The 269,508-nt window shown below is 48.2% G+C and overlaps 9 protein-coding genes and 1 long non-coding RNA gene across 22 annotated transcripts; 7 read left to right on the forward strand and 3 right to left on the reverse strand.

Annotated features, from left to right (window-relative positions):
* Positions 1–1,544: 1,544 nt before the first annotated feature.
* Positions 1,545–4,312, reverse strand: LOC123929485. The gene is made up of 2 exons (XR_006815927.1): positions 4,194–4,312; positions 1,545–3,196 (listed from the first exon to the last, which is right to left on the reverse strand). It is a non-coding gene; the product is annotated as an uncharacterized LOC123929485 (long non-coding RNA).
* A 715-nt stretch (positions 4,313–5,027) lies between these two features.
* MSL1 (MSL complex subunit 1) lies at positions 5,028–17,011 on the forward strand. 2 transcript variants are annotated; one of them, XM_045985188.1, is made up of 9 exons: positions 5,028–5,799; positions 8,268–8,491; positions 9,535–9,917; positions 11,829–11,876; positions 12,332–12,396; positions 13,025–13,092; positions 13,715–13,839; positions 14,008–14,080; positions 14,469–17,011. In XM_045985188.1, exons 1-9 carry the CDS (start codon positions 5,032–5,034, stop codon positions 14,557–14,559), a joined length of 1,845 nt encoding a protein of 614 aa, XP_045841144.1. In that variant the 5' UTR covers positions 5,028–5,031; the 3' UTR covers positions 14,560–17,011. The 2 variants fall into 2 exon arrangements, with proteins under 2 accessions (XP_045841144.1, XP_045841145.1); XM_045985189.1 differs by lacking the exon at positions 11,829–11,876.
* Positions 17,012–19,086: 2,075 nt separating this feature from the next.
* CASC3 (CASC3 exon junction complex subunit) lies at positions 19,087–40,395 on the forward strand. The gene is made up of 14 exons (XM_045985778.1): positions 19,087–19,365; positions 19,736–19,763; positions 20,094–20,131; positions 31,172–31,330; positions 31,421–31,572; positions 32,072–32,248; positions 32,655–33,340; positions 35,303–35,361; positions 36,031–36,145; positions 36,388–36,486; positions 36,740–36,954; positions 37,766–37,888; positions 38,024–38,087; positions 38,728–40,395. Exons 1-13 carry the CDS (start codon positions 19,135–19,137, stop codon positions 38,045–38,047), a joined length of 2,106 nt encoding a protein of 701 aa, XP_045841734.1. The 5' UTR covers positions 19,087–19,134; the 3' UTR covers positions 38,048–38,087; positions 38,728–40,395.
* Positions 40,396–44,302: 3,907 nt separating this feature from the next.
* On the forward strand, positions 44,303–58,113 carry RAPGEFL1 (Rap guanine nucleotide exchange factor like 1). Its single transcript, XM_045985759.1, has 15 exons — positions 44,303–45,219; positions 48,052–48,130; positions 49,048–49,183; positions 49,408–49,505; positions 51,626–51,738; positions 51,994–52,161; positions 52,893–52,990; positions 53,103–53,225; positions 53,792–53,970; positions 54,075–54,165; positions 54,708–54,758; positions 55,089–55,176; positions 55,365–55,429; positions 55,868–55,922; positions 56,191–58,113. Exons 1-15 carry the CDS (start codon positions 44,700–44,702, stop codon positions 56,313–56,315), a joined length of 1,989 nt encoding a protein of 662 aa, XP_045841715.1. The 5' UTR covers positions 44,303–44,699; the 3' UTR covers positions 56,316–58,113.
* Positions 58,114–70,372: 12,259 nt separating this feature from the next.
* Positions 70,373–119,598, forward strand: WIPF2 (WAS/WASL interacting protein family member 2). 3 transcript variants are annotated; one of them, XM_045985127.1, is made up of 8 exons: positions 70,373–70,551; positions 95,623–95,754; positions 102,869–103,001; positions 103,696–103,812; positions 104,163–104,819; positions 112,827–113,036; positions 114,392–114,493; positions 114,740–119,598. In XM_045985127.1, exons 2-8 carry the CDS (start codon positions 95,692–95,694, stop codon positions 114,778–114,780), a joined length of 1,323 nt encoding a protein of 440 aa, XP_045841083.1. In that variant the 5' UTR covers positions 70,373–70,551; positions 95,623–95,691; the 3' UTR covers positions 114,781–119,598. The 3 variants fall into 3 exon arrangements, with proteins under 3 accessions (XP_045841083.1, XP_045841085.1, XP_045841084.1); XM_045985129.1 differs by lacking the exon at positions 70,373–70,551 and adding an exon at positions 78,724–78,857; XM_045985128.1 differs by lacking the exon at positions 70,373–70,551 and adding an exon at positions 90,601–90,738.
* A 2,882-nt stretch (positions 119,599–122,480) lies between these two features.
* On the forward strand, positions 122,481–135,348 carry CDC6 (cell division cycle 6). The gene is made up of 12 exons (XM_045985472.1): positions 122,481–122,784; positions 123,669–123,853; positions 125,243–125,524; positions 125,649–125,848; positions 126,313–126,488; positions 126,893–126,999; positions 127,479–127,618; positions 129,254–129,354; positions 130,505–130,569; positions 133,187–133,389; positions 134,028–134,168; positions 134,468–135,348. The coding sequence occupies exons 2-12, from the start codon at positions 123,682–123,684 to the stop codon at positions 134,555–134,557; spliced, it is 1,677 nt and encodes a 558-aa protein (XP_045841428.1). The 5' UTR covers positions 122,481–122,784; positions 123,669–123,681; the 3' UTR covers positions 134,558–135,348.
* A 5,204-nt stretch (positions 135,349–140,552) lies between these two features.
* On the forward strand, positions 140,553–185,042 carry RARA (retinoic acid receptor alpha). Of its 10 annotated transcripts, XM_045985048.1 has the most exons (10): positions 172,446–172,544; positions 172,578–172,630; positions 172,877–172,991; positions 176,249–176,397; positions 177,659–177,800; positions 179,790–179,950; positions 180,197–180,373; positions 181,687–181,891; positions 182,720–182,878; positions 183,466–185,042. In XM_045985048.1, the coding sequence occupies exons 5-10, from the start codon at positions 177,689–177,691 to the stop codon at positions 183,681–183,683; spliced, it is 1,032 nt and encodes a 343-aa protein (XP_045841004.1). In that variant the 5' UTR covers positions 172,446–172,544; positions 172,578–172,630; positions 172,877–172,991; positions 176,249–176,397; positions 177,659–177,688; the 3' UTR covers positions 183,684–185,042. The 10 variants fall into 10 exon arrangements, with proteins under 10 accessions (XP_045840998.1, XP_045840997.1, XP_045840999.1 ...); XM_045985042.1 differs by lacking the exons at positions 172,446–172,544; positions 172,578–172,630; positions 172,877–172,991 and adding exons at positions 140,553–140,677; positions 162,049–162,591; XM_045985041.1 differs by lacking the exons at positions 172,446–172,544; positions 172,578–172,630; positions 172,877–172,991 and adding exons at positions 149,663–149,875; positions 162,049–162,591.
* A 3,849-nt stretch (positions 185,043–188,891) lies between these two features.
* GJD3 (gap junction protein delta 3) lies at positions 188,892–191,612 on the reverse strand. Its single transcript, XM_045986224.1, has one exon. The coding sequence runs from the start codon at positions 191,498–191,500 to the stop codon at positions 190,655–190,657; it is 846 nt and encodes a 281-aa protein (XP_045842180.1). The 5' UTR covers positions 191,501–191,612; the 3' UTR covers positions 188,892–190,654.
* A 9,489-nt stretch (positions 191,613–201,101) lies between these two features.
* TOP2A (DNA topoisomerase II alpha) lies at positions 201,102–230,553 on the reverse strand. Its single transcript, XM_045986222.1, has 35 exons — positions 230,413–230,553; positions 229,394–229,549; positions 229,082–229,172; positions 228,754–228,817; positions 226,970–227,115; positions 226,717–226,814; positions 226,300–226,512; positions 225,791–225,964; positions 225,498–225,599; positions 225,255–225,392; positions 222,787–222,925; positions 220,403–220,560; positions 219,997–220,122; positions 219,610–219,720; positions 219,365–219,470; positions 219,164–219,273; positions 218,822–218,914; positions 217,966–218,080; positions 217,740–217,861; positions 216,337–216,485; positions 213,759–213,990; positions 213,432–213,566; positions 213,113–213,313; positions 212,737–212,932; positions 211,375–211,466; positions 211,110–211,274; positions 210,896–210,979; positions 209,075–209,257; positions 208,664–208,754; positions 204,894–205,046; positions 204,536–204,662; positions 204,371–204,414; positions 203,834–203,974; positions 203,190–203,389; positions 201,102–202,193 (listed from the first exon to the last, which is right to left on the reverse strand). Exons 1-35 carry the CDS (start codon positions 230,431–230,433, stop codon positions 202,065–202,067), a joined length of 4,605 nt encoding a protein of 1,534 aa, XP_045842178.1. The 5' UTR covers positions 230,434–230,553; the 3' UTR covers positions 201,102–202,064.
* Positions 230,554–252,700: 22,147 nt separating this feature from the next.
* IGFBP4 (insulin like growth factor binding protein 4) lies at positions 252,701–264,729 on the forward strand. The gene is made up of 4 exons (XM_045984584.1): positions 252,701–253,353; positions 260,655–260,812; positions 261,532–261,666; positions 263,528–264,729. The coding sequence occupies exons 1-4, from the start codon at positions 253,005–253,007 to the stop codon at positions 263,660–263,662; spliced, it is 777 nt and encodes a 258-aa protein (XP_045840540.1). The 5' UTR covers positions 252,701–253,004; the 3' UTR covers positions 263,663–264,729.
* The last annotated feature ends 4,779 nt before the right edge of the window (positions 264,730–269,508 follow it).

The following is a 269,508-nucleotide window of genomic DNA, read 5'->3' on the forward strand; positions in this document are numbered from 1 at the left end:
TCGTTTTGGCTCAGGTCTTGATCTTGGGTGAGATGGAGCCCCATGTTGGGCTCCATGCTCTGCATGGAAGTATGCTTGAGATTCTCTCTCCCTCTCCTTCTGCCCCCTCCCAAAATGAATGATTTTATCTATCTATCTATCTATCTATCTATCTATCTATCTATCTATCACAGAGACAGTGGGAGAGCACAAGCATGGAGAGCGGCAGGCAGAGGGAGAGGAAGAAGCAGGCTCCCCACTGAGCAGGAAGCCTGATGCAAGGCTCCATCCCAGGACCCTGAGACCATGACCCATGTGGAAGGCAGATGCTCAACCACTAAGCCACCTGCGCCCCAATACATGAATCTTTAAAAAAAAATAAAATGGGTTGGCAAGCCCTGGAAACTTTTCAAATTTGAGGGGCATTCAAAAAATGGAGGGCTTGTTAAAACACAGACTGCTGGGACATCTGTGTGGCTCAGTCAGTTAAGCATCTGCCTTCAGCACAGCTTGTGATCCTAGGGTCCTGGGATGGAGCCCCGCACTGGGCTCCCTGCTCAGCGGTGAGCCTGCTTCTCCCTCTCCCTCTCTCTCTCATGAATATATAAACTTTTTTTTTTAAAGATTTTATTTATTTATTTGACAGAGAGAGAGATCACAAGTAGGCAGAGAGGCAGGCAGAGAGAGAGGAGGAAGCAGGCTCCCCGCAGAGCAGAGAGCCCGACGCGGGGCTCGATCCCAGGACCCCGAGACCACGACCCGAGCCGAAGGCAGCGGCCCAATCCACTGAGCCACGCAGGCGCCCCTATACAAACTTTTTTAAAAAAGGTTTTATTTATTTATTTGACAGAGAGACAGTGAAAGAGGGAACACAAGCAGCAGGGAGTGGGAGAGGGAGACGCAGCCTTCCTGCTGAGTGGGGAGCCCGATGCAGGGCTCGATCCCAGGACCCTGGGATCATGACCTGAACCAAAGGCAGATGTCCAGCGATTGAGCCACCCAGGAACCCCATAAATAAACTCTTAAAAAAAAAATAAAACCATGGACTGCAAAGTCCCACCCCAGTGTTTCTGATTCCTTAGGTGAAGATTATAAATATTTCAATTACCTTTCAAAAACAAATCTGGTCATTCTATACTTTGCTGGAAATCCTTTGATATTTCAACTTGGCTAATAAACTAAACATTCCTTAGCTGGACCTTCATAATCTGTTCTCAACCCATCTTACCTGCTTTATTCTCTATACTCTGCACTATTCAAGCTAAACTTCAGTCAATTTCTCTCACTTACTCCAACCTATCCTTTCATCCCATGCCTTTGTAGTTTTCATTTGTCTGAAATGTCTTCCTATGTCTTCCTGAAATGTCAAGACACATCTCAGTTGCCACTTCTTCAATTCCTTCCAGAAGATAGTATGTTCTATCTCTGTACTCCAAGACAACTTTATTCTTCCCAGGCTTCACTATCTTTTACACTATATTAATATCAATGTAACTACCACTCATTAACCGAGCTAAAGGTCAAGGGAAGGTGCTTTCTTTTAATACATCTACACAGCTCATTTATTCATTCAATGAATATTTATTAAGTGCCGACTTTGTGCAGACTAAGATTCTGGGTGCTGAAGGTACAGCAGTGAACAAAACATGAAGCTTATATTTTAGTGAAAGAAGACAATAAACAAAGTAGATTATGTTAGAAGGTAATAAGTACTAAGAAGAAAAATAAAGCAGAAAGGGGGAAGAGGGAGTTTAGAGGAGGGTATGAGTTTACATAACGTGACCAGAGAAGGTCTGATGAAAAGATGACATTCAGGGGTGCCCACGTGGCTCAATTGGTTGAGTGTCTGCTTTCTGCTCAGGTCATTAACCCAGGGTCCTGGGATGGAGTCCCACATCGGGCTTTCGGCTCGGCAGGGAGTCTGCTTCTCCCTCTCCTCTGGGCTTGTGCTCGCTGTTGCTCTGTCTTAATTTGTAAATAAATTAAAAAAATATTTTTTAAAAAAGATTATATTCAGGAATATCACCAGAGAAGAGGGCATATGGATATTGCAAAGACGAGTGATCCTAGTGGAGGGAATAGCAAGTGAAAGGACCTCAGCAGACACATACCAGGTGTGTCTGAAGGACAGCAAAGAGGCAAGTGTGGCAGAAGGGCAGTCAATTAGGGGGAAGAAGAGTAGCAGTCCAAGTCAGAGAGCAGTACGAAGTGGGGGGGGGGGCAGATCGTGTAGGCCGTAATTATGATTGTTTTTCCTCTGGGTAAGATGGAAAGGCATGAGAAGGTTTTGAGCAGAGAAAGAACATGATCTCACTCACATCTTATCGGGATCACTATGGCTGCTATGTTGTGAATAGACATAAGTGGGGGAAGGCAAAGGTTGAAACTGAGAGATTAATTATGAGGTTACAGCAATAAAAAAGTGCATTGAATAGGACTCTACCTTCGAGCAACGTGGAAGTTGTGGAGGTGTGTGAAGGTGTGGGATTCCGGATATATACTTTTAAGGGCAATGGAATTGGAAATTGACTGGATATGGGGTGAGAAAGGAGAGGAAGGCTATTGAAGCAGAATTTGGGTGAGGGAAGTTCAGGAGCACAATTTTAGGTTTAAGTTTGAAATGCCGATTAGACATCCAAGTGGATATGTCTCCTAGGCAAGTGGATATACAATTTTGGAATTAGGGGATGAATCCAGGAAGAAGATATAAATTTGGGAGTGTTTTTTTTTTTTTTAAGATTTTATTATTTATTTGACAGAGATCACAAGTAGGCAGAGAGGCAGGCAGAAAGAGAGGAAGGGAAGAAGGCTCCCTGCCAAGCAGAGAGCGAATGTGGGGCTCCTCGTTCCCAGGACCCCGGGATCATGACCTGAGCAGACTGAGCCACCCAGTTGCCCCTAAATTTGGGAGTTTGACATCAGTTAAAGATGGTACTCAAAGTCTAAACACTGAAAGAGACCACCATATTCTATGGCCTCCCACCGCCCCAGCACCCCCTTTATTGGTATCACTAACCCCAATACTTTCCTTGCAGATCTTAGGCCATACAGTCTGGTGGAAGGGGGCTGGGGTTCTCTTGGCTTCTTAACATATTCACACCCACTTGTTTAAAATTTCCAGTGCTTCGTGCTTTGGGCCCTCAAGGCCAAGACACAGTTTTAATTAGAGGTTTTCATATTAGGCCAAAGAAGTTAGTCATCTCCATTTTCATATAGACTGAAAAAAAAAATACACCTCAACAGAAAAGAAAAACAATCAATTGAAACTCTTTTTAAAAAAGTTTTTCCAGGAGGAATTGAGGACTTGTTGGCTGAAGTTGCATGGAAATTCAGACACACACACACACACACACACACACACATACAATGAACATTGAGAGACTGAAACAAGTGCTCCGCATAAGAGAATACCCTAAAGGTTCCTATTCCCAGTAAAAATTAAAATCCCTGGGGAGCCTGGTTGAATACGGCGGAGGCGCAGGTGCCTCTAGATCTCGGGGTCCTGAGTTCGAGCCCCACGGTGGGTGTAGATTATTAATAAACTTTTTTAAAAAAGTGATAAATATCTCTTCCGAGATTTCCTTTTGGCTTTGACCCTTCATGAACCTCCAGCAGATGCTAGAAGTGACTTAAGAAGGCTGGGGAGATAGCCGTTGGGAAATAACTGTTGGTAGTTCGCAATACTTCATTCCAGGGAGGTTGTGGCAAGAACTCCCTAGGCAGCAGACATCATGGATTTTCCTCCCTCTGGGAACCAGAGGTCCCTCCGTTTCTGGTCTGGATCCCTCAGAGACAAAGAAATTCATTCTCTCCCAGACCAGAGTGGAGCTGGTGGGGAGTGGAGGGAGTGGAGGGGTTAGAATTCTACCCCCAAGAAACACCCACAGGCTCAGACAGGAGCCCGAATCCTGACTCTGGTCCAGGAGGCTTGCGGGGCTGCGGGGGCCGCGGGGCCCCTCCGGCGAGGGCCGGGCTGGCTGCCAAGGTGCCGGGGGAAGGGGCCGGCCAGCGCAGGCCGGGTACGTGGAGCGTTCGGTCTACTGCCCCGAAGGACGCGTCTGCCTCCTGAAGCCCCCTGCCCTCTTCTACGCTCCATTCTCTCGCTCTCCTTTTTCCCGGCGAGCCTCCGCATTCTCCATCTGCCCGTCGCCGCCCTCGCCCTTTCTTCCCTCCTCCTGACCCTCCCCCGGCTCGCCCCTCCCTCGGCAGCCCACCTTCGCCCCGCTCCTCCGCGGGCTTCTCGGTGCTCGCCCCTCATCCCAGGCCTCCCCTCGCCGGCCCCTAGCCTCCAGGGCCCCCGCGGCCCCTTCCCCGCCCCCCTCGAGGCGCCGGCGGCCCCTTTCACAATAGTGCGGCCCGCCTCCCTCCTCTCCGCTCCCGGTTCGCTCCCGCCCGCTCCCCGCCCGGCGCATGCGCCCTCCGGTCAGCGGCGGCTGCGGCGGTGGCGGCTGCGAGCGGCTCCGTTTTTTTTAAAGGGAAACGCTGAGGCGCCGGGGGTGACTGTGGGGGAGGGGGACCCCGAGCCGCGGAGACCCCCAGGGGAGGCGACAGACCCCCTCCCGGAGTAGGAGGGCTTTGGGCGGACCCATCCCTCCCACCCCTCCTGAGGAGGAGCGGGGGGAAAATGGAGGCTCGGGGCGGCTGAGGCGAGCTCCGGGGCGGGGGGCCGGGGCGGGGAAGGGGGGGTGTGGGGTGGGGAGACGAGGCGGGCCCGGCCGGGCCAGGGGGGGCCGAAGCGAGCTCCGGGGATGAGCTCGGGGGCGGCTGGGTGCGAGCTCCTGCCTCTGAGGCGAAGGCGGCGGCGGCGGCAGCAGAGGCGGCGGCGAGGCCCCCATGGGCCGGCGGCGGGCCTCAGCCGCGGCCTCCACTTCTCCGCACGCCGGCGGGATGGCGCCCGGGCCCCGGAGGAGCCGCGCTAGCCAAGGCCTGCTGCCGCGCTGCTGAGGCGAGCCCGCCAAACTCCCCTCCCCCTCCTCCGTCCTCGACCCCCCACACCTCGCCCCTTCCCCACCCCCTCCTCCGTCTCGGTCCCTGGCGCTGCTCCGGACCACTATGACCATGAGATCCGCAGTGTTCAAGGCGGCCGCGGCCCCTGCCGGCGGCAACCCTGAGCAGCGACTGGACTACGAGCGGGCTGCGGCGCTGGGCGGGCCCGAGGACGAGCCCGGGGCGGCCGAAGCCCACTTCCTCCCCCGGCACCGTAAGCTCAAGGAGCCGGGGCCCCCGCTGGCCTCCTCCCAGGGCGGGAGCCCCGCGCCCTCCCCGGCCGGCTGCGGCGGCAAGGGCCGGGGCTTGTTACTCCCGGCCGGGGCGGCCCCCGGGCAGCAGGAAGAGAGCTGGGGCGGCTCGGTGCCCTTGCCCTGTCCGCCCCCGGCCACCAAACAAGCCGGCATTGGGGGGGAGCCAGCGGCCGCGGGAGCCGGCTGCAGTCCCCGACCTAAGTATCAGGCGGTGCTGCCCATTCAGACGGGCTCTCTCGTGGCGGCGGCCAAAGAGCCTACGCCCTGGGCTGGGGACAAGGGTGGGGCGGCTCCCCCAGCTGCCACCGCCTCGGACCCGGCGGGACCCCCACCACTACCTCTGCCGGGGCCGCCACCCCTCGCGCCCACCGCCACCGCCGGGACCCTGGCGGCCAGCGAGGGCAGATGGAAGAGTATGAGGAAGAGCCCTCTCGGGGGTGGCGGCGGCTCGGGAGCCTCCAGTCAGGCCGCCTGCCTCAAACAGATTCTTCTGCTGCAATTGGACCTCATCGAACAGCAGCAGCAGCAGCTGCAGGCCAAGGAAAAGGAGATCGAGGAGCTGAAGTCAGAGAGAGACACGGTACGGGAGGGGTTAATTTACGTTCGGGACGACGAGCGGGTTGTGCGCATGCTCGGGGGAAGGGGGCTGTAGGAGGTTAAGGTATCCCTTGGTTAGGGGTAAGGGGGTTGGCCACCAGCAAAGGAGTATCTTAAGTGTCGGGTCCTTGGGAACCAGGCTCACAGACACGTTGGATTGGAGAGAAGGGTTAAAGGGCAACCTCCCAGTGGGAGGGGGAGGGGAGGGTTCAGTTGCCAAAGGGTTAATTTAAAATGACAGTCCCAGACTTGTGGGAAAGACGTGGAGGGTGGGAAAAGACCTGATTTGTGAAGGGTTAAATATGTAAAGGTGGGATGCATATGTGGTGGCTTTATGAAAGGGGTTAAATGAAAGCTTTTGCATTAGAAATGCATTTTTAGAGAGGGGCAGAGCAGCTGTTGCACTGCTGTAGCATCTTTAGATAGGAGGGCAGTAGGCCTTTTAACTGCCAGAGAGGTAGCGGTGATGCACAGTGGAATCCTGTTTTAGTTTTCTTAAATGATATGAAGAGAATCACCGCCTTTGATTTCAGACGGTTTTGAATAAGAATCTGAGTTATAAAACATGACCCACTGACTAGCTCCCTTGTATAAGCATGGTGTTGAAGGTTGGTAGATTTTAAGGCATCAGGGGAAAGTGAGTTTATTAAATGTACTAAGTAGACCCCCTCCCTCCAAAATCCCTGTTTTAGAATCTTAAGATAGTAGGGCAGTAGTTTATTATTTCTTTGTACTTCTGAGGAGCACGACTATATAGGCTTGTTTTCACTGCAGCAGTAGTCAAAAGCACCTTATGCGTTAAAACATACTCTTTCAGGTACCAGGAAAGCTGTGTGTATGTGGGGGGGCGGTGGGTATTACTGTGCTAGCATACCTCACAGCTGCCTAAAAATAAACATGGTTTCTACAATTGTTGTGTTCAGGCTGCAGCAGTCTCTCTCTCCCTCTCCCTCTCCCTCTCTCTCTCTCTCTCTCTCTCTTTGGCGTTGTGTGCGCACAAGGGCTAAGCAGGGGAGCAGAGGGCTATTCATTTTGTTTGCTTTACAAATGAATCGCATCAGGCATCGGGCTCTTTTATTGGAGAATGCATTCTGCAAGGTGGAATGGGAGCTGGGGCAGGTCTCATCAAAATATCTCATGGTCTTGATTTGTGGAAGTTACTCAACATGGAGGTGGCACTGCCCAGCTCCTGTACTGCAGTCTAGGGGTGTGATGGTACTGTAATTACAACACCTCATATCCTTACATGGGGGAGGCGGGAAGAGAAGGACCAGTGAAGGGAAAGAAATCAAGGAAATGTCACCCACAGACCATGGTTAAGTAATGTTAAGGCTGTGAATCAAAACAAGATGAAATGAAATGACAGTATGGGTGACATGGGGGCTCTCTGCTGATTGTGGAGGTTTCTGCTCAGTTCCTGAGGTAGTGACCCCTTTGCAGACTTCCCCAGGCAGGAAAAGTGGGGTGAGTTAAGGATAGAGTATCAGTCTGAACTTGGCATTCACTGTTTCTGTTGTGTATTGCAGTCTTAGCATTGCTTAAGCTTGTTTCTTATTCCAGTTGTTGTTTGGCCTCTACCAAAATCTCTGCAGCTAAGTAGATATAATGAAGAGAACATTAATATTGCTGTCTACCCAAATAAAATTCTCACTGTAGTGTTTTAAGTAGCATAGTTGGCACCTTTTCTCAGAACGTTCTAAATGTGAAGTTTTCAATGATAATAGATGTCCATTTTCAGTTTGATTATGTAGTTCTCCTTTAATTAAAGTTAAAGATTTGGCTTAATTAATATTTAGATAAATAGGTAGATTTTTTTCTTGTTATGTCAAGTGCAAAGAAATACGCATATTGCATGATCAGTGGGACTATGGGTACTGGTTATAATTCTTCCAAATTGAGTGTTCATTGTTTAAATGCCCTGCACACCCCTTTCACATAACACTGCAATCCCTCATGGTACTGTGACTGTGAGCTTTTCATTCCTTCTCAATATACCGTTTGGACTTTGCCCTTGTGTATAGCATTTTGGAGAGAAAGTTGAAAGGATAGGATTTGGAGAAACCTAGGGCCTCCTAAAAGAACATAAGGTTAATTCTGGAAAACTCCCAAACTGACTTGGAGCCACATGATTAGCAGTAGAGAGACCATGCCATTTGAAAGGCATGTTGTGGCCCCTCCCAGAGAAGAGGATCTTCTTTCAAAAGAATGAACTACAAGTTCCCCCATGCCCCTCTTCAGCTAGATTAGCCCTAAAATTAAGCAGAGTACCTCGTCTTCTGTATTGTGTTTAAGGAAAACTATTGAGATTAATGCCTGTCTCTTAAAAATAAGTTGAATTACTATGGTCCAGGGAAAGAGGCAGAAGACCATACTGATGCCTAAATGGGGCTAAGTACCTGGGTGTAATTTTTTTGTGTTTTAAGTCTGCATTTTGGCACTCTTTTCTTTTAGCTCCTTGCTCGGATTGAACGTATGGAAAGGCGGATGCAGCTGGTAAAGAAGGATAACGAGAAAGAAAGGCACAAGCTGTTTCAGGGCTATGAAACTGAAGAGAGAGAGGAAACGGAGCTATCCGAGAAAATTAAACTGGAGTGCCAGCCGGAGCTTTCCGAGACATCCCAGACTCTGCCTCCCAAGCCTTTCTCTTGTGGGCGGAGTGGAAAGGGACACAAAAGGTGTGCTGATAACTTTGTTACACTGTCTGGACATGATGAGGACATGTGTTCCCAGTGACTGAGAGAAGGGGATTAGGATTTATGAATTAGTTTTAATACCACCATATCCTGAATTATGAGGTCTTCCATGCTGAGAAACTATCGTGAAACATTCTTGCAGGCTATAAAAATCTATTGGGAACATTTTGGTCACAGAAGTAATTACAGAATGTAGAGTACATCATAAAGAGAATGGGCAACAAATGTGATGGCTGAGTTTCTTAAAACTATAGCAGTTCACTTCAAATTAGGAAGTGTTAAATTCTTTCATCATGTTAGGTAGTAGTGGATAAAGAAGTAAGATCTGACTGTCCTTGGACCCAAAGAGATAAGTCAGACTAGTTGTGAAGGTGGTGTAAGTTTTAGAAACTTGGAATTCAGTTGCAATAAAATAGGAAAGTAGACAACAGTGATATAAACTGAGTTTTGTAAGATTCAGAGACATTAAAGATTATTCTGAGGTAGAATAGTGAAACTTTAAGGAGGAGATGGATCTTGAAAAAGAAGTATAGAATTTAGGTTGGTAAAAAGGAAAGGAGGTGGCATTCTAGGAATAGTGGTGGAGGGGAGGAGATTGGTGGGAAAAAGCCAAAAGATAGCAAGAAGAAAGAAATAGAGATTATAATTAATGTGGTATAGAATTTGAGGAAAAAATAAGAGACAGGTCTCTGGTTGATAGGAATGAAATAGGCCACAGAGTAGTGGCACCTAATGTTAGCTAAAGGGTCTTGAATAAAATAGGAACCTTCTTAGATTTAGGATGCAATAAGATACTATTAGAGGTTCTTAAGCATGGAAACTCACTTGTTCAACAAACACTTAACTGAGGGCCTGTTATTTATACTGGTAAGCATGAGGCTGTTCCTGCTTGTGACTACCAACTGAACCAGATGTTTAGATATTTAGATACCTGAACTTGTTTGTTCTCTTGCCCCCAAATGTAATCAAATAAGATTTTATCAAGAGTCAATACATTTTATAATGTTTTCTTCCCTATCTAATAGGAAATCCCCATTTGGAAGTACAGAAAGAAAGATTCCTGTTAAAAAGCTGGCTCCTGAATTTTCAAAAGTCAAAACAAAAACTCCTAAGCACTCTCCCATTAAAGAGGAACCCTGTGGTTCCTTATCTGAAACTGTTTGTAAACGTGAATTGAGGAGCCAAGAAACTCCAGAAAAGCCCCGGTCTTCAGTGGACACCCCGCCAAGACTCTCCACTCCCCAGAAGGGACCCAGCACCCATCCCAAGGAGAAAGCCTTCTCAAGTGAGATAGAAGATTTGCCGTACCTTTCCACCACAGAAATGTATTTGTGTCGTTGGCACCAGCCTCCCCCATCACCGTTACCATTACGGGAATCCTCTCCAAAGAAGGAGGAGACTGTAGCAAGTAAGGCATAGAGAACACTTGCTCTTATACCCTAGTGGTGGCGGTCAAGCTAACAAGTGTGAAAATGCCTTTGGCATTTTTAAAAAAGTGCAATCAATAAAGCAGAGTTCTGTCAAGAATGAGTAAGTTAACAGCCAGAGACAGACACTGTGCAGGCATTGCAAATAGATGGAATTACAGCAAAATGTGCTCAATGTATTTGCCTGCTTACAACACTGGGAGATGTGTTTGCCAGTAAGTTGCTCATCACAAGAGCACCAGACTTGGGGGTGTAATCTCCAGCAACTTGCATGCCCTCTGAAAGAAGGGTTTTCTGTGCTGTGAAATGCATAGAACTTATACTTTGCCATGCACGACTGTTCCTGCAATTGATATTGTGTGAAACCTGGGAGGGTGGTCTTTGGGTGTTCTCAGGGGCCAATGGTAATTTTTGGGTTGGGGAGCCAGCTTGGGGTGGGGAATTTCACCTGGGCCTCCGCTCTTTAACTTTATAAACATTTATCTGTATCTCTATGTCCCGGTCTGGGGGGCAGGAGGAATCTGCCAAAGACCAACAGTCTTACTTTATCTTACTATACTTCACAAAGGTTCTAAATGTGAAGAGTTTACTTGGATTGCAGTAGCCCATTGGTTGTTCATATATTTAAATAAAATGGTCTACAAACTATTTTTCAAACAATAAGGACTATCTTGGGATATCTGAGCTGCTTGGGGAGGGTGTGGGGTACGGGACCTTGGGCTTCATTCCCTTTTTTTTTCTTTATGGCTTCCACACAGAAATGCTCCCCTATCTCCTACATCAACCAGTAACTGCAATGTGCCTTCAATTGTGTAATGTTAGTCTGTGACAGTCACTGCGGGCGCTCCGGGGTGATGGCGGGGGAAGTCTTCTTGAATAGAGCCACAGCCCCAGGTTTCTACCACTGTATCTTGCCCTAGCAGGGATGGGGATGGGAATCCATTCCAATAAGACAAGAGCATTCTCCAGGCTTTGTTTGGCTGTTCTGATGACAAAATTAAGTGGGGGAAGATAGATTACTCTTCTTAACTATCTAAAATTCATTAGGCCTCACACTTGAGTACATGAGCTAGACCAGGATCCTGATCTAGGTTCAGGTTTTTTGTTGGTTCAGTCAGTTGAACAGGTTCATCCTTAACCGTTAACCTTCTTGCTGCCATGGCAATGCTGTGTAACAACTTAAGAGAAACTGTGAAGCAACTTCCCATCCGGGATTGGGAAATGGCTTGGTCCAGAGCTGTTCTGTTTGACTGGCTGTTTTGAAAACCCTCTCTGCCCTAGTACAGAAAATCCAAACACCTCTGAGATTGTGGGGATAGCAGTACAGAAAGAGTCTGATTGGGGGGAATCCCAGCCCTTTGAGGAGTCTGAGTTGTGAATAAACGTGTGAATCCTTATTCTTGCTGCCCCTATCTCAAGAGGAAGCTCAATGGCTTGTTCTAAGGAAGCCAAAGTCTTTGTGCATGTTGTTCAGGCTGGACCAGCAAGGTAGTTTGTTTGGAGGGAGGAGGGAGCTGTTTAAGAAGACTACATATGTAAGTTTTGAGAACACTGATCTTTTATTTGAAAAATAGGGTCAACTTTTACTCACCTGCCATGTTCTGAGTTTAAGGTTTGATATCCTTGGCCATCAACTGTTGCAGGGAAACCACCCTAAATAATGAAGAAAAGAAGTCGTCTCAGTGTAAAAAAAAAAGTGGTGGGCTTATTTTCTTTTCTTTTGTCTGTTGTTCCCTCTTCCCCTCCCCCAGAGAGAAATTCTCAAAAGAGCAACTCAAAAAAACCAAAATGGCTTCCTAGTGAGAACTTCAGTGATGATCCTTTCCTCCATTTTGGGTGTGGGCTTTTTTTCTTTTTACACTGAGATGATTCTTCTTTCCTGCATTATTTAGGGTGTCTGATGCCATCAAGTGTTGCAGGAGAAACTTCAGTCTTGGCTGGTGAGTAGAATAGGAATTGTGCTGGCTGGGCCTGGGGTGGGGGTTGGTGGGATGGTGGATGGTTGGGAGCTGTGTTCCCCATCAGCTGGATGTGGGAGAGTGAGATTCTTTGGTGTATGATTACACTATAGACTTCAAAATGACTACAAATTTCAGTTGTTTTTCAGGAACTGCAATAGCATCCATTATATGAATTGTCAGGTATTGGCTTAGGGTTTTTTGTGCTCCTGTGTTTGGCAGACTGCAATGGCATTTTAGGTTCTTTTATACCATAGCGAGGACACTGAATGTGGCTTCAGGTGAGGCCATAGAATGGATTCCTATCACTTGGTAACTTTGTCCTATCTGGGGAGAGGCCTCTTGTCCTAGTGAATAGTAGGAGGGTTGTGTGACTTTGGATTTAAGGGTGGTTCCACCCCTCCTCCCTTTCTTTTTCTTTCTTTTTTTTTTTTCAGTTCCTTCTTGGAGGGACCACTCAGTAGAGCCTCTAAGGGACCCAAATCCTTCAGACCTTTTGGAGGTAGGTACCCAAGACTTGTCAGCAGAGGGAAGTGAGGGACAGAGTAGAAATGGAGGTTTAACTTGAATGTGTTATAGTGACAGGATGGATGGGTTAAATAACTCTAAAGCCAGAACGGAACTTGAGCAATTATCTAGCCCAACTCTTGTTTATATAGAAAACTGAGTTTCAGAGTGGCTAAATGATTTATTCAAAAAGAAATAGCTAGGCAGTGTTCAAAACAAAATGAAATTTCATGCTAAGTAGAAAAGTTCGAATGTGCCACTCAGCAACAAAATTATGTATTTCAGATTCATTTGACTCTTAAAACTCAGACTCTTGCAAGGCATGGAGGTAGGGAGGACTGCCTCCCTACCTCAAGCCTCAGGGGTTGTTTCAGTTTGACATGATTTTCACCTTGGAAAGTTAAATAATTTTGAAGTTTGGACCGTCTGCAAGGGTGGGTGTGGGGAGAGGAGTATGTGTTTTGTTGATTCCGTTACCAAGAGGTTCCCATGACATCCATAGAACTTACAGACTCAGGTGGACCTGCAGGGAAAAGATTTGACATTCCTGGAAGCTGGAAATGAGTCCGTATACACGTGTCACATGATGATAAATTGTTTATCAGCTGCTGTTCTTTACACAGAACCTGGATGACAGTGTGTTTTCGAAGCGGCATGCAAAACTGGAGCTGGATGAGAAGAGAAGGAAAAGGTGAGACGAGATACTCATCCTGGAACAGCTGAGCCCTTGGACCCTAACTTCTCTCATCCATGCTCTGAAAAGTCCTGGAGCCCTTAACACCCTTAAATTACTGCCATCGCAATTGGTTGAGTATCTTCGTTTGAAGTGGTAGTTGTAAAGATGTTTGGCTTCTTTTTCTTTGTGTATGCCCTTCCTCAGTTCCACTCTCTGTGGAACATCAATGCGTGATTTGGACTGCTGGACCTAAACAGCTCTTTCCTGACCTGGCAGACAGTTCACTTTACTACCCCCACCCTCCCCACCCCATTAAGAAGAGTAAGCACAGGGGCTCCTGGGTGGCTCAGTCAGTTAAGCATCTGCCTTCAGCTTGGGTCCTGATCCCAAATCCTGGGATCAAGTCCCGGTTCGGGCTCCCTGCTCAGTGGGAAGCCTGCTTCTCCTTCTGCCTCTTCCTCTCTGCGTATTTGTGCTCTGTCAAGTAAATAAATAAAATCTTTAAAAAAGAAAGAAGAAGAAGAGTCAGCACAGGTCTCCCTAGTGTCTGGATTGTGTCAGTTGCTTTTATAGAGCAGGTTTTCAGTAATACTGGATTTGTTTGTTTGTTTTGTTTTGTCTGGTTTGTTTTTCCCAGATGGGATATTCAGAGGATCAGGGAACAAAGAATTTTACAACGACTGCAGCTCAGAATGTATAAAAAGAAAGGAATTCAGGAATCTGAGCCTGAGGTTACCTCATTTTTCCCTGAGCCAGATGACGGTAAGTTTGTCTATCTAAAAGAGTAGGTTTTTCAAAGAAGGAAAAGGGTGCGAGGCTCTAGGGTACAAACTTGCTCTGAATGAATGAACAGCATTTTGGAGCAGGTGTAGTTGCCAGAGATTTCCCCTCTGTGTCACTAACAAGGTCCCATTTGGCTTTCTTCCATAGTTGAAAGTTTGATGATTACCCCCTTCTTGCCTGTTGTAGCATTTGGACGACCATTACCCAAATTAACTCCACAGTAAGTATAAAGGTTTTCACCCCCTCCTCCCTTCCCAGGTAGCCTGCACTTTACCTCCTTTTTAGACCTCATAAAAGCCTAGATAAAAGGTGGAACAGGTGGCTCAGGGATAGTCATGACTCTTTGACAGAAGAGTCTATCTGGGCAACTAACCCTTGCAGTGATAAAATAATTAGAAGGACTGCTTTTTGAGTTAGAAAGAGATTATTTCGTCACTTTAATAGCACACTGTTTCTCTGGCTTTGAGACAGGAAAGATTCTAAATTTGGAACTTGAGAGTCAAGGTTGGGAGTGGTGAGGGGCAGAGTATCTTTTTAGAGTTAATCTTTTGTCCACACTGAATCCCTTCTCGTCTTCCAAGTTGATTTCCTTACCCTTTCTTTGCCAGGAATTTTGAGCTGCCCTGGTTGGATGAGCGTAGTCGATGCAGGTTGGAGATCCAGAAGAAGCAAACACCTCACCGGACGTGTAGGAAATAGCTGGGCTGGCAAGAACCTTCTGTCTTCAGATAGTTGTAGCATGCCATTCCCAGAGAATGGCAGAGACCTGTATATGTGACCTATGTCCTCATGTATGTTATCATTCACTGATAATGCCCTTCCATATTCCCTTGATCTTGTTTTGTTTTCATCGCTCTGATTTCACAAAAACTCTTTCATTGGGCTAATTGTGAATTATGGATGGTGATTGGGATTTCTTTTCCCTTTTTGGGGAAATGAGCTCTCAAGCTAAATCTATAGGATGGCAGATTCGGAAGCCTCAGGGGTCTGCTTCTATACATTTGCCTACGTTAGAGGGGTAAAAGGACTCTCTTCATTAGACTTGTGGAAGATGAAGCAACCCCTGCCTTTAGAGCTGTGCCTGCATGGCACTCTTCTCGCCCTGGTATACCCTACCTTAGAGTCTGAGTATAGTGGTGTTTACCCTAAAACAAAACAAACAAACAAAACCTCACCATGAGCTTAAGGACCGGATGAGGAATAAAAAGTGAAGTGATGAAGCAAGTCATCTTCACAGGGTAGAAAAGAGATTGAAAAGTTGGCAGATAAATGTCTGAAAAGACAGTTATGCTCTTAAAACTATTCTGTGATAAAGCCATGTGGGAAGGGATTTGGGCTGTGATTATTTTCTTAGTTAATGGGCAACTGAATTTCTTCCCCCACTCCTCAAGAAATAAAACCCTTGGAAAAGAGAATGGGGATGGTTAGTTCAGGGCAAGTTATGACGCTAAACAAAAGCAGTTGACATTTGAGGATGGCATGCCAGAACCTGTATAGATGTCCTTGTGTCACATCACTTCTCAAGTATTCCTTAGTTGGGCTTTATTCTTTTAGCTGAGCTCTTGGTGGTGGGATAGAGATTTAGGGAGGGTGGGGGGGGTGTATGTGGAAATATGTGCTTCCTTTGGCTGGCAAATGTCTACATCTTGAAACAAACAGATGTACCTAATGAGCTTCTCCATTCACTTTGTAAAAATAGATTTGTATGTGTATCATCTTGGTCCCCCTCTCCCATTTTGTTAAAAAATTTCAGGACAGCACTCCAGGCCACTTTGGTCTCAGTGTAAGATCCCTGTAACTATCTGGAAGGAAAATAGAGCCAAGACCTCTGGTCTTAAATATATAGGAATTGCCTTTCTTTAGTCTTCATGACTATTGTGTGAAAACAAGTAGGGGTTTAATCTCCTAGAAGGTAGGGGCTTTTATCCTTGAAGAGAATATGTCCCCAGATTATTAGCACTTTTAGAGGAGAAGCCAAGGTATGTAGGGTGTGTGGCCGGCCCATCAATGGAGCATGAGAGAATGGGGATACCATTGTGGGAAGAAAAGAAAAGTTCCTCAGGGGCCTCCCACTGCTAAAGATTTTTGTGACATGTTGATCTGTGCTCCCTGGGTTTGACTTTTAAAGGAATTATTCCGGCAGCACATGTAGTATTCTTGGATGATCTTGCTGCTTTTATTTCTCCTTTTGTGTGTGTGTGTGTGTGGCTATGGGTTTTCATTTGTAACTCCATCTGCTTAGGAGAGTGGGCTCTCCACAAGGGAACCTGCTGTGAACTTCACTGCAGTAAGAGTGTAGAGAGAAATAGGACTTACTCCACTAGGGGCTCTCATCTCACACCTTAAGGGGAGGAAGGAGATTTCTAGAAAAACTGGGCCAGATTTTCTTTGTTCTCCATCATTTTAATATGGCAAGCTGTTTGGCTTTCCTACTCTGACCTATGTTATGTTCCTTTATAATGTGCCCAAGAAGAAAAAAGACCAATCAGTGTCTCTTTACGTTGTTCCTTGATTCCTCTCTTTCTTCTTGATTTTCAGCATTTGTCGGATTCCTAATTTGGATATGGATTTGCAAATTTAACTTTTGTGCCCTGCCCAGGGGACTCCCCAGATTCTGAACTTGAGCTAGACTAAGAGGAATCCATGAGGTGCTATCTGGCCAGACTTAAGTGGATTCTATTTCCTTGGTTTTCCCTCTACTTAGGACCGTTCATTTTATTGTCCCCTCTTCTAGATCAGTTCTCCTTTGATTTGGGTATGTTGAGGTTTGTTGAGGAGGTTGGAGAGTAGATTAGCAAAATTCCAAGAGTGAAATTACAGTGTGTTAGAGTGTGGGGGGAAAATTAGTCTTATTTTTTCCCTACATGGGATACAACACTGTGAAATTCAATCTTCAGCAAAGGCCCTGCAATTCTCCTAAAACATAGTTCTTTGTTTCTTTCTTTAACAAAGTTTAAGCTAGTGTTAATAAATTAAAAAGAGAAATTGCTTGTCTGTCCACTTCAGCTTTGTTTTATGCCCATTTCATATTGTTGTCTGTGTTGTAATTCATACTTTTGATACCATTTCTGATGTGTAAAATTGGTTGTCTTGTAAATATCTTATAAAGAGTTCAATTGTAAATAAACTATTGTGGCTGTTAATTTTTGAACTTCTGCTTCAGTTTATTAGATTTATTGGGAAGCATTTAACAGTTCTGCTTGTAGATACTAAAAGATTAGAAAAAGAAATCATTTTCACAAAATAGAGAAATACACCATTTTCTTTTTTGTGTATAAGCACAAGGCATGTTTTTCATCCCTCTTTGTTCTGTGTTCCCCCTCACACATACGGTAAGTGGCAACTTTAAAAACAAGATCCTAGGATAGGATACTTGGTGCCTGGTGTCTAAATGAATGAAACCTCATAGTTGAAAAGACCTTAGAGGTCATCTAGTCTGACCCCTAATACATGATTTCCCCTTCACAACATTCCAGACAAATGAAGTCCAGCTTTTGTTTTAATTCTTCATTTTTTTCTATGCATTTTTTTTTGAAGATTTTATTTATTTGACAGAGAGAGAGATCACAAGTCTGCAGAGAGGTAGGCAGAGAAAGAGGGGGAAGCAGGTTTCCTGCTGAGCAGAGAGCCTGATGCAGGGCTTGATCCCAGGACTCGGAGATCGTGACCTGAGCTGAAGGCAGAGGCTTTAACCCACTGAGCCACCCGGGCGCCCCTAGGCATTTTTTCCTAAATGATAGAAAATCCTTTCTCACTGATAAAAATCTAACTTCTTATAACTGCAACCCATTTGTTCTTGATTTGCCTTTCAGGGAGATGAAAAAAGATCTATTCTTCTTTCTCATTGTCTCTTGAATAGTTAGATCGCTGTGGCTATCTCAAATCTTCTCTTCATATAAACATTCAGAGAGCTTACACTTGTTCCTCAAAAGCAAGGATATTGAGTTTTTTAGTTCCCTCTGAACAAGCTTGCTCATGTTCATTTAAAAATTGAACCCAGACCAAATAACTGAAAGGTAAAGCATCAGATTATCACTTTCCTTATTTAGACACTAAACTTGGCAGCTTCATTTGCATCAATTTACCTTGTGATAGAAAAGATCCTCCAGATCTTTCTAACACTTAATAAATCATCCATCCTCTATTTTGAACTCAGGCAGCTGGGTTTTGGAGCTGGATTTACAAGTTGTCACATTTGGCCATTTGGTTAACCAGTTGAGATCTTTTTGGGTCCTGAATCTATATGAAGGCATTCAAAATGCCTCCCAGTTTCATATTGTCTATAAATCTGGTCAACATCAAATCTTTAGCCATACAACTTGTAAAAATAGTACAGAGGGCAGAAATCGGTGCTATGCGATAGTTACCTTTCACCGTTTTATATATAATATTAACGTGCACTCCTATAGGTAAACTAATAGCTTATTATGCATTTTGAATGTACTTATTATGGTCCAAAGAAAAGAGACCTTTTTTTTCTTTTTTCCATTGCTGACAACCTCTTGCCAAAATCAAGCATTCCCCTCATCTACCTGTCTGGTAACCCTTAAGAAGAAAATCATGCCAGGATATGGAACCAACGCCAGTTCCTATGATCATCTCTTTTAAAATCGGTTCCAAAACCTTCGTTAAGTCTAGCATCATACCAGCCTGCACTGTGGGAGAGATGAGAGCCGGGGTGGTAAGATACGAGAAGGAAGAGAAGAGAAAACACGGTAGCGCTGCAACACTAAGTCCTCGGGCTTCACTGCAGACAACTCGCTTTCCCTTCACTCTTCAACTTCCAATGGGCTGCTGTGGCAAATGTGATGCAGCACAACAGCTTTAGAGGTTTACCTTGCCTCGTGATTTTACCAAGCAAAGGAACGCAGTAAAATGATCTGCTTCAAACGCGGGTAGAAACGAGAAACGGAATCAGAAAACTATGAAACAGTCCCAATGCCGCAGTAAAGCTGTAACAGGTGGGCTCCTTCCGCTCGGAAGTCCCAAAATGGCTGGGCGAGGGAACCGGTGCCTCAGCTCTCCTCGCCCGGGGCCCACCCAAGGGAAGACAGGGGTCGCGGCACGCCCCCCGTACGTCACCGGTTACGTAATCCCGTTCGCCTGCAAACGTGCCGCAGGGCTCCCGCCCCGCCCCTAAGCCCCTCCCCCTGAAAAGCGCGGCGGCTAGTGTCGCACGTGAAGCATGCCGGGACTAGCTCCGGAGCCTCCCGGCAGCCCCTGCGACGGGCGCGGTACGTCAGGAGGTGGCCGGCGGCGGCCGTTCTTCGTAAGATGGCGGATCGGCGGCGGCAGCGCGCTTCGCAGGACACGGAGGACGAGGAGTCTGGTGCTTCGGGCTCGGACAGCGGCGGCTCCCCGGCGCGGGGCGGCGGGAGCTGCAGCGGTAGTGCTGGAGGCGGTGGCAGCGGCTCTCTGCCTTCCCAGCGCGGAGGCCGAGCGGGGACCCTTCATCTGCGGCGGGTGGAGAGCGGGGGGGCTAAGAGCGCTGAGGAGTCGGAATGTGTGAGTACGCGCGGGTGGGGCGGGCCGGGGGGCGGGGTGTAGGTGGTGATGGGAAGCTAGGAGTTAATGGTAGATGCTGGGGCATATTGTGTTAGAGAAAGAGAGGTACCCCAGTGCAGTGTGCGTCCGGAGCCCCAAGGGAGGAGGAGCTGTTAGGGATTCCTGGGGGAAGGGCAGAGCTGCTGCACATGAAAAGCGGATATTTATTCAGAAATTGGGGCTGGAAGTGAAGGGGCCGGACCTCCCTTGGTTGCTGCTTGTTAAAGATGCACCTTTCCTCATCTCCCTTTTCAAACATTTTGTGTTGAGTCTTCAGCTCCCCGCCCTTTGGAAATCAGGGAACTAACCCATGTTATCTTCTTTCGTTCAGGAGAGTGAAGATGGCATCGAGGGCGATGGTGAGTAGCATCATGACAAGTTTTTTGACCGTAAACTCAGATCATCTATTTCCACCAATTGACATCCTCTAAGACTGTTAAGGATTTGGAGGAGGGTGCCACAAAGCGGCTCTTTGTAGCACAGTGCCTACAAGCTACGTATTAGCAGTATGATCTTGGGCAAATCACTCTTTGACGCTGTACCCCATTTGTAAATGGGGACTGTAATTTTCTTTCTGATAGGTTGTTGTCAGAATTGAATGAGAGTCTTGACTTAAAAAGCAATCAGGAAATGTATTTCGAATAATTTCTGCTTATTTTCTTTCTTTATATATTTCTGTTTTCTTTCAGCTGTGCTGTCGGATTATGAAAGTGCAGAAGACTCTGAAGTGAGTGTGATAGGTTCTTTTTTGTATGGTATATAGGTTGGAAATTTTTACATGTGTTTTAAAAACATGGACGCACCTGTGGTTCAGAAGTACCCATGACCTACTTGGTTATTTCTCGTGTGCATTCTTCATTTATGCTTTTCAGAAACTGTCATAAAAGGTCTTGTTTACTTAGAGTGGGGGAAGTTTGGTGCATGCCTCTTCAGGTTTCAGATTTTTTAACACTGTTAGTAGTTGACTTTTCACCCTGTCTGAAGAAAATAAGGTTCTAAATAGGATGAGAACGTTCTGAAGCCGTTCACAGGATGACAGTTCCTTTCATGCTGCTTAGGGAATGAAACCAGCTAGTTGGGTATTTTTCCCAAGTGTATCTGAAAACCTTAAAAAAGGGCAGGATTCTGAGTGGTTTGTATCAGAAACACCCTTCAGTTTATAGGGAGCTTTCTCCCTCTTAAATTCAGAAGAAATTTTCCATAAGCTAAGCTTTTGTGGTTTTATTTGTGTTGGTTGGTGCACTACTGGAGATACTATGGAATTGCTGTTTGTTTCCTGGAGTTGTTGAATAAAAAGTCCTGAGTTCTGGAATTTGGGTCATGAGGTTATGGACAGGAGGAATTGGATTTTATAGAAATTTTATAGAACTCTTGGTACATTTTAGATTTCGATTAAGTCGTAGAGATGGAACCGTGAACGCTATACTACAATTCCTGTGTCTAGGAATGACTTAGGAAGTGAGATAAACATGCAGACAGTTATATGATGTGACAACTGCTTGGGATAGAGTTAAGTAGGGTATTAATGGCTGAGTACTGAATCCATCTTAGGCAACCAGAAAGAATAAGTTGGAGTTAGTCAGGTCATGTTATAGGCAGAGGGAACAACAGCTGTGAAAGTCCAGACACAGAAGAGAAGACTGATTATTTGGAAACTTGAAAGTAGTTTGGTGTAGCTGGAACATTGTTGGGACAGGATGGAGACCAGAAATAAAGGCAAATCAGTGAACAGGGGCCAGAACATGAAGGGGTTTACTTGTTCCTTTTCTTCATTATGTACCTGCTCTGTGCCAGGAGTTGTACTAGGCCCTGAAATGAAAGACATGGTTCTCCCCTCCTAGAATTTGCATTTTGGGGGAAGACAGACAATTAAACAAGTTATTACAATAGTGTTTGGTAAGTGTCACAATATCAGAAGCATAAAGTGTTTTGGGGGCACATGGCAGGGGTAGCCAACTAACTATTTGGAAATGCTTAGAGGATGAAATGTTAAAATAGAGACTTGAAAGGTGAGTGGGCGTGAGCAAGGGGAACACTGGAAAGAAGTCTTGAAGGGATGGATGGCATGACAAGTTGGAGGATATGAAAAGTTTAGTGTGACTGGTGCTAAGTGATGGGTCCGAGTCCAAATCTTAAAATACCTTGTGAACCCAATTAAAATAGATTTGTGTTTCTTCTAGTTTTATTTTTTATTTTTTATTTTTTAAAAGATTTTATTTATTTGACAGAGAGAAAGATCACAAGTAGGCAGAGAGGCAGTCGGGGGGTGGGGGGGAAGCAGGCTCTCCGCTCAGCTTAACCCACTGAGCCACCCAGGTGCTCCCCAGAGTAGCTTTTTCTAACTTCATAGAGCTCTGTCTTCTGTTGTTTTCCTGTAGTCTTTAAAAAGAAAAGAAAAGAGGGGCGCCTGGGTGGCTCAGTGGGTTAAAGCCTCTGTCTTCGGCTCAGGTCATGAGCCCAGGGTCCTGGGACAGAGCCCCACATCGGGCTCTCTGCTCAGCAGGGAGCCTGCTTCCTCCTCTCTCTCTGCTTGCTTCTCTGCCTACTTGTGATCTCTGTCTGTCAAATAAATAGTCTTTAAAAAAAAAATAAGAAGAAAAGAAAAGAAAACTTGACTTGCTTTCTGAGATTTCCTGCTCTTGTTTCCTTTCTCGACATGTTTTGTAGCTTCTTTTCATTCCTCTTGCCCCCTCCTCAATTTGACCCTTCTCTCAAGTTTTTCTTTGGTGTGGAACCCTATCTAGAAGAGAGCCCTGTCAGTTGCTGTCAGTTGAAGGGAGCTGTCAGTTGCAAGATTTCAGAGGGGATAGACGGCTCTAGCCCTTTCAGAGCTTCTTACTAGAGGAGTCTCACATTCAGATGCTATTGGAAATACTGAGATCCGTCCTAGTTGCAACCCTTTGTCTTATTAGCTTTCTGTCAAATACCTGTTGATTAGTTCAGGATTCTCCTGTTCTCAGTTTCATTTATTCCCTGTTCTCAGTTCCATTTACTACTCGTCTCTCTTGAGTACGGACACTAGTCTGATGCAGGTCTTATGGCTCTTGGTGCTTTATTCCTGTGTACTCATATTTTGGCATCTGGGGGATACTTTGTAAACTAGTTTTGTTATAAATTTTTTTTTTAAATAAATGTTGTTTTTAAAGGGTTTAAATTGGGGCACCTGGGTGGCTCAGTGGGTTAGGACCTCTGCCTTCGGCTCAGGTCATGGTCCCAGAGTCCTGGGATCGAGCCCCGCATCAGGCTCTCTGCTCAGCAGGGAGCCTGCTTCCCTCTCTCTCTGCTTGCCTCTCTGCCTACTTGTGGTCTCTGTCTGTCAAGTAAATAAAATCTTTAAAAATTAAATTAAAATTAAATTAAAAAATAAAGGGTTTAAATTAGGACTTTGATTTTGCTGTCTAGAAGCCCTCATTTCATGCGGAGATTTGAAGGGGTCAAAAACTATGCTGCTCTCGGGCGCCTGGGTGGCTCAGTGGATTAAGCCGCTGCCTTCGGCTCAGGTCATGATCTCAGGGTCCTGGGATCGAGCCCCGCATCGGGCTCTCTGCTCCGCGGGGAGCCTGCTTCCTCCTCTCTCTCTGCCTGCCTCTCTGCCTACTTGTGATCTCTCTCTGTCAAATAAATAAATAAAATCTTTAAAAAAAAAAACAAAACAAACAAAAAACAAAACTATGCTGCTCATTCTGGAAAACAACATGGAGGTTCCTGAAAAAGTTAAAAATAGAGCTACCCTACGACCCAGCAATCGCACTACCGGGTATTTACCCTAAAGATACAAATGTGGTGATCAGAAGGGGCACATGCACTCAAATATTTATAGCAATGTCCACAATAGCGAACTATGGAAAGAACATAGGTGTCCATCAACAGATGAATGGATAAAGAAGGCGTGGTGTGTGTGTGTGTGTGTGTGTATATATATATAGTATTTCATTGTGTGTATATATATATATACATATACGTGTGTATATACACAATGGAATATTATGCAGCCATCAAAAGGAATGAAATCTTGCCATTTGCAACGATGTAGATGGAACTAGAGGGTATTATGCTGAACGAAATAAGTCATTCAGAGAAAGATGATTATACGATCTCCCTGATAACGAGGAATTTGAGAGGCACGGTAGGGGCTTGGGGGATAAGGAAGGAAAAAATGAAACAAGATGGGACAGGAGAGAGACAAACCATAAGAGACTCTTAATCTCACAAAACAAACTGAGGGTTGGTGGAGGGAGGTGGGTATGGAGAGGGTGGTTGGATTATGGACATTGGGGAAGGTATGTGATATGGTGAGTGCTGTGAAATGTGTAAGCCTGACGATTCACAGACCCGTAGCCCTGGTCTGTGTTTTTGTGTAATGTGTATTTCCTGGGGGAAATAATACATTATATGTTAATTAAAATAAATTAAAAGAAAACAAACAAACTATGCTGCTGCCATTTCCCCAGAATCTTCCAAGAGGATTTTTTTAAAGAGACTTGACTGTGAAAAGGAGGCTAGAGAGATGGTGGCTGGAAAGAAGACTGTGAGGTTGAGAGAGGTTTTGGTGGTTATTTTTTTCACATTGGAGAATCAGGTATGGTTAAAAATTGAAGAAAGGGGGGCGCCTGGGTGGCTCAGTGGGTTAGGGCCTCTGCCTTCAGCTCGGGTCATGATCCCGGGATCCTAGGATGGAGCCTCACATCAGGCTTTCTGCTCAGCAGGGAGCCTGCTTCCTCCTCTCTGCCTGCCTCTCTGCCTACTTGTGATCTCTGTCTGTCAAATAAATAAATAAAATCTTTAAAAAAAATTGAAGGAAGGAGTGGAAAGGGAAAGAAAAGAGGAGCAGTAGATGATAAGTATACTGGTGTCCTTGATTGACTTTGTGAAAGGAAATAGGAAACAGCCAAAGGAAACATTTTCTTTTGTAATTATAGAGAGGTGGGAGGGAAAGGTATGGGGGAAGGAAACTGCTATTCTCTTCTTCATTTTGTTTTCCTTATGAAATAGAAGGAAAGACATCGAGTAGGGAGGTTAGTGGGGGGAGGATCAGGGGAGGAATTTTCAGACTAAAGAAGGTTTAAGTAGTTGAGGTTGGAGGTGGCACTGATGTATAAGGTTATATGACTTTTTTTTTTTTTTAAGATTTTATTTAGTATTTATTTGACAGACAGAGATCACAAGTAGGCAGAGAGGCAGGCAAAGAGAGGAAGGGAAGCAGGCTCCCTGCTGAACAGAGAGCCCGAGGCGGGGCTCGATCCCAGGACCCTGGGATCATGACCTGAGCCGAAGGCAGAGGCTTTAACCCACTGAGCCACCCAGGCTCCCCTATATGACCTTTTTTAAAAATCCCTTCTTTGATGATTAGTAGTCTGGTTGTAGACCAAAAAGGCAGACATTTAAGTTGATCCGGTCCTGGGCACAGGGGAATGGCAAAGGACTTGGTGATTGGAATTTAGTAGTGATTGAAGTGAATAGGCCATGGAGACTAAAGAGAGAAAGGTATGGAATAAGACTGGTAGGGAGAAGGTGGAAGGGTCAAAGGAATGGATATCTTAAGTTGGAGATGAGAGGATAAGCAAATAAGAATAGGAGTAAAAGACGGGTTTTTTGGTGTGTTTTTGTTTGTTTGTTTGTTTTAAAGTAAATTCTAGGGGCTTTTGGGTGGCTCGGTTAAGCATCTGCCTTCAGCTCAGGTCATAATCTCTGGGGTCCTGGGATCAAGCTGAAAGTCTGGCTCCCTGCTCAGTGGGGAGCCTATTTCTCCCTCTCCCTCTGCTGCTTCCCTTGCTTGTGCTCTCTCACTCTCTCTATATCAAATAAGTAAATAAAATATTTTAAAAATAAGATAAAAAAATGAATAAACTCTACTCTCCCAACATGGGCCTCAAACTCATGACCCTGAGATCAGTCATGCTTGCTCTACAGGCTGAGGCAGCCAGGGGCCCCTAGGCAGTTTTGTTTTGTTTTGTTTTGTTTTTAAGCAGCTTTATTGAGATAATTTGCATACCATACAGTTTATTTAAAATGTACAGTTCTGTGGGTTTTTTTGTGTATAAATAGATATATGCAGTTATTACCACGATTAGTTTCAGGACATTTTCATCACCTTGAAAAAAAACCTTGTATCCTTTAGCTGTTGCTCCCCCTGCCCCTTAGTTCCTCCATCCTTATCCCCTGGTCCCTAAGCAATTACACATCTACTTTTTGTGTCTAGGAGTTTTCCTATCCTGGCCTTCCATATAGATGGAATCATAATATATGAACTTTTGTGACTGGCTTCTTTCACTCAACATTATGTTTTCACAATTTTCATCCATGTTGTACCATGTATCAGTACTTAATTCCTTTTTATGGCTGAGTAACATTACATTGTATGGGTATACCATATTCTCTTTATCAGTTCATTCACTGATGGACATTGGGGTTTCTATTTTTTTATGTATTATGAATAATTTTACTATAAACATTACTGTACAATTTTTTGTGTGGATGTGTGTTTTCATCTCTTGGCTATATATCTAGGAATGGAGTTGCTGAGTCATATGGTAATTTTTTTCTTTTTTAAATTTTTTTTTCCTCTCAAAGATTACTTTTTTTTTTTAAGATTTTATTTATTTGACAGAGACACAGCGAGAGCAGGAACATAAGCTGGGGGAAAGGGAGAGGGAAAGCAGGCTTCCTATCGAGCAGGGAGCCTGATGCGCAGCTTGATTCCAGGACTCTGGGATCATGAACTGAGCTAAAGGCAGTCACTTAATAACTGAGCCACCCAGGTGCCCCAAAGATTACTTTTCATTTATTTATTTGAGAGAGAGAGAGAGCAGGCATGAGAAGGGGGAGGGGCAGAGGGAGAAGGACAAGCAGATTTCCCACCAAGTGAGAAGCCTAAAGCAGGACCTGATCCCAGGATCACTGCCTGAGCCAAAGTCAGATGCTTATCCGCTGATCTACCCAGGTGCCCCATGGTAACTATGTTTAATTGTCTGAGGAACTGTCCTACTGTTTTCCAAAGCAGCTGCACCATTTTACATTCCCAACAGCAATATATGGAAATTCAAATTTCTTCATGTACTCACCAGCATGTAATTTTCTTGCCTTGACTTTTTTAAAAGGCTTTTTTTTTTTTTTTTGCACCCCTTTCCTTGACTTTTTGATTCTAGCCATCCTAGTAAGTATGAAATGGTGCCTTGTTTTGATTTGCACTTCCCTGATGACTAATGTATATCTTCCTTGTATATCTTCCATTTGTGTACCTTCCTTGGAAAACATGCCTACTTGGATACTTTGTCCATTTTTTAATTGGGCTGTCTTTTAATTGAGTTGTAAGAATTTTTTTTAAGGTTTTTATTTATTTGAGAAAGAATGAGAGAGAGAGCATGAGAAGGGGGAGGGTTAGAGGGAGAAGCAGACTCCTCGCCAAACAGGGAGCCCAGTGCCGAACTTGATCCCTGGACTCCAGGATCATGACCTGAGCTGAAGGCAGCTGCTTAACCAACTGAGCCACCCAGGTTCCCTTGAGTTGTAAGAATTCTTTATAAAATATTCTAGATAAAAGTTCCTTATCAGGGGGCACCTGGGTGGCTCAGTGGGTTAAAGCCTCTGCCTTTGGCTCAGGTCATGATCCCAGAGGCCTGGAATCGAGCTCCGCATCTCGCTCTCTGCTCAGTGGGGAGCCTGCCTCCTCCCCTCTCTCTGCCTGCCTCTGCCTACTTGTGATCTCTCTCTGTCAAATAAATAAAATCTTAAAAAAAAATTCCTTATCAGATACATGATTTGCACATTTTTTTTCCTATTCTGTGGGTTTTCTTTTTACTTTCTTGATGGTGTCAGGTTTCAATTTTTATAAATTTTTTTCTTTTTGCTCTTGCTTTTGATGCCCTAAGAAGGCTTTTCTGAATCCATGCCAAAACCAGAGTCGTGAAGATTAACTGCTGTGTTTTCTTGTAAGAGTTCTTTAGGTTTAGCTCTTATATTTAGGTTTTGATCATTTTGAGTTAAAAAAAATTTTTTTTTTGAGAAAGAGCACAAATGGGAGGAGAGGAAGAAGGAGAAGTTGACTCCCCACTGAGTGGGGATCCTGACTGGGGCTTGATCCCAGGATCCTGGTATCATGACCTGAGCTAAAAGCAAACGCCTAGTTGACTGAGCCACCCAGGTGCCCCAATTTTTTTAAAGATATATTTATTTGAGAGAGAGAGAAACAGCGTGTGTGCACGCAGTGGGGAGGGACAGCAGGAGAGAGAGAGGTTTTTTTCAGATTTTATATATTTCTTTGACAGAGCAAAAGTAAGGGGAGGGGGGAAGCAGCAGGCAGAGGGAGGGGGAGAAGCAAGCTCTCCACTGAGCAGGGAGCCTGATAAACTGGGCTTGATCCCAGGACTTTAGGATCATAACCCAAGCCAGAAGCAGATGCTTAACTGAGCCACCAGGGAGAGAGAGGCTTAAGCAGACTCCTCACAGAACATGGATCCTGAAGGGGTGGGGGGGGTCAGTCTTACAACCCTGAGATTACCACCTGAGCCAAAACCAAAAGTTGGATGCTTAACTGACTGTGCCACCATTTTTTGAGTTAATTTTTGTGTATGGGGTGAGGTAAGAGTCTAAGGTCAGTTTTTTGCACGTGGCAGTTTTGATCAAAGGAGTATTTAAGAGTTTTTAAAGAGAAGCAGGTCTCCTTTTTTGAAAACATACAGCATAAAAATGAAATGTAGGGGCGCCTGGGTGGCTCAGTGGGTTAAAGCCTCTGCCTTTCGCTTAGGTCATGATCCCAGAGTCCTGGGATCGAGCCCCGCATCGGGCTCTCTGCTTGGCAGGGAGCCTGCTTCCTCCTCTCTCTCTGCCTGCCTCTCTCCCTACTTGTGATCTCTATCTGTCAAATAAATGAATGAAATCTTTAAAAAAAAAAAAAAAAAGAAAGAAAAAGAAATGTATAGGGATGCCTTGGTGGCACAGTTAAATGTCCTGACACTTGGTTTCAGCTTAGGTAGTCATCTCAGGGTTGTGAGATGGAGCCCTACATTGGGCTCCATGCTCAGCGTGGAATCTGATGGAAATTCTCTGTCTCTCTCTCTCCCTGCCCCTCCTGCTTGTGCTTTCCCTCTCTCTCAATAAATAAATCTTTGTAAATAAATAAAGTTAATTAAGTAAAATGTACAGGATGGTTCTCCAGGTTGACTCAGTGAGCAGAGCATGCCACTCTTGATCTCAGGGTCATGAGTTCAAGCCCCATGTTGGGTATGGGGCATACTTTAAAAAAAAAAAAATGCAAAAACAATGAATACTGTTACGCTGAAAAAAAAAAATTATAAATAAATAAATAGAAAATGTATAGAGCAGTTCCAGATATGACTTGTCTGGAGTGTGGCTATGCCTGTAGCAGAGGTGAAGACTGGGAGCACCTTGCTAGTCTTCTGGGTCAGTGGCAGGGTAGGCTGATGGAAGGCATAGAGGTGTGGCTAGGTGACAGGAGCTTCACGGGATTAGGAGTTTAAAGTGAGGCTGGAGAACTTAGATCTGGAAGAGATACTGAGAATGAGGAAGATAAGAACTCTACCTCATACTCTTGAGATATGTAGGGAATGAAAGAATGGGCTAAAACTTCTGTGTGAGAATGCTACCAGGGAAGCAGTTGCTTTAGGGGAGAACTAAACTTCAGAGTTGGGAAGAGCATTCATTGAAGGTAAAATCAGCAGTGGGGGAGTTTGTCTCTGGAAAGGATTTTGGTGTCAGCCTTTGGCCAAAGTAGTGTGATCTTGGGGTAGCACCTTTTGGCTTCAGTAGGTGCCAGATTTTGACTCTAATTTGTAGTCTCCTCAGCATTACCCTGTTTGTATCTTTCTGTCCTGCCCTGGAAATAAAATTAGTTTCTCATTTGGAATAAAAGAGTTGCCTCATTTGACATTCTACCATGGACTGGAGGGGGTAGAGCATAAAACAAAGTTCTCTCATTAATCATGCTAATACTATTTTAAGATGTTTGAATTCAGTCTGTATGTGTGTGTGTTTGGTGGGGACTAATGAATTAAGGTCACATGTATATCGACCAAGATTTGCAGTTTTGTCTTCAGAACATGCAGGGAACATAGGATCAGGGAAAGAATGATGATTACTACCCATCCATTGCCATGTCAAGGAGAGGGATAACTCTTTTGACTGAGGGGACATGGGAAGAATCAAGGGTGCTTGGTTATTAAAAAGCTATGGGTAAGGCACCTGGTGGCTCATTTGGTTAAGCAATTGCCTTCAGCTCAGGTCATGATCCTGGAGTCCCCGGATCAAGTCCGGCATTGGGCTCCCTGCTCGACAGGGAGTCTGCTTCTCCCTCTGACCGTCCCCCTTCTCATGCTCTCTCTTTTTCTCTAATTGTCTCTCTCAAATAAATAAATAAGGTCTTTAAACAAAAAATCTTAAGGGAAAAAAAGGTATGGGTAGGTGTACCTGGGTGGCTCAGTCGGTTCAGCATCTGCCTTTGGCTCAGGTCGTGATCTCAGCGTCTGGGGATCAAGTGCCACATTAGGCTCCCTGCCCAGTGGGGAATTCACCCTCTCCCTCTGCCCCTCATCCCTGCTCGTATTCTTTCTCTTGCTCGCTCTGCTCTCATTCAAATAAAATCATACAGGGGTGCTTGGGTGGCTCAGTGGGTTAAGCCTCTGCCTTCGGCTCAGGTCATGATCCCAGGGTCCTGGGATCGAGTCCCACATCGGGCTCTCTGCTCAGCAGGAAGCCTGCTTCCCCCCACCCACCTGTGCCTGCCTCTCTGCCTACTTGTTATCTCTTTCTCTCTGTCAGATAAATAAATAAAATCTTTAAAAAAAAAATGTAAGCCACTGTTTCCGTATTTGAGAGTAAATAGTGCCTTGAGAAATCATAGTGTTATTACAAAGAGTTATAAATTCAGTAGTTCAGCTTATTATTTATAGACTAAATCTGTATCTTCCACCTTTATGTAGTACTGTTTTTGAATATGTAAATTAATGCAATGTAAATTTATTTTGATGTATTGAATGTATAGTAGTTGTTTGTCATACGTTGTTTCAGTCAGTGGATATTATACCAAGTTATTGTCTAATGGAGATCCATGAAAATTTTAGAGCCTAAAAAGAAGGTCCACATAATCTAAAAGGTTGAGAATCTGCCTAAACCATTTTGAGATGGGAGAATTCACAACTTGAGTTGAAGTGTAATTTTTAGGCCCTGCATGTTTAAGAAACAATCCATGAAGATGAAGAAAATTATCAACAAAGATAGGTCTCCTTCTGTATGCTAGGCAGTTTAAAGCCTCCCTTTCTTATTTCCTGGGCTCCTTCCTAGAGGCTACCAGTGTTAACATTTCCTTCCATGTCCTGGAAAACTTATATGGATCTATATAAATGTATGTACATATATTTTTTCTACTGTGCTTTTTTTTTTTTTAAGATTTTATTTATTTATTTGTCAGAGAGAGAGAGAGAGACAGAGAGAGAAAGATCACAAGTAGGCAGAGAGGTAGGCAGAGGCAGAGGGAGAAGCAGGCTCCCTGCCGAGCAAGGAGCCCGATATGGGACTCGATCCCAGGACGCTAGGATCATGACCTGAGCCGAAGGCAGCCGCTTAACCAACTGAGCCACCCAGGCGTCCCTCTACTGTGCTTTTTTAAAGTGCCCCATCCTTCAGAAATTTTAGTAAGAGTATTGATATGTTCATTTTTAATTCTTACATTATATTAAAATGTGATTAGAAAATGTTCATTTAAAGAATGGGAAAAAAATGCACCGTTTTGAACTGACAGGGTAACTTTTTTCAGGGTGAAGAAGGGGAATACAGTGAAGAGGAAAACTCCAAAGTGGAGCTGAAATCAGAAGCCAATGATGCTGCTAATTCTTCAGCAAAAGAAGAGAAAGGAGAAGAAAAGCCCGACACCAAAGGCACTGTGACTGGAGAGAGGCAGAGTGGAGATGGACAGGTCAGTGTCCACCAAAGGCCTCCACTTTAGGGGTCAGAATAAGGGCTCTTAACCTTGGAGAGAATAAGGAGCCCTTTATCTGTCTTCTAGGAGAGCACAGAACCTGTAGAAAACAAAGTGGGTAAAAAGGGCCCTAAGCATTTGGATGATGATGAAGATCGGAAGAACCCAGCATACATACCCCGGAAAGGGCTTTTCTTTGAGCATGATCTTCGAGGACAAACTCAGGAGGAGGAAGTCAGGTAACAGCCTCTTGTTGCTACTGTGTAGTACATATTTAGTGCTTACTATAGGCCAGGCACTGTGCTGATTTACTGCTCACAGCACTTTAAGGTTATTATGATTGTCGTTTTTGTACAAATGAGGAAAGTGAGGCTTAGGATCTTTGGTAACTCTTGGTGGAGGAGCTAGGATCCGGATACATACTTCATAGCCTTTCTTAGTCTGAGGCTCAAGACTCTGGGACATGAAGTACTTGTGTAAGCTGCTTTACAAGCAAAAGATGTTTCCAGGGTGCTGAGTAGTTTGAGGTAGTCTCCCCTTGTTTCTGTGCTTGTTCTGTTGGAGCCTAGCAGGCCCTGCGATGCTGTGATTCACTCTTGGTTTTGTGTGCTCCATCTGGGAATATGGGGAGACCAGTGAAGTTCTTCCTGTTTCTCTGCCCAACCTTCTTTTTTTTCGTGTACGTCCTTACTTGGCAGAGTCTGCCTACCTAAGATACTTCTCCCTGGTTTTATCCAGACCCAAGGGGCGTCAGCGAAAGCTCTGGAAGGATGAGGGTCGCTGGGAACATGACAAGTTCCGGGAAGATGAACAAGCTCCAAAGTCCCGACAGGAGCTCATTGCCCTTTATGGCTATGATATCCGCTCAGCTCATGATCCCGATGACATCAAACCCCGAAGAATCCGGAAGCCTAGGTGAGAAAGTTTTGTTTATATTTGTAGAAAGAACTCTGCTTTTTATTTATTTATTTATTTATTTACTTACTTACTTTTAAGATTTTATTCATTTATTTGACAGAGATCACAAGTAGGCAGAGAGGCAGTGAGAGAGAGAGATGGGGAAGCAGGCTCCTGACTAAGCAGAGAGCCCAATGCGGGGCTGGATCCCAGGACCCTGAGACCATGACTTGAGCTGAAGGCAGAGGCTTAACCTGTTGAGCCACCCACGTGCCCTAGAACTCTGCTTTTTAAAAATGCCATTCCAACCTGTAATTCAGTGAATGAGGAATATGGGCAGTCTTCCTGACCCTCAGTTTAGATCTTTAGTGGTCTCTCTTATTATTATTTCTTTTCTTAAGACTTCGTTGTTCCATTTATTTAGGTTTGGGAGTCCTCCACAAAGAGATCCAAACTGGATTGTTGAGCGACCAAACAAGTCCCATCGCCACCAGGGTCCTGGGGGCACCCTACCACCAAGGACATTTATCAATAGGAATGCTGCAGGGACTGGCCGAATGTCTGCTCCTAGGAATTACTCTCGATCTGGGGGCTTCAAGGAAGGTCGTGCTGGTTTTAGGCCTATGGAGGCTGGTGGACAGCATGGTGGTCGGTCTGGTGAGACTGTTAAACATGAAAGCAATTACCGATCACGGCGCCTAGAGCAGACTCCTGGGCGAGACCCATCTCCAGAAGCTGATGCTCAAGTGCTTGGCAGTCCCGAGAAGGAAGAGGCAGCCTCAGAGATACCAGCTGCTGCTCCCGACACTGCACCACCAGCCCCTGACAGGCCTGTTGAGAAGAAATCATACTCCCGGGCAAGAAGAACCAGAATCAAAGCTGGAGATGCAGTCAAGATTGCAGAAGAGGTGCCCCCTCCACCCGAAGGGCTAAACCCAGCACCTCAAGTCCCAGAAACGACTCCCCCTCCACCTGCTAAGACTGGAAACTGGGAGGCTCCAGTGGATTCTACAACAAGTGGACTTGAGCAAGACGTGGCACAACTAAATATAACAGAACAGAATTGGAGTCCTGGGCAGCCTTCATTCCTGCAACCACGTGAGCTTCGGGGTAGGTACTTTAGGGTTAGTGACTAGCTTTTTTCCCTGTGCATCATTGGGTTTGTGGGCATGGGATTTAGGTCTCAGGGATATGGGGTCTGACAAATATCTTTGTTCTCATTAACTGAAAGAAACAGATGGATTCATGGGTGTATTCATCCAAAGACCTCAGAGAAGTTTTATCTGTTACCCAAGACTACCCCTACTACTTGGCCTACTATTACCTGACTAGTCATCGATATGGAGCTCCTGCATGCAGAATCTTTTACCCATCCTCTTTAGGAAAAGTTGGAAGATGGTGGCAATATTCTTATTATATGAGCTAATGGTTGAATGTTTGAAGGCAGAGACAGGCAGACTTGAATTTGGATGAGAATTGTCCAGTCTCTTCAAAAGGAAAGCCTAAAGGAATTCCTTAATGGAGAACTAGGCTGCACTATAGAACTTTCATAGTGTCAGAAATTTTTGAATATTTGTAATGTGGCCAGAGTGACTGAGGAACTGAATTTTTAATTGAGATTTAAATAATCATATGTGGTTACTGGATATCACAATGGACAGCATAGTTCTAGAAGCTGGGATGTATTTACCATCTTTCTTGCCCATCTGTCTTTGTCTTCTGCCAGTCAGGTAGATAAAGGATCCTTTCCTTAGTTTCTGAAATCTGATTTGAACTTAAAAATTGATAATCCTCATTTGGACTAGGAATTTCTTTCTTTCTCTCTCTCTCTTTTTTTTTTTAAAGATTTTATTTATTTGGCAGATCACAAGTAGGCAGAGAGGCAGGCAGAGAGAGGAAGGAGGAAACAGGCGCCCCACAGCAGCGAGCCCGATGTGGGGCTCGATCCCAGGGCCCTGGGATCATGACCTGAGCCGAAAGAAGAGGCTTAACCCACTGAGCCACCCAGGTGCCCTTGGACTGGGAATCTCAGCATCCTTCTCTGGTGTGCATGATTTTTGAATACCAAAAGCCCATGGAGCCTAAACTGGACCTGGAGTTGATCATAGAATGAGGAGTATACCCTTCTACTGGTATCTTATTACCATTGGAAGACAATCTCTAACATACCCTTTTTGTCCTGAGTCATTTTCAGCCAGAGAGGAGTATCTTCCCAGATTTCCAGCCTAGAACTCTGTGGCCAAGGACAATTGGGCAGATTCACAGAGTGTCCAGTTGTTTCTCAAACGAGGGCTGAGATTTTTCAATATGTTTGATAATGGACTGTGCTGATTATAACCTCCCAGGGATTCTGTACCGGGAAATATTTAGTGGGAAAATTGCATTTTGTCATTGAAGTCCTTTTTTTCCCACATTCAAAGGCTTTTTATTGCTGTACTCAGCTTGCGTACAGTAGGGGCAGATTTCCAAATGCTTTTGACAGGAAGCAGAGATACTTTATTATTATTTTTGTTTCTTTTTTTTTTTTCAAAGATTTTATTTATTTATTTGACAGATCACAAGTAGGCAGAGAGGCAGGCAGGGAGAGAGGGAAGCAGGTTCCCCACTGAGCAGAGAGCCCAATGTGGGGCTTGATCCCAGGACCTTGAGACCATGACCTGAGCCAAGGCAGAGGCTTAACCCACTGAGCCACCCAGGCAACCTGCAGAGATACTTTAAAAAGAATTTTGTCAGTTTAAAACAAGAAAGTAGTTCGCCATGTTGTATTCTTTTTTTTTTTTTTTAAGATTTTATTTATTTATTTGACAGAGATCACAAGTAGGCAGAGAAGCAGGCAGAGAGAGAGAGAGGAGGAAGCAGGCTCCCTGCCAAGCAGAGAGCCCGATACGGGGCTCGATCCCAGGACGCTGGGATCATGACCTGAGCTGAAGGCAGAGGCTTTAACCCACTGAGCCACCCAGGCGCCCCGCCATGTTGTATTCTTTAACTTGTCAATTTTCCTGATGTTCTCTTTAGTCCCACTCATACCTATCTGCTCTTAAGCTGTGACTTTTTTTTTTTGCTGTGTCACAGGTATGCCCAACCACATACATATGGGAGCAGGACCTCAGTTTAACCGGATGGAAGAAATGGTACAGAAAGGGAAAGGGAGTAGTTGGGGGAGGGGGCTGCGTGCAACAGCTGTTCATGGTTTAAACTAAGATAACATTTTGGGAGTCAGTATTTCATTGATATACCCATATTTCTTTTAATTTGGCTCTCTAGAAAGGGTAGCAGGGCCCAGGTTTCGATCTTGATGTTTCTCATTGGTTTTTCAATTCATTTTGCAAATCCTCTTTTCTTTTTTTATTTTTTTTAAAGAGAAAGAGTGCAGAGCAAGGGGTGGGGGAACAGTGCAGAGGGAGAGGGAGAAAGAGAACCTCTAAGCAGTTACCCACACTCAGCTCAGCACAGAGCCCAATGTGGGTCTTGATCTCATGACCTTGAGATCATGACGTGAGCCAAAATCAGAAGTTGGATGCTTAGCCTACTGAGCCCAGGCACTCCTACTCTCTTCTTTTTTTTTTTAATGTTTTTTTTTCCCTTTATTTAAATAATCTCTATACCTGTATGGGGCTCAAACTCAAAACCCCAAGATGAAGAGTTGCATGCTCTTCTGACTGGGTCAGTCAGGTGCCCCTCATTTTGCAAATACACATGCCATGTACCAGGCGTGTGTTTTGTAGCACCTGAAGGAGGGTGGGACTTGATATGAGAGTCAGCTCTCTGGGAGTCTTTTTGCTCAGACCTCTTTATTTCAGGGTGTCCAGGGTGGGCGAGCCAAACGCTATTCATCTCAGCGGCAAAGACCTGTGCCAGAGCCCCCTGCTCCTCCTGTGCACATCAGTATCATGGAGGGACATTACTATGATCCACGTGAGTTTTTTCTTATTATTGGGACACCTTTCTTGGCAGCCCAGAGTGAACTAAGAGACCAGCCTCTTGCCTTCTGAGTTTGCCTTCTGACTTCTCACAGTGGTTATCAGACATTGTCTGGCGGCTGTTTTCTTCATGTGGAAAATTGAGAACATCTTTTAAAGGATTTGGGGGACAAGGAGATTTGTCCATGTGATATGAAGAGTGAGGGTTTATGAGAGTCCCAATGTGATATCTTACAGTGCAGTTCCAGGGACCAATCTATACCCATGGTGACAGCCCTGCCCCACTGCCTCCCCAGGGCATGATTGTGCAGCCAGAAATGCACCTTCCCCACCCAGGTAAGCTTTGCCCCTCTGCTTGTATGCTTCCAGTACATGAGGATATGTGTTGGGGGCTTCACAGACTCCATCCTCCTGAGCTCTGTGCTGCTTGCTCACAAGGCTAGCCACTCTGGCTGCTTGGGCAACAAACTCCTCTTGGGTCCATCCTGAGGACTTCCATCCTGAGTCTGTGCTGAACAGGGCAGCCAAGCCATCCCATAGAAATGGTGCTGTCCTCTGTTTCAGTTTTTGTTTTCCTCTTCCTGTGCAGGTTTACATCCCCACCAGACTGCAGCACCTCTGCCCAATCCGGGCCTCTATCCCCCACCAGTGTCCATGTCTCCAGGGCAACCACCACCTCAGCAGTTGCTTGCACCTACTTACTTTTCTGCTCCAGGCGTCATGAACTTTGGTAATCCCAGTTACCCTTATGCTCCAGGGGCACTGCCTCCCCCACCGCCGCCTCATCTGTATCCTAATACACAGGTGAGATGGCTAATGAGCAGATTTTTCTAGGTACACATCCTTTACATCAGACAAGCATGTGGTATGGGGAGAATGCTCAAGGAATTTGAGAGAACATTTTATTGCCACTGATTTTGCATGTGGCGCCAGGATGCCTCTTGGTGGTCAGGAGTTGGAAATGCAGCTTATGTAATGCCCATCATCTGTTTATTCTCTTCTGTTTGTTTGTTTCTTTCTTTCTTTTTAAAGATTTTATTTATTTGAGAGAGGAGAGAGAGAGTGTGCAAATGTGAGCGGGGTGGGGGGAGGGAAAGAGGGAGAAGCAGACTCACGGGACTCGATCCCAGGCCCCTGGGATTATGACCTGAGACAAGGCAGTTGCTTAACAGACTGAGCCACTTAGGCGTCCTCTTCTGTTTCTTTAATGGTGTTTCATTCAAGTGCTTCGGTATGTCTTAGGTGGCCATGTCTGCTATTTATTCGGTTGAACAGAGAAGCTGTATTATCCTTACCCTCCCTGTACTGCTCAACTCTTAACAGGTTGACATTATCCAGTGTGTGAAGTGTCACCATTGAGCTCAGCCTTTTCCATTTTTCAGGTGATGGTAGGAATCAGAGAAAGCTAAGTAGTACTTTGAAAAATATGAACCAGAACATAATTAGGATATAGTAAGGCAGAAATGAATAATCACTTATTTTAAAGGGGAATAGCTTAGAGATTTATAAAATTCTTCAGTACATTTATTTTTTTACCTGAATAATGTTTCCTGTTCATCCTAGTTTAGGTGAATTTATCCCTAACTTTTTTCCTTCTTTCTTACTGGGGTCGCAGGCCCCATCACAGGTATATGGAGGAGTGACCTACTATAATCCCGCCCAGCAGCAGGTGCAGCCAAAGCCCTCCCCACCCCGGAGGACTCCTCAGCCAGTCACCATCAAGCCCCCACCACCTGAGGTATGAGAGCTGCTTCCAACATCAGTGGGCTTTCCTTTCTCCTGGAAGATTTCTCTCCTTTTCTGAGTGTGTCTCCATGGTTGGTCGGTTGGTTTTTTTAATAATTGGTAACAAATTCTAACTTTCTTATTTCAGGTTGTAAGCAGGGGTTCCAGTTAATAGGAGTTTCTAAATATTTTAAATCAAACATCATACAAAAGTAAGTATATATGTACTACGAGTCTCATAATTTTTTAAGAGATTTCATTTATTTATTTGAGAGAGAGGGGGCAAGCATGAGTGGGGGGAGGGCCAAAGGGAGAAGCATATTCCCTGCTGAGCAGGGAGCCTGATGCGGGACTCGATCCTGGGACTCCAGGATCATGACCTGAGCTGAAGGCAGTCGCTTAACCAACTGAGCCACCCAGGTGCCCTGATTCTTATAAATTCTTAAAACTAATGCTCATGGTTATTTGCTTAACAATCCCCTAATTAATGTTTCAAGTTGTAATCATGAGATATCTTATGGGGAAGCTTACAGGAATCTCAAAATTGGCCAGCTGCTTTGTTTTGCGAATGCATTGAGCAGGGTTGAAGCAGAAATCATTGTTAACTTGGCGGAATTTCATTTGGGAAGCTGCAAGGAAAAAATGCAGGAGGATATTCTTTTTTAAGGAAAGGGGAAATCTAAATTTGAGATGTTCGTAGCAGAGCTAATTTTAAAGGTCATGAAGAAAGACCATGGGGGTTTTGTTGTTGATTTGTTAGGGACTTTATTTTAAAACACGTTATTTAGAAATGTGGCTTTTTGAAAATAACTAATGCTTTGATGATTCTTCCCTTTTTCCCACCGCTGTCAGAGAACCCAGGAAAGAAGAGAAATACAACTGGCTGTGTACTCCCAGGAGGGCTTCAAAGATACAGGGTGGTGCCTACCAGCAAGCAGCTGAATGAGGAGGACCCCTGACCTCCTCTGAGGACAGGCTCTGTTGGAGAAAGGGACAAACAAGTGGACTTCCTCCCCTCTCCACTCTTTACTTGAGTTGGCTGTGCTCAGAGGAGCAGAGATCCAGCCAGCTCAGGCTTCTGGGTCTACATCTAGAAGCCCATGTCTTTTACTCTTCATTTTTCCCTGGGAAATTCAGGTGTCTTCTCCCAGGGAAGCTCCTTCCTGTTTGTTTTGTTTCTTAAGATGTTCGTTTTTAAAGCCTGGCTTGCTGTTTATTCATTTAGTTTCTTTCTCTCTCTGCCTTTAAATGAGACAGGTTAATTCTTCTGATTTTCTAGCTCCTCTGGTTTCCTTTTTGGGTTTTCCCTGCATCCCAGATAATTGAAATTTTACCAGCCAGTTTTCCCCCACCAAGCCTGCAAAAAGGTGGCCTTTCATTTTTGGCCGTCCTTTGTTGTTGTATACTTGGATTCTCTTAATTCCTCTAACCCTATGGAAGCAGAGCCGTCCACAGAGTGTTTCATTGTGGAGAAAACTCAAAGTGTGTGGTAGGAACCCTACTTGACTTCTGTTTTCAGGAATCTGAGCCTCCATCAGTCCCTGTACTGTGGTAGGCATCAGTCCTCTACTTGAGGGCAAAGTCTCTACAGTGGAGAGAGATGGCAAACCAGATGCTTTTGTGAGAAAGGGAAAGTGGAGTAAGCCTTTGCATCTTAGGGGACTGTATTCATATAGTCCTCAGGGCTCAGTCTTTGAGGTAAGTGGAATTAGAGGGCCCTGCTTCTCTTCTTTCCATCCCTCATATGACACCCCCTTTCCAGTTGCTGTGGACCAATGCATCTCTCTAGAGGCATATACTGTCCAGCAAGCTACCTTGTACTTTACGGTTGCTCTTCTCCATGTCTTTCCTGCTACAAGTGTTTTAGATGTTACTACCTGATTTTCCCCAAGTTCTGCTCCTGTCCTTGCAAACAGAAAATACCACATCTGGGCTTCAGGCCTAAGGAAACTGGTCACTTTCGGGGCAAGGGTTCCTCCCTCTTCTTCCCTATCCACGGCGCTGACCACTCCCCTGCTGCCTCTGCAGGAGAAATTCCTGTTGCTGCAGCACTTGCGTCTGCCGGGAGTAACTTGGCCACTGTCCCAGTCCTACAGAACGTGAGGGAGATGGTGGTGGCTGTTTCTCCCCAAGTAATGTCACTGTTTCTATTCCTTCTCTCCAGCAGCTAATCTAACCACTCTTTGAGTCACAGGTGTGGGGTGGGGAGTGGGGAGAGGCACTCAAGCTGTAAACTCCAAGGAGGAAATAACTAAGAGATTCTTCCAGGGGTGGCTGATGGTTGTGCCTTTTGTAGGCTGTCCCCTTTGCCTTAAACCTGAAGATGTCTCCACAAGCCTGTGGGCAGCATGCCCAGATTCCCAGACCTTAAGACACTGTGACAGTTGTCTCTGTTGGTCCACTGTGTTTTGTTGCAAGAATTTTTCCATGTGTGGTGTTGTTGTTGTTACCGTTTTAAAGGGTGCACACTTGTGATCAGCATTGTGACTTGGAGATAATAAAATTTAGACTGTAAACTTGGCTCCTTTACCAGTGTTTTGCATGAGTCTTGATTTGGGAGGGATAGGAGAGGTCTTGCTGGTTCCCCAGAGCGATAGTCACAACTCCTGCCAACTCAGGATTTGTGAAATGGAAGCCCCAAGAGGTGAGGAGCCCACAGGTGTGTCTGTACTCCCCACTGGTTATCTTCTCCTAACTCCATCGCATCATAGACCCAGGATACCATGCAGTCCCTTAGATCGGGAGTGTCAAGGACAGAAAAACTAATGAAATGTAGCTATTCTTTTCACCTTTGTTAGTGTTTGGCCAGTGAGTAATGTGCCCGGTGTCAGTGCAACTGTACCAGGTCCTAGATGAGGGAGGCACAGGTGGTTAGCTTTCTTCTTGAAAAGTGAAGACACATTGGGCGCCTGGGTGGCTCAGTGGTTTAAGCCGCTGCCTTCGGCTCAGGTCATGATCTCAGGGTCCTGGGATCGAGTCCCGCATCGGGCTCTCTGCTCAGCAGGGAGCCTGCTTCCCTCTCACTCTCTCTGCCTGCCTCTCTGCCTACTTGTGATCTCTGTCTGTCAAATAAATAAATAAAATCTTTAAAAAAAAAAAAAGTGAAGACACATTGGGGTGCCTGGGTGGTTCAGTGGGTTAAGCCTCAGCCTTTCGTTCAAGTCATGATCTGAGGGTCCTGGGATCGAGCCCTGCATTAGGGTCCCTGCTCAGCAGGGAGCCTGCTTTCCCCCTCTCTCTCTGTCTGCCTCTCTGCCTACTTGTGATCTCTCTGTCAAATAAATAAAATCTTAAAAAAAAAAAAAGAAAAGAAAAGTAAAGACACATTGGCACTAACGTACCAAGAACCATAGCCTAAGAGTGAGGCTTCTCTCAATCTTCGTCGAGGTAAAGAGAAGCAATTGAGACCATCAGCTGTGGTTTATCTTACCAAGGCCACTGGCTGGACCCCTGCACAGGTCAGCTCCAAGCTTTGTTTCCTTTCAGATCCTGGGTGGGGTAGAAGTTTACTACAGAGATTGATCCTGGTGTGTGTGGGGGGGGGAAGGTACAGTTAAATTTTAATATGAAGCTGGTGGCATCTGTTCTTGGGTACCCCCAATCCTTGTACACTGAGGGCATGGACATCCTAGTGTCTACCTTAATACAGTTGGGACTCCCCCTACATCCTTTGGTACTGCTGCTTGAGCTGGCAGACCATGACTCTTAACCCCTATCCCTAATTCCTCTTCATGTCCATTTGCTTTCCTCCACAAGGTGATGGGTAACTATGGGCCTGATCTCCTGAGGTCATGCAAAGAATGCCAGCCAGCCTTGGTAGGTTACTGGTGGCAGGAATGACTGTGTTAAGATGCTTCCCCCTCACCCCTGCCTCTTGCTTCCCCGGTCCTACGTTAGATCCCATTGCTCTCTGTTGCCCTGGTAACAAGCTCAGGGAGAAGAGAAGAAACTCAAGCTCAGCAAAGCCCCCAGGTTGTCTGCCCTACCAGCTTGCCTCTCGGTGGGCAGAAAGGGAGTATAAAGGGCAGACAGATCAGCTTTAGGTAGCCTTGCCCCAACCCCTTTTAGGGGCTCAGAGTTGCTTTGCCACCCTCTCAACAGCTGTTAATCATACCAATCTCCCACTATTTCTTCCTCGCCAACCCCCTTCCTCTGTGGAGTCAACACATAGGCCTATTAACCTTGTGAGTGACCCAGAACAGTAGGAACTTCAAATCTTGAAGTTGTCTCCCAGCATTGGCAGCCCACTCAGGTTGGATTGTCCCTCTGGGGCAGTGATCCTCAACCCTAGCTATTTGAATCACTTGGAGATCTTTTACATGTCATCTTTGTGCAGGGACCAAGCTAATTTATATAGTTCCAACTTCAGTATGTGTTCTGCTGAAGCAAGCACCACTTGGGGATCTTTAAAAAATACCAGAAACATGGGGCACCTGGGTGGCTCAGTGGGTTAAGCCGCTGCCTTCGGCTCAGGTCATGGTCTCAGGGTCCTGGGATCAAGCCCCACATCGGGCTCTCTGCTCGGCGGGGAGCCTGCTTCCCCTTCTCTCTCTGCCTGCCTCTCTGCCTACTTGTGCCTGCTTCCCCTTCTCTCTCTGCCTGCCTCTCTGCCTACTTGTGCCTGCTTCCCCTTCTCTCTCTGCCTGCCTCTCTGCCTACTTGTGATCTCTGTCTGTCAAATAAATAAATAAAATCTTTAAAAAAAAAATACCAGAAACATTGGCCTCGCCTTAAAGATTTAATTGATTTAGAGTGTGGCCTAGGCATCAGTATTTTTGAGAATTTCCCCTGGATTCCAATGTGCACTTAGGGTGAGAACCACTGTTCTAGGAGGGCCATGACTCAATGCTGGCTTTCCTTCCTGATTCAAGTCCTTGGACTTAGTCTCTGCCCAATATCCTTGAGTAGTTGCAGGGGTGATGGGGTCCTACTCCCCAAGCTTTCAGTTCCCAGAAGTGTCTCTGCCTCTTATTTCCAACCCCCACACCTTCCACACTCCCCAATTCTTCCCCCTTCCTAACCGACAATCCCAAATCCTGCCCAGAGAGGAGGTTACCAAGGCAACCAGCTTAATCTGGTAACTGTGGCATGTGCTGGGAGTGGAGCCCTCTCCTCTTCTTATTTGGTTCACAAAATGCCTGGGGAGCTCGTAGCCACTCCAGCCAGTTTCTCCTCTTAACCCCAGGGATAGTGGGGTGTCCAATAAAGGGAACCCAGCAAACCGATACTTGGATCTCTATTCCCGCTTCTTAGCCAAAACCGCTCTCTCTTTTTTACTGTTCCCTTTCCAAATCCACAAACAGATGGGTGTGCAAAGCTTTAGTTCTGTGAACACATGCTCTAGCACACACAGGACCAGATATGCACACACAGGGACATGTGTAGTACACACCCTGTTCAGTTCAACCACCACTCCCAGCCTTTAGCATTCCTGTCCCTGCCTGGTCCCTGCACAGTAAACAGGGGTGGGGCATTGTCCAAGGAGCTTCAATCCCTCTGGAACTTGGTGCCACTTCTCCACCTTGTTACTGTAACCTTGATGTGTTTACACTAAGTGTGTCTCTACACCCACCTCTTCCTTCTGGGGTAGCATATCCTTAGGGACAGAATGCTCCTAGCACAGGCATCAGGAATAAAGATCATTTAGAGTGCAAACTGACACCACTTTCCCTCCTTCATGGCCATGTCGGCTCTGGAGGGGTGCTAATGATGTTGGTTGGAAGTTCTAGAGCTTGTCACTCATCTCCATGACCCTGCTCTCCCCTGCTGCTAGTTAGGCTCAGGTGCCCTTGTACTCCTCATCTCCTCCCCACTTGCCTCCTGTCTCTTCTCAGCCCAACTAGACCTGCCACAACCTGCTGCTCCCTGCCTGGCTCCTACCTGCCTGCCAGTACCTGCCTCTCGCAAGCCAGGCCCTCACCACCTATTGTGCCCTACCAGAAAGGGCAGATGGGCACCGCCCCCAGTGCCAATGCCAATCTACCCCAAGCTTTTCCAGCCCTTGTTATAGAAGGAACATAAAGACCACAAATACGGCAACAGACCATACTGTTGGGGTTGAGAGTGATGGACACCCAATCAGCAATCTTCGTAAGCCTCACCTGGGTACAGGTAAGCCCAAGTTGTGCAGGCCACATACCTGCCCTACTTCTTGAAATGATACTTAAGAGCCCCTGTTATCCCTCAAGCCAGGACTCACTCTCCGTTGGTAAATCACTGCATCACCTTTGCCCTTAATTTCTGCGTCTGCCTTGAAGCCAATCCCATTCAGCTCCTTACTATTTCCCTCCAGGCCAGCCCCAGCGCCCAAGTTCAAGCCTCGCGCGGCCCAGGGGGCGGGTCCAGAAAGGGAGGGGGCGGGGACTGGGCGGAGACTGGAGGGGGGCGCGGTCTCAATTCTGCCACCTTCCCCCGGGCCAGGAGCGCAGCCGCCGCCGCCGCCGCCGCTGCCGCCGCCGCCGCCGCCGCCGCGTCCTCTCTCAGGCTTGCGTTCCGCCCGCTGTCTCTGCCGCCGCAGCCCGGCCCAGGAGCGCAGAGCCCGGGGCACTGGCCCCGCAGCCTATTCGCCCTCCGCGCCGCGTGCCGGCTGCGACCGACATGGGGGGCCACTAAAAGCGAGCACTCTTTCCCTCTGGCACCTCCCCGGGCCACTGGCCACTGGACCCCGGCCAGCGAGCCTCGGGCACCTCTGGCCCCCAGTCCGGCGCTTGGCACAGCCCTCCGCTCTGCCCCTCCGGCTCTGAGCATCGTGTCCCCGCCCCCCCCGCCCGCGCCTGGGACACCTGGGTCCCCCGGCGGCCCCGAGGAGAGGGGCGGGGGGGGGCATGAAGCCGTTGGAGAAATTTTTGAAGAAGCAGACGTCGCAGCTGGCGGGGCGAACGGTGGCGGGAGGTCCCGGCGGGGGTCCGGGAAGCTGCGGCGGCCCTGGCGGGGGCGGGGGACCTGGCGGGGGCGGCGGTCCAACCGGGGGACTGCGGCCGCTGCAGCGGCGTCAGAGCGTGTCTCGCCTGCTGCTCCCCGCTTTCCTTCGGGAGCCCCCAACCGAGCCGGGGTTGGAGCCGCCCCCTGAAGAGGAAGGGGGAGAACCGGCGGGGGTCGCGGAGGAGCTCGGCAGCGGAGGGCCCTGTTGGCTACAGCTCGAGGAGGTGCCGGGGCCCGGGCCGCTCGGGGGAGGGGGGCCCCTGCGCTCCCCTTCCTCATACTCCTCTGACGAGCTGTCCCCGGGTGAGCCCCTGACTTCCCCGCCCTGGGCCCCCCTGGGCGCCCCCGAGCGGCCGGAGCATCTTCTGAACCGGGTGCTGGAGCGGCTCGCCGGAGGGGCCACCAGGGACAGCGCCGCCTCAGGTAAGGCCCATCCAGCCCGGACTAGAGGGTTGCCACCGGGTTCCTCTTCCTTGCCCTTGGACAGTGAGAGGTGGGGGGCGGGGGCGCTCTGCCAGGAGCCTCGGTGTGGGGTTGAGCGGTCAGCTGAAGTGGGGCAGCGGCCTGGGAGGGGAGCAAACCCTTATGCATCAGGGAGGCGGCAGTGCCACCTTCCTCCCTGTAGCAGCCTCACCCACCAGCTGGAGAAGCTGAACCTCTTTCTCTCCTTAAGCCACCCTTCCCTTCTGGCTATTTTACCCACAGATTCTCATGGGTCCCTGATGTTGACTACCTCCTTCGGTGGCCCCAAATTAAGGCCTGACACACTAAGATGGAAGCTGCCCAGGGCAGACCCAGCTCCACTCCCCTACCCCCACCCCAAAAGGTGCTTTCCAAGACCTGAAAGACCTTCTAGGAGTCCCTGATTCTGTCTAGAAGCCCCAGAACACAGGACTGGCCCACTCAGTGGGGCAGTGCCAGACAGGCTCAGGGCCCAAGCTGCCTTTTGGGCTCGGGCAAAGGGATGCATTGTCCTTAGCAGCTTGTGGGGAAGGAGGTGTTCTCCTCTGGGGTGGGCTGGCGCAGAAGTTGTTTGTCAGGGGAGAGGTGGCTGGGCAGAGACAGACATTAGGACCCTGCAGCATCCCCGGGGCGGGGGGGTGTTTCTGAGCCCCTCCAATTCCCGCCCTTCCCAAGGCAGGCCTCAGCACACGGCCTCTTTAAAAAATAATAGCCACACCCTGAGAAGCTTATTCCCTAAATGATGATGCTATTTCACCACTCCCCACCAGCACCCCTACTAAGGGGACTGGGGGACACTGAGGCCCCAAACTGCTGGTTAGTGGTGAAGGTAGAAGAGCGGTGACGGGTCTTCAGGTCCGCCTCCCTGCATTCCATTAAGCCCAGCAAGGTCTGGGGAGGGGATCCCTGCTTGAGGGTCCAAAGATGGGGCTTCACACTTTGCTCTTAGACCTCTACAGGGAGCCTGGACCTACGCTTGTGGAATAGGACACTGCTCCTCTAGATTTTCCTCAAGACCTGGGTCCTCTCCTTGGCGCAGCTGTCGTTGCCCTGGGGAGCTGACACCTTTTGGATTTAATTAGAAAAATATCAGACACACACAGCTCTCCTAACCATAACTTCCCGCCTACACCACACACCCTGTGTCTCTATGACACATTCCCTGGGGAGGCTGTGCCTTGGACCAGAGCCTGGCTTGGAAGAGACAGACGCCAAACTGTAGCCCCCATAGCACCATCTCCCCCACTCTGCCCCGTGTTCCTCTTCCTTTGCTCTGGCTTCGATCTCCCATGAGATAGATGGGAAGGACGTTGGGTAGCCCTATACCTCATCACCACCTTTGGAGCCAGGGTTCACGGCTGGGGCTCTCAGACTCACTTTAACAACATAGCAGGGTAGCAAGGCAAAGAGGAAAGGGAGAACCTGTCCTTCCCCTTCCCGAGGGACCTGGTGTCACACACTCCGTATGGTCTCTCATGGGGAAGGACTCCTGAATTGCTCGTCACCCTATTACCTGGGCTGGCAGCTATATCTGCAAAGTAACTGCTTTGGAGAACCTCAAACCAGTCCCAGGGTAAGTGAGAATCACCTTAACAGGCCACTCTGATATTCTCCAGTATAACCAATGTTCTCAAACCATCTTGGCTTCCTTCCAGAGTGTGTGGGAGGAGGGGACTTACAGAAGTTATCCTCAAACCAGTCCAAGGCTTGCAAACATCTAAGTAGCCCAATCTCACCACTGTGCTCTACCCTGACACGCTGCTTGCCTGAGGCATATTGAGAAAAGAACGAAGACTCAGGAGTCTGGGTTCCTACTCTGGCTCCAGGCAGGTCCCTCTCAGCTCTGGGCCTCAGTTTCTCATTGGTGAACTGCAACAGTTCAAGTAGAGGATCTGGTGTTGGTTCTCCTCCTCTACTTTCATGGCTAGAACCAAACGCCAGGGGATGGTGAGCCAAGGGACGTCAGAAGCCTTGGTTTTGTCCTGGGGCAAGTGCCTGGGGACCTGGCCCTAACCTGTCCTGGTGAGGACACCTGGCTCCCTCCCTGCTCCCTGCCTGTCTCCCTGTGCCAGGCTGCCCTGCCCCACCCCAGGGCTGGCTGCAAGTCAGGGCGACCTTGTACCTGGCTGACTGGCTGAGCCAGGCCCAGATCGGGGAGTGGAGGGGAAAAGGGTGGTGAGAGCCACTCCCCTCCACCCTTCCATCATTAACCCTTCTGTCTCTGGGCATCCAGAGGACACAGGGCTTCTATTTAAAGGCTTTTGGGATCAAAGAGATGGCAGTCACTCCCTCTCCTTTTTAATGGGGCTGGTTCTCACCTGCCCAGTTGGAACTCAGAGCTGTTATGTGGGGAATAGGGAGGGGAGGAGGGATACAGACACACACACACACACACACACACACACCACTGACCCTAACCTCTGTGTTTGGAAGTTGTTTGTCTAGAGACACTTCTGTGTTCTACCTCTTTTTGGCGGCAGATCTCAAGCTTGCCATATTATCTGACCAGCTTCCCACATACATTGAAGAGTAGTGGGCGTGGCCATCAAAGGGCGCCCCCTCCTTCCCTCCAGCTGCCTTGGCAGCTGCCAACCCCACCCCCGCAGCGGCTGCCCAGAACCTTCACACGTGTGTGTGCACGCGCTTGTGCAGAGCATGATGGGGCAGGTGGCTGGGGCTCCAGCCTGGCAAAGGAGAACTCAGTCTAGGAGGCAAGAGGGGTCCAGTAGGGAGTGTCCAGTCGGGTCCTGGAAGTGCCCGCCTGACGTCAGTGGCACCAATTGATCTCTACAGATATCCTGCTGGATGACATCGTCCTCACCCATTCTCTCTTCCTCCCCACGGAGAAATTTCTGCAGGAGCTACACCAGTAATATCCTTTTATGGAGCTTGCAATAGGGGAGGTCAGGAGGAAGCCACTCCCCCTACCCCACATGTGATACGGGGCCTCAGCGCTTCCCTAGGAAACACACCTGGGTTTCAATTGCAGGGGTTTTACTCACCCGCTGTGTGACCTTGGGCAGACCACCTAACCTCCTGGGGCTTCAGTTTCCTCTTCTGTAAAAAGGGGGTAAACAGCACCTGCCTGCCTCCCTATGGAGCTGCCGGGGAAATGAGTCCGATAGTAGAAGTGGGAGCGCTCTGGAGACTGCAGAGCCTTGGGCCAACATAAGGTGTTATTATTCTATTAAGAGAGCCCTCTCCCCACTGAACTGTGGCTCTAAACATCTGGTTGCAAGTGGGTTATTATAGGGTCCAATGTAAACATCAGGTCACGGCTGTGCTTCAGTGGGATCTGCTAGAGGCAGGCCACTGGCCAGGCTCTTTGTAGGGTCTCATGTAAGCACAGGGCCTCTCACTGAGTTATTTTAGGATCTAATTGTACATGTCAGGCCACTGAGTAGAATACCATAGGCTCTCTTAGAAACGCTAGGCCTTACACTGAGATATGGTCAGGTTTGTGGGAAGCACCCCTGGCCTTTATCGGCTCCAGGCTATGGGCTGGTCAGGGGTTGGGTGGGTCCCGGCGGGATATCTCCAAGTGAAATTCATACAGGCAGGATGCTGTCAGATGGACATGGTCAAGTGGGGGCCATCCCTACTTACCCTGAGCAAAAGCCCAGACTGGGGCATAAAGGGGTCTTGTCTAGAGGGACCCCTGCACCTCCTTTGTCCGGGGCCCCAGATTAGAGAATATTTGGGAGGGTTTAACCACCCACTGCTTCTCATCTCCCTTCCCAGTTTCTTCTGGTCTGCCTGCCCAGGGATTTTTCTTAACTAAGGGGTCAGTTTTGTTTGGGCAGGAGGCATGGAGGGCCCCGAGGGGCTGGGCCGGAAGCAGGCTTGTCTAGCCATGCTCCTTCATTTCCTGGACACATACCAGGGGCTGCTGCAGGAGGAAGAGGGGGCCGGCCGCATCATCAAGGTGGGCCTGGGAAGAGAAGGCGGGTGAGCAGGCTATTAGAAGGGGACTCCTTTGAAGGAGCCGGACTCCTCAAGCTGGGTACCTGGAAGGAGAAGATGTCAGTGGACCTCAGTTTATATGGTTCCTCTATGTTCAAAGACGTGGAGACGCTGCCCCAGCCCTTGCCAATAGGGAAGCTTGGGATGAGACCCCTGCCTTCATCTTCTCTCTCCTCTGCTCCCCAGGATCTGTACCTGCTGATTATGAAGGATGAGTCCCTTTACCAGGACCTCCGAGAGGACACATTGAGGCTGCACCAGCTTGTGGAAACAGTGGAGCTAAAGTGAGGGGAATGGGTTGGGGGAGGGGATAGGACAGAAGTCCCCCATGTTCCTCTGTCACGGGGACTGCCTCTGGCCTTTTGACTCCAGTGTGGTTTTATTTCAGCAGCTTTCTCTTGCTAGAGGGTAGCACAGAGCACAGCCTCCAGTCACTGTCTTGTCCATTCTCCCACCCATTTCTTTGTTAATCCAATGGTGTATTGGGACATATTTAACAACCAGCACTTCGGGGGCGGGGGGGGAGAGAGAGCCCCTATTTGTAGCTTTTGCTGATTCGCAAGGTGTAAATTCTCTCACTGGCTGATTTCCAGCTACTGACAGGTGAATGTGAATACTGAATGTGAACTTGGGAAGAAATGTGCAGTGGTGGGCCATTACACAGTATTTTCAGCATACAAATACAAGAGAGGAAAATAATACCGAGAGCATAGATAATAGCGGGGCACCTGGTGGCTCAGTTGTTAAGCGTCTGCCTTCAGCTCAGGTCATGATCTCAGGGTCCTGGGATCCAGCCCTGCATCAGACTCCCTGCTCAGAAGGAAGCCTGCTTCTCTCTCCCCCGCCCCTTGTACTCCCCCTGCTTGTGTTCCCTCTCTTGCTGTGTCTCTGTCAAATAATAAATAATATCTTAAAAAAGAGCATAGATAATAGCAAAATATAGTAAAACAGGATGCTACCTTTGTGGTGATAATTTGGGTAGATGTTCATAAAACATTTCTTTATATTTTATATTTTTTTATATTTTATATGGCTGTTTTAAAACCTATAGGCAGAATCTCCCCAAATTTCACAATCTCTTCTCATGAGCCAATGTGAGCCAGCGTCAGGACTCCACTTCATCTGTCCATCTGTCTGTCCATCCATCCATTCCTCTGACCATTTCAGTCTCTCTCCACTCCATTCCTACCAGCGCAACCCTTGTTTCGACCTCATTAGCTCTCACCTGGATTATTGCCGCAGCCTCCTGCCCAGGGCTTCAGCTCATGGTCTTGCATCCTCTCCCCTCTTATGCTGACACCAGAGAGATCTTTTCAGTTTGACAACATCATGCTCCTATTCCAAAAACATCCAGGGCTCCCTATTGCCCACAAGACAAAATTGCAACACCCCCATTTTTTAAAAAAGATTTTATTTATTTATTTGACAGAGAGAGAGAGACACTGAGAGAGGGGAACATGGCAGAGGGAGTGGGAGACAGAGAAGCAGGCTCTCCCGTGGTGCAGGGAGCCTGATGTGGGGCTTGATCCCAGGACCCTGGGATCATGACCTGAGCCAAAGGCGGACGCTTAACCGACTGAGCCACCCAGGCACCCTCAAACTGTAACACCCTTGCAAGCATTCAACACCCCTGCCTTTCTGCCAATGCTTCCTGCCTCATCTCCCACATCCCCCCACCCCCATGACACTCGCTATACACCCCACCATTCCCTGAACTCCTGGGCATTCCCAATTCTAATTTCTTGCCATCATTTACATGGTCCACCCAAGAAGACCACCCTGTACTTACTTCTCTTTCTGTTGTCCTTCAAGGCCACAGTCAAAAACATCTCCCTGATGAAAGTTCCCCCTCCTTCTTGCCAACAGAACTCTCCTTGTACCTTTGTTATATCACCTAACACCTCCTGTCTCGTGTTAGGAGTAGCTGTATCCATGTCTGTCTCCCTCCCAGGCTGTAAAGTCCTTGATGGCAAAATTCAGGAAACAGAGGATGACCTACACCTACCATGTGCCAAGTAGTGTGTTAGGTCTGGAGGGTGGGAAAAAAAAAAATCCAGGAAGAAGTAAGCCCAGCCCTCAAAAGCTCTCAGTCTTGCAGAAGAGATAAGATACACACATGAACAAATATTAGCCCAGTGTCCTACAGCAGTTGATGCCAAAAAGTGTCCTTTCCTGGTGGGTGGGGTGGATCAGAGAATTCACGGAAGAGGTGGCATATGATCTGGGTCACTTGGACAGTCGTCCCATGCTGGTCACTGTCTCCCTTCTGACCTCTTTTACCACTTTCTGAACCTGGCGCTGCTGCATCCTTGACTCAATTCTGATAATCCCTTGCTTGATGTTGCCTGCCTGGCGCACCATATGCGTGACAGGACTTCCTGACGCCCAGCTGTGTCCATGCCAGGATCCCAGAGGAAAGCCAGCCACCCAGCAAGCAAGTGAAGCCACTCTTCCGTCACTTCCGCCGGATTGACTCCTGCCTGCAGACCCGAGTGGCCTTCCGGGGCTCTGACGAGAGTGAGTGTGGGCATCAAGCTCGGCAGAGCTTCTGGAGCGGCTCAGAGGGCCCTCCGGGGCGTCTGGGTTTTAGGGCACCTTCAGTGGAGTCTCCTGGTGGGGTGGAACCTGTCCTTTTGACAGCCTCTTTCTCAGAAGCCAGCCGACTGAAGGTTAGGGGTGAGACGGGATGGGAAACCGACGTGTGCTGAGGGGGCTGTGTCCGCACTGCCCTTCTGCCTTCTTACGCCAAGCCACCTCCCTGTCTCTGCCCAGTCTTCTGCCGGGTCTACATGCCTGACCACTCTTACGTGACCATCCGCAGCCGCCTCTCGGCGTCTGTGCAGGACATCCTGGGCTCTGTGACAGAGAAACTGCAGTACTCAGAGGAGCCTGCGGGGCGTGAGGACTCCCTCATCCTGGTGGCTGTGGCTTCCTCTGGAGGTGAGGCTTGGGAAGAGCTGGGCCGGGTGGTGGTGGGGGCCGGTAGGAGAGGAGAAACTCACAAGCCCAGTGCTCTGGGGCAGGGGTGCGCAGGAATGCTAGGCCCTGGCTACCGGAAGTGTGGTTCTGGGACCAGCCACATGAGCACCACCGACCTGGGAGTTTATTAAAAGTGCAGTACCTCAGACTGCTCCAAACCCACCGATTCAGAATGAGCATTTTAACCAGATTCCCAGGGGATCCCTATGCATATTGAAATTTGGAAAGCACTGGCCCAAGACACTTGGATTCGGATTCTGGTGCTCGCCTTTCCTCACCTTGGGATCTGGTTCTTTAACCTCCCAGAGCATCTGAGGATGCTGTTTTTGAGGCTAAAAACACAGGGTGGGCCTCCAACTTCTATGGGAAGGCAGGAAGCCTGCAATGTAGCCAGAACCTTCTCTTCCTCTGAGGCAAGGGGGGGAAAAGTCCTGGTGTCCCCCGGCTGATAGAACAAGAGAACTGTGGAAGAATATTGGGTCTAAAAAAGAGCTTATGACTGCAAGAGAATTGATTATTTGAAAAATATCAGGTAAATATGGCATAAACTGATGGTAACCTAACATGAGTCCCTTTAGTCTAGAATGTGTCTGTGCAGGGTTAGGAGTTTCCAAATGGGATGGCGACAGTGACTGGGTGCAGGTGAGGTGCAGGTGGCCGGGGTCGAGGCAGAGCAGCTTGTTCTCCTGCAGAGAAGGTCCTTCTCCAGCCGACTGAAGACTGTGTCTTCACCACGCTGGGCATCAACAGCCACCTGTTTGCCTGCACACGGGACAGCTATGAGGCCCTGGTAAGAACTCCGTCCCAACGCCTTGGCTGGGAGCCAGGGCCCAGAGGGGCTATGGGCAGAACCTCACTAGCCCAGAGTGGAGTCCAGCCCCTATGCCCCTGCCTGCCACCAGATGCCCCTCCCAGAGGAGATACAGGTCTCCCCTGGAGACACAGAGATCCACCGAGTGGAGCCGGAGGACGTTGCCAACCACCTTACTGCCTTCCACTGGGAGCTGTTCCGATGTGTGCATGAGGTGGGGACTGTAACTAGTGCTGGGCTGGGGGGCTGGAGGGAGAAATGTGCCATTGTGGGGGTTCTGGAGACCAGCAGGCTGTGCAGCTGAACTTGGGGTTAGAAGACTGGCTGGCAGGGTGCCCTTGGGCAATTCACCCCAACTCACCCCAGACCCTCTGAGCCTTATGTCCCCCATCTGGGAAAAAAAAAAAAAACAGCAAAGGGAGAGACTCCCTTAGTAAGGTGGGTCTTACATAGAACCTGATCCATCGTTACTCTCTTTAAGCTATTCTCTATTAAAGAAAGAAAATAAGGCAGTCACAATAATGTCTATCAGATGATTCAAGGACCTGGCACCTAGTAAGTGCTCAGGGGATAGGAGAGTATTATTAATGTTGCTCCCCGCCCCCCCATCTCTGTTGCAACCTGTCTTGTCCCCGTTTTCTCCTATTTGCCACCCTCCCGCCCCTGCCCTTCGGCCCTTCCCTCCGCCCTGTGGCCACCCGGCCACTGACACTCCCCCCCCACGTCTCCCCCTCCGCCCCCGCGCCGGCGGCCCTTCCACCACGCCCACCGTGGGTGCAGCTGGAATTCGTGGACTACGTGTTCCACGGGGAGCGCGGCCGCCGGGAGACGGCCAACCTGGAGCTGCTGCTGCAGCGCTGCAGCGAGGTCACGCACTGGGTGGCCACCGAGGTGCTGCTCTGCGAGGCCCCGGGCAAGCGCGCGCAGCTGCTCAAGAAGTTCCTCAAGATCGCGGCCATGTGAGTGCGGCCGGCAGGCGGCGCGGGTGGTGGTGCGGGGCGGGGTGCCGCAGAGCCCTCGCCACCCCGCGGCACTCGCTGACCCCGCCTCCCATCCCCCGCAGCTGCAAGCAGAACCAGGACCTGCTGTCCTTCTACGCCGTGGTCATGGGGCTGGACAACGCCGCGGTTAGCCGCCTGCGGCTCACCTGGGAGGTGATGACACGGCTGCCCTTTCCTCTCCTCCCGCCTGTGCTGGCCCGGCTGGGTCGGGGGGTTCACCCAGGGGTTCACCCAGGCGGCTGCTCCGGGCCGGTAGGGAGCCTTTGTGCCGAGCGGAGGGAGGCGCCCTCTTCTGGCAGGTCCAGCCCCCGGGCGGGCACTCAGCTTGGCTAACGGACCCTGTCCTGTGCAAAATAGTAAAAAGCCGGAATTCCCGCCCGAGTGAGGGCAGGCAGCCCAGGCCAGATGGCAGGCTTGGACACTGGATTGCAGCCAGCACTCAGCGAGTCCCCTCGCGCATGGCGTATACCTAAGCAGAGACTCGAATTCCCCAGTGTAATTCGTTCCCCTGGGTTCTTCAAGCTCCCGGGACTGCATCAAGGGCTGACTCTATTTCCCCACCCACCAGCTTGCCAGCCCCCTGCAAGACAGCCAGGTCCTTTCCCCCTCTGACACCGGGGGATTAGCCAGAGCTGCTGTGAAACCCAAGGAGCTCCACTCTGACATTTCCTCTCCTTCCTTCAAACTCTCTGCAGAAGCTGCCAGGGAAATTCAAGAACTTGTTCCGCAAATTTGAGAACCTGACAGTGAGTGGGTTCAGCTCTTTTATCTGCCCCTGGACTTGTACCCCAGAGGCCCTCTGTCCCCGTAAACCTGCTTCCTCAAGCTTCCCTTCAAGGTTTTTAGTGCCTGAGACTGCCCCCCACCCCATACTGGGAGGAGAGGGATGGGAGGATTGCTACCCCCTTTTCCTTGGAGGAGGGAGAAGAGTCAAGCCTCTCCCCACTTCATCCCCAGCTAGACACCCATACGTACGCTCTCTGATCAGAGATGGATCTAGGGCAGGAGGATGAGGGATTAGGGGACATCTTTAAGATGCACTATCTGCCCCTTTACCTCTCTTCCCTGAACGCCAGGACCCCTGCAGGAACCACAAAAGCTACCGAGAAGTGATCTCCAAGATGAAACCTCCAGTGATTCCCTTCGTGCCTCTGATCCTCAAAGGTGAGGGTCACTCCTGTGCCCTTCTGGCCACACACTCCGTGCCCCAGTTCTGGCTCTCAACCCCTGGCACTCAACTCTGAGTGCCCACCTGGAGAGGAGCCCCCCCCAGTGAGAGATTGTAGGGGAGGGGAAGGGCCCTTTGGACCTCCTCTCTTCTTCCTCACATGGGCTTCTCTTCCATTCCCTAGACCTGACTTTCCTGCACGAGGGGAGTAAGACCCTTGTCGATGGTTTGGTGAACATCGAGAAGCTGGTGAGTGACACAGCTGACCATGGCCTGGGCGTGGAGGCTGGCATCCTTCCCCTCTCCTGGCAACCCCCTAAAGACAGCAGCCTTTCTCCTTAGTGCCCAGCTTGCCTGACAGACTCCTGACTGTCCCTGGTGGCATTGCCGTGGCAACCCGCCCACGGGTGGCAAAGCTGACAGGCAGCTGGGGAGGGACGGGGCGGGTGTGTGTGTGTGTGTGTGTGTGTGTGTGTGTGTGTGTGTGCGTGCACGCACGCGCAACTCTACCTCTCCCCACCAGCTGGTTACACCCCTCCTTTGGTTCTTCTGAGACCCTCCAGGATCAGATCCTGGAGGGAGCAGGGTCAAAGCAGCAGAGCTGGAGCAGAACACAGCAAGGGGAGTATTAGAGGGGGGAGCCTCTTTCTGGGCCCTTTTTAGGGCTCATTCCTTGTCATCTCCCAGCATTCAGTGGCTGAAAAAGTGAGGACAGTCCGCAAATACCGGAGCCGGCCCCTCTGTGAGTACCGGGCTTCTAAGATCCTCCCAGGGAGAGCTCTGCCTGAACGGGAGGCATCTGGGGGGAGTCCCTGCTCAGTACTCCATTTCCTTAAACTTGTGAGCTCTCTACCCTCTCCTTAGCCTTCCCCGGGGCCCTTCTGCCCAGCACCTGTCCCAACCCACACCCCTCTCCTCTGGCCAGCATGCATGGAGAGAGGGAAAGCGAGAACACGGTGGGTGGGTGGGAGGCTGGGAGCCTGAACACTTTTCTCTTGTCACACTCCCAGGCCTGGATATGGAGGCGTCGCCCCATCACCTGCAGACCAAGGCCTATGTGCGCCAGTTCCAGGTCATCGACAACCAGAACCTCCTCTTTGAGCTCTCCTACAAGCTAGAGGCCAATAGTCAGTGAGAACAGAGGTTCCGGTGGGCGCCCCGCCGAGGTCCTCGGGCACCTGGCACTCAAGCACTTTGCACGATGTCCCAACCCACCCCTGACACGTTTCCGCTGGGGCAACTTCTGGCCCCTCAGGGAAGAGTCAGACGGGCTTACCCCTGGACTCAGAAGCCTGTCCACCTTGCTGAAATCCTCTCCTCCTTGCTCCTTCCAGCCCACACCCCACTTGGCTGGTTTCTTCCCTCGAAGGGAAGGGGGCAGAGAGCTCCTTCCTCTGTCCCCTCCCATCGAAGTCCAGTCCAGAGATGGAGTTTCCAACCTCCTCCCAAGCAGGCAGGAAAGCGGCCCACCCTTCTGTCTCACAGAGCAGAATCGTGGGAGGGGTTGGCAGCCTTCCTCTCCAGCCCGGTCTGGCCTCTCCCTGGTCAGGGCCGGGACCCCTGGTGTATCCCACTGGAATATCACATCGCCCTTGTGTCTGTGTGCCTGTGTGCGCCTGTCCCCTTGAAGAAGCAGGAGTATATCCGGTAACTGCGGGAGGGTGTTTTGTGCGGAGGGGTCCTTCTGTTTGGTGCTACCCTGGTGAACTCGGCCCCACGATGGTGTCGGGGTGCTCTCCCCACCCCCACCACTCCCTGCTCAGCTCCTTTGGGTGTCCTGCATGCCCAAGCCTGTGGGCAAAGCTGTTCATGGGGCAGGGGGCATCCTGTCAGCTCTTGTTGGTCCCCCACTCAGGCCTCCCCAGGGTCTCTGGGTGGGCTCCAATGAGAGGGTAAGAGATGCTTAGAGAAACACAGGCCTTGGCTGCCTACCGGACGCTTCCTCTGCACTGCGGGGTGGGACGTGGTGCCATCGGGTGCTGGGGGTTCTGCTGCCCACACTCCTGCTTTCGGGGAGTCTGCTGCTAAGAAGGGAGCTGTCATCTCCCTTCTGGCTCTTCTGCGGGACACCAACCACATGGTCTCTATCCTTCTTCCTGTCTTGACTCCTCCTGGTCCTCCCCATCAGAGCTGGGGTGAGGTGCACCCCTGTACCTTGGCTGGCGGCGCCCGGGAGTGAGAGCAGAGGGAATGGCCAAGGCTGTCAAGGCAAAACCAGACTGTGGTGACGCCTTTCATACCTCTCTGTCCCCCCACCCTCTCCCACAGGGGTCTCCGGGGCCGAGGGACCCAGCGCTCCTGGGAGCTACTGGGTGAGGTTTCCGGGCACAGTCTCGCTCCCCCCCCCCACCCGCTTTCTGACACCACCTCTTTCCCTTCTGAAGGCGGCAACAGCAAAAGCAGCTGCTGCTCCTGCTCTGAGGGTGTACATATTTTTTACCAAAAGCTCTGGAATTGTAAATTTATTTTTTAAAACTCAAAGAGGGGAAGAGCCTTGTATCATATGTAAACATTGTATCATAGGTTATGTTGTACAGTCCCTTTTATACAGCGGTCTGTCTGGTTCCTGCCACAAAACAGTGTATATGGGCTCCCCATCCCCAGCCTCACAGACACAGGCACTGTGTCCCGCCTCCTCCATCCCCCAGACAGACAGTGACCACAGCCCACCCCCCCGCCCTACTTCCTCCCTGCAGCTGTCCACGTGCCCTCCTCTCCCTGCGGCAACCTTTCCTCCTGAGCCCGCTTGGCAGCCTCCTCTCCTCAAGCACTGGGGTCCACTGGTCCAGCCTCAGCTGCTGCCCGCCCCTAGCCTTGATGCCTGCCCCACTGCTCCCCAGCTTTGCCAGAGTGAACCGTGTGTACCGCGAACAGGCTCGGTTGTCTGCAGAAACTGCTGGGTGGAGAAAAAGCTGATAAAGTCTATGAATCAAGCTGCTTGCTGTTCTCCATTCTGTTCCTCTGAGGCTAGGGCATGGGGTGAGGGAGGGAAGAGGGGACCCCCTCTCAGTGCACTGGGTCCCTCAGCAAGCTGCTCTGGAATGAGTGAAAGTGTGGGTGAGAGGGAAAGGTGCCAACCTCATGAGACTGGTCACATAGTATCTGGAACACAGACAGGTGCCGCGGACATGTGAGCTGTTAAATGCTAAAGCTGTCAAGGCAGAAGATGGAAGCTGGGAAGTCCTAGCAAAAGGGCCAAGTCACAGGCGAGCGAGGGGACAGAACAGGGCCCCTAACTGAGATATGTCACTGCGGGCAGCGTGCACATCCCACCAGCCACTACTCAGACAGTGTGCACTATTCACCCACAACTGATGTCTACCACTCACACTAAGACGGAGAGCAGCTGGAGCCTAGTGTTCGGCCTGAAGGAGAGCCTAAGCTTCAGGAGATGATACATATTCAAAAAGGCACACAGGAGCCCTCATCTTCCCACGTCACACACCTGTTACTCCCTGTCTTCTGCATCTCGGGAGATGGTCCCCCCATCCACCCAGGTTTTCAAGGCAAGAATGCAGCACTTGCCCCTCCACACCTCCCTCTCATCCCTCCCTCATCTCATCGGCCTGTCCTGCTTGCTGTAGTTCCAGAACATACTCTGAGTGGTCCACTTCTCTGTGACTCCTCTGTGACCACCTGGTGCAAACCACTCGCCATTCTCCCCTGGATGACCACTGCAGCCTCCCACCTGGCGTCTCAGCTTCCTCTGTCCAGCCCGAGCCTCATCCCTCCACTTGGTTCTCACACTGTAGCCAGGTTACTCTGTTAAAAACCTGAATCAGATCATGAATGGCTAAAATTAGAAACACTGAGGGACGCCTGGGTGGCTCAGTCGGTTAAGCGTCTGCCTTCGGCTCAGGTCGTGATCCCAGGATCCTGGGATCGAGCCCCACATCTGGCTCTCTGCTCAGCTCAGAGCCTGCTTCTTCCTCTGCCTCTCCCTCTGCCCCTCCCCTTGCTCTTTCTCTGACAAAGTCTTTTTTAAAAAATAAAAACTGGGGCGCCTGGGTGGCTCAGTTGTTAAGCGTCTGCCTTCGGCTCAGGTCATGATCCCGGGGTCCTGGGATTGAGCCCTGCATCGGGGGTCCCTGCTCAGCGGGAAGCCTGCTCCTCCCTCTCCCACTCCCCCAGCTTGTGTTCCCTGTCTCACTGTCTCTCTCTGTCAAATAAATAAATAAATCTTTAAAAAAATATAAACAGTGGCAATACCAGTATCAGTGAGAATGCGGAGCAACTGGGACCCTTGGGGGGAGTGTAAATTGATATAACCACTTCGGAAACCTGCTTGGCAGTGTCTACCAAAACTGAATGTACACCTAACCTATGACCCAGAATTTCCACTCCCAAGAGAAATCAGTGCTTGTGTCTACCGAAGGACCTGGACGACAGTGCTCAGAGCACTTTCATTAATGACAGTGAAACCGGAAAAAGCTCAGAGGTCCTTCAACAGGTGAATGGATAAGTGGAGTGTGCTATCCTCTCATAATGGAATAGTACATAGCAATAACAAAGAACAAATGCTACCAGTGTGAATGAAGCTCACAGACGAGGTTAAAAAAAAAAAAAAAGCCAGACACATGGCACTACAAATTGTAGGATTCTATTTAAGAGAAGTTCAAGAGCAGACAAAATTAATCTGTAGGGAGAGAAGTAAAAATAGGGGTTACTTGGGGCGTCTGGGTGGCTCAGTGGGTTAAGCCACTGCCTTCGGCTCAGGTCATGATCCCAGGGTCCTGGGGTCGAGCCCCATGTTGGATTCTCTGCTCAGTGGGGAGCCTGCTTCCCTTCCTCTCTCTCTCTCTGCCTACTTGTGATCTCTGTCAAATAAATAAAATCTTTAAAAAAAAATAGGGGTTACTTGATGGGGATGGGGGACTATTGACTGGGAAGGGGCATGAAGAAGCCCTTTGTAGTGATAAAAATGTTCTTTTTTATTTTTTATTTTTAAAAGATTTTATTTATTTATTTGACAGAGATCACAAGTAGGCAGAGAGGCAGGCAGAGAGAGAGAGGAGGAAGCAGGCTCCCTGCTGAGCAGAGAGCCCGATGTGGGGCTCGATCCCAGGACCCTGAGATCACGACCTGAGCCGAAGGCAGAGGCTTAACCCACTGAACCACACAGGTGCCCCAAAAATGTTCTTTTTTTAAAAAAAAAGATTATTTGTTTATTTGACAGAGAAAGACACAGTGAGAGAGGGAACACAAGCAGGGGGAGCAGGAGAGAGAGAAGCAGGCTTCTTGCCGAGCAGGGAGCACAATGTAGGGCTCGATCCCAGGACCCTGGAATCATGATCTGAGCCAAAAGCAGATGCCTAATGACTGAGCCAGCAAGGCACCCTGATAAAAATGTTCTATATCTTGACCTGGGAATGGATTTGTGTGTGTGTGTGTGTGTTCACTGAGTTGTGAGATTTATACATTTCACTGTATGTATGTTATATCTCAACTAAAATAATTCTGATCATAACACTCCTGTTTCCGGTAACATGTTAAAAATAAAAATCTTCCCTCTCTGGCCCCCCTCCTACCCCTCTCCTCTCATTCGCCCTCTAGCTGCCACATTGACTCCCATTCCTGTCTCAGGGGAACACCTTTCTCTTTCCTGAGCTTTCCCTGACCTCGCTGACCCCACCTCGCCCACCCCTTCCTCTCTGTCCCCTGACCCCTGTATTGTCTTCAAGGCTCTCATCAACCCCTGACATAACTGGGATCAAATTCTTTTTTTTAAAAAAAGATTTTATTTATTTATTTGAGAGAGAGAAAAGGATCACAAGTAGGCAGAGAGGCAGGCAGAGAGAGGTGGGGAAGCAGGCTCCCCGCTAGGGAGCCCGATGCGGGGCTCAATCCTAGGACCCTGAGATCATGACCTGAGCCGAAGGCAGAGGCGTGACCCATTGAGCCACCCAGGAGCCCCAGGCTCAAATTCTTGCTAGATATGAGACTTGGCCTCTCTGTGGCTCTGACGAGAGCCTCCGTGTATTTTCTTCATGCCTCTGCTCCTACAAGAATGTTAGCGCTTAGCTCCATGCTTGTTCACTATCCAGAGCCTAGAACAGTACCTGGCGCAGAGAAGGCACTCAATACATGTTTGCTGAATGAATAAATTAGGTTGGTTGAAATAGGAGCCGTAAGAGCAGACAAGGCACAAGATGACAAGTGATCTAGGAATGGAGCCAAAGAGATTCACAACTGGTCTGGGGATAGGGGTGGGGGACAGGAAAAGAAAGCTTCTTGAAAGAGATGACCCAGGACTTAAGTTTTGACGGCCAAAGTGTGGGAGTGGGAAGTCAGGGATGAGGTACTGGGAGGCACTGGGAGCTGTCCCTGCCCTGTGAACTGGTCACCAGGGGAGCCAGATGTGTGGGGGTTGGACAGGTTCTGCCCTCCTCACAGGGCGCTGGTCCCACTCTGGAGGACTCCATGCCCTGGGCCAGGCTCATAGGGGCCAGTCCCTTCTGTCCCTGCTCCTCTACCCCGGGGAGGGCAGGGAAAGCGGCATGGGTTATTCCCCTTATCCCCACCTTGGCCCTTTTCAGACCCATCAGTCATCCGCTCCCTTTCAGGGGTGATGATGAGAATTGACATTTGGAAAGGTGTCCTTTACCATCCACTATGCTTGGTTTTGTGTGCGTTATTTCGTCTTCCTAACGAAGAGGTTGGCTCTAGCAGTCTCACTTTCCAGATGAGAACTGAGGTCACGAGGAATTTCTCATCAGAGCCACAGAGAGTCCAAGTCTCATTTCTAGCAAGAATTTGAACCCAGTTATTCTGACTCCAGAGCCCACAGTTTAAGCTCTGCACAATCCCCACAGTTTGAATAACTAAGAAATGTCTACCTTGTACTTACCAGACTGCAGTGGCCACCTGACTATAGCTGGGGGGTGGGGTGGGGAGACTATTTCTGTTTCCTTCCACCACTCTGCCTGAGTTCTGCCTCCCTGCGTGGAGAGTGGCCAAGACGCAAGACGTGGTCAAGGGCTGTGGGCTGTGTGGGTAGAGGACGAACTCACTCAGTAGCCTCACACAGCCCAGGCTGGTCTAGCAATGAAAAGGGTGAAAATGATTTGGACTGGTCAGAGGACCCATGCAATCAGATGCCCTCCTGATCAGGTGTGCAGAGAGAGTGAAGAATTTAAGCAGTACCCCTTGAATCCACTAGGTGTCACCACCAAGACTACTTTCTCTTCACACTTGGGGATAAGGAGCAGGGTAGAGTATTTCTTGGGGGAATATTGAATCTCTCTTATGGTTTATCTGCAGGCAGGAGTCAGAAGTTCAACCATCCCTGACTTCCCATTTGTATCTTTCATTCTCTTTTTAAATTTTATTTATTTATTTGACATGGAGAGTGCACAAGTAGGCAGAGCCATAGACAGAGGGAGAGGGAGAAACAGGTTACCTGCCGAGCAGGGAGCCCAAGGTGGGGCTCCATTCCAGGACCCTGGGATCATGACTTGAGCCAAAGGCAGATGCTCAACTGACTGAGCAACCCAGGTGCCCCTCATTCTCCTCTTTCTGCTGGCTCTTTCCCATTTAGCATTTAAGCCCTCTCAATTCCCCATTTTAAAAAAAAAGATTTTCTTTATTTGACAGAGAGAGACACAGAGGGAACACAAGCAGGGGGGAACAGGAGAGGGAGAATCAGGCTTCCCTTCAAGCAGGGAGCCCAATGTGGGGCTTGATCTCAGGACCCTGGGATCATGACCCGGGCTGAAGGCAGCTGCTTAACAACTCAGCCACCCAGGTGCCCTCAATTCCCCATTTTTAAAAACACTTTCCTTGACCCTACATGCCTGCCCCAGCTAATGTCCCCTCTCTGACTTCCAGTTCAAGGCCAAACTTCTGGAAAATATTGTCTCCACGTCCTCATCTCCCTTTCATTCTTTTTTAGTCTTGTTTCCCCAACTTTTCATCATGAATCAACTCAAACACAGAAAAGTTTGAAGATGAGTACAGTGAATATCCTTAAAACTTTCCAGATTCTATAATTACCATTCTGCTAAACTGCTTTTGTTGTCTCTTTCCCTCTTTTTCTTCATTTTCTCTCTTTACACACACACACACACACACACACACACACACACACTCTTTTTCTTATGCTAAGCTATTTGAAAGTAAGTTGCAAACATTATTATCATTTCACTCCTAAAAGCCTCAGCGAGAACCTCCTATGGATAAGAACAAGTTCCTACATATCCACTACAGCATTATCACACCTAAGAAAGTCAGTAGGAATTTTACAATTTCACCTGATATCTCTATTTGATTTTCCCTGGTTGTCTCAAAAATATCTTTTTAAAAAAATATCTTTTTAAAAAGTTAAAAGAAGAGGGGCACCTGGCTGCCTCAGTCAGTAGAGTGTGACTTTTGCCATGATCTTGAGGTCTTGACTTCAAGCCTCATATTGGGGCTAGAGATTACTTTTTTGGAAAATTACATCTTAGGGGCGCCTGGATGGCTCAGTGGGTTAAGCCTCTGCCTTCGCCTCAGGTCATGATCTCAGTGTCCTGGGATGGAGCCCCGCGTTGGGCACTCTGCTCAGCGGGGAGCCTGCTTTCCTTCCTCTCTCTCTGCCTGCCTCTCTGCCTATTTGTGATCTCTTTCTCTGTCAAATAAATAAAATCTTAAAAAAATTTCTCTGTCAAATAAATAAAATCTTAAAAAAAAAAAGACTGTTCACAGTAGCATTTTTGGTAATAGTCGAAAAGTAGAAACAAGTCAGTGTCCATCAACTGATGAGTGGATAAACTAGAATGTGGTGTATCCATAAAATGAAATATTATTTGGCCAGAAAAAGGAGTGAAGGGCTGATACTTGCTACAACATGGATACACCTGAGGGCGCCTGGGTGGCTCAGTGGGTTAAGCCTCTGCCTTTGGCTCAAGTCATGATCTCAGGGTCCTGGGATCGAGCCCCCCATCGGGCTCTCTGCTTAGCAGGGAGCCGGCTTTCCCCTCTCTCTCTGCCTGCCTCTCTGTCTACTTGTGATCTCTCTCTGTCAAATAAATAAATAAAATCTTAAAAAAAAGATTTATTTATTGACAGACAGAAATCACAAGTAGGCAGAGAGGCAGGCAGAGAGAGAGGAAGGGAAGCAGGCTCCTTGCTAAGCGGAGTGCCCGATGTGGGACTCGATCCCAGGACCCTGAGATCATGACCTGAGCCAAAGGCAGAGGCTTTAACTCACTAAGACACCCAGGCGCCCCCACCTGTCTACTTTAAAGTGAGTAAAATGGTTTCCAGTTATGTAAACTTTATTTGCTTGCCTTGTACACACATCCCTGCAATCTCTGTCTCTGTCTTTGCATGGTGTCCTCCCCCGTGTGTGTGTGTGTGTGTGTCTGAGTTGTCTCCTCTTCTTGTAAGGACACCAGTCATTGGATTTAGGGCCCACTCTAATCCCCTTCACTTCCTCTTGGTCCACTTGACTTCAACTTAACTAATTTTATCTACAAAGACCTTATTTCCAAGTAAGGTCAACTTCTGAGGCTCCAGGTGAGTGTGAATTGGAGGGGGGCACTGTTCAATCCACTTCAAGATCCTGTACCCATTGCTTAATTGGGTTGTCTTTTTATTCCTTAGTTTGAAGAGTTTTTAATATTCACATCTTTTGAAACTTTATATAAATACTGTCCTCTCAGGTATAGTGTTCAGCAACTTTCCCCCCTCAACATTATGCTTGTGAGATTCACCCAGGTCAATACATGTAATTCTTATTTTTATTTTTATTTATTTTTTATTTTTTAAGATTTTATTTATTTGACAGACAGAGATCACAGGTTGGCAGAGAGGCAGGCAGAGAGAGGGGAAGGGAAGCAGGCTCCCCGCTGAGCAGAGAGCCCGATGCGGGGCTCGATCCCAGGACCCTGGTATCATGACCTGAGCCAAAGGCAGAGGCTTTAACTCACTGAGCCACCCAGGCACCCCAGTTCTTTTTATTTTAATATTTTATTTATTTATTAGAGAGAGACAGAGATAGCGAGAGAGAGCAGAGCAGGGAGGAGGATGAGAAGCAGACTCCCCACTGTGTAGGGAGTCTGACTCGGGACTTGATCCCAGGACCCTGGGATCATGATCTGAGCCAAAGGTAGACGCTTAACCGACTGAGTCACCCAGGAGCCACAAAAGGTGTAATTCTAAAAAACAAAACAAAACAAAACAAAAAAACAACCAACAAACCAAACAAACGAAAAAAGAAAACAGAAACAAAAATCGTAACTCCAGTTTGGTTTTGTTGCTTTTTCATTCTTCAACCCACTGCATCCGTGGCCCGCCCTCAGGACTCAATGAAACTGTTCTTGTCAAGGTCACTGATACCCATGTTACCACACTTATCTAATTGTTCTTTTGCTGGCATTTGACATTTTTGACCACTCTTCCTGCCTGAGCATTTATCGCTGCTTCTAGGACAGTATGCCCTCAGGATTTCCCTCCATCCTGTTTATCTCCATCTCCCTTGCGAGCCTTCTCCCTCAGCTTGGTCCTGGCATGTGGGGTGCCTTCGCTCTGTCTTAAGCCCTCTTCACATCTCACTCTACACCTGGGTTTAAAGTTCATCCATTTCATTCTGTTTAGGGATCTATCGCTGCCTAACAAACTATTCTAAACTTAGTGGTTTAAAACAACCACGGTTTTATAACTTCTCACAATCCTCCAGGTTGATGGGGGCTTGGTTGGACACTTCTGCCGTCTTACTCGGGGTGTCTCATGTGGCTGAAGTCAGAAGGTACCTGGAGCTGGAACACCCATGACAGCTGGTTCACTTGTCTCACACTCTGGTGGCAACGACTGGAATGCTGGGATGGCTGGACCTCTCTGTCTCCATGTCAAATCTTTTCTCTCCAGATGATCTCTGTAGCAGAGGAGCTGATTTTGCACATGAGAGATTAGGGGTCCCAAAAGCAAGAATGGAAGCTGCTGGGTCTTTTAAAGCTTAGTCCTGGACCTGGTACAGCAGGACTCCTGCTGTCACAGGTCAGCCCAGATTCAATGAATACAAGGAGTTCTGAGTGTAAGGGCCATCTTTGGAGAGTAGCTACCACAGTTTAGGTGTCCCAGATTGCTAGAATTGCTCTTCTAACTTCCAGCCCCAAACATGGGGCGGCCTATTGGACCTCTCTTCCCTCCCTCCTCACCAGGCTCCTCAGGCTCATTCACAGCCCTGGTCACTCCAAGCTAAGCAGCTAAGTGTCAGTACCACGTGCACATAGGAGTTTAGCCAGAAGCTTGGGAGTCATCTTTGGCTCCTCCCTGTCCTTGGCCCTCACATTCCACTTCCTAAATAGCTCTAGAATTATTTCTCTCCATCTCTACTGCTCATACCTAATAATGATCATGGTTAAGATTAATGGGTGCTTTCCAAGTATGTACACACTTTGGACACATTCCACCCAGTCTTATCTCCATTTCATAGATGAGAAGCCTGAGGACGATAGAGGTTGAGTAACTTGCTCAAAGTGTCACCCTATTCAGGAGTGGGGAGAACTGAAACTTGAGCCCTTTGGCTCTGGAGACAGGCAGCCTTGCCTCCAAAGCCTTTGTGTCCAGCTGCTGCCCAGCTGCCACTCAGCACAGGCAACCATCATCTCTCACTTAGATGTCCATAGCAGCCTCCCAACAGGTGTTTCTGCCTCCAATCTGGCCCCATCTAATCTATCCTCCATCCTGCAGAGGGATTTTTCTAGAAGGCAAAAGGGGTCATGGCACTTCTCTCCTTAAAACTTTCAATGGTTTCCCTCTCACCTGGAAGATAAAATCGAACTTTTCACAACAGATAATAAAGTGCTTCATTGGCTCCTGTGAACTTGAAAGTGTGCCTTGGGGCAGTGGTTTCTTATGGGGGCATTCTGGAAATTTGTGGAAACTTTTTTGTTTATCACCATGATAAGGATGTGCTATGTATAAGGCTTTTGGTAAGCAGGAATCAGGGATGTGAGAGTGCCGCAGTGCAAGGGAAGGTTCCACGCAACCAAGATCCTGGACTCCACGTGGCATTCAATGTCTAATTGGACATTCCATGTGAAAAATCCAGGTATAAAAAAAAAAAAAAACCACCTTTCTAAGCCTATAATCTATATCTCCATTAACCCTATACCCAAGGAAGGAGGGGACAGGCTTATTTCTGGTTCACCCTTACCAGAAATAGAGCCCTATATTCCTTTGGGGGGTCCCATCTTTAGGAAGGAGAATCTTTTTTTTTTTTTTAAAGATTTTATTTATTTATTTGTCAGAGAGAGAGAGCGAGAGAACACAGGCAGGCAGAGAGGCAACAGAGGCAACAGAGGCAGAGGGAGAAGCAGGCTCCCCGCTGAGCAAGGAGCCTGATGTGGGACTCGATCCCAGGATGCTGGGATTATGACCTGAGCCGAAGGCAGCCGCTTAACCAACTGAGCCACCCAGGCATTCCAGGAAGGAGAATCTTTTGTTAAAACGTCCCAGATGAGGAGGTTCTGAGGTGTTTCCTTTTTCCTGACAAAAGCTCAGGTTCACCTAGTTAGGCAAATGTCCTCAGCAAAAACCTGCCTCAGTGTTTTGCTTTGTTTACTTTGTTTTGCCATCATTCCTTAGTCTTTCATCAAAGCATTTAAGATGTTTTTCAATATTATTCTTTTGTTGTTTATTGGGAGGTCTCCCAGGTATGTAGCCTGTCCTATTATCGAAAAGGCAAAGTACAAGCATGGAATATTTTTTGCACAAACTTAATATAACCTCTCTTTTTAAATGAATACAACCACTGTGTTGTTTTGTGTTGTTCAGAACTTGGCCAAGAGTCTTTCGCCATTTTGGGAAATCACATCACAAACGACAATGCAGGATCATTTGGTATGGGCATTAACAGCAGACTCTGGAGACAGTTCTTCTATTTTACAAGGTATGTGACTTTGGGAAGGATGGTTAACCATGCTGTGTCTCGTTTCTTCATTTGTAAAATTGGGGGAGTACTACTTACCTCAGAAAGTTATTATGAGAATTAAATGAGTTATGACATGAGATGTTATAACCAATGTTACACAGTAATATGATGTTAATTAAATGTCAGATGTTATGATGACTTTGTTGACCTAATTTCTCATAATTTTCCCTACCTCATAAGTTCTCGCTCGAGCTCTAGCACATCAAAATGCTTTCAGTTTTTGGAATGTGCCATGATTCTTTTTGTTTTGCACATACCTTCCCTCTGCTCTGGATTGGTTTTCTCTGTCTTCTGCCCCTGCCCAATTCTTATTCTCCCATCAGGCCTCATTTAAATGTCACTTTTCTTCACGAAGCCCGCACCTAGTTCCTTAGGTGAGATGTCCCTGTATTCTACCTCAGGGGTTGCCTTTATCATAGAGTGAAGTTATAGAGAAGCGCGGGGGAGCTGACACAAGCTATCGTGGGCAGGGAATGCCTCTGAGGACAGGACATCTGAACGAAGTCTTGAAAAGTAAGAAGGGGGCAGAGGAGAGCCAGTACAAAGGCCTTGAGGAGCCACTTGGTACACTGCAGTGATAAAAAGCAGGTCCACGGGGCACCTGGGTGGCTCAGTGGGCTGGGCCTCTGCCTTCGGCTTGGGTCATGATCTCAGGGTCCTGGGATTTGAGCCCCGCTTCGGGCTCTCTGCTCAGTGGAGAGCCTGCTCCCCCCCCCCCGCCTGCCTACTGTGATCTCTCTCTCTGTCAAATAAATAAATAAAATCTTAAAAAAGAAAAAAAAAGAAAGCAGGTCCATGCGGTATGGTGAGCAAGGAGGAGATACAATGAACATGAAGTTGAAGAACTGGGAGTTTGAGTCTACCATCTCCCTGACCAATCAGCCCATCTTTAGACATGCAGGACCGCATACCTGAAAATCTTTACCTTCACACCCACTGATCCCTATGCCTGGAATGTGTTCCCTGCCTTCTCTGACTGGTAATAAAATTCTACTCATCCTTCAAGGCCCAGTTCAAAACTACTTACGAAACCTTCTCCCATTCTTCGCAGGAGTTAATCACTCCCTGTTTGACCTCTCACAGCACATATGTCCCCATGGCACTAATTACATGCTGACTTTATCTCAGCTAGCTGTTTACATGCCAGTCTGCCCACCACACAGAGAGTGCCCTGAGAAGACAGGCTCTTAGTCACCTCTGTAACCATCTGATGGTGCCTAGCCCACAGCAGGTTCTCAGTGAACGCTGTGACACTGACTAGTGGGTGCTGCCCAGCACTACTCATGGCAGAACAGAAGGAAAACGAAAATAAAACAGCTTATCATTTATCACGTCTTCGCATTTGTTACTTGATTTGAGCCCTCCAACAACTCTATGAAACAGCCGAAACAGGCACTATGCCCCATTTTACAGATAGGGCAGCTGAAGCCCATGGGCACACAGCAAGTGAGTAGTGAGAACTAAATCCCGATCCTGTCCCTTACTTTGTAGTCAACTCAAGGAAGGATGAGAGACGCAAAGAGCATTTTGAGGATATAAGGCAATGGGGTTAGCTATAGTGAAAAAGAGCTTTCGTTAGTGGACTAGGAAGAGATCCTTATTCAGCTGGGAAGGAGTTAACAGCAGGCCCACCAGGGAGGGCACAGTATTCCCCTCCCGAACCCAAGCGGCTGGAAGAGTCAGCAGCACCGTCCCCCAGCCCTGGAAGCTAGGGACCCCCGCCCGCGGAAGAGACGGGTATTAGGGTCAGGTGTCTAAGATGACGTTAAGGATGACTTGTTAGCTAGGGCCTGCCTCTCTGTTGCTATGACAACAGGAGCTTGACTACTGGGCCTTGCAGGGTTGACTCAGGCGGGTCCTTCGTTGACTCTAAATTAGGGAAGGACTTTTATGGGGTGGGTGTCTGCGCGCCCGTGCGCGCGGTAAAATAAAGACGGGAAAGGTATATTCAAGACTCTAGCTCATTCTCACAACACGTTAGCTACACCTGCTCAATTTTAAAAGACTCGATGCGTAGGCCATACCCCAGACCAATTATATCAGAATCTCTAGGCTTCAATATCTGTTTGAGTCTTCGCCGATGACTCCAATTGCAGCCAAAGTTACAAACCCCGCTATTAGAAGGCAGGCGGAATCCTTAGCGACCTTCCCAAGATGGCGGCTACCTTACGGCTTCCGGCTTTACGAGCGCCGGCAGGGGGCGGGCTTTCCAGGAGCGCATGCGTGTCGTTCTCCTCGCTCCCCGCTCCCTCCTCCTCGCTCCCCCGCCTCCATTTTGTTCGCGGACGCTGGGGACGGTGGGAGCAGATCCATTTCCGGGTTGGCAAAAGGGGCGGCGGCGGCGAGAGAGGGAGATTGCCGGGGAGCGAGCTGGACGGGACGAAGCCGGAGCGGAGGTGGGGGAGGATTCGCTCCCGGGGCTGCTGCGGCCAGGTCGGAAAGAGGCAGAGGAGGCTGGGTACGTCGCTGAGGTGATTTGTGGACCTGAGTGGGAGGGAGAGCCGCGGGAGGGGGGATTGGGGCGGGGCTTGGAGAGAGGGGGATATTGGGGGAGGGGCCTGAGGGAGAGAGGGGTCCTGGGGGCGGGGTCTGAAGGGTGAATGGAACGGGGGGGCTGGGTCTGAAGAGCCTGGAGTGGGGCGTGGGGAACCTAAGTGGGGAGGAGTGGTCGGGAATTGGTGTGGGGCGAGCCCTGACTGAAAATGGGAAGAAAGGTTATTGAAAGACAGGAAATAAGGGATCCTGAAGGGTTGGGTAAGGTGAGTAAGACGGCAACTCGGAGTGAGGGACAAGTAGCCGTGTGCAAAAAGGGAGATGGGGAGGGAGGACCTGTTGTGGACAGGTAATTAACAGGATGCTCTGGGTGAGGAGGCCCCTGTGACATTTTGGGGATTGAGCTGAGTGAAAACCAATGGCTCAGAGGATGATTCGGGAAACTGCTTACCGTTGAGGGAATCCAGAGAGCGTTGGTTGAGAAGGAATCAGAGTTGAGCTAAAGGTTGGATTGAGAAGTGCTGAGTTGCTCATGGGAGCAGCCTAGAGTTGAGGGTTCAGATTGGAGTGGTGTGAAGTGAGGGGAGATGGATATCTTAAAGTCTCCGAGGTGAGCAGTGTGTGGTGTTGAGTTACCGATCAAGAGGAAAATTCTTAGAACACATGGGTGAGGAGCTGGAAGAAGCTGGTGTGTGCTGGAATTCATATTTTTAAAGGGATTTGAACAATCTGTTACTGCTTTGGACTCCCTCCCCCACCCCCACCCCTAGGAGCCACCAGCTTCTTCATGGTGTTATTTTTGCCTTACTGTTTTTTGGATGACTTACTGAAAGTTTTTACTAACCTTTTTCTCCTCTTACAAACCAAAAGAGAACCTCAGGGAATAAGGACTGTTCTAGTATACCTATGGATTTACTAAGTAACTTTTTTTTTTTTTTAAGATTTATTTATTTATTTGGCAGACAGAGATCACAAGTAGGCAGAGAGGCAGGCAGAGAGAGAGGGAAGCAGGCTCCCCGCTGAGCAGAGAGCCCGATGCTGAGCTCCATTCCTGGACCCTGAGATCATGACCTGAGCTGAATGCAGAGGCTTTACCCACTGAGCCACCCAGGCGCCCCTTACTGAGTAGCTTTGAGGCAGGTCATTAAACTGTCCCCTCTCTCTTTTTTTTTTTTTTCTCCTTTGAAAGACAGGATTGGTTCCTCTGCCTCTAAAAGATTTTGTTAACTAAATGGGATCTTTAAAGTGGTTGCAAAGAAGTGGTCTTTGAGAACATGATTGAAGTATTGATATTTAGAAGACGTGTGTGTCTCAATTTCTTCTTCTCAGCCTTGCTGCATATGTTCTGCCAGGGAATAGATGATTTTTGATTTTTTTAAAAAAAGATTTTATTTATTTATTTGTTAGAGAGACACAGCGAGAGAGGGAACACAAGCAGGGGGAGTGAGAGAGGGAGAAGCAGGCCCCCTGCCGAGCAAGGAGCCCAGTGTAGGGCTCCATCCCAGGACCCCGGACCTGAGCGGAAGGCAGACGCTTAACAACTGAGCCACGGAGGCGACTCTAGATGATTTTTGATTTGATACATGTTCAGTTTTGTAACTTTTCTCAAAGTAAACTTTTAGTAGCCCCAGATTTCATATTATTGTGTTACATTGTATTGACTCTCATTCAGATGGAGATAGGCAAGTTAGAGCTGGCGCTGAATGAGGTTGATTGATGTGAGAGAATGCAGTGTTTTATTTTACTTTTGCCAAACACTGACTTTTCTCATGAACCCTGAGAAGTCACTGGAAAATCATATTCTAGACATATTCAGTGAAAAATTGTATTCTAGAAAAATCATATTCAAGACACTGAAAATTATATTCTAAATATTCTAATTCTTTTTCTTTGGCCCAGGCACATCGGCCTCATTGCCAGGTGGTGGGGAGCAGTGAGTTTTAGCTTCTTTCTTTTTTCTTTTTTTTTTTTTTAAAGATTTTATTTATTTATTTGACAGAGAGAGGTCACAAGTAGGCAGAGAGGCAGGCAGAGAGAGAAGGGGAAGCAGGCTCCCTGCCAAGCAGAGAGCCCGATGTGGGGCTCGATCCCAGGACCCTGAGATCATGACCTGAGCTGAAGGCAGAGGCTTAACCCACTGAGCCACCCAGGCGCCCTAACTTCTTTCTTTCTTTTTTTTTTTTTTTAAAGATTTTATTTATTTATTTGACTGAGATCACAAGTAGGCTGAGAGGCAGGAGAGAGACGGGGAAGCAGAGTCCTCGCTGAGCAAAGGCCCTGAAGATCATGACCCAAGCCGAGGCAGAGGCTTAACCCACTGAGCCACCCAGGCTCCCAACTTCTTTATTGTTAATATTTTGAAATCTTGGCTATTCCAACTTTTTCTTTGGGCATAATATTCTAAACACTTTGCCCGTAGGTGGACTTATTTAATTTAGCTTAGAAGAAGTGTTCCTGGAAGTCTTGGCATTTCTGAGGTCTGACGTGGATTTGCTTAGGAGGGGGCAGTTTCCAGTTCTACCTCATACTTGATATGAGAGTAGTGTTTACTTCAGTTGGTACTGATTAGTTATGTGATGTCAGCACAAAGGGGAAATGCAGGGGAAGGTGGAAGGTGGTGAGAACAGTGGCTTTTCCAGGTTCTGTTAATGACTTTTAAGAGAGAAGAGAGAAATCCTGTTCCTCTTGAAGAGAAATTTGTCAGATGTTCTTTCTTGACCTCTTCTTTGGGAGAGTAATGTAGTGTACTTGCTTCTGTTTTTCTGTTGCTCTGAAGTGATTCTGAAAATCATGGGCCGCTGGTTCAGACTGTTTCAACAAACCCTAGTCTTCCTAACCCCAGCAAGAGCAGGAAGGGCTTCAGGCTATAAAGTATATACTCTATACTTATTTGGGGGTAAAAACCTGCTTAATATTTTGCTCTTATTCAACCACAAGATCTCTTTTTGGTTTGTTTTTCAGAGGGTTTGGAAATAAGTTATGGGGGCTTAGAGGTCTGGGCAGGCTTTTGGTTTAGCCTACTTCTTTAACATAGGATTTTCCATTTTTCCTATCCTGTCACATTTTTTCCATTGATCTATTTGAGCCAGTCCTAGGTGGAAAACGGCAAATTACATATTTCCCCCCTCCTTTTTAGCCTCTGGTGGACATGTTGTCTCTGTCACAGTTTGATACCTCCAAAGTGAAAGGATTCTTGACTGCTTCAAATTGGGAGGGTGACAGAAGCTGAGCCGGGTTTTCTGGGCAAGAGAATGGATTCTGTCAGAGCAAAGAATAGTTGCAGAGACACAAACTGGGACCTTAAGCTGTGACTAACATTTTGGCAACATGCTTCCCTTTGCCAAATAACTTCTTTTCTTCTCGAGTGTGATTGTTGATCTCCTTCTCAAAGTAGTCTCTTGTTGCTACTGTTCTCCACACAGCTCCGGAGCAGAAGTTGGCAGAGTTCCGGTTGACCGACTGTCTCTTGAGGGATATGCCCCGGATTAGAGTAGATGGGGTGTTCCATGTCAAAATGAGGTTCATTGGCAGATCCTGAGAGCTGCTGTGCAAGAAAATAGAGGCAGTACTCTTTTCTGAATGTTCTTGCACCCCTTTATCCTTTTTGTAAATTCAAACCTGTTTCTTATTCATCTGCTGATTAAATGCAGAATCCTTGCCTTTGCCTAGCTTTCAAAATCCACGCCATTGAGGAAAAGAGAAAGAAAGAATTTCCCACATGTTTTTGTTCCACTCTCACTCCCAAGCCTTTTAGCCTAGGGACCCACAGGCTAAACTCATAAGCACTTCTTGGTATTATTATAGAGGGTATTTTATTGTGTTTTTTATATTTAGAGAGAGAGTGCGCATGAGTGGGAAGGGGCAGAGGGAGAAAATCAAGCAGACTCCACACAGCGCGCTGGACCCATTGTGGGACTCGATTTCACAGGCTTGAGATCATGACCTGAGCCAAAATCAAGAGTCGAACACTTAACTGGCTGTGCGGTCCAGGTGCCCTGTAGAGGGGTATTTTGAAATGCTGAATAGAACTTTACGGAGATGGGTACCTAGGTGGCTCAGTCAGTTGAGTGTCCAACTTTTAATCTCAGGATTGTGAGTTCTAGCCTTGCGTTGGTCTCTGTGCTAGGTATCGAGCCTATTTTAAAAAAAGAGAACTTTATGGAGAAAAACAGTGTTAGTAGGGAAAACAAGTGATTCACTTGCTAGTGTCTGTGTCAGTCTTAGATCTCTCAAGATTTTGGCTTAACATGCAGAAAGAGCATTTGGAAGCAAGTAAGTTATCGAATTTGAGAGCCAGGAATTGGCTCCTAATTTGCCATATAACATGGCAAAGTTATAACAATTTAGAATGGCTATACTAAGTACTTGGTTCTACTTAGTAAATGCCTTTTCAGTGTGTTCTACTTAGTAAATTTTTCATTTTTAAGGGATAATTAGCTGAAGATAACTTTGTCTCCAGTAGGTCTTGGGATGGATTATGAAGATCATTTCTTGCAGTCCGTGGCAGTAGCCCTTGTAACATTGGAGATAACCCCAAAACAAATCTCTGTGGAGGCTCTGGATTCAGCTTCCTTCTGCCATCGTTAGCCCAGAGTATTCTGTTCTCCAATTCGGGTTTGGGAAACTAACAGGTTCAGATCCAAAGGTTTTGACTCTGATCCAGGGGTTTGACTGTGGTAACAAACAGGATTATTTGGAGTTGTGTTTAATCTTGTCTCAGATATTTCTTTACTGAAGAATGTCTTGAAGTTTGGCAAATCTGTATATCTGAGGAATGTGTATTGATTTCCTCACCTTTCTTACAATTGGTTTTCAAATAAATTTTTAGTTTTTTGAACTTTGTGGATTCAGATTAAGCTCCATTTAGATTTTGAGGCCCTCTCTGAAAATAATTCGGTTTTAGTCAGTGTTTGTGATACTTCTTCAGTACAAATTCGTCGACCTACTTTGTAAGCTTATAAAAATGCTGAATTCAATAAACCCTTTTTTTCTCCCAATAATCCCCTCTGACTATGAAAACATTCTCCATATGTCCAGATTGGGACAATTAGTTGCAAAAGAAAGGTGGAAATTTTCTTCTCAAGTGATATCTAGTATGGGACAGGTTTTCTGAGATTTCTGGATAAGTGAGTTTTCCTTCTGTCTACTTCCTCCTCCCAGTTGGTGCTCAGCTAACAGGCAGGATCACAAAGTCATTTAAACGCCATCACTGTCTTAGAGATAAGGATAGGACTGTCTTTAGCAAATTTTATTTATTTATTGTACAAAAAGCCTTATTTTATTTTTAGTAATGTCTACACCCAATGTGGGCTCAAACTCATGAACCTGAGATTAAGAGTAGTGCACCTTTACCAACTGAGCCAGCCAAGGTGCCCCTGGCAAATTTTTTTAAGTGGATAATACATTCACATGGTTCAGAATTTGAAAGTTAAAGAACGCATACTGAATAGTCTATCTTTTCTGCTTGTGTATTTATCAGTCTAGTTTGTCTTCTCAGGGGCAGCTGATGTGTTCAGTTTCTTAAGATCCTTTCCAGAGGTAATATGTTCATGTAAGGTGTGTATATGTGTGTGTGTGTGTACACATTTCTTGTTTTTTCTTATGAACAAGTATAGCACACTGTTAGTACTACCAGCATTTTTTAAAAACTTGCTTTGACAGTCATTCCATATAAACAGTAAGGAGATTTTGGCACCTGCCCTATATTGGTAGACATTTTAAATATTTCCAGTCTTATACTATTACCAAATTATGCTCCAGTGAATAACCATATATATTTGTCCCTTAGCATGAGTGACTCTATCTGTAGGGTAAATTATAAGTAGAATTGCCAAAGCTGATGTGTTTTTAGCCCTGTTACTCATTTATTGCCAAGAATTTTTGAGTTCTACTTTGTGGCAAGCACTGTCCTTCATCAGTGAACAGAACTGACTCAGCCCTTGCACTCGCGCAGCTATATGGTCTGGTGGGGAAGATGTCCATTAAACAATAATTAATTACTGCTGCTGTAAATCCTGTGGAAACAGCTAATGGGAAGCCTAACGAGGCTGATTGAGAAACAGGGCAATGAGGGAATGTCCTTAAGGAATTGACGTTTAAGGTTGAAACCTAAAGTAAGGGGGGCAGACCAAAGAGTGTTGCAGATGGAGAGCATGGTATAGGTGAAGGTCCAGAGGAGGGAAAGAACATGGCTGTTTTGAAGAATTGAAGGAAGTAAGTTCCAGTGTGTCTGGAGCTTGGGGAATGAGAAGCAGAGAGGAGGTAAGGCTTCAGGGCTGAGAGGTCTTCAAAAAAAACCACGTAAATAACAGTGAAATTTGAACCAGTCTTTACAGGAGATTTTTTTTTAATATTAGCATATAATGTGTTACTGGTTTTAGGGGCACATGTCTGTGCTTCATTAATCTTACTCAATACACAGCACTTACCACCACGCATACCCTCCCCATTGTCCATCACCCAGCCATTCCATCCTTCCTCCCCTCCAGCAACCCTTAGTTTGTTTCCTGAGATTAAGAGTCTCTAATGGTTTGTAGGAGGGATATTTTTTGTCAGGTCTTTTCACAGATACTAATTTACTAGTGTTAATGCTGCAATCATCAGTATCATAAAGAAATCTGATGCCTGTATAATGGAACATTTTTTTTTAAAGATTTTATTTATTTATTTGACAGAAAGAGAAAGATCACAAGTAGCAGAGAGGCAGGGGGGAAGCAGGCTCCCTGCTAAGCAGAGAGCCCGATGTGGGGCTCGATCCCAGGACCCTGAGATCATGACCCGAGCCGAAGGCAGTGGCTTAACCCACTGAGCCACCGAGGTGCTCCACAATGGAACATTTTTAAGAACTTTTTTGGGGTGGCTGGGTGATGGACATTAGGGAGGGTATGTGCTATGGTGAGCGCTGTGAATTGTGTTAGGCTGATGAGTCACAGACCTGTACCCTGAAACCAATAATACATTATATATTAATTAAAAATAAAATAAATGGAGGGGGAGGAAAGAACTTTCTTGAATAAAGGCTATTCTTTTATTTATTTTTAAAGATTTTATTTATTTATTTGACAGAGATCCCAAGTAGGCAGAGAGGCAGGTGGTGGGGGGGAAGCAGACTCCTCGCTGAGTGGAGAGCCTGATGCGGGGCTAGATCCTGGGATCATGACCTGAGCTGAAGGCAGAGGCTTTAACCCACTGAGCCACCCAGGCGTCCCAAGGCTATTCTTTTAGTCTTGATTTCTTTTAGGTCCAGCATATTAAATTTGCGTGGCTGGGTTAAATCTTAAAATTTTATGAATCTTGGAAATTGGTTTGGAGGTTAGTGATTATTGGGGAGCCACTCTGAGATCCTGGGGGATGATGAGTCTTTGGCCATACTACCCTGAACGCACCCAGTTTTGTCAGATTATGGGGGATGATGAGATGGTTAGTTTGCCAGACCTGCTATTTAGGAACAGAAAACCTATTTACCTCTTGAGAATATTGACTGTTTTTTGTAAGCCTCATACGGCTACAGAGAGAGCACAGATGTTCTCATTATGAACTGGTGGCTATAATACTTTGTTGTACTCGTCATCTAGGCCATATGTCTTAATGTGATGCATAACTCTTGTTGGACATGCAAATGAATCAGTAGCCCAAAGGCCATTATAACTCTGAATATATGAAAGCATTTTTATCTGCAAGTGTATTGATTTTTGTTCAGAAATCACAGTACTCTTGCTCAAAGCCCAGATGGCCCTGTTTGATTTAGTACCTTTCTTGTGTAATTGGATCAGCTTGCCCTGTTTTCATAACTTAAAGTAGAATCTTGGTTCAGCAGCCCAACACTAGTGAGCAAGGAATGAAAATGTGCAAATTTTCTAGCATTTCAGCTAGAAACATCTGTGTATCTGCTGGCTTAAGGGCATTAGAGCAGGAGAAGAGACTCCTCAACAATGAAAGTGACAGCTTTGTTATTAGATTATCTGTGGTGAGTTGGGACTTAATATATTATCTTTGAAATGAGGTGTGACACTTCTCTCCATGTGAAGTCTGGATCAGCATTTTATGGAGCATCTGTTTAAGTTTTCTTTCAGGCCTTTTCTAATGGAGACTGTCATCACTGGATTTGCCTTACTTCTGACTGTTCTCTGTATAGGCTTTTCCACTTGTCTGGTTGGGGTGTGCGGAATGAAGGCTGGCACATGGAAGCTGAGGCCTGGTCACATAAGACCCGGCTGCCCTACAGTGAGAAGAGCCGTTTTTGTCATCAGTAACTCAGTTTCAGCCTCCCTTGTAAGCAGCCTTTTAATCTAATTAAGTTTCTTTAAAACAAACAAATGGTTTCTTAGAACTTCTAAAGATATTTTTTGACCACAGATGTTGGTTGTTTTTGTTTTTCAGTTAGTTGTGTCAAATTGAAAACAAAACCTAAAAAAGGAGCTAAGGTAATTGATTTTAAGGTCTGTCTTTATGTTTTTGTGCCTACGTTTGAAGTTAATTTTGGTCACAATTTCTTATAGTGGCCTGGAAGTTCCTCACATATCTGACATGTGGTAGAGTAAACTCTGTGGTGGTGAATGTTGTTAGGTGACACCAGGCTGTAGCAGAGATTGAGGTCACATTAGGCACCCTGCTTTCATTAGAGTTGAATTGGAGGCACAGGTTCCAGAATTAAGCATAATGGCCTTTTAATTATTTTGGTTGGTTTGGGATTTTCTGCTGTTCTTAGTTACACTGGTAACAGATCCAGTACAGACCTTATGTTTTGGAATTGTGGTCAGTCTGAGGTTTGGTTTTGCTTATATAGTGTTAGGATTTTTGGGGTTTTAGTAATTAAATTAAATGTTTGGATTTTTTAATTTTCACAGTAAGAATACATAATTTAAACAGTCAATAGTACTAGGAGACTGATTAAAAGAAAAAAATAGCTGCTCCATCTTTCATTAATTGTCCCCAGTAATTTTTAGTACTTTTTTTTTCTGATGCATATTATTTCCATATTTTTACATAGTATGCTTATACTATACTTACACAGTATGCTTATACTGTTATTTCTTGGTCTTTCCAGTCTTAGGTATTATCTGTTGAATTTCTACGGTGGAAGATGATTTTGCATTTTTTTTTAAGATTTTTTTTATAAAGATTTATGTATTTACTACTTGTGCTGTCAAATAAATAAAATCTTAAAAAAAAAGTCGGATGCTTAATAAAGATTTATGTATTTATATTTTATATAGCAAGAGAGGGCACACACATGTGCAAGTCGTGACGGGGAAGGGCAGAGGGAGAGTGGGAGAAGCAGACTCTGTATTGAGTGTGGAGCTCAACACAGGGCTTGATCCCATGACCCATGAGGTCATGACCCAAGCTGAAATCAAGAGAGAGTGCCTGACAGAGCCACCCAGGTGCCGCAAAGATTTTTTTATTTTTAAGTAATCTCTACACCCAGTGTGAGGCTCAGACTCAACCCTGAGATCAAGAGTCACATGCTTTACCAACTGAGCCAGCCAGGTGCCCCTGATTTTGCATTCTTACACTCAACCCTACCCTTGACCCTTCCTGCTGTCTTCCTAATACAGATCCATCACAGTTTTGATTACATCAACATTTTGTATGTTTTTATATTATATATCAGAGTTCAGTCAGAAAACCAGTCTTTTTTTTTTTAAGATTTTATTTATTTGACAGAGATTGCAAGTAGGCAGAGAGGTAGGCAGAGAGAGAGGAAGAACCATGTTCCCTGCCGAGCAGAGAGCCCGATGTGGGACTTGATCCCAGGACCCTGAGATCATGACCTGAGCCAAAGGCAGAGGCTCAACCCACTGAGCCACCCAGGTGCCGAAAGCAAACTATTCTTGATATTTCAAAGAGGATATTAGATACTGACAAAATTATTGGAAGGCCGTGGAAACACCACCTTGCGGGAATTCTAAGAAACTGCTGCTATTAATAATCTTGGCTGTCCAGGCGCCTGGGTGGCTCAGTCGGTTAAGCGTCTGCCTTCTGCTCAGGTCATGATCCCAGCATCCTGGGATCAAGCCCCGAATCGGGCTCCTTACTTAGCAGGAAGCCTGCTTCTCAACCTCTCCCAGTACCCTGTTTGTGTTCCCTCTCTCACTGTGTGTCTCTCTCTGTCAAATAAATAAAATAAAATCTTTAAAAAAAAAAATGTAATCTTGACTGTCTTAAATACCAAAGTAGGCAATTTGTAGAATATTGGAAACCTGCAAAACCACATATCTGTCATCTGCTAGAGGCCACGCACTTGCTTATAGCTGCTAGAAGAGTGATAATGGCATATACCTTTCTTACATCTTCTAGGTCTTGAGTGAGTGACTCTGTACTATGGAATTTAAACCACAACCTCATTGACACAGCATTCTGGGAAATGCAGTTTTCCAGGTTTTCGGTCTCCCCTTCTGTCCCCCATGAGCCAGAAGTGGGATAGAGATAAATGTAGCCTAAAGAAGAAAAATTAACATCCAATACAATATCTGTCTGTACTGTGATTATACTGTATTTCCTTATATATTTTCCTTTTAAATAATCACCTTTCTTTCTTACTCTTTTTTTCTTCCTTCCTTCTGCTTGATTTATTGAATATCAATCAATAATTCATCCCTAAACTCTGACAAAAGTATAAATCTCTTTTCAGTACAAATACTTTAATGGAGCTTCTTTGGGAGGCTTTATGAAAAGGTTCCATTGGAGGGGGTGCATTTTGGGGGGCCTTGCGTGTTTTTGCCTGCACATTGGTTGGACGTTTGACTAGATATAAAATGTTATATTGGGGGGCGCCTGGGTGGCTCAATGGGTTAAAGCCTCTGCCTTCGGCTCGGGATTGAGCCCCGCATCAGGCTCTCTGCTCAGCAGGGAGCCTGCTTCCTCCTCTCTCTCTCTGCCTGCCTCTCTGCCTACTTGTAATCTCTATCTGTGAAATAAATAAATAAAATCTTAAAAAAAAAGTGTTATATTGGTGATGGCATTTCTTTAAATTTTTTTTTTTTTAAGATTTTTTTTATTTTATTTATTTGACAGAGAGAGATCACAAGTAGACAGAGAGGCAGGCAGAGAGAGAGAGAGGGAAGCAGGCTCCCTGTTGAGCAGAGAACCCGATGCGGGACTCGATCCCAGGACCCTGAGATCATGACCTGAGCCGAAGGCAGCGACTTAACCCACTGAGCCACCCAGGCGCCCCAAGTGATGGCATTTCTTTGGAAATTTTAAGCCTCGTTTTGTGGTCTTCTAACTTTTAATAGTAGTATTATGAAGTCTGATTTTATTCTGATTCTGGATTCTTTGTATGGAATTTGTTTTTTCTTTGAAAGATTTTAGGGTGTTGTCTTTACCCCAGGTATTCTGAAATACAGTGATATGTGACTGTGTACCTTCCTGTGACTATTCTAAAATTCATCATGCTTGGCATTCAGTGGGCCTTTCTGAAGCTGATTTTGATTTTCTTGTATTATATATATATATATATATATATATATATTTTAAAGATTTTATTTATTTATTTGACATAGAGAGATCACAAGTAGAGAGGCAGGCAGAGAGAGAGAGAGAGGGAAGCAGGCTCCCCGCTAAGCAGGGAGCCCGAAGCGGGACTCGATCCCAGGACCCTGAGATCATGACCTGAGCCGAAGGCAGCGGCTTAACCCACTGAGCCACCCAGGTGCCCCTTGTATTATATTTTTGATAATGTATTTTTTTGATGGTTCTCTCCTTTGTCTTTCTGGGAAACCTTGTTATCCAGATGGTAAAATTCCTACACTGATTCTCTTTATTTTGTTTTTTTCCCCCTCATGGTTTTGTCTTTTTTTTTTTTCCCCTCATTCTGTTTTCAGATATTCTGAGCTTTTTCTTCTAGCTCTTCTGTTGTACTTTTAATATTTGCTATTGATGTTTTAAATTTCCAGGAGCTCTTTTTGTTCTCAGAACTTTAAGATTTTTACACGTTGGTAGAAATTGTTTTGTTTACTTTGATTCCTATCTTTCCTGTTAGAGATTTTCTTCAAATGTCTGGTAATTTTTGGCTGTCTACTTTCGAGAATGAGGCACTCATAAGCTCTGAGTGTGGAGCCCTGGCTCATCAAGTGGTAGGCCTCACTGTAGGGTGTATTGGCAGCTGGTCGTTCTCCCTGGAGAGGACTCGTCCAGTCTCCTGCCTAGAGAAGACAAGCCCAGCAGAAGGTGTTTTGGAGCCAAGTGGGGGAACAGAGCTGGGGAGGGAAGAGGTCTCATCAGTGAGTAGATAGACGTTCATTCGATCTCCCTATTTTCAGTATGGTACTCCTGCCCTAGGCTGTAACTGCTCACTTGGTTCAAAGGCCCTCTGCCTGGCAGCATGGGCAAGGGGAAGAGGAGATCTCTTTCTTATATAAACTTTCAGTCAGTTCTGCTGTTTTAGCCCCTCCGACCGCACTTTGTTCAGAGGTACCAGGTGCCTTCAGTTTCTGAGTTTTTTTTCTGAGTTTCTGTGGTGGGAATTTACTTTGTGCTGCAAGCGTTTAACTTTTTCCTTTCTGTGAGGTTACTTGTCACTAGTGCATGTGCCTTCCAGCTTCCAAAATTTTGTTGACATCTTTCTGCTCTTGCATCCTTTTCCTCCTCCCTTCCTCCCTCTTTTTTCCTTTCTTTTTCTTTCCTTTTTAAGGCTTATGCCTTTAAAAACTTCCCTTTGCTGTCATTTTAATGGTGTTTCATGAGGGAACACTGATTAATGCCTGCCGCACATTTATGTTTAACCAGTATATTCATCAGCTTCTCCTTGCTGCTCTCCATTCAGTCACAGTAGCCTCGGTGTAATTGAGTACTAATACTCCAAAACAATGTTTTTCAGACTTCCCTAACACCAAGAATTAATTAAGGTGCTTGTGAATATGCAGATCTCTCTGCTGGAAGATTTCTGATTTTAGTAGGTCTGGATTAGGGCCCAGGCATGCGTGCATGGTTTTGTTTTTTTTTTTTTTAAGATTTTATTTATTTATTTGACAGAGGGAGATTATAAGTAGATAGAGAGGAGGCAGAGAGAGAGAGGGAAGCAGGCTCCCCGCTGAGCAGAGAGCCCGATGTGGGACTCGATCCCAGGACCCCGAGATCATGACCTGAGCCGAAGGCAGCGGCTTAACCCACTGAGCCACCCAGGCGCCCCGTGTGTGTTTTAAACAGATGCCCTAAGATGTGTCTTATCTTCAGGCAAGTTTGGAAACTGTTTTAGCAGGGTTTTCTAAACCTTTATTGCTCCCAAGTCTCTGAGGCAAACTCCTCAGGCTCTACCTAATATTGCTTTTGTATTCAGACTGTGTTTTAGTCTGTCTGGCTTTGGTCTGGATTTCTAAATTAGAGTGTGTGTCCTTCATCTGATTAACTCCCCTATTCTCTGGTTAAATGCTGGCTGATGGTAATAACTTTGGCCTTATGTGACCTCTGTTTTTTTTTTTTTTTAAGCCACCACTTCTAGACCCATTGCGTGGTTACTTGGTTCCTGGCCTGTGTGGGTGGGGAGGAAATATTAGTTATGAACATTGAGCTACTCTCTGCATCATTTCACCGTCCAAATCCAAGAATCTGTTAAATTTTTTTGGTGAAGTAGAAAATTGACTCGGGCTTTGAAAACAGATGTACTAATTATCTGCCTAGGATTTATGCAGCATCATTTTTGGTGATATTAAAGGTGTGATTTGAAGTTTCTTTTTAACTTTCATAATATGAAAGGGCACATTCTCTTCTTTTTGTATTATGGATCCCTAAGGCCCAGAAAAGCAAAATGGTGTACCTTTTACTACCCTTCTTGTAAGGCATCTGGAAATGAGGTGTTCGCAGCTTCTCCTTGGTTGCTGTGAGTTGTGTGGCAGTCAGGAACCAAATAGTACATGTCTTATAATGTTGTAGAGGCCAAGTGTAGGATCCTACTTCTTAGTTCTTGGAAATCTTGTGGTTGTTACAGCTGAAATTTAGCCTGAGGAAGCCATGTTGGCCCTGACATAGAGCTGATTTCCATTCTAAGGTGAACAGCTCCATAGAAATAGCTCTAATATGTTTTTGCAAATTCCTTTGAAACAGTTTTCATGAATGAAGTCACAAAAACAGTGAGAAATCTAAAGTGTTACTATCTCACAGATTATTGATTACTGGCTATGTTATGAAGCACTCCTTTGAACTGTTACTAACTTACTGCAGTTGACTGTTTCTGTACACCTTTCCCCACCTTTCCAATACTTTAGTGTTTTCAGGTTAACAGGATTTTCTCTTTGCTTTGAGGGGTGTAGTAGGGGCCGGTGATGTTTGGTGAGGTCATTCCCTGATCTCTGTTTAGGATGATTTTCAGACAGTTAATTTACAGTTGCTCTTTGCATTCGTTAATCTGTAGCTATCTTTTTTATGAAGCCATTCTTTGCAGCTGTGGTTATTTAATTGAACATAAGAGTAGACTTCTCATTGATTTGTCATCATTTTAGATGTGAGGACGTGGCTCCTGGGTATTTGGGAATAACCCATGGTTTCTCATATTTACTACATCAAGTAGTATGTGAATAAGTAGACTTCTGAGTTTATGTTTTTAGGGCTTTATTTTATTTATTTGTTTTTTATTTTTAATTTATTTGACCGAGACAGGCAGAGAGCACAAGTAGGGGAAGCAGCAGAGGGAGGGGGGAAGCAGGTTCCCTGCTGAACAGGGAGCCCAGTGCAGGGCTCAATCCCAGGATGCTAGGATCATGACCTGAGCCGAAGGCAGACACTTAACTGACTGAGCCACCCAGGCACCCTATTTATTTATTTTAAAGATTTTATTTATTTACTTGAGAGAGAAAGAGAGCAAGCACAGAGGAAGAGGGAGAAACAGACGCCCACTGAAGAGGGAGCCCAGTGTGGGACTTTGATCCCAGGACGGTGAGAACATGATCCAAGCCAAAGATAGGCACTTAACCAACTGAGCTACCCAGGAGGTTTTTTGTTTGTTTTTAAGGTTTCTTTTCTTTTTCTTTTTTTAAAAGATTTTATTTACTTATTTGACAGATCACAAGTAGGCAGAGAGGCAGGCAGAGAAAGGAGGAAGCAGGCTCCCTGCTGAGCAGAGGCTCCATCCCATGAGCTGGGCTCTATCCCAGGACCCTGGGATCATGACCCGAGCCAAAGACAGAGGCTTTAACCAACTAAGCCACCCAGGCGCCCCTGTTTCTAGGGTTTTGTTTTGTTTTTTTTAAGATTTTATTTATTTATTTGACAGAGAGAGATCACAAGTAGATAGAGAGGCAGGCAGAGAGAGGGAGAGAGGAGGAAGCAGGCTCCCTGCTGAGCAGAGAGCCCGATGCGGGACTCGATCCCAGGACCCTGAGATCATGACCTGAGCCGAAGGCAGCGGCTTAACCCACTGAGCCACCCAGGCGCCCTGTTTCTAGGGTTTTAAACAAATCTAGGACAAGAGGAAAGTGTCACATTAGGAGGAAAAGCTGTATCTTTATTTTTCTTTCAACCACTTGTTTTGGGTCAGTCAAATTTGGTGCATAGTTGAATTTCCATGATGGAAAATGCCTGCAGTTGGAAAAATGATTCTTTCCCCTTTGTGGAGTAACCTTGGAGTTTTAATTAATTCCATCTCTATGCATGACAGAAATGTATTTCACCAGAGGCTTGAGTGAATTGAATTTCAAGGGGGAAGGTAGCACCTTCTCCATTGAGAGAAGAGGGCTGTGAATTATTTTTAAACTATATAAAGGTTTTTTTGCATGGATCGAGGGAAGGGTGATGAGATATCTGTAACATGAAAGTTATTATAGTCTATTTCTTTTCATGTAGAGAAACTAAAATGCTTTAGTGGAAATCCTCACTATATTCTGTCCTAGAACACATAAAGGCATGTTCATAATTCTGTGTTGACATCAGTTCCCACGTAATTATAGGAACCTGTTTGGCTCCTGCTGTTTGTTAGTCTCCTCAAGTGGCATGTGAATACTCTTAGGTAGCTCCTGGCACTTCTCCCATGTTGGGTTCTTTGGTTTGGGAACTGGATGCCATTGTGTTTACTGTGGTAATGAGCTCCTACCTCGCCATGCTGTACTGCTTTTCAGGAGCAAAACTGAAGGGCAGGTCTGCAGGCAGACATTATCATCAGGTGATTTTTTTAACCTGGAAGGCTTCCGGTTAGTATCTAGGTCCCTAGCTGTGCTTAAGCCAAGCGATCAATGACAGTCTGTGGGATGAATGAGATAACTGATTGAACTTGTTTACTTTGGGCATGGAACTGTTAGTGGGTTTAAACTTCTTTCGTATAGGCATATTGGATGGGGAAGGATACTACTTTTAAGGGATTTGGAGCATGGCCTGTAAGGTCTCAGAGTTCATCTTCTACCACTCTTTTCTGTACTCTGTTTTTAGCTATCTTGGCTTTCTTACTAGTTCTCTGACATGTCAAGCTTGTTCCCATCTCAGGCTTTTTACTGGCTGTTTTTTAATTCTTCTTGGAGTGCTCTTCCCCCAGATCTTCATAGGGGTTGCTTTACTCATGGAGAGATATCTTTGTGAAGAGCCAGAACCCCTCCCTGCAACCCTATCTTAAGAGAACACTCCTGGCTGGGCTGGGTGCTCAGTCGTTAAGTGTCTGCCTTAGGCTCAGGTCATGATCCTGGGATCAAGTCCTGCCTGAACTGGGCTCCCTGCTCAGCAGGAAGCCTGCTTTTCTCTCCCACTGGCCCTGCTTGTGTTCCCTCTCTCGCTGTTTCTCCCTGTCAAATAAATAAAATCTTAAAAAAAAAAAAAAAGAACACTCCTCTGTACTCCTACTTTCACCCTTCATGATTCTTTCTTTTTTTTTTTTTTATGATTTTATTTATTTGTTTGACAGAGAAATATCACAAGTAGGCAGAGAGAGATGGAGTGGAGGAAGCAGGCTTCCCGCCGAGCAGAGAGCCCAGTGCTAGGCTCGATCCCAGGACCCTGGGATCATGACCCAAGCAGAAGGCAGAGGCTTTAACCCACTGAGCCACCCAGGCACCCGTTTTTCCATTCTTTTTATCAGTAATTGAGATGCGAGATTTTGTTTCCTTATTTCTTCCATTAGAATGTAAGCTCCCAAGATTGTAGAAACTTGTTCAGCCTCTAGAACTGGGTTTATCAATCTCAGCATTAATGAGACTAGATACTTTGTTGTGGGGGGGCTGTCCTATGCATTATAGAATGCTTTCTATTCATTAAATGCCAGTAGCACCCCGTAGTCATGATAATCAAAAATGTCTCTAGACATTGCCAAATGTCTTGTGGGAGACAGAATCATTCCCCTTAGAACCATTGTTATAGAACATTGCTTTGGCACCTAGAGCGTGCTTAAGAAAATGCTTATTGAGTGGATTAAGTGATGGGTGCTCAATAAATATTCACTGGATGATAAATAAATTCATGAATGAATGAATTCAGCAAGTTAAAAACTTTTAGAGCACTAAACCAAGCACATAGCCTCCTTGTTTCTTCCTTCCCTCTTTTTTTTTTTTTTTTTTTTTTTTTTGATTTTAGGTATTTGTTGGAGAGAGAATACATGCACGCACAAGCAGGGGGAGCAGTAGGCAGAGGGAGAAGCAGGCTTCCCTGCTGAGCGAGGAGCCCGATGTGGGGATCAGTTCCAGGACACTGGGATCATGACCTGAGCCTAAGGGAGACACTTAAACTAAGCCACCGAGGCAGGCACACCTCTTTTTTTTTTTTTTTTTTTTAAGATTTTATTTCTTTATTTGACAGACAGAGATCACAGGTAGGCAGAGAGGCAGGCAGAGAGAGGGGAAGGGAAGCAGGCTCCCTGCTGAGCAGAGAGCCGGATGCGGGGCTCGATCCCAGAACCCTGGGATCATGACCTGAGCCGAAGGCAGAGGCTGTAACCCGCTGAGCCACCCAGGCGCCCCACACCTCATTTTGAACTTGGTTTTTTGTTTTGTTTTGTTTTTAATGGTTTAGAGACAGGGAAATAGTTTTCCTTTTTTTTAAAAATTTTACTTATTTATTTGACAGCGACACAGAGAGAGAGAGAACACAAGGAGTGTGTTCTCCTTGTGAGAGTGAGAGAGTGAGAGTGTGTCCTCCTTGTGAGAGTGAGAGAGTGAGGAGTGAGAGAGGGAGAAGCAGGCTCCCGCATGCGGGGCTTGATCCTAGGACCCTGGGATCATGACCTGAGCCAAAGGCAGATGCTTCATGACTGAGCCATCAAGGCGCCCCTTGAACTTGTTTGATGTGAATGTTTTTAGGGTTTGTTGTTTGGTTATGAACATTTGATTCATTAATGGGTTTTAATGTTTATGCTTGGAAAGTTTGCCACCCCACCTACCTGAATTATTGAAGCCACATTAGGCAAGGCTGTATTAAAGTTCTTTCTATCTGGGATTAAAGCACTCCAGACAAAAACCCCATTTTGCACTGTGATTTTCTTTGTTCCAGAGCAACTAGTTTTCTATTTCTGCTAAACATTTATGTTCTGTCACTGAAACTATTAGATTTATTTTGATTTGAAGTGTTGAATAAGAATTCCATTGAGGGGAATGTCTAGAATCTTTCCTCTTGAAGACACAACTCTTCTCTAGATTACCTGGAGAGAAGCGTAGGCAGTTATTGGTCTTTTAGAGAGGATCTTGAAATGTCTCTTTCATCTATCTCTCTTTACTTTAAATTTATTTATTTGAAAGAGACAGTAGGGGGAACAGAAGGCAGAGAGAGAGGGAGAAGCAGACTCTGCACTGAGCAGGGAGCCTGGGGCGGGCCTCCGTCCCAGGACCCCAGAATCACAACCTGACCTGAAGGCAGATGTTGAACCAACTGAGCCAGCCAGGTGCCCCTTCTCTGTTTCTTTATATTGGGGAGAGGTTTAATAGGATATTAAAGACTTGAACATGGGGGCACCTGGCTGGCTCAGTTGGTGGAGCCTGTGACTCTTAATCTTGGGATTATGAGCTCGAGCCCCATGTTGGGTCTAGAGATTACTTAAAATCTTAAAAATTAAAAAAGAATTGAACATGTATTTCAGAAAGGAGAGAGGGGTGTCTGGGTGGCTCAGTCAGTTAAGCATCTAGCTTTAGCTCAGGTCATGATCCCAGCATCCTGGGATTGAGCCCCACATCAGGCTCTCTGCTCAGCAGAGAGTCTGCTTCTTCCTTTCCCTTCCTCCTCCATTCATGCTTGCTCTTTCTCCCTCTCTAAAATAAATAAATAAAATCTTAGGGGGGGGTGGGGAGAAAAAGGAAAGAAAAAGAAAGAGAAGGGGGCACCTAACTTAGCTGGCTTAGTCGGTAGAGCATGTGACTCTTCATCTCCGGGTCATGAGTTTGAGCCCCATGTTGGGCATAGAGAGTACTTAAAAAAAAAGAAAAGAAAAGAAAAAGAAAGAAAATTTTCTTATTGACATCCCAGATTCATATTCATATAACTGATTCTTGTAAGGTAAAACTAAAGCCCTTGAGACTTTGTTGAGGGAGAGAGCCTGCTTTTTAAGGTCAGTTTTTTTTCTCCCCTATAGGATTTTATTGGGTACTTCAATACAAAAACTAATTTACTTGGTAATCAAAGTTGAGATGAACGGAAAGTGCTGTTACCTAATGTCTCTTAGCATGAAAGTAGATAGCATTTAGATTTAGAATTTAAAATTTTTTTTCTTTTAAAAATAACTTGCAATTGAAACTTGAGTTTTATAATAGCAGAATGCCATTTGAATAAAGGCCCCAAATGGTAGTGGTAACTAGAATACTTTTGAGATAATTTTAAATACATGAGAAAAGTAACAACTAAATTGGATTCTTCATTTATCAAATGTGAAAGGTCAACATCTTTGTACTTGGGAAGTCTCCTGTTCTTAAAATGTAGGAATACATATCTGGAATGAAATGTTGGGAAATTGTATAGAAAAATAGGTTTTGTCTTTTGAGGAATAGAAGAGAGTGCTTTTTGAAAGTGCATTGCTTGAGTTTTATGAAGACATCTCTGAATTCTGTGATAAATTTGACATTAGGAAGATATGAAATAATGCTCTCTGATCTTGCTTTCAAAGAAACTGACTCCTGAGGATGTGAAAAGCTTAATCCATCATGGTTTCTAAGATAGAAGGGCTTAAGAGGGGAATGAGAATTGGTGTGTTGCTGAGCTGGAGGCAGCCTCACAATATTTCTGAAAATCAAGGTCTCTGAAGAACACAGATGGTGAGGTTTGTAGTTCTAATTTAAAAGATCAAAAACGAAAGACTTAAAATTCTGTAAAGAACCCTTTTCTTTCTTCTTAGGTTTAATCTCAGAAATGTTACTTTTTAAAAATTGCAGTACACAGTGCTTCCTGAAAGCCTGAATTTGTCCTTTGATTAAAAGTAGTCGGTCACAGGGGCGCCTGGGTGGCTCAGTGGATTAAGCCGCTGCCTTCGGCTCAGGTCATGATCTCAGGGTCCTGGGATCGAGCCCCGCATCGGGCTCTCTGCTCCGCAGGGAGCCTGCTTCCTCCTCTCTCTCTGCCTGCCTCTCTGCCTACTTGTGATCTCTCTCTCTGTCAAATAAAAAAAAAAAAAGTAGTCGGTCACAAAATTTGTCATTCTGTGGGGTACCTGGGTGGCTCAGTTGGTTATGTGTCCGACTCTTGATCTCAGCTCAGGTCTTGATCTCAGCGTTGTGAGGTCAAGCCCTGCATTGGGCTCCATGCTGGCCATGGAACCTACTTTAAAAAAAATTGTCATTCTTTTATAAAACTTTATGAGTGTTTTGGTTTGCTTGTTTTTAACTAAAAGTAGTTTTCAAAGCAGACCCTCTGCTTTGGATTAGTGTTTGTATCAATATTAAATTGGTTTGAATAAAGCTTTTGGGGATTTGCAGCAGAAGGAATGTTGTATTAATGTAAATTTACTGAAGTTGGGCTGCTCTTGGGAAACAGAAGGAGCTGTTTATATTCTACTAATAAAATAAAAATTTGGGGTGGGTTGGATTTTCATTTGGTGAAAATAGTAGGAAATTGCTATACCAAACGAATTTCCATCACAAATTTTTTTTGTGGTGATTAGTGAAATAGCAGGGGATCAGAAGATCTAGAGTTGAGTCCTAATTCTGCGTTTACTCCAGAATAATCTTGGGCGGTTGCCCTTAGATCATTCTCTTCTCTAGTGTGCACACAGCAGTTGCACCCACTTCTGGAGCTTTAGTGTCCTTGCCTGTAAAATGGGAAGCAGTGATCCTCTACCATAGTGTATCATTGTATACACAGTGTCACCAATAGGAGCATGTCACTCATGCAGCCTTTGTGGAGGCAGAAAAAAGGTTGAGAAGCACTGCTGGTTGTTAGCATGAAAGCCTGTCCGTTAATGGTGTGTTTTTGTGTTTTTTGTTTGTTTTAGTGCATCTGTTTTGAAATTAGAGTTTGAATTGAGCCTACTTTAAGAAGGCATCTGTAACTGTGTAATATATTAGTGGACTTTCCAGTGGATTGCTTTAAAAAAAAAGATTTGCCTTGCTAGAGAATTGCTGTTTTGCCTTATTAACAGCGCTCACTGTTAGGCATAAGGTTGTTCCTCTAAGTGATTTCTTACTTTGTAGCATATAGGTTGGATCACCCATGGATATGAAAAGAATTAGGGACTTAACTGAATCTCTTTTCCTAGTCATTCTTGGAAATAGTTTCAGTCCTGGCAATGGCAAAGGTAGGGAGAACTGGAAACTCAGAAAAGACAGGAACTGAGGAGACTGGAATTAGTTGAAAATGTTTGTTTCTGGATAGACGATTATTTTTCCTATTGTTTTCTGCTAGTTTTTAATTAATTATTTATTTACTTTTAAAGATTTAAAGAGCACACAAGAGGTAGAGAAGGGGGAGAGGGAAAGGGTTAAGCAGATTGCCTGCTGAGCATGGAACCCGACCCTGAGATCATGACCTGAGCTGAAGTCAAATGCTTGAACGACTGAGCTACCCAAGTGCCCCTCTCTTAGCTTTTTAAAAAGATGCCTCGGTGTAACTGTCAGAATGAACCCAGAGAATTCAAACAGAAGAAAGTTTTTTATTTTTCTCTATATCTTCCTTTTATTTAAAATTTGCATGCTCCTCCATTAGAGATCGATCATGAAGATTTACTATTTTGGTCAGTTTTTTTTTATTTCTTAAGATTTTATTTATTTGAGAGAGAGAAGGACCATGAGGTGGGAGAAGCAGCCACAGGAGAGGGAGAAGCATGGCTCTATCCCAGGACCCTGAGATCATGACCTGAGTCAAAGGCAGACACTTAACTGACTGAGCCACCCAGATGCTCCTATTTTGATCAGTTTTTAAAGTCTAGTATGTGAGATCCCTGGCAAAGAAAAACTAGACTTAGCTTTGAAACCAGACATCGGGAGGTATTTCCCTTAAAGGATGGTCAGCTGCTCAATTTGTGAAGTGAGTTCAGACATAATTCCCCATGGGAACCATCTAGCCAAAGTCTAGTTGTCCGAAGTCTATTGTCCAGTTCTTTGTGATTGGAGCAAAAAGCGCTGTTGGGCACCCAGCTTATAGTGGTATTATTGGAAGGGTTGGGATTGTGAAGGCCTCACAGTTGTGTTTCTGATCAAATTCTGCCTGCTTCTAAAGGTTCTTGGTTTTTAGAACCTTTGGAATATTTGCCCTTTCCGTTCATTGTTGAGAAGGTGTTTAAATGGTTTTGGGAGCATTGAGGGAAATGTTTAAGTGGGTACTCCTTTATTCACGGAAATTTTGATCACCTGTGCAGAGTTCAAAACCAGACTTCCTCAGTGGATTGCGATGCTTTTAGGCTTGGCTTGGTACACATGGTCTTTCCACTGTGCTAGGGGCTGCCTGTGAGATTTCCTGTGTCCTAATCTCATTAATCACCTTGCTTGGAAGCAGTTCTTCCCTGGATTAATTTGTGAAGTTGATTACCCTGTCTTGAACCTTTCTTGTCATCTGTAAGTTGCACTCCCAGTGATAATGTTATTTTGGCTTTGATTTTTTGAGGGGGTGTCAAGAAGTGGGATTCCCTTGGAATAGCTTTTTGGGTGAATTATTGTTCTTGACATTTAGTTTTATTTTTGCCCCCAACTTTAATGTCTTAGGGCAAGAGAGTTCCCTGGTTTTAGTCTCATTTGTAAAGTGAGGATCACTTACAGACTGTAACAGGAGGACAGCTATAGTTTTTTTGTTTTTTTTGTTTGTTTGTTTGTTTGTTTTTTGTGGCCTGATAAGTAGCTAAATTCTCACATGGTATTTATGCTCTGATCAGATTCCAAGGATGTGACTATACTGGGAGTCAGCAAACTATGGCCCATGAGTCAGATCTGGTCCATGGTTTGTTTTTATAATGCCCATGAATTATGAATGGTTTTACATTTTTAAAATGTAAAAATCCAGAGAATGAGAAGAAGAGCCATGCAGTAGGAGAAGATATTTGCAAAAGACACAGCTGATAAAGGATTGTTATCCAAAACAGACAAAGAATTCTTAAAACTCAGCAATAAGAAAACAATCATATTGAAAACTGCAAAAGACCTAAACAGACACCTCACTGAAGAAAATATACAGATGGGAAGTAAGCATATGAAAAGAAGTTCAACCTCATATGTCATCGGAGAATTGAAAGATTAAAACAGTGAGATTGCACTACTACAGACCTATTAGAATGGTCAAAATCTGCAACAGTGACAACACCAAATGCTGGCAAGGGTGTGCAGCAGCAGGAACTCTCCTTCATTGGGTGAGAATGCAAAAACCTTACAACCACTTGGAAGACAGTTTGGCAGCTTATTATACATTGTAACTCTTACCATAGGATCTGGCAGTCACAATCAATGGTACTTACTCAGATGAGCCAAAATTTATGTTCCCACAAAAACCTGCAAAGGAGTATTTTTAACAGCATTATTCATAATTGTTAAAACTTGGAAGCAACCAAGATGTCCTTCAGTAGGTGAATGGATAAATAAACTGTTGTACCTCTAGACAATGGAATATTATTCAGCACTAAAAAGAAAGCTATCAAGCCACGAAAAGGCATGGAGGAAACTTAAACCTGTACTACTCATTAAAAGAAACCAATCTGGAAAAGGCTGCATATTACATGATTCCAACTATGCAACATTCTGGAAAAGAGGAAACTCTGGGGACAGTAAAAAGGATCAGCGGGGAAAGGAGGGATAAATAGGCAGAGCATAGATATTTTAGGGCAGTGAAACTATTCTGTATGATGCTACAATATGTAGTTGTCATTATACATTTTCCAAACATACAAAATAGAGGTTGGCAAGAGTAAGCCCTAATGTAAACTATGGACTTTGGGTGGTAATGAGGTAGTGATTGTATCAAATGTCCAACCCCAGAATGTAGATATTGGGAGAAGCTGTGTATATGTGTGTGGAGGGGCAACAGGAGTACATATGGGTACTCTTTTGTACTTTTCTTTTTTTTTTTTAAGATTTTATTTATTTATTTGGCAGAGAGAGATCACAAGTAGGCAGAAAGGCAGGCAGAGAGAGAGAGAAGCAGGTGTGGGGAAGCAGGCTCCCCACTGAGCAGAGAGCCCAATGCGGGACTTGATCCAAGACCCTGAGATCATGACCTGAGCCAAAGGCAGAAGCTTAACCTACTGAGCCACCCAGGTGCCCTCTTTTGTACTTTTCTGCTAAGTTTTGCTGTGAACCTGAAACTACTTTCAAAAATAAAGCTTATTATTTTAAAAATGTCAAAACAAATCAAAGAATAAAATGTGACAGAGACTGTATGTGGCCTGTAAAGCCTAAAATATTAATTTTTTTAGGGGGGAGGGAGGGGGCAGAGGGAGAGAGAGAACCTTAAGCAGGCTCCACACCCAGCACAGAGCCTGATGTGGGGCTCGATCTCACAACCCTGAGTTCATGACCTGAGCCCAAATCCAGAGTCAGACTGAGCCCCTCTGGTGCCCCAGTATTGATATTTAGTATCTGGCCATTTACAAAAAAAGTTCACCAAGCCCTGTACTACTATCACAGAGGAACTAGGGGATGAGTTTCTCCTTCGTGTCATGCCCAGTCTTCTAATTCTCCTGGTTGTCTCTGATGGCAGAGTTCTCATTGAATTTCCATTTCATTTGCAGGTATATGAGTGACCTAAAGCTGCAAAGTAAAACGGAGAGAAAGCAGTGCCAACTGCGAGCTGGGCAAGGATGCCAATTCCTCCACCCCCTCCACCGCCCCCTGGTCCTCCTCCACCTCCCACTTTTAATCAGGTAGGTAGTCTTTGCACCTGGGTATCTCAAAACCTTAACGGATACATAGGGCTTCCTGGTGTAAGACATACTGTACTGTAGAAACAGAGACTGAGTAAAGTCTCTCTTCATTAACTAGTTCTGATTTCTGAGAGGTCCTCTTGGGACTTTAATGGCTTATCTTATTTTCTTGGTCTGGTTCAGTCTAAATGGAGATTTGGTCAGGTCACATCAGAGTAGGAACTAGTCATTTGCCCCTAAAACTGTTTGTTCTTTAAAGGTCAGTACAGCATTTCTCTGGCATCATTGAGGAAAGGGACGGCAAATCCTAGTGGTTGTTTCTTGCTACTATTTCATCTCCTCCTCTTCTCCTCCAAACCAGTTCATCCTAAAGCCAAGTCTGTGAAGTCTACCAGCCCATCAAAAAAAAAGGAGTTTCTGGAAAATACTATTAAGAAGACTTAAAGGTTTAATAATGGGAGGGAAAAGCAGTGTGGCTTCTGAACCAAGGAGACAACCACTTTTACTATATGTGGATTGTGATATCTGGTGTCACATGAGAAAGAAGCAACCTGGGTGCTTTCTCTCTCTCTCTCTCTCTCTCTTTTTTTCCTTCTTTTAAAAGATTTTACTTCATTTTATTTTTATTTATTTATTTATTTAAGATTTTATTTATTTGTTTTGAGAGAGAGAGTAGGGAGAGGGGCAGATGGAGACAGAGAATCTTAAGCAGACAATGCTGTGAACACAGAGCCCGACACAGGGCTCGGTCTTGTGACCCTGAGACAAAATCGAGCTGGGCAATTAAATGACTGAGCCACCCAGGGACCCCTTTAGATTTTATTTGTTTGTTTGTTTTTAAAGATTTTGTTTACTTATTTGACAGAGAGACAGCGAGAGAAGGAACACAAAGAGGGGGAGTGGGAGAGGGAGAAGCAAGCTCCCCTCTGAGCAAGGAGCCCAATGCAGGACTCAATCCCTGGGATCATGACCTGAGCCGAAGGCAGATGCTTAACGACTGAGCCACCCAGATGTCCCTTAAGCTTTATTTTTAAGTAGTCTCTACACCCAAGTGGGGCTTGTACTCACACCCCGAGATCAAGAGTTGCATGCTTTACTGACTGAACCAACCAGATGTTCCTGCTTTATTCAGTTTTGTAAAATTTAGAAGTGAAAGGAACTTTAGGGAATGAATACCTTGGGGGGGATTGTTATTTAACAGATGAGAAGTACTGCCTTAAAGAGGAAAAGCGACTTGCCTAGCTAATTTATTTTAGAACTTCAGGTCTGCCAACTTGTTTTTTTTCTGTAAGTTCCTGTTTTTAGACATTTTGTTTGAGGATATATATGAACCCCCTTTCTGGATGAAATTTTATATGGAAGCCCAATAAGTGCAGTAGATAAAAGCAGAGCTGCTTTGGTTATAGTGGGATTCAAGGACCCAAAATATATCCGTGGATCTCTTCTGATGATGCCCTGCATCATGCTTTCTTAGTCATTTACTCAGTAGCCTTTTGTTGGGGCTTACTGAGTATCAGAGACTTGATTAGGCATATAACTTAGAAAATCCAGATAATTTTACTCTAAACTTCTATATTTCTTGAGTCTTTCCCAACAAGCTTTATTTATATAATTAAAAGAAAGAGAGGTAAAACATGCAGATAAGAAAAAGAAGCAAATAAAAATAATCTGTGATATCATTGCCCAGAAATGAGACAGTTTTGGCCTTCAAAGACTTTCAGCACAATGGGCGAGATAGACAAGTCAACAGGGAAATTCCATGCTATGCAGAGATAAATGAGGTCACAAAGAAGCATGCCTCAGTACTGTCTGGAGGGAGTGGAGGCAGTCAGAGAAGTCTTGGAGCTGTGAAGCAATACTTGAGCAGAGTTTTAAACTATGAGTAGTGTTTAGCAAGAAGGAGAAGAGGGAGGGCAGGCACTTGGTATTGAGGAAGTAGAATGAAAGGGTGCTGATTTGTGGGAAAGCATACCCAGGATTGGATCATTGCTTGAGGGACCTGGTGGGAGATGAAGCCAGAGGCAAAGGCTGAGGGTTTTGGCTTTTCCTCCAGACAGCGATGGGGAGGTAGTGTATTTTCAGCAGCAGGAGTCACCTGACAGGATGTGTATCAGAAAGGTCATCCTTCACAGTGTGAACAGTGGTTTGGGGTTGAGGCTGGATGCAGGGAAGTCAAGACTCGCAGATAGAAGCCTGTTACAGTTGAAAATCTGAGAGTTTGCACTAAAGCCGTGAGGATGGAAGAGATGTCTACAAGAGACACTTAGAAAGTAAAATCTTACAGAGTTGGTGACTGATGCAAGGAAGAGGAAGGAGGTTGGAACAACTGTAGTTTGGGAGATTGAATGATGGTGCCATTTACAAAGCGAGGTTTGTGGAGGAGGATGTGAACTCAGTTTTAGAGATGTTGAGTAATGTTTTAATAATTTTCTCTTTGCAAAAGTAATATATTCAAGAAATTTATGAACTATGGTTGGGGCACCTGTCTGGCTCATTCTGTAGAGCATGGGACTCTTGATCTCAAAGTTGTGAGTTTGAGTCCACAGTGGGCATAGAATTTACTTTAAAAAAAAAAAAAAAAGAGCTTTATGCACTGTGGGTAAGCATAAAGGAGCAATTATCTGTAATCCAGCCTTTCATAATAGTTTTGTGTATATCCTTCTCCTCCCTTCTTCCTTTTTTTTTTTTAAAGGTTTTATTTACTTTATTTATTTATTTTATTTGTTTAACAGAGTGCTTGCTTCGGCAGCACATATATTTATTCGACAGAGACACAGCAAGAGAAGGAACAGCAAGGGGGAGTGGGAGAGGGAGAAGCAGGCTTCTGGCCAAGCAGGGAGCCTGATGCAGGACTCCATCCCAGGACCCTGAGACCATGACCTGAGCTGAAGGCAGACACTTAACGACGGAGCCACCCAAGCGCCCCTCCTTCCTTCCTTCCTTTTACCTCCTACTTTTTATAAAAAGGAGGCTGTGCTATATGTACCTACTGATTTTTTTTTTTAAAGATTTTATTTATTTATTTGACAGAGATCACAAGTAGGCATATAGGCAGGAAGAGAGAGAAGAGGAAGCAGGCTCCCCGCTGAGCAGAGAGCCCGATGCGGGGCTCAATCCCAGGACCCTGAGATCATGACCTGAGCTGAAGGCAGAGGCTTAACCCACTGAGCCACCCAGGTGCCCGTACCTACTGATTTTTTTTCTCCCCCTCCCCCCCACCGCCAGTGCTGCTATGTATGTTATGAGTTCTAATGTGCTCTTAGTCATTAATACATCGTGAATGGCTTCTTACATCATTAAATGGTTAGTGATATTAAAATTTTTTTTTACTGTACTAAAAATGTGGCAAAAATTAGAGAATGCCAATAAAAATAGAAAATATTAAGCCATTAATAACTAATCTTTGTTAACATTTTATGTTATACATATTTATTATAGGAAAACTAGAAAATTCAAATAAATATAAAGAATTACTACTCAAGGGGTGCTTGGGTGGGTGGCTCAGTCGTTAAGCATCTGTCTTCAGCTCAGGTCATGACCCCAGGGTCCTGGGATCGAGCCCCGCATCAGGCTCCCTGCTCGGCAGGAGGACTGCTTCTCCCTCTCCCACTTCCCCTGCTTGTGTTTCCTCTCTTGCTATCTCTCTCTGTGTCAAATAAGTAAAATCTTAAAAAAAGAATTATTACCCCAAATTAACTTTTGTTGATATTAGCATATACCCTTCTGGAAACATTTGGTATGTATGTACCTTTTTTTCTTTCAGTTCAACTGCTGCTTATTGAGCACCAGGCACTGTGCTAAGTTCTTCAAAAGTGTCGTTTCATTTAATTTTCAAAACTACCCTGTGAGATAGGTTCTGCTTTAATCTTGTTAAATGTTTTGTTTTGTAATATTTTTTACTTGATTGTGTCAAACATTTGCTATCTAAAGACACTTAACTTGCCCATCTTTAAGAGCTTAACTGGCATTCCCTTCTGTGCTTGTGTCATCAGTATTCCTTTTGATTGCACTTTTATATTATTTTTAGATAGTTTTATGCTATTAATGACATCTTTGTGTACTTCTCTAGTTGTTTTCTTAAAGTTAATTCCTAGATAGAATTCTTGTGTAGACTTTTTAAAGTTTGATACAAGGGACGCTTGGGTGGATCAGTCAGTTAGTTAAGCGTCCATCTCTTGGTTTCAGCTCAGGTCATGATCTCAGGGTGGTGAGATCCAGCCCCGTGTCGGGCTCTGCATTTGGTGTGGAGCCTGCTTAAGATACCTTCTCTCACTATCCTTTTGGCCCTCCCCGGGGTCTCTCGCAAAAGAAAAAGAAAAAGTGGAAGGAGGAAAAGGGTGTTTGATACATAAACTTCTTTCTGGAAAGATCATACTAATTTACCTTCCTCTGGATAATACAAAAGAGTACCTGTTCCCCTGAATCCTTATGACCACCATAAGACAGTTATGTATTCTACACATTTTTTTGAGTATCCCCTGTGTGCTAGGCAGCATACAACTATCAGTGGACCCTGCCTTCATGAAGCTAAGCACTCTCCTGTTACAATTCTAACTTTAGCCAGTTTCATTGGTAAATAATGATACTGTGTTTTAGCCTGCATTTAAATTTTTTTTTCCATATTTGCTGGCTTGAGGATTTTTTTTTTTTTTTTAAGATTTTATTTTTTATTTATTTGACAGACAGAGATCACAAGTAGGCAGAGAGGCAGGCAGAGAGAAACAGAGAAGGGAAAGCAGGCTCCCCGCAGAGGAGAGAGCCCGATGCGGGGCTCGATCCCAGGACCCTGGGATCATGACTGAGCTGAAGGCAGAGACTTTAACCCACTGAGCCACCCAGGCGCCCCGAGGATTTCTTTTACACAGTGTTTATATCCTTTGGTTATTATCCTATAGATTTATAAGTCATCTTTATGTTAATGCTGTATAGAGTTAGGACACTGCCTTTGTGTGCCAGATGATTTTTTTCTTCTAGTCTGTCATCTGCTTATTATATTCCTAAATAAATAACTTATAATAAACAAGTCTTCTTGTCTTTCCCTGTCTTTTAGTTGTCATGTCCTTCCCCTACCTGCTTTTTTTTTTAACGGTTACATTTTATAACTCAACTAGAATTTGAGAGTAAGCGATAAGGCAGGGATTTAACTTGTTTTTTCTCAACACTTAGCCAGTTGTTATTAGTAGCTTATATGTAATGATCTGTGCTTTCTGCACTGCTAAGATACTTTTATTATTTCTTTCTCTTCTTTTTAAGATTTTTTAATTTATTCATTAGAAAGGGAGAGAGAGAACTAGTGACAACATAGGCAGAGGGGAGGGTCGGAGGGAGAGGGAGAAGCAGATTCCTTTTGAGCAGGGAGCCTCACACAGGCCTCGATCCCAGAACCCCGGGATCATGACCTGAGGCAAAGGCAGATGCTTCACTGACTGAACCACCCAAGCACCCTCACTTTTATTATTTTTTATATAGATGTAGGTTTGTTTATGAACTTTGTGTTTTGTTCCATTTATCTAGCTGTCCCTGTGCTCCTGTTGTAGTTGGTCCTTGCTTTTGGTGGTACTAGTTCCATCCTCTTAGTTTTTTTACTATACTTAATCTTCCAGATGGATTTTAAGATCATTTTTTAATGGTTTCCAAAAAATTCCACTGTGTGGTTAATTTAAAAACCTCTACATTTAAAAATTGTGTAAGGTACGTGGTATGATGTGTTAAATTTTCAGTACACGTGGGATATTCCCTTTGAGTTGTCCTGTAGACATTGGCACATAGGGGTGTGAAACCCAGGGCCAGGAGTGGTGACGAGATGTAAAGATTGGAGATACTTGGGTTTTTCAGCGGTATTCAAACCCTGTGACTGGTTGAGCTTGCTCAGGGAGATTTAGATGGAGACTGAGGATAGGATTCTGAAATGGCATTTAAGAGGTAGGTGGAGGGTGAAGAACTCAAAAAGAAATATGATGTTGGAGAGACCATAGGGTAAGTGGGAAAGGCATGGGCTTTGACATGGTCAGAACAGCTCTGCATTTACTAATCGTGTGACATTAAGTTTTCTAAACCTTCATTTCCTCATCTTTGGAATGAGGATAATATGGGTTGTTTTCTTTTATTTTACTTTATTTAAAAAATATTTTTATTTACTTATTTATTTGAGAGAGAGAGTTTGTGCATGCAAGCAGGAGGAGGCGCAGAGGAAGAGGGACAAGCAGACTCCACACTGAGTGTGGAGCATGCCACGGGGCTTGATCTCACGATCCCGAGATCATGACCTGAGCTGAAACCAGGACTCGGACATCTAAGCCACTGAGCCACTCAGGTGTCCCAATATGGTCTACTTTGTAACATTGTTCAGGAGATAGAGTAACAGGGAAGCAATGAGGTCTGTTAGTTGAAATAAGGTAGGCATTTTAGAGTCAACTATCTGGGTTGGAATCCTTGCTTTACTATTTACTGGGTGCATGGCCTCAGGACGCTGTTCAACTCTTCGCACTTTCCAAATGGGAAATGATAATAATAACCTCTTTCATAAAAATGTTTCAAGATTTAAATAAGATAATGGAAGTAATATGCTTAGCCTGAGGCCTAGTAGGGACTCAGTCAGTGTTTGCCTTCATACATGTAAAGCTTCTAACACAGAAGCCCAGCACACAGGTACTCAGTAACTATTAGTTAAGGCCCCCCCCTTTTTTTTTAAAGAGAGTGGGGATGGGTGGGTGGGGAGTGTGGGGAGGGAGAGAGAAAATCCCAAGCAGGCTCCACACCCAGGGCCTGATGTAGGGCTTGATCTCATGACCCCAAGATCATGATCTGAGTTGAAATCAAGAGTTGGACCTTAAAAAAAAAAAAAAAAAAGAGTTGGACCTTTAACTGACTGAGCCACCCAGGTGCTCCTTTCAGAAGCTGCGGGCTAGGAGAGGGACCTGCATCCTTCACAGAAGGCACAACCAAAGAAGGACAAAGAAGAATGAGAGCACACATTGGTACTGATGCTTGGTGCAGGATCTGATTAGGTTAGAGGGGCATTAATGAAATCCAGCTTGGTTTAAGGTATTAATCCAAGCTCCTGGTAAAGGGAACTATTTAAGATGAATAGTTACCTTCTCCCCTCTTCCTCTAGGCAAACACAGAGCAGCCCAAGCTGAGTAGAGATGAAGAGCGGAATCGAGGTGCCCTTTTACAGGACATCTGCAAAGGGACCAAGCTGAAGAAAGTGACCAACATTAATGATCGGAGTGCTCCCATCCTCGAGAGTGAGTCTAACCTTCATTTTCTAGTGAGCCACCAGGACTGACTTGGAGACTTGGCTGGCCTGTCATTTTTATTGTTGGGCCTTGAATGGGAAAATTTTGTCTTTAGGAAAGTTTTCTTTGAATACCTTAGAGGTTTCTTTTTGACCTTTGGGATGTATTCTCTGGGGGAAGATTCCCAACTCCTGCTGTAACTAGTATTCTCATTAGAGCACATCTTGGCTGTTCTCTGAGGAGACCATCATGTTACTAAACCTCTAAGCTGAAGCTAGTGAAGATTTTATAATTGCACAAGTGTCCATTCTGTTAGGCCTCTGGAGAGTTTGCTCATACCTGGATCCATAAGTCCCTGGCCCCGTTACCATCTGGGTTTTGGAGAGGAGAGCCCAGAGAACTCTGATGAAGGTGTCTTGATCCTGGTTTTCTCTTTGCATTTTCTAAATAAGGGAAGTGTGGCTTCTTGTTGCTTTTGTTTTTTTCTGTTTCATCACAATGAAGGGTTTCATCTCCACGTGAAGATGTGGAGCTGAGAGGCCTAGCCTTTTCTTTCTTTCTTTCTTTCTTTCTTTTTTTTTTTTTTAATGCAAAAGCAAGATTGGTTTGTTTGGAAACTAATGCCCAAGTAGAGGAAGGGTTTCTCCTCAGGATCACCAGCTCCCAGCATGTGAAGTGAAAACCCTAATGGTATGCTTTCCAGAACCGAAGGGAAACAGTGGTGGTTATGGCTCTGGAGTAGCTGCCCTGCAGCCCAAGGGAGGTCTCTTCCAAGGGGGAGTGCCGAAGCTCCGACCTGTGGGAGCCAAGGATGTTTCAGGTATCTGATCAGTACTTTCTTAGGCTATTTCCCAAGTGTGTTAATTTCTGACTAGTCCCAAGTGAGTCATCTAGGGTTAAGGTATGTGGTAGACGTGGGAGGAAGAAGTGGAAGCAGGGGAGGGGTTACAGAGCAGAATAAAGCCAAAGCTGAGGGATTAAGTAAAAATGTTTTCAGCTTGTATCAGCAGTATTTGTCAGTGGGCCCTGAGCCTAAAACCAGATTAAAATCCAGAACTCTGCAGGCATTTAACCTGCTACCATGCAGGTTACACTAAAGAAGCTGGGTGAAGTAGAGGTGCTCACATGTATCTAGCTCTGTTGATCGAGTGCTGTCTGGTGTATTTGTAGAGAACCTAGCTGGTAAGCCAGCCTTACAAATCCCCAGTTCTCGAGCTGCTGCCCCAAGGCCACCAGTGTCTACAGCCAGCGGCCGCCCTCAAGATGATACAGACAGCAGCCGAGCCTCACTCCCGGAACTGCCCCGGATGCAGAGACCCTCGTTACCGGACCTCTCTCGGCCTAATACCACCAGCAGTACAGGCATGAAGCACAGCTCCTCTGCCCCTCCTCCACCACCCCCGGGGCGGCGTGCCAACGCACCCCCGACACCTCTGCCTGTACACAGCAGCAAAGCCCCAGCCTACAACAGAGAGAAACCCTTGCCGCCCACACCTGGACAAAGGCTGCACCCCGGTCGCGAGGGACCTCCTGCTCCACCCCCAGTCAAACCACCTCCTTCCCCTGTGAATATCAGGACGGGACCAAGTGGCCAGTCTCTGGCTCCTCCTCCTCCTCCTTACCGCCAGCCGCCAGGGGTCCCCAATGGACCCTCCAGTCCCACTAATGAGTCAGCCCCTGAGCTGCCACAGAGACATAATTCTTTGCATAGGAAGACACCAGGGCCTGTCAGAGGCCTAGCGCCTCCTCCACCCACCTCAGCCTCTCCGTCACTACAGAGTAATAGACCACCTCCCCCAGCCCGGGACCCTCCCAGTCGGGGAGCAGGTAAGTGCCTGGAAGCACCTTTTTTCCCTCTTAGAGAATTGAGTTTATCTTCTCAGCCTTTTTTCCAAAGCCTGCCTTCAGCAATTGAAGAGAAGAATTCACTTACTTATTCAGCAGGTTTACTGATTGCCTTTTTATGTGTCACACTCTGTTTTTAAGGAAACAGCAATCAATAGAAAAGAAGAGCCCTGTTCTTTGGACAGTCAAGCAAATAATGCAGGCGTAGGTATAGATATATAGATAAAGACACAGTATGTAGATGCTTTAGAGAAATCCAGAGCAGAGGAGAGGAACAGGATATACAGGGGTGTGGAGGGTGGTGGTGGTATTTTCTGTTGCAGGGGTGGGGTGAGAGGAGGGTTAGGGAAGGCCTGACTGATAAGGTAACAATCAGGGAAGACCTGAAGAGAGTGTTGGAGTGGGCTAAGCAATTATCTGGGAGCATAGCTATGGTAGGCATTGGGAACCGCAAATACAAAAGCCCTGAGACTGGGGACAGCAGGACTGGAATGAGTGAGGGGGGAAGAGTGGCAGGAAATGGAAGTCAGGAAGCTAGATTTCCACGGGAGAACACTGTAGGACTTTGTCAAGATTGGCATTTACTCAGATGCTGAGCCACTGGAGGCATTGAAAGAAGCTTTGCATAGCTCTTAAAAGGATGACACACTTGGGGTGCCTGGGTGGCTCAGTCAGTTTAGCATCTGCGTTTGGCTGAGGTCATGATCCCAGGGTCCTGGGATCGAGCTCCCACTGGACTCCCTCTCCCTCTGCTGCTCCCCCTGTTTGTACTCTCTCTCTCTGTCAAATAAATAAGATCTTTTTTAAAAAAATAAAAGGATGACAAACTCCTATGTTGAAAACAGACCGCGAGGGACAGAGGTGGCAAGGGAGACCACTTAGGAGGCAGTTCCAGTCAACCAGGCAAATAGGTAGGACTGCAGCAGGCTTGGGGGAAGAAGACAGGTGTTCGCTTTGAAACAAGTCAAGTTTGACACACCTGTTAGCCAAACACCAATTCATTATTTTCTTTTGGATGTCTGTCAGACCCTGAAGTTGAGGAAAAAAGTCTGGGCTAGAGAAATTTGATACTGAAGACCATATGCTGGATGAGCTCACCTAGGGAGTCAGTCTAGGTAGAGAAGAGATTGAGGCCTTTATATTAGAGCTCAGAGAAATGGCAAGTAGCAAGCAGGGGAAGCTAAGAGCCCCTAGTGAGGAAGAAAGAAAACAAGAGCATGCTGGAAGGATGCCAAGATCGAGTGATCAGCTGTCTCCAGGACTGAAAACTGAGAATGACATTGGTCTTAGCAACATGGAGTCCTTTAGGGGAACTCCCAAACAACATGATGTCCTTTTGGTAGTTTCAGTGGAGTGGTGGAGGATGAGGGTGAAAGTCTAATGGACGTGTGTTTGGGAACTTAGGGGTAGGAGGAGAGGAATTGGAGATAGCAATGTAGAAGTCTCTGAGTTTACTTAAAGGGGAGCGGGGATGGGGGTGCAGATAAATGGAATGGGTGCTGGAGGAGAATGTGGGATTGAGGGTTGGGATCCCTCCTCTCCAAGATGGGAGATATTTTAGCATCTCTTTGTACACTGAGGAAATGATACAATATAAAGGGGGGAAATTGCCTGAGTTATTCCCTAGAAGGCTAAAAGGAATGGAATATTATTCCTAGGTAAGGGGTTGACCTTAGATAAGAAGAGAGGTGGTTCTTCCATGGTAACAGGAAGGAAGGCAGAGTGCATAGGCCTAGGTGCATGTGGGTAGGTGGGCATAGTGGTAGGAGCATGTGCAGAGTTTCTTCGTTTTTTTCTTTTTCTTTTCTTTCCCCTCCCTCCCTCCCTCCTTCCCTCCCTTCTTTCCTTCCTTCCCGCTTTCTTTCCTTCCTATATTTATTCATTTAAGACAGAGAGAGAGAGAACAAGCAGGGGGGAAGGGCAGAGGGAGAAGCAGGGTCCCAGCTGAACAGGGAGCCTGGACATGGGGCTCTATCCTAGGACCCTAGGATCATGACCTGAGCCAAAGGCAGGTGCTTAACCAACTGAGCCACCCAGGTGCCTCTTCTGGTTTGTTTCTTATTGGTGAAATAGAAAGCAAGGACATCTGTTAATGAGGGGAGGAAAGGAGAGAGAGGGGCATGAATTGGTCCTTTGGGAGTGTGGGAGAGTGAAGAGGATGGGGAGGTGTGCTGGGCTAACCAACAGCATGAAAGGCCCTCTCAGGATTAGGAGCCGTATGCTCAAAGTGAGATTTGCGCAGTGTGTGTTCTGAATGTTTGTTTGCAGGTACTGCAATGTATGTTTGTATGTTTGCAGGGTGCTGAGTAGGGACAGCATGGTATTTAACCAGGGTTAGCTTTTTTAGACAAGCGGGACACTAAGGAGAGTGGGGCAAGGGAGCTAAGGGTGTAGGTCAGGGAGTGATTGTAACAGTGGACCATGAGCCTAAACCAGGTGAAGAGGGGATTAAGGAGCTCTAGAAAAAGTAGAAGAGGTTGTGTAGTCTTTTTACAAAATAGCATGACTGAAGGTAGAGAGTTAGGGAGACCATGAAGCTCTCTGGAACCTTCTTAGACCCAGGAATTTTGGCTCCCATGGCCTCTTGTATCATTGAACTTTGAGCCACATCCTCTACAAATGGCTTTTGAGCTTTTAAACAGCCCTTGCAGTTTTGAATCATTGATTAAGAAATTAAGTCAGTAGGAAGCACAATTAACCTGTGCTGCTGCTTGGTGAAGTACATGGAGATTCATATTCTAGGAGCTGGCAGTCCAGCATATGGCAGTCGTCAGGTAACCTAGTACATTCCTGAGCTCTTGTCTCCCTGGCTTTAGCTGTAAGAACCCTAGTCCTAAGGTGGCTTTGCTTCTATAAAGTTTAGGTTAAAAATTATTTAACTTAGGGATTTTTTTTTTTTTAAGATTTTATTTATTCATTTGTCAGAGCAAGAGCAGGCAGGCAGAGGGAGAAGCAGGCTCCCTGCTAAGGAAAGAGACCAATGCTGGGCTTGATCCCAGGACTCCAGGATCATAACCTGAACCAAAGGCAGACACTTAACCAACTGAGCCACCCAGGCATCCCACGGATTTTTTTTTTTAAGACACTCTTTATCAAAACAGAACCCATATCTTTCTAACCCTATCCAAGGAATAGAAGTGGGGGGGGGGGATGTAATTTCTGTGGGCTTAACTGAGTAGTTTTATTTATTTATTTATTTGACAGAGATCACAAATAGGCAGATAGAGAAGGGGAATCCGTCTCCCCACCGAGCAGAGAGCCCGATGCGGGGCTCGATCCCAGGACCCTGGGATCATGACCTGAGCCAAAGGCAGAGGTTTAACCCACTGAGCCATCCAGACGCCCCTATTTTTCTTTAACCAAATAATTTATTATTATTATTATTATTATTTAAAACTAAGCTGTAGGCCTAATATGGGGCTTGTAAGTAGCAGCAGTTCTTAGAGTGATAGCACTGAGAGAAAACTGAAATATTTTAATGAGAGATCTTGTCAGTATTGGCTCTCTGACTTTGGGCAGATAGCTCTGATTCTCTGAGTTTGTTTCCCTCATGTGTTCGTAGAACCTTCAGTTGTGGCTGTAAATAAAAGTATGTATGAAAGTGCTTTGTAAACTGTAGTATGCTGATAACTGTTAGTGGTTTTATGCAAGGGTTTCCATGTAGTTCATGGATTTATCTCTTATTAAATCATATTATAACAATATTACATGATAATGCATGATAACATACTTTTGTTTCTATATTAATTATTTATATTTGAAAAAGTGTGGAGTCTTTTGTCTTCCCAGGGTGCTCAGAGACCAATTTTATAGGTCCGTAGGGTTTCTGAATTTTTTCTTTGCAGAGTAAAAAACGCTATTTTTAAGTGACTTTTTTTTTTTTTTAAGAATCAATACCATCATGCTCAAAATTGGGTTTACCTAGGTTTACAAAAGGTGATCTCCCACCCCAGGTTTCTTTTACAAACTGCTTCTTTCTTATGGTCCTTGGGTTCCAGCTCTGTCGCCTGAAACAGTCTTAAAACTGTATGTGACAAAGAGCCCAGAAACTTACTGGAGATGGCAGAACCTTGGAACAAGCATCCCTGGGGGAGGGCCACGAAGGAGCAAGCAGGTTGCTCTTGGTCCTGCTCTATTTGGCCAGTCTGGTTTGGCTCTAATCACTGCCACCTGTCCAGTATCTAGCTGGTATCCTTTTGAGCCTAGCTAACCGTGGCTGTCTTATACTCCCTGACCCTCCCCTAGAATAGATACAGACTCTCGGGGTCCTGAGAAATCTGGGTTTTAGGGAAATATTTTGAAGGTGACCTGAAAGAGCTTTGGTTTGGGCAGATTTGGGATGAAATCAAGGTTTGGAGATCTGTGAAGTTACTGCTTCCAATAACACCTGTTCATACTTAAACCTTGAAAAGAGTGAGGGAGACATTCAGAGTGCATCTTAGGGGAATCAAAAACTAACATTTACTGGGCCTACAGTGCTGGTCCCCTTGTCTACATAAATCATCCCGTTACTGTTTCATCATAACTCTGGTCACTCTACAGAAATTCCAGAAGTAATTTAGGAAGAATAAGAAGATACACTCTTGGGGGCCTGGGTGGCTCAGTTGGTTAGGTGACTGCCTTTGGCTCAGGTCATGATCCCAGAGTCTTGGGATCGTCCCGCATTGGGCTTCCAGCTCCACCGTGAGTCTTCTTCTCCCTCTGACTTTCTCTCCTCTCATGCTCTCTCACCCTCTCTCTCTCTCTCTCATATAAGTGAATAAAACCTTAAAAAAAGAAAAAAAGGAGATACAGTCTTGGGCGCCTGGCTGGCTCAGTCAGTAGAGCATGTGACTCTTGATCTCGGTCGGGGTCATGGATTCAAGCCCCACAATGGGTGTAGAGTGTACTTATAAAAAGAAGAAGGTGATAGATGATGCACCCTTTATCACTAAACCAGTGTTGTCCGTTAAGCCAAGTAGTCTCTCCTGTATTATTTAGGAAATAGCTACTTATGGGACATGGCCTTGGTACCAGAGGATAAACTTCCATCTGTGGGTTATACATTTGGGGGGAAGTTAATATAGTACTTGGGATAGTTATGAAAAGCATTGTGGGCATAGTGGAAAGAGCAGATGTGTGCTGAGTCTGTTAGATCTGTGACCTCAGATAAACAGCCTGAGTCCCAGTTTCCTCATTTGTGAAATGGGGATAATACCACATACTTTGCGGGAATGGCAGAAGAATTTTTAAAGTGTAATGCCTGTAAAGTACCTGGGACCATGCCTGGAATATAACAGAAACCAAGCAAATGGTTGCTGCTCTTTTTGTTAGTTAATGAAAAGAATAGAACATAATATGCAAACATAAATGCAAACATGATGTTGCCATGTCTTCAGACACGTTTGTTTTTTTTTTTGTTTTTTTTTCAGATTTTATTTATTTGACAGAGAGAGAGAGACATAGAGAGAGCACAAGCAGGGGTAGTGGGAGAGGGAGAAGCAGGCCTCCCGCCAAGCAGAGAGCCTGATGTGAGGCTCGATCCCAGGACCCCGGGATCATGACCCGAGCAAGAGGCAGACGCTTAGCAACTGAGCCATCCAGGCGCCCCATTCAGACACGTTTTGATGTTGCCTTCTACTTGGTGGTGCATTTTGTCTTTTTTTTAGGATTTCATTTATTTATTTGAGAGAGAGGGTGCATAAACAGGGGCATAGGGAGAGGGAAAAGCAGGGAGCCTGACTCAGGGCTTGATCCCAGGACCCTGGGAACATGACCTGAGCTGAAGGCAGATGCTTAACTGACTGACCCACCCAGCACGCCACATTTTTAAATGGGCTTTTACGTGTGAATTTTATTTTTGAAATGTGGAGTCAGATATAAGTATGAATATTTTTATTGATGGTTGTGTGACCTCAGAAGTAAGATATGAGGAGCACCTGGGTGATTCGGTCAGTGGCCGTCTGATTCTTGGTTTCGGCTCAGATCATGATCTTGGTGTCGTGAATCAAGCCCCATGTTGGGCTCCATGCTCAGCACAGAGTCTGCTTGTCCCTCTCCCTCTGCTCCCCCCCCAAGCCTGCACACATGTGTGCATGCACTCTTTGTAAAACAGAGGGAAATCTTTAAAACAATCTTGAAATCTTGTAAATCTTTAAAAATATTTTTAAAAAATTAAAAAGAGGCACACCTGGGTGGTTTAGTCGTTAAGCGTCTGCCTTTGACTCAGGTTATGATCCCGGGTTCGTGGGATCGAGCCCTGCATCAGGCTCTCTGGTCTGCGGGAAGCCTGCTTCTCCCTTTCCCATTGCCTCTGCTGTGTTCCCTCTCTCGCTGTGTCTCTCTCTGTCAAATAAGTAAATAAAATCTTAATAAATAATAAAAAAGAAAGATGTGAGGGAGAGAAGGAGAAAATCTTCTAAAAACTTTTTAAAAAGGGGCAGGTGGCGGGGCGCCTGGGTGGCTCAGTGGGTTAAGCCTCTGCCTTTCGCTCAGGTCATGATCCCAGCGTCCTGGGATCGAGCCCCGCATTGGGCTCTCTGCTTGGTGGGGAGCCTGCTTCCTCCTCTCTCTCTCTCTCTATGCCTGCCTCTCTCCCTACTTGTAATCTCTGTCTGTCAAATAAATAAATAAAATCTTAAAAAAATAAAATAAAAAGGGGCAGGTGGCTCAGTCGGTTAATAAGCCTCTGCCTTCGGCTCAGGTCATGATCTCAGGGTCCTGGGATCAAGTCCCGGATTGGGTTCTCTGCTCAGTAGGGAGCCTTTTTTCCCCTCCCCCCCCCCGCTTGTGATCTCTGTCAAATAAAGAAATACAATCTTTAAAATAATAATAACAAAATAAAAGAGAAATGAGATGTGAACATCATATAATATTTATGGGTCTGTCTGGTTAGAAACTGGGTTTGGAGGCAATTCCCAAAGAGTCATTCCCAGTTTTTTTTGAGCAATGAGCCTATCATTGGAGATATGCAACTTCTGCAGATGAACCTACTGTACATATTTTGAAAATCACTCATTTTAGTCTATACTACTATGTGCTAGAATAAGTGACACAGACTCTAAATGCTGTTGGAGAACAAAAAAGGAGGGAATTAGAATAGAGTGCATTGCTTTAGGAAAGCCTGGAAAAGATGGGCTTGAGTTGAATCTTAAAGGAGAGGTAGGGCTTGGTAGTAAGGGAAGAGGGATGGCATTTCCATGTCTTTTGGGGGAGTCACAAGAGCAAAGCTATATATATGGTTTAGTTTCGTCAGCACATGATTGTGTGCCTGCTGTGTGCTGTACATTTGGCTGAGCTGGGGAAGTCGGATGAATGGACACTGCCCTGACTTAGTGTGCTGTCGAAGAGGCACATAACATGAAAAATTACGATACAATATGGTAGTGTAGTAGAGAGATACAGCGGCGACAGTGGGATTCTCAGCCTAGGGAATCAAGCAAGGAAGAGGAGAAGGTGAAATAGACTGCCTGGCATGGTAAATTGCTGTGTAAGAAAGGAGGATGATGGGGTGTGGTGCAGTTGGGATAGAAGCCAAGGATTTGAAACTTCATGATAAAGGAAATGCAAAGCCCTTGGAAAAGTTTGAGCAAGTATTTTGGAGGAGATTAGTGAGTTGGTATGCAGAGTGGATTGGAATGGCAAGAGAGGGAAACAGAGAACATTTGGGAAGCTTTGTGCAGTAGAACAGGCTAAATATGAGAAAGCCTTGAATTAGGATTGTGGAGGAAGGCAGGGAAAAGATCAAGAGCAGGCAGAATTCTTGATTGACTTGTCACAGAAAATGAAAAGGGTCACACATTTATTACGGACTTTGGGATCTGGGAGAATGTTCCCGCTGTTGAATAGGAGTGAGAGGAGGGTGAATTGGATACCTGACATGCTACCTGGAGGCTCCCAGAGCCCGGCTCCTTGGGAAGGCGCCAAGGCACTCCTAGCATACGTCTCTCAAATTCCCCACCCCTCACCATCTCTGTATCTCAGCCTAACTGCTTTGGATTTTCCTTGCAGCTCCTCCACCCCCGCCGCCCATGATCCGAAATGGTGCCAGGGATGCTCCCCCTCCCCCACCACCGTACCGTATGCATGGGTCAGAACCCCTGAGCCGAGGAAAGCCCCCACCTCCTCCCTCGAGGACGCCAGCTGGGCCACCCCCTCCTCCTCCACCACCCCTGAGGAATGGCCACAGAGATTCTATTACCACTGTCCGATCTTTCTTGGGTGAGTAATAGCTGGGTAACAGTAATTGCTGTTTCAGTCTCTTGGTTCTGTGGTGACTTCACTCATTCCAGTGGCCACTCTAGAGCAGGAATGGTCACTAGGTATCCTTTGTTCACAACAGTTCCTCTCCTCACTGTCCCTCAGACTTCTGGGTCCCCTCCATTGACTTCGCTTGCCTTATATGACTTCTAGGTATGATTGCTTTAGAAAAGATGGAAGTAAAATCGGTAGGTGTTATGCTAATAGCCCCAAAGCTACTCTCTTGCTCCCCAAGGATCATTTGTGGTTAGCTTTTGGGTCAGAGACTATGCTTTTCAGGATTATTCAGACAGGAATGATGTATCTTCCTAGGAAGGAGAGGGCCTTTCTGGACTTTTAAAAAAACAACAAAAGCCATGGTACACAACATTAATAATACAGAGACACTATCTAGCAGTGCTCCTTTGAGGAAGTTACCTCACTTCTCTAGGCCTCACTTCCTCATCTGTGAAATGAGGAGGTTGGTGAGATCAGGAGTGTATCAGATTTAACTTTTTCAAGGTCATAAGTGAGTCTCCGGCCTCACCTTAGAGATTCTGATTCATTGATCCTAAGATGGAGCCCCAAGCAAAGGTTGTCCATAGGGTTTCCTCAGATCCTCTGTTGAGGACCCCTAGAAAGATCTGTACAGTCTCCTTCAAACCTGGCACTCTAGATTCTTGAATCATTGCCTCTTCTCCGCCTCCAGTCTCATTCTGTTCCTAACTGGTGGACCAGGGTTTTTGGAATATGTTTGAGCCACACCAATTGAAAAATCTGAGCCTTCTTCTAGAGGGGCCATGGAAAGAGGGAGCGGAGGCCATGGGATGGCTGTCCCAGCTCTGTGGTAGAGCTACACGAGGGTAACCTGGGCCCGAGGGGAATTATCTGGTCAGATCTCTCACTAAGCTGGTGACAGAAATTCCCATTTTAAGTTAATGTCTACCAATCTGTGGATTCAGTTCAGTTGGTTTCCTATGGTGACAGTCTCTAAGATGACTTTTAACAGAAACAGAACTGTATTTCCTTCTCCTCCTGTGCAAACAGCTGGGCTCCTTTCCTGTTAAGTGCCTGATTTTTGGTGGAATGATTTGAAGAACTAATTCAAAGACTCATTCCTTAATGTAAAGAGCCTCTGAGCATATCCTCTGTGCGTGCGAGGTGCTTAGAAAGATGCTGCTGCTGGCCTCAGGAACCTCGGTTTAGTGGGCCAGGCAGGTCCTCGTGGTCCATCGGAATTCGAGGGAGATCAGCAAGGACTGGGGGCCAGAAGTGGTACAAAATATGTGGGAGCACAACAAAGGAGGATTTGACTTAATATTCTGTTCCTTTCCCAGATGATTTTGAGTCAAAGTATTCTTTCCATCCAGTAGAAGACTTTCCTGCTCCAGAAGAATATAAACACTTTCAGAGAATATATCCCAGCAAAACAAACCGAGGTGAGAAGAGTAGTCAATGAAAGTTTTTCCATAATTCTATAGGAAGTAGAATTGGTCATTTTTTCTTACATTTAAATTTGTTTCTCCTCATCTGCATTTTCTTAAGAAAACAAGGAAACAACAAAACCAGTCCCCAAATTTTAAAGGCTAGCTTAAAGAACTTGTCTCTCATGTCAGGAATGTTCAGGTTATTCAGGGTTTGATGGTTGACCTTACGTATGTGGTTTTTATTTTTATATTTTTCAGCTGCCCGTGGAGCCCCACCTCTGCCGCCCATTCTCAGGTGAAGCCTGGTTTGGTCCTGTTCCTCAGGAAAAGGATGGACCCTCTCCTCTGCTCAGATGGTCCCTTCCATTCCCCTGAAACCTGCATGAGAGCTCCTGACATGTTTCTCCAGTGCAACCCATCTCTAGACACCAAGCGTCCTCCCCACTCACCTCCATCTATGCATCTCGTCTCTAGACTTGGTGATTGGACTCTTTATATTGACAGTAGGGTCTCAAACCCTGCATCCATCCCTCCTCTCGCAAAGCCCTGCTAGCCAGATGAGGAAAACGCTTCCATGTCTCCTGCCTTCCTCTTGGGGAAAGGTGCCTTGTTATGATGAATGAACTCATTGTTGGGGCAGGGTGGAGAATTGTACTCCTACTTTCTCCTACCCACTGTGGGGGAAGCATGGTGGTTGTATTATATTTCCTCATTTAGGAGGCTGGAATGGCCAGGACTTCTGGGGGGGTGGGCATTTTTAGTGAAACAGGAAAGGAATTTGCAGAGAAGTGATCTGTTTTAAAGGTCAAGTTTGAAGAAAAGGCAAAGAAATGGTTCTGCTTTCTGTTTAGGGGTATTTTGGTTTGTTCTCACCCCACCCCATGCCACCACCCCAGGGAGAAGTTGGATATTATAAACACTAAATACTAATCAGTTGAACTAAATATCTAATAAAAAGAGAGGGTGAAATAAACTGGGAATCCTTTTAGAGCTAGTCAGTTTCTCTGCAGCAAAGGGGCCACGAGCCTTTTGTGTCCTCTGGGACTCCCTGCCCATTTCCTCAGGGTGCTGAGGCTGAGGGCTGTTATTCCTCTCTGCACTGCCCATCCCCTCAAGAGAAAAGTCACTTTGATTCATTACAGATTCACAAACTCCAAAAACCTGCAGTGGGAGATGGAAAGATAAGAGTGTTGGCCTTGACACCAATTAAGTCTTTTCTGACTGGCCCTGGAGGCCTGCTCAGAGACTTTAGTCCCTGGTGGGTGCCCCAGGATGACAAGGGAAGGTGAAGCACCTCGTGGAAGGGTCAACTCTGTGGGTTATGAAGGACTTTAAGGCCCACTTGTTCCAAAGTTCACAGCTCATCTGACTTAGCAGGTACTTCTGTTCCTTTCTCCACTACTCTTGCCTTTGCAAGACTTCAGGGGTTAATACAGCAGAATAGAGAAGGGTGAGGAAGGTTATGAGGACAGTCAGAGATTCCTCTGTGCCAGGAAGCACAAAGACTTTGGTGAAGTGTGCCTCAGTCCAGTGGATCTTCCTCGGCAGCCAGCAATATGTTTATTCGTCTTCCAGGTCCTAGTTCAAGGACCCAGGCGAAATAGAGGGTCCCAGTCTAGGTAGGAACTGAGCTTGGATAGTGGGATGGGACTTCACCATTCTCTAACAGCAGGATGGAGCTGCTGGGCTCTACACATGGATGGTTTGGTTTGCTACAACTCTTGCCGAGTGCAGAGATTGCTCAAAGTTTGGAGTGAGAGCAGGGGAGGAGCCAAGGCTATTCCTTGAAGTGGATGGGGAAAGCCAAATAAAAATTTTCACCAGGTACATCACAGGCTTAAATTGCCTTTGGGACCTCTCCAGTCTGTTGGACCACAGACTAAGGATCTGTGCATGGTGCCCAGAGAAACCCAAGTCTTCCCGTGCCGGTGGGAGAGCTCTCAGCTTGGGTTCTTTATACAGGGTCTGCTATCCTTTGCCATTCCCTGGACTGCATTAACTCTTGGGACAAATCATGATGAGGTCTGTCCCCAAACCTTTTCTAATCATTCTCTTTATCGTTTTTATTTTCAAATCTGTTAGCAGTTATCTCTCAGCAGTATCCCCAGCATTCTGAAGCCAGTAGTGCTGAGACAGGGCACGAGTGGAGGGAAAAAGAATACAAGAGTTAACCCTGCAGCAGAGTTCCAGGGGAGATGCTGACCAGTTACTGAACTTGGACTGTGAAGTCCTCCCATTTGTTTTTGAAATGGGAGTTGATGCCTTTTGTATAATATTATCAAAGTATATCCTTCCCCCCCCCTTTACTCAAACATAGAGCATCAAAATAAGTATCACAAGTAAAAGCCAAACCCCAGGTTTTCATTGGGGCTGATATCTTCCTCCTCTGTGACCTGCTGCCTCTCTTACTCCCCAGCATTTGGACTGTGTCACATAGGTATTGATTGTATTCTCATTTTCTTGGCCTCATGAAAAAAACGCCTGGGCCTAGATCTAATCAGAGGGATTTTCTTGAGAGCATGTTGATGGCACAGTACCTATTTAAATGTCTTTGCCTTATTGTCCCTCTGTTAATAACAGATTTATTATCATGTATATTTACTATTGAAGAATGGGAATGTGATCCTCATAGTTACTGATCTATTTTGTATGTTGTAAAAAGCTTGTACTATAGATTTAAGGTGGGCTGGCTGCAAGAGCACTAAAACTTCTCACCTTTTAGCCTGCTCTTCTTACCTGCTTGTGTGAGTGCTGTCTCTTCAGTGGGAGATGGGGTGGTCTCATGTTGAGACTCTTGCCTAGTCCCCTTAACCCCCTTATTCCCTCCCAGAAGGAAGAGACATTGCCCAACTAAGCATCAGGAAGCTGTGTTATAAGCCTCTGTGTGGGTTTGGTTTTATGTTTTTCTCTAGTGGGAAAGACTTGTTTCTTTCCACCCTTTCTGGGAAGCAGAGCAGTGGCTTCCAGGTTTTTAAATGAGCTATATGCCCCTCTTCCCCCCTCTTCTTTGGTCACCAAACTTGGATCAAATCATTTTGATATTCCAGGTATGGTTTTTCTGGTTTTGGGGATTTCCTCCCGCTGCAGAGCCCCATCATCCTCACGGCCTGGGCTCCCAGAGTGAGGGTGCTTAGGGCTACCCGACCTGATGGATGTGAGGCTACTTGTCTCCAGAAATGCATCCCAGCCCTCCCAACTGGCCAAGGCAAGGAGACTAGCCACTGGCCATTGCACTGGGGGCATCCCCTCACTCCACAGCTTCCCAACTTGAAATCCAGATTTACCTCCAGGGAGAGGTGAGAAAAAATTGTAAATAGACTTGCTACAGAGCAACTCAGGGTTGGGGTGTGTTTTAATTCTCCTGATCACTTGAAATAATCTGTAGGCTGAGTGCTTATGGGAGTGGGGGAAAAATGTGACTCCAGGGTCCTTTCCTTCTGCAATGCTCTGGGGGTGGAGTATAGGGCATCTGAGGCCCTTTGATGGCACTACACTGAGCTGTCTGTCCTTCTGGAAACCCAATCTACAGTCAACTGCAAATCCAATTCTTCACATTCCAGTTGTAGCCTTTCTTTCCCTACTGAATCTCGGTCCCTGGCAATGTGGTCAAGGTGGCTTTCTGTAAGCCACCCTGATTTAGGGAATGGAAGGCATTACAACTCTGCCTTCAAGACTCATCTCTTAAAAGCAAAATGAAACAAAACTACAGCCACCTTCCAAACACATAAAAAAATTGAAGGATAATTGTTAAGCTGAAGGAAGGATTTGGTTCCATTCAACTCCACGGTCATTGTGCCTTTACTTGTGTTAGATTTCTGTGCTTTCTTCCTCTCTCTGAAGCAATTAAAATCTTCCTTGATAACTATTTCTTTCTTTCTACTCTTGTTTCTAACACCTTAGTGAGTTTCCTCTATAATTGTCTTAAATCTCATTCCACTGGTGGCAGAGGGGCCAAGCCTTCTGTTCTTATGTCTAACCTTTGTCCTTTCCCACTGGACCAGCATGGAAGTCCTAGTCAACACTGAATAAAAGACTAGAGTGACGTGTGTGTGTGTGTGTGTGTGTGTGTGTGTGTGTGTCCATCTTTGCATGTGGATCAGTTTATTTTCTTTTAAAAAAATAATTTATTGTATGATTTGTTTTGGAGTTATATTCCAATTGCAGTGCTCCCTCCTAATAAGCAGTGATTCCTCCCTCCAACTGCCCACCCCTCTACAATGTATAATCTGGTCTCAGGTTGGATTCTTTGGTACACTTCTTTCTTCTGGAAGCCGTGCAGTTTAATTAAACCTTGGTTAAAAACAAAAACACCTGAAAACTGTGTACTCTTGTCTGGAACACTGCCTCCAGTGGTGGCATAGGGAGCAGAGAACATTTGTTGCTTCTGGTGAGTGTGGTGGTTTGACTCTAGAACCTTTAAGAAGGTAGCTACACTGACTTGGGCAGAAGCATCTGCAGCTTCCCAGGGGTCTTCCCTCCTCCCTTCTTGCTGTATTTTGAATATCACAGTTCCCGTTAACCATGGTCACCTGGGTGACTCTGCTAGTTCTGGTCATCATTTACGTTTGCCATCTTACCTTCCCGATGCCCATGATTTCAGGGGACCCAGGAGGCGCTCTGGCCTTGTGTCCTCTCCTTACATCTCTTAGGATTCTTTCTACCTGTGTTGCATGGCAGATTGTCCTACTGAGGTATGGAAGAAAAGGGTGGGGACAGCAGATGGACTGTATGTGTCTATTGTTATTGTGGGTGTTGGCTTTTTTTCTTCCCTGCTTTTTACGTTGCAGTCTTGGCTGGCTTTCTTGAACTTTGACTTGGGGTGTGAAAAATGAACCAGACATTCTCTGCTTACTGTGGTCAGCTGACATAATCACCACTCAGACTTAATGAGCTCACCTTGCGCTTTCATCGCTAGGAAAGATTTTGAAATTATTTCCCATACAGATTCATAATGGGTGTGTGTATGAATCACTTTCACGTAATTTAGATATAAAAACTTATGAGAGGGAGGGGGGAAAAGGCCTCCTTTCATTTTCATCCATACTTCCCAGATTGGCTGAAATTTGACCCATCATTGTTATTAATATGATTAATAAACTACCTATTTATTGATTTAATTGTTCCTCCTGTGACTTTAGCCCTCAAATGGAGCTTGCCTGAATGACCCTCAATTTCCTAAACCTTGTAAGGTTTCTCTGTCCTGTTGGGGTGATACTGCTAGTCTGTGCGTGTGTGTGTGCATGCATGTGTGCACACATACACAAAAAGATAGTGGACAGGCCCTTCCATTGTGATTTGATTCCTTCCCTCATGATACTGTGTATCAGTTAGCAGGTGATAAGGACACTAGTCTCATTATTACTGAGACACAGCTGCTTACTGTGAATGTTCCTGTTTTAAGTATTTCCTGGCCCAGCACAGCCACAAACTGACTCGCTACAAGGATGGGGCCTGTTTCTGACTTCCTATTGCTCTGCAGACAGAGGTAAGAGAACGAAAATGTCAGCCTCAGGATCCTAACCACCCCAAAGGATAACTACAGAGAAATGCTTCACATCTGACATCACTGGAGCCCAGGCTGGATTGCTTTTACACATCATCAAATTCATTTTCCACCCCTAGGTTTAGGGGTGTGAGATTTAAAAAACTGTATGCTATCCAGCCACACAAAGTGTTCATGGAAAAAGTGGAAATTCATTTGGCAGGGATGTCCTCTCCATTCCTGCTGCAAGCATTTATTGCCCAATTCACTCTGTGCCCCAGGCATCTGTTATATGAAGATGAATAGGACTGGTGTTTGCCTCCAAGGAGCTTAGAGTCTAGTAGAACACTTCAGGAAAGCCACCAAGAGAAACCTATGTAGGTTATTAAAAGGCTTAATGGCAGTTAGCCAGGGAAGGTAGATGGTGTGTGGCATTCCAGACAGAGGAAACAGCAAGGACAGAGGCCAAGAAGCAAGGCAGTCCGGTGGCATGTGCAGTGTGTTCCTGTAGTATCAGAAAGGGAGAGCATCGTGTAGGTAACCTGGTAGAGACTCTTCAATCCAGACCTTCTGTGATTCTCTCCCTGCTTCCACAGTGGTCATCTAATCCTGTAGGCTTACCTTGGACCAGTGCTTTTCTTCTGGTGAGTGTTTTCATAGGCTCCAGTATGAACACTAAGTACTCATTGCTTCCTGGGCTCCCTCTAGTCCACTGTAACCAAGGGAGGTTTTCACCACTATCCCTTAAAGCTGGCTGGACACATGTTACCACTTCAAGTTATTAAGAATGGTTTTTAGGTGCCCAGATTATCAAAATACATGAACAGTAAAGATTGCTTCCTGGGTTCTGTTGCTCTATTAAGAGCTCAGAAATGCCATCTGGTCTAAAAATCTCCATTCTCTGGGAACATTCTTCCCATTCACGACTGTGAATGCTGATCTCTATTGTAGATTTCAGCTCCTAGAGAACCTTCCCAAAATGTGCTTGCTCCCTTAATACTCTTCCTATTTATTTATTTTTAAAGCTTTACTTATTTAAGTGATCTCTAAACCCCATATGCTCAAACACACAACCCCAAGATCAAGAGTCGGATACTCTTCTGACTGAGCCAGCCAGGAGCCCCTATCTCTTCCTATTTGTGTACAGTAGGCTTCCTATTTAGGACCTGTGTCTGTCTAATACTTCCACCTATGTTTGTTTTTTTTTTTTAAGATTTTATTTTATTTATTTGACAGAGAAATCACAAGTAGGCAGAGAGGGAGAAGGAGGCTCCCTGCTGAGCAGAGAGCCCGATGTGGGGCTCGATCCCAGGACCCTGAGATCATGACCCAAGCCGAAGGCAGAGGCCTAATCCAGAGCCACCCAGGCGCCCCACTTTCACCTATGTTTAAGTGGTCAAGTGTTTGAGCTGCTGTCAGACTTCCCGAGTTCAAATCCCAGCTCTTCCACTTAATGGTTGTGTGACCTTGGGCAAATTTAGTCAACCCCTCTATTTCAGTTTCCTCATTTGCAAAATGATAATACCAACTTAATTTGGTGCTTGTGAGAATGAGGTGGAATAGGTAGAATACTTGAGCTCTGTGCCTGGCATGCACTTGAACACTCAGTATTTGCTCTTAGCTCCTGTATGAACTAGCTACAATTAACTGGTGATTGTAATAGCATTGTTTTCCTATTTCTCAGCTTCATTGTTCTATTTCATTTGAAACTGAAGGATGAAAGATAAATGCTTGCCATCCCCTAGAATTGGGTTTTGGCCTTCAAGGGAACCTGAGGCTTAGCTAGGTTATTAGCTTTGGAAGCTGGCCTGTAAATTACCGCTCTAATTTATATTTTTCATTAAAAGCTCAGCTTGCCTCTTCTTCTATAGCAGTCTTCCCTGGCCCTGAAACCCTAGTGTTTAGCCATAAAACAAGGTTTTAAAATTAAGAGACCATAATTCTCTCAACTCCCCACAATGTGTGGATTAATGGAATTAATGATAAGGTGCACAGAATATTATTTTTATTTCTAACAAAAGCAAAGACCTGCCCCTATTTCTTACGTTTGAAACACAAATCAGCGAACTACTGTCAAGGGTAATGTATTTCTTTATGTGTAGAACTTGACAAAAAAACATTGGGTATTAGGAAATCTGGGTCCTAGGCTCCTCACTGCCAGGAAGTTGCTGTGACCTCTAACCCTCTTCACGCTGGCTTTGTGTTTTGAAGGCTTGAACATTAGGTAAAGAAGTGCCTCATATTCTGCCTGGCACCCAGAACCGCCTCCCAAATGATAGGTGTTATATGGTAGCTCACTTAGTATGTATCCCATTAGGGTAATACAAATGGATACATTCGGCCATGAGAAGAGGCAACCATACCTCCGCACCTTCGATGGAAAGAAGGGCGTGGAAACAGAGTCGCGTGCAGCTGAGACTACATCTCCCGTTGCCCTTTGCGGCGATCCTCGTTCGCTTTACCCCGAATCGCTCCCACAGCAACCTTGCGTCTTTCCGTGGGGCCCCGGATGTAGACTTCCTCTCACTCGGTGGGCGTGGTTTCGCAAAGGCTCGGAGACCTGGGGCTCTCTTATTGGTTGTGGTCCTTCCGACTGGATTGGTCGCGAAGGAGGGGGCGGTGGCCAAGGCGCGCAGTGCTGTAGCGACAGCCAATCAGAAGCCTGGTCGGCCTTTGGCGGGAGGCGGTAAAGCTGAGGCTTTGCAGATTTGGCGCGAGCGCGGTTTGGCTTTACTGTTCCTGGTGTGTAGTTTATTCCGGAGCTTGACTGAAGAATCCCTGAAGCCGTGTGCGAGAGACGTGAGGAAGAGCAGGCACTGAGGTGACTCAGCCTTGTGGGGTGGAGAGCAGATGATTGCTCAGGGAGGCTTAGGGTCTGGAAAGCAGCGGAGTTGGGAGAGGGGCGATGGCTAGGGCCGCTGCCTCCCTTGAGGTTCGAGGTGAAGTGAGGGAAGAGCTCAGATCGCCGGAGGTCTGAGGTCGGGGTAAGGGAAAGGAATAGGCTGGCAGTCGTGCGTGGAATAAAGGGGCTGAATGTTGTAGGAGGGAGATATTCCTGGGTGGGGTTGAGAGGGTGTGGGGTGAGGACCGAGTGCCAGGCGGATGGAAGACTGTAAATGTGGCCGGGTGCTGGGCTAAGCTGGTGATAAAGACACACCCCGTGCCTGGAGTGAGGGAATTAGAAGTACTGTAGAAATCTGTTAAGATAAACTTATTAAACTTATTGCATCACTCAAGTGGTTAAGAACTTGAGCTCTAGAGCCAGAAAACCTGGTTTGCTATGACTTTGGGTCTCTGTGCCTCTTGAGTTTTCTCATCAGTAAAATAAGGATAGTAAGAGTGCCAACTTCTAGGGTCGTCTTAAAACTGAAATGAGTAAGTGCCTAAGGGGCGCGGGCCTGACTCATTTGGTGGGGTGTGCCACTCATGATCTCGGGGTCGTGAGTTCGAGCCCCACGTTGGGTGCAGAGACTCCGTAAAAAAAAGAATAAAAGAAAATGCTTATAACAACAGTCTTCCACATAGTAGGTAGACAATAAGTGTTTGTTATTATTGCTCAGATTTGGCTGTGAAACAGAACTGAATGCTAAAATATGGTTATAATTTACTTATGAAATGTTGATCATTGGTATATATTCCATGTTAGCTATTTTCCTGTCACTCTTAGATATTGACTGGCTGTCCTGTTCTCTTTTTTGTACCTAGCCGTGTTGCCATCATGCCTCAAACCCGATCCCAGTCACAGGCTACAATCAGTTTTCCAAAAAAGAAGGTGTCTCGGACATTGGACAAAGCTAAAATCTCTGGAGACACCAAACTAGAACTGAGCAATCTCCAGGCCACACGCTGTCCTGTAAAAATTCTGCCTCTAAGTCCCAGAAAACGTCTTGGTAAGATATCCATTGTATATAAGTACAACTTTTTGACTGGTAGATATTGACCTCTCTTTCCTCAAAAATAAGATGCCTCGTCTTTTGAAGCAGTTTCCTAAGTTCACTGAAGACCATGTGTTCACTTTGGTTATTTTCAGAATGATTGCTGTGTTCATTTACTGAACTTCAGAGTTAAGTGGCTTGTTGAGATTACCTTCTCAACTGCTTTACAGTTCTGGTGTTCATTTCCTCAATTTTGAACTTAGTTGTCAGTATTGTGACTTCGCAGTTAGCTATCTAGTATTTTGAAGCTTTCACCTCATTAGTGGTGAAATTAAGAGAAGCAGGTGATATTCTTGTTTTAGAACACTGGTTGGTAGGGGCGCCTGGGTGGCTCAGTGGGTTAAGCCTCTGCCTTTAGCTCAGGTCATGATCTCGGGGTCCTGGGATCGAGTCCCGCATCAGGCTCTCTGCTCAGCAGGGAGCCTGCTTCCCCCTCTCTTGCTGCCTGCCTCTCTGCCTACTTGTGATCTCTCTGTCGGTCAAGTAAATAAATAAAATCTTAAAAAAAAAAAAAAGAACACTGGTTGGTAATCCTTTTTTGCTTTAGATCATTTGTTTTTAAAGATTTTATTTATTTTTACGAGAGAGAGAAAGAATAAGCATAAGCAGGGGTGAGGGGCAGAGGGAGAAGCAGACTGTCCCCTGGGCAGGGAGCTCAGTGGGGACTCAGTCCCAGGACCTGGGATCATGACCTGAGCTAATGGCAGATGCTTAACCAACTGAGCCACCCAGGTGCCCAGATCATTTGTTTTTAATGAAGGGTGATGTGGCAGTGTCCAGAGACATTTTTGGTTGTTACAACTGAGGGAATGCTACTGGCATAATAGATAAAGGCCAGGTATCCTGCTAAACATCTTATATTGCGCAGGGCAGCCCCCAATAAGAATTATTTGGTCCAAGATTGAGAAAAAGACTCTTAGAACAATCTTAGAATTTTCATCCCACTAAAAACCCCTTTGCTTTCTCCCAAATAGTTGTAAGATTCAGTGGTGCCATCTGGTGGCCAATGTTTGCTTCTTGAGGAGAGGCCGTCTGTTTTGGTGGTTTTGACTATAGAAATTTGCCTCTTGGGGGACCTGGGTGGCTCAGTCAGTTAAAAGTCTGCCCTCGGCTTAGGTCAAGATCCCAGGGTCCTAGTACTGAGCCCCACGTGGGCTCCCCTGCTTAGCTGGGAGCCTGCTTCTCCCTCTCCTTCTCCCCTCTGTGTTCTTTCTTCCAAATAAATAAATAAAAGAAGGAAGAAGGGAAGAAACTTGCCTCTTTCTGGGAAAAGCAGAGATCTTTGCAAGTCCTTTTACTGTCCCCTACTATGAATGACCATGTTTTGATTTTAATGTATTTCAGGTGATGACAATCTCTGCAACACTCCCCCTTTACCACCCTGTTCTCCACCAAAGCAAGGCAAGAAAGAGAATGGCCCCCCTTGCTCACGTTCACCTAAGGGACGCAGATTGGTATTTGACAATCAGCTGACAATGAAGTCTCCTAGCAAAAAAGAACAAACCAGAGCTCACCAAAACAAAATCCGTTCGTCAGGCAGAAAAGGTCAAGAGATCACAACAAATTCTGAGCAGAGATGTCCACGGGAGAAAGAATCTGCATGTGTGAGACTGTTCAAGCAAGAAGGTTCGTTCTTATATGGCAACCGTTAATGCAGCCTTGAAAAAAAGGCTGGTGACTCCATATGAAACCCAGTGGATCTTCTCGGTCACCTCTGTTGTATCTAATTGTCCTTTCACATCTGACACAGGCACTTGCTACCAGCAAGCAAAGCTGGTCCTGAATACAGCTGTCCCGGATCGGCTGCCTGCCAGGGAAAAGGAGATGAATGTCATCAGGAATTTCCTGAGGGAGCACATCTGTGGGAAAAAAGCTGGAAGTCTTTATCTTTCTGGTGCTCCTGGAACTGGAAAAACTGCCTGCTTAAGCCGAATTCTGCAAGACCTTAAGGTACACTGAGAGTCCAAAATATGCTGCTCTTGCTAAAATGACACGTGGTTATGAAGGGTTAAGAAAGGTGGATGTGCTTAGGGGATTGAAGTCTACCCTCAAATGAGATGTTTTTAGTTTCTTTGTCTAAATCTTTCCAAATGAAAATAGAGCTTATTCTCTTATATGCTATTAACTCCTCAAAGACACTTCAGGTTCCATCAAACCTTTATCTGGGGGCTCCTGGGTGGCTCAGTGGGTTAAAGCCTCTGCCTTCAGCTCAGGTCATGACCCCAGGGTCCTGGGATCAAGCCCTGCATCGGGCTCTCTGCTTGGCGAGGAGCCTGCTTCCTCCTCTCTCTCTGCCTGCCTCTCTGCCTACTTGTGATCTCTGTCTGTCAAATAAATAAATGAAATCTTTAAAAAAAAAACAAACAAACCTTTATCTGAAGGCAAAAATATCTCTCATGTTTGCATTTTTCTAGAAGGAACTGAAAAGCTTTAAAACTATCATGCTGAATTGCATGTCCTTGAGGAGTGCCCAGGCTGTCTTCCCAGCTATTGCTCAGGAGATTTGTCAGGAAGAAGTATCCAGGCCAGCTGGGAAGGACATGATGAAGAAACTAGAAAACCATATGACTGCAGAGAAGGGCCCCATGATGTAAGTAGTGCTCCACTGCATGTTATTCTGTGAAAATCTGCAAGGTCTGCTGCCAACAAACTCACATTCTAGTCTCTTGAATGTATCAGTTTGTATGAGAAAAGAACGTTTCCTGTATTGGCTGTACGGATAGTTACATACACTTAAAGGGAAAGAAGAGAGGAAGAATACACATTCTGATTTTAAGCTGGAAAAAGTGTTCTTAGGCTAATCGCTTGAAAAAGCTGTATATTACTTTTGTGTCATGGTGGGGGTATCATTGTAACAGTGACTGCAGAGAGGACAGATGATGACCTTCAAACTGGTGTCAGCTGTAGGAATGTGACCTGGAGTCAGCCCAGACCTAACAGATGGGAGAGTTAAGGAGGTGAACATAGATACTAATTGTTTCTCTTTATATTTAGTGTGTTGGTGCTGGACGAAGTGGATCAGCTGGACAGCAAAGGGCAGGATGTATTGTACACACTGTTCGAATGGCCATGGCTAAGCAATTCTCGATTGGTGCTGATTGGTTAGTGCTCCGTTGCTAATGTCAATGCGTCTAAAGAATTCTTTTTTTAATCGCTTCATCTTACTTATCACCTATTTTATCTTAAGCCAACTTTCTGCTTTCTTATCAAAATGAAAAAAATTATTACAAATAATATTACAATTACAGTATTACCAAAAAAAACTACAGATAGTAGTTTTAAACTAAAATCAACTTTGTTAAGTCTGAATAGAATTGACATAATACTTCATTTCAGAGATAGTTGATTTTTGGAGGATCTGGTCCTGCTTATCAGTGAACAATTCTAAACCTAACTTGGAAAAAACATTCTTGAATAACTACATACACCTTACCTAATAAGTGTGGGGGTAGGGTGGCGAGTGGGAAGCAACAGTTGGACTGCGGGATTATAACTAGACATTGTATTTAGCTTTCAAAGGTTTAGTTTTCTTTTGAGATGATTTGACCATGATGATTGGTAATATTTACCTTCTCCTCAGGTATCGCTAACACCCTGGATCTCACGGACAGGATTCTGCCGAGGCTTCAAGCTAGAGAAAAATGTAAACCTCGGCTGTTGAACTTCCCACCTTATACCAAAAATCAGATAGCCACTATCTTGCAGGATCGGCTTGATCTGGTAAGTGCCCCCCATTGTACCACATTATGCGTCCCTTGCATCACCTCTGGTGGGGAAAGTTAACAGTCTTTCTAAAATATTTTTGTTTAGAGGGGCGCCTAGGTGGCTCAGTCAGTCATTTGAGCATCTGACTCTTGATCTCAGCTCAGGTCTCAGTCTTAGGGTTGTGAGTTCATGCCCCACGTTGGGCTCCACACTGGACATAGAGCCTACTAAAAAAAAAAATTATTTATTTTTATTTATTTACTTATTTTTTTGCTTAGCTTGCTTTCCTCAGCAAGGAGTTCCTGTGGGCCAACATGAGAACATTTTTATATGAATTTCCACCCAAGGCTCCATTTATTGGATGCCTCAGGGTTGGAGTAAAAATAAGAGAAGAGGGGCACCTGGGTGGGTCAGTCACTGACTCACTTGAAATTGAAATTGAGTACGCCACTCAATTTCAGCTCAGGTGTTGATCTCAAGAGTTGTGAGTTCAAGCCCCATGGTGGGTTCCACAATGAACAGGGAGCCTCCTTTTAAAAGGGCAGGGGTGGTGCCTGGGTGGTTCAGTCCTTTAAGCCTCTGACTCTTGATTTCAGCTCAGGTCACCATCTCAGATCGGTGAGATCCAGCCCCCTGTGGAGCTCTGTGTCAGGCTCCACACTCAGTGAGGAGTCGGCTTGTCCCTCTCCCTCTGCTGCTCTCTGCCCACCCCCTTTGACAAGTAGGTGCTCTCAAATAAATAAATAAATCTTTTTTTGTTTGTTTTTTCCTTTTTTTAAAGAGAAGAATCACTCGATAATTTTTTTCTTTAAGTTTATTTTTAGTAATCTTATACCCAATGTGGGGCTCAAGCTCACAACCTCAAGATCAAGAGTCACAGGGTCGGGGCGCCTGGGTGGCTCAGTGGGTTAAAGCATCTGCCTTCTGCTCAGGTCATGTTCCCAGGGTCCTGGGATTGAGCCCCGCATCAGGCTCTCTGCTTAGCAGGGAGCCTGCTTCCTCCTCTCTCTCTGCCTGCCTCTCTGCCTACTTGTGATCTCTGTCTGTCAAATAAATAAATAAAATCTTTAAAAAGAAAAAAAAAATCTTCCTACTGCGCCAGCCAGATGCCCCTCAATACTTTTATAATGGCCTGTAACAATAGGACCTGTGAAAAAGCTTTCTTTTGAAAATGACCAAATAGGGGTGCCTGGGTGGCTCAGTGGGTTAAAGCCGCTGCCTTCGGCTTGGGTCATGATCCCAGGGCCCTGGGCTCGAGCCCTACATCGGGCTCTCTGCTTAGCAGGGAGCCTGCTTCCTCTCTCTCTGCCTGCCTCTCTGCCTACTTGTGATCTCTATCTGTCAAATAAATAAATAAAATCTTAAAAAAAAAAAAAAAAAAAGAAAATGACCAAATAGATTTTAGTTTAGTTTTGCTAATATCTGGTTGCTTTTTTTCCCCATTCATGAGCCTCACCAACATGCCTACAAAATGTTTAAATGTGTGAAATTTCCATTTATTTATGAGCAGAGAAGTCATCTCTTAGACCCTAAAGGGTGGCCAGTCAAGTTTATTAGACTTAATGTGAAAATATTTATGCCTGGGACCTAAATTACAGAAAAGGGGGAATCTTAAAGTTCATGCTGTCATCTCCTATGTCTTGTCCAAAGGTGTCCGGAGTTCAGGTTCTGGACAATGCTGCGATTCAGTTCTGTGCCCGAAAAGTCTCTGCTCTCTCAGGAGATGTTCGAAAGGCGCTAGATGTTTGCAGGTGAGTTATGGCACTGTTGGCTGCTTTTATTAAAAAAAGAAATGCTGTTAATTGTCTCATGTAACTCAAGTGAATGTGGCTTAAGAGGCTGCATTCTGCCACTTTTTACACTCAGAAAGGAGGACTTGTTTCTCAGTGGGGAGCTCTGCATTTCCACCGTGTTAATGTCTGAAACATTATCAGTCCATTACCTACAGAGGGAGAAACAAATGAGATGTTGCTGGCACTCCCTGTGGTGATTATAGATTGGTTAATTACATTTGTATTAAAAAAGACTCCAGTTTACTTTTCCATTAGCTGATCTCAAGCAGGTTTATTTATGGACCTGAACCATCTTTGCCTTTAGACTTTTTTTTCCTTCCTTTGCTTTTGTGAGCACCCCTTCCTCCGGTTGGTGGTCCCCACACTTGTACTCCAGACCTCTCTCTCTCCCTTCCCATCCTCTGCCCCTCCTGCTGGGGAAAGCCTCTGTGCTGACTGATGAAATCTCTTCCTTCCCAGTAGGGACACTGGGTCCATTAAAATGATAGTTGCTGTGCTGGCCCGCTGGTCCAACCTCCCCCTACTGCCAAGCAAAAGATCCAGGTCTGGCTTATGGCTTCCTGTGGGCAAAGTGCTTTGGAGACAGCAGTGGGAGAGTAAGCTCTTCCTTTTGCTAGATGGCATGATCCTGGATTTGAAAGTTTCCCCTAGTCAGCAAACTACTTGAGTAAAGACTGCAGCTATGAGCAATGGTCATGTAGGCTGGTGTGGTTTAGCCTACACATATCGTATGTATATAGAATTGAGGACTCCCCTTTTCGGTCCAGTGTGTATGGGTGGTACGGGCTCTCTTTGTAGGCAGTCACCCACCCACGTAGCGTCTCTGCTACCCATGACATTTTTTCCTCCTTCAAAATGTTATTATTGGCTTAATGTATGATGACCTACTTGGCATCTATAAGAGGAAACCATATAGTGCTGAAAGTTTCTTAGACTCCCTGGTCTGTGAATTGTTTCAAGGCAACCAAGTCCCCTTTAGCTGAGACATAACCCACTTCTGTTTGGGGGCTTTAAAATTATAAAACATGTGTCTTTTTTCAGCTTGGTGGTTTGGTGTGGTGTTTGGTTTGGCCCAGCATAAATTAATTTTAGAAATACTTTTTTATAGGAGAGCTATTGAAATTGTAGAGTCGGATGTCAAAAGCCAGACTGTCCTCAAACCGCTGTCTGAATGTAAGTAGTTTATCTCTTTCCCGTCTTCCTTTATAATTGGAAGCTTAACTTTTCTGAGAAAAGAGGTAGAAAGACGAAATGAACGTAGTTAAATCCATACTTACCCTTTTCTGTATGTCTGTGTTTTTTGTCAGTTTCACCTACTTTATTTCTGTCTGGCCTCTCTGTCCTATAGTCCATGCAGGCTGGAAACAAGTTCCCCAGGGTGTTACATAAAAGGCTGGATCATAGTCAGTTTTCTTTCTAAGCTCTCGAAATGAAAACTGTGGACAGTAAGGCTTGATCAGCTTCTCTCTGGGTTCTTCTGTCGAGTTCACTTTAGGTCTTGAAATAGGTGAGAGGAAAGTAAATATAAGAGTCAGACAGTGAAAGAATCCAGTTCAACTTGGGATATCTCAAGCCTTTAGCCAAGTCTAGGAGGGTGGAGATACGAAGATGACATTGCTACAGTAGGCTGTTAAAAAATGACAAAATGATTTTCCTTTCCGTTAGCCTTGTTCTCTTAGTCATGGCAGATGTACAATGGCCATGAACTACATATCTTGTCAGTATTTAATATCCAGTGTTAATCTTTAGAAACAGGACAGTCTGATTTGATTGTTTCTTTCCTCTTTCACTCCTGCACTGGTTCAGAGTTATCAAAATTGTTTCTAGCACTACAGTTCCACAGAAGACATTTTCTCTCTTCCTTTCTTTCTACCTTCCTTTCTTATCAATTCGTTGAAAGAAAATTAATAAAAATATTTCAGAAGCAGCCAAACTGACTGCTTAGGCTGACGGTAGGTAATATATACCAGTGCATAGATGAGATACTGGTCTCTCTTTAACTTTTCAGATTGTTCCTGTTTCTCCTACCAGTGACATTTAGGCTTGTCAGTGTTCCTGTGAGCACAGCTGGCACACACATAGCTAAAGGAGGTTGTAAGTTTCTGGCATAAATTATTAGACTAACCTAATTCCTGTCTTTTGACCTCTGGTATGTGTTATTAGGTTTGGATGGTTCTAGAAAGCTGTACGGAGGCTGACTTCAATTAAATACAAGAATGCACTTTCTTTCTTTCTTTCTTTCTTTCTTTCTTTCTTTCTTTCTTTATTTATTTATTTGACAGGCAGAGATCACAAGCAGGCAGAGAGGCAGGCAGAGAGAGAGGAAGGGAAGCAGGCTCCCCGCTGGCAGAGAGCCCAATGCGGGGCTTGATCCCAGGACCCCGGGATCATGACCTGAGCTGAAGGCAGAGGCTTTAACCCACTGAGCCACCCAGGCGCCCCTGCACTTTTTTTTTTTTTTTTAAGAGAAGGGGAGAGAGGGAGTCCACCAGTGGGGAGGGGCAGAGGAAGAGAGAGAGAATCTTAAGCAGGCTCCACACTTCAGGGCTTGATCTCACAACCCTGAGCCCAAATCAAGAGTCGATGCTGACCGAGCCACCCAGGCACCCCAGGATGGCACTTTCTAATAAATAACACTAACTGGGCTTCTTTGACACATAGGCGGGTTCTCTAGCTTTGAAGCTATTCAAACAAAAGCTGAATAGATGATCACTAGTTGGGATTGTTTTGGGTAGGGAGCAAGAAGAGACCTCGAGGGGCGCCTGGGTGGCTCAGTGGGTTAAAGCCTCTGCCTTCGGCTCAGGTCATGATCCCAGGGTCCTGGGATCGTGCCCCGCATCGGGCTCTTTGCTCAGCAGGGAGCCTGCTTCCCTCTCTCTCTGCCTACTTGTAATCTCTGTCTGTCAAACAAATAAATAAATAAAAATCTTTAAAAAAAAAAAAAAAAAAAAGAAGAGACCTCGAAATTCCTTTCAGCTTTAAGATACTGCTGCTTAATCAGTGATCTCTAGTTTTCCCGCCGCCATTAGTTCTTTGCAGCATCCCAGTCATGGTCATGAAATAGAAGCAGATTGCTTCAGGGCAACTGCTCACGGTCTGAGGAAGTAATTGAGGCAAAAGTTGTTGCAGAGCAAATCCCTCCTCTGTCTTGCAATTCATGCATCTCCAAACAATGAGGCCATAGTCCTAGGCATCTAGCTGGCAGTTCCCCAACCTCCGGCCTCTGAGATGGTGCTATCTGCTAAGATATCCAGTGACATTTTCTCAAGTGTTGCTCTGTAGTGGATCGTCTTAGGCAAGTAAACCAAACCTCAAAGGTCATTTGGAGAAGCTATCTAGAGGACTTATGCAGGATTCACTTTTCTGTCCACATTCAGTCACTCATTTCACTTTTTTTCCTTTCTTGATTACCAGGCACACTCATCTTTGCTTCAAGGTTCATCTTCAAGATACTGAGAATTTCCAAGGCAGAATACAGTAGTCCTCTGTCTAGTCCTCCTTCTTTCATGAGGTGGATTTTGTCTCTCTAACATTAAATTGCATTCTACAGGATAAAATAGCCTACCATTCTGCGCAGAAAAAGGATAACCCTATTTTCCAAGTCGTCATCTCTCTGAAGATAGATAGCACTGTCTCTCTTCCTTTGGCTTCTAGTTACAGAGTTGGAACCTCTGCTTTGCCACCACATGACTGCACTGGAATTGCCTTCCACTAAAACTTAGCATCATCTGTCTCGACGTACACAATACTTAAAAAAAATCTAATGAAGACTGATTTATTTACTTTTTAGGCAAATCACCCTCTGAGTCACTGGCTCCCAAGCGGGTTGGTCTTATTCACATATCCCAAGTCATCTCAGAAGTTGATGGTAACAGAATGACTTTGAGCAAAGAAGGAACACAAGATTCCTTCCCTCTGCAGCAGAAGATCTTGGTCTGCTCTTTGCTGCTCTTGACCCGGCAGCTGAAACTCAAAGAGGTCACTCTGGGGAAGGTGAGTTGAGAATCCCAGCAGTTGGAGCTGGGGTGGAGAAGAGAATGCTTTGCGGAGCAGATACTGTCCGCAGGGCCTGTTATTATGCTCCAGCTGATTGGAATTAAAAGTGGGTTTTTAACAGTAAGAATAAGTGCTGGTCCCATATAAAAGGCAACTGATTTTATTTCCCTTGGGTTGTGGTTGAGAATTTCCCATTCTTCTCCTCCCCTTCGTTTCTACCTCTCCCTGTGAAACACATAAAGCTCCTCTCCTGCCTTAGGTTTTGGCAATATCCACAGAATGCCTTCAATGATTTTATTGAGAAGAGGGAAAATTGTTGTATTCAGATAACTTTTACAAATGCAAATTCACATTTTTAAGAGTCTACAAGGTTGGGGCCCCTGGGTGGCTCAGTGGGTTGAAGCCTCTGCCTTCGGCTCAGGTCACGATCCCAGGGTCCTGGGATTGAGCCCCGCATGGGGCTCTCTGCTCAGCGGGGAGCCTGCTCCCCCCACCCACCCCCGCCTGCCTCTCTGCCTACTTGTGATCACTGTTTGTCAAATAAATAAATAAAATCTTTAAAAAAAAAAAGAGTCTACAGGTTACAAGAGATAGAACTTTTAAACAACTTTTGTCTTATCCCTTGTTTCTCCCAGTTATATGAAGCCTATAGTAACGTCTGTCGCAAACAGCAGGTGGCAGCTGTGGACCAGTCAGAGTGTTTGTCACTTTCAGGGCTCTTGGAGGCCAGGGGCATTTTAGGATTAAAGAAGAACAAGGAAACCCGCTTCACAAAGGTACAACTAACTGCCTCTTTGATAATGTTTTTTTAATTGCCCTGTTTTGGAGAGCTTATCTGTTTTAAAGATTTAAACATGACCACAGTTAGGTAAACAATTTGTTTTTTGTTAGATAGAGTTCAAGATCTGTGAGGATGGGGCTGGTATGAAGGAGGCATTTTCTGCAGGCCATTGAAAAAGCAGTGTTTAACTTGCTTGCCTCTTGGGATGAAAGTTCAACATGATAGAAGTTTACATAATACAAACTGGGCCTTTGTGAGTTCTCCACGTGAAAAGTCTTTTTCTCTTCTTTCCAGGTGTCTTTGAAGATTGAGGAGCAAGAAGTAGAGCATGCTCTAAAAGACAAAGCTTTAATTGGAAATATCTTAGCTACTGGATTGCCTTAAATTCTTTTCTTTTATATTAATATGCTACCCAGAAGTATCCCGCTGGTGTTTAGAGAGCTCTGGAATCTTCATTTTAGTACTTTATCCGTTCAGGCCTGAAAACTAATATGACCTTTTTTTTTTTTCTTTTTTTCATTTTATTTTCTCTTAAATAATCTCTACACCCAGCATGGGGCTCAAACAAAAGTTGCATGCTCTTCTGACTGAGCTAGCCAGGTGCCCTGAAATATGACCTTTTTAAATGGGAAACTGATAAATTTTATCTGTAGGTTGATGAATATTAACACAGAGTAATAATTTCGGGTCTTATTTTTATGCATTAAAAATCCACCAAGTAGACTCTTTTTAATTTTATTCACTACATCCACGTCTTGTGTGTCTCTAACCAGTATGCTTGTATTACAGCATATAGGATTTATATGGTGGACTATGCCTGTATTTACCTCTTAGTTTCTTCAGATTGGTGTGTTTTATAGAACTTTGGGGCTAGAGTAAGAAGAATGAAAAAGGACGTTCCAGGGAAATAAGCAAGTCTACATGGAGATCTGGAGGACACTTTGATGAAAGAATTTCTTTCTTTTTGGAGTATACTGTGTTCACGTTGCACATACTTCCACATTGCGACATTTTAAAGACTCACTGAGTTTCTTGGGCACTCCCAAAGGTTGTGGGGGTGGTAAAGGGAATGTAATTGTACGGTCTGTGAATATATTTATTTCCAAGTTGCATTCTTTGTCTTTGTAAGCATGCACATTTCAAGAGAGCTCAAACTTTGAGCAAACAATGTGAAAATTTCCCCCAGACTGTCCCACAGTCTTAGCTGCCCTCAGATGAAGCCACTTGTTTCCAGATGCCTTCATTTGGGGTTGGATTTTTCATCTAAACCTCAGATTTTTCCAGTCTTATTAGATAAATTAATCCATATGGCTACTCAAATCTCCCCTTTTCTGGGTTTGGTTTCCAGCGGCATTCAGTGGTAATTTGTGGCGGGGACACCAGAGGGCACCATTATAACACTGACAGCCTTGAATGTGCAGGCAGTGGGGTTGGGGTAGTTTTGAGGGAAGTGGAAGAAAACTTGTCTGTTCCTTTGGGGAGATGGCTGTACTTTTAGGACTCAAGCAGATGCTTGGAGTGCAAACCATGTGTGATAGGAAATGTCCGAGAGCCAGTGGCCAAGTCTATGCTGCTCCCTGAGCTCTTCGGCCTCTCTGACATGTCTTGAGTTTAGGAACTTGATATTGTACAAATGATCTGTTGGCCACCGTTTCGTTCATGCTGCCCACTGTATCCTTGCAATGTGATCTGGACCGCAGCAGATGGTATGGGATAGAAGGACACACAGAGAGAGCCCTCTGAAATGGACACCACCCTCCAGTGGGTGTGGCAGAGCAGAGTCTGCAGCCTAGTCCGAGGTCTGAGTCTGAATGTTCTCGCCCTGTCGCCTTGACTAAGAGCACTCACTCTCCCTGAGGGTCACTTTTGAGTGGAAAACAGCCCATACCTAGAAGCCCGAGAGTGTCTGGGGCTACAAGGGTTAACAAGCATAATTGCAAAGATTGTCCGAAGGCTGATGGAAAGCAGAGACTGAATGGGATTGAGAACAGATGCGGGGCTTGATTTAAATTACATTTTATTGGATGCTGCAGCCTTAAGAGACGTGACTGCTTTACAGTTTGTTTCCACACTGTGGGCAGCTGCTGTCTGTTCTGTGTCCACAGTAGGATCCTGCCCAGAAAGGAGCAGCCTCCCCACCTCGTTGTGTTTGAGGCTTGGCGCCTTCCTCTTAACTGTAGGGCTTGAGTCAGGAACATGGCTTGACTCGCAGTGGGGCTGCTATGTATCCTCCATGGCTCAGAGCCAAGATCGCACTTACAGATTCAAAAGGGCCAAATTTCTTTCCCCTCTACCTCTTTTCTCTCCCTTTCCCCTGGTATTTGGAAATAGGGTTCTCTCTCTACGGGGTTGTTGGTTTCCTTTCCTTCAGCTCTCCCCCCACTGTCAATTTCTAGGTCATTGCTGCTCTTAAGACTTCAGCAATTGGAACAGGGTTGGTTCTGTCAATGATGCGTGAAGCCGACTTAGAGTCCCTGCTTGGCTTCCGCTGCCCTTGTGGGAGCAGAAGCTGATGTATGTTTGTCAGTGAAGTCTTAAGTGTAATTCAGACAGCCGGGGAGCAGACAGAAGAGGAAGAAAAGTCCTTTTCTTGCTGGCTTTTCTCACTGAAGCTGAGAGCTATGGGAAGGTAGTGGGATTTTTAGAGGGCTGGGCTGGGCTTGTGGTTACTAGTTTCTGCCAGGATTGTAGCTGGTTTTCACACAGAGTAGAGGCAAAGATGCTGACCCACATTCTTCCTCTTGAAGGTGGTGGGATATATGTCTATATCCTGATTTATTTTTCTTCAAAGAAGCAGATGAAGCTTCCATAGAGTTTTAGCCGATATTGCCATGGAAAAAACATAGACACAATAAAATTTTGGTGTGAGTTTCAACTCCAGAGCTGCTACTGACAGTTCTGGCTCAGTGAAGACTTGCCTGTGGCTAGTTAACTAACTGGCAAGAGTGTGTGAGGTCCAGGCTTCGCAGAGATCAAAAATGTTGGCAGAGGGGCGCCTGGGTGGCTCAGTGGGTTAAAGCCTCTGCCTTCGGCTCAGGTCATGATCTCAGGGTCCTGGGATCGAGCCCCGCATCGGGCTCTCTGTTCAGCGGCAAGCCTGCTTCCTTTCCTCTCTCTCTGCCTGCTTCTCTGCCTACTTGTGATCTCTATCTGATGAATAAACAAAATCTTAAAAAAAAAAAACAAAAACAGAAAAACTTAAAAAAAATGTTGGCAGAGTTCTATTTGCTACCCGCCCCCCCCCCGCAATCCATTGCTCCCTGCCTTTATTAAGTGCCCTCTTAAGATCTACCAGTGAGACCTGGAAGGGAAGATGGAGCTACATCTTGGGGATTTTCAAAAATATCTATTGAGAGGTGTTGCCTTGACTACCGACGGAGACCAAAAGAAAGAGCCAAGTTTGAGATGTTACTTACATTTGTGTCTGTCCCCAGCACTTAGGATAGTGTCCGGGACCTGGGAGGTATTCAGTAAACAATTGTTGAATGAACAGACAAATGAACCGAGGAAGGCACTCCCTTTCCCTCCATCTCCAGGTCGGTTCTATTCAGGAGGCTCACGTTGCGGTGTCTCTGCATGGAGGTGGAGCGGGGCGCCGTAAAGGAAGGACGCTGCATCCTACAAGATGTGTCTTGACACATTGTGGAGCATTTATTGGCCTCACAGATGCGTACCCATCGTACCCATCGTTCCTTCTGATGTCTTGGCATTTTGCTTGAGGCAACTTCCATGTCGCTTCCAGGAAGCCTTGGTTTTGGGGAGAGAGTCCTAGTCCTACCTATGGGCTCAGAAGATGGGGGCCTGTCTGGAGGTTCCTAGTGTTGCTGGGGACGGGCCAGAAGCTGTGTCTCTACTTGGCCAGGAATCGGAGAGGAATACGCCTTTGGTGTTCCACCTTTCAACTCTGGAGGAAAGTTGTGATCTCGGGTTCCTCCTGAAAGTGCAAGGTGCCCTCTGATACATTCTCTTGGGAAGCTGCAAACAGTGCAGGTCTCCCTCTTCTCAGAAGTGCAGTCTGTAGGGGGAGAAGGTGTGCCCTCTGGCCTCCCTTGATTTTCAACCCCAGCCCCAAGGCATTGGCAGTAGAAGCTAATTGGGTGCAAGAGGCCTGGGTAGAGGCTGTCTGAAGACCGGCTAAAGGAGAGAGCCAGCTCCTTTTTAAAAAAGCTCTAATTGAGTTCTGAATCAGCCTCCCTCTCTTTGATCCCTCCTCTGTTTCCCACACTGCCTGAAAGAGCCAGATCAGCACTTTATAACAAGGGTGCGCCTGCTCCCCACACTGCCCCCCTCTCCCGACGCTCTCCGCTGCCGCCATCCACTGCTTGTCTCCTTCAGTTAAGATAATGAAGATGCTGAGAGATAAAATGTGTATTTAATAAGGGTGGGGGTAGGGAGGCGGAAAGGGGCAGCCAGGGCCTTCCCTAGTTTGGGGCCTAGCCAAGACTCAAGCTGAAAGCAAAGCTGGAGTAAGACTTGGCCCCAGGGTGTGGGGGTTTCTGGGCCTCAATCCAGCTGACTTCACTGCCTGCTGTTTGCCCTAAATTCCCCCACCTCCACCCTCTCACCCCCACACTCCTTTCTTTCCTCTCTCCTTGCTCCCAGTGGGGAAAAGGAATCTTGCTTCTACTTTATTTTCAGCTGGTAACTTGGCCTTTGGTGTGGTGTCCCCCCCCCCGCCCCCGAATCAGCTGCAAGGTCGGGCTAGGGCAGCCCCCTCTAGCCTAGGCCTGTAGAAGCCATGGGTTCGCCGTGGGGGGTGAAAAAAAGCTAGAATTAATGAAGACCAGCTGCTAGTCTGGGTTCTGCCTGCCGTTAGCTGGAGGCTGGCCTTTGGTGGTGGTTGGAGACACTGGGGTGCGTGACCTCCATCCCTGGGCACCAGGATATCCTGTGGCAGCTGAAGCTTGTGCTACTCTGTGAGCTTGGTTTTATCCTCAGTTTGAAGAGAGTAGCCTGTTTCCCTGTTGCCCTACTCCTCCCCTCTCCAAATAACACTGGGCCCTTATTGGGCTTTATAACTGTAGTGGCGGCCCAGCTGAGATCTGAGGATCTCCAAGTTCTTTTGTAAACACTCATTAACTGCCTGGGAAGAACCAAGAGCCCTGGTTAACAGCTGGGAGGGAACTGAGGCACGGTTAGGGAGAAAGACTTGACCTGAGCTCACCCCATGGACTCCACCCTGGGGCCTCCATCCTTCCTGTCTAGCTCCTTTCCTCAGTTCTCCCTGAAAGATGGAGAAAGAGGTAGATGCAACGCAGCTGCCCTCTCCCCTTCTAGGAAGAAGCCATGCTTTCTCCCTGGCCTGGAATCAGTCCCTGATTTCCCCTGGCCCTTCACCCCATGACACTTGCCCCGCTCTGCTGCGGCTGGAGATCTGTGCAACTCTCCTTGCAAAATATTCTCACTCCGGCCCTCTGCAGACCTCCCGTCCACCTTTCCCTGGCCCACCAGACCCAAACCCCGGTGCCTCCTTTGGAGCCGCTGAGAAGCTCGCCTATCCTAAACTGGGTCTGTAGCCTTGAAGTTGATCTAATTGTGCTAAGAGGCCCCTCGGCCCCTAACCCCCTAGATTTACCCCAAATGGTACCTGGGAAAATATTCTCTTTCTTTACCGTATTCACTCTGGTAAAGTTTCAGGATCCTATTCAGGGCTGGGTAGCGGCACTAGGGCCCTAGTTGACCCCTAGGTTCTGAATCGTTCTTCCACTGACAATTGCTCTTTCTAGTGATGGGTGTAACTCAAAGTCCCCAGCTCTACCTGCTCACACTCTCACCTGTACGTGCATGTCTGCCCACACTCCCAGGTCCACACACCCCTGGCCGGGGTATGAAACTCGACCAGTCTCAACTGCTATCCATGTTTCACTGCCCTGTTATTTGCTTGGGGTGGGGGGAGGAGGGGGAATCCCCCTCCTCCTCCTCTCCTGGGTGGCCTCCTAGGTATTTAGGAATAGTAGGGAGGGGGGAGATCCAGAGACCATGCTATGTCTATGAGGGGGAGGATAGGAGTGAGCATCTGTCCAAAATGAATGCCTCTATCCCCAAATTCTCAATGGCTAGGTGGCTTAGCAGGAGTGCTAAGGAAATCTTAACCCCCATCTTCAGCACCAAAGCCCAAATCATCCGCTGGGGATGGGCAGGAAGAAATGCCTTTTTCCTCCCGTCAAATATTATCCCATCCTTGGCTAAAGTCATTCCCCGTGCTGTGTGTTTGAGACTGAGGACTGTTCCGGTCCCCAGCCCGTGACTCAGATCGCCGGCTTTCTCCCAGTGAGTTCCTTCTGCCCCATCAGTCAGCTCTGCACCCGCTGACCCAGTCAGGGCTGGTGGAAGAGGGCGGGGAGAGCCTACTGTTTGGTGAGTGGGCTTTAGGACCCAACGGGAATCCGTGCTTCTTGCAGCAGCCTAACCCAGAAGCAGGGGGGAATCCTGAACCGAGCTGAGAGGGCTTCCCCGGTTCTCCTGGGAACCCCATCGCCCCCCTGCCAGCACGCACCTGAGCAGGTAGGACCGCGCACACCCCTTCCCAGTTCCCCCTGGGCCGCCTTCCGCCGGGCTTCCCCGCTGCTGATCTGGTCGTTTCCCTCTCGCCAGTTCAGGCTTTCCCCATCCCTCCTCCCCCACTGCTCACTGTGGTCCTGGGAGGTGGGGGCCTGGGAACAGTGGGGTGTCTAAGAGCTCGGAGCCCCCGCGCCCCACAGCGCCGTTCCTGCACTCCCCCCAGGCACTGCCCGATCTCAGGCTAAGAATGGAAAGTCGGGGGAAGGTCTACCCAGGCCCCACGCCCTTGCACCCTCCTTTGCAGCGTTGCTTAATGCCCCTTCCCCCACCTCACCTCGACGGGAGAACTGGCAGTGTCGGGGCGGTAGCGGAGGGAGCCGGAGAGGGACCTGAGCCTCCCTGGGGGATTTCTCCGGCGCTTCCTCCTGGCCTCCTGGCCCCCAGAGCTCGGGACTTCAGCACCCCCCACCCCTAGCCCCTGCCCCCAGATCCGTACTCACCTTGTAGGGGAACGAATGCCCCTTTCCAGGCTCCTTTCACACTTGGAGGGCTAAAGGCTTTGCTGGAGGGTAGTGGAGGTTGTGAGCGGTTTTTAGTGACCTGTTCCTCTAGGGAAAGTTCTTTCAGCTTAGAACCCCATCCCTGCCACGACCTCAGCACCTATTGCAAAGACAACGCCCCCACCCCTGTGTGTGTGTGTGTGTGTGTGTGTGTGTGTGTGTGTGTGTGTGTGTGTGTAGACCATGTGGTTTTAAGATCTATAAGCTTTGGATGAAGGTGGCTGTATGCATAGAAGGGGAGAGGTCCCTGAGTGTGGCCCAGGCCAGAACAGGCTCAGCCCAGATGGCTGGGGATGGGGGTATAGACCAGATCAGGGAGGCTACCCCACCGTGCCAGCTCCCTGGATGCCTTGCCTTTCAGAGTCTCAGGCTCCTGGTGTTACCCCCAAGCTCCTGCCCGCCTGCAGGCTCTCTGGGAGAGGGCTGAATGGCACCCACTGTTTACAGCGGCTGATTTTTCCCTCCAGTCGGGGGCTGACAAAGCCTGCTCTCTGAAGATCTAGGGCATCTCATTCTGGTTTAGTGGGTTTGCAGGAGGGCCGTATGACTTGTCTGAGTAACTGTGTGAATGTGTGTATCGCCTCTGAGCGTAGCTGACTGAGCAAGAGAGTGATAGGAAAGACTGGTCACGCTTTGGGGGAACCCCTCTAGCTCTGTGTCTGGTGGAGTGGGCGGCTTGTCCCCATCTGGTAACTCTGTTGAGGTGTGGGGTGTGCTTTGCTCTTCTCCATGACTCCCCGGGTCCCCTAAGGGTTGGTTTTGGAGGAAAGGGTGGATAAGGGAGTGACTTCAGACTTAATTCTGCTCTTGACCCAGGAAGCAGAGCTTCTGAGTGTGAGCGGGTGTGTGATTTACACTAACGGCTCAGTTTCTTCTCTCTTTCTTCTTTCCTTCCTTCCTTCCTTCCTCTCTGTCTCTTTTCTTTCCTTGTTTTTGCTGTTTTGGTGAGACAAGAAAGGAATTTATTTCAGTGAGGCCAACACCAGGAAGACAGCAGACTTAGTTTCTTCATTTGTAAACACACGGCGATCAGTAGCAGGCCCCACTTGCCTGATAGGGACACCTCTATAAAGACCCCATAAGACAATGTATCAGACAGCTCAGTGCAAATGGTAGTTATAAGGGGGGAGAGGGGGTTCTAAGACAGGATTCTTTTCCTAAATCTAGGTCAGTCTCTCTGCCTTGGCTTTCCTTCCCCCCATCCTTGCCCATCTGTGGGAAGGCAGAACCAGGCAGGCCGTTGCCCCCAGGGCTGTGGAATTACCCTAATGCAGGGGTAACTGTCACCAGAGAGCCTGTGGTCAGGGAGGACGGAGCTCTCCGCCAGGCTTTTCTTCCTCTGGGGCTCCACACCTTCTCCCCTGAGCCCTGTCTCCACCTTCCTTCTGCCATCCCTGCTCAGCGTCCTTGTCCCTGTCTCTCCCCTGCCCAGTGGCCTCCTTGTCCGGCTCACTGGACAGGGGCCCTAATCGGATTGGACAGCTGAGATCTGTGTGACGGCTGAGAGCAGGCGGGAGGGAAGCCAGTGGGAGGATGGTACAAGGGCTGCCCCTGGCACTGTCCAGGCCTCCCAGGCACCACCTTGGGCCCCGTGGACTCCTGGCTTGGCTTGGCCCCGGGGAAGGGGTGCCAGAGGAGGCTAGGAATGAAGAGTAGGGGAGGGGGAAACCCCAGGACCTCTTTGATCTTTGGTGGCCTTCATGTCACCATCTCTGACTGTGACCTGGAGGAGAGGACAGCAGGTGAGAGCCAGGCTTGTCCTGCCCCCTCCCCTGTCCCCATGGCCCCACTTTCTTCTCTCCTCTTGTTGGGAAATGTGTTCACTTTCCCCACCCAGCCTCTTCGGCCAGTTCCCCCTTACGGGTCACATCTGGGAGCTGCTGGGGGCACCGTGTGTCTGCCTCTCTGTGGGCTGTTTCCTCCCCTCCAAGGTATTTCTCTCGCTCACTCTCTGGGCTGGGAGCCAGGACTCCTAGGTTTCCCGCCTGCCTCCTGGTGCAGGGCTGCCCTGCAGGCCTCCAGAGAGTCGCTAAGCTGGTTTCCTTCCTCCTGCGTGGGGAGGGCCTTCTCCCTGGGCTGGGAGGTGTCAAGAATCCCAGGTGGGCTGGGGTGGGGGCACCACAGCACCCCGGCTCCTCCCTTCTCGCCTCTGACTCAGCTGGGGGGCAGCACATGCCCTGCCTGGCAGGCACAGCCGGTTCTCGCCTCCAGGCTTCCATCTTTGCATGTGGGCAGCCAAGATCTTCTGCTCTTCTTTTTAGCTTTTTTTTTCCCCCCATGGTATCTGGGGGTGGCCATTGAAACCCCTCTGTACCCACACATTTTGGGGAGCAGGGGATTAGCATAATTGAGGCTGGGGCGCTATTTTGTCTTCTCTCCAGCTGGGCCAAGATGAAGGAAACCAGCACAAACTTCCCCATGCCAATTCCCTCTGCCCTCAAAAGACCAGTCAGCGGAGCCAGACCCTGCCCTCTCAGTGCCCACAATGTGGTTGGCACTGATTTGTCAGAAATTGGGAAGGTTTCCCTGTAGACTGCTTGCCTCCTCTCTCCTCCTCTTGGAGGGCAGGGACAGTTCTAGGATTGTAGGCACTTATGGGCAGGCCTCCCCCTAGGGAAGGGGTGTGGGATGCCCCTGAGATGGCCAAGTTGGCATGAGCCCCAGGCTGGAGTGCTGGACTTGGTGTGGAGCTGGGAGTTTGTGGGGGAGAGCAGGACACCGGCCTCCCTGCCCCCCTCATTTCCTGCACTTTGGGCAGCTGTGGGCGAGAAAGGCTGCAGGGACTATTTTTAGTTGGTCTGTCCCCTGGCAGGAGGGACGTGCAGAAAAGCACGGGGCAGCAGAGGGGCTGGCCAAGGTGAGGGTGAGCAGGCAGGCGGAGGAGTGAGGAAGAGCCAGAGGGGCAGCAGACAGGGCAGAGAGGCACATTGGGCTGGGGCAGGGCCTTGCTGAGAGGGTCCTGACCCACATAGATGGGCCTGACTGGGTAAGGGAATCTTGGGGCCCCCCTCTTAGGGCTCTCTGTCCTACTAGACTTAGAACCGAAAGGGGCTTTAGAGACCACCTAGACAACCCCTCCCCCTTACAGAGCCCAACACAGGGAGGCAAACAGAGGCGAACAGGCCTACACAGGGAGATGTCACTTTCTGTAGGACACTCCGCCAGTCATTGGGCTGCACTGGGGCCCAAACCCAGACCCTTGTGCCGGATTTTCTCCCATCAGGTCCATTGCCGCACCTGGTTGTGCCTCCCTCCCCTACTGGTCTCTTTCCCTCTGTTTGTTTATGCAGGGTCTCTGGTAAACCCCAGCTTGGTTTGCTTATAAATCTCCACCATGTGGAGAGAGCCTGTGTCCAGGCTGGAAGGAGGTCAATGCTGGGGTTTGTTTAGGTGGCCTGTGGCCACTGGTGTGAATCCAGGTTCTGGGCATCTTCCAGACAGGCTCACAGGCTGATGAGCTTGGGCTTGGATACACCTTAGGGAAGGACCATCCGGTCTCATTCTGTCTTAGAGACCCAGGGAGGGCCTGGATTTGTCCACAGTCCTGGGATGAGTTGAGGACAGACCAAGGACTAGGATGCAGCCTTGCAGGGTCTCTAGAGCCCCCATCATGCCCCACCTAGATCCTTCTGGTTATTTGCCAATGCCCCCAACAAAGGAGGGGAGCAGGCAGGAGAGGGGGTAGATTACCACAGGCTTCCAGTCTGAAGTGAACCCTCCTCCAAAGCCTGGGGGCAGGGGCTGTTGGCTGAGCTTCAGGAGAAAGTTCAGTGGAGATATGGTCCATCAGAATTCAGTCTCTTGCCTCAGCCTCATCCCCAGGGCCGCTATGTTGCACACAGACTCTGCTGGGAGTGGCGCCCCCTGGAGTTGTTCAGGGCTCTGCCTATGGAACCAGATGTGGTGCTTCTGTCCCCCACCTTCTTTCTTCCAGTCAGCTTCAGATGCAGCTGGAAGGAGGTGTTCCAGGTGGGCTTGAATCCAACATGCCCTCCCCCACCCTGCCTCCTGCCACTAGGTGTCTCCTAGTCCTCTGTTGCCCGCCCCCTCCCCACCAAGCCAGGGAGATGGGCCACTAACTCGGGTGCAGGAGCTCCTCCCCCTCTCTCCACTCAGTCTCTCTGTCTCTGGGGGGCTGATTTATCATGCCCCCCCCATCAGGCCTGCTGCAGTGTGTGAGAAATCAATAGCGCAAATGGATTGAGGTTGTTCAGCCTGTCGACTCCCCTTGGGCCCCCCCAACTCTCCTGGGACTTGGCGAGTTACTCAGTCCCTTTCGGGCTCTGATCTCCACACCTAGTGGTTGCGGCTGGAGCATGGAGCGCAGGAATGACCCTTTCTGTCCATCTCTGTCTCTGTCTCTCTCATTCTCTCCTAGACTGGGCTGGCCTTAGCATGACAAATAACTCTGGAACATTTATTTTCTAGCCTGGGTGGGGCGGGGGTGGAGGGGCTTAACAGGGAGTAGGCTGCCAGCCAGAGGTGGGGGGAAGCAGGTGGGTGAGGGAGGCAGTGCCCAGGGAGGACTAGCTGGGGAGGGATTGGGTGACAGCCCACCCCAGCAGCCTCTGGTAACCCAATCCCTGCACCCCACCCTCGAGTCCCCTCCTGTTCAACAGCTTCAGCAGCTGCTGGCAGAAGCAGGGCTGGCAGAAGTGTGTGTGTGTGTGTGTGTGTGTGTGTGTGTGCATATGTGCGTGTGCGTGTGTGTGTATGCGCGCGCGCTGGGGGTAGAGGGGGCTGTGGGGGTTGGTGGTGCTGCCAGGACATGTTAAAGGAGCCGCAGGGGCCTGGGTACAACTTGGGTGGCAGGAGGAGGTGGGGCCGGTGGGCGAGTGGGTGGTGAGTGACGGGCAGGGGGCAGGCCGCAGGGGGGCAGGGCAGCCCAGGGGTCTCACAAAACTTGTCTGCACTGGAACAGGGCCTGGTGAGCTGGGGGCGGGCGGTGATGGGGGGGGGGGCAGGGGCGGGCACAGCCCTAGCTTGTCCTGGGATGCCTGTTCTTCACCAGGGGGCGCAAGTAGCCATGGAGGACACAGCCTTCCCCTGTCCCCCATCCCTGGGCTGTGCCTGCTGGGCATCACAGTCTTGGTGACTAAGTCACTTCTGTCCTGGGGCTGGCAAGGTGCCAGGCTCAGCTCTTCTCGGTAGGTGAGTCACTGCCCTGGCATCTCCCCCGGATGCAGCTGAGTCACCCGGCCGTGCCTGCTGGGCAGGTGGGCACCATGCTTGGGGTGGGGTTGGGGGGCCATGTGTGTAGTCCCCGGTGTCTCCTCTGATCTGTCTCTGGCATGTCCCGGCCCCACCCACAGACCTGCATCGTGGTGCCAGGATGGTGTTTGTCCCATGTGCTCTCTGGAGAGGGTAAAGGACAGAGCAGGAGGCAGCAGGGAGCTGCGTGGAGATGGTGGATTTGGAGTGGAGCGGGGGCGGCCTAGGAGGGGACGGTGGGTCAGAATTTCAGCTCTGCTGCTGGAAAGCTGGATGACCTTGGGTGAAGCAGTTTCCTTTCTGCACCTCAGTCTCCTAATCTGCACAATGGCAACAGGATCCCTGCCCCCAATGACCCTTCAGGACTGAAGGGCAGGAGCATGCTTGTGGAAGGAGCTCTCCTTGGGCTGAGGGGGTTGGAGGGCAGCCAGGGAGGGGATAAGAAGTCAGGCACTGGGCAGGTGCCAGCAGACGTCTCCCACCCCGCCTGCATCCGGGGGGTCCTTGGAGGGCAGTGCTTCCCATCCTCTCTTCAAGCTACCAGGGCTGCTGTTCTTTCAGAGTTCCCCAGAGGCTGTGAGAGGGAGGCCTTGTTTTGCTGGAGGTGTGGACCCTCCTGCGGGGTCACAGGGCTATTTTGTATCTTCTTTGGCTCCTGGGTGCTCCCTTGGGTTTCCTCTAGTTTGGAGAAGGATCCCTGTCTTGGGAAAACAGTGGCTCAGGCTCCTTCCCCAGCCCATTGCCTTCTGTGTGTGGGAGGGGAAAGGCAGGCCCCAAGAAAGTGTGTCTTTCCTAAAGAGGAGCCTGTGGGCCTGTGGCTTTTCTCGGTCTCCTGGCCTTCTGCTGCCTCCTGCACTTTTCTCACCTTCTGCCTGAGGGTTTCTGCAGGTTGGGGGTGGGGACCCTGCGGTGGGTCGGGCACAGCTGGAGTTCAGCGGCTGCAGATTGGGGACTCCTGGCCTCCCACCTGGGGACCTCTCCTGTTTCCTGGAGTCATGCCTGGGTAGGGCTAGACACTGGGTCCCCTGAGCAGGGGGTTAGTGCCCCAAAGGCCTGTGGGCTGTGTGCTTATACCTGTGGGTGTCTGAGGGTCTGCCCCCCCCCCCCCCGTGGGGAATGGGTGTGTGGGGGCATGAATTTCTTCCTTCATCAGCTCATGGCCCTACCGCTCTGTCTGTTCAGGAGTGTGCCCCACACTCTGCTCTGTGACCTTGTGTGTGCACAAATGCATCTTTTATGGGCTTGTTTGGTTCTACAAAAAAATGTGGATACACGTGTGCCCTGCGTGTGCACGTGGGGGTGTACACATGTGTGCTCTGAACGTGCACATGGGTGTCCTGCGTGTGCATTTACACATCTGAATCTCGTGTGCACGGGTGTATGTGACTCCTCTGCGCTGGCGGGTGTCTGTGAGGGCGCCCTTCGCGGGAGGCAGCCTACCTGTGTTTGTGCATACTTGCATTTTTGTGTTCGTGGTCCTTTCCCTCTGACCTTAGCTGGAAGGGATACTGGTGTAATCTGGGGCAGGAAGAGCCAGTGCGGGCTAGGGGTGGCTGGTGCAGAGTCCCCTCCCAGGCTGGTCTCTCACCGGGGTGACGCCCCCTGCTGCTGGTTAGGCTCAGGCTGGAAGGCCTGGTTGCGGGGGGGAGGAGCGCTGGGGGGGAAGGGGTTAAGCGTCGGCGTCCACATCTGGGAGCCATTGGCGCATTCCTGCCCGCTGAGCGCATGTTTGCGGATGGATCTGGACGGGACAGGACGGGAGGGGCTGGGCGGGCGGTTCGCACCGGTGGACGGAAATCCAGACGAGAGCGAGAGACAGCCGGGCCTGGAGGGCGGGAAGGGGCTTAGGGAAGCAGGGAAGCACTGCCCGGGCACCCTTCCCCTGTGCCGGGCCTCAGAGCAGAGCGTCCCAATGACCCGGCTTGTCCTACCTACCAACGCGGGGAGGGGCTAAAGCAGGAGGGAGGAGGTTAGATACCCCACTTCTGCACCCAGCTGTGCAGCCAGTGCGATGGTGGACGGAACCCCCGTGTCCGCTCCTGTCTTCCCACCTCCGGTTCCTAGTCTGTACAGCGGGGACCGTCAGGCCGGTGGCTTTGAGAGCTCTGCCAGCCGGATCAGGCGGAGAGTCTCCCCACTGGGGTGGAGGCCTGGGAGTGTGACACTTCCCCTTCCAGTGGGAAGTCCTGTGGGGGGACTTGTGGCCACTTCTGGGGGGTGGGGTTGTTCCGTAGTGATTCTGCTTTCATTCCCCAGTAGGCTGCTAGAGGTGGGAACATGATCCTTCCAAACGCAGTGGCAGGCTCGGAGGCGGCCTGTGGCTGTGTTAGGGACTGGGGTCTCTGCGGATGGAGAGTGATTCAGATCCTGGCCCCCTAGAACCAGAACGTGAGCTTTCCTGGTTCCTCCACCTGGGGCCACGAGAGAGACGCTTCAGTCTGAGAGTCCTCTAGCACGGGAGGGGTGCTCCCGAGCGCCCCCTGCTAGCCTCTTGGAAGATCCGAGGGTCATCGCCCTTTTTGGGAAGGGTACTTGGTGCAGAGACGCGGGGGATTGGGTTGGGCCCGAGTTCCTGCGACCCGCTTGAGCTGGCGAGGTATTAGGGGGAAGAGGAGAGGAGTTATTACTCGAGGGAGGTCTACTTACTCTTGCACTTCCCTTTTTTCGCAGATGAGAAAATTAAGATTCAGAGAAAGGAAGGGACTTACACAAGGTCGCACAACTCTCAGTTCCAACTGATCCCTGGAGGATTATAACTATGGGAGTCAGGGGCTTGATAACCAGGGCCAGAGTCAGTGTATTAATTTCTATATTATACCGCCTTCCCTGGCTTAAGCCTGGGGCGTGTGTGTGCTGTGTGTTGTGTGTGTGTGATCTGTGCCCCAGAGAGTGTGGGTGTGTGTGGTTGGGGGCAGGGGATTGCGACACCACACAGTGCTGTCCTTTCTCTACGAGCCCTCTTTCCATTCTTTCCGCAGAACTTCTCCTCGCACTGAATCTCTCCTTTTGGGGTAGAGGGAGGGAATTCTCCCAGATTCCCACGGTCCGGCCTTCTACCAGGCACGGCTCCTTTAAGACTCGCCCTTCCCTGGTTCTGTTAAGGGGGGGGCGTGATCCTGTGGGCCCGCCCCTAGCTGGTGATAGGTCAGTGGGCGGGCGGAGGCGGGCCTGGGGGGGAGAGGGCCTCCCCTTCAGCTCTGCACCCTCCGCGCCCCCCCCCACCCAGTCTGGGGCTCCGGGTAAAGTTTCAGCCTCCGCACGTGACTCGCCATGGCCGCTGCCTTCGCCCCGCGCCCCTGAGCCTCGGCCCCCCAGACGGCTCCTCTCTCGGGACCCCGTACCCCTGACGCTTAGCAGCACTGAGGCGCAGGGTCAGGGCAGACGCCGAGCCCGCGGGCGCCCTGGACGGATTGCTTCCTCCCGCTGTGAGGTAACCTCTGCCCCGGGGATTTTGGAGAGCCCCGGCTCCCGCGGGCTTCGGGGCCCCATGGCCTGCCCCAGATAGGAGCTGCGGGCGGGGACCCGGTGCCGGGCGGGTTCCGAGGGGAACCCGGGGTTTCCTGGGCTTCCTACTCCGCCGCGGCGGAGCCCAGGGTGGGGGAGCCCAGTCTGCGCGTATGTCTGCGCCGGAGTGTTCGCGCGCAGCCGTGGGGCATCTGGGGCCGTCTGCCGCGCGTGTCCTCAGCGCCCGAGCTGTGGCAAAACCGCCGCTGGGAACTCCTACTCCCTCTCGTCTTTCTCTTCAAAAACAAACAAAAAGACTTTCAAACCTGTTTGGGGAGAGATCGGATGCCCAACGGACTAGCCCCCTCCTTTCCCTCCTGTTATCTGAGCTGCCCTGTGGTTTGGGGAGAATCAGCCCGGAGGCCCACCCCCACCGGAGCAGCCGGCTGGGGGGCGGGGCCCGCTCAGCTGGTGTCCCCCGTGGAGTGAGGGAGCCAACTGAATTGGGTGCGGGAGTCAGTGCAGTCAGGCGAGGCAGGTCTCTGGGTCTGTTGCTACCGTGGGGTTGTGGAAGCTTTTTGGGGTGAGGGGAGGACAGAATGGACTGGTTGTCTTTGCTTTGCTGAGGGTGTATGGGACCTGGTGCCACCCACGAGGAGGGGAAGCTGCTAGCCAGATGTGTATGTGGAAGGGGGGGGTGCTGGAGAAATCAGCTTGGCTGAGCCCTCCCTCTTCTCTGGGCACTGCCCTATTGTCAGGCTGCTCAGTGGGAAGGGGGGCAGGCCACCAGTGTGCTAGGCTGGGGATGAGGACCGACTCCTGTGAAAATCAGACAGAAAAAGCCTGGAAGCCTTGGGAGAAATTTTTCTGGCTCTGCCCATCCTCTCTTGGATAGGGTTCCCATGTGCTGGCATGGTGGGGTACCCTCCGCACTCACCTGGGGCCAGCTCCCTTCTCTTTTACCACGTTGCCTTCTGTCTTTGGGCTGTGTGCACATGTGTGTATGTATATGTTCTTAGAGGGACTTGTTCCTGACAACACTACCCCGCTCTGGGGCTTTGCTCCTGATCGCCATCCCTCCTCCACTTCCCTGGGTGGGAGATTCAGGGATGACTCCTGTCCCCTTCCCTGGCTGCAGTGGTCACGGGGTGGGGTTGTTCTAGGGAAGTAATTCAGTAAGGACGCCAGGTCTTGCTACAAAGTGGGCTCAAACCCCAAACTCTCCTCCAGGGCCTTGTGCTTGATGGGGAGGCTGGGTCGGGGAAGCCCCAGATTGGAGTGGAGATGGCTTGGTACCTTGGGGCTTCCCCTGTGGGGGGTGGAGATGAGTGGGGGGGGGGGAACAAGAGAAAGAGTATTTGGAGCTGGAGGAAGTTGGTGGGGGGGGGTCAGGGAGTTTGTGGCTATGAAAGATCTTAGTGCACTGGGAGGGGCTAGGACATCAGTTTGCTTGGGAGTCTGGGTCATGTTGGTCCTGAGATGGAGCGGTCGCTAGAGTCAGACTGCATTAGGCCCTTGGGAGCTGAGGATCTTAGCTTTGGAGCTTGAGGGTGTGAGTGAACGTGCATGAAATGGTCACGGCAGGAATTTCCCTGCCAGACTGGTGAGGGCAGTGTGGGTGAAGCAGCAGTTCTGAGAAGACCCTGGGCTTGGAATGGCTTACTCCTGGCCATCTCCTCCTATAACCCCTAAATTTCCATCCTTTGTTTGACCCTAAATGCCCCTGCTACCATTCTGGGACACTTTTCTGGTCCACCTCCTACTCCCAACCGTGCGGCAGCCTGGCAGGAAGCTAGCCGTGGGCAGCCCCCTCCTGATCACCCCTGTGCCTCCCCCACTGGGCACAGTCACCCACATGTGCCATGACGTGGTTCCTGCTACCTCGTCTGGTGTGGGGGAGAGGACACGGTCTGAGTGGCCCTTCAAGTCTGTTTTCGGGGCATTGACCCAGACCCTAGTTAATTAGCTCCCCTTCCCTAAATCCATTGGTTTTAGAAGCTAGCTTTGCCCCCCCCCCACCGCCCCGTGCGGACCTTTCCTCCAACCCACTTCTTGCTCAGACTCCAGGTTCTTTAGTGGGGTAGTTCTCAGAGCTGTGTGACATGAGGGTGGGATGTGCTCCAAAATACAAAACCTCAGTGCCCAGTTCCCTGTCCTTTGGGTGGTATGGGCTTGGGCAGGGCAGGGCTGGACCTGGGCTGGGCTGAGGGGTGGCTGTGTTGGGCCTTTCTGGAGGTTTGTTTAGGAGCAATGTCCCGGATCTAGGGTGGTGGGCATCTGGGGAAGGTAATCCTGTCCCTGTGAAGAATGAACGTGGTAATCTCCGCTTGCCCAGTGCCCCACACCCCTTTCTGGTGGCAGTGGTTTGGGGAGAGTGGGAAGCTGGCAGGGTCCCAGGCAAGACGGCCAGGGTAGTTTTGACTTACTGGGTTTTGGGAAAGGAGTGTGGCAACTGATACCCTAGCTCCCAGGGCTTTGGCTGCGCATCCCCTCTGATGCCTGCTGTCTTTCTTCCCTCCGTTCCCCTCTCCACCCTCTGGCTGCTGTCTAGAGCCCACACGGTTTGTAGGGGGATGGAGGGTGGGGGCGAGGGCCTGGATCTCTGTGTGTGTCCAGGGAGTGTTCTGGGGATTGGCAGGATTGGCTGAGAGTGTCTGGGTGTCCCTACAGGGTGGGCGGCATGCGGGGACCAGGCCCAGAGTGTGAGAATGTGTCAGCAGCGGTGTGTCTGTCCCCCGTCTGGGTCTGGCTCGGGTGTGGGTGTCTCTTGCTCGTCTGGGTCTGGCTTGGGTGTGGGTGTCTCTTGCTCGTCTGGATCTTGCCTCCCGCTCCAGTCCCCGCCCCCCCCCCCCCCCAGCTGGGACCGCCTGCTTGCTCTCCCTCTCTCCCCGCAACTGGAGCCTCCCTTGCCTGTTCCTGGAATTTGGAGAGGAGGAGGAGGAAGAGGCAGGCAGACAGACCTCCCACACTCTAGCCCGCCCACCTGGCATCATGGGGAAATGAACTAGGTGCTAGAGAACTCAGGTTTCCCTGCCTTCTCCAGACCCACTGACAAACGTCACAGAGTCTAGGGAGCCAGGTCATACAGAAGAGCCTTGGACTGCCACCGCCTCCACCTGCCTGGCAGTGATGCCTCCTTTTCCCACCCAGCATCCTGCCTGCCTGGTCCCTGCTGGGACCTCCAGGCACCACTGTCAGCCCTGGGGAGCTGGTGGGGGATTAGACTGCTGCCAGGCTGGCCAGCACCTGTTGCCAACCCCCAGCCCTGTAACTGGAGCTGGCCATGGAGGGGGCTACAAATGACAGGTGGAATTTCTGCAACCAGGCACCCCCCCCCCCCGCCCCCCGCACTGGATATGCTTTTCCCTTCCGGCCCGGAACAAGGAAAGCCTGCCCCCCCAAGTGTCAACCTGATCTCATGGATGATGTCCCAGTCCTGCCTGTGGGGGCAGGGCCTGAGAGATGGGCAGAGGAATGAGTTTATTGCTGTTTGCCCATTGACCCCCCTACCCCATTCTCCGGCTGCAGAGCTGGGCTGGCCTTGTTTAAGTTAACTGAGCTCTGCTGCTCTGGGAGGGCTGGGGGGCATGGGGGTTGTGGATGGGGGTGGTTCTCTGTTAATGTTTTAATTGCATAAAAACTGGGAGCTCAGCTCCCGACCAGTGGGGAGTCTGGGTCTGGCTGGCCGCCCAGTTTGGGCTAAATATAGTCTGGGACATCTGCAGAGAAGGGGAGGGGGGTGGAGGGAGGTTCCATTCCCCCCACCTTCCGCCAAGGTGCCCTCGTCTGGGCGGGCACCTTGGAGCAGGGAGGGGGGATTCCTCAGCACAAAAGGCAGGGGAGAGGCGGTGGGGGCTGGGTACAGTTGGGATCTCGCCTGTCTGGCGGCCAGCAGCTGCCTGAGATGAACCCGGAGGCTCAGGACAGAGCTGGAGTGGGGCACACGGGCTGGATCCAGTGGCTCTGCTCCCCTCCCCCCAGAGCTGCTTGAGGTCAGGCAGTCTCCGCGTGTCACCGCGCCAGGCCTGTGTGTCACTGTGACCCACTCGCTGTGGGCCTCTGTGTACACACCTACCTAGGCGTGGCTCCCTCCTGGCCCCTCCCCCGGAGCCTCTGTCCCCTGGGTCCTACCGCAGATCCCCAGCCCTCCTTCCTTCTGTCCCTTGGCCCACAGTGAAACCTCCAGCCCAGGAATCGAGACTTGAGAAGGGGAAGCTGCGGTGGGGAGTTCTCTGATCTCTAGTCACGGCAGGAAGTGGAGGGGAGGGGGAGCCAGGGGGAGAACCGTGAGTGGCAGGCTGGGAGGGAGGGCATGTCAACCCTGCGGACCAACCTCACACTGCAGTAGGGGGGTGGCCACTTTCCCGGCTGGCCCCTTCCCTCCCGCTCTGAGTGGGGGAAGCTTAGGGCACAGCTGATTCTCCAGGGGCTGCTAACAATCATTATCACCCCCCCACTGAAAAAAAAATGTCTTCCTGTCACGTGCCTGTCACTTCCTGTCCCACTGTGGTTACCGGGATGTTTGTTGTTGGTTACCATGGAGATGGCTGCCGTGGGCACTACCCTGGTTCTTGTGGGGAGGGAGCTGCCCCTCCCCCCAGACCCACAGTTGTGGGGGGGACTTGGGGGAGCCTGTCCTGGGGGCTGTTTCAGGCTAGTGTGTGTGGTCTCTGATGCCCCAGATCCCCCAGGGCCCCCCAGACTTCTGTCTGTGGGAAGGAGTCACAGCCACCTACTTAGACCGAGTGTTGGGGAGAGTGTGACCGTGTTACGCTGTGCTTAACTGGCTGACTGTGAGTCTGACCGGTTGTGCAGACCCTGTCCCCTCCAGCCTGGGTCATGTTGCCTTAAAGATGTTTCACAGAAGTTTGAGGAACCTCTGCTCCCTATCTCCTTTTACCCTTGGAATCATCTCCCATCTTGTGTTCTCATGGAATCTGCCTTCCTCAGGGAGCTTCTGTGATTTCTTGGGGTTCAGGCTGGAGTGGGAGGAGGCTCTGAGCAGGTTGTGTGTGTGTTTTCGGTGGTGGGGTGGTGGTGGCCTACGGACCATCCTCACCCCTGCACACAGCCTGTATCAGCTTCTGTCTGGGCGTGCAGGCCCTGTGCTTTAAGGGGAAGGCCACGAGACTTTGTGACCCATTTTTCCCACCCCCTGTGGGCTTCCCTCTTCAGCCAGAGATGGAGAGGAGAAGAGATTCCCCCTAGTTCTAACCCCCAACTGGTAGGCGGGTGTAGAGGAGGAAGTTCCTGGGGGGTCGATGGATGGGGGGGTGTGGGGCGGGGTACAGTCTGACTCAGGCCTGGTCTGGGGTCAGAGCCAAAAGGATATCCTGAGGCAGGAGGGGGGGGTGTTTCCAGCTTCCCTGCAGTCTGGGTCCCCGGGGAGAGGTGCTGGGAGGGGACTGGTAGTGCGGTGTCCTGCTGACTGTCTGCCCTGGGATTCAGAATCTCGCAGTCTCAGCTTTAGGGCAGGCTGAGGAGATGAGCATTGGGGGGTGGATTGCTGCACACACACACACACACACACATACACGCACACACACACACACACACGCACGCACATGCACACCCACACCCTTGCTCTGTGCTCCTGTTGTGAGAGAGCTCTGCTTCCTGCATGGCGGAGTGGGCAGACGAGTGGTGAGGGGGCAGTTGGCAAGGGGAGGGTGGGGAAAGCCCCATGCCAGACTGGGTCTAGGAACGGTGGTTTCCAAGCTGGGGGGTCCCCTTTGTCTGTACCCCTTTGGTCCCCCACCCAGACAGAGGTGCCTTTGTTTGGTCCACAAACTCCTGTGGTCTGGCTGTGGCTTCAGCAGGCTCATCTCTTCCTCTTCCTGTTTTCTTCCTTCCCTGTAGGTTGCTCCCTCTCCCTGAGGCCTGGGCTGCCCCCTGCCCTTTCACCTACTCCCTGCTCCGAAAGAAGACCCAGTGGGTTCTGGGAGGCCCCTTAGCACCCTGATCTTCGGAGGTTCTGAGCACGTCTCCTGGGGGCTCTGGGGTGCAGTCCCCGGGAACACAGGCATTGGAGGCGCCATCGTGCCCACCGAGACTAGCCTTTCCTTCTCCCAGAACCTGGTCTGTCCCGGGCTTGTGCTCTTCCAGTAGCCCTTTCTGCTTTGTGTTCACTTGTTGCCGAGCCTGTGGGCATGTGCAGGTCTGGTGACCCTGGGTAGCTGGGGCAGAACCCTAGGCCAGGCCCACTGAGGAGACATCAGATGCATTCTCCTGGGGCTGAGTGCTGCATCTCGAGGCAGGTGGCCAGTGGCAGACTCCAGAGGACAATGCTAGACTTCAGCGTTCCCCAAGCCCCTCTGAGGATGGGCTCTGGGCCTGCACAGGTTTGGGGCAGGTTTTCAAACAAGTCCTAGCTCCAGTGAGGGAGGCCTGGGGTCCCACAGGTCTGGTAGGGAAGAGGTGCCCTGTACCTGTTCTAGCCTCATCCAGGTGATCCTACTCAGGCCCCCCTGGGGTGCTGATCTCTTTCCAAGTGGGGCTGGCCTTGCTGGCTCCGTGCAGCTGGGACCCTGGTGAGCAAAAGGTAAACAGAGGACCAGAGTGGCCAGACTATGGGCTTGTGGAGGAAGAGAGGGGTGAACACCTTGGTCAGAGGAACCTTTGGAAAAGGGAAAGCAGGAATAGGGGTCATCACTGCTCCCCAAACCTTGCTGAAGATCTGAAGAACTTGGAGGAGGAGAGAACTATGGCTGTGTGTGTGTGTATGTGTGCGCGCACGCATGTGTGTGTGTGTGTGTGTGTGTGTGTGTGTGTGTGTGTGTCTTCCTGGAAAGTTTATAAATAGTTCCAGTCCACTCTTCTGGTTTGAAATCTGCCCCCATCCTGCCCTTCCCTGCCAGCTCCTGGTAGGGTAGGGGGTCCAAATGGGCAGCTCTTTGTTTTTACCAGGGCTCACGTTCTGTGTATGCCCTTGTCCCCCACCCAAGTTGAGCTGAACTTTGGGTGTCATTTGCCTATGATTCACTGACTGTCTAGAATGCTTAGGAAAGCCCCTGTCTCCCCTTCTTTTAAGTTCCCCAGTCCCGATCCCCTTCTGTCAGCCCCTCTGGGACTACCTGCCTTCTGTTCCTTGGGAGCCAGTGTTGCAGGGGAGCCTGGGGAGTGGAGAGGAGGGAATAAATGAAGAAGGGAGACTGGGCCAGCGGGACTTGGGGACCCCTGGCTCCTCTTCTCTGGGGATAGGAAAGGAAATAGTCTATTTCTCTTCCCCTCCTCTCCTCCCCAAATCCAAAGGTTTCCCTTTTTTTGCTTTGTGAAATGAAAGAAGGGAATTTGGGAAAGTGTTGTGGTTGGGCCTCCACCCACATCCCTGTCCTCAGTCTGGGGGGGAAGCAGACCCTGCAGAATGGGTAACTCTCTGTCCAGGGCCTGTCCACAGACACCAGCTGTGGCTGGGGAGAGGGAAGGGAGAGCGGACACATGGTCCAGGGAAGCACCGGGGCTGGTGAGAGGTGTGGGGACAGGCTCCGTTCCCCAGCACCTCCTTTATGCCCAATGCTGTGCTATGTGCTTTCTAGCACTTGTCTCTCTGAAGTCACACCCCCAGTTGTTGAGGGGTGCAGCTCACAAGCAAGTAAACAGATACTTTAAGAGGTTAAGTGACATGCCTAAGGTCACCCAGAGTGGCAGAGCTGAGATTTGACCCTTCAAACCTCTTGTTCTCTCTACCATCTTCATGGCTTGGTCAACTCTTGCCTTCTTCTCTGGGGATGTGAGTCTAGGGACATAAGGACTGGGCAGCTGGGGATGCCTGACAGTGGAGAAGGTATCCTGGCACCTTTTGGGAGTGAGGGAGGCTGCAGTGGGCTGGGTGCGTGGCTGGTGGTGGGCCCTCCAGCTCCCACCCTCTTCTGTGCCCAGGCGAGACTCAGCGGATTGGAGGTGTGGGCCTGTGGTTTTCTCTCCCTTGCAGGAGGGTACCCATGGGCCATGAAGCTGGCGGGTATGGGGTGGAGGTTGGATGTGGGTAGTTTGTTTTCCTTTTCTTTGGTGCTGGTTTTGATTCTCTGACGGTGTCTTCTCTCCCCCTGGGTGCAGGGGGCTGGGGCCCAGGTGCCTCCCCAAGGGTCATGGCTCCAGAGAGATGAATCAGGGCCTGTGCTCTTTGCCCCTGCCCCATCGTTCCTGACCTCGCCCATCCCTGTTCCCTGGCCAGCCTGGCTCTTGGCCCATTTCTCTGACCTTTACCTCCTCCCATGGCTCAAGGCCCTCCCCGGGGAGCTGAGTTACTCTGTACCAGAGTTTGCAGGCTGAGCTGGATTAGGGATAGCGAGGCTCTGATGGGGTTGGGGAGGCATTTCAGTCTCTCCCTGGGGTGTGGGTTTGGAGGCAGGGGATTTGAAGCTCAGTCCAATGTCTGACTCCTCACGGGCGGAGTTGAGGCGATAGGTCTCTCTCCTCTGGGGGCCAGTCTGGAATGCAGGGGGTCCAGACAGGACTGACAGAATCTACCCTCTGCCCCCAAAAGCTGGGTCAGGAGGCCTGGGGTCTGGAGTGAATGGCTTTCTGGGCGTCAGCCTCCTGGACCTTACCTCAGGTACGTCACGTATGACGTGAACCCACCTGAGTGTTTGTCAGGGGGTGCCCCTCAGTGTGTGTGTTTGGGGCTGGGCCCTCAGGGAGGCAGATGCAGAGGCCAGGCCTGGCTGTGGGAGGGCCAGGGAATGTGCAGCTCGGGAAGTTGTGGGGCCGTGGTCGTGTGTCTGTGGGGAGCTGTGTCCTGGGCCCGTGCACACAACCCCTGAACCATGTTCATTGTGTGCTAAAGCCAGGTGTGGAGAGATGGTATCTCCAGGTTCCCTCTCCTCGTGTGCGTGCCCGCACACACACAGGCTGGGGCACGCAAGCATGCTCTTGCCCACCTGGACACATTTCCATAGACCTACGTGCGTGCGTCTCTGCAAGTGTGTGTGTGTATGTGTGTGTGTATGTGTGTCTGACTGTCAACGCTGATGAGGCTCAGCCAACCCCTCCTTCCCTTCAGCCTGGCTCCCTCAGCTCGAGAGTTCCCGTTGTGTGGGGCCCCACCGGGGTGGGGGGGCCGGGGTGGCAGCTGGCCCGATGGGTGGGGCCCCTGTTCCCCTGACATCAGACTTCTCAGCCTAGGAGGGAATCAGCAGGGGCCTGGGGAGGGAAAGGGGCACCTCATTCAGGAGTAAGGAGAGAGGCATTATGGTTCACTTCTGGGGGAGCTGCCCCCCTCCCTAGCAAGTACCTGTCCCGCCTCCCCCTCCCTCAGCATGGCCCAGCTGGGCGCAGAAGTCCTGGCCTTGTCCACAGTGGCCTTGGCAGGAACTCCTCCATCCTAGGCATGGTGCTTGGCCAAGCTCTGGCTGTGTGTTTGTCCCCTGGACTCCAGGTCGGAGCCTGAAGCCTGGTGCTTCGGACCTGGTGTGGCCAGAGCTTGGGCAGGGGGAGGGGAGAGGGTAGGGGAGGGTTATGGGTTGGACACAGGGGCAGTCCTTAGTTTGGTTCTTTGGGACCCTGTTTTTCCTTTTCCCTTCCTTTCTTCTTTTTTTAATATTTATTTTTAATTTTTAAGTAAACTCTACTGCCAACACGGGGTTCAAACTCAAGACCCAGACATCAAGAGTTGGCATGCTCGGCTGATGGAGCCAGCCATGCGTCCCTCGTTCCTTCTTTTTAAGAGCTTTATTGAAATGTAATTCACTTACCATAAAATCCAGCCACTAAAGTGTACAATTCAGTGGTTTTTGTATATGCACCGCTTGTGTGACTGTCACCACAATCCATTTTAGAAAATTGTCAGCACTCCAAAAAGAGCCCCCCTCGGGGCACCTGGGTGGCTCAGTGGATTAAGCCGCTGCCTTCGGCTCAGGTCATGATCTCAGGTTCCTGGGATCGAGCCCCGCATCGGGCTGTCTGCTCCGCAGGGAGCCTGCTTCCTCCTCTCTCTCTGCCTGGCTCTCTGCCTGCTTGTGATCTCTGTCTGTCCAATAAATAAATAAAATCTTAAAAAAAAGCCCCCCCCCCCCCCCAGCTCTCAGCAGTCACCTCTCATTTCCTGCAGACCCACCTCCTAGCCCCTGGTAACCAACCGCAGTCTACTCTCTGTCTTTACAGATGTGCTTACCTTGGACATTTCATATAAATGGAATCATCAGTATGTGGCCTTCTAGAACTAGCGTCAGGTTTTTAAGGTGTACCGTGTTGTAGTAGTATATCTCGGCACCACATTCTTTTCTGTGACAGAATAAGCTTCCATATGGCTGCACCACATTCCCTTTACCCATTAGTTGATAGATAATTGGGTAGGGTCTACTTGTTGGCCATTTTATGAGTAATACTGATATGAACTTCCATGTACAAGTTTCTGTGTGAACTCGTTTTTATATCTCTTCTTGGGTAGAAACCTGGGAAGGGAACAGGCTGGGTCCTAGGGTAACTGTTTAACTTTTGGAGGAACTGCCACACTGTTGCCCAAAGAGGTCCTATTTCATATTCCCTTCAGCCTTGGAGGAGGGTTCCAATTCCTCCCTCGTTATTAGTCTTTTTGATTATAGCCACCTTAGTGGATATGAAGTGGTATCTCACTGTGGTTTTATTTATTTGTTTTTTTTTAAAGATTTTATTTATTAATTTGACAGAGAGAGAGATCACAAGTAGGCAGAGCAGCAGGCAGAGAGAGAGGGGGAAGCAGGCTCCTGGCTGAGCAGAGAGCCTGATGCGGGGCCTGATCCCAGGACCCTGAGACCATGACCTGAGCCAAAGGCAGAGGCTTAACCCACTGAGCCACCCAGGCGCCCCTCACTGTGGTTTTAAATGGCTGTGTTTCTTTCTGTCTCTCTCTTTGCTTTGGTCTTTCATCTAGGGTTTTCACATATATATAATGCTGTGTATATGCCATATGTGTGTGTGTACCTACATTCATATAGAAATACATTCGTGCACAGGTATTTGTGTATGGATATCCTGTGCCCCAAGTGGGTTTGATTTGAAGCACCCTCTTGTGGATGCTTCTCTTTTCCCCTTTCTCTCTGCTCTTGCTGCTGCCTCCCTGTCTCACTGGGTCCTGGGATCTCCGGGTTCATCTCTGTCTCTCTCTGCCCCACGGTGTTATCAGTGCATGTCCTCTGGTCCCAGCTGTTCAGATGGGGTATGGATCTGGGTCCACACTGTTGGGGGCCATCTGGTCCTTCATCTTATACCATTTCCACCCCATCCAGGGATATGGTTTCTGCAGACAGTGTGTGGGTGAATTGTTTTTTTAAACTTAAAAAAAAAAAAAAAGATATTTATTTATTTGAGATAGAGAGAGCGCACAAGCTGGGGGGAGGGTGGTACAGAGGAAGAAGCAGGCTCCCCGATGAGCAGAGAGTCTGATGTGGGGCTCGATCCCGGGAGCCTGAGATCATGACCTGAGCCCAAGGTAGAGGCTTAACCAACTGAGCCCTCCCAGGTCCCCCTGTGTGGGTGAGCTTTGAGTTTATCAGTCCCCCTACCCCTTCATTCGCCAGGGGTAGGGGGCATCCACCCTGGGCTGTCACCGCCCTCCTGATGCCCTGCCCACAGGTGGCCCATCATGCTGGTAAGCATCAGAGGTGACACCCAGGAGTCCTGGGTTCCCATTTCCCTATTTGTGTGTATGGCAGTGGGCCTCCTCCCTGGGCCTGTGGGACAAACCCGTCTGGGGTGTTAGGGCTTGGATTTTGGGGGGAAGTGGTGTAACAGGGGCCCCCTGACCTAGGAGTCATTTTTCTGAGAAGTGCCAATGCTTTAGGGAAGCGGCTTTTCCTCCCCCCCCCCCCCAAGCACACGGTTCTTTGCATCTTGACCTCAGGTAACCCACGCTGGGGGGAGGAGGGCCAGCTGCCCGCCTCTGCTACAAGGGTCCTCTGGGGTGGCAGACCCTGACCTTTCCCCTCAGGACTGTGGGTGAGAGGCCCTTTGTGGCTCTGGGCCCTATCCTCGTCTCCCCAGCCTGGCTGTGCTATCCTCCCACCCCCAGCAGTGTCTGGGCCCTGCTCCCAGGCTGTCTCTGCCAGCCAGGCATAGTGCCAGCTGTCTGCTCAGCCGGGTGCCACGGGAAAATCTCCGGCCGCCCAGGTTGGGGAGCTCCACGGGGAATGCCCAAGTACCCATTCCTCGGTGCCCACTCACCTGTCTTTTCTTTTTCTGCAGTGCCACAGGACATGGCCCCCCCAGCTGCCTAGCCAGGGCCCATCCAGGAGAGGCATCCTCTTCGGTGTCCTGAAGGCCAGCTCTGGACCTTCCCAGAAAAGTGCCAGCTCACAGAACTGCTTGACCAAAGGACCAGCTCTTGGGACATCCCCCAACCCACCCAGCCCCCAGCTAGAGTGGGGGATCCAGGAGGCTGAGATTAGCCTGCTGGCCTTGGACAGCAGCTCCGGGACAGAAGGGGGGGTGGGCCAACCACCCAAACCCCCTCTGGGCCCAGGCCCCATGCCCCGAGGAGGGGCAGCCTGAAGCCCGCCAGAGCCTCCTGCCAGACTGTCTGCCTGCCCTTCTGACTGTGGCTGCTTGGCATGGCCAGCAACAGCAGTTCCTGCCCAACACCTGGGGGAGGGCACCTCAATGGCTACCCGGTGCCCCCCTACGCCTTCTTCTTCCCGCCTATGCTGGGCGGCCTCTCCCCGCCAGGCGCTCTGACCACTCTCCAGCACCAGCTCCCAGTTAGCGGCTATAGCACACCATCCCCAGCCAGTAAGTGGGGCGGCGGGAGGCTCGGTGTGGGGGGCATTGTGGTGGGCAGCAGGTTGTGGGGCTGGGCCTCTGGGCACGCCTGTTCCCCTGCCAGTGATACCTTCTCCGGATGAGGAGGACCATCATTAGTGTGTGTGTGGGGTGGGGGACGGGGGACTCAAGGATGAAAGGCTCGAGGGCCCATCACGGTGGTCCTGTCTGGTGTTGGGGGTGGTAGAGGGAGGGCAGCAATAATGCTGTTGCTCGGGGCTCCTGGCGCCCTCTCCTGAGCTGTGCTGTTGAGGGCCTTATAAATAGCTCCAAGGACTGGACACAGAGGCCGGAGGCGGGTAAACAAACCTCTCGACATTTGGTGGAAATGGCAACTCTAGTGAGAGTGGCACCCCACCTCCGCCCCACCCCAGCCAGTGCCTCTGAGGGAAAGGGCTGGAAGGAGCAGCGGGCCAGGGCGGCTGGACCCCCCCCCCCCCCCCGCCAGCTCCGCCCACAGCTGCCTGGCGACCTCGCTGTGTCCCAGGAGGGGGCGCTGGGTCTGGACTCTGGTGGCACTGGCCTGCAGGCTCTTGGCCCGGCCTGTGTTTCCTCTGTGACTCCACCCTCTGCCATGGGGGTCGCCTGCTGGCAGGATGGGGGTCTCAGTACCCTTTCTTGGCTGGCCGAGCCAGGTAGTGGGAGGCGGCAGCAGCTCTGGCCAGCTGGCAGAGTCCAGGCCTCAGGCCTGCCAGGCCGCTTACAGTAACTCTGGCCCCCAGGGCCCGGCTGGGCACCAGGCCAGGGCTGGGGGTGGGGTGGGGGAGGGAGCCTGGGCCTGGCCTGGGGCGGGAGGGGTTAGCTGCAGAATGGGCCACGGACCGCCGATGGCCGGTCAGCTGCTGACCTGGGAAACGTGTCCCACCTCTCCTGGCGGGCAGGGACTGAACACCCTGCCCCGGGCACCCACTGCCCCTCCCACAGCCGCTGGCAGGCTGCCTGGCACCACTGCCCTGGGTGCCCGGCTGGGCTGGGTCAGTGTCCCCTTCTCTGTGTGGGGGCAGCACTCTCTCCCCGGAGCCAGGGAGTCTCTCTGTCCCTGGGGCAGGCCCTGGCCGGGCGCCTCGCTGCCCGCACTGGCTGTCTGCCCTCTGCCACCACCGCTTCCTGGACCTCCTCCTCTGGCTGTGCCACAGCCCCTCCCTCCCAGGCCCCACCGGCTGCTGGAACAGGGGCTCCCTGTCTGTGCCTCCCTCTTTATGACCTGGGACCAGGGGCAGGCAGGTGCCGCCTGTTTCCACTGTCCTGCCATTCACGCACCATCTTCTGTTTCCTCCCTCTCTTCCACCCTCACACAGCAGTGGCGGATGGCACAGTGACCTGGGAGTCGGGGACCTGATTCTGATCTGGTCTTCCAGTCTGTGCTAGGGGACAGGGAAGGCCAGTCTCTGGGTTCAGAGTTGTTGGGGAATAGGTGGGCATGTCTGTGGGTCCATGTGTCTACAGGGACTGGAATTTGTATTCTTGGCGGGGGTAACTGAAATGTCTGCTTCCTGCCAGGGTGGGAGAAGTTGGGGCCTTATAACCTGGTACCTGTGGATAAATTGTCCTTCCCCAGGTGATGGGAACAGAGCCCCGGGCACTGCTCAGAGTCGGAGGGACGCAGGGCGTGGCCTGGGCTCTTGCCCACCCTGTGTCAGATGAGCAGATGCCATGCCCTCCTCTAAATGTTGCAAGCTTCTTCCTCTTTCTTAGAGGTGGGGAGGGTTTCCGGGTCCCCCACTTCCCACCCTGGTAACCTTTTCTCCCTAGGGTGGGGTGCTCACATTTCGGGCAAGCGGTGCCTTCTCTGGCTTTCCCCACCCAGGTTAGGCAATGCCCCTTTCCTGCCCCCTCCCTCTGTGACTGTGTGGGTTTCCCTACCCCTCCCCTCTTCCTAGTAAACAACTTCTCTTCCTATCCAGAACCCCAGGTTCTGAGCTTCTCCCTGAGCTGCTCCTTCTCCATGACCAGAGGAGGCCATGGGCCTCGGGGAGCCAGGCATCTCCTCCTTTTTGTGTAGGACTGGGTGGCCTGGTGACCCAAGCTCCTCAGTCCTGGGCAGTGAAGCATGACAGATCAAAATTCACGTGTTGGAGATGGAGGCAGCCTCATTACCCTGCTCTCCCTGCCTAGGGGCTGGTGACAGGGGTCAGACAGTTCCTAGGAGAGGGAGACCTTGGTGGCCCCCATACATGCACGGAGCAATGGTCACCCTTTTTGTAGGGAACCTCCCAGATGAGGCCCTTTCCTCCCACTTCCCACCAACAGCGGTGTTTGGATAATCGCCCCTCCCTTTCCCATCCCTCTTCCCATGTGTGGAGGAGGCTGGACCTTGGCTGGGTGCCCCTTTCAGAGATGCGGTGGTCTGTGGAATGACAGGTCCAGGTCACTGTGGGGAGGGGTGGGTATTTGTCCTACTCCAGTCAGGGAGCCAGAGTGGGAGGCCTGAGAGATGGTATAGGATTCCCTCCCCACCTCCCCAGAGCCCCTGGGGCTTGATCTCTGAGGACTGGTATTTACTGTGGAGGGTTGGGATTCTGTGTGCATTGTGGGGAGGGTCAGGGTTGTGTGTGTTTTAGGGGTATGTGGGGGGGTCAAAGGGGTCAAGGCTGAGTGTGTGTTGGGAAAGGGGGTTAATGGTTTGTGTGTATGGGGTGAGAAGGTCAAAGGGTTGAGTGTGTTTTGGGAGAATCAAATCCAGAGCCGGAGAGGGGGTGTCTGTTTGTCTGTGTGCTGGAGGGGGCGTTGACTTAGGGTGTAGAGTCTCTAAAGCAGGAGGCCTGTGGATTGTGCTGTGTGTTTGGGGAGGTGAGAGTCTCTCTTATCACCAGTTTAGGTTGGAGGGGAAACCGACCTGCGTTTTTGGTTGCTTACTCCCAGACTTGCACGTGGGCTGGGGAGTAGGCAGGGTAGCTGGAGTTTGGGCTTTGCCACTTCCTACATAGGATAACCTCCCTGAGCGTGTTTCCTGGTCTGTACAACAGGGATATTACCAGAACCTCCCTCAAAGGCCGAGATTGGCAAGATCACTGATGTCAGGCCCTCTGCTCTGCCCCTTGCTTGCTGAATCCTTCCCGTGTCATTGTGTGTACTCCTTCCCACAGTGAAAAGGGACTCAGACCCCTTCTAGGTAGGAGTGGGAGAGAATGGGATGCTAACATTGTGCAGCACCTACTGTTTGCCCCAACTTTATCTCAGTTTCACAAGCCTTAATCCCTGTGATGCTGGGAGAGGGTCCTTATTCCCATTTGCACATGAGGAAACAGTGTGGCTGGAGGCGGAGAGACTGGGTTAAGTGAGCGGTGACGCTGAACCTGTTTTCCATTATCCAGATAGGCAGCTGCAGGAGGGTATTGTGGGGGGCACTCCTGGGGGGGGTTGGGGAACAGTGCCAATGTTGAAGCCCCCTCCCCCATGGCTTAGGTCCACTTCTGCCCAAGGACCTCCTGCCTTCCCCCAGTAGGGGGCGCGCGGGTAAGGCAGCCAAGCCACGCCCCCTGCTCTGTGTTTTGGATCCCTGAAGGCTGGAGGGAAAGAGCGCTAAGAGGCCTGGGCCAGATCTCCATCCTGTCCTGGAAATTGCGGATGCAATCTGTTCACACCCATCCCCACCCCCAAATCGGCCTCTGCAGCCTACAGGAGTTTGTAGAGCTCAGGAGGCACCCCCACACACACACTCACACACTGTAGGAACAGAGTGTAAAAGCCACAGTTCTTATTATTTTGTTTCTATTTGTGGGGTGGGGGCAGGGAAGTTGGAAACAATCAGTAGAGGAGACAGAGATGGGAGCCCCTTTCTGTCCACATATTGGTAGTGTGTGTGCCTGGAGACTGGGGAGACAGGGAGGTGTGCCCCTCCCTTCCGCTCCCCTGCCACTCCCTTCCCTTAGTCTCTGTCCTCCATCCCTCTGTCCTCTTCACTGTTCCCTGGAGGATAAAGAGGGACAGCTCAGGGAGAGAGGGTATTGCCAGTGACGACTTTCCTGGGGTCTAAGATGCAGAGTCAACCAAATGACTGGTGGATGGGATTTTGAGTGAAAATGGGGCCCTTCCCCCTTTATCTGGTAGCACTGATGATGCATGGACTCCCTCTGGCAGGACTCAGGGAAGGAAGCCTGTCCTCTTGGACTGGCCAGGACGTGAGACATTGGGTCCACCCCACGCCATGGCCTGTGTGCCCATGGAGATGTGCGAGTGCAGGCCAGGACTACCCTTTAGGGGGCTAGCATCTGTGGAAAGAGGAAGCATTTCCCTTCTCCAAATCACTCGGGGGCGGTGCCCACACTACCTCCTCCCTCCTCCTCCTCCTGGAGTCAGGCACAGCCAGTGGAGCTGGGTCTCCCGGGGTAGGCTGACTAGATCAGCCTCGGCTGGGTCAGCAGTAGAGGCCCTCCCCTCCCCGTTTTGAATTCTGAGTTGCTGGGAACCTCACCCAGCCCACAGACCAAGGCACCATGGGCAGAAGTCTTGAAAGGGATAGCTGTTCCTGTGAGGCCTTGGGCAGGTCACCCATCCTCTCTCTGGGTCTGTAGCCTCCCCTTTAAAGCAAGACTCTGAATGTGTTCCTGGCTGAGTTGCTCTGAGGCCATGTTGACCTGCTGGCTGATGAGAGCCCGGGTAAGCTTCAGCTATCCTGCAAGAGCCGCGATGACCAGGCGGCTGGAGCCAGGCACTGTCCCTGGGGGATGGCCACCCTGTACTGGGACCCAGTGTCTGGCTGGTTCCAGGTGTCCTGATTTCCTGTTTGTCATGCCCTCCAGTTAGGGCTGGGGACAGGAAGGGGCCTGGCACAAGTGGGGGCCAGTTCAGCCCACACCTGCTAAGTGGTGGGGAATGAGACAAAGGAGCAGCAGAGGAGGACGGGGCCTCAGGCCTGCAGCCAGCTGATGGCCTTCTCCCTCAGCCAACAGAGCCTTCCTCCCCCCTCTCTTCTCTCACTGCGCAGAACAGGTATCTCCCCCTTCTCCAGCTCCAGAAATCCTATCCACCCTTTAAGGAACATCCTGAATGCTGCCTCTTCCCAGAAACCTTCACAGCCATTCCCCCTTCCTCACGACACACTTGCACCTTTGAATGCCTGTGGATCCTTATTTCTTTTTTTTTCTTCCAACACTCATCTCTCGACCACAGAGTGACTTCTTCCCACCAAGCTCCTGCTGTGAGCTGTAATCATTTGGGAGATCTTTTCCCCAGTTATCTGGTTTTTGATGGTAGGGACAGTCTCAGATCCCTTAGTACCTCGCAGCAGTGAACACAGAGCCTCACACATAACTGGTGCCCGGGAGCTAGGTCATTTGGGAGGAGAGATACCAAGGGCCATGGCAGCAGTCTGCCCTCTTCCCCGGCACTCATCTACTGCCAAGTCTTGCACATGTGCCCCAGACCCCAGCGTTCCGTCTGCAGCCCAGACTACACTTACGTGAGACCTCACTTGGGACTCCTACAGCCCACCTGTCCACCAGGCCGGTAGACATCTCTACTTTGCAATCTTGGGAACTTTGCTGTGACACAAGCCAAACACCAGTCATCTTTATGTTGCCTCCCCCTGCCCTTTTGTGCTGCCTGGACCATTGCAGCAGCTACTAACTGGTCTCTCTTGCCCTTTTCAAGTGGTTCTTCACACAGCTGCTCGAAAGATCTTATACCACTGTAAATCAGATCTTGCTTCTCCCGTGCCTGGAAGCTTCCTGTGGCTTCTCCTTGCATTTAGGATAAAATCCCAAAGTCATATTAAGGCCAGTAAGGCCACCTCGTCTGGCCTCAGCCCACCTGTCCAGCCTGGTCTTGCGTATGTTTTCCTTTTTTAAGTTCTCACTACCTTAGTCTTATGTCAATACCTTGAACGACCCCCCCTCCCAATCTCTAACCCCAGGGCCCTTGCACAGGCTCTTTCCTTTATTGGGACCACATTCCTTCTTACGCTTTGCCTGACTAACTTCTAAGCTTCTACTCTTTTTTCAGGTCTCTGCCTTGAGGTCCTCCCTGAGTCTTCAACCTAAATTAGGTACCTACATTAATTCTTCTTCAAAGCGTATTATAGTTGTTTCATAATACCAGTTACCTCCGTTTGCAATTATATTTACATACGTATTTACAATTATATGTTTAATGGCTGTTGCTCCATAAGGTCTGCAAGAACAGGCTTACCAGGGTATCCACATAGGAGAGGCTCAGAAAATACTTTTTCTGAATCAGGCTGGCATGGTGGGAATATGGGCTTTGGCAGCAGGAAGTTCAAATACTCAGGTTACCCTTTATTAGCAGTGTGAACTTGGGACAACCCACCTAGCTTTGCTGAGACCTTAGTTTCTTTATGTGTAAATAGGAATAATGCCCATTTATCTCTTGGGAGTTGCTCAAGGATTAAATGACAAAAGGGGTTAAGAACCAGGCTTCTAGAGGAATATCCTTGGGAAGACTGTCAATTCCTATCCCCTTTTAGAGAGAGGGAGCTCTGCTGCAGGGTCAGTAGGAGTGACAGGATACCCTCTCCTCTAGGGATATCCCCCTCCTTCCTGGGCCTTCCCAACCTAGGCCTTTCTTCTACTGAAACAGGCATCCCGAGGGCCTCCGGGAGGAAGTGGTCAGCTGGAAGGCACCAGCCCCTCCTTTTAGCTCTCCCAGGTTGGACTGCCGGTGGGGGGCCGATCCTGGTTCCGCCGCTGGGAGACACCCTGGGCGGGGCTTTGCTAGCCGGAAGCACGCAGAGCTTGGGGTGGAGAGCCCCCTCTGCACGCGTTTGTGCTAAAGCATCTGCGCTGTCGCGTCGGGTTCTGACGGGCGGGCGGCCGGAGTCACACATGATGTCACAGACAATGACACAAGCTGGGTGTCTCAACACTTTCACAGCGCCTGAGCTGCACAATGTCACACCCGGGACACCCAGCACGCGGTGCAAACACTTGGCTCCGCGCACCCTGGTCCTTTGCCTCCTGCGGCCACTCTCCGGGACTCCGGGGGCGCTCACCCTGCCCAGGGGAGGGCCGGGGGCCGGCGGGGGAGCCCCGCGGGCGGGCTGGCGAGCGGGTGATGTCACGGGCAGCGGTGGGTGGGTCACCCGGAGGTGAGGCGCCGCCAGGCGAGTTCAGCGAGAGTTCAGCCGCATTGCATTAGGCAAATGAGGCCCGGGCCGGGTGGGGGGTGTGTTGGGGGAGGACACCGGGACCACCTCCTCCTCCCCGCCCCATCACCTCTCCTCCACCAGCGCCGGGCCGAGGACTGACCAAACCACGGGGGAGGCTGGGAGCTGGAACCGGGATGGGGGAAGACTCCCGCCCCTCTCCTGTCCCTGCCTCTGTGTGCAGCCCCCACCTCTCCGCGTACCCTGCCTCCGTCCGTCCTCTGAGTGCTCCTCCTCTGGAGCATTTTCCCCTGTGAGTCCCCTCCTTCTCTCCTCCCCCTTCCCAGGCTCCCCCCAGCCACCCGCCCCAGCACGCCTCTCCCAGTCAGTTCCCTGTGTTTCGCCAGCCGCAGTCGATCCCGCACGGCAAGGGTTAAGTCAGGGGCGGTGCCTGGACGGGACGGGGCGGAGGGAAGGGGGTGGGGCCGCCGGGGAGGGGGCGCGCAGGCTCCGGGCGGGGGGCAGCGGCTCGCACCTCGGAGACCCAGAGTCGGCCGGCCGCCCCGGGCCTGGCGGAGGCGGAGGCGGAGCCGCGCGGGGTCCCCACCCCCACCCGGAATCCTTGCCCCGGAGAAGCCCGGGAGCCCCGGCGGGGAGGAGGAAGTGCCCGGCGTGCCCCCCCGCCCCCCCACCCCGCGCCGATCCCGCCCCCGGCCGGCGCACTTGGGGAGCCGCGGGACTCAGCCTCGGACAGCATGCGACTCGAGACGGGATCCCCCTCGAGGTGGAGCCGCTGAGTTCCCGGGCCTCGGCCGGACGTTCCCGGGGTGGGGGAGCCGAGGGACCCCCTCCTCCCCCCACACACAACTTCCCCGCTGTTCGCCTGGGACTGGCGGAGCGGCCGGCCGACTTTGAACAGGGACTTCGGGTGACGGGCGGCCCCGGGCTCGGGTCGCCTGTCGGGCCTGGGGGCTTGGGGGGACGTGCCCCTCGCCCCCAGCTGCTCTCCGCGGATGGCGCCGCCGGCTGAGTGAGGGAGGCGGCACGCAGGACTTCCCCGCCCGGACCTCTTGTCTTCGCGGGGAAAATGTACGAGAGTGTGGAAGTGGGGGGTCTTACCCCCACCCCCAATCCCTTCCTTGTGGTGGATTTTTATAACCAGAACCGGGCCTGTTTGCTCCCGGAGAAGGGGCTCCCCGCCCCCGGTCCCTACTCCACCCCGCTCCGGACTCCGCTTTGGAATGGCTCAAACCACTGTAGGTACCGGCCTCCCCTCTCCCATTGTAGGAGCTGGGGATGAGGGTGGGCGGTGGAGCTTCCACTCCCACCGGGGATGCGGGCCTGGGGCGTGGGGGGGGGTTGTGTCTACTCTTCACTTTCCCGTCTCTCTTGCTGGAACTCGGGTGCCCTTGCTGGACAATTGGACTCTCTCGAGGCGCCTTGGGGCGCTCTTTCTCCTTACATCAGGGCTGAGGAACTTTGAGGGGTTCTCGCTTCAGGAAACGTTTGTTCATCTGGCCTGCTACTTCTGGCAGGGGAAGTGAAGCCCCTGGCCCCCAGTTTGTATCTTCTTGCTTGGAATCCAGTCGCTTCAGCGCAGAGTGGTCCTTTCTTCCACCCCGCAGGGTGCGGTAAAGGCCTTACCCGTGTATCTGCTCGGAGGAGGAGGGGCCTCCTTCCCAGATCCCGCCCGTGGAAGCCTGGGGGAGAGCTCCCTCCTGTGCAACAGCTGCCGCCCCCAGCCCTTGCCCTTGTGTCATTAGAGTCGGTGTCAGGGGACCACTCGATGTCTTTGGTGTTGGCAGTGGGGTGTGGCAGGAAGGGGCAACTTCATCTGACACCCGTCTGCCATCCTAACCAGTCCTTCCATCCTGGAGAGGGGCACCTGTCCATAGGAGGATTGCTCTGGCCCTGGACACCTGGCTGGCATCTTTGAGGTTTCTGTCCCAGGAATGGGAGGAGGAGAGCGGCTGCTGTGAGGGGAAGGATCGCCCTGCTCCTAATCCTAATCGGGTTTGCTCTCTGGGGGAGGAGTTTGTTTTGTTGTGGGTCTGGGCTGCTCTGGAAGTGAGGGATGCATCCCCTGCCAATCCAGCTGTGTCCTTTTGTTACCCTGTTTACGCTTAGGGATAGGGGCAGGCACTGGGTTGTCCCTAAGAGGGGCGCTGATGAGAAGCCTGGAGTCAGTCCGGTGAGCCTCCTCACCCTCCTGCTGTCCTCCATCTGGGTTCGGGCTCCTCTGGAAGGGAGGGGCTCTGCGCCCCGGGAGCTGTGAGCGCCTGGAGTGCACACCTGGGTGTGTTCAAACCCAGCCGTGAGGTAGCGTACCTGAGTGGGAGGGAGACGGCGCTAGGGGCTGTTGTTACCTGGGTCGGGTTTCTTCTCTTTCTCTGACGGCTGCCTCCCTCCTGCCTGCCGGGGAGAAAGGGTGGAATGGGTCCCTGGAGGCCTGGCAGATTGGAGAAGGTTGAAGGGTAACCCCCAGTCCCTTTGGTCTAGGAAGAGGGAGGCCTGGAGTGGAGAGACACACCTCTGCCCCTCCCAGAGCCACCTCACCCCCAGCCTTTCCTATTGTCCTGCCCCTTGACCTTTGCCTCTGGGGCCCAGTGGCTGGGAGGCTGCAGACCTAGACCGTGGGAGGCAAAGGGGGAGGGGTGTGAGTGTCGACTGACTTAAGCCAAAGGGGAGAGGTAAGAGATGTGACACCAGGACCCTTCTTCCCACCCTCCAGACCTGGAGGAAGGTGTTTGTCCCCAATGGGATCACCCCTGTCACCACGTTGGCCGCCTTTGCCAGAGGACTGGGAGAAAGCTGGAATCAGAGACCCTGGGTCCAACCCCATCTCTTCTTTCATTGCATGGGGGCAGCTCAGCTCTCCCTGGCCCCAGACTGGTAGAGGAGGAGGAGTATGGAGGCCCCAGACTGGTAGAGGAGGAGGAGTATGGAGTCCAGCAGGATTTGGGTTTGGTGAGGCTGGTGATGGGGAAGTGGAGGCCTGTTTCCCACGCTCTGTCTGGAGTTGGGTAGAGCTAGAGGTCTGGGCTCCCCTGCTCCCCTAGTTGCCATGTAGGTGTGTGTATGTCATTGGCATGCCATTGGGGCTCAGCCCCAAGTCTGGGGGCTGGGAGTGGTGGGTGTGGGAGTTATTCTGAGGCACAGGAAGGACCTGGAGGCTGCTGGCCCCAGGGGTCCTTAACTCTGTCTCGTGTACAGGGGGTCACCACCACTGCCTTGGAACCCCTTGCTGTTTGTGGAGGTCCTGTGGGGACAGGAGGCCTCCAGCTCAGTCACCCAGATCCTCCCCTGCCTCCCACCACCTGCACCAAAGGTGGGAAGAGACTGCAGGCTTGGGGTGGGGGGGGTGGGGAGGGCGGAGACCCTTCCAATTCCTCAGGGTCCAGGGAACTTTGCCTTCTTCCCCAGAGCCCCCCTTTGGGGGCACTGTAGGATGGGGGGTACACAGGATGTGGCTCCCCATCTGTCCCCCACCAGTCTCACCGCTCACGCCTCCACCCGCTCCCAGACGTCCAAGAATGTGAAGCACGTGGATGCCCGTGGTGGGGGAGGGGAGAGATTCTTATCGGGGCGCTGGGCTAGGGGCCTCCTTCCGCCGCCGCTACTCCCGGAGCTACCCCACCCTGCCCCTGGGCGGGGTGCGGGGGGAGGGAGGAAGGGCGGTTGGGGGGAACCCTGCGCCCCCTCCCCAGCCCTCCCCAGGGGCTGTGAGGGGAGCTGCGGAGGAGCGGGCGCCAGCTGGATTGGGAGGGGAGCCGCTGGCCAGGGGCCCGGCTGATTTCCTGCTGATCTCCTCCAGGAAACTGGCCTCTTGTGTGAGGCCACGAACGGCTCTGGGGCGTGGGGAATCCGGAGCGCCGTGCCTCCTGCCCCCTACCCACTGCCCGGGGGAGGGGAACCTGGCAGCGCTGGCGGGAGGGGACGCTGGGCTTCCTGGGCTGGTTCCAGCCCTCCGCAGGGTGCTGGGACTTGGAGCCGAGTAGGTGTGATGCCCCTGCAGCCTCCTCCTCCTGCAGGAAGACGATAGATTTGTGGGCTAGGGCCTCTCCGTCAGGGAGGTGAGTGGGGAGGGGCCAGGCCCTGACAGTCCTTCCCCCAGACGTGGGGTGTGCAGGGTTAAGGCTGAATCCCAACCACTGCAGAGGCCACGGGGGCCCCAGAGTGCCTTGGGCTTCCCTAGGCTGCTGGCTGGCCGCCTGGGGGTGGGGTGGGAACTGGGCCAGGGCTCTGGGTTCAAAGGGCACAGTGCAAAACCTCTGGGCTGTTACCTGGGTGACAGGTGGGGATGTGCTGGAGAGGGGGGCGTGCAGAGCACCCTAGAGCCTCAGAGGTGGCCAGCTGCAGTGGGATGGGCTGAAAGGAAGCCTCACAGCCCAGACTAGCTCCCACCTCAGCTCATCTCCTCTCATCCTGCCAAAAATAATTTTAAAAAGCACATACATTAAGTTCTATGAACTCCCTCTGGACTTTGCCTCAGCTCCAAATTTCTATGGGTCTTTGCCCCTTTAGTCAGTCTCTGGCCTTGGAGCTGTCTGTCCCTCGTCCCAGTAATCCTGTGGGTCTCCCCATGCCCTCCCGTCCATCTGCCCCACTCTGTACCCCAAAGCTCCGCCTGTCCATTTTAGAGGTGGGGGATTGGAGGGGTGGGCCCGGGCAAAGGGCAGATGGGGAGGGCAGGGGAAGGAGGTCAGTGCCTTCATCCTCTGCTTATTGGAATGCTGGCTGGGATTCTAGGCCATGGTCCCCCCACACCCCCTTGTCCTTGACCCCCCCCCCACCAGTCTGGATTGTCTATTGTTACTCCTTTTACGTCTTGGAAAAAGTTAGCACAACAAAGGCCTTCTTTGTCCCTCACCCCTCTGCCTCCTGGCCTCACCCAGGCCCCCCAACCCCACCCCACGCCCCCAGCAGCTGTTCTCAGGCCTCTCGCCTGTCTGATTTGCTTGTCTGGCCTCAGGAAGGGTGAGGTGGGGGAAAAGCCTGGCCAGGGTAGTTTAGAGTTGGGGAGAAGCAGAGGGCCAGGGGAGGTCAGTGAAGAGGCTGTGGACTGGTGGGGGTCTAGGCATCCACTATTCTTTTGCTGCAGGCTGGTCTCTGGGCAGGGACAGGGATGGGGAGCACAGGGCCACAGTGGTGCTGGTCAGCCAAACTGACCAGGGAGTTGGTATCCAGGCCCCCCACTGAGAGCCAGGAAGGCTCTGCCAAGGTTATTGGCCTGGTTCCCTTGTCATCACTGCCTGGCAGTTCTTGGTGTGTCTGCAGGTAAGGGGGAGGGGGGTCGAATGCAGCCAACACTCCCCCCCCCCAGATGCTGCTTTTCTCTGTGCCTGCACTTGGGGGCCACGTGATTTGTGGCTTATAAGGTGCTTAGACCAGGAACTCTGGGACTCTCTGAATTCCAGAAGCTTGTGTGCTGGAGTTTGGGGGGAGAGTGGGTAGGATTCTGGGGTATGAGAGAGGCTGGGATCTCCCTACTCAGGGAGACATCCTTGCCCCTCCTTGGCTCTGGACAAGTAGACTTGTCAAAGGCGTCTGGACACTGCCGGGTGGTACCTTGGGCATCTGGGATTGCCTCAGTCCTAGTTCTCATCCAGCATGATACACCCCAGTTCCCCAGGCTTTGGGCACAGTCAGCCCCCACCCAGCCCAGCTCTGTTCTGCCTGGGGTGATGGGCAGGAGGCCAGGCAGTGGGGAGGATTTGACTGGTTGGGGCTGCCCCTCTTGGCTGGGTCATCCCCCTTGGCTGCCCTCTTGGAGCTGAATAACAGGAGAGGAGGAGGGTAGTAACCCGGACATAGTATTGAGGGCAGACAGACAGAGCATTGATAGAAACAGACCCCCCTTTGTCATGCTACTTCCCCCCAGACGGGGCACCCAGCGCCTTGGGCTTCCGGGGCTCAGAGGAACTCCACTCCCTGTCTCCAGGGGTCCCTCTGCTTATCTCAGGGGAATCCTCACCTGCTCTGCTCCAACCTTTGCGAATCTTATTTGCACACCCTGCCTTGGGTCCCTAGCCAGGGGATTGTTTAGGTGGAGGAGGGGCTGTGGCTACTGGTGGGGTGGGGGGAGGAGGGAGCGGAAGCAGAGGGGGTGGGGGAGTGGCCGCTTTGAATATCCTGTTGACCCCAGTTTCCTCTGCCCCCAGCTTGTGTCCTCTTCCCTCCCTTCTCATTAGACCTTAACTCCTTCCTAACTCAGGGGAGATGGGGCCAGGCTACCCTGTGGGGCAGGGGCTGGAAAGCCAGGCTGGCTCCTTCCCCCAGCCCCCATGCCTAGTCCTGTCTGCATGCAAATCTGATGGTTTATCCTCTGATCTTTCTGGTTTTGAAGGTGGGGTCCTGGGGGAGTAGGCAGGAGTGATGGGGTGCTGGAAGCTTCGTTGGCAGCTCATTGTCCAAGTCTGGCTGAGAAGTCCCAGCTTTCCTGAGACTGTCCCTGCCCCAGACTGAGAGTCCTGGTAGCAGTGGTGAGGCTGGGAGGCTCCTGGGGGAGCTCGTGAGGCAGGGTGGGCGCCGTGTTAGGGATGGTTGCCTGGGTCTCTAACCGCCCCTCCCCCCTTCTCTCTCTAGCCATCGAGACCCAGAGCAGCAGTTCCGAAGAGATAGTGCCCAGCCCTCCCTCGCCGCCCCCTCTCCCCCGCATCTACAAGCCTTGCTTTGTCTGCCAGGACAAATCCTCAGGCTACCACTATGGGGTCAGCGCCTGTGAGGGCTGCAAGGTGAGTTGACAGGGTCACTGGGAAGGACAGGCCTGATGAGATAAATGGGATGTCCCCACTGCCTTGTTCTGGAGCATGCCCTTTGCTGGGGGGATGTCTCGGAAACTGCTGCTCTTGCTTCCTTCCCTGCAGAAGGTGGCAAAGCCGTGGAGGAGAGGAAGCCTGCATTAGATGACCAGGGACCCCCAAACCAGAGGTCCCCCTCCTGCTGGAGCCCTTCTCCCCATCTCCGTCCTCTGGCGGGCAGGGCAGACACCCGCCCTGCTCCTGCTTGCTACCCGGGTTGTCATAGTGAGCTGGCTGCCGACTGGCTCTTGGCTAGGGACCCAGGAGGCCTGCCCCCGATGGCCCTGCCTGAGCCTCACCATGGCTGCCTGGCAGAGGTGGTTAGGAGCAGGCGCCCTGATTGGCCTCTCCTTCAGGTGCCCGGGCTGTGGGATCCCCAGTGTCTGACGGGGTTTCCCCGGGCCCGTGTTAGACTCCAGGGAACGGATGTGGCTGCCACCTTCCCAGCAGCTGTGGGCCTGGCTTCTTCCCTTCTCCCCAATGCCCGAGCCTCTGTGTTGGTGTCTGCCTTGGGGATTGAGGTGCAGAAGCTGCTCAACTTCGAGGCTCGGCTTCAGCGGGCTGCCCCTCAGCGGGGAGTAGCTATCCCCAGGTGTGGGGTGGAGACCAAGACCAAGAGTCCAAGCACAAGGCTTTGGACTCTGTGTGTCTACCTGTCCTATCTGGTTGTTCCCATTTTGTCTCTGGTTGGCCTGTGTGTAGACCCTGACCAGCCCAGGTCAGCCTGTGATGGTGCCCGTCTGCTGGGTTGGTGAGCGAGTGTCCTGCTGCCTTACTCCAGATCACGTGTGCCTCTCCACCTCTCTGGCTGGCCTGTGTATAGCCTTCTATGGCCTCTTCCTTCTGTGCTCTGAGCCCGGGGCTGTGGGTTCCAGAGCCCTGCCTCTCTCCCTGATTCACTAGCAGCCCTGAGGTCCTTTGCCCTGGGAGGGAGGAAGCCAGAACGGTGGCAATAATAGGTTGTGGGAAGACAGCTGTCCACCTGCCGTGCTGAGGCCGGCACTGGCATTTTCGGAGGGGGGTGTCCTTGTAGGTGGACTGTTTTCTTCACCTTGTCAGGCCTGCCCAGGTGGGTGAAGGCCAAAGGCTTGAGACAGCAGCTGGCCTGGCCCTCTACCCCCAAGGCTGAGGCCCCAGGCCAGCCCCGCTCCCACCACGGGTGTGGCTGACCCAGCTCCTTTTCCTCCGCACCCAGGGCTTCTTCCGCCGCAGCATCCAGAAGAACATGGTGTACACGTGTCACCGGGACAAGAACTGCATCATCAACAAGGTGACCCGGAACCGCTGCCAGTACTGCCGACTGCAGAAGTGCTTTGAAGTGGGCATGTCCAAGGAGTGTGAGTGCCCCGGGCCGGGGGCTGCCGGGTCCAGGGCAGCGCCTGACGCGCTCCTCAGAGGCCGGGGATGTAGGGACGTGGGGCTGGGCTCGTGGGGATGGGGGTGCCACGGAGCCCACTGCGTGGTGTGCGGGCTCGTGGTTAAGGACGCTGTGTGTGTAGCTGGGAGGACCTGTCTGTCCGTCCACGTGTGTAGCCAACTGCACGTCCGTGTGTTGGCATGCGGTTGGCTGTGTGTGCTTGCACATGTGTGTCTGCTTCCAGGCCCCGCTTGGCTTTGGGGTGGGACTCAGGGCATACCTGAGGGCCCCTGGATCGTGCCTCTTGGGGGAGGGCTTGCACTTGGGGGTGCTAGTTGCTGTGTGTGTGTGTGTGTGTGTGTGTATGTATATGTGTGTGTGTTTGTGGCGGTGGGTGCCGCTGGCACAGGGATCTGAAAGCCATTGTCTGGTGAAGCCGGGGACCTAGAGTTGGAAGAGAGAATTGGGACTTCTCAGATCCCAGAGGAACTGGGGGTTTCCAGTTTGGGCTCAGCTGAGGCCCGAGGGAGGGAAGGAGGGAGGGAGGGAGGGAGGGAGGGCTGGACAGGGAGACCCTCTTGTGTTGAATCATGGGTGTTGCCGTGGTGACCGGTGATTGATGATGTCAGAGATAAATGACGCTGACAGACGCCTCCTTGTCTGCGTGGCCGTTGCCATGGAGCCTGAGCCTTGGGGGATGGGGTGGGGGAGGGGGGCTGCAGGACCCCCTAGCCCTTTGTGGGGAGGGCAGTGGAAGAGGGAGGTGGGGAGGGGATGTGGGGGGACACGAGGAGTCCCAGAGGGGAGCAGAGGGGCCCTGCAGCAGCCTGCTGCCTCCTGCCATGGGAGGCAGAGGACGCATGGCCTGGTGCCCAGGAAGTGCTGCTGAGTGGGTGTCAACTTGGGACCCTTCCCTTCAGGGCCCAGTGCCGCCTCCCCATTGCTTCTGCCACCTTCCACTCCCTGAGCTTTTTAGCGCAGAGGGACCAGGGTGGGGACCCCTTTCCCTCCCACCACAAACTCCCCCTTTCCCTCCCTCCATCTCCTCTCCGGCTGCTCTGTGCCCCGGAGCTGAGCAGCTGCCATTTCAATAGAATTAAAGCTTCCGAATGATAAACGTCTTGTCACAGCTGCAATTTTCTCTTCCCAAATTATCCCCCCCCACTCTCCCTCTCCCTCTCCCTCCTCTCCCTTGCACTTTATTGAATTTGCAGAATCGACATGAGTGATCTCCAAATTATGCTGGCTCCCCCCACCCCCACCCGCTGCCCCCTCCCCAAGCCCCCACCCCCACCCTGTCTTCCTCCAGCATCAGCAGCCGCCACCACTGGCCCTGTGAGTGAGTGTGTGTCTGGGGTAATGGGCTGGTAATGACCCCGTCGCTTCTTTAAAGCTGAGTGGTGTGTGCCGCTCCGTGCCCCTGGTGACTCGTCAGCCCCCCCGCTAATGGGCCGAGAGAGTCTCCTGCCTGGCCCCCCACTTTCAGGCTGGGGACCTGCTCTGAGCCAGTCCCAGGGACCCCCAGAGAGACGGCTGCAGAGGGAGTGGGGGGGCAAAGGAGGCAGAGCACAGAGGTCGGCCCCCCTGCACACTTGCTCTCAGCCGGGGACACCCGCGCTCCTGGAGTGTGGGCTTGCGTAGATGCATGGGGTGCAGCGGATGTGGGCCGGCCAAGGGGTGTGTGTGTGTGTGTGTGTGTGTGCGCGTGTGTGTGTGCATGCGCGTGCAGTTGTCACGTGCTGGGGCCAGACTCAGCATTGGGGTCGGGTGGCCATGGAGGGGTGGGCCGTGCGCAGACACCTTACCTGCCCGTGCACTCCCGCGTGTGCGTTCCTGCGCGCGTGCACGAGGCCCGGCCGGGTGACGTCCTTGGCAGCCCTTGGCAGCTGTAGCGGTCCGTCTGGCGGGAGGAGCTCTGGTGGGGGTGGGCCACCTCACCTGCTGTAACCCTGGCCTCTGCCCTCCACAGCTGTGAGGAACGACAGAAACAAGAAGAAGAAGGAGGCGCCCAAGCCCGAGTGCTCCGAGAGCTACACGCTGACGCCTGAGGTCGGGGAGCTCATCGAGAAGGTGCGCAAAGCGCACCAGGAAACCTTCCCTGCCCTCTGCCAGCTGGGCAAATACACTACGGTATGGTTCCCCCCAGCCAGGCGGGGCAGGGAGCGGGGTGCACCCAGTGCCACCGGGCCCATCTCTGCCTCCTTACCCTTGCCCGGGCTTCCGGGTCCTTTCCCTGCTTCTCCCTCCTCTTCCTGCTTCCTGATGAGGGAGCTCTTCAGGAAGCGAAGCGGGTGGAGGGCAGGCCTGTGGGGGTGGTGGACCAGGCCGAGAAGGGGCACGTGAGGAGAAGGCCCTCACTCTGCCCCGTCCTCCCAGAACAACAGCTCAGAGCAACGTGTCTCTCTGGACATTGACCTCTGGGACAAGTTCAGTGAACTCTCCACCAAGTGCATCATTAAGACTGTGGAGTTCGCCAAGCAACTGCCCGGCTTCACTACCCTCACCATTGCTGACCAGATCACCCTCCTCAAGGCTGCCTGCCTGGACATCCTGGTGAGGGTCTGCACCCTGCCCCCCCGACCACTGCTCCCGAGTCCTTGGAGGAGTTCCTGCCATTCAGATAGCCTCCTTCCCCAAACACACATCTGGAATCGATCTGTCCAAGTGCCCACCACCCAAATGTCCACCCTTTCCCCCATGTGACCGCCTGTTCCCTCAGCCCCTCCGCATCTGGATGTACACTCCTTCACCCGTTCACCCCCACACACATCATCCATGCTCACCCCGTCCTTCCACTCAGACTGTCACCCTGCCGCCCATCTGCCCACCTCTTCCGTCTAATAAAAATTCACCTAGGGTTCTGTGTGGCCGGGCCTTGAGCTAAGTGTCAGGAAACGGAGGTGAACACAGCACCGGCCCCTCTCTCTCGAGAACCTTCTGTGGGTGGACGCAGCAGATACGTAAACAGAGGTTACCAAACCATGCTAAGTGCTGGCTGGAGATGGGGGCAGTCTGTCCCTTCCCTGTGTGAGAGAGAGCCACAGCTGCGGGGCCCCAGGCAGGCATCCCAGAGGAGGGGGCACCCTGGGTTGTATAGAAGGGGGATGTGAGATGGCCCTAACAGGAACAGGGTGTGACAGGCTGGAGGGTGTGAGAGCAGCTGGATTCAGGGGACTGCAGGGCATTTGGCGGGGCAGAGGGTGACCAGGCCAGAGGCTGGGTGTGCTTGGTGGGGACTGCCAAAGTCAAGGCTGGAAGGACTCTCCTCCTTGACTTCCCTGATGGGCTCAGCCCAACTGTCCCCTCTTGGCCACTTCCAGGGCAGGGAACCTGCAAGGTGACAAGGCTACAGCTTCCTGGTAGGGGTGGGATGGGAGGAGCAGGGTGTGGCATTTCTGGGGAGCCCCCTATTCCCATGCTCCAGGTGCAAGAGTTTCAGACCTGGATGGGGGTTTGAAGTGGTTGCAGCTGGTACACATATCGTGGAGTTCTGCTGTGTACCCAGGCCTGGGGACTGGAGACCCAAATCCTTGCCTTCTGAAAATTCTAGTTTCCCTCTAGGTGATCTAGATCTGTGTGCACGGGACAGTAGCTGCTTGCTGTGTGTGGCTCTTTGAGTTTAACTTCAGAGTAAATTTAGTTCAGTTTCTCAGCTGTGCTAACCACATTTCCAGGGCCCAATGGCTCTGCTGGCTGGTGGCTGCTGTTTGAGTGCTGTGTAGACATAGACCGTTTCCATTATTGCAGAAGGTTCTGTGGAACAGCACCGGTCTGGCCGCCTGCCTGGTGGTCCCGTGGGGCCGCTGGTACTGGAAGTGCTGGGGAGGTGGGGCGAGTCCCTGAATCCGTGCACCCTCTGCACCCAGATCCTGCGGATCTGCACGCGGTACACGCCCGAGCAGGACACCATGACCTTCTCCGATGGGCTGACCTTGAACCGGACCCAGATGCACAATGCCGGCTTCGGCCCCCTCACGGACCTGGTCTTCGCCTTCGCCAACCAGCTGCTGCCCCTGGAGATGGATGATGCTGAGACTGGTCTTCTCAGCGCCATCTGTCTCATCTGTGGAGGTGGGCAGGGGGCCTGGGGCTGGGGGACCAGGCCCGGGGGGTGGGGTGGCCCCTGGAGTCTCTGCCAGGGAGAAGCCCAGGGTCAGATCAGAAGGGGACCTTGGCCTCTATCAGGTCCCTCTCAAAGGGATGAACAGAGAATGCAGAGGGGGGCAGGGCCTGGTCGGCTGCCACACAACAAGGGAGTAGAGACGGATGCCTGACGTCTGCTTCCCTTTTGGTGGGCTGTGCCCCTTCCAGGGGGCTTAAGAGTGCGGGATGAGGGTCAGGTCACCCAGGTTCAAATCCTGGCCAGCTTGTGACCTCGAGCAGGTTGCCGAACTTCACTGAGTCCCCATTTCTTTAAAATGGGGCAGTAAGGGTCTCCACCTCATAAAGTTGATGGGGGGACCAAGAGGGCAATAAGTGAGGCACAGTTTGCCTACAGCAAGGCCCGGTCATTGTTGGCTGCTCTGATTATTTGATTGTTAAGAGCTTTGATATACTGAGCTGGTGTCCTTAACGGGAGTGAGACCTCCCTGGGCATCCTTGCCTGAGGACAGCACTGCCTGTGTTCAGAGGTCTCGCCCCTATGAATTGGGCTGCCAGAGAGGGCTGCGGACGACCCTTACCCCAGTTCCTCTCTGCTCCCATTTAAGGGCCCATTAGGACCTTTCTCTCAGCCCACAGACCCCAACCACTGCACTGTATGGGGAAGTCCCCGCAGCAGAGATCCTCAGCTCGTGGCCAGGGCCAGCGCGCACCCCAGTGGCCGAGGCTGGGAGTGCAGCTGTGTGCCTTGCTTGCGCGGGCAGCAGCTCAAGGGGCACCTGCTTCCTGCTTCCTCAGACCGGCAGGACCTGGAGCAGCCAGACAGGGTGGACATGCTTCAGGAGCCGCTGCTGGAGGCGCTGAAGGTCTACGTGCGGAAACGAAGGCCCAGCCGCCCCCACATGTTCCCCAAGATGCTGATGAAGATCACAGACCTGCGAAGCATCAGTGCTAAGGGTGAGGCTCGTGCCCTGTGTGTGTGTCGGACCCAGACCGAACGCCTGGCCCGGACCCCCTGCCCGTGCCCAGAGTCAGTCCACCCACGTGGGAGCTAACAACCCATGTCTTTATGCCCAAGGTGATGCCCCTTCCTCGGAGCCCGGTGACCTCCTCCTGCCTGGGAGCTCTGAGCGGGGCACTGTCCCCTTTGCCTGGTAGTTGAGGGCTTGGCTCTGCAGCGTGTGTTGAGTAGGTCCCTTCACAACTCAGCCTTAGTTTCCCACCGGAGGGATGGGGATCGTGATGGTGTTTACACAGTTTTGTTTGAGGTGTCAGTAGGAGAACCCATTACACACAGCATGCGGGAAGGGCCCTCTTGTCAACCCTCGGCAGTCTGACCCCAGAGCCTGGATTTGGAACTACGGCTGCCCCCTAGACCCGGGGACCTGAGAGAGCTGGCTTACGTCAGAGAACCGAGCCCTGAGTTCAGTCCGTAGTGGATGCCAATACGGGTCGGACTAGCCTTTCCAGCCCCACACCCTCCTTCCTAGAGCTTCCTGAGGCTGGGGGCCCACGGGCTGACCTCTGCTCTTCCTTCCCCCCAGGGGCTGAGCGGGTGATCACCCTGAAGATGGAGATCCCGGGCTCCATGCCACCTCTCATCCAGGAAATGCTGGAGAACTCGGAGGGCCTGGACACTCTGAGCGGACAGCCAGGGGGCGGGGGGCGGGATGGGGGTGGCCTGGCCCCCCCACCCGGCAGCTGTAGCCCCAGCCTCAGTCCCAGCTCGAACAGAAGCAGCCCGGCCACCCACTCCCCGTGACTGCCCGTGCCCCGTGGACACAGCCCTCACCCCACGCCCTGGCTTTTCTTTGCCTTTCTACCAACCATGCGACCCCCACCAGCCCTGCCCCCCCAACCTGTCCTCCCTTTCCTCGGGGACAGGAGGGAGGAGGCGGTGACTCTTCAGAGGGAGGCCCGGGCAGGATGGACTGCCTGCTCCTGCCTCCTGGGCTGATGTCAGGGGCAAGGTCGTGAACTGAGTGAGGACCCCTGGTCCTGGGCCTCAGGATGGAGCCTGGGGGCCTCGTGTTCATCAAGACAGCCCTCTGCCCCCCTCGCCACATCTTCATCACCAGCAAATGCCAGGACCTGGCTTCCCCATACTCAGAACCCGCAAGCCATTGTCCCCCGGTCGGGAAGCCCCCCCTGCCTCGGTTGGTGACAGAGGGGGTGGGCCAGGGGTGGGGGGTTTCCCCTGTACATACCCTGCCATACCAACCCCCAGGTATTAATTCTCGCTGGTTTTGTTTTTATTTTAATTTTTTTTTTGTTTTGATTTTTTTAATAAGAATTTTCATTTTAAGCACATTTATACTGAAGGAATCTGTGCTGTGTATTGGGGGGAGCTGGATCCAGAGCTGGAGGTGGGTGGGTCTTGGGGGAGGGGAGCGGCTCAGAAGGGGCTCCCACTCTCTCTCCACGTCCCTGCACCCCCTGGCCCTCCTCCCCAGCCTTTTTCTCCTCAGTTTTCTCTTTAAAACTGTGAAGTACTAACTTTCCGAGGTCTGCCCTCCCCTTCTCCCTCTGCCTAACCACTGGGCGTGGACAGTTTCAGGCCGCCCCCAGAAGGAGGGGGCCCACCATGAAAGACAGGGCAGGGGGCTGAGGAAGGGGGCCCTCAGAACATACTCGTGTGTGTTTCTCAGTCCTGTGGCCTTGGCAGAGCTGCCTCTCCATCAGGGCTAACACCATCCAAGCCCTCTAGCCCCCACTGTGAAGGGGCTGGCCAGGGAGTTCAAGCTGCCCCTGTCCCCCAGCCTCACAGCCACCAGCACTGCCCACAGGGTCCCCAGACACACACACACACACACACACACACACACAGTGGACCGATGGGCCAACAGACACACTTGGCCTGAGTTCCTCCGTTTCCCTGGCCTCCCCCCCCCCCCGCCGCTCCCCACCCCATCCCCGTGCCCCCTCCTTGCCCCGCAGGACGGGCCTACAGGGGGTTCCCTCCCCTCACCCCCTGCACCCCCAGGCTGAGGGAGCTGGTTCTGCCCTGCCCTCCTTGCCCCGGGGTTGGGGTCTCATCCCCTCAGAGCCCGCTGGTGCACCTGTTACTGTTGGACTTTCCACTGAGATCTACTGGATAAAGAATAAAGTTCTATTTATTCTACACATGTCTCAGAGCCTTACTGCCTCGCTGCCTTCTCCCACTCAGTGGGCAGGGATCTGGAGTTGGGGGGTCAGGTATGAGCCCTGAGGGCCAAGCTGCCTTCGGGGCCTGCCTTGCTGTGCTGGTGTCTTTGGTGGAACAAGATAGGCCTGCCCTTGGGAAGCCCTCTGTCTAGGGGTCTATAGAGCCCGTGTCAGGAAGCTCCAGTCTGGAGGTGGGGAGGGGAGAGGAGAAACTGTTCCCACTTTCAGGAGTCCCCATTCTGAGGGAGGAGGCCAGCCCCAGCTCTCTGGGAATCTTGGTCTGAGGGAGGAAGCCGGTGTCTGCCTTCAGAGTCCTGAGCCCTAGGAAGCTCAGTCCCAGAGGTTGGTCTGGGGGTCACTAAGTGGCAGAGTTCTATTCTGGACGTGACTTTCAGGGGTGGCAGTTGGCATGGGTACCCGGATCAGGAGCCCTTGGCAAACTAACAAGAACATGGGATTGGGATGGCCCCTTAAAAGGCCAGCCTGTCCATCCCTGTGCCTTCAAGAAGGACGGTCCTGCCCTCCCCCGCCCACCCGTGAGATCACTCTGTAGGCAGGAGGCACAGAAGACAAGTTGCAAGGGAACTTGGTTGCTCCTGGTTGAGAGGATCTAGTGTGGCAGGCCCGTAGTGGCATCAAAATCCACCCTTCCCACTACGCATCAAGGCCCAGAGAGGGTAGTGCCCTGGCCCAGGGTCACACAGCAAATTCATCGCAGATGGTGGCCCAGTACTCAGGGCTTCCACCTCTCCGCCAGAGGTCTTTCCTGGAACCCCGATGCCCCCAAAGAAGCGCCAAGCACTGAGGTCTAAGGACTCCAGGGAGGTGGCAGTGGAGGCTGTGTCGGTTAGCAGGGCTCCTGGGTAAGAAAGAGATTTTCTGGGCAGGAAGAGCTCCTTCCACAGGGGTCTGCCTGCCATTTCTACTTCAGCCACCAGGTGGCGGCAGCGCCTCACTTATTTCGCCGTCTGGCGGGCCTGAGTGCGCGTGGGGACAGTTATCTTCCTCCAGCAAATTTTTTCTAACATTTTGTTAATGTATCTGACCGGAATTTAACACAACATACCTACCCACGTGCTTTACAAAAATCGCTATGCTATCACATTGTAGCCTAAAGGAGAAACGAAGGGAAAGGACCGAATTTCAGCGTGTTCAGACACACAACTGCGTGGCAGATAGGACATGGTCCCATGATTGCTTCTACCTTTTAATGAATGCACTGGCATTTAAAATAAGTGAGAAGGTTGGAAGCCATTTTGTACAAGAAACCCAGGAAACTTAAGGAATCTGGGTGAGTGTTGAAATAAAAGCTGACAATGTCTAATAAAACCATGCCACCACCACCCCTCCCCCCAAATCCCCAAACAAAACCCTAATGTTTTACATGTAGAACAGAATCAGGTTTTGCGCTCAGGTAATTATGGAGAGGGTTTTCCTTTTGTGAGTGTCCAGTTGAACATTCTAAAGTCATGTGTGATGTGACGATTCTTCTTTTTTTTTTTTTTTTTCAGCTGTGCACCCACCGTGCAGCTTGAACTCAGGATCCCAAGTTCGAGTCCCACGCTCCTCTGACTGAGCCACGGGCGCCCCCACGCGTGACAAGTCTGTATTACAGGAGGGCATCTTGGCATTTCTAGCCTCTGCCTACCAAATGCCGAGAAGGCCACCCTCACTGTGGCGACTAGAGCAGTGGTCCCACATTTAAAGAGTGCCCCTCACCCCCGGGGTAGTACCTTTGACCCTGGGGCTTGAGGTTGCCCTCGGTGGCTCACAACTCATTGCTGCTGAGCAATTTCTGGACCATGGTCTGACATGAGCTTTGCACTGGGTCCGGCACCCCTCCTCCACAGAGGAGACTGACCCAAGGATGGTGACTGGGGTACAACCTGGGGAAAGCAGTGACTAAATCTTGAGCCTATGAGAGTACTGGGCATTTAAGCAGGTCTGGGGCAAGTTTCAGAAGGCTTCCAGGAAGAGGTGCTCCCTACCAGCCCTCTGAAGATGTAAGGGGAAGAGCTAGCCAGAGGTGATCAATAGCTTCATGTATTCAGAAACTGTCAGAAGGGTGCCTTGGGTGGCTCAGATGGTTAAGCTTCTGCCTCTGGCTTAGGTCATGCCTGGGATCGAGCACTGCATCAGGGTCCTTGCTCAGCGGGGAGCCTGCTTCTCCCTCTGCTGCTGCCCCTGCTTGTGCTCTCTCGCTCTCTCTGCCAAATAACTACATAAAATATTTTTTTAAGATTTTATGTGTTGGGACGCCTGGGTGGCTCAGTTGGTTAAGCAGCTGCCTTCCGCTCAGGTCATGATCCTAGTGTCTTGGGATCGAGTCCCACATCGGGATCCTTGCCCGGCAGGGAGCCTGCTTCATCCTCTGCCTCTGCCTGCCACTCTGTCTGCCTGTGCTCTCTCTCTCTCTCTGACTAATAAATAAATAAAATCTTTTAAAAAAAAGATTTTATGTGTTTATTTGAGAGGGAATGAGGGAGAGAGAGGAGGGTCAGAGAGAGAAAAACAGACTCCCCACCAAGCAGGGAGCCCAATGCGGGACTCGATCCTGGGACTCCAGGATCATGACCTGAGCTGAAGGCAGTAGCTTAACCAACTGAGCCACCCAGGCTCCCATAAACAAAGTTAAAAAAAAAAAAAAAAGAAGAAGAGAAGAGAAAAGAAAGGGAAGGAGAAAGAAAGAAAGAAAGAAAAAAAGAAACCATCACCAACTCTCTCTCTGCTTTAACTATTTTGGTTGGAATGCTGGAAGAAGTAGTAAGTTGAAGAGGCTGGGGTGGGCTCAGGCCAGGGCTGGTTCAGGAGCTGGACTTGACCCTGAGGGCGATGGGAGTGAAGGATTTCAAGCCAGCGAGTGAGCTACTCAGATTGGAATTGCAGGAAGCAGAGCAGAAGCTGTGGGAGCACTCCAGGTCTCCGATGTCAGGGCTGACCCTGGGCAGCCCCTGAAGGGGTGAGAGTGGGTATGGGGAGGAAATGCTTAGGTAGCAAAATGGGAGGACCAGGTGATTGACAGGACATAGGAAGCGGGCAGGAGACAAGCTCTCGCAGTAGTGGGTGGAGATGGTCAGGGTGGCTGGAGACAGCAGAACTGAGAGTGGGAACTAAGGCAGCTGGGTTTGCATTTGAGGTGCTGGTGACCCCCTCTCTGATCCCTTACTCCACTCTAGCCACATGGACCTCCCTGCTAGCCTCAAACACCCCCAGTGTATTCCTGCCTCAGGGCCTTTGCACTTGCCATTCCCTCCACCCAGAATGCTCTTCCTGGAGCCAGCTTCATGGCTAGCTCTTTGCTGCACTCTGTTCCAGTGTCACTCCCCAGCGACAGTAACTCTCTCACCTTACTCTGGGTGATACCTGGCATATATTCTATTGCCTGCCTTCCCCCCAGAATGTAAGCTTTGTAAAGCCAGGTTTTATTCACCCAACATCTGGATCTGCTCTGTTCAATACAGCAGTCACTAGCCACATGTGGCAACTGAGTCTTAAAAATATGGCTGGCCCAGGGGCACCTGGGTGGCTCAGTAGGCTGGGCATCAGCCTTCTGCTCTGGTCGTGATCCCAAGCTCCTGGGATCGAGTCCCGCAGCTGGCTCCCAAGCGGGGAGCCTGCGTCTCCCTCTCCTCCCCACTCATGCTCTTTCTGTCTCAATCTCTCAAATAGATAGATAAAATTTTTAAAAGAAATGTGGTTGGTCCAAATTGAGATGTGCTCTAAGCATAAAATACACACTAGATTTCAAAGACAGTACAAAGAAAGAATAAATATCTCTTTAATAATTTTTTATATGATGATGTGTTGAAATAACATTTTGGACACAATGGGTTAAAGAAAATATGTCATTAAAATTAATTTCATCTGTTTCCTTTTACTTTTTTTTAAGTGGCTGATGGAAAATTTTAAATTACACATGTGGCTCACATCCTATGTCTACAGAACAGTGCTGATCTTGAACATCGTCTGGCATAGAGTATGTGCTCAACAAATATTTCTTGAATGAGTACACCTGGAAAACAGCTGGATGTCCACATCTGAGTTTTTGGTGGCCCAGGCTTTGCACACATACCTGGCCATCATCAGAGAAATGCTGTTGCACACCACGAGCACAGGTAAGCCCTGGGGCCTCAGGGACAACTTCAGCTCCTCATGAACGCAGATTTACTAAGCATCTCCTCTGGGCTGATGGGGGGTGGGCAGCGATGCCATCCAGCAGGCGTGCTCTGCCTGGGGAAGTGGGGAAGTAGGGGTGCCCCAGGCATCTAGCTGCACCTTGGGGGCAGGCGCTATGAGGAAAGGGACCTGTTCATTCCCAAATGAGACCAAAACGTTAGCTAGGGTGGGAGGCAGGTGGCACCAGGCATGATCAAACTTCTGGAAGGAGATGGGTCCCTGTACCTCGCAAGAAGAGAAAACTCAGTATGGTTTGGAGCACAGATACCGTAGGAAGCCCGCACCCTGGGGCTGGGGCAGAACAGGACAGGGTGAGACTCCAGAAGCCTCATTCCGGTGCTGGCCTTACCCTGATGACACAGAGCCACTGACGGCGTGAGCAGGGGGACTAGGAGATCAGGCAGGGTGGGTGGGGGTGGCCGGCTCAAGCAGGGTTGGATAAAGGGCAGGGCAGGGTCAGATGGGAGCCCCTGGAGGTCACTTAGGTCCTGGGTGGTCTTAGGGAGAGCAACCCCACTGGGGTGGCAAGGGAGGAAGACAGATGGGAGTGGAGAAGAAACAGGAGGGGGACAGGAGGCAGCCACTAGGTAACTCTTGTATCTCCCCAGGAGGGAAGACGGTGGTGGCTGCAGGGAAATGCAGGGCCGGGAGCACGTTTTAGTGCAGATTTCTTTCGAGGATGGAAGGAACTTGGGCATGTTTATGACTTGGGGAATAGCAGCAGGGGTAGGGAGGGAAGCTAGGACAGAGCCCTGCCTTCCGACCCTACTGTCCACCCCCACTCTACTTGCAACAAAGGGAGGCCTTGGCCACAGTGCCCAGGCCACCCTGGGAGGGTGTGGGTGGTACCCACAAGCCTAGCCGCAGGGAGGCCTGCCCAGGGTGGAGGGGCATCTCTCTTCTCCCTGTGTGGTCTCCATCTAGAGGGGAGAGCTTCCTGCAACGCCCCCAAAGGTAAGGAGGGAGCCACGGTGGCTGTCGCTGGCACCTTATCAGCTCTCTCTCTCTCTCACATGCAGTCACCCAGGGCACACAGATGCCTGTATATACACGGAACCCACGTGGGCACACACACGTGCACACAGCGTGCCCTGTGTGCCCGCACGCCCCCACACACAGCTCACACAGGACAAACGCACGCGCGCACTGCAGGTCACACCGGACAGAGGTGTCCATGTGCGCAGGCACAGAGAGAGCCCGCACAGGGGCCACGCCCCAGTGTGAACGCTGAGAGGCCCAGGGGAAGCTGGTGTCACGACGGCTTTTTCTGGGCACCACCCGAACCTCCACTTCCCTCTGTACTATGTCCTCTGGGGCGCTTTCTCTCGGTCCCGGGCCTCCGTTCCTGCCCCGGCCCCCGCCCCACCGACAGCCCCCGGGAAAGGCTCGGGCAGCGCCCTGTGCCGTCCGCCTCTAGATGGCCAGGTCCTGGCGGACAGTGGCCAGGGACGCCTTGCTGCGGCCGCTGCCGCCCTCGCTGTCGCCGGCGGGGCCCGGGTGCGCGTAGGCGGGCGGGCCGCCGGGGTCGTCGGGGCGCGGGCGGCTGGAAGGCGGGATCGGGGGCACCCGGGGCAGCGGCGACGGCGGCGGCGGCGGCGGGAGCAGCTGCTGCGCCTCCTCGTGCGCGCGGCGGCCGCGACAGCGCCCGGCGCGCGGGCCGCCCTTCCAGAGCAGGTGGCCCAGCTCGGCCACGCTGAGCAGCGCCGAGAGCAGCCCCACGGCGAAGTAGAAGAGCACGAAGACGGTCTTCTCGGTGGGCCGACTCACGAAGCAGTCCACGGTGTGCGGGCACGGCGGGCCGGCGCACGAGAAGTGCGGGGCCACGCGGAAGCCGTAGAGCAGCGTCTGGCCCGCCAGGAAGGCCAGCTCGGCCAGCAGGCGCAGCGCCACGCTCAGCAGGTAGCAGCGGCGGCGCGGCGGGGGCCCGGGCCCGGCGTCCGCGCCGCCCGCCTCCTTGCCGGCCCGGTGCACGGAGTAGATGACGAAGAGCACGGGCGGCGCCGAGAGCAGCAGGATGTGGAAGAGCCAGAAGCGGTAGTGGGAGACGGGGAAGGCGCGGTCGTAGCACGTCTGGCGGCAGCCCGGCTGCAGCGTGTTGCACACGAACTCCTCCTGCTCGTCCTCGAACACGGCGCCGCCCACCGTGGCCAGCACCAGGATGCGGAAGATCAGCATGACCACCAGCCACAGGCGGCCCAGGAGCGGCGACTGCAGCTGCACGGCGTCCAGCAGCGAGCCCAGAAACGCCCACTCCCCCATGGCGCTGCGGACGGTCGCGGGGCGGGCGTCAGCGGCGGGTCGGCGTCGCCCCCAGCCCGTCGGGAGAGCTCCACGAGCCCTCCTTTCACCTGGGGGCTCAGCGAGGCCTGGGTTTAGCTGGGATTCTGTGGGAACTAGGGAGTCAGCAGGGGCTGGGCAGGAGGGGTCAGGAGATTCTCCACTGTGGGTGCCCTTCTCCTTGGGACCGGCAGGTACCGGGGAGGAGCCCCTCCGTGGCGCTCTAGCCAGACACCCAGGGGCCTGCTTGGTTGGACCGCATGCTCCTCCAGAGTCCAGATCTGTAGGGAGTGAACTTGGACATCAGGAAGGGCAGCCACCCACTGCATTGTAGAAGCAGAAACCCAGGCGTGACCTTATGGGCTCCAGGATGCTTTCCGTGGGCAACCGTGGGGCCTCCAGCCCAGGACTCCAGACCCAAGTTGGTGCCCCTGGGAGAGGTGGGAGCCGGCCATCCCAGAGGGACCGCACCTGCTTCCTCTGCTCACCGTTTCTCTTGCCCTTCTTATTGCCGTGAATGCCTCTCAGAATTGGGGGGGTGGACACAAAAGTATTCCCACTTCCTTAACTCCATCCTTTGTTCTAGGGGTCCCCTGCCATCCCACCGGGGAGTGGCAGGAACCGGGGCCCAGCCCTCTCCATCTCCTCCCTGGTGTCCCTCAACTCCCAGCCTCCCGCATCTCCCAAGAACCTACCCCAACACACACACACTCACACAGGTCCCACAGCCCCCAGGCGCCCCCCAGACCCTCACCTGACCCCACTCACCCTGGAGCTGGAGCTGAGGTGTTAGAGCTGAGGGAGGGATCCTGGAGGATGGCTGGGACTTGTTCCTCCTGGGCCCTCATTCATTTTCCCTTTTGGATTTGGCCAGGATGGATGACAGGACAGAGTGGCTGAGAGGGGCTTGCTCTCCCCCTTCTCTTAAAGGCACAGGGTGGTCCTGCTGCCTGGCTCCACCCTTGGGAACAGACACAGGGCCATGCCCCTTGCCAGGCTTTGCCAGCCCTCCCTTTCTCCCTAACCCACTCCCACCCCCATCTCACTGCTGTCCCCTGGGAATGGGGGAGGGGGTTAACCAGAACCAACCGCTTTTGGGGGGGGTGCTTTATGGAAGCCCATGGAGCAGAATCCCTCAAACTGGAAGGCCTAGATGCACTATCAACTGACTGGCACCTTCGAAGCTGGAGAGAAGTTTGGTGCTGAGTTGGGGGCAGCCGCTCTGTCACTGCTGGCTTTGGACAAGTCACTGAGCTCTTCTGGGCCAGTCTCCTGGCTTGTCAGCTGAGGACGCTGAGCCATGTGACCCCCAAGTTTCCTTCTAGCTCTATGTCTTAAAGCTAAGGTCCTAGTCCTATTACAGAGAACAAAGAAAACCTGTGCCTGGAAAAAAAAGTCCCATATGGAAACCATTAAGGCATCAAGAGTGGTCAGTGGTGGTTAAATTAAGCTTTTGCTTTTTTTCTCCTTTTCTATAATTTCCAGATTTATTATAATAAGCGTGTTATTTTATAATGGGAAAAATAAATAGACTTCTCCGAAAAGGTTCTGAATCACATCCTATGATTGTAGGTGGCAGGAGAAGCTGTCGCTTAGAAGAGTTAGGATGATTCATGGTGACCTGAGTGGCCAGGGAGGGGACACCTCCAGGCTGAGACACTTTTTTCGTTCCCTGTAGACCTTTCTAGGAGTCTGCCCAACACACACACACCATTCCCCTCCACCTGGGCACCTCATTTTGACCAGGCATTACACTGAGCCCATCACACAGATTAGCTCCTTTAGTCCTCTTGACTACCCTGGTGGGAGGGAAGCTGAGACTCGAGGGTCTCAGCCACTTGCACAGTCACACAGCATATAAGTAGCTGGTCCCTGTCTCATGCCGGGCTTGACTGCCTGGGAGCCCATGCACTTGAGCCCATCACAGAACTGCTCTCCCTCTGGCCTGCTTGGGTTTCCCAGGGCCTGACAATCCCAGGGCTTTTGTTGGGCCTAGTTTGCCCAGACACTGGAAGTGGACCATGCCTGCCCGATTCTGAGTGAGGAGGCCAAGACTCCCCTCCTCCACATTTCTTCTTCCCTTCAGCCACGGGAGCCTGTATAATTTTCCATGTGTTGACAGGGACCCCCCACCCCCCGGCCTGATTTCAGGAAGGGGTGGGCAATGTGCCCTTCACTCACACTGGCCCAGGGGCTCAGCCAAGCCTGGAAAACCCCTAGGCTAATGAAGGATGTGCCGGGGAACCCTGCCCACCGTCATGCAGCGTTCCTCTGGGAGTGGGCCTGGGTGGGGAGACACTGCCTTGGACAAAGTCCAAAGGAAAGCACATGCTAGGGCCCCACATTCCAAAAACAGGATGTGGGGTGGGAGGCATGACTGACTTTCCCAACACTGACCTCTGCCTGTTCCTGGCAAAGCTGTTCCCCGACCCCCAACCCCCAGCCCCAGCCATGGGGCTCAGGGACACACCTCATCTTTCCTGACTGTCCAGGAATGGTCCCTGCCCTGTCCTCATGGCCCCTGCTGGGTCAGGCCACTGGCCCAGCCTGGAAAAACCCCATCAGATCATCTGCCTGTCGGGAGTGGAAAATGGCAGAGGTGGTGGGCTCGGGTGGGGTAGGGCATGGTCACCCTGCGCTGTCCCCAGCCCCTGATGCCACAGGGCCAGACACGGGAGACTCTGCAATCTCTTGGGCCCCACCTCCTTCCCCGATAGCGTTGTCCAGCCAGAGAGGAGGTGTCACTGATGCCGTCCAGGGCTGGTGACACATGGCCCCATTCTTGGCCGTACTTAAGATCGGGAGCTGGGCTAAGAGGCCCAACCTGCACAGGGTCCCCCTCAATCCCTGTCCCAGACACCTTGCCCTAGCCTGTGGGGCTGTGGAGCCAGTTCCCATTCTGTCACACATGGACACACACATGCTGACACAGCACGGTGGTACCCAGTAGGTGACATCATCAAGACTCAATTGTATTTCCTCTTCCTTATTGCCCCTCTGACAATTATTAGTCTTCACAGAAATGTTGCCTTTCAGTGAGGCCTTCCCTAGCAGCCCTGGCTGGAATTAACCTCTTCCTTCCTGTCCCCTTTCTCAGCTTTATTTCCTTGGCACTGATCACTACCTAACATACTTGGTATTTTTTTTTTTAATGTCTTTCCTATATATCCCTTTCTTTTCTTTCTTTCTTTTTTTTTTTTTAAGAATTTTATTTATTTGACAGAGATCACAAGCAGGCAGAGAGAGAGAGAGGAGGAAGCAGGCTCCCCGCCAAGCAGAGAGCCCGATGTGGGGCTCAATCCCAGGACCCTGAGATCATGACCTGAGCCGAAGGCAGAGGCTTAACCCACTGAGCCACCCAGGCGCCCCCATACTTGGTATTTTTTATTTTGATTTGTTTACCCTGTGTGGCACTCATCTCCTCCATTAGTATGTCAGCACCATGAGGGCAGGCTCTGGTGTTCTGTTCACTGCCCTGTGTCAGCACCCGCGACAGTTCCTGGCACCTGGCAGATGCTCAGTAAATATTTGCCAGGCAGATAAACGAAGGGGGGTGGGAGGATTGCAGAGGGTGCAGGTCATCTGTGTCCCAAGACCATGATCACGTTGGTGGGTCGCAAGCCTCAGTTGCTCACTCTGATCTCCTCTAAGCCTTGCGATCACTTAAATGGCCGATTTGGTCCAAGATCAGTAATCAGAATGTCCAGTCCTGAGTAGAAATGAAAACGCCAAAACGGGTTAATGGCAAAATTCCTCCCTCACTTTCCTTCCCCCTCAGCATGGGTGGGAAAGGTACTGGCCTCAGACAGTGGGTGCGTTCGATTCTGATTACTCGGCGGCACCTCCCTACCACCCACCCCCCCTTCCGAGGCATAGTGTCTGACCCTTCAAACCCTTTCCCGGCCGAAAACCCTCCGGATAAGCGACCTTCTGTACATAGGTGGTCCCAGCTCCTCTCTCTTCTCCCTCGGCCTTCAGTCTGTGGCTCCCAATACCCGTACCCTACGGTTCTGCGTTTTCGTTTTGTTTTGTTTTAAAGATTTTATTTATTTATTTAACAGAGAGAGAGAGAGAGAGAGAGAGAGAGAGAGAGAGATATCACAAGTAGGCAGAGCAGCAGGGAGAAAGGAAGGGAAACAGGCTCCCTGCTGAGCAGAGAGCCTGATGGATGCGGGGCTCGATCCCAGGACCCTGAAACCATGACCTGAGCCGAAGGCAGAGGCTTAACCCACGGAGCCACCCAGGCGCCCCAGGCTCTGCGGTTTTATCACCCATGGGGACCTGCCAACGCGCTACCTCCTCCCTTGGCTCTGTAACTAAAATTAGGTTCGGCTGTAACAGCAAAACTTAAAAACTGGCTTAAACAAGGGAGAAGCTTGTTTCCCTCTCATTCAAAAGGAGGAGGGTGGGCTATCCGGTGGTGTGGGACAGCGCTGTGCTCCAAAGTCCTTACGGGTGCAGGCTCCTCCCAGCCCCTCCCACGGTGTGGCCCAAGTTCTCCACCGTCCTGTCGGCCGCGCTCCAGGGCGCACAGGAAGCGAGTAAGGCGGGAGAAGTAAGTGCTGAGACTTCTCTCTCGGAAAGTCCTGGAAGCTGCCACGTGACCGACTGCTCACATATCATTGGCCAGGATGACCTTCCGCAAGGAAGGCTGGGAAATGTAGTCTTTTAAAAAAGAACCCTCCCCCCGTGGCTTTGCACGCAAGAAAGGGGAATTTCAGCTTCACTATCACAGATCTGCTTCTGTTATTTGATGTGGAGATTCAGAGATGGGGATTCAGAGAAAGTCACTTTCCCCAAGTCTGCTTCCGCCCCCTGAATAGTTCTATTCCGGTTCTCAGCGGTTTGGATGATGCCCACCCACATTGTTGAAGGAGATCTTTACTCAATCAATTGATTCAAAGGCTAATTTCTTTCGGAGACGACACCCTAAGAGACACACGCAGCTATCTGGGCATCCCTTAACCCAGTCAAGTTGACACATAAAATTAACCATCACATCCTCCTCATATTTGTAAAGATGCCGCACATGACTCAAAGACACATGAGACTGATTACCGGAGTGGTTCAAGTTCAGCATCATATTAGAACTGGAACCCACATATTACTTTTATAACCTGGAAAAAATTATGGTTATGTTCATTTGGAAAGTAGACATGTAACATTTACTATTTTTATAAACTATAGGAAGATGCAAAAAAGAAAAAAATAAATCACCCAAATCTCATTCTCCAAAGAAAAACAGATGACATTTTGCTGCAGCTTGCAGTTGGCCTTTCAATGCACATAGCATTGGTCTTGAACTTCAGGTTGCATTAGAATTAACTGGAGTCAGTCCTTCCTTCCTTCCTTCCTCTCCACTGGCAGCATGGAGCCCAGCATGGGGCTTGAACTCAACAACTCTGAGATGAAGACCTGAGCTGAGATCAGGCGTCAGACTTAACCAACTGAGCCACCCAGGTGCTCCTAACTGGAGCCCTCTTAAAACAGGTGATTTGGGGGCACCTGGGTGACTCAGTTGTTAATCATCTGCCTTCTGCCAGGGTCATGATCCCCGGGATCCTGGGGTAGAGCCCTGCATTGGGTTCCCTGCTTGGTGGGAAGCCTGCTTCTCCTTCTCCCACTCCCCCTGCTTGTGTTTCCTCTCTCGATATCTCTCTCTCTGTCAAATAAATATATGAAATCTTTAAAAACAAACAACAACAACAACAACAAAAGGTGCTTTTAAGTTACCCAGTTACCCAGTTCTGGAGTGGGCCTGATAATAGGGACCATACATAGAGAAGCACTGTATGTCCTTTACACCTTTGCTTTTCCAAGTTGGGTCTCCAAGCAGCAGCAGTGGCATCCCTTGGGAAGTTGTTAATAATGCCACTTTAGACTGCGCTCCTGACCTACTGAATCAGAATCTGCGGTTCAACAAGATCCTCAGTGGATTTTTTTTTTTTTTTAAGATTTTATTTATCTGACAGAGAGAGACACATCGAGAGAGGGAACACAAGCAGGGAAGTGGGAGAGGGAGAAGCAGGCTTCCCGCCGAGCTGGGAGCCCAATGTCGGGCCCGATCCTAGGACCCTGGGATCAGGACCTGAGCTGAAGGCAGATGCTTAACGACTGAGTCACCCAGGCACCCCACCTCAATGGATTTTTTTTTTTTAAGATTTATTTATTTATTTGACAGAGATCACAAGTAGGCAGAGAGAGAGAAGAGGAAGCAGGCTCCCCGCTGAGCAGAGAGCCCCATGTGGGGCTCCATCCCAGGATCCTGGGATCATGACCTGAGCCTAAGACAGAGGCTTAACCCACTGAGTCACCCAGGTGCCCCCTCAATGGATTTTTGAGTACAAGTTTGAAAAGTACTGTTTTATATTTGAACCTTACACTGTCTAAAAGTTAGCTTTTAAAAATTCATTATTATTTAAAGATTTTACTTGAGAGAGTGAGCAAGGTAGAGAGCACAAGCAGGGGGAGGAACAGAGGGAGAGGGAGAAGCAGACTCCCCACTAGCGGGGAGCCCCACTGCTGGGCTGGATTCCAGGACCCTGGGATCATGACCTGAGCCCAAGGCAGCTGCTTAAGGAACTGAGCCACCCAGACGCCCCTAAAAGGTTACCTTTTTTTTTTTTTTTTAAAGATTTTTAAATTTATTTGTTGGACGCATAGAGAGAGAGATCACAAGTAGGCAGGGGGGGGGGGAGTAGGCTCCCCGCTGAGCAGAGAGCCTGATTCAGGGATCAATCCCAGGACCCTGAGATCAGGACCTGAGTCAAAATCAAGAGTTGGATGCTTGGGGCACCTGGGTGACTCAGTGGGTTAAGCCTCTGCCTTCAGCTCAGGTCATGATCTCGGGGACCTGGGATCGAGACCTGCATCGGGCTCTCTGCTCAGCAGGGAGCCTGCTTCCCCCCTTTCTCTCTGCCTACTTGTGATTTCTCTCTGTCAAATAAATAAATAAAAATCTTAAAAAAAAAAACTTTATAAAAAAATAAATAAAATCTTTTTTTTTTTTAAAAGATTTTATTTATTTATTTGACAGACAGAAATCACAAGTAGGCAGAAAGGCAGGGAGAGAGAGAGGAGGAAGCAGACTCCCCGCTGAGCAGAGAGCCTGATGCAGGGCTCGATCCCATGACCCCGGGATCATGACCTGAGCGGAAGGCAGAGGCTTTAACCCACTGAGCCACCCAGGTGCCCCTAAATAAATAAAATCTTAAAAAAATTTTTTTGTCTTTGGATTTTAGGAAAAAATGGCCAGAAACCACTTAAAAAATTCCTTTGCAGCAGAAACAGTGGGATGCAATGTGTTTTAAAAGGCTTAGTAAGCTTATTGTATTATTTATCCATGAATGCAAGTTTTGAATGCCTTTTCTCAGTAACTGTTCTTTTGTAATTCTAATTGATGTAATATCTATTTATCTGAGCAATGTTTCATGTGTGGGAAATAGCTATTCTATAAACTGTCTAAATATGTACATAACCAGGTTGATTAGCACTAGAATTTTTATCTTCTAGAATGTCAGTTGGCTTACGGAATGAAGTCAAGAGATGTATTCATTTGGAGTCTCAGCAAGTGCTTTACTGATCAGGAGCAAACTTCTACTTTTTTTTTTTTTTTAAGATTTTATTTATTTATTTATTTGACAGAGAGAGTTCGAGAGAGCACAGGCAGGCAGAGCAGCAGAGGGAGAGGGAGAAGCAGGCTCCCCACTGAGCAGGGAGTCCTACTCAGGGCTCGATCCCAGGACCCTGGGATCAAGACCCGAGTCAAAGGCAGTCCTTTAACCAATGGAGCCACCCAGGTGCCCCAAACTTCTACTTTTAAAAGGTGAATGTTTTGGACTTTTTTCTAAGGAGGGTTTATATGCTTTCCTTCTATCAACAAATGCGTACTTAACAGACAGGGACTTCACCTGATTCGTAACCTGCTTTCTTCACTCAGTAAGGGTATCTTTTCATGTTAATCAGTAATCTATATGATCTTCTTAAGGAGTACCTGATATTCCTCATTGTACCATAATTTGTTTAAACTAATTGTTTTATCTGAGTAGCCATTTATAACAATTTTAGCTTAATCAGTGGTCAATAAACTATATTATGCTGAAGTGACCACACAACTATCTCCAGAACTCAGAAGAATTTAAAAGCAGATTCTAAAGACAAAAGAGGACACTCCAAATTGTTTTTGGAAGGTCACTTCCAATTTTACTAGACTTCAGTGAGCATCTTTGCGTGTGGCTTTTCTTGAGATAATTGTAGATTTACATGTAATTTAAAAAAAATATTTTATTTGAGAGACAGAGAGCGAGAGAGAGCATGAACTGGGGGAGAGACAGATGGAGAGGGAGAGGCAGACTCCATGTGCCCCTCTCTCCCCTAATGGTAGCATTTTGCAAAATTATGTGACTAGGATATTGAGATTTCCTGTATTTCTGAGCATTTACAAGACTTGTAAATGCCCCAAATATCTTAAAAAAATTTTTTTTATGGGAGGAGAGAATCTTAAGCAGGCTCCACACCCAGTGTAGTCTGCCGTGGGTCTCAACCTCATGACCTGAGGTGAAATCGAGTCAGGTGCTTAACCGACTGAGCCATCCGGGTGCCCCATGTCCCAATTTTTCTCTTGAACTACATTTCTTAAAGTGAGAATTGTTAGGACAGAGTTTGACCTTTTGGACCAGATTCGGATGAGAGCACTCGTTTTTCCAGATCTTTCTCAACCCCTGGGGCTAGGTTTAAGATCTCCCTCTGTAATTCAAAATTCCTTTTCTTTTGGTACATTTTTAAATGGTTTTTTGACATTTTAATATTGTCTGTTTGAACTTAAACTTTGGTATAAGATGTGAGGGATTGGATTTATCTAACATTCTAACATTTCTTTTTCTTTTTTGACAGACAGAGATCACAAGTGGGCAGAGAGCCCGATGCGGGGCTTGATCCCAGGAACCTGGGATCATGACCTGAGCTGAAGGCAGAGGTTTTAACCCACTGAACCACCCAGGCGCCCCTAACATTTCTTTCTTTTAAATGATTGGCCAGTTTCCCTAATGTCATTTACTGAGATCCTCAGGTAGTTGTCCTGATTATCAAAATTGTTAGAGGGATCATTAAAAAAACAAAACAAAACAACCACACATATTTGACACTACTTGCTCATGGAGGGCCAAGGCCTTCTGATGTGAAGGAGAGGAAGAACTTTGTACTCATGTATAAAAACCCGGGAAAAACCTGACTGGCTTTGATTAGGTCATGATGTCTATCTCAGACCTATGACTATCGCCAGGATCGGTAGGTACATCAGCAAATGATCAGAATTTCCCTTCTCTCAGAGGGAAGGGGCACCTGGGTGGCTCAGAGTAACCTTTGGCTCGGGTCAGGATCCCAGGGTCCTGGGACTGAACCCCTCATTGGGCTCTCTGCTCAGCAGGGAGTCTGCTTCTTCCTCTCTCTCTCTTCCTACTTGTGATCTCTATCTGTCAAACAAATAAATAAAATCTTTAAAAAAAAGGAAGTAAAGACGAATATATCTTAGAGTCAGGAAAAGTGTATACTGCAAGGGAAAAAAAAGGCAATCAATGGGTTGCTATGTTTAGAACATTTTATTAAAGTAAAAAATTATTAGAATTAAGTGAAAGAAAAACATAGTAAATATTTACAAAAACACTGATAACACTACTCAAGTCACACACACGTAAAAATGCAGAAATGTTTTAAAAAGTTTGTAAATTGATAATTATGGAGATTTCTCAAAATGGATATAACCGCTCACTGCTGAGTATGGATGGCAATGATATAAGATCTTTGAGTGAATGTTGCCCCCCACTTTTTTGCAATCCAATAGTCCCTAGAAATTTGCTCTTTGGGAGATTCAAAGTTGGAGACAGCCCTAGGGGACAAGTCAAGAACTGAGATGGTCACAACACTAATTTTCTTCACCCTATTGACTGTGTTGAGGTTATATGGACACAGCCAGGCTGTTTTTCTTCAGCCTCTGCTAGTATTCAAAAGGATATGAAGAATATGAGCAATTTCTCATTGCCTGAGCAAAAATTCAGCACATAAAAGGCTGAGTGGGGATTATTTGTACTAGAACAAGTAAGTTCTATCTGATGGAAAATTACCTATAAAACTAAGGTCAAACAGAATTAATCATGCTCTATCTCATATTTACTGAAAGTAGGAAAGGAGGCAGAGTAGACATTTATAACAATTTTAGCTTAATCAGTGGTCAATAAACTATATTATGCTGAAGTGACCACACAACTATCTCCAGAACTCAGAAGAATTTAAAAGCAGATTCTAAAGACAAAAGAGAAGACACTCCAAACATAGACAAAGCAGAGAAGAAAACAATGCCCATGAGGTGATCACTACTTAAGACAGTATTATAAAACAGTTAATAGACACCTGGGCTGGACACACTTCACTTTGATGGTGCTGGATTAAAACTACCTTCCCCAAACAAAATTCAGAGAAGAGATTAAGGGACTCAGGTAACTCTAAAACCAGTCTTGGGCTCAATAAGATCATTACTTAAAATAATCACATTTTAGAACAGATCATCTTCATCTGATTCTTCAAGGTACTTTATAGGTTTCTTTGCCCGTCCCGATTTGGCCCGAGGAGCCACAGCTGAGTCTAAGTCTAGATGGAAGTCCTCACTCTCCGCCTTGGATTTCTACAAGAGGAAGACCAAGTAATTTGCACAATGTTAGTTTGATAGCAACATTTCATTGTAAAAAATATATCAGTAGACTACAGTTCAATGAGTTTCCCTCCTTCTACTAAGTACTAAGAAATAGATCTAAGGCAACTCTCATCGACTAAGTGGCATATATACATACATATATACATATTTTTAAGATTTTATTTATTTGTCAGATAGAGGAAGCACAATAAGGAGAAGTGGCAAGCAGAAAGAGAAGTAAGCTCCCTGCTGAGTAAGGAGCCTGATGCGGGACTCAATCCCAGGACCCTCGGATTATGACCTGAACTGAAGGCAGATGCTTAACCGACTGAGCCACCCAGGTGTCCCATAAGTGGCATGTTTTTAAATGCAACTTGTTACAACTAGTAAAAGCTAAATAGATTATGAGATTCACATTTCTTTCTTTCTTCTTCTTCTTCTTTCTTTTTTTTCTTCTTCATTTATTTATTTATTTGAGAGAGTGAGAGAGCATGAGCGGGGGTGGGGAGAAGGGGCAGAGAGAGAGGGAGAGGGAAGCAGGTTCCCCAATGAGCAGGGAGCCTGACATAGGGATTGATCCCAGGACCCTGAGATCAGGGTCTGAGCTGAAGGCAGACGCTTAACCATCTGAGCCACCCAGGTGTCCCTACATTTGTTTTCTTAAAAAGTGTCAGTTTAATATTATTTATTTTTAAATCGATTTTTTTTTAAATTAAAGACTTTATTTGACAGAGAGAGAGACACAGTGAGAAAGGGAACCCAAGCAGGGGGAGTGGGAGTGGGAGAGGGAGAAGCAGGCTTCCTGCTGAGCAGGGAGCCTGATGAGGGGCTTGATTCCAGGACCCTAGGATCATGACCTGAGTCAAAGGCAGACACTTAGCAACTGAGTCACCTAGGTGCCCCCCAAAATGTGTCAGATTATTAAGAACAAATCTTGGTTGTGTTTTTTAAAACACCTACAGAGAAAGGACTGGCTAGGATAAATACCTTGTTTGTGACTGTTTTAGAAATCATTTTCTCAAAATTAGAGTCGGAATCATCAGAAGTGGATGGTTTCCTTTTGCGGCGAGTTTTGGTTTTGGGGGGATCAGGCTTTTGAGGTACATCAGAATTCAAGTCTGGATCCTTTTTAGTTCTTTTTGGTGCAGCCCCTTTCTTGGTACCGGTAGTGGAGGTGGAAGACTGACCTGCAATTCAACACAGGCATTCATCATGTGGCCACTCTTAGATGAATTGTTCTCATTTGAAGTTTCTTTAGTAAGCTATTGATTGCTTATATTTAATATAGAAAAAATCTAATAGAGCTGAAAATACATTAGAGAATCAAAGTATTCTTAAGCATCTAATTTTTTTTTTATAGGTTTATGTTTTACATTAAACTTTTGCACTGTTTATAAACTCTGTCCCTGTCACAGAAATGAGCTAGATAATGCCTGGCATTTTGAGAAACATGGTGATTTTAAACCTTTCAACCATCAATTTTGGTTATAAAGAGCTAAATATTTGCTTCCACTTGGAAAAGGTTTAATTCCAATATTAATAGTAACTTTTGAGAGTAAAAAATTAAAATTGACTTGTGGAAGCCAGCTACTTAATCCTAGTATTAACCCATATCAAAGACTGAAGCTCACTTTTTGCTGCTGTCTTCTTCACCACCACCTTCTTTTTAGGAACAGGGTTTATGATTTCAGTTTCAGTTGAGAAATCAGCAGCAGGAGAACCTGGAGGAAGTGGTACACTGTCCTTGGCATCATCAGCATCAACGTCCATTACTTCGAATGGAAAGGAAAATAGTACATATAAGCAACACATAAAAATCTGTTTCCTGCTCAGAATTTCCATTTAAACGCCAAGTCCCTGACTCTTCTAGAATATTTAAAACATATTCATACAACTTTGATCTAATTTCTGGATTCTTCATCAGCAGTTATTTTTTGTACCTCAAGGACCCAGCACAGTAAACAGTAAGCACGTGATGACTTTCAGTATATGAAGTGTAGAACCCCTTTCTGTGAACTAACCCTAAAGAATAACATCAATGTAATGCTAATAAGAACCCACATTTATCTTCTAAGGCAAGACTTAGATAGTGTAGTCAGATTAGAACCCAGCAGGAACCGAGTGTCACAGTGAAGCAGACATTTCTCTATTTTTACTTAAATACATACCTGGTGTGGCACTTTTCTGTGGCTTCAGTTCTTTGGTAGCATGTCTGGAATAAGAAAAACCAAAAACATCCTGACAACCAATTCTAAATGTGTCAAGTAACAAAGACTATATCATTGATCACTGGCAACAATCATGATAAAATCCATATTAGAGAAGATGCTTACTTTGGGGAAGATTTGGTCTTAAGTGGACTAACATCTGATGATGGGACAAAATCTTCATCTTGAGTTTTTTCATCAAAATCCGAGAAATCGTCATCTGAATCCAAATCCACTGTGAATTTGGTTTTTGCTATAAAAAACATACATAGAGCAAAGAATAAGAGGGTACCAGAAATATTTAATCCACAGACTGATATAACATTTCATGAAGATTCAAGCTTTAGCTTAATCTCCTAAAAGATATGTCCATTTTTCAAAAACTTAAAATAATTCTGCTCTAAGATACAACAAGTTCTGGGGTTAATGCCTTGAAGTGCACCGGCCACTCCGATCTTTCAGCGCATTCAGCACTTTTCCTTACTTGCTGCTCTCCGTGGCTCTATCTCTCGTGGAGGGACATCAAAGTTACTTTCGTTACTGCTCATATCTGATTCTGAATCAGACCAGGGGTTTCTCTTCTTTCCCTTCTTGACTGGTTTAAATGGCAATGTAGTTTGCTTCTTTGTCTTGGTACCTAGAAGCGAGATAGGAATTAACCACCTTTACGTGTTCTTTGACTCACTCTTCTCCATCTATTATCCAACCGTCTTTCAAATATTTATTGAGCTCTGTGCTCGTATTGGGAATACAGTGGTGAACAGAAACGGACATAGTCCCTCTTCCTGTGGAGTTTATAGCTTGGTCTTCTAATTCCAGAAATAAATTGTTGTCACGTCTATAATGTAGATGTGCAGCCACACTGATCTCACCTTTCTCGCAGTCCCTACAATGGCTAGTATACACTGCTTTAATTTCTGTTTTTGATAAGCCCCTTGAAGGTAAAAAGCCATGCTCTCCCAATTCTTGTGCCCTCACATTATTTGAGAGTAATCAAACTCATGGGAACATGAAGGGTCAAAATACTCAAATGATTCATTGGTTTTATATGCTAAAAGATCGCTAGCTAGGTTCAAAGTTAAAGGTATGCTGCATTCAAAGGTCAGTCTATGGCTTTGCACAGTCTGGCATACTTGTACTATTTCTTTAGTTTAATACTAAGATATTTCCATTAGTTTTATTCATCTTTGGATGCCCCACAGAACTGAGCACATATTATCTATTAAAAGTAGATACTCAAGGTTAGACATATAGTTCAATTGATGGAATAGAGTTGAGAATCCATAAACTCTAAAATTTATGGACAATTGATTTTTTGACAAGGGTGAAGACAATGTAATAGGAAAGAAGGTTTTCAGTATGATGCTGGGACAACAGGATATCCACATACAAAAGAATGAAGTTGGACTCCTTCCTTATGCCATATCCAAAAATTAATTCAAAATGTATCACAGATCTATAAGAGCTAAAACTAAAACTCTTAGAAGAAAACATAGGGGTAAATCTTCATGACCTTTGATTCAGAAAAAGATTAGACATGATACCAAAAGCATAAGCAACAAAAGGGGAAAAAAAGATAAATTAGACTCCATCATAATTAAAAACTTGTGGTTCAAAGGACACTATCAAGAAGAGAAAGAGAGGGCACCTGGGTGGCTCAGTCATTAAGTGGCTGCCTTTGGCTCAGGTCATGATCCCAGGTCCTGGGATCGAGGCCCGCGTCAGGCTCCCTGCTCAGTGGGGAGCCTGCTTTTCCCTCTCCCACTCCCCCTGCTTGTGTTCCCTCTCTCTTTCTCTGTGTCTCTCTTTCAAATAAATAAGTAAAATCTTAAAAAAAAAAAAAAAAAAAAAGGGGCTTCTGGGTGGCTCAGTTGGTTAAGTCTTCAACTCTTGATTTTGGCTCAGGTCATGATCTCAGGGTCATGAGATGAGATTGAGCCCCGTGTGGGGCTCTGTGCTCAGGGTGGAGTCTGCTTCAGGTTCTCTCTTTCCTTTTCCCACTGTTCCTCCCCGACTTACACACCTGTGCTTTCCTTCTAATTAAAATAAAAATCTTAAAAAAAATTAGAATACATAAAGAAATCTTACAACTAACTCAACAAAAGATAAATAACCCAACTAAAAACATGGGCAAAGGGTCTAAATAGATATTTTTCCAAAGAAATATGTATAGCCAATAAGCACACAAGAAGATACTCAGTATCATTAGCCAATAGGGAAATGCAAACTAAAACCATGAGATACCACTTTCTATCCACTAGTATGGCTAGAATGAAAAAAAAACGACAAGGTATTAACTGTGCTGATGAGGATATGGAGAATATGAACCCTCATACATTGCTGGAGGGAATGTAAAATGGGGCAGCTGCTCTGAAAAACAGTGTGGCCGTTCCTCAAAAAGATAAACATAGAAAAAATCATATGACCCAGAACAATTCCATTCCTAGGTATCTACCCAAAAGAAATAAAAACATTAAGTCCATATAAAAACTTGTACATAGGGCGCCTGGGTGGCTCAGTGGGTTAGGCCACTGCCTTCGGCTCAGGTCATGATCTCAGGGTCCTGGGATCGAGTCCCGCATCAGGCTCTCTGCTCAGCAGCGAGACTGCTTCCCTCTCTCTCTGCCTGCCTCTCTGCCTACTTGTGATCTCTCTCTGTCAAATAAATAAATAAAATCTTTAAAAAAAAAAAAAAAAAAACTAAAAAAAAACAAACAAAAAAAACTTGTACATAAATATTCCTAGCAGTGTTCACAATAGCCAAAAAATGGAAAAAAGCCAAATACCTATCAACTAATGAAGAAATAAATAAAAAGTGGTATATCCATACTATGAAAAACTATTTGGTGATTAAAAATGAGTGAAATAGGGGCGCCTGGGTGGCTCAGTGGGTTGAAGCCTCTGCTTTCGGCTCAGGTCGTGATCCCGGGGTCCTGGGATCGAACCCCACGCCAGGCTCTCTGCTCAGCGGGGAGCCTGCCTCCCCCATTCTCTCTCTGCCTGCCTCTACCTACTTGTGATCTCTGTCAAATAAATAAATAAATAAAATCTTAAAAAAAAAAAAAAGAGTGAAGTATTGATACATGTTACTATATAGGTGACCCTTTAAGACATTATGCTAAGTCAAAAATACTAGGGATGAAAAGACCAGCTATTACATGATTTCATTCATATGAAATGTCTTACTTAAGAATTTGCTTAAGAAAATAAATCTAGAGACAAAGTAGATTAATAGTTGTCTAGGAGGAAGGGAAGCTGGTAGGAAATGGGGAGTGACCATTAAACAGGTAGTGTTTGTTTTTCGTGGGTTGAGTATACTAAAATGATGGAATGGCACACTTTATTTATTTTAAAAAGACTTCATTTATCTGACAGAGAGCGAGAACAAGCAGGGGGAGCTGCAGAGAAAGAGGGAGAAGCAGGCTCCCCACTAAGCAGGGAACCTGACATGGGACTCGATCCCAGGACCCTAGGATCATGACCGGCACCAAAGGCAAATGTTTAATTGACTGAGCCGTCCAGGTGCCCCTGAATGGTATACTTTAAGTGGATGAACTTGGTATGTTAGTATCTTATTAAAAAAAAGTAGATACTCGGTAAAGGTATAATCAAATGGTTAGTAGAATTCTTAATTCTATATAATTTACTGAGTGCTACTTATATTCTAGGCATTTTGTTCAACTTCAGGGATAATACAAACATGACTAAGATGTGCTCACTATTCTTAAGAAGCTTTATATATTAATATAAATTAGAGCCTTATAGTTGGCTAGAAAAATGGAATTTAATAAACTGTGTTTTCTTTAGATCCCAACTAAGAAACTCAAATTGCCAAATTAACGAACTATTTCAAAATGATCTCTCTCTCTTTTTTTTTTTAAAGATTTTATGCATTTATTTGACAGAGAGACATACAACAAGAGAGGGAATACAAGCAGGGGGAGTGGGAGGGAGAAGCAGGCTTCCCGCCAAGCAGGAAGCCCGATATGGGGCTCGATCCCAGGATGCTGGGATCACGACCTGAGCCAAAGGCAGAAGCTTAACCCACTGAGTCACCGAGGCGCCCCTCAAAATGATCTCTTCTAAAATAAATCATATCCAAGGACAGTATTAGGGAGTTTCAAGTAAACTTTAGATATAGCCTTCCATCATGTTACTCAGTAAGGACTTACTAAACATCTATGTAGAATGTACTTGGTAACAGACACAATTTAATCTCAACTTTATACCATTTTACTTAATATTTTTTCATACCTGGTTCTCTTTTCTGTTTTTTCTCCAACCTTTGTTTCAGACCTTCTAGTTCGATATTGTCTTCTGGAGGGTTCCCTTCAGTGTTTTCATTCTGAAAAAGAGCAAGACAAAGATGGTCGAGTTCTGGTAACTTATAATTTGGAATAATGTAAGGTCAAATATACAAATATTTATCTGGTCAAAGAGTGACTTTTTTCTTTATATTTTGGTTAAGAGCTCTGAATAAAGGTATGGGTATGACTTTTTCAAGATACTTAAACATTAAAAAAAAAATCAGGCACACAGGAAAGCAAAGTTATGATTAGATACAGGATTAACTACAAACTATGGGATTAGAAGTTTTATATCATTGTTTAATTTTAAGCCAAAATAAGTTTTAAGTATTTATGTATAACTTTTCAAGGGTAATACCTTAATTTTCTTCTTAATTTTCTTTTCTGCCTCTGCTTTCATCTCTACGGTCACTCGGGGGATGACTCTTTTCCCACATGGAGAAGGCAAAACTTCAGCCATTTGTGTTTTTTTCCCCTTTGCTTTCCCCCCTTTCCCAGGAAGTCCTATTTGTTCTTCTTGTTTTTCCTTTGTTTCAACAGCCTACAAAAGGGATAAGAGAAAGCAAGTTTATAAGTCAACAAAGACACTATAAAATCTAGGCTACTTTATAGGAATAGAAGAAAAGGCCGGTTAAACTGATTTCAATTTGTTACATTTTAAGATAATTTTTTTTCTTTATGTATATATGTAATCTCTATACCCAGTGTGGGCTTTGAACTCACGACCCTGAGATCAAGAGTTACATGCTCTTCTGACTGAGCTAGACAGGCACCCCACATCTCATCTGTGAATAGCTGTGCCACAAATAAGTATGCCATTGCCATTGAAGATATATATAATTAAGGCCCACTTTGATAAGTATGGACACAGAAGACTGGGTTCTACTCTTGATTCTACCATTTAAGTCTTCTGAAGATAAAAAGGGGAAACTGTGTTAGGGATAAAATGCATAGATATACATACACATATTTGTAAACTCAAATTAAGAAGTGAAAGGATGGCATTGGGGAGGGTATATGAAATGGTGAGTGCTGTGAAGTGTGTAAGCTTGACGATTCATAGACCTGTACCCCTGGGGCAAATAATACATTATATGTTAAGAAAATAATTTATAAATAAATTAAAAAAAAAAGTGAAAGGATGGGGTTCCACTTGTACATCCATATTGAAGTATAATAATATTAACTACATGTAAAGCATTTTAGCTTAATTTATGAAATGCTTTTTTTTAATCTTAAAATAATATTGGAAAACAAAGCATATTAGTGAGATTTAGGTAACAAAGTATCTTTTGAAACTGATGAGCTAGACTGAAGGTAAACATCTTTGTCCTTTTAGGTTGAATTGGGAGACTGGGTTGGTCTTTTTCCATATTTAAGTAAATATTCTTATTCCATACTATTCCCAGTAAGTCAGAAATCAACTCCTACCCTTTTCTTTTTGTCCAAAAAGTTCTAGTAATATGCTTCTGGCCATCATTTACTTTATTCTAACAATCTGTTCTTTTATGTGTTATCTTGGAATGTTTCCTTATGCCTTATTCTTTCTATTACTAATTGTGAAATGTCTTTTTAAAAAAATTTTTATTTATTTTTATTTAATTAATTTATTTGACAAACAGAGATCACAAGTAGGCAGAGAGGCAGACAGAGAGAGGCTGAGCACAGAGCCTGATGTGGGGCTCATTCTCAGAACCCTGGGATCATGACCTGAGCAGAAGGCAGAGGCTTTAACCCACTGAGCTGCCCAGGCCCCCCAAAAGGTCTTTTTTTTTTTTTTTAAGATTTTTTATTTATTTATCTGACAGAGAGAGATCACAAGTAAGCAGAGAGGCAGGCAGAGAGCAGGGGAAGCAGGCTGCCCGCTAAGCAGAGTGCCCGATGTGGGCCTCGATCCCAGGACTCTGGGATCATGACCCAAGCGGAAGGCAGAGGCTTTAACCCACTGAGCCACCCAGGCACTCCCTGAAAGGTCTTTTTAAAAAGATTTTATTTATTTATTTGAGAAGGGGGTCGATCCCAGGACCCTGGGGTCACAACCTGAGCTTAAGGCAGACGTTTAACTGACTGAACCACCCACACACCCCTAATTGTGAAATTTCTTGACAAAAAGGTATATTGTTAGAATGTACTATTTCATTAATAAAAACTCTAACATTAGCAATTATAAACTACATACCTCCAGCTCTTCAATGAAAGCAGCTAAGTCTTCTCTCCACAAATCTGATGGACTCTTTCTCTTTAATGTTTCTAGCTCTTGCTCCTTCATAAGATAGTAAAAAAATTAAGAGTTAATTTATGGGCATAAATAGCACATAATTTTCACGAGACACAGTTTTTACTTTCACCACTTTAACAACTGAGCAATATGTTACCCTCCACCAACAACTCACTTTTTCATTTCTCAGCTTGCACAGTTCATCCTTCTTCTCCTTAGTGAGATACCAAAGAGGCATATCAAGAAGGTAGTTGAAGGTTGGTCCAGAATCTCTTACAGAGTCACTCTTTTCAGCTTCACTTTCATTGTCACTCTCTTCATTCTCTCCTTCATCTGGTACCTAGAGGAGAAATTAAAAGTAGTTTTAACAGGAAATTTCCAACAGAGACATTAGATTACACAGTCTTTGATAATATAGAACATGCTAACTGAGAAATTACCTTTTGCTGTGCCTCTTTCCAAGCCTTCACGGGATCTGAATCGTATCCCCTCTGAATCAGAACTTTAATTAATTCTTTCTTAGGCTTATTTTCTATTAAAAAATGTAAACAGAGATAATGGTTTTGAGGAATATTTTAGGAAAGGAATAGGTTTTACCGTATTAATTCAAAAGATTAAAACTAAAAATTAAACTTTGTCTTGCATAAGTCTATACATCTTGGTTTAGAGAGAAGTCTTTTTCCTAAACCACTGACAAATGTAAATTACCACAAGTGGGACAGTCAAATCACATTATGAAATTGTTGACCTAATTATAATTCTTAAAAGAACAGGAGACAATCAAACCTTTATTTCTGATAGGTCTCTACCTCAATTATGCTCCCTTTTCAAAATTTTAACACTGATTGGGTAATAAGTCGTGCCACCAACCCAACCATGTTACACCCATTCCCTTTTTCTAGAGTACCTTTCTTCCAGTGACTACTACAGTCAATTTATTACACTTTGAGGGATATTGAGCTACTAGCTACAAGGTATTTTGGAATGAATTTCTGAGCACCATTTTTAATCAATTAATTTGATACAGATTACATGTTTAGGCCCCCTACATTTTTATACTCAAGAAGATTGCATAGTCCCATTATTTCCTAAATTCTGGTAAACTAGACACAAAAATTACTTTCTGTTTTCTTTGAATCATGTCCATTATCACTCATTTTAGCTTTGCCTTAAGCAATAATTCTAAGAAATTAAGGGGTGGTTATGCTAGCATTGTTAAAAAATATTCATGAATTTGAACATGTAACTATCAAGTTAAAGATTTTTGTGTACGACCAGAAAATTATTCTGTGATCACCAGGAATTCAGGTTGTCATGTTTTGGGACTCGCTACTGTGACCCACAAGTTAGTTGCCTAGCTTTCTTAGTTAGCCCTGGCCAGGGTTGAGTTTTTTTTTAAACCTCCTTACAACCCAGCTTTTATCAAAACTGTTTCCTTCCTGGTAACTTAAACCCTGACTTAGTTGCTTCTAGAATGTCTTTAAATAAAAATCCAAGACATGACTCTCTCAGGCTTCCAGTACACAATTTAGTTGTAATATAAACTATTTATAATCTTTCTTCTGGCCTTTTTCTCCCCTCCCAGACTTAACAATTCTTCTCTTGATGAGTTTACACAGTTATCTTTCTATCTATCTCTCTATTCTCTATCTACATGTCAACTATTTTGTAGCTGATTTTTCAAGATGTTCAATCTAAGGAAAGCTATCTTTTCCAAACTGTAAATGACTAGGTATTTAAAAGAAATGTGTAAAGTTTGGCATAATTGTAGTTTTAGTACAGTTATTAATCTAAAAACATACCAATGATTATTTTGCCATCTATTTTCTCTAAGATAAAGCGAGCCTGATTGTTCAATTTAGCAGATTCAGCACCAAGCATTCCTAGAAGCCATTCTTTTCTTAATCCATAATATTTAAGCCTGAGTTCAAAGAAATCTCTTAGAATATCCAACACTGTGTCATATTTCTTTAAACATCCTACATGGTCAAAAAGCACCTAGAAAAGAAAAACAAGATTTTAAAGCCAAGAACAGATAAATTGCCTAAACTTCAATAGTTTTAGAGAAAAGACTTTATTCTTCAAAAACATAAAAGTATTCCAGGATTTCCTTTAAAAACTGATATTAAACTTTAATATAAATTGAAACATGGGTACCCCTCATAAAATAAGACATACCATAGAGTTGCATGTCAGACTAGTTTGGAGTTTGAAAACTTTGTGTAGTCCCACTCTCTCTGCCTCTGCCAGTTTCTCTTCAGTCATTTTCACAACAAACTTCACCGTAGTATCTGTATGGTATTCTCTATAGTCTGTTATGAGAGGCGGAGTCTTCTCAGTTCCATTCAACATGGGTTCTAGAACCTGTTCTTTATATGTCTAAAGAAAGAGATAATTCTTCTTTAATACAGGCTTAGGAGTATTCATCAAGTAGTAGTACAAAGTGTTTCCCTGATCACAAAAATCAAAGAAGATTACTTCTTCTTTGATTACTTACCTGGGTCCATGTTCTGACTGGAAGCTCTGAGATTTCAATGGTTGTGGAATTAAGAATAGCCACTTCACCACTGATCACGTACTGATTTGGAGCCAGTTCTTCGACACTACCCCTGAAGTTCTTGTAACTTGGAAGCTAAATTGGTATTTTAAAGAAGAAAAGGTTTTCAAAATGTGACATTAAAAACAGAAATCCCAACAGCATTTAACAATAAATCTAATGAATGTTAAAGTATGAAATAAATTTTGTATGTGTCCTCTAACTATATAGTCTACTGAATTGAAGCCAGAGGAAAATGAAGGATCCCGATATACAGAGAATAGTTACCATTGGCAAAGGTTCTTCTCCATCCATCAAACGCCTGATATTATTTACAACTTCACGAACATCAAAGTTGGGGATTTTGCAGGACCACCCAGTACCAATTCCTTCAGCACCATTTATCAGCACCATAGGTATAATAGGAATGTACCACTCAGGTTCAACACGTTGATTGTCATCATATAAAAACTTCAATGTGTGATCATCTTTTGGTGGAAATAACAACCGAGCCAAAGGGCTAAAATAAATAATCAAAGAATGTTATTTTACAAAAACACTGACTTTGTACTTAACTTGTGAAAAGGACATGTGTTAGCTCATATCTATGCATGAAAATTACTTTGGCTTTACTTGCTGGCTGTAATCATTTAACAGTATTTTCTGAGCCCTTTGTATGTGCCAGGTACTGCAGACATAAAATCTCTAAGGAGCTCACATACATGGAGATAGACAATGCACATACATTTTGTCAGGGGGTGGGGTAAATGCTAAGGAGAAAGAAAAAACAGAGGTGATTGAATGATTGGAGGTGCTAAGGAATGGTAACACTTTCTGAAAGGACGACATTAGAGCGAAGAAACTGAGAGGATGAACCATTATGTGGTTATCTGGAGAAAGTATTATAAGCAGAGGGACCAGGAAGTAAAAGGCCCTAAGGAGAGAGTGTGACTGGCATGTCTGAATATAGAGGCAGAGGCCAGGTGTTTTTGGAACAGAGACAATATGAGATGGAGTCAAAAGATATGGGGAGTGGGCACATAGATCATGTAGGTCCTTTAGATTTTACTCTAAATGGAAAAGTTAGAAGGTTCTGAACCAGAATGATCTATTTAAAAATATTAGTTGGTTGCCATAAGAAAGCAGGATGGTATATTATATTATAGTACTTTAGATAAATGGGGTGCCTTAGTAAATATTGAGAGGGTAGTCAGCTATAAGCGATTCAGGGTTGGAGCTGTTGAAACTAGATGGATGGGGCAAGCCTGGGTGACTCAGTGGGTTAAGCCTCTGCTTTCAGCTCAGGTCATGATCCCAGGGTCCTGGGATCAAGCCCCACATTGGACTCTCTGCTCAGCAGGGAGCCTGCTTCCCTCTCTCTCTGCCTGCCTCTCTGTCTACTTGTGATCTCTGTCTGTCAAATAAATAAATAAAAATCGAAAAAAAAAAAAAAAAAAGAAACTAGGTGGATGGGTTATCATCCATGGATGGGAAGTGAGTATAGCTAGTGGAAAGAGAACAAATGAAGGAGCTTTGGGACAGGCTAGTAGTTAGAGTCTGGAAAGATGAGAGGGACCCAGGAAAGATGATAAATAAGGAAGAAAGCCAACAGTTTTGTATCCTGGAGGCCAAAGGACAAATAAAGAGTTTCAAGGAGGATGAAGTGATTAACTAACTAGTTAATGCTGATGCAAGTTTGAATAAGATGACAGCAGAAATTTGACCATTCATAACGTACTTTCCATAGAGTAAAATTTCAATTGCGGTATTTAGGAAGAATTAAGCTCTTTACTCTGACCCCAAGTCTACAGCAGAGTTTCTCAACCTGGGCATTACTGATATTTTGGGCCAGATAATTCTTTGTTATGGGAACTATCCTATGCATTGTAGGGTGTTTGGCAGTAGCTCTGGCTGCTGCCCACTAGACATAGCACAGATCCCTTAGTCCTGACAATCAAAAATGTCTCCAGACCTTACTATGTCTACTGGGAGATGGGGTGGTGGTGCAAAATCTACCCTGGTTGAGAACCACTGCTCTGTATAATGAAAGTGAAGAAAATATAAGAAATCGAAGTAAAAACATGTAGTTTGGCAAGGAAACAGTATTTCTCAGAAATTCAAAGGCACATTGGGGCGCCTGGGTGGCTCAGTGGATTAAAGCCGCTGCCTTCGGCTCAGGTCATGATCTCAGGGTCCTGGGATCGAGTCCCGCATCGGGCTCTCTGCTCGGCAGGGAGCCTGCTTCCCTCTCTCTCTCTCTCTGCCTGCCTCTCTATCTACTTGTGATCTCTGTCAAATAAATAAATAAATAAATCTTTAAAAAAAAAAAAAAAAAATTCAAAGGCACAGCTATCAAACTGAAATAGAATTTACTGTTTATTGTAAGGAGTAGCATAATTAAATTTAAAGAGCTAGTTTTTAAAAAATTAATACTGTAAACATCTACATCAAACGTACATTTTCTGATTAGTTGAATTAAAAAAAAAAAGATTTTATTTATTTATTTGACAGAGAGAGAGACAGACAGTGAGAGAGGGAATACAAGCAGGGGGAGTGGGAGTGGGAAAAGCAGGCTTCCTGCTGAGCAGAGAGCCCGGTATGGGGCTGGATCCCAGGACTCTGGGATCATGACCTGAGCCGAAGGCAGACGCTTAACTGACTGAACAACCCAGACGCCCCAGATTAGTTGAATTTTTATATTTTTGGTCAACTAAATGTCACATTACTTCAAAATTGGAAACGGCAATTCACTAGAAATTTTAAAAAAATGTTCAATATATATATTTTTATTATGTTCAGTTAGCCAGCATATAGTAGTACATCATTAGTTTTTGAAGAATTCACCAGAAATTGTAGGCATACCCACCTGAGCATTGTGAAGATGTATCGAGGACTAGCAGAATCCTTGCCACCATGCAGCCTAGTACCAAACTGACCAATGGGCTGCAAGAGGTTCAGATTATTGCTACCCACAAAATTCTGAGCCAAATTGATAATGGTCATCATTAGTGACATCTGGGGGTGGAAAAAGATTAGTTAATCTAAGCTGTAGGCTTCTAATAATATATATCCATTATTATGACTAAGCTTCACTATAATCCTGTAAGGTTTTATGAGATACAGATGTTTATTGACTCTTCCTAGATAATTACATGGCAGATATACCTAAACTCAAGACTTCTGGCTCCAAGTTCAGGGTTCTTGCCTTCTAATAATTTCTATCAAGTCCTATTCAACCTTGAAGGCATAGCTCTTCTCTTCACCCTCAGCAGAATGAAATATTTCCTTTTTTGTGTCTAACACTTTGCTCATTTCTTTTTTCTTTTTTTAAGATTATTTGTTTATTGTCACTGAGAGATAGGGAGAGAGAGCACAAGCAGGGGGGAGCATCAGGCAAAAGGAGAAGCAGGCTCCCTACTGAGTCACTTTGATAGTTGTGTGTGTTGGAAATTGTGATTATACCTTGAAGTAAGGAGCTTATTTGATTTTTTAATATACCTGGTACATGGTAAGTATCTGACAAATGTTTGCTGTGTGAACATTTACTGTATGCCCACTATGTTTTGACTGAAAGCAACAAACAAGACAATCATTACATTTAAAGTTCTAGAAACCTATAGGCAACCTAGTTCTTTAAAATGTAATGAATACAAAAAAGCAATTTAATCACAAAATTAAAAAAAGGAATATATGATTGTATAAAATCAAAAAACTGAGAAATACAAAAAACTGGGAAGTTGTCCTTTTTAATCGATAGAAATAACCAAAGTTAATAAAGTTAATAACTTAGAGCAAACCCTTCTAGGTATTTTGCTTTAAGTACTGTCTGGCTCTTTTTCTCCCCACTGACAATAGATTATGGATATTCTCAATGTTAGTACACACAGATTTACTTCAGTTATATAACTGATCCCAGGCATAGATGTATCATAATCAATGACAATTTTCCAGTTGATGGACATTTTTAATGCCTAAATTTTAGTATCACAAAGATATATTAAACATCACTAAATATCTTTGAACATAGATCCTTATAGACTTATGAGACTCCTTATTGGAATATTATTTTTAGAAATAGATTTGTTAAGCCAAAGGTAAGCATATTTATAGTTTGACAGATTTTACCAGATTTCACCAAATTGTCCTCTACTATGGATGAACCAGTATTCATCTCACCAAGTACTCTAAGTGTTTGGAAAATGATTTTGCAGGTATTATTGCTATAACGCTTTCCAGAAACATTATGGATTGTATGGATTGTGTGTTTACCTCACCATGATGATAAGAGGACATCTCAGCCACTGACCCAGCTAACTGGGCAACCTTCACCTCTCGCTTATCATTCCGTTTGAAACAGGTAAACAAAACCTTTCTTTGACCTGGTTTCAAGCCTTCAAAATGGAAGAAGTACAAATATTAGTATCCTCAACTTAATCATTTATGGACATTGATTTCTAAGTATGATAAAAAAAAAGGCTAACATAGTGGAACTTACCATCTACCATAGATGGGATAGATCTCTCATTATCAGAATTTGAGAACAGGATAAGTTCCTTATTTATGAAGTCATTGTATGTCAGATATGTGGTAGTTTGTCCATACAAATAATCCTGAGGGACCAAAGAGAGTTATTAGATGATCTAATTTTAAAAAGATCATTGACCTTAACAATGCTTAACACCAAAGAAATTAATCTTTCAGCATATCAATTCTATGATAATTCTTAAGTCCCTCAAAGACATAGATTTATATAGAAGTATTTTACAGGTTTTTTTTTTTTAAGATTTTATTTATTTATTTGACAGAGAGAGAGATCACAAGTATTCAGAGAGGCAGGCAGAGGGGGAGGGGTAAGCAGGCTTCCTGCTGAGCAGAGAGCCTGATTCAAGGCACGATCCCAGGACCCTGAGATCATGACCTCAGCCGAAGGCAGAGGCTTAACCCACTGAGCCACCCAGGCGTCCCTATTTTACAGGTTTTAAAGATAAAGCAAATTTAATTGCTGCACATTCGGAAGAACTGCACTGCCTTTTAAATTTTTCAGTTCCCATACATTTATGCAGCAGTCTAAATAAGCACATTCATATATAGTTATATATTATTAAATTTTCTACTGGAGCAATTAGTCATTGTGTTGTAGGATATATAAAAATTTTTTCCTTTAGATTGAGAGAGAGAGAGAGAGAGAAAGAGAGAGCACGCACGTGAGTGGGGGTGGGGAGAATTCCAAGCTCCCAGCACAGAGCCCCACAGATTTCACAATCCTGAGATCACAACCTGAGCCAAAATCAAGAGTCAGACATGCCTAACTGATTGAACCACCCAGGTGCCAAGATGTATAAGATTTTTACCTCAGGAAGGCCAAGTAACTTCCGTTGCCTTCTATCCTCCATGAAATGGGTTAACCATTCTTTTCGATCATCTATCTGTTTCTTGCTAAAGGCCTACACATTGGAGATAAAAAAGATGTCACTGGTACGAATAGTCTCCCAAAATCTCTTGTATAAAAACTAAACAAGCAATAAACTGAGTTTCCTAAAACAAATGGTCCCTTTCTCTATGATATGCTTATTATAAACATTCTATATTCTATAAGACATTTTATTATATAATAATTTATATGTTTCAATTGACTAGCTAAAATAGTGATTTAGAAAACTAGAATATATCTATGAAATGGAACTCAAACTGACCAGGCTGATAGCAGCATCATCTTCAGGACCAGAATATTTGAACTGAATACGATGTCTTTTCATATCTGCAAAGTATTCTTTAGCTTCTTTTGATGTGCTGGTGCCCAAACCTACACAACCAAGAATATCAAGTTACTCCATATAATTTTGTATAATGGTATATAACAAAATGAGAAGTACTTTATGGGTTTCCTTACAAACCTTTGTAGTACTTGACTTTCCATTTTTTATGATTTGGAGTAGAACTCTTCCATTCTTCAAATTCAGGAAGACTATAGAATGCTATTTCTTGTTTGTTTTTAGACACCTGTGGTAAAGAACATGTTGCTGTGGTTTTGCACACTGCTGAGTTCCCCGTTTACTATATATCACTGGGATTTTATGCATATAAAGCATTGAGTTGGGGCCTTAAAATATCCATTACGGTAATTTAAAAGTTAATATACCTTTACAATGGGAGTGATAAATTCTTCCAGAAAACGATGCCGTAGAAGAGAGGGCCAGTTATGATGGATAAAATTAATCAGCAGGCCTTTGATATGGGAACCATCTTGGTCCTAGAAATATTTGGAAAGCCAAAACACAAAAGAATTATTTCAAAACTAAACAAAATTATGATTGACCTACTGGTGATTTCTCTAAAAATTTTCTATGGGGATTAAAAAAAAGAAAAAGCCTATTTAAATCCACTCACTTAACCTGTATATGTAACACGCATGTGATGAATAAAGCTTCAAGTTAAATAATTTCCTTCCACAGCATGAAAGCAATGGTGTGCAACGATTAAGACATGTTTAGTATAACAATCTAAAATATTTGAAAGCAAATCTAACCTGATCTGTCATAATCATTATCTTTCCATAACGAAGAGTCTTCAATGAATCTTCATCTTCATAGTTTTTCTTGTATTGAAGACCCACAATCTTGATGATATTGTTAATTTCAGCATTTTCCATGATCTGAAATGGACATAGACCAAAAAAGGTAACGTTTTGTTTGTAAATTTGAAAAGAAATAGGACAGTATATGTTGTTTGGGTTTTCTTGAGCTCCAGTATTTTCAGTTATTATTAGCCTATTTTAGTCAGAAAGATCTGTTAAGATATGCCATAATGTACCCAATTTCTTAAAATAATAACAATAAACTAAAACATATTTCAAAATGCCCAGTGAGGCAATGAAATACAAGTATGAAATCCTGCATTATAAAACTATATTTAGATTCTAAAGATGGTTCTACCTGTTTATGAGAAGCTTCTCGAACATTGAGTATTTTTCCTCTAAGTGGGAAAACCCCGTATTTGTCTCTCCCAACCACACCAAGGCCTGAAACAGCCAAAGTTTTAGCTGAGTCTCCCTCAGTCAGGATAAGTGTACATTCATTGGAGTTTCGACCCCCTAAAATAAAAATACACAAATTAATATTGGCACATTTAGTTCAACCTCAAAAATACAAACTCAAACGTGCTATCAATAGTTTTGTGATAAAACCATAATAGATATTAGAAATAATGTTCATAATAAAAAAACAAAAAAATAAACCTAGTTTCTTAAGACTATTTTTTTTTGAAAGACTTTATTTTTGGGGCACCTGGGTGACACAGTTGGTTAAGCCTCTCCCTTTGGCTCAGGTCATGATCCCAAGGTCCTGGGATTAAACCCCACTTTGGGCTCCCTGCTTAGCCAGAAGCCTGCTTCTCCCTCTCCCACTCCCCCTGCTTGTGCTGCCTCCCTCTGTTAAATAAATAAATAAAATCTTTTAAAAAAAGAATAAATAAAAAATAAAAACATTTAACATTGGGGCACCTGGCTGGCTTAGCTGGAGGAGTATGCGACTCTTGATCTCGGGATTATGAGTTTGAGCCCCACAATAGGTGTAGAGATGATTTACATAAATAAAATTAAAAAAAAAAAAAAAAAAAAAAAAAAAGACCATTTTTAAGTAATCTCCACACCCAACATGGGGCCTGAACTCACAACCTCACAACCCTGAGACCGAGTCACATATTCCAATGACTAAGCCAGAGAGGTGCCTCTTTTATGTTAAGTTCTTGTGACATTTATACTGTTGCTGAATATTCTTTTGATCATATTATGTTAAAAATATTTGTTAGTGGGTGCCTGGGTGGCTCAGTCCATTAAGCGTCTGCCTTTGGTTCAGGTCATTAACCCAGGGTCCTGGGATCGAGTCCTGCATTGGGCTCCCTGTTAGGTGAGTCTGCTTCTTCCTCTACCCTTCTCCCTTGCTTGTGATTTCTCTCTATCAAATAAATAAAATCTTAAAAAAATTTTTGTTAGTAATGGGGTTTAGAACACACTACCTCAAAACAGGGCACTTGGCATATTGAATATTTTAAGCTAAGGGAGTTTGAGAAAATGCTAGAAGCAAGTTCTCTCCGACCTCATCCCCCACCATTCTACCCTGGAGTAGGTCACGAGACCCTCATGTGAGAAGTGTCCTCCATATACCACAGAGGAAGGGAACATTCTTATCTCCCAGAGTGACACTGAAAAGAATGTGAATGAACAGGCCTCATTGAGTTTCCCCCACTTTACTATACTTAGTTCATACTTTGCCATTATCATATCTTTCCACTCTTCCTCAAACCTAATAAAAACGTTCAGGTTTAACCACTTCTTTGGGTCTTCATTTCCCTATGAAAGCTCCTATCAAGTAAAATTTATATTAAATACATTTGTATGTTTTTCAACAATTAACCTATCTTTGTCAGTTTAATTTTTAGACCCAGACAGGAACTAAGAGGGTTGAGAAAAATTTTCCCTCCCCTACATTAGGTAATAGATCACTATAGATCACTACATATTCTTCTTTTACTTCTTTTTTAAAAATAGTCTCCACACCCAGCATGGAGCCCAATGCAGGGTCTGAACTCATGACCCAAGATCAAGACCTAAGCCGAGATCATGAGTCAGATGTATAACCAACTGAGTCACCCAGGGACCCCAGATCGCTACAAATTCTTATTTTATACTCTTTAAAAAAAAAAAAAAAAAAAAAAATTATTTATTTATTTGATAGAGATCACAAGTAGGCAGAAAGGCAGGCAGAGACAGAGAGAGGGGGAAGCAGGCTCCCCGCTGAGCAGAGAGCCTGATGCGGGCTCTATCCCAGACCCTGGGATCATGACCTGAGCCGAAGGCAGAGGCTTTAACCCACTGAGCCACCCAGGTGCCCCCTTATTTTATACTCTTAGTCATCTCAACATTACTATAACAGCCAAAAATTAGAAATGATCTAAATGTTCAATAACAGTAATTGGTTGATTTTTAACCATGTAAAAATATTCTGTTGAATATTACATGTTGAGGGGAAAGTATCCATGGTATGCTGTTAATGAATAAAACAAATAACCGAACAACAAGATTTAAAGTTTAGAAGCAGGGGCACCTGGGTGGCTCAGTGGGTTAAAGCCTCTGCTTTCGGCTCAGGTCATGGTCCCAGGGTCCTGGGATCGAGCCCCGCATCGGGCTCTCTGCTCAGCAGGGAGCCTGCTTCCTCCTCTCCCTCTGCCTGCCTCTCTGCCTACTTGTAATCTCTATCTATCAAATAAATAAATAAAATCTTAAAAAAAAAAAAGTTTAGAAGCATTATTAAATGTGTACCTGCATCATTGGCATCATCGAGTTTGGGAATTCCCTTGATTCTGTTATGTTTTACAGCGGAACACTTCTTGTTTAATTGGATTTGGGCCTTAAACTTCACCCAGTTTAGTATGCTTTCCACTATACCACAGCCAGTTGCCTGAAAATGAGAAGATTCATGTTAGGCAAGAAGAATTCTGTCAGAAATCTAGAATACAGATGAGCTCTGATAAAAATAATTCAAAGTTTGAAAAGAGGTAAAAAAATTTTTTTTTCAGACAGAAGATGACATGTCTTCCTGTCTTGGGTTATCATAACTGAGGGAACTGGTTCCCTTGAGTTCATTTATTCAGTAAATATTTACTAATTACATATTTATGTTATTTTAGGCACTGAGATCCATGTTGGAGATTTAGTGGTTAAAATTCATGTTGGAGATTTAGTGGTTAAAACAAATTGGTCAGAGTCCTTGTCCTCATGGACTTTAAGATAAAAATAAGGAAGATGGAAATAAAATGAGAAATTGCAAGTGTGATGAGTGTTATGGATAAAAGTATGCTACATCTAATAACATATCCAGAGCGAAGGGTAGAAAGTAAAGGCTTTCCTGAGGAAATGACATTGAAGATCTAAAGTAGCTAGCTAAGTGAGAAGCATTTCAGAAAGAAGGATTACCACGTGGAAAAGCTCTAAGGAGGGGGAAGAGTACAAATGCTCTGGGTAATCTGAAGGCAGTAGGATCGAAGCTTAGACAACACAAGAAAAAGTGGTACTAAGATGAGGTTGGAGATGGCAGGGTCTTGTAGGCCACATTGAAGAATTTGGATTCAAACATTTTTTTTAAAAAAAGAGCTTATTTGGGCGCCTGGGTGGCTCAGTGGTTTAAGCCGCCGCCTTCGGCTCAGGTCATGATCTCAGGGTCCTGGGATCGAGTCCCACATCAGGCTCTCTGCTCGGTGGGGAGCCTGCTTCCCTCTCACTCTCTCTGCCTACTTGTGATCTCTCTCTGTCAAATAAATAAATAAAATCTTTAAAAAAAAAAAAAGAGCTTTTTTATTTATTTGACAGAGTGAGAGCACAAGCAGGGGTAACAGCAGAGGCAGAAGGAAAAGCAGGATCCCTGCCGAGCAGGGAGCTCAATTCGGGACCAGATCCCAGGACCCTGCGATCGTGACCCGAGCTGAAGGCAGACACTTAACTGACAGAGCCACCCAAGCACCCAAAACATTTTTTTTAAAGACTTATTTTTTAAAAAAGATTTATTTATTTATTTGAGAGAGAGAGAGTGTGTCCAAGTCGGGAGAGGGACAGAGGAGGCAGGCAGAGAGAAGGGGGAGCAGGTTCCCTGCTGAGCAGAGAGCCTGATGCGGGGCTCGACCCCAGGACCCTGGGATCATGACCCAAGCCCCTGAACCACCCAGGCGCCCCTACTATAATGATTCTTAATGTTCATAACATTTCAGTCCTTTCTTTGCAATGCTATTAAGTAATCTTCTTGTCTTAAAGCACACATTTTTATCTTCAATCTCTTTTTGAAGTCTTTTGGTAACTTATTTTTATGCATTGCCCTTGGGCACATATGTATGCACTTTTAATGCAAGGCACTTAGGCCTCCTTTAAAAAGTACTTAATTTTGGGTGCCTAGGTGGCTCAGTGGGTGAAAGCCTCTGCCTTCGACTCAGGTCACCATCTCAGGGTCCTGGGATTGAGGCCTGCATCAGGCTCTCTGCTCAAGCAGGGAGCCTGCTTCATCCTCTCTCTCTCTGCCTACTTGTGATCTCTGTCAAATAAATAAATAAAAACTTTAAAAAAAAAAAAGAATCATTATCGTAATACAGAAAAGAGATAACAATGAGAGGCTATTGCGGCATCCAAAAGATGAGTCTTACTGATTGGATTACAGGGGGACAGGGGGTAAAGAGAAAGCTCCCAGCTTTGTTTATGCAACCTAGGTTGGTTGGGGCCTTTTACTAAGACAGGACATGGTTTTGTTTTTGTGGTGTGGGGAAGGTCCTTGTGTAGAGGTCAGTGAGTATGGAGAGAACTAATTCAGTGTTGACAGGGAACCAACTTTAGGCAATGTTTGGAAAGCAGTGAAATGGGCTGAATTCAGAAGTGATCCAAACTGAATGGTGACAATGTAATGGGGAAATATAGGCATATGGATGGAAATTAAGGCTGTAGTAAGAGCAGTGAGGTGAAAACTATTTCCTATTTTTTTCAGAGGCAGAAGGCATGTGGGAAGAATCTTGGTTTTTGCAGAGCAGAGAAGGGCAATGGACAATAAAGCAAGGTGCTTCTATTTCTTATGTCCCTGTAAGTATTTACAGCCCTTTTAAAGAGAAAGCAAGCATGAGCAGGGGAGGAATAGAGGGAGAGGGAGAAGCAGACCCCCTGCTGAGGGGCTCAATCCCGGGGCTCTGGGATCATGACCTGAGCTGGAGGCAGACTCCCAGTGGACTGAACTACCCAGGGGCCCCAGTACTCACAGCTTTGATGAATTTTTCACTTAAATGGCATGTTGATCCAAAGCTCTTGACTTGCAAAGTCATGTTTTCTTTTGTCTGAGAGTCAAAGGTTGGGTTCTCAATTAAGGCATTCACAAAAATCCACATGTGATTTTTCACCTGCAGGAAAAGTTGATATTACATTGCTGAAAACTTATGCTTTATTTATAGGCTTTCTCTTCTTCCTTGACTTTAGAAAAAGAAAACTGTGCTGAAATACCATACCTGATGTGCTTTTACTGCAACACCACCCTTGTTCTTCTTCTTCACGACATCAACAAGTTTAGTCACAATCTGATCAGCTATGTAATCAACATGTCTGCCACCCTAATAGGGAAAAATACCAAAGTGTAAAGTTCAGGACCCCTCAAAATTATAATAATGATCAAATATTTTAAAAAATCCAATTTAGCTTTCTTTATGCCAGAGCAACGAAATATTCAAGTTCATTTTATTTATTAAAAACAATAACACTTTTATGTAAAGATAAATTATGATTAATACAAAAGTAAAATTACCTTGGAAGTTGCAATGCTGTTGACGAAGCTAATTTGCTGAAAGCCTTTTTCACTCATTGTTAAACATACTTCCCACCTGGGGTTTACTTGTTCATGGATAACTTTCAATGGATTGCCAGTTTCATCTACCTTATCCTTCAAATACATATCTACATAGCTACGAAATCCTTTTACCTGTACAGGAATTAAGAGTTACGATATTAGAAAAAAGTTATAAAAAGTATTCAATGATAGACCATGACGATTTTTCAAAACTTGAAATGACGCTCACTGATGGGCATAAGAGAATGGTCATTAAAGGGTGCAAAAGCATTTAGGAGATTGAGAAAGACATTTCCTTTAGTGACTTTAAAAGAGCTAAGTAAAAAAATGTGGCATACTGTTTTCTTTTCAGGAATGTATCTGAGAGGTGATTTAAAAATATATGGGAGGGGAAAAAAAATCAATTTTGCCTCTGATAGTGATCATATAAATTCCCTCATTGCCCTTAAAACCCGGAAAATGCTTACCGGCAGCTTATTTCCATTGAGGAAGACTTTGACATCTTTAGTGGATCCAGCAATATCATATGCTCTTCTAACCATTAGTGCAACAATATCTTTATCTAGGCTTTGCATTTTAAACTTGGATAAGTCAGGCTGGAAGGTAATACATGTATAATCTTCTCCATTAAAGGGCTTGAGTTCCATCTCACCAGCTCTCCCCATATTATTCATCCATGTCTGTGAAGTAAAAAATTCAAGTTTATTCACAACAAACTAGAACTAAACACAAATTTCTAAGTCCTAAAAAATAACCTAACATATATTCATGAATAATTTTCCATGATTTAATAGCCTATAAATTATGTTAAACCAATCACGAAAACTGTTATAAATTGCTAAAGTACAAGTTATAACTGAGGCAAAAGATATGTATTTACTTGCCTGTTTGAACATTTTCTTGTATTCTCTACTGGCTGTTTCCACAGTAAACTTGGTACTGAATATGTTACACAGTTTGGCTCCATAGCCATTTCGACCACCTAAGCAAATAAATTTAAAATACTTTAATTGTTATCACTGACAATGCTAATCAATTATAGAGATTCATTCCAGAGTTTTAAACATTTATGTCATAGTCATTTAAAAGATGTGGGTTTTTTTAGCAACAAATATGTTATTTTCCTCCATACTCTACCTGTTACTTTCTTTTCATCATCATCATAGTTGCTAGAAGTTAGGAGCTGTCCAAAGATGAGAGCTGGGACATACATCTTTTCAACTTTGTGTTCAACAACAGGAATACCTTTCCCATTATTCCATATACTAATTAAGTTATTTTCCCTAAGAAAAGAAGAATGAAAATTTTATTGTAAAACAGATGATAAACTAGTGCTTGATATTTTTTATACTTAAATGTAATTATCCTTGAACTACAGAAATTCACAAGTCTCAATTTCTTTGACTCTTTTTTATACATATTTTCTGAAATTCAGCATCAGCTACGTTTCCCACCATGCTCAGTTCCTGACAATCCTGAAATAGAAGCCAAGAGGGAAAAAAAAATTAATCCTTTTCCAACACCTGGGCAGATACTGATAATGTTGAAAAAATATGAAATTTTAAAATGTCAGGATAAACAAAGGGAAATGATTTATGCCCAATGGAAAGGAAAAATTTGGAAACTATTATTTATGCTTGTTTGTTTGCTTTCTTTCTTTCTTTCAAGATTTATTTATTTGAGAGCAAGCAAGTGACCATGTGTGCTTGAGTGGGATGGGGGGGCAGAGGGAGAAGGAGAAAGAATAGACTCCTTGGAAGGCGGAGCCCTACTTGAGGTTCAATCCCAGGACCCTGAGATCATGACCTGAGCTGAAACCAAGACTCTGACACTTAAATGACAAACACACAGGTGCCCCTATTATACCACTTTTCAGAGGATTATCTATCTGGACTGTCCTAGCTCCCTTAGCTTTCTCACCCAGCAAGGCACATTGCAAAACAAATATAAAAAACATTACCAATTGTAAACTTCCCTGCTCGCCAAAAAAAAAAAGCTAAAAATTTATTTCTCTTAGTTATTTTAAGTTAATTCTCATAAGATAGTACAGTTTAGTTATAACCAGACAAAACACTATGGATCTTATGCCAAGTAGTGCTTAGTATTATCTACAAAAAAAAGACTAAAACTAGCTCAACATGTTTTTAGACTAGGATATCAAGCCCTTAGGAGCATTCAAGTACATCATTAACACACTTCTCCCAAAGAAACTAAAACATAGTTTATGCCATAACTGATCAGGCTAATAAAAAGGTGATACAAGCACCCTGCATACCCACAAAGGGACACCCAGCATTTATAACCAGAAATGTTAGCTCCAATTATTCTCTATCACCATCTGCTGGTTTACTACTTGAATAGCATCATGAGAAAAAGTAAAAGCTCTAGACTCCTGAATGCTTATTAGACTGAACGATTATTGGAGATGCTTACCGAAAAACTTAGGGATGATGTGTCATAATGTCTGTAATTTATTTATTTATTTTTTAAGATTTTATTTATATATTTATTTGACAGCGGGAGAGAGAGATCACAAGTAGGCAGAGAGGCAGGCAGAGAGAGAGAGAGAGAGGGAAGCAGTCTCCCTGCCGAGCAGAGAGCCCGATGTGGGACTCGATCCCAGGACCCCTGAGATCATGACCTGAGCCGAAGGCAGCGGCTTAACCCACTGAGCCACCCAGGCGCCCTGTAATTTATTTTGAAATGACTCAAAAAACATAGATGGACCAACTATGGTAAAGCATTGATAACTGCTGGATCTAGGTGATAGGTATCATAGATTGTTCATTTTAGTATTCTGCTTTTCTGTGTTTTTAGAGAATTTCATTACTAAAAAGGGCCAATATTAGTATAAATCAAAGTAAATGCAACTAACAGTAACAACGAACTATAGCAAACAAAAGACCATTCAGGAGACTTACGGGTCAATTGTGACTCTAATACAAGACATTTTTGGATCCCTTTGTTTGTTGTCTGCAGCATTGACTGAAAGAAAATACACATTTGTAAGAAATTAAATTAAAAAAAATTAAGATATAGAAAGAAAAAAGTCAGATTAATAAGGCGTTAAGATTTATTCACAGTACTGTTTCTACGAAAGAACTCAACTTGCTAGACACCAGTAAACTGCTCCACCTTGCCAACTATTGTTTGAAATGATAGGAGCTCTGGTTATAGAGGGTTTTCTAGAAATAATACTTCTTATGAAGAATTTTACCAGTAGATCTTTATGTGAAAAAGTTTACTTACCTAGAATCTCATCAAAGATTTTGTACAACCCAGGGACAAAGGTGACTTCCCTATAGTTAATGCCAACATCTTCATCATAAACCCACATGTGCTAGAAATAAGACAAAGAGATATAGTTACTTTTACCTTATATTTATTCTGTTTTGTCATCATAATTACTGTAAAGTCTTCTGGATTAAATACTACAATATATATATGATAGCTTAGGCTTGTTCCAGTGACATTCAGAGCACATGGACTATATAGAAAATTAACCTGGAAAAACATACATTTTTAACTACTTCGTAACTGCATGTAATTACTTGGTTTTACCTGGGTCACTAATTCCACAGAGCCAATGTAGGTGTCTGGGCGGAGCAAAATATGTTCCAGTTGGGTTTTCTTTTGATAGATTCTTTCAATAGACAATCTTTTCTTAGCATCTTCATTTTTCTTTGTTTTGCTGATTTGCATATTTTCATTTACAGGCTAGCAATGTTGGAAAATTGTAGAAAAGGGTTATTTAATCAGAGGTTTATTAAAAACTATAAACAAATCACCCACCGTAATGACTTACGCACTATGTGTCATCACACATAGTGATGTGCAATCACAGTCTTTTTACCAGGTATTGGCGGAGTTTACATCGTTTTGTTGAAATAGGCAATTTAAGCTAACAGCAGCCAAGTTCCCAGGTGTCAGTTTGAATAAACATGTATTATCTCATCAAGTGCATGTAACACGGAACTATTTTCCTTGGATGTTTTGAATGTCATCAGTAAAATACACACACTTCTTTCAGACATTCCGCAAATATTTACTGAGTGCCTATGTCCCAGGCACATAACAGATTCTAGTCAGCAGCAGTTTGGGAGCCCATCGAGTCAATCCTTTGGCCACCGTAACATTTTGAGCACAGGAAGGACATCTTTTGAGCAACTCGGGCCTGCCGGCTCCTCACTTGGAACATCGTGCCATGCTCTGCACCTTCCAAGGTCAGAGCCATTCAATCCCGTTTTCTACCAGAGGGTAGGAAAGTATCTGTACTGCTTAAAGTCACACGCGGGCCATTAAAATACAAGCCAGTTGAGTACTGGCCCTAGAAACAGTAAAACAGAACCCAACACCCCAGAAGCCACTGTAGCCGATAGTATTTCATTACTACCACCAAAAAGGGGGGTGCTATCCTCCTCACGATCACACCGAGCCCAGGAGACCCGGGACGACCCGGAATACCGGCTCCCAGCCGGCTGCGATCGGACCACAGCCCAGGAGCCTAATCCTTCGCGGGCAGCCAGGGAGATGCCGGGCCGCGCTGAGGCTCCACCACCCGCCCTTTCCGCGAACTGTACCTGCAATGGTGACACCTCCATGGTGACGGTCGTGAAGGGGATCGAGAACCCTGCAAGCGACTAAACCGGCGGGATCCTCGAGACCACTGTGGAGTAAGCCGCTTCTCCACAGACGCTCGTCGGTTAGAAGAACTCCTCCAGTCCCAATTGAACCTTCCTGTAGCCCGCCCAAACCAAGTAAGCCAATCTCTGACTCTCTCTCACGGGCTCCGTTCCGAGGAACCAATCGTAGCTATTTTTTCATATTCACCAATGAACGCCTGCGTTGTCGGGTGGGGGGGGGGCTGTTTGAACAAACCAATTAGACAAGGGAGGCGGGACTAGAGGCTTTTCAAAAGGAACCACTCGGAGTCGTCGCGGAGAGACCGACAGGGAACCTGGCCAATGAGGTGGGGGCTATTTGTTCTCTTGGTGCCGACTGCTCTGAAGAGACTCGCGATGCTAGCGGGAAAGGGTTTTCTGAGGTGCCCGCTCGATTACACGGAGGGTTCCTCAGGAGCTGCTAACTTACTCCGATTGCTGAAATCCGTAAACTGTCGCTCGTCCTGAGGCTTTTAAAGAGAGAAACAGGAGTCCTAGCTTCATTTTCCTGAGGAAATTTGAGCGCCGGCTTTCTGGAGTAGCAGCCAGGCGATTTGGTGAAGTGAACAGATTTCTGGCGTCTGCCTCAACCTTCCCTCCCAAGAACTTATTTTCGAAGAAACGGAAGCGCCACAGTTGTGCTTCGGGGATATAATAGAAATAGAGAGCAGCATTCAAGTCCCCCAGCAGAGCGGTGTTGGGCGCCGCAAGCTGGTCAGTCAAAAGGAAGAGTTTGTAGTTCCCGCCTCAGGAGCGGAGGATGGGGTTTAGGGGCCATTCTAGGACAGAAACTTGAAAGCCAGTAGGATGCCCTGCTGCTTGTTACTTTTGCTTTCCTCTGTTAAATTCCCTGAATTCTGCTGTCCAGAACGAGAACTTGCCAAAGACCGAAGTTTTTTTTTTTTTTAATTTATTAAAAAAAAAATTTTTTTTAAATTCTGCCGTGTAAATGTTCGCGTGGGTTTATTCTGTCCTTGTCAATCCACGATGTTAAAATGACAAAAGAATGCACCCCTCCCCCACAAGATGCTTGAAAAAAGAACTGCACGATTTGAATGACTAATTCTGTCATCTGAACCACCTCCTTCCGATCGTTATTACCTGAGTGCCTGTCCCTGCTGGGCAGTTTGCCAGTCCTGTGGTCTTGATGGAGGCAGGCTTTTGGTGCTTTTGTTTTCTCTGCTGAAAAAAGAAACAACAGTACTGCCTCAGGAGCGCCTGGGTGGCTCAGTGGGTTAAGCATCTTCCTTGGCTGAGGTCATGATCTCAGTCCTGAGATACAGCCTCGCCTCCTCCGCTTCCTGGTCAGCTGCTTCTCCCTCTCCCTCTGCCCTGCCCGCCTCCCACCTTGTGCTTGCTCTCTTCTGTCTCTTGTGCTATCTCTCAAAGAAATCCTTTTTTTTTTTTTTTAAGATTTAATTTATTTATTTGACAGAGAAAGAGATCACAAGTAGGCAGAGAGGCAGGCAGAGAGAGAGGAGGAAGCAGGCTCCCTGCTGAGCAGAGAGCCGGTTGGGGGACTCGATCCCAGGACCCTGAGATCATGACCTGAGCCGAAGGCAGAGGCTTAACCCACTGAGCCACCCAGGCGCCCATCTCTCAAATCTTAAAAACAAAGCCAAAACCCCCCCAACAAACCCAAAACGTAGTGCCCAAGAATCGTGTGAGGATTACCCTAGATAAATGTAAGGTGTTTGGAGTAGTAGGCTAACAGTATCAGAATCAGGAAGCAGGACTCTTCCCTAGGCTGGCGCGAAAATTTGTCGCTTTCTTTCCGCCCCCGCCCCTTTCTAAAAGAAATCAGAGGTCAACCAATTATTAAATCACCCCAGCATATCTAATGCCTACTCTGCCCAAGAGGGCCAGTGTGGAGGCTGGGGGTGGAGGGCTGAGGGGGTGGTGGTGGTGGTGGTGGTGTGACAGGAAGTCAAGCATGGAGGTAGCCTATGGGCTAGGGTGATTTTTTTCACCTGGCCTCCGGTAATTCCAAGTATTTCATTCCAATCTCCTCACCACATGTGTTGATACAGATAGGCAACCTCCAATGCACAGGATCACCCAGGGTCTCAGAGCAGTTGCAGGGAAGCCCACCTAATCCAGTAGCTTCTGCCCATCCAAAAGGCTGACCACTCCTGGGCTCCAGGGCAGCCTCTCATTCTCCAGTCTCCCCAGAAGAGAAGATGACCATGACAGAGACCAGCTATTCTACCTTTCTGCCTCCTGGAACACAAGAGACCCCACATGGTAGGGGGAGGTGGGCATGCTTTCCCAAGGATGACAGCCCAACCTCTGCCTTTCTTGGCCTCTACCCTGTAGCTCATCTCAGCCTGCAGTACCTTGTAAGACTCATCTGGGGATGAGGTAACAGAAATTTAAAAAACAGTTCCAGTCCTATTTTCTGGGACCCTGCTGTTGAGCTGGACCCTGATTATGTGAGGCTCTGTTCCAAAAATCCAGAAGAACAACTGTGGAGTCAAAAGGACTCTGGAGTCACACATGCTTGAGTAAAGCAAAACCAAACCAAACCACCACCACCACCACAACACCCTTCCTGAACCTCAATTTTCCCATGTCATCATCCTTTATTAAAAGTACAGAGGGCTATGGGGCATCTGGGTGGCTCAGTCAGTTAAGTATTTGCCTTTGGCTCAGGTCCTGGAGTCCCAGGATCCAGCAAGCATCATCAGGTTCCCAGATCAGTAGGGAGTCTGCTTCTCTCGCTGCCCCTTATCCTGCTGTGTTCTCTTTCACTCTCTCTGTCTCTCTCCCAAATAAATAAAAATCTTAAAAAGTAAAAGTACAGAGAGCTAAATGAGATATGGAAGCACTTGGGCAATCTTCCAGCCCTCTAGCAGGATGGTCTTGTGGGAGGTGGGGTTGGGGCTTCTCTTTTGGACTCAAGCTGTTTGTCAGCCCCTCTCCTTTCCAGAGACTATCACAGGGTGTTCTACAGGACTTTTGGGGGGCCACTAGGATGTCTGAGATGGGTGGGCCTGGGAGGTATTGTCCACAAAGAGGGAATTCCAGGTGCCTGCTAGCCACTACTCCTGGGAGGCAAGAAGGAGTCAGTTCTGGGAGTCAATTCCAAGGGCTTTGGTGGGCTGAGGGAGCAGCTACTACGTCCTCATTACCTTTCCCCAACTTTACTAGCTACTCTTTGCCTTTGCCCCAACCCGACCCTTACCTGGGGGCAACATTAAACACTAGAGTCAGATTCCTGGCCACGGTACTTGCCTGGCTGTATGACCTTGACAAGTCACTCAGTCTTACGGTGTCTCCATTTCTTTACCTAAAATGGGGATAATGAGAGTCCCCCCACATAGGGGAGATAACGTGTAAAGTGCTTAGGGTATTGCTTGGAAAATAATAAATGTACAAAACATGTTAGCAGTTATTACCTCTACTTCTTTTCAAGACTCTCTCTCCCTCCCACCTTTTCTTGTTGATTCTCCAGGTCCTCTCCTCCAAAACCAATTAAAAATTCCCCTAGTTCAGGGAGTCTTCTTAGACCTTTTTTTCTAAGGCTTCCTTCAGTTGTTTGGAATACATTGGCAAATGTGGATGAGTTCCTTTGATAAATATTTTTTGGTTTTCTTATGGGTATTTGTGTTTTCTGCCTCTCCACTCAGCAGCAGGGGAAGGGGGTCCTAAAGCAGCTGTATCTCCATCCTCCACCTGGAAATTCCTCTCAAAAGTACATTATTTCTTCCCTCTAGCTGGCTGATGAATGAGGCTGGGCTGAAAGTGTGGCTCTGGATTTGGGAGGTGGAGCTGGTTAGGCTGGAGTTCACTGGGAATTTCTGAATGAGGCTGGGCTGGCCCAGGTCTGGGGTGGTTAGGGCTGGGCTAAAAGGCCCTGTTTACCTTGAGGTTAATGACTGGCAGGGTCCAGTCAGTCATTTTTACCAGGGATACCAGCTTTGGGTTGGAGGAGGCCAGGAAAGCCCAAAATGTCCCATAGAGCTCAGCCTCTCCCTGCTGGTGGCACTGCAGGTCTGTTTCTTGGACCATTAATGGCCCCAGGCAAAGGGACAATGAGGGCCACCAAACAGAGCTGAGAGGAGAGCAAAGGAGGCTACAGTGGGGAGGACCTCAAGATCAGAGATTAGTCCCCAGTAAGTCTCCTCAGGGGTATCCCTCAGCAGTCTGGCAATCCAGTATCTATCAAACTTTTTAAAGTGTACACACCTTTTGACTCAGTATCCAACTTCTAGGAATACTGATACACTCCCACAATTGTGCGTGTATATAAAATTATTGCCATATTGTTTTTGTTAGAAAAGAACTGGCAGCATGGAATGGAATGATATTGTGAAAATTAGTAAAGGACATCTGACTCTTGGTTTGGGCTCAGGTCATGACCTCATGGGTCATGAAATTAAGCCCTGCATCAGGCTCCACATTCAGTGGGGAGTCTGTGTAAATATTTTTTTCTGTTCCTCCCCAACTTGCACTCATGCGCTCTCTCTCCCTCTCAAAAATAAATAAATGAATCCTTTTAAAAAACAGACACATAGATCAATGGAACAGAATAGAAAGCCCAGAAATAAACCCATGATTACATGGTCAATTAATCTATGAAAAAGGAGACAAGAATATGCAATGGGAAAAAGTTTCCTCAACAAATGTTGGGAAAACTGGAACAGCAAAATGTAAAAGAATGAAACTGGACCACTTTTTTACACAATATACAAAAGTAAACTCAAAATGAAATAAGACCTAAATATAAGACCTGAAATATAAAAATCCTAGAAGAGAGCACAGGCAGTAGTTTCTCTGACATTGGTCATAGCAATATTTTTCTCGATAGGTCTCCCAAGGAAAGGGAAACAAAAGCAAAAATATCTGGACTACATTAAAAAAAAAATTTCTGCACAGCAAAGGAAACAATAAAAAAAAAGACAATCTACTGAATGGAAAAAGATATTTGCAAATGATATATCTGATATGAAGTTAATATCCAAAATATTTAAAGAACTTATACAACTGAACATCAAAAAAACCTCAGAATAATCCAGTTAAAAATGGGCAAAAGATATTTCTCCAGGGACGCCTGGGTGGCTCAGTTGGTTAGGCGGCTGCCTTCGGCTCGGGTCATGATCCCAGTGTCCTGGGATCGAATCCCACATTGGACTACTTGCTCAGCGGGGAGCCTGCTTCTCCCTCTGCCTCTGCCTGTGCTCATTCTCTCTGACAAATAAATAAATAAAATCTTAAAAAAAAAGATATTTCTTCAAAAAAGACATACAGATGGCCAACAGACACACGGAAAGATGCTCAACATCACTAATCATCCGGGAAATGCAAATCAAAACCATTATGAGATATCATCTCACACCTGTCAGAATAGCCAAAATTGAAAACACAAGAAACAACAAGTGTTGCCTAGGATGTGAAGAAAAAGGAACCCTTGTGCACTGTTGGTAGGAATGCAAACTGGAGTAGCCACTGTAGGAAACAGTATGGAGGCTCCTCAAAAAATTGAAAATAGAGCTACTATATGATTCAGTAATTCCATTACTGGGTATTTACCCAAAGAATACAAAAACACTAATTTGAAAAGATATAGGTACCCTATGTTTATTGCAGCATTATTTACAATAGCCAAAATATGGAAGCAACCCAAGTGTGCTATCTATAGAAGAATGGATAAAGAAGAGGTGGTACACACACACACACACACACACACACACACGCACACACACACACAGAGGAATATTATTCAGCCATAAAAAAGAATGGAATCTTGCCATTTACAACAACATGGATGGATCTAGAGGGTATAATGCTAAGTGGAACAAGTCAGTCAGAGAAAGAAAAACCTTATGTTTTCATTCATATATGGAATTTAAGAAACAAAACAAATGATCAAAGAAAGAAAGACAAACAAAAATCCAAACTCTTTACTATAGAGAACAAACTGGTGGTTACCAGAGGGGAAGTGAGTGGGGGGGGATGGGTGAAATAGGGGAAGGTGGGGCACCTGGGTGGCTCAGTGGGTTAAAGCCTCAGCCTTTGGCTCAGGTCATGATCTCAGGGTCCTCGGATCGAGCCCCGCATTGGGCTCTCTGCTCAGCGGGGAGCCTGCTTCCCTCTCACTCTCTGCCTGCCTCTCTGCCTACTTGTGATCTGTCTGTCAAATAAATAAATAAACTCTTAAAAAAAAAAGAAATAGGGGAAGGAGATTAAGAGTACACTTACTGTGATGAGTACTGAGTAATGTATAGAATTATCGAATCACTATATTGTACTCTTGAAACTAATATAACACTCTGCGTTAATTATACTGGAATTCAAAAAATTTAAAAATTTAAAAACAAAGATTTTTGACCTGATAAATACACATTTAGACAAGTAAGGAAGTATTCTAGTTCAGGATGGGAAAAATCCAGGATAAGATTTGTCTTTGATAAGACAAAAAATTGTTCCTGTAAAAAGGAACAATTAATAGGAGAGGTGTTGATATAAGAAAATACCACATAAAGAAAAAGTTTCCAATTAGAGCTATGCAAGAATGGACATTCTGAGGACATGGGGACTTCTACCACTGGAATGCTGAAGAGTCTAGATGACCACTTTCCAGATATGTTTTAAGAGAGATCTCTCCAGAGTGAGGGTTGGACTCAATGAGCTATATGATCCTTCTGACTTTAAGATGCTATGGTGATTTTACCTAGGAGTTTGTTTCCATAAATCGTGCTCTAAATTGTTTATCATATTCAAACATTGTCTTATTATTTATTTATTTATTTATTTTAAAAAAGATTTTATTTATTTATTTGAGAAACAGAGATCACAAGTAAGCAGAGAAGAGGCAGAGAGAGAGGAGGAAGCAGGCTCCCCCGCTGAGCAGAGAGCCCGATGCAGGACCCTGGGATCATGACCTGAGCTGAAGGCAGAGGCTTTAACCCACTGAGCCACCCAGGTGCCCCTCAAACATTGTCTTATTTAATATTAATATTTTACTAGTTTAACAAAGAGTGATTTTTCAGAAAGCATAACCAAGCAGAAAAATGTGACATAGTCCCTGGCTGGAGTAGCCTCTGCTTGGAATGACCTCTGTAATGGTTAATTTTCTATGTCAACTTGGTTAGGTTATGGCATCTAGTAGTTTGGTCAAACACTAATGTAGATGTTGCAGTGAAGGTATTTTGTAGGTGTAATTAGCATTTAAAATCAGGTGACTTTAAGAAAAAGGCTTGTAGGGGCGCCTGGGTGACTCAGTGGGTTAAAGCCTCTGCCTTCAGCTCAGGTCATGATCCCAGGGTCCTGCATCGGGCTCTCTGCTCAGCGGGGAGCCTGCTTCCTCTTCTCTCTCTGCCTGCTTCTCTGCCTACTTGTGATCTCTGTCTCTCAAATAAATAAATAAAATCTGAAAAGAAAAGAAAAGAAAAAGGCTTGTAATGCCCCTATAATGCCTCTGTAATGTTGATGGGCCTCATCCAATCAGTTGAATGCCTTAGGAGAAAAAAATGGAGGTTTGTCAGAAAAGAAAGAATTCTGCCTCAGGACAGGAACAGAAATCCCATGAGTCTCCGATTGCCAGTCTGCCTACAGATAGCAGACCTGCCAGACCCCACTATCAGAGCCAATTTCTAAAAACAAATCCTATTACATATAAATTTTCTGAGTGCCAATTATGTACTAGGCACAATATTAAGCATTCTACATAATTTCCCTCCTAATCTTTATACCAACACTTTATACTGAGGAAACTGAGGATTAGAGGGGTTAGGTAAGTTCCTCAAGATTTTAAAATTCTTTTTTTTTTAAAGATTTTATTTATTTATTTGACAGACAGAGATCACAAGTAGGCAGAGAAGCAGGCAGAGAGAGAGAGAGGAGGAAGCAGGCTCCCCACTGAGCAGAGAGCCCGATGCGGGGCTTGATCCCAGCACCCCAGGATCATGACCTGAACCGAAGGCAGAGGCTTTAACCCACTGAGCCACCCAGGTGCCCCTAAAATTCTTTTTTTAAAAAAAGATTTTATTTATTTATTTGAGAGAGAGAGTGAGAGAGAACATGAGAGGGGAGAAGGTCAGAGGAAGAAGCAGACTCCCCATGGAGCTGGGAGCCCGATGTGGGACTCGATCCCAGGACTCCAGGATCACGACCCGAGCTGAAGGCAGTTGTCCAACCAACTGAGCCACCCAGGCACCCAAGACTGTAAAATTCTACTTATCTTTCAAGACACAGATTCAATATCACTTCCCTTTGAAGTTCTCCTTAAACACCCACTCTGGGCTCCTCTCTGTTTTCTTGGCATCCAGCACATTTCTCTGCGTTACATAATACTGATCATGGTGTGTTTATCTGCAGGTCTCCCTCTTCGGCCCACAAGCTCTTCTGAAGGCAGGGATTTGCCTGCCCCTTTGGAACCCGCAGCACCTAGTTCTTCAATGCCTCCTCCCCAAGACTCTCTGTGAATGCTATCAGTACTATCATTGTCCACCTGGGGGCAGCATACCCAGCCGCCGCAGGCTCCCTTATGCCGGATGCCCAACTTTGGAGGGACAGCCTAATAAAGTCAAACCCCAAAGTGAAAGGAAAAGTCCACACATGCCTCTGTTTACTACCCCCTGGAACCTGGGACCCACTGTACCAACAGTTTGCTCCATCCCTTTGGGATTCAGTTGAAGACTGAGTAGCCATTGTTGACACTACCTGGGCTGCCCTTGGGGACAATGGGACTGTCCCAGCGCTTTTGCACCTTGAACTCAAAGATTCAGTGAGAGAGCTGATGGAATGAAAACCCAGAGGGGGCAGAAAGGATCAGCTGCAAGAGTTCTACTTGAGGAAACTGTTCCGGAATAAGGCTGTATCCCCATGAGGTGAAAGGGGAGGAAGAGAATTCTGCACTAGGCTGAATGAACCCTGCTCCCAACTGGAGTGGGTAAAGAGAAAGCCAAGCAACCTCATTCACAAGCCCCTTACCTCCAAACGTTCTCTTGGATGTTCTAGTCTTCCTATATCACTTCTAGGGATAGGGTGAGCTGGGGGTATGGACAGGTGAGGTGCTCCTACATCAATGTGTCTAACCTGAGCTCAACACAGAGATTTTAGACCAAGTCTCTGTCTGTAGTACAGACAGGGCAGTCACATGGGAACTCTGCAGATACTCTCCTACTTCTCTTAATTGGAGCTACCGGGAGGCAGAAGGTATGTCTTGGGCGGGTGGTCATGGCAGTACTGGGAGCAGCAGGGAAGAGGCAGGAGAGAATCCAGTCATGCTAGAGCACTTTGAGAGAGGTGGAACAGGGGAAGGAATGAGGGAATGACACAGTATTGCCGATGACTTAAATTTTAAGCAAACAGATGAGAGAAGAACAAGTAAGGGAGGCACCTGGAATCATTTATCCAGAGAAAATAAAAATATTTTCGTAAGCTTCACTGACATATAAGAAGTGACATGTCCAAGATTACATACAACTCCCAGTCTTTTGACTATACACACTACCTCCTCAAAGCTAAAAGAATTGGGCGCCTGGGTGGCTCAGTGGGTTGAGCCTCTGCCTTCGGCTCAGGTCATGATCCCGGGGTCCTGGGATCAAGTCCCGCATAGGGCTCTCTGCTCAGCAGGGAGCCTGCTTCCCTCTCTCTCTCTCTGCCTGCCTCTCTATCTACTTGTGATCTGTCTCTGTCAAATAAATGTTTAAAAAGAAAAAAAAAAAGCTAAAAGAATTAATGATGGAAGGTGAGACTTAAGAGGCATATGAGGATATTCCTTCAGGGAGGAAAAGAGGTAAAAGAGAAAGAGGAAGAACAGCCATGAAGGAGGGATGCTCTGGCCTGTTCTCTCAGGGAGAGCCATCTAAGCATGGATCCTTTTTCCCATTTGGACCTGGGGTTCTAGGAGGCCCCTGCAAGCTTCTTTCTCCAGGCAAAACTGGGCTGCTTATTGAACTTCTCTTTCCCTTTTGGCTCTGTAGTAGGAAGGGGGGGAAGGACATAGGATGAGAAAAATGATTAGCTCTAGGGGAAGACCCGTAAGGGGAGAGAGATACAAGCAGAGGAGGGGTAGAGGGTCAGTGAATCAACGAGTATTACCGAGTATATATCATGTGCCAGCCCTAGACCACACAGGATGTATGGACACTGTGTCTTACATGTGAGCACATTTATTGTAGGAAAGGGTGTGGGGAAGGATGGGAGAGGGGTTGCTAAAGAAAAGGACAGAGGGAGTGAAGAAATAAAGGGAAGAAGAGGAAAGAAGGGCAGAGTTGTTAATGTCTAATAACTTACATTCTAGTTATAGCAATAGGGCAGCTGGCTAAAAAGCTCAGTGATAAGTGAGCATCCCTGGAAAGAAGTTAAAAGAATGTTTAAACAAGGAGGGTGCAGGAGGGCCTGGAATAGAGGAGTTGGGCTAGGGTGGGTTTCCTCCTCCTCTTCTTTTTCTTTTTCTTCTTCTTTATTTTTTATAAAGTAAAGGAGATTTGAAGGTATTTTTTTTAAGTAGGCTCCACACCCAACATGGGACTTGAACTCACAACCCTGAGATCAAGAGACATATGCTTTACTAACTTAGCCAGCCGAGTGCCCCTAGGGTGGAACTTCTTCTCACCTGTGGACCAGGCTGGGTTGGCTGGTCTGGAGGAGACTGTTTTTTTTTGTTTTTTTAGAGAAAGAGAGAGAGAGATGGGGTGGGAGGGGCAGAGGGAGAAGGAGAGAGAGATAATCCCAAATAGGCTCCACTCCCAGTGAAGAGCCTGACTTGGGGCTCAATCTCATGACACTGAGATCATGACCCAAGCTGAAATCAAGAGTCAGAGACCTAACTGATTGAATTACCCAGGTGCCCCCTGGAGGAGATCCTTACCCAGAGGGTCCCACTGGTCCCTGAGCTCCATGGGAGCCAATCTGGGCCTGGCAACCTTGAAGGGCCAGGGTTCCTGCGAGTCCATCAGTCCCAGTCTCTAGGTAACCACAGTGGTCCTGGGAGTCTTCATGGCAAGACAGTCCTGAGGTCTTGGGGGTTCTGGAAACCCTTGGCAACCAGGGGGATCAGGAGGTCCAATTCTATCCTGCACCTGGAATGAGAGGCAGGAAGGATGGAGGTGAACCACAGAGCTGGCAATGTATATTTTGCGGGTGGGGTACTCTTGTGGGGAAAGGCAATGGGGCCAAGGCAGAAACTATGATGGAGTAGAATGTGTACATGGGAAAGTGCCCATGGCCCTGAAATTTAGAGATTTTTGAGATATCCTCAAAAATGAGACATTGAGGAGAGACATTAACTGAGTCACCCACAGGATCATTAATTCTGGGTTCAAGGCCCTATTACAGTACTTGGACACACATATAGAGACTGTCTTAGAAGGAATCTGGGTCCTTAGTTTGAGATTCCTGTTGCCAACTTTACACCAGCCCCCGACTCAGAGGACCTTCAACCGGCCTTCTACCCAAAGAACACTATCATTTCTCATCCATCGACCACTTACCCATTATGCTCTCTACTTATCTACCATTCATCTAGCCCCATCCACCACTTACCCTCCCACCCACAAACCATCTACCTATTTTTCCACCCACCATCTACTTACCACTCACCTCCCACCACCCATACACCACCTACCCCTTACCTCTGGTCTGACTTCTCCCTTCAAAAGTGAGGCTGATCTGGGCCTACAGGATGTGCTGAGAGGCTAGGAATAGCTGGAGCCCTGGAGGATTAGGGTGTCCTGTGCTCCCTATAGGGCCCCCTCTCATCAGTAGAGCCAGGAGTCCAGTCCTGGGGTGCTCCTCTCCCCTTGCTTTCCCTGTTGGGGCAGAAGGGCACGTCGTAGAGGAAGAAGTGGGGATGGGAGAGTGAGTTTTCTATCTTGCTCCAGCTCCTCAATCTTCCTTCTGTTCCCCTATCCCATCCCCGCTGTCATTCCAAAAGGTCCCAGAGTTCCTGAAATTCCTAGCCAGATAGGAACTTACCTGACATTCAGGGGGTCCAACAAAACAGACACATCTAGAATATGTGACAGGGGCAGAGTTGGATCTTCTTGGAAGAGAGGAGATTCAAACTGGCTCTTAGATTACCACATTCCGCCCACCACAGGGCACCATCCCAAGACCCTGGGATCACAGCCAGAGCGGAAGGCAGACGCTTAACCGTCAGAGCCACCCAAGCGCCCCTAGATTACCACATTCCAACCTTCTCATTGTACAGATGGGGAAACCGAGGCCCAGAGAGAGATATAACTGCAGGCGGCAGCAATGGGGCAACAAGCTAGCCTGGAGGATGGGGTGAAAAGCCAATATGTCTCGTAATGTCTTGGGGAATGTGGTCACCTGGACCTATCACTTTTTTTTTTTCAATAGTTTTTGTGTTTAAAAAAAAATTATTTATTTATTTGACAGACAGAGATTACAAGCAGGAAGAGAAGCAGGCAGAGAGAGAGGAGGAAGCAGGCTCCCTGCCAAGCAGAGAGAGCCCGATGCGGGGCTCGATCCCAGGACCCTGGGATCATGACCTGCGCCCAAGGCAGAGGCTTTAACTCACTGAGCCACTCAGGCGCCCCTATCACTTTTTTTTTTTTAAGATTTTTTAAATTTATTCATTTGAGAGAGAGAGAAAGAGGAAGAATGAAGGAGAGGAAGAAGTGACCTGGAGCTGGATCTCAGGACCCCCAGGATCATGGCCTGAACCAAAGGTAGACGCTTAACCGACTAAGCCATCCAGGCACCCCTGGACCTGTCATCTTCTACACAGTTCTGAAATTGGCATAAATCCCAGAAAATGTCCTTGGGAGGTGTGATGTTGTGATAAGAAATATGTTGGTCTTTCTTTGATCCTGGCACAGAGCTAAAACCCTTGGAATTTCCTAAGCGATCAGAGCCATAAATGTGTCTTTTGTTATGTTAATGAGGCAACTTTCAGAAAGCCCCTAGGTAACGTGAGGATGGGGGCCGGTTGCCAGGGAGCCACCCCAGGGATCAGAGAGTGGGAACTGTTCCAAACCCCTACCTCCGAGGAGGGGAGAGGTGCTGGAGATTGAGTTCAATCACCAATGGCCAATGATTTAATTAATCATGCCTCTGTAATGAAGTCTCCATAAAGAAGGGGGTTCCTCCTCTCTTTCTGGGCCCCACCCTAAAGTCTTCTATGATTCTGATACCAATTCTGATGTGCAGGTTTTCCAACACCATCAAACAATTAGTTCTCTGAACCCTGTCCATTGGGATCCCTGTCCCATTCCTTAATGAGAGTCAGGGTGGGAATAGTGGGAGAGGACAGACATTCCTAGGAGCTAGCTGCTTCCTTACGTCTGACTTTGGTTTGTTAACCCCAGGGGTCTGATCTGAGGAAGAGGTCACCTGGAGCTGCAGAATGAGTGAATGAAGGAATGAATGAATGGAGAGGGGGAGTCTGGACTGCGAATCTTTGGTCTCATAACTATCTGTAAATCTCTCCCATCTCTCCAAGTTCTTCATTTCATCACATCTACTCATCTTTCTCTGCCTTCCATCTCTGTGTCCTACTCCTTATTCAGGCCCTTCCTCTCTTGGCCTTCCCCTTGTTAGTACCCTCTCCCCTTCTTTCTATCCTTCCACCTCCAAGCATCATAGAATCTTAGAATCAAAAAAGTCACAATAATGACACCACTCATTGGTAACCTGTTTTCAGGTATACATGGCCTTACACTTATATAGGTAGTAGTCTCGCCCAATGCTTTTTAACAGCCTTTTGGGGTGAAGTAGGGACTGACATCGTATTTTACAGATAAAGAAATTGAGGATCATCATGGTGAAGAGAGAAGCACATGGTACATGGCTTGTAAGGATGGAGCTGGAATTTGAACCCCTCGCTTTGACTGCAAGACTAGAGCTCTCTGCCTCACAGCTTGTGTACTCTAACCCAAGGGCAAAATTCTCCATTGCAGGCTGCCTGCCTTTCCCCTGGCTTGGGGCCCAACTTCTCCTGCTTTTTAGATCATAAAGATTGGGTGGGGGTGAGGAACAGATTGCACAGATCTTGAGGATTACTGGCTCCAAACATCAAGCCTCTGGAAACAGTGACGACTGAGGGGGTGAGGATGGGAGGAATCCAGGTTTCAGGAGAGGCAAGGTGGAGGCTATGTGAATTAGGGGCTCCAGGCAGGATGGCCCTTCTTTCTGGGCTCACTCAGCCTTGTCCCTTTGCCTTCAAGTTCTCTCCAGCCCTCACTAGCCAGCTATAGGACTCTCCCTACCTCTCTGGGGACAAGGAAAATCAAAGACTGCAGCAGAAGAGGGCCCTGGCATGGAAGACCTGGTGGGCAATGTGGCTCTCTCTGAGATCCTCTCTTCCCACAGGTGGGGCTAGATCTGGGTTCTAGGCTGCATCACCAGCATTCCAATGGAGGGTACTAGAATGATCAGATTTTTGCTAGAACTGGGCAGGCAGGGAAGACACAACAGCCTCTGGGCTCACAGAACCCTGAAAACTGGGGGGAGGAAGATAAGAGCTTCAGCTGCAAAAGGGTAGGTAGGCCAGCAGGAGGAAGAGGTGCTATTTGGGTATGGGCAAAATTCTTCAAGGCTATGGTGCCTCTGGAGGTGGTGTGGGGGTGCCATTTGGAGCCTGGGATCCATCATGACTCAACAAATGGGTTCAAATCACATTTAATTGCATGTGACCTTAGGCCAGTCTTTTTACTACCTGGAGCACCATCTATACAATGGGTCTAGGTTACAGTGGTGATAATAATAATAATAATGGCTGGCATGGTTGAGCCTTACTCTGTGGCGGGCCCTGTGCTAAGTGCCTCTCTGCATTGTTTCTGTAAGTTCTCATACAGCCCTATCAGGCTGGGCTGCCATTAGCCCTCCTTCACAACCAAGAGTATTTAAGGATAAGAGGGAGGGTGTCACTTGGCCAAAGTTATAGAGCTAGTAAGTGGCAAATCCAGGTTTCAGTGCAGGCATTTTGGCTCCAAGCTCTTAATCTCACTCACTTGATTGGTCATGGCTAATGGCCAACACCTTCTGGGTACTTACTATATAGTAGGCACTATAGTAAGTGTTTTATTTTTATTTTTTATTTTTTTTAGATTTTATTTATTTATTTGACACAGAGAGAGCACAAGAAGGCAGAGAGGCAGGCAGAGAGAGAGGAAGGGAAGCAGGCTCTCCGCTGAGCAGAGAGCCCGATGTGGGACTCGATCCCAGGACCCTGAGATCATGACCGGAGCTGAAGGCAGCGGCTTAACCCACTGAGCCACCCAGGGGCCCTATAGTAAGTGTTTTATACAGATTCATTCATTTCATCATTATAGCCACTCTATATAATAGTCAGTTAACGTGAAAGCTGAGGACTCTGAGGCATTGAGAGGTATGCTAACTTACCCTAAACCTACTGCCAAGAATCCAGTCCAGGCAGGCTACTTGAAAGCCAGCAGTCTTTAAAAAAAATAAACAAAGAAGTTTTTTCTTAAAAAAATTAAAGGGCGCCTGGGTGGCTCGGTCAATTAAGTATCTGCCTTCAGCTCAGGTCATGATCTCTGGGATCTTGGGATGGAGCCCCTTGTCTGGCTCAGTAGGAAGCCTGTTTATCCCTCTCTCTCTGCTGCTCCCCCTGCTTGTGCTCTCTCACTTTCTCTCTTTCAAATAAATAGATAAACAAATAAGATCTTTAAAAACATTAAAGTTAAAAATGAAAGTACATGCAGAAGAGTGCAGGAATGTTTAGCTCGATGAATGTTCATATGGTGAATATTGGTGAATATACTACGTAACTAAATAATAAACATCACCTGTACCCCATGAGGCCCTTTCTAGTAACTTCCATTCTCCCCAAAAGTAATCCTTATCGTGATTTCTGAACCATAGCTTAGTTTTCCTGTTTTTGAATTCTATGGAAAGAGAATCCTACAGTAGCAATCTTTTGCTTGCTTTGTGATTCCTCTATGTTGTTGGTAGAGTGATAGTTTATTCAGCTGTAGATTTATCCATTCCACTGTTGATCCCAATGTTGGCTATTCTGAATAATGCTGCTATGACCGCTGTATATGTGTTTTGGAATACACACATGCACACACACACATTTCTAGTGGGTGTATATCTCAGGGTAGAATTGTTGGTTGCTTTCAAGCAGTTGTACACTTTGTTTTCTTACTGGCATTATATGAGAGTCCCTTATTTCATACTTGGCACTGTCAGTATTTAAAATTTTTACCAATCTGGTGGCTATAAAGTGGTATCTCAGTATGTTTTTCCATATCTATTTATTAAACGAGGTGAAAGCAAGCACCCTGTAAGCTTGTCATGACCACCCTAGGAGTACAGGTATCATTCCTATTTTGCAGATGAGGAATGGAGGCCACAGTTGCTCCTTTCCCCTTCCTCTTTCACGATCCACTCACCTTTCCTGGAGGCCCCTTCCCCACTTTCCCTAGGAGGGTTGGGTTGCCTGGTTCCCACCAAGTTTGGGAGACCCTCAGGTCAGGATGTTCTCCTGGGTAAGGAAAAGAGGAAGGCTGGGGTGAAGTGGACAGGGATGGTAGGACAGAAAGGATGAGGCATAAAGAGGGGTGTGAAGAGATTCTGGCTCTTGGCATGGATGAGGGGGACAGAAGAGAGGTCTGGGAATATAGAGAAGGCACGACAGTGGATATTTGTGAATTTTTAGTGCTGGTGTAGAAAGAGGAGTTGTGTAGCCGGGGAATATGAGCCCACGTGTGTATGGATGTTGGGGATTTTTCTGGATCCCAGGACCTCTGTCTGGGGTTTTTGCTAAGTCAGAGGAGTCTGTGGGGTCTAAGTTTAGAGCCCATTTAAGGGGTCACTCTGGGTTCAGCAGTCCCTTAGTAGAGTCTCTTGGGAGTTTTCTAAGAAGTAGGTAAGAGGTAGGTAACACTTTGTTCTCCATGGTTGGGGGAGTAGAAGGCAGGACCTAGTGGCCCTCCAGAGAATGTGGGAGAAGGACCTGGGGTCTACTCTGATTCTGGGCTTCTGACCTGTCAGGCCAAGAGGTACCCTGGCAAAGAGGTATGTTATTCTTTTATTCAACAGCTGTCAGGGGAGGCTTTCTAACATCTGTCACCCTCCTCCCAGAGTGCCCTCTGCATCGGTACTTTTGCAAGTGTCGTCTGTATAGATTCTCCCATGTTGTACTTCCCTCTCCTCCCACTCTCGCCTTCCTTGAGCCCTTAGCCCATGGCTCACTGGAAATGTTCTGGCAGCAGAGGCAGCCTGGCTCAGGGCATTAAGTCTGTAGCAGGTAGTAAATATATTTGGCTTAAATCTTGGTTCTATTAATTACTAGCTGTGTGCCCTTTGGTGAAACTCATCACCTTTCTGGGCAGTGACAGAACTCTCAAAGGACCCAACATCATTCCCTTGGCTTGCCTCCTACACAGGCTTTGGCTGATGAGCTAATGAGAAAGTGATTCCACGGGTGCCAATTGGCTTGGTGCAAACTCTGGAGTGTTGGGAGCCATGCTGGCCTGGGGTCTAGGACCGTGCAAAGACTCCAGAGGTTCTAGATTCCTCAACTGCCCAAGCTGGAAGGGGGTTCCCAATTCAATGATCTCCCCTCCCCCATTTTACAGATGGAAAACTGAAGCTGAGGAAGGGGAAGTGGTCACAAAACTGGCAAGTAGTGGAGCTGGTTGGACTGGAGATAAGAAACTGAATCCTGGCCAGTCCAACTACAGATGGGCTCTCCTCTTCCTTCTGCATCCTCTGTCTGGGCGTTCATTTCTGGAGCCACATGTCCTGAGGAAAGGACCCAGGCTCTAGCTCCTGAACCAGATTTCCCTCTGCACTGTGGGGTCTCTATGGAGACTCTAGCTCTCTTGATCTGCTCTCTCCAAGTATGGGGCCCTGGTGCACAAGGAGGCAGCTGTACTGATGGGCCATTGCTCAGCTCACACCTGGAGTAACTGTGAAGGATGTTCTCCCTGGGGTCTGGACATCAGCAGACATGGAGGGGAGTTGAGCCCCCTACTCAGTTTGGGCACTGTGGGAAGTCCAGGGCAACCAGGGAGGGGCTGGGAAGCCAAAGGTATGGGGAGGCTTGGGGCCGATTTCTCTGCTACCGCCTCCTCCACTCTGACCCCCTACACCCATCTTGCACTCTCTACAATAGTCTTTTGCCCTTAGCATTTGTTTAGGATACTTCTGACAGCTATTTCGGAAGGCTGTGAAACATGAAGGTTTATCCTATAAACTCTGGAGCCGGACTGCCTGGGTTCAGAACTCTGTTCTTTGACTTACTTGCTGTGTGACTTAAGTAAGTTACATATCTTTCTGTGCCTTAGTTTCCCTGTCTTAAAAAGGGGATAATGATAGCCCCTACTTCATGAGATTGCTGTGAAGTGCACTCGTGAAACACTTGGAACCATGTCTAGCACATGACTCATGCTCATTAAGTGTTAACCTTCATTATTATGCATATTTTGCCTACTCCATCAGACAAGACACTCTATAGGACAAGCCCATGAGATAGGGGGTACCCTGAAGGCAGGACTGTCAATTCTCTAAGAAGCCCATCCTGAACGCAGAAGAGTTTTGAAACTGAACCAACAAGGAGCCTAATTAGACTCTGAGCAACAAGCCAAGGAGATTGTGGGCTGGAAGAAGTGGGCGGGGAGTGGGGATCATTCTCACTTCTCTATCCGTAGCATCTTCCTGGCATCCTGAGTACCCAGGAGCTTAGGGACAGACAAGGATGTGAGAGGGAGGCAGGGGTTCTTTTTCTTTTTTCTTTTTAAAAAGTTTATTTTATTTTTCAGTAATCCAATGTGAGGCTGGAACTCACAATCCCGAAATCAAGAACTGCATGATCTTCCAACTGAGCCACCCCGGTGCCCCAAACAGGTTCCTTTTCTGGTAGCGCCCTGGGCTGGAAAAGATGACAGAGAAGGAAGGCGATGTTCCTCTCTCTGGGGGCTCCTGGAGGTGCTCTCAGTCCTCAAGGAAGCAGTAATCAGTTGGAGAAAATCAATGAGCATCCTCTGTACCCCACTTCTTGGGTTCCAGAACCTTTTCTTATCCATTATCTCATTTTCTCTTGCAATCATCCTGTGGGGTAAGCCCACTTACCTCTCTCTTGCTCTTTCTTTTCTTATTTTTATTATGTTTTTAAGGTTAATTTTTAAAGTTATATCTTTGTTTCAGGAGCAGGTAAAAAACACAGATGAACTGAATTCAGAATTTTTTTTTTCTCATTTTAAAATAGAGGATGAAATGACCCTTCCAGACATTAAGTGGGTATCCAAGGTCATGCAGCTCTTAAGCGGCTGTGCTACAAATTGAACCAAGGTCTTCTCGCTCCAAATCCTGTGCCCTTTATGTAGCCTATCCCCAGACACCAGCAAGCCCAAGGAGGACACTAAACCTAGTCCTCTGAGAGCCTCCAGTCTGCGGGGGGCGGAGGGCGGGGGTGGGGGGTGGCAGGACGACAAAGGTCCTTAGTTTCCAGCAGGAGGTGGATAGGAAGGAGCAAACACTCAGTGCCCCCTGCAGGTTGGACAATTTGCACAACCCAGTCTTTCTCTCTCTCCCCTCCTTACGCTTTTATCTTTCTTATCACAAAGCCCCATTTTCCAGGCAAGAACAGTGAGCTCAGAGTAACTTGTTTCAGACTCCCCAGTGAGTCCAGTGGCAAAGCTGGGATTAAAATCCAGGTCAGCCTAATGCTAATACCGGTGCTTTTTACTGTAGCGTGGCAGATGGTTGGCTCATGAGTCACCTTCTCTGTGAGGCTTTTCCGTGCCTTGGTCGTAGAACTGACCACTTACGTGTCTGGGTCCCCACGGTGCCCCACACGAATGTCTCCCCGGCGCCAGCACACTTCTTAGGCTCATTTTATTTATATGCCTGTCTCCCCTCACTAGGCAGTGGGCTCTTTGAAGGCAGAGAGTGATCTTGGTCATCTCTGTGTCCTCAGTATGCAGCACAAAGCCTGCGCAAATCACTGTCCAGTAAATATGTGCTGCACGAATGATGGGGAGGTGCTTGGATGGCCTACTATGTCTATTTTTCTGCTTCCTTGAAATTATCCCAGACGGTGATGTTGGGTGGTGGGTGGGCACCAGCGGATGGATGGGGGTTGCTGGGGTAGAGGTCTGGGCACCTGTCTCACCTGGATACCTTCCTGGATTTTTCACACCTGCACTCATGCTTCACCTCAGGTACTTTTTTGCTCTGAGTCCAGCCTCTCTTGCACGCCTTCCTCCATGTCCCAGTGTCTTTAGCTCTCCCAAGTCTGCTGTCTATGGGGCAAGTCTGGCATTGGCATCAGAACCGTCCTTTCTTGTCCCATTTTACTCTCATAAGAGCTTTAAGAGGCAGAATAGGTGGAGATGACCTACCTCTATGTTATAGTTAGGGACATTCAAACTCCAAGGAGTGGTGTCCAACTTCATACAATAAGTTGGTGGCAGAACTGGGGTCAAGATGATTGAGGGGGATAGGGCTGGGGGAAGTATTCTGAATCAGGGACAGGCTGGGCTTCCCCCAGGGACATGAGGATCCTGGCTTTCTTTGCTGTGCTCCAAGACAGAAGAGACCCCAATATGTCTGTGAGATGGCAGGGAGAGGATTGTACAATCTTGTCCCCTGCCAGAGCTCTCCAGACCTTCTGCAGTCTTGATGATTGCCAGTAGGTGCCGTCAGTTTGCAACTTTTTGGTTCTGTCCAGGCAAGTTCAGCTTCCAGCTCCTCTCTTCCTTCTATCACCTGGACAGTCTATACTTGGAGAAAGTAGGAGAGGGCCTGACTGCTGTGAGACTGAAATGAAAGTCTGCTGCCTTGGGAAAGGAAGTAGGAAGCAGGAAAAGAGTCTCTGATCTGCATTTGACTTGGCTGCCTTGCCGCTTTCTAGGCTACGTCAAGCCAAGCCAAGCCAAGCCAAGCCAAAAAAATTTTAAAAAAGTCCACAGTGGGGGCGCCTGGGTGGCTCAGTGGATTAAGCCGCTGCCTTCGGCTCAGGTCATGATCTCAGGTTCCTGGGATCGAGCCCCGCATCGGGCTCTCTGCTCGGCAGGGAGCCTGCTTCCTCCTCTCTCTCTGCCTGCCTCTCTGCCTACTTGTGATCTCTCTCTCTGTCAAATAAATAAATAAAATCTAAAAAAAAAAAAAATTATTAAAAAGTCCACAGTGGGTCACCGATTGTGCCCTGACAGGCACTCTTACCCTGAAACCAGCTCCAGGACAGCAGAAGCCTTTGTGGGGGAGGACGGGTGAGTACCTGGGGGACCAGATAGAGAACCTAAGAGATGGGTCTCTACTCAAATGTTACTCTAGGGTCTCTCCGGATCCCAGCAGGACTGAGGGAAGGTTGAGGGAAACAGGCACCAACAGGATCTCACAGAGGGCCTAGCCAGCCCCCCACACAATGCTGGCTGAATTAGAAGGCACCCCTTCCTCGAAATGCTTGACTGCCCTCTGCTGGGAAACTGTCATAACAGCTACACAAACCTACAATGTCCACAAGAGAAATGTTGCCCCCTGGAGTTGTGCTATGCACAATTTGCACACTGAAAGTGGCAATCTCCCCAGCCAGTCCTCCTCTGGGGAAGGAGTTGGGCAGTAGAAGCAAGCATCCTGGAGGAAGAAGAGGCTGGGCACCTCCTTCTCCAGGAGATCGGTGGATTCAGTTCTCAGGAAGGTAGAGCGGATCAGGACCCAGATGAGCCCTGGGAGACAGGGCGCGCGCGGCCGGGGCGGGGAGGTGGAAGGGCAAGTGGGAAGAGAGCTTACTAACTTCTTAAGGGCCATCGGGCCCTTCTGGGTCCGTCCTTGGGTTCTTGCTTCCCTTTCCCTGCTTCACCCGACTTGGTCTCCAGTGGTTGGGACTGGAAGCGCTGGGGTGGGGGTGGAAAGGACTCTGGCCCGGGAGACTGAATCGCGGAGCCGGGAGTCTGGGCTAGGAGGTCGCGTTCTTGGAGGGCGGGGCGTGGGGCTGCAGCCGCCTCGGCGGGGAAGGGGAGGAATCCTCCAAGGTCGGGGGAGGGGGCCAAAGAGCAGCCCTTTGGCGTCTCCTCTCCTTTTTCTCCCTTCCCAGGCTCCGGTTCAGAGGCGCTCTCGGCGCCTGCCACGGCTTCCAAACTGCTCCGCTTCCTTCTGCGGCAGAAAAGGACTTTCAGATGTTGTAGCGGCGGCGGCGGCGGCGACTCAGGACAGCGCCCCCTCCTCCTAACGGCCGCCTCTCCCTCTCCCCCCGGCGCCCCCGCTCCCCCACCTCTGGGAAGGCGCTGGGGGTGTGGCCAGGGGCCGGTATAAAGTCCGGGGGAGCCGGTCCCGGGCAGCCGCTCAGCCCCCTGCCCCCCCGCCCCGCCGCCCGCCGCCTGCCGCCTGGGCCCGGCCGAGGATGCGGCGCAGCGCCTCGGCGGCCAGGCTCGCTCCCCTCCGGTCCGCTTGCTAACTTCCCTGGCTCCGTCCCTGTCCGCCCGCGGGGCCGCCCCGTCTCCCCGCGCCCTCCGGGTCGGGTCCTCCAGGCGCGCCGGTAGCTATCTCCCTGGGTCCCTGCTGCCAGTCTGCGCGCGCGTTCTCGGCTCCCGCGCCCCGCGTCCGCGCCCCGTCCTAGCTCGGTCATGCTGCCCCTCTGCCTCGTGGCCGCGCTGCTGCTGGCCGCCGGGCCCGGGCCGAGCCTGGGCGACGAAGCCATCCACTGCCCGCCCTGCTCCGAGGAGAAGCTGGCGCGCTGCCGCCCCCCCGTGGGCTGTGAGGAGCTGGTGCGGGAGCCTGGCTGCGGCTGTTGCGCCACTTGCGCCCTGGGCAAGGGGATGCCCTGCGGGGTGTATACCCCTCGCTGCGGCTCGGGCCTGCGCTGCTACCCGCCCCGGGGGGTGGAGAAGCCCCTGCACACGCTGATGCACGGGCAGGGCGTGTGCATGGAGCTGGCGGAGATCGAGGCCATCCAGGAAAGCCTGCAGACCTCTGGTAAGGTGCCCCTGTCCTTGCGTGCCCTACCTGGTGTTCTCCTCTCCTAGACGCCCCTTCCCCTTTCAAGCTGGCCCGGAAAACCCTTGAAAATCTCTCGTGAGTTAAGGAGACAGGTACCTGGCAGGGCTGGAATGGCATGGGACAGGCTCACCCAGGGAAACTGCTGTCGAGTCCCTAGCAGCCTGTTGCCACCAGCAAGGAAGACTGTCCCAGCCCTCCATCTCAAACCTCCCAAGGGTGCCTATTTGGGAAGAGAGGTCTCGGTGGTAGTCCTGGCTGCTGGTGCAGGAGTGGAACATAGCCTGACCTGGTCCAGCCAGCAGCCTGCATGTGAGCGGCTTGGGGCCAGATAACTAGAGGATGGGGATGGCAGTGGTGGTGACTTTCTGTTCCTGATCCTGGAATGTCCCTTATCCTGGCCACACGTGAAACCCGAGGGGTCTAAGAAGCCAGGGCTTGGCCTTTTGACATTGAGGTGGGATGGAGTGGAGTGGGACATGCAAATCAGAGGGGCTTTGGTGGTGGGGGGCATCAGAGTTGCCCCTCCCCAAAGCCCCTAGGCAGCTCACCTTGCTATTTGAGAGGTATTAGGAAGGTAGAGGTCTCTCTGCCAGGCCTGGGCACCTCATCCTGCTCTGGTATATGGGCACCCCACTCCTCTCCCCTGGCAGGTGTCCTCTGAGGTGGCGGAAGAGAAGCAAGTCTTGGCTCCCAGCCCAGAGCCGTAGAAACCTAACGGTGTGGGATAGGGAGTAGAGAAAGGAGAAAGAGGGGGAGAGAGAGGGAGAGGATTAGAAGGCCCTTTGCTCTAAAGTCATTCTTACACTTTCTCTTTTTCCATTTTTCAGTGAGCCTCTCAGTTTCTCCTTATAATTGTTCTCAGTCTTTCGTATTCTTTTGTTATTTCCTGCTGCATCTCTCAGTCTCTAGTTTCACTACAACATGCCTGAGTTCTCCTTTCCTCAATGTCTTCTGCCTGTTATCAGTTTCTCTTTCTCTATCTTGTTCCCTTTCTGCTTTTGTTGTCCTGCTTCTCTCACTTTCTCCTCAGCCCCTTTCTGTGGCTCTTTCTCTCTGTGTCTCTGTCACTGTTTCTCTTTCTGTCTTTTCCCTATCTTTCTGTGTTACTTTTGGATTCTCTCTGTCTGCTTTTCTGTATCTCTGCCTCTGTTTCTTGTTCCCTCTCTGACTGTTCTGCTCTCCTGTGCCTCTGTCTGTGTCTGTCTCTTTTCCTGGTGCTTGAAGCTTCCATTGTTGCAGTCCGGATGCTGGGACTCCGGCCCCAAGCTTCCTGCCTTGGGTCCCAGACCGTTCCACTTCCTCAATCCTCTGCAGCTTGTTAGTGGAGGAAAGCAGGATGCAGGGAAAACAGGAAGGAGGTGGACCCCAGGGGTCTGGGCCTCAGGCCTCTCTGCCCTTCCTGTCCTTAGGCAGTGAGAGATGGGTCAGCAGAAAACATTCTAGGAGAAATGCCAGCCTGGCACCCGACATCTGGGAAGTGGGGTGGGGGGTGGTCCTGAGGGAGTAAGGCACTGATCCTGGGGCACGGATGCCTGTGTGAGTGGGAGAGGAGGGGAAGTGGTACCAGACCCGACTGGGAGTGAGGGCTGAGCCCTTGGCTCCCTGAGTATAATGGGACCTCTTTTCCTTCATATCTCCATCCTCCACTGGCCAGTGCGTATGTATCTGGCACCAGATTAGAATGGGTGCTTCTCCTCTCTCACCGACTTGAACTCAGGACAGAAGAGCCCTCAGAGGGTCTTGAGCACCCCTTCCTCCCTGGCTGGGCAGGAGCACCTCATCCTGTAGTGGGGGAAAAATCTAATCCCCTAGGGGCTTTGGGGGAAATGGTATGAAATTTGTGATTGCCCTGTGGTCTTCATGTGAATTGGCCTTTATGTCCCCTTGGGATTACAGGGTCCAGGTCTCTAATGCCCACCCCCTCCCTCCTTGCCTGTCCTCCACCCATACAGGGTATGCGAAGATCTGGAGAGGGAAAGGGCAAGCCTGGAGAGCCCTGGGGAAAACTTGGTACCTACTCGGCAAGCTGTGTCCGTGCCTTCTCACCTCCTAGTCATCACAGAAGCATCCCCTGCACTATGTGAAAGGTGCCCCCTAGCGTTGTGCAACAGCTCTGCAGGGTCTCTGGTGTGACAAGATGGCCAGAGCTCGGGCCTTATCCCCACTATTCTCTCTAACCTTTCACTGTCAATAGGCCAATGTCCCTCCTAGGTCCCAAGACTTGGACCCTCTTGCCTTGGGAATAGTTTGGCAGAGAGTATCAGGCTCTTCTTTCTGCCTTTTCCTCTTAGAGCTAAGCTTCAGCGGGTGACTGAGGGCGGACAATCACTTGGCAAAGGGACAAAACCCTTGGCCTGCTATGTCCAGGTGCTTACTGTTTGCCCCAGGAGCAGGTTTACTCCTTCCATCTTAAGCCTCTGCTCCTAACCTCTCCATAGCCCTCCTGTCCCAGCTTTCCGAGCCAGGACATGTTGTGGGTTAACACTGTTCAGGCCCCCAGAGGTGGGGGTGGGTCGGGACGTGTGCGTCAGAAGTCCACAATTCTGCATCAGTGGACTGACCCTTGACTCATGGAATTTGGGAGAGTGGACAGTACGAAGATCGGTGTTTGGACTGGGGAGCTCCTAAACTGTGCTCTTGGGTCTCTCTGGGACAGGGTTAGGGCACAGACAGACTGGGTTAATTTTTAGTCAACGCAGCAAATATTGTCCCCCTTACTTCAGTACTGGGAATCCAGTCATGTCATGGGAACAGGGCCTTCCCAGAAGTTCTGTGCCTTGGGGGAGGTAGGGGGTGGAGCATGGCTGCTTAACATTTTTTCTTTAGTATTGGCAAAGCCAGAATTATTGGTGCCTCGGGTATCAGGAGTCTTTCCATTTAAAGACATACGAGCTGCAGGGATAAGTCTGTCCTCCTTCCCCTCCACCCAGGCTGCTGCATTTTCTCATCTGTAAAATAGAGATGACAACGGGACCTGCCTCACAGGCTTGGGGTGTCTGGCATGGAGTAAGAGCTTCGTCAGCTAGAGCCATGATGAGGAAGGTGAAGAAGCAGCAGCAGCTGAGAAGATTTCGGTCGGAACTTAAATCCTCCTCTGATGCTGGGATTTTTGAGGGACATTAGGGCAACTGAGCAAAGTAGGGGGACATTCAGAGTTGTTGAGAGGGGTGGGGAGGAACTTGGTCCTTTTTGCTGCTGTAAACATGGGAAGAACAGATCAGCTTTCCTTCAGTCTGAGGCAAGCAGCGTGGCATGATGGTGAAGGCGACGCCCTCTGAACTTGACCTTGAAGTAAGGGCTAGGTACCTGGGATGGGTGATCTTGGTTTCTCTAGGGAGAGTCCAGGGGAAGAAAGAAAAAGCTTTTCTTGCAGGGTAGGGGGGTTTGCTGAAACACCTGTGTCTGGGTGGCTGGGCCCACCTACGTCACAGCCTCACCCTGGGTGTCTTGAAGGGGACGGGGGCTGGAGTTGAGGAGGAATCATGGGGTTGGAATCAGGCTGCCAGAAAGAGGAAATCCTCTAGCTTTGATCATGAACTTTTCAGCCAGTGGTGCCAAAGCTGTGAAGTCTTTTCTCTGTCTGGGCGCCTTACCCTCGGTTGCTAGAGCAAAGACCAAGGTTTGCACTGTGGTTGCATGTTGTTGGCCTAGCTCCACGCAGGGGCTAGAGGAGACGACCTGGCCCACCTTGGAAGTCCCACCCCCTAAATAAGCCTTTCGGAAGTCCGAAAGTCAGATCTTTCAGGGGGCTAGGTCTGACTCTGGGGAGACCCACAGGGATTGAGGGCCCCACCTGGGTGAGCACGACCAGAGGGATGGAATTCCTGAGTGAGCAGGGAAGTAGCAAGAATTTAGCCAGCTTTGGAGAGTGGAAGGTTAACATTTTTCAGAGGCCCAAGGCTACGATGACCCTCACCCTCCCAAACCCAGTGTCTAGGGGTGGATCCTGGGGTGGATCCTCAGTCTGCCTGCTAAGCAAGGCTGAGCAAGGAAAAGTTACAGATTAAATGGAAAGTCAACAAGCGATGGGACAGGCAGAGCGCCCTGCCCCCAGTCTGTGTCTCTGCCCAGGGCAGGGTCAGAGTGCCCGAGTGCATGTGGGTGTGCCTGTGTGGACCAGTGTGCCTAGACACGTGATTGTTTGTATATGTTTGTGGTTCTTGAGTCCTGGCCTGTCTGTGTCTGAGTGGGAGGATATGGATATACTCTGTGTACCTTTGTGCCTGTGAGAGTAAGTAAGCTGCTACTCTCCCTCTCTGGTGTATTCTTCCCTGAGCTTAGACTCGAGGTAGGGACAGACCGGGACCAGATCTGCAGAGTGGCAGAGCCGCTGGAAGTTGGCCTGCTTGGTGTTAATGAAGGACTGATCTCCTCTGTGGAGTGCCCTTTTGGTGGGGTGAAGCGGTCTGGCCTTGGACAGGAAGGGTCCGAGTACGGCATGGATGAGTATCTGGACTCAAGTATGTGTATTTTGGAGGCTTGTAGGATTCTTCAGTTCTTCAAAAAATCAAAAAGGAAGTTTGCCTAGCAACAACAAAAAAGTGGGGAAACCAAAGAAGGGGAGGCCAGGCCCACTGCCTGCTTAGCTTTCCCAGATAACCCCCTTAGTGTGACACGGGGCCCTACCCACACAAGAGCGTAAGCTATGTTTCCAGCCTTGCCCTGTGGCCCGTAGAGCTCCAGGTTTCAGTGAGCAGACCCAGTTGTCCTTTTTTTTTTAAGATTTTACTTATTTATTTAGCAGAGAGAGAGAGTGCATACACAATCAGAGAGAGAGAGGGAGAGAGAGAAAACCCCAAACAGACTATGTGCTGAGTGCAGAGTCCTACCCCTACTTGGGGTTTGAGCTCACAACCCTGAGATCATGACCTAAGCCAAAACCAAGAGCCAGATGCTCAGCTGCTTAACCAACTGAGCTACCCAGACGCCTCCAACAGTTGTCCTCCTTAATCATGCCTCCTAAGTTAAGGGAAAAATATTCCATATATGCATTAATAACCCCCAAGAGTTAGTCATTTGTGAACTTCAACTCGTGGAAACTCAACGTTGGAAAGCCCAGTTGCGATTACATTTCTACTCCAGATCTCTAGGTTTTTGAGGCCTTTACCACCCTGATGGGCCACACTTTCAGGATGGGAGACTCTCTACCTCTGTTTGTTAAGAAAAGTCTTGCTTGCTTCTTGAACCTGAGAACATTCTGCCCGCTTACCAAGAGAAACAAGTGTTACTGTGCAAAGTAGTGCTTCCCTTTATGGCCATGAAAAGAAAGCAAGCTCAAAGGAAAGACCAAAACCTTTTCCGGGTTCCAAGGGTAACCCTTGAATTAGCATCATGGGCTGTGGCACATGAGTCCTTTTGATCCCTTCCAGTCTTTTCCGGGTAAAATGGTGGTGCTTTTGTCCATGGCTCAGCTCAGCTCAGCCTCTGTTGTTTCAAAATTTGGCTCTAATTTTTTTATTTCTTCCATTTCCTCTTCTTCTCCATTATCTACCTCCAGCCTACACCCCTGCAACACTGTGACCCCTTCCAAAAGTCTTATGCTTTTGTGCAAGGTGGATGCAGGGGCAGGGATCACTGGCTATTCTGGGCCTTTTGGCCAGAAAGTTTCCTTGGGAGGGTCTTTAGGGTAGAGCCTGGATCCCAGATCTTTTCTCTGGTTCTGACCGAGGGTTTGGGGTCCATCTTCTTATGGCCCCCTTGACAATCCTGGTCTTCTGAAATTTACCCACATCTTTTACTGCCCGCATCGCTGGGAGGTCTTGCTATAGTGGATACTCCTCGGTTGACCCTTAAGAACTTGATGTCATCTCTGAGACGAGTCCCCTCTGTACTGTCTTTCTTGGGATATTAAATATGCAGAAGGACAGAGTATATCTATCTGCTCCATTTATTCCTTACCTTTGATTCTTCTTTCTAAACCCGCCCTCCACCCATGACAAAACCTTCCCATCCTTGGTGACTCAATTTTATAAATAACCTTTGGGTATGGAATCTTGACAAAGACTTTCTGAAAGTCTAGATTCCTCCTTGCCTGGTTTCCCTTTATCTACTTGCTTCCCCCCACACCGCCAGAACTAGGAGAATAAAAAGAGAACTAACCCCCCAACTAACTTTGGCTAGACGGAAAAATACCATTTGACCCAGAGGCAGCTCTGGGACTGTTGCCATGCATGGAGGAACCTGCTAACTCCTCAGGAAAAAAATCCTGACGCAAACCAGATGTAACCTTCTGTCTGGCTGCCAACATCTGGAATGCTGGCAGGGGCTTTGCATTCAGGCCAGCAGCAAGCTGCCAAGCCCACGCATTTTAGAGGTGACTCTGATCTGCAGAGAGGTCTTGCAACCTCTTTCTCCAGCTCAGCCCTGAATCCCGGTTTTGGCTGCCTGGAGGTTGGAGTCGTGGTTAGGATTCTGGGACTTCGGGATCGGGTTATTCTTGAGTTCAGATGAGTCTTCAGGAGATCCCTGGGAGAGTGTGCAGGTTGAGCCTCACCACCCGCATCTCCACATCCCCAGTGGCCTGGCTCTGGGCAATAGACCTGGACTTCAGATGGAGTCCAAAGTCTAAGGACGGGAGAAATTGGGGTGGGGGAACTGAAGGGAGGTGTGAGGGTGTTTTTGGTCCTGCGGCCACACAGTGTATCACACACACACGGACTCACACTTTCAGAGGTAGACATACACACCCACTCCCGCTTCTTCTCTCCTATTCAGCCAATGGGGAGAGCCTTTGGGGCCAGATTTCTCCTCACTCATGGAAATTCTGATTTGGGCCATGTGGAAGAGGGGTAGCAGAGCCAACAGATCTGAGGATCCCCTGGTTGGCTCGGCCAGATGCTGAAAAGAACAGGACAGGAGACAGGAAAAGAGAGCAGACGGAGTGGGGGATGGTGGGAGGAGCTGAATGGAGGAGGGTGTGAGATCTGGTTGGGGAGGCTCCTGCCTGCCTTAGACCTCCCTGCAGGGCCCAGGGGACACTCCTGTTGTCTGCGCAGCTGCAGCTGGTGACTCATCTAAGGGCTGGACTGGGTGGGGTGAGGGACAAGTCAAGGACTTTAAGAAGAATATTCTCCTGAGGAAATCCTAGAAGAGTGGGGAGGAGATGAGGGTGTTGCTTTCATCCCCCCTCCCCTGCCCCCCAAAACTCCAAGGTCCCCTATTCTTTCCCAGAGCCAGGCTGGAGAATCCCCAAGAGGAAAGCAAGGTGGGAGGCTGGGTGGGTGTGCTGCCCTGTCCTTTCCCGGTGCTGACCTCTCCCTATCTCGGCCTGACTGCAGACAAGGATGAGGGTGACCACCCCAACAACAGCTTCAGTCCCTGCAGCGCCCACGACCGCAGGTGCCTGCAGAAGCACTTCGCCAAAATTCGAGACCGCAGCACCAGTGGGGGCAAGATGAAGGTCATCGGGGTGCCCCGGGAGGAAGCTCGGCCTGTGGTGAGGACCCCTGACCTACAAATGCTCATGTGCACACCCCTCCCCACTAGATCTGGATTGTGTTCATTCAGCAAATGTTCGCCGGATGCCAAACTGTGTGCAGGAGGCACCTAGTCTGCATCATCAGGACCCAGACAATCCTCATTGCTTTCCTTGAACTTCCTTTCCTGTTCGCCAGTTATACATATTGCTGCAGTGGAAGTACTTGTTAAGTACTGAAATACCTCCGTACGGGTGTGTAAAAGTAGTGCTTGCTCCGAGCTTCTCTTGGATTCTCCATGCAGACTTTTTCAGTAACTAAGGGGTTACCGCTGACCACAGCAGGGGGCCTGGAGACCCTGCCCCACGGTCTGGCTAATGTCCTTTCTGATGGATGGTTCTGATGATTCCATGCCCAGCTCTTACCAAGTTGTTAATTGTATGATGTCAGCTATCCCTCCTGCTTAGAAATCATTCCCTTCCCAACCATCTCCATAGGTTTCCACAGCCACTTTCCCCCACAAGGTCCCTTCCATTCACACCCTTTTAAGAAGCTCTTTGGCTCAGGATCCTCTCTTTAGTGTCCTGCTCTGTCCACCAGGGTCCCCTGAACACTGGGCCCTGCCTGGCCTCTGGGCCTTGAGCCTCCTTTCTGGGCCTTTAGTTCTGATCTGACCCCCAGCCTTGGTCTTCCTGCCTCTCTCCCTTCTGCTAAGCAGTTTCATTCTCCCTTCCTCTAGCCCCAGGGCTCCTGCCAGAGTGAGCTGCACCGGGCCCTGGAGCGGCTGGCCGCCTCACAGAGCCGCACCCACGAGGACCTCTACATCATCCCCATTCCCAACTGCGATCGCAATGGCAACTTCCACCCGAAGCAGGTGGGTCTTCATCCCCACTGGCTCCATCCTGACTTCAGTTCTTGGGGCATTCCTGGTCTCTCCACAAGATGGTCCAGGATGGAGATCTCGGGAAAGGGAAGACTTCCCCACCTAAACCTAACCCCTTGGACCCTCCCCCAGCCTTACAGTTTCAGCTTATTTTGCCCACCGCTCTCATTTTGGAGATGAGGAAACTGAGGCCGAAAGTCACAGCGTGAGTTAATGGCAGACCAGCTGTCCTGCCTCCCCATCTAGGGTTATTTCCATCACCTCTGCATCTACCACTTAGCACTCCTGCCAACCTCTACCTCCCCGCACTCTCTCACTCCCTGTGCTGTACTCCGTCCTATGAGTAGTTCTCCTTTGCCACAGAATGTCTCAGGTTTCATTTGGGGATGGAGGAGCTCAGTCATGAAGATGTAAGGAGGAAATTCAGCCTGCCCTTTCCCCCAAGATGAGTAACCAAACCACCTGGGGTGCAGCCAGGATGGAGGTAAAGCCAGATCTGAGAGCTGGGAAAGGGAGCTTTGGATGGAAGCAGAGGAAGGAGTGGGACAGGAGAGAAAACATGAATGCAGGAACCGCCATACTCCCTCATTCCCTGGGAACATGGGTTCTTCTCATAAGCCCCCAGGAGGTTGGGATATTCAGCAAGGTTGGCTTGCCTCAGCCCCAACTCTGACCCATAAGAGGTGGGCTTGCTTGGAAGGGTGGCATACCTGTGACCTGGGGAGTCCTGGCCTGGGTCTTTCTCCAGCTCTTTGTGGGCATAGATACATACATTCCCCCACTCTGTGCTCTATAGATAGATCCACAAAGTGGGCTGGACACCTAGATGGGAAGAGCAGGGCTGCTCTCGGGTCTGCAAATCCCAGGATGGCACGAGGAGGTTACGAGTGCAAAACCAAAAAGGGCCCCTCAAACCAGTGACAAACCTACCTGCAAGCTTTATCCCAACACCAATTTTATCTTTGTCCCATTTAAAAAAAAAAAAAATTCTATTTATTTATTTGAGAGAGAGAGAGTGCAAGCACGTGCAGGGGGCGGGGCAGAGAAACAGGGAAAGAGAGAGAGAATCTCAGGAACCCCATGCAGGGCATCATCTCAAAACCCTGAGATCATGACCTGAGCCAAAACCAAGAGCTGGATGCTCAGCCAACTGAGCCACCTAAGCACCCCATCCCTGATCAATTTTTAAAAACTTTTTCCCCTCATTAAAAAAGGTAATAGACTTTATTTTCTAGAGCAGTTTCAGGTTTACAGAAAAATTGAGCAGAAAGTACAGGATTCCCATCTACTCCTCACCCACAGTTTCTCCTGTTAATGTCTTGGTTTAGTGTGGTACATATGCTACCGCAAATTAAGAAACTAATATTGGGGGCGCCTGGGTGGCTCAGTGGATTAGGGCCTCTGCCTTCGGCTCGGGTTGTGATCTCGGGGTACTGGGATCGAGCCCCGCATCAGGCTCTCTGCTCGGTGGGGAGCCTGCTTCCTCCTCTCTCTCTGCCTGTCTCTCTGCCTACTTGTGATCTCTCTGTCAAATAAATTAAAAAAAAAAAAAAGAAACTAATATTGGTCCATAATTTACCTTAGGGTTCACTCTTTGTGTTGTATAGTTCTATGTGTTTTCTTCCCCCAGTTTTTATCCCACTGAAAGTTCTGACACTTGAGCCCTTTATCCCTAGACCAATGTTGGCCCCTGAGACAACCTTCATTTCTTGGCCAAGATCTGTCTACTCCGCGAACGCATGAAAGAGCCTCTGCCCTCAGAGGCCATCTTGGATCAGCTGTCTGACTTGGGCTGGGGTGGGACTGGGGCAGGCTGCCTGGGAACTGACCTCTCACACCCTTGTCTTGGCAGTGTCACCCGGCCTTAGATGGGCAGCGCGGCAAGTGCTGGTGCGTCGACCGGAAGACGGGAGTGAAGCTTCCGGGGGGCCTGGAGCCAAAAGGGGAGCTGGACTGCCACCAGTTGGCTGACAGCTTTCGCGAGTGAGCCCTGCCAGGAGGCAGGGGGCTCAGTGCCCCCTGCTGCCCCCACCCCCTAGAGGCTATAGAGCTGACCTGGAGACTGGGTCTGAGTCCTAGCTCTGTCTCTGGCTCAGAGGTTTCCCTTTCTCTGTGTGTGTGTATGTGTGTGTGCATGGGTGTGCCCTTGGGGTGAGCCAAAGCCTAGTGGTGTCTTTGGGCTTAGACAGTCCGAGAGGTCTGAGAGTGGCAATGGGGAGCTCTGGTGTGTCTCCAAATTGATCCTGGATGCATTCATTCATTCAGCCATCTAAAAACACTTATTGACGACATACTACATGCCAGCTCTAGTTTTTTAGTCCTGGGGGCTCTTATTTTGACTTTGTCTGATTTGGGCATGTGAGGCCACTTCTTATAAGCTGAGCACAAGCTTGTGGAGGAAGAGAAGTCCCATTTCCAGAATCAGAGAAGCAAAGTAGACATGTACCTTGACTTTTGTACCTTGTACTATTGTCCTTCCCCTCAATATAGTCAGAGGGTAGAGGCCATAGGGAAAGTGTGGGGTGGCAGATGATTCAATGGTCAGGAGTCCAGACCCACTTCCAAAGCTCAAACCTGCCAGGCTCCCCTTCTTCTCTTCCCCAGGCCCCTCTACGCGGAAGGACCTATAAGACAAGCCCACCTTTGGGTCTGGTGTGCCACATGGTTTGTTGCCTGGCTGGCCAGACCCTGCTGTGGGGGAGGGAAGAAGGTCAGAAGCAGTCATGTGGGATTGAGGGCTGGGGAGGTGGGGCCCATTTCTGAATATTCAGAGTGGGAGGAAAGAATGCACAATGGGACTGCGTGTGCCCGATGGAACAGAGGACACACATGCTGGGGGGGTGAAGGACTTGTCTAGGGTCTTGCTTCCTCCCCTGTTTGTGGTCACAGTCACAAAGTCACCAGGATGACTCCATCCTTCCAGTGGCTCACTGCCTGTGGCTTTGCCTCCCTCCCTATACCTCCCTGTCCTCCAGGCATTTCTGACTTGACTGGATGGAAGGAGACATAGGGTCCTACCAGTTGGCCATGATGTCTTGTCTTTTTTTTTTTTTTAACAAAACAGAACAAAACAAAACAAAAATCTAGACAATTGTGTTTGGTTGATTTATTTATAATTAGAGACAGAGATGCATGAGGGGTGGGAAGGGGGGGTCATTGTGTGGTCCTCAGACCAATCCTACACGGTAAGAGGATTGCAGATCAACCAATTCACCCTCCTCTTCCCTGCAGTCTCCTCCTAGGGAGATTCCCTGTCCCCAAAGTCATACTGTCTGTGTTCAGACTCCTGGTGGGCAAATAATGGCTTCTGAAGGAAGGCAAGCAAGGACAGCCCTGCTGGGCCAGAGCTATTTCTGGGATCATGTGGTGTGTGAAGCTGGGGTATTTCCTAGGGCATCAGGCAGATTGGATTTGCATCTGGATTTGATGTATTAACTTAGTGGGGGAGGCACTTCCCTGAAGTTGGGGAAAGGGGGTAAGCTCCAATATATTCCACAACTCTTGCTGCCTAGATTCCTTAATGGGGTGGTTGTGTCGTGATTTGATTCTGAGAGACTGGGAGTAGGGGCATCTTTGATTTTGCTGTCCTGAGTTCGGCAGGCTGTGGGCTCTTGGGGCCAGACCCAGAATTTGTGCCCATGTGGTACGATTGGATTTCTGGTCACTCCTCTCCACCACCTCTGTGCTCCGTGTTTGTGTACACTGATCTCCTGGGTGGGGGCCTCTTCTCAGGCGGTCATAGGCAGCCTGAACACCCTGTGCACCAAGTCTGCTGTGCTCTGCGGGGGTGGGGGAAAGGGGTTCCCTCCTGTTGGGTTGTCTTCTGGATTCCTAGCCCCTTTCCAGTTCCAGAGGCACTCTCAGACTCTTAATTCTCTGGCTCCTGATGAATTGGCCCCTGTGCTATCTGCATCTTAAATCTGGGCCTGCAATCCTCATCTCTCTAGCTCTGCCTCAGTGACAGCATCGCACAGCCATCTGGTCTCCCTGAGGCACCGCAAGCCACTGCCAGCAGTAGGAGATTAAAGAACAAAGTGACCTTGGCCCCCTGACCCCCCTTCATGGAGCCCCCTACTTCCTGGGCTGAGGCCAAGGCATGTTGGGGTGGGAGGTAGGTGTAGCCTGACAATTAAGTTTTAGGTCCTTAAACCAAATAAATGTAGAGAGAGTATCTCTTTCCCTAAAGTATCTCTTTAAATTCCACTTCTTTATCCAGCCCCCCTTCTCAATGCTCTACCCCTGGTACCATTGGCAGTGAGTACTAAGAGGTCCTTTTCCCTTCGTGGGCCTCCAAAAAGAACTGGATCTGCTTGGGAAGTAGCTGCATATATGGCCTGGGATGTGCCTTTGTTATATCTGCATATTTGTGATACCTGTGTGGGTGCACGCACGTGTGTAAATACAGCAAAGTGCTACTTCTGAATACACGAAGCAAATATACAAGGTGAGATGTGAACGCAAGTGTCCTGGGTGTGGGTGTGTGTAGGGGAGATGCTAATCTGAGGGACGTGTTTCTGTGGGCTGTGTGAATCTGTGAATGTATGCGACGTGAGGCGGGAGGGAATGGAGAAATTCGCAGAGTATGTCTGTATTTCCCTCCCGATTATGAACACATGGCCTTCACTCATTAGGTCTCCCCATTGCAGGATAATGTGGGGAGCTTAAGCAAGCATCAAAGAATAGAGGATACGCACTTTGGGAGAGGGAATTACACATCCCACAGAAACACTGCCTGGTGCTTCACCATCTGCGAGTCAGGTCCTAGGTGTCCAAAAAGAAGGAAATAAAGGCAGCTCTGTGTCAGCGTGGGCATGCTCTACCACTCCCAGGCTAGAGGAAGTACACTGTCCTGGACAGTGCCTCAGTGGGGAGAACCAGGCTCCAGAGGAGAATTGCTGGTCTAGTTTGCACCTAGCCCCACCCCCTCCCTGCCCAGCCATGGCCTCCAAATACCCTTGGATGGTCGCTCTAGTAGCCACGGGGCATCAGTATGTCTGGCAGACATGGAAGGGAGGAGGGGGCAAGGATTAAACTCTTGTGTCCTGTTGGGACTTACCTAGATAAACTTAAAACTGAAGTCCTTGAGGGCTCTGCTCTGCCTCCCCAAGAAATGTTATTCCCCTCCACTGTGGCTTGGAGCAGGCGGATGGGAGGCTCCCCACCAGGATCCCTTAGCCCATTGGTGTGGATCTACTTCAGGCATTTGGTTTCCATTTCCCAGCTCATTAGTTGAGATCAAGCCCTGCTGTCGCTGAGGATTGGGGGCTGGGTGTTCCACTGGCAAGCCAGCAGGGTGGGAGTAGGGAGAAAAAAAGGGGAGACTTGGACTGACTCCAGTATTGGATTCAGGCGGGGGCATCTCTGGAGAGTTGGCCAAGCTTCCTGGCCCCTCCTCCTACGAAGGCCCCTAGGTTCCAGCTACTGCAATCCCTTTAGCTCCTTCCAGGAAAAGGCTGCTTGTCCCAACCCCTCTGCCCTCTGGGTCACATTCAGCTGTACCAAGCTGCTCCAGGAATGTTATGAGGCATGCAGGACTTGGGGTGCCTGCTTGGCCCCCCTCCCTGGAGGGGATATGACTGTGTGGTAAATGACCCTGAAACATTCCCAGCCAGAGAAACTCCCCCTGCATTCCAGACCCCTATGGCACTGTCACCTCTGACCTAGAAAGAGAAAGTCAAGATGATGTGGGAGGCAGACAGGCAGCTGTGACATTGGGTCAGTTGTTGGGTCCCGGGGTCCTCTCAGGGAAGAGGGGAGGAAAGGGTGGGTTTGTGAGTCAGGGGAGAGGATCAATGAGGAGCATATTCATGGGGGAGGAGAGAGTTAATGAGAACAGTAAGTGGAGGAGAGACAATGGGGCAGATCTTTGGGTATACCCACGGGGGCGGGGCGGAGACATCACTTCAGCCAGCCAAGGGTCTAATTAGATCTTCACTGTCAGAGTGATCTGTCCCCTCTATGTCTGAGGCCCCAGGGCCTGGAGAGAGTTAGGGTCAGGGAGTAGAAGTGGGGGTGCTGAGGATAATTGGAAACATGCTCTGCTGAGTGAGCAGGCGCCACCAGGACCATTTCTCCCCTCACGGCCTCCCTCTCTTCCCCAGGTCCCCAACCCCCTTCTCTGAGACCTGGACAATTCCAGCCAGACTAGGGGAGGGGTAGAGCCTGGGAGTAGAAACCCGGTGGGATTGGCTTCCTGGGCCCTTACACAGTCTCTAAAGTGCAAACAACATATTTTCGCCATGCAATGGTATTTAATTACACATAAAAACAGAGCCATTAAACTGAAATTAAACCCTTGTTGGAATCACTTAATTCAGGGCATGACAAATTGCTTTCAGTGGAGGCGGCAATGAAGTACCCCCAGGGAGAGATGGAGATTAGCGGCTTCCATGGCTGGCTGGGTCCCCTTGTTCTCTTTAGAGCTGGCTCCCTTGGCAGCTCTAAATTCTGAAATTGGGATTGACCTTCTTCCTAAAGACCACCCAAGCCAAGGGAAACCTCTGGGTTTGTTTAGGATGATAGAAATGGAGGGCTGGGGAATCACTATCCCATCCAGTTTTAGACAATACTGGCTAATTTTATTTATGGGGAAGTTGAGACCCTACTGCCAAAGTCATCCAGGGCCAGAACTAGGACCCTGGCACCAAGGCATGACCAGGAAGTTTTTTTTTTTTTTTTCTTTTTTTTTTTTTTTTCAGGCTTTTATCCTGCACATCCCAGACAGAAGTTGGGACTGCGTAGGTGAGGGTTGGGGAACCTCCCTAGCTGGGGTGGGTAGATGTCTCCAGAACTGGGCTCCTACCTGGTCCAAGTCTAGAGATGGCTGGGAAGGCAAAATGGTGGCCCTGGTTGCTTACCACCTGGGTGAGGTTGGACAGGTGGAACTTTCTACTTCTATGAGCCAAAGTTTTCCCATCTTTTGAAGATGGGATTGTAATTCCTAGTAAGACTGCTGGGCAGAATGCAGGAACAGGGGTTGGGTCCGAATTCAGTAAGTGATTCTATTAGACTTCCTTCTCAGGACCTTTGCTTCCCCATTTGTGATAGGATCCAGGTGGGTTTCCAGGACCTTGCTTGCTCTGACTCTGTTTGCAGCCCCTTTTCCTCCTTCCAGGCCCCTCTTTCCTTCAGTTTTCCACTTTCCTCTGTAGTCTATCTTTCTAACATGGACATAGTTCTGGGGTCTATACTGTTGCCCCCTAAGATTTGCCTGCCTCACCTAGTCTTCCAGTTGCTGTGTGAGACCCACCTGGGAGGTGAAAGGAGATCTAATAGGACAGGGGCTGCACTCTGGGGAGGGGTTGGAGTGGGGGGCGATGCCCGTGCACAGCCTCCCTCCCCCATGTGCCCTCTATGATCTGGGAAACTGCTCTGATTAGAACCAAATGGGTCTGCTGTGGCCGGAGGCATCTCAGAAGTCCATTCACTCAATGCAACTTCCCCCTCACCCAAGGAGGGGAGGTGGGTGTAGATTAGGGGAAGTGGGGATCTCGGGGTTCTCTGTGCCCCAGCTAGGAGAGAGTCCTTTCCCTCTTTGCTACTCTACCCACTAGTGCCCTGGGAACTTTTCTATTAGCCCAGGAAGGGCAGCAGTGGGGCGCTGGCCAGAGAACACATTTGTCACGAGGCTTGGGTGGGTAGCCCCCGACCACCCGACCACCCGACCATCCGACCATCCGACCATCCGACCATCCGACCATCCGACAGCCTCCTCTGGGAGTAGCACCCCATCCCCCACCTCTGCAGTGACGCTCAGCTGCAGGTTGCCCAGTAAGGGCTGACTAGGTCTGTACACTGCCTCCTGCAGTGGCCTCAAAGTCATTCTCCTTCCCC

This window comes from Meles meles, chromosome 18 (assembly GCF_922984935.1).
Source record: "Meles meles chromosome 18, mMelMel3.1 paternal haplotype, whole genome shotgun sequence".
In the NCBI taxonomy this organism is placed as follows: Eukaryota; Metazoa; Chordata; class Mammalia; order Carnivora; family Mustelidae; genus Meles; species Meles meles.

What these genes read in the sequence shown, in the direction of transcription:
- MSL1 (XM_045985188.1), top strand. Translation starts at nt 5,032, where the DNA reads ATGACCATGAGATCCGCAGTGTTCAAGGCGGCCGCGGCCCCTGCCGGC. An exon ending in GAAGGAGGAGACTGTAGCAA is followed by an intron (nt 9,918 to 11,828) that starts GTAAGGCATAGA and finishes TGCATTATTTAG; the next exon opens with GGTGTCTGATGCCATCAAGT. An exon ending in GATGAGAAGAGAAGGAAAAG is followed by an intron (nt 13,093 to 13,714) that starts GTGAGACGAGAT and finishes TGTTTTTCCCAG; the next exon opens with ATGGGATATTCAGAGGATCA.
- CASC3 (XM_045985778.1), top strand. Translation starts at nt 19,135, where the DNA reads ATGGCGGATCGGCGGCGGCAGCGCGCTTCGCAGGACACGGAGGACGAG. An exon ending in AATGCACCTTCCCCACCCAG is followed by an intron (nt 36,487 to 36,739) that starts GTAAGCTTTGCC and finishes CTTCCTGTGCAG; the next exon opens with GTTTACATCCCCACCAGACT. An exon ending in TCAAGCCCCCACCACCTGAG is followed by an intron (nt 37,889 to 38,023) that starts GTATGAGAGCTG and finishes TTCTTATTTCAG; the next exon opens with GTTGTAAGCAGGGGTTCCAG.
- RAPGEFL1 (XM_045985759.1), top strand. Translation starts at nt 44,700, where the DNA reads ATGAAGCCGTTGGAGAAATTTTTGAAGAAGCAGACGTCGCAGCTGGCG. An exon ending in GGGCCGGCCGCATCATCAAG is followed by an intron (nt 49,184 to 49,407) that starts GTGGGCCTGGGA and finishes TCTGCTCCCCAG; the next exon opens with GATCTGTACCTGCTGATTAT. An exon ending in CTTCCGGGGCTCTGACGAGA is followed by an intron (nt 51,739 to 51,993) that starts GTGAGTGTGGGC and finishes GTCTCTGCCCAG; the next exon opens with TCTTCTGCCGGGTCTACATG.
- WIPF2 (XM_045985127.1), top strand. Translation starts at nt 95,692, where the DNA reads ATGCCAATTCCTCCACCCCCTCCACCGCCCCCTGGTCCTCCTCCACCT. An exon ending in CCCTCCCAGTCGGGGAGCAG is followed by an intron (nt 104,820 to 112,826) that starts GTAAGTGCCTGG and finishes TTTTCCTTGCAG; the next exon opens with CTCCTCCACCCCCGCCGCCC. An exon ending in TCCCAGCAAAACAAACCGAG is followed by an intron (nt 114,494 to 114,739) that starts GTGAGAAGAGTA and finishes TATATTTTTCAG; the next exon opens with CTGCCCGTGGAGCCCCACCT.
- CDC6 (XM_045985472.1), top strand. Translation starts at nt 123,682, where the DNA reads ATGCCTCAAACCCGATCCCAGTCACAGGCTACAATCAGTTTTCCAAAA. An exon ending in GAATTCTGCAAGACCTTAAG is followed by an intron (nt 125,849 to 126,312) that starts GTACACTGAGAG and finishes GCATTTTTCTAG; the next exon opens with AAGGAACTGAAAAGCTTTAA. An exon ending in AGGAAACCCGCTTCACAAAG is followed by an intron (nt 134,169 to 134,467) that starts GTACAACTAACT and finishes TCTTCTTTCCAG; the next exon opens with GTGTCTTTGAAGATTGAGGA.
- RARA (XM_045985039.1), top strand. Translation starts at nt 172,742, where the DNA reads ATGTCATTGGCATGCCATTGGGGCTCAGCCCCAAGTCTGGGGGCTGGG. An exon ending in TCCCACCACCTGCACCAAAG is followed by an intron (nt 172,992 to 176,248) that starts GTGGGAAGAGAC and finishes TTCTCTCTCTAG; the next exon opens with CCATCGAGACCCAGAGCAGC. An exon ending in CTGCCTGCCTGGACATCCTG is followed by an intron (nt 180,374 to 181,686) that starts GTGAGGGTCTGC and finishes CTCTGCACCCAG; the next exon opens with ATCCTGCGGATCTGCACGCG.
- GJD3 (XM_045986224.1), bottom strand. Translation starts at nt 191,500, where the DNA reads ATGGGGGAGTGGGCGTTTCTGGGCTCGCTGCTGGACGCCGTGCAGCTG.
- TOP2A (XM_045986222.1), bottom strand. Translation starts at nt 230,433, where the DNA reads ATGGAGGTGTCACCATTGCAG. An exon ending in AGTTACTTGGCCTTCCTGAG is followed by an intron (nt 218,081 to 218,821) that starts GTAAAAATCTTA and finishes TTGGTCCCTCAG; the next exon opens with GATTATTTGTATGGACAAAC. An exon ending in CAGTCAGAACATGGACCCAG is followed by an intron (nt 213,314 to 213,431) that starts GTAAGTAATCAA and finishes CTCTTTCTTTAG; the next exon opens with ACATATAAAGAACAGGTTCT.
- IGFBP4 (XM_045984584.1), top strand. Translation starts at nt 253,005, where the DNA reads ATGCTGCCCCTCTGCCTCGTGGCCGCGCTGCTGCTGGCCGCCGGGCCC. An exon ending in GGAAAGCCTGCAGACCTCTG is followed by an intron (nt 253,354 to 260,654) that starts GTAAGGTGCCCC and finishes GCCTGACTGCAG; the next exon opens with ACAAGGATGAGGGTGACCAC. An exon ending in GGGAGGAAGCTCGGCCTGTG is followed by an intron (nt 260,813 to 261,531) that starts GTGAGGACCCCT and finishes CCCTTCCTCTAG; the next exon opens with CCCCAGGGCTCCTGCCAGAG.